The following is a 288,358-nucleotide window of genomic DNA, read 5'->3' on the forward strand; positions in this document are numbered from 1 at the left end:
TGTACCATTCTGGTGGAGGATAATTGGAGAAACTATGCATATGTGGGTGAAGGGGGTGTATGGAAAATCTCTGTACTTCCCATCAATTTTCCTGTGAACCTAAAACTGCTCTAAAAAATTGTCCTTAAAAAAAATTGTTTTTAACTGGGAGGTAGAGAAAATAAGTCACATTCCTACAGCTTTATAACCAGTAGGTTTTTGTTTAGGGTTTTAGATCCCTAAATCTGCCTGGTTCCAATACCTGTGCCCTTAGCCAATCAATAATAACAAAATTAAGCATCTCAGCCTGCAAGGTTGGGTAACTAGTCTCAACCCTGATAACTTTGCCTTGGTGCTTATTACCCTTTGCACCTTCTTGGATAATTCAGGCATTTTCTTATGGTGACCCAACTGTGCAGTTCATCTTTTTTCAAATTTCAAAAGCTGCCCTCCCCCTCAGCCTCTTAAGAAACTACTCTCCCACGAATCTTGGTGTTTGATCCACTCAGGTCTTTCAGTTCCTGGAGAAAGCTTAATTCCCTCTTGCCTAAAGAACTTAATATCATTCCCTGACTCTAGAAAGTTCTACTCCTAGCAGCCTTCCCCCATACTGCCTAAATAACTAAAATTCCATATCACATCAGATTCTTTTTTCCCCTACTGTCTCATTTATCTGCAGTCCTCTCCCAGTTTCCAAATACCACAGAGCTGAAATCCTTTCTGTTTCCCACCCCAGAGTGAAGCTGAGCAGCAAAACTTTCATGTCTTATGAAAAAAGAGCACAAGTCCATGGAAATTCTCTCTTTTTGCTTCCACTCCCTCTCTCTCCTTCTCCAGGAAGAATCCTTTGGATTCACAGCTTTCTTAAGAAACCTTCCCTTAAGACTTCCCTTCCCTTAAGGTAAGAGAAATAAATGTTTGATTTTTTGTTTTTCAAAGAAAGAACTGTAAACCTTCTCTTCTTACTCTTGCTATGCCCTAGGCGGCAATCCAAATTAGAGTAAAAATAACCAATAAACATTGTGTCAATCAATCTCTGAAATAAAGAAGGTGGTAAAGTCACCAGAAAGTTCAGCTAGACTTCATTAGGATAATCACTAATGCAGAAAATCACGTTTGATCTCTTGCTGACATACATATGACCCCCATAATCAGGCTGATCTGAGACAAACATACCTTTTGAAATACTGCTTTAGCTGTGATTCATTGGTTAACTGGAGGATAGAAATTTGATTTCACATTACAAACACATAAAATCACAGTGTCTGCCTTCTAGCTGATTTTGACCCTTGGGTATATACTTCAGTGTAAAGTTAAACAAGACCAGGCATGCAATGTTTTAGACATGTTGAAACTTAGAGATCAAGTAACTTTCTCCGACACTGAAGGTAAAGAATCTAAATAGAATTCATAAGAGAAGGTTGTGGCAGTAATCTCACGAACCCTGAATGTGCTTTATTCTTTCTACAATCAACATTGAAAAGGAGACTTACCATATCCTGAAGATGGAAAATCTCCAAATCCAACCTGAAGGAGGGTGAAAAAAGAAGGAAGAGCAGGCAAAGAATAGAAGAAGTCATTGGCACAAGTACAGCAGATCCCCATGTTACAATGTAGAGCAAGAGGAAGCATATGAAGAGCCACACACATTCATTCATTTCAAATAGTTCCTCTTAATCTGGGTTGAGTGGCTTCATTCTACATTTTTGAGTACTAACGTAAGTAAAATATATTTTTTTCCTTTCATTTTGATACCTGGAAATGAGCCTATTTGGCACTAACTCACATAGAATACAGACAGGACTAAACAGGCTTTCTAAAGAAATTAGCTTATTTTGGCAGAGTACTGGGTTTGCAACACCAGTTGCTTACCAGTCTATGAGTGTAATGATTAACACTGGCCTTCTTGTTCTTTCCTTTATACGGGAACTTTTGAGCCTTTGATCACCCTTCTATTTCACCCATTGCCCTTCAGCTCCACAAATTATTCACACAAACTATATTTGTTTTTTCCTTTCATCTTTCTTATTCATTGTTCTTTCTATCCACTAACTAATGATTATTGAATTAGTAATTTAGGGAGACCCCTCCTAAATTGTAATGTTTTCAGAGGCTCTTCTTTTTTCATGGAAGGCCATATAGATAACATTAAAATTTGCCAAGAAACAGTTGGTCCTAACCATCATTTTTAGATCTACAATGCTCAAAATCAATATTAAAACTTTGTGGAACCCATTATCACCATATGAAGTACTTAGAGATCTAGAAAAATGGATTTTTAAAAAATTCTAAAGATATTAAACACTGCGATTAGTGGCTATGAAGAACAGCAGATGCAAAATCTGGTTAAATAACTTGCAATATCATTGCTGTTTTCCTTAACAGGGATAATGTTAATTGTTTGAGAAATTAATTCCGGGAAGAGACTCAGAAAAGTTGAACCACAGTCTCAAACCAGATTATGATTTTTTTAGGTATTTCATACATTTTAAACATCAAACAATATACCACATGCTATGTTAGATATTTTAGCTATTATCACATTAGTACCCTACAATCATGTGGGGTAGGGTGTTATCATTCTGTGGTTTTACATAACAGGAAACTGAAAATCAGAGGAGTCAGATAACAAACACAAAGGAAGTGCCCACACTGGAATCTAAGCATCAGAGTTACACAATCATAGATTTCCATCGCACCACACTGCCTCCCTTAGTTAGACAGTACTTGAACGAGAAGTTTTATTTCTCCCTTTTAAAATTCTTTTGTGCATCATGGTACTGAATAACGAATATTTTATTACATCTTCTCTCCAGTTTTTCTTTTTTTTTTAATTCAAATGATTATATGTACAATGGTTTAATACTTGAATGATGTTACAAGGCTATAAAAACAACAACAAAAAGCAATATCTTGCTAATCTGCTCCCATCCAAGTCCCACTTTATCTGTTTCCTTTCACATCTGTGTCCATATTTTAAATAATACTTTTACATATTTTTGCCTTTCAAAATTTAGACATTATTTATTTTGCTTTATGAAAAAGACAGTTAAGCTCTCTTATGTTCATCACTCCCTAATCATACAAACTCTCTTTTCCTCCATCCATTTTCTAGGTTTAGATGAAACTTTTAAATGGGTATTTACCTTATTGCAATAATAACAATACTGTTCACAGGTGAGTCATATGGTATACTAGAACAACACTTCCTTTTCTTGTACAATTTTATATAGTTTTCCTGTAATTAAAGGTTACTAGGCATGTGCAGTGAGGTGGTGCGGCACCAGCTCGCCAGAGGCATGAACTCCGGGAAGCCGTGCTGTCAGCCGCAGGCGAAGGGCTGTATGCCTGTTATGCTGGAACTACTCTATGATTCCTGGACTTCTATAAAGGCACTCTCATCCTTGAGTCTAACTCTGTGTTCTCCAGGGGCTCTGAGACCACGCTGAAGGACGAGAGCCAGTTTACAAGGCACTGCAGGGTCCACAGCCAGGACCAAGCCCAGAAAATTTTTAACAACTCCTGTGATTAAATTGGGTGCTCATGAGTAAGTCAGGATGTTCTCCCATCTCAAGGGGCAGGTCGATGGTGCTACAGACAGCCATTGCCAGGAGAATGACCAAAGACAAGCAAGAATTGATGGTTGAGTGCACCATCTTTGCCTTGTGGCTGACAGGGTCTTGGTGCTCCAGGCAGGTGTCAGGCCTGAGCCTCTGAGGTGGGAGAGCCGAGTTCAGGACACTGGACCACCAGAGACCTCCCAGCCCCACATAATATCAATCAGCAAGAGCTCTCCCAGAGATCTCCGCCTCAATGCTAAGATCTACCTCCACTCAACCACCAGCAAGCTCCAGTGCTGCACGCCCCATGCCAAACAACTAGCAAGACAGGAACACAACCCCACCCATTAGCAAAGAGATTTTAATATTTATGATCAAAATCATAATAAGTTCACTCTCACCTATATTATTCGACATAGTTTTGGACATTTCAGCCATAGCAATCAGAGAAGAAAAAGAAATAAAAGGAATACAAATCGGAAAAGAAGAAGTAAAGCTGTCACTGTCTGCAGATGACATGATTCTATACATAGAGAATCCTAAAGATGCCACCAGAAAACTACTAGAGCTAATCAATGAATTCAGGGAAGTTGCAGGATACAGAATTAATGCACAGAAATCTCTTTCACTCCTATACACTAAAAATGAAAGATCAGAAAGAGAAATTAAGGAAACAATCCCATTCACCATTGCAACAAAGAGTAAAATACCTAGGAATAAACCTATCTAAGGAGACAAAAGATCTGTAGGCAGAAAACTATAACACACTGAAGAAAGAAATTTAAGATGATACAAATAGATGGAGAGATATACCATGTTCTTGGATTGGAAGAATCAACATTGTGAAAATGACTATACTGCCCACAGCAATCTACAGATTCAATGCAATTCCTATCAAATTACCAATGGCATTTTTCACAGAACTAGAACAAAAAATTTCACAATTTGTATGGAAACACAAAAGACCCCGAATAGCCAAAGCAATCCTGAGAAAGAAAAACGGAGCTGAAGGAATCAGGCTCCCTGACTTCAGACTATACTCCAAAGCTACAGTAATCAAGAAAGTACGGTACTGACACAAAAACAGAAATACAGATCAGTGAAACAGGATAGAAACCCAGAGATAAACCCACACACATATGGCCACCTTGTTTTTGATAAAGGAGGCAAGAGTATACAATGGACAAAAGACAGCCTCTTCAATAAGTGGTGCTGGGAAAACTGGACAGCTACATATAAAAGAATGAAATTAGAACACTTCCTAACACCATACACAAAAATAAACTCAAAATGGATTAAAGACCTAAATGTAAGGCCAGACACTATCAAACTCTTAGAGGAAAACATAGGCAGAACACTCTATGACGTAAATCACAGAAAGATCCTTTAGACCCACCTCCTAGAGAAATGGAAATAAAAAAAAAAATAAACAAATGGGACCTAATGAAACTTAAAAGCTTTTGCACAGCAAAGGAAAACATGAACAAAACAAAATCACAACTGTCAGAATGGGAGAAAATATTTGCCAAGGAAGCAACTGACAAAGGATTAATCTCCAAAATTTACAAGTAGCTCATACAGCTCAGTATCAAAAAAACAAACAACCCAATCCAAAAATGGGCAGAAGACCTAAACAGACATTTCTCCAAAGAAGATATACAGATTGCCAACAAACACATGAAAGGATGTTCAACATCACTAATCATTAGAGAAATGCAAATCAAAACTACAATGAGGTATCGCCTCACACCAGTCAGAATGGCCATCATCAAAAAATCTACAGACAATAAATGCTGGAGAGGGTGTGGAGAAAAGGGAACCCTCTTGCACTGTAGGTGGGAATGTAAATTGATACAGCCTGTATGGGGAACAGTATGGAGTTTCTAAAAATACAAGTCATACAACCCAGCAATCCCACTACTGGGCATATACCCTGAGAAAACCATAATTCAAAAAGAGTCATGTACCACATGTTCATTGCAGCATTATCTACAATAGCCAGGACATGGAAGCAACCTAAGTGTCCACTGATAGATGAATGGACAAAGAAGATGTGGCACATATATACAATGGAATATTACTCAGCCATAAAAAGAAACGAAATTGAGTTGTTTGCAGTGAGGTGGATGGACCTAGAGTCTGTCATACAAAGTAAGAAAGAGAAAAACAAATACCATACCATATGCTAACACATATATATGGAATCTAAAAAAAAAAAAAAAAAAAGGTTCTGAAGAACCCAGGGGCAGACAGGAATAAAGACGCAGTTGTAGAGAATGGACTTGAGGACACGGGGATGGGGAAGGGTAATTTGGGATGAAGTGAGAGAGTGGCACTGACATATATGCACTACCAAATGTAAAATAGATAGCTAGTGGGAAGCAGCTGCATAGCACAGGGAGATCAGCTTGGTGCTTTGTGACCACCTAGAGGGGTGGGATAAGGAGGGTGGGAGGGAGACGCAAGAGGGAGGAGATATGGAGATGTATGTATACCCATAGCTGATTCACTTTGTCATGCAGCAGAAACTAACACAACATTGTAAAGAAATTATGCTTCAATAAAAATGTTAAAAAGAAAAGAAAAAAAGGTTATTAATTTGAACTGTTCATATCTGAACAGTCAGCTATCATTTGCAAAATCTGCTCTCCATTTTTAGAGTTGCTTGAGATCTATTATTAGCTCTCATTTACCCCCTACCCTCTTTGCCCACATTGTGGTTTTGTATTTATTTTTTATCCCTTTTAATTTTATTTTAAAGGAGTTTTAGGGAGAGGTTAGTATAAATTTGTTTTAAACCAGCTACGTTTGATCACAAGTCCAACACACCCTGAAATGTCTTTAGCACATAATTTAGCACTCACTAGAGCAACACATAATGTTACTTTGTATGATAATACATTTTGCTTTTATAACATGGAGCAGGGAACTTATTTTATGTTTCTTTGGATCTACATGTGTATTGAGTGCACCGCATTTTACAGAGTAGTCACTTTATAGATTCCTATTGTTGGCAGTCAATGCAGCAGTCAGCCAATTCATGCTGCCATTCCTTGAATGTGAAGTATAAAAAGTGGGAAGACTCGTGGTAGAAAGAGTCCTGTTTAATAAATTAAGTATAATCTCAAAGCAAAAGCTTTTCTTTGAAAAACTGTATTTTTTTTGATATTTACATTTTATATATTTTAAAAACAAATTGGGGATTTTTAAATGTTTCACAACAAATTATATGGAAAAGGGGACTTTCCAATGTTCTAACACCAAACAATTAAGTTAATTTGATTTTTAGCCAATTTGCCATTGAGCTGTTTCAGCAGGATACATTATTCTGCTGTTCAGTAATACTGTTGGCAATTATGTTGCAGGAGAACAGGAAGGATTACATAAGAATTTCCTTTATAACTTCTCTTTTGAAGTAGCAGGGCCAGCCTTTATAAGAGTCAAGCATGGAAGAACTTGTTTTTGTATCAATATATGAAGCTAAAGTCCTAACCTGTTAATAAAACTTCATCCACTAGTTGAGAAGAAAATATTTTCTCTTCAAATATAAAGAAAATTTAAATTAAAAGAGAAAGGTATTAAGAGTGAGTTATTTTATAGTTTCTATGTTTATTTTTTTTTGCAGAAACACAGGTTCCCAAAACTTATTTTATTTATTATGTCTCTTGTTGAAGGAATTTTAAAACATGAAAATGGAAGAAAAATTAAAATATCAATAAAAGAGTGTCTTTTATTTTTTTCACCTTTAATATCTCAGGATTATTTTATAATCTAATTTTATTTTCCATGGTTTTAGGTTCAACATCCAAAAATGTATTAGCAGCAAATCTAGTAAACTGCCTTCTTAGAGCCCATGAATAAGTAGTTTTGGAAGACTGGCACACCAAATGAAAGATGATTCCTTCCCTCTGTCTGGATTTTCTTATCTAAGAAACATTACTAATATCAAGCAGACTTGTTTTCACATATTAAGAGAAGGGGGTGGGAGTGGAGAGAGAGAGAGAGAATTGGAGTCACCTATCATCTACATTGTCCACAATCAGACTAAAATTCAAAATGATTTACTTTCAAAAGTTGATGAGAGAAAGAAAGTTAAGCAAGTTCAAGAGAAGAACAATCCTGCTAAATACATGAAGTGTAGATTATCATGGTTATTAAAAGGAAGAGGATATTTTAAGTCTAAGGGCCTATATACAGTAGTTATATAGTAGTATAGAGTGGGAGTTGAGAGCATGAGCCTTGTAGACAGATGGTCTTGCTTCAGATCCTACTTCTGTGACACCCTAGTCCTGTGACCTAGAACAAGCCCCTGACCATCTCTAAATACCTTTCTGCATTTATGAAATATGCAGATAGTACCTAGTTCATAGAATCATTAGGAGGATTAAATAAGAATAACTGTGAAACAACATTCTGTCCAGAACTTATTAAAAAATATTAACTATAACTGTTAACAATTTCACTCATGAATTCAACAAATACTTTTTTGAATGCTTATTATATATTCCACAGGCACTGTGAAATAAAGTTCATAATTTTATGGCAAGACAAGGAAAATTTAAACAAAAAATTCTTCTCTGCCCTTTGGCCTCCTCTCTCCCCTTACTGTGCATTGTGTATCTGCATTATGCACTGTCCAAACCACCCCCAATAGCAGGAATACCTGCTCAACCATAAAGAGCAACATTCTCCTAGCAGCAAGACAAGTCCTTAAAAGATAACATTTCTTCTTGATCTTATAAGGGGTCACATGACCTACCACGATGATGTTTAGATCTGGATTATGTAAACTGTCAATAATATGTCATGTGATGTACAGCCCTCTGTCTCAAAAAACTTATATAACTGTGCCTTGACTTCTAAGGGGTGCAAGAGTTCTCAGAGCTTTCTTAGATGCTCCTCCTGGGTTATAATCCTCAAATGTGGCTCGAATAAAATTTTCCATTTCTGTCTTATACTGACTGATTAATTTTTCATCAACAGCACTATTGTAGGTGTTGTAAACACTGCGTATGAAATTAATTAAACACGGAGATCATTAGATTGAGGTGGCTCTAATGGCCTGTGTAAGCAAACTAAAATCTAAGCCTATAAATATGTTAAGGTTAAGAAATCAAAACCTAAAAACAATCAATCACAAACAGCCAACTAGGCTTTCCCAAAAGGCAACTGTTTAAGGTATAGCAAATCAATTTCCTTACTTTCCTTCTGCATTTTCTCTATAAAAGTCTTACCCTTGACTCCTGTTGATGGAATGCTCCTAACAACTTCCTGTTTGGCTCTGTCTGGTGCAAATCAATTTCTGAATAAACTCTTTACAAATTTTAATATGCCTCAGTTTATTCTTTAAGGGTAGTGAATAAATCAAAATTTTTACCCTCAGGGAGGTTATATCCTAGTGAGACTACACAAACAATAAACAACAAGTAAACATAAAGATAGTGTGAAAAGTGATATAGAGAAAAATAAATCAAGATAAAAACAAGGATTTTTTTAAAATAGATTATCTCTTGAGATTGCCTCTGCTGAGTATAGAGGCAACGCAATTCATCCAAATATATTTACTGAGGATGTATGGTAGACCTGACTTTGTTCTAGGGACTGTGAACAAAACTTAACACAAATCCCTGCCCTCAAGGAGTTCTGCTCTAGTTGAAGGTGTGAAGCAAACATTATCCCCACCCACAGCTTGGAACTTCCTTACCTCCCACAGAGCTTACTGCCTGCATAAACATGAATTACCATTCCATTGTCTTCATTAGCATAACTTTACTATTCCAAGAGACTCTCACCCAGGCAAATAACTTTATTCTCCCTTTATCACAGGAACTTTTCAAAAGACCATCAACCCTTCATTAGTAAAAATCAGCAGTTTACATCCTAAAACTCTTTGATCTCTTTGTCTCAAAAGTGGTGCCCTTTCTTGTCCCACTCCTGTTCCCCTTGGGATTGAAGAGTGTCAAAGAAAAGGGGGAATTGAAACCAAGTAGGAGCCTTGGGGGCCCTCCTGTGTGCAAAAGCCCCTCCATGTCCCCCTTTTCTTGGAGAAAAAAGGCTTTAGTCTCCTAGGCCTCCCCTGAGTTCCAAAAAGCAGGTGCTAGCAGTTATTAATTAAGGAAGTGAGGGAATACAGAAACAAAGGGAAAGCAATTAAGCAAGAAAAGTAATGATAATAGTTCAGAGATAAAGCACAATCCTAGTTCATCCTCAAGGAAGAGACATAGGAGATAGGGTAGGGGATGAGAACCCTCATCTCACCAACAGAAAGAGAACTAGGCATGGCCTCTTGACACTGGACATGAGAATGCACCATGTTTGGGGTGGGTTCCTGGAGGGTAGGCAGTGATGTGGGCTTCTGGCACAGAACCCTGGGACTCGATCAGACTTCTGCCAAGGTCTAAACTGCAGCAACCCCATCAAGCTGTTCCCGTCTAAAAATCAGAACATGAGGTCAGAACAGCAGAAAACCTGAGTGAAAGCGCAACTGATAATACCAGGTGATGTCAGCACTGGCCACTTCTACTGTCCCTCTCTAGCCATCCTCCTCTTTCTCCTCTTCCTGCAAACCTGACTACAGGGTCCTCAACATACCACTTGGACATACCACCTCTACATCCATGCAAACTGTGGACCCCGTCACCCTCGCCTCCCTAGCCACTCAATAGCTAATACCATGTGATCTCACTTACACGTGAGATCTAAAACAAACAAACGAAAAACTAGCTCATAGATGCTGAGAACAGATTGGTGGCTGCCAGAGATGGAGGGGCGGGGTGAGCTGAGGTCAGGGGGATTAGTGGGTTGGAGGACAAAATCAGTGAAGGTGATCAAAAGGAACAAATTTCCAGTGATAAAATAAATGTCATGGGGATGTAATGTGCAAAACAGTGACTACTGTTAATAATACTCTATTACATACATGAAAGTTGCTAAGAGTAGATCTCAAAAGTTCTTATCACAAGAAAACAATTTTTGTGATTATGCTGATAGATGTTAACTAGAATTATTATGGAGATCATTTCCAAATATATCCAATACAAATCTCAAATCATTATGCTATATACCTGTAACTAATATAATGTTATATGACAATTATATCTCAATTTAAAAAATGACCAATATTCTTGACACTGAACATGAGACGGTACCATGTTTTAGCTAAGTTCCTGCAGGAGCAGTAACTCCTGATAGTTCATAAGCAACTGTGCAGGACTAGTTACAATACTGACACCATAGGCTCAAATGATACCGGCATAAGGACCCTTGTTGGGGCTCAACTTGGAAGGGTCAGTAACAAAATTCTGGCACCGCACATGGGATGGACCATGGCCTTCATGCCTGTGCCTATCCGCTAGGCTCCAGGCTTGCCCTGGCTCCAGCGGGAGGACAGCAGAGGCTTCGGGACGTTAGTGTGAGGATGACTGACCCTGGTCTTTGAGTTCACTCTAAAGGGTAGAATGGCGGCAGCCTTCAGCCAATTTCAGAGCAACTCTGCCCAGCAACCGGATACCAGGAGTGGTGCATACACAACGTAGCCTCCAGAGTAATCTGAACTGCTCCCCCTTGAGGGGATCACACTGTAACATCTTTGGAGATGGCAGACTGAAACTCACCCATGTCTGCCTCTGACTAGCCTTCTTGCAGTTCCAGACACCTGGGGACAGTGGGGACCTGTGGACAGGTGGGAGCCACAGCAGTCCTGCCTGCCGTCTCGCCAGTAGCGTTGTCTACTTGACCCCGGTGCAAGGCAATAGCGGCCACGCCAGGGCTTTTTCCCCTCCTCAGCAACCTCCAGGGATCAATAGTAGTGTTCTCCACCATCACTTTCAGTTTGGTAAAGGAAAGTGGCCAGCCCCAAGAGGCAAGACTGGGAAATGCCCGAGGTAATGAGGACCACCTGACAAAATGGAATGAGGGCACTCAACCTGAGTTCAGGAAAAGGCACCGGGGACACCCAAGTGTGAAAGGGTCCCAAGGTAGGTATTCGACTGGTGACCTGACCTCTTCTGGTCAGCGCTAATTTCTCTGAAGTGGGCTGGGGAGCCCTGTGAGCCCCTCTCAAGACCAGGAACCCCATTACTGTTCCCTCCCCTCTGCTTGTGAGGCAAACCTTGGATGATTTTTATCAACCTTGACAGAGGTTCCATAAGCTCTCCTCCCCGTATCAGCACAGAATACCAGCTGCTCTGGCCATTTGGAGAGTACCCCATGGGGATCCCTCATGCTTTTATCCCTCACCCAGCGGAAAGTCCAAAAGCTCCTCCTTTTTGGCTGAAAGGAGGAAAGAGAAGACCCTGCCTCAGACAGCTGTGCCACCCTCTACCAGACCTAGCAGTTTAGGAACTAACACGGCTAAGCTGCTCTGGCCCAGATGCATCCCATCTAACCTCCTGTAAGATGTTCTTACTGAGGAGGGACTATCTCAAGCACAGGCCATCACGATCAAGGGGACCCCCAGTTATATCAGAGTTCACGCTCTTGGGACGCCTCCTGTTTTGAGGAATCCATTAATAGTTTGGTGCTGGTTCCAAATTTCCTGAACTGGAAACCTTATTTGGGTCAAATCTTGTGGCATTTGCGTGCCAACAAATCACTGCCCGTCAGTTGTTGGAAATCAATCCCTACACCCTAAAACCAGAACATCTGAGGTGCGGGAACCAAACATCCACCATACTGAAGAATAACCCGTTAGGGCGCATCCTGCAGAACTGGAAGTTCATCAGATTCCAACCCCGGACCCCCAAACATTTAATCTTCCTATGTAACAGCCTGACCCTGGGAGATGGGGAAAGTTGGCCCCTCAAGGGGTCTCTAAGTTATGTAGTTTCTGATTGTTCTGTTCCACATGAAGTTAGCCCCAAGGGATAAGTTAAAGTTCAGTGCATTTGAACTCATGGATGGTAGACCGATTCCTCAAGCCCGAGAGAAGGGACACTTTAGCCCTTTTGAAATGGAACAACTCAAGTGTGCCCTCCAGGTAGGAGAAACCATGAAAGGTCTCACAGAACACGTAACCAAGTGCCGCCCACAGCCACTGACCTGGCCCTCTAGGCCTTCTGGCAAGGAGCCTGGGTGCACCTAAAAGTCTGGAAAATCAGCAGCCTGCAAGGCCAGCTCACTCCTAAGCGGAAGGGAGCCCACCTGGTGACCCCAACCACCCATTCTGCCCTGAAGCTCAGTGGGGACACTGTACTTGAGGGAAGAGGTCCCGGAGCCCCAACCTCCGGAGGGACACCCTGGGGCAACAGCCCCCTTGACTACTCATGTAAACCTCTCTCTGACTTGAAGCTTCTCTTCTGAAAAACAACCAAAGTGTGACCAGCGGCATTCAGCCCCGGCAGTGAGCTTGGACATCAGGGTACACTTCCCTGCAGACAAAAACTTAGATACCTTCATTTTTAGAAACATTTAACATGCGACCATTACTCTTGCTAATATTTGGGCCATGCATCGTAAAGTATCTGGTGTCCTTTGTCTCCAAACGTTTAGACAAATGGTGGTCACTCGGATACAAACAGTTAATGCTAAGGCCTGGTGACCACCCAACACATCTAAAGGCAGCTGGGGAGAAATGCTGCTCCTCTACCCATGGTTATTATGTTCCCCCAAATCAAGAGGAAGCAGTTTGGAAGATGGACCTTTGACCCTCAAGAATAAGCAGCAGGACAAAAGAAAGAGGAGGGATTTTTTCACAGGCAAAGCCCATTAACAATTCCTGGGGAATCTGGGTAATAAAATAAAGTCTAACCTTTTTTTTTCCTTGGTGCTTGGTGCTTCCTAGTTTCACTTGCTCATAGGGTGCCGCGTGCAGAAGCCACACCTCAGGTCCTTCGGGCCAGAGCTCCTGCTGCTGTGCCGACACCTCAGCTTGGGATCTGTGCGCAGAAACCAAGCACGGTTTCCAATCCAAGATGGCCGCGGCAGGCCATGCGCACTGCGATCTGGAGCCCGGACAGCACAGCCGCACCTGCCTCGCGAGAACTCCGTCTCCCTCCCCGCTGAGCGATCCTTATAAAGCAGCCCCGCCCACCTCCTGTCTGCGAGAGAGCATAGAGCAGAAAGGGAGCTCGCGCCTTTCCGTTCTCTGAACAGAGAATGAAACTTTCCTTTTCTTCTGACCTCGTTCTATTGGCTCATATGATGCTGGGAAGGAGGACTTTTGTTGGGGCCCAACTCAAAAGGATCAGTAACATAACCACAATGACTCTTCATTTTCTCACATACAAACTAATATTTAATATTGCAGTGAAGATTATATTTTAATATGTACTTGAAAATACACTGTAAACTGCAAAATTCCATAAAAATTGTAAAGAAGCAGGGAAATACTCTGCAAGTATTAAATTTTATTTTTTCCCTGTTATGCCATTATCCCTACAAAAAGGAATTAAAAATGAGTATATTCCTATTTCTATTCACTTTCCTTGCTTTGGTGAAGTTACAAATAAGGAATAAACAAAAAGATTAAAGGTAGGAAGAGAAAGAAAGAGCAAAGATGATTGTTCTGAATAATTTAGGTCCCGGTTATTACCAGAAGGGTTGTTGCCTAAATTTCAGAATTTATACAAAACCCCCTATAGCTTCTCTGGCACATGCAAATGTGAAGGAATATCACATTTCTGGTTTATAAAGTAAAACCCAAGAATCAGTGACTCAATGTGACTATTTGGAGCAGAAGATTCTTTACAGCTGGACAATGTATTCCTAGGATCATTTAAGGTGACACTAGGCATATAATACAAGGGTTTTGATTACCATCATCCTATTTCAAAATCAACATCCTCCCCTCAAAACATAGGCTGTTGCTTAAATGCCTGGCAACTGCCTTTATTTTCAGATCTTCTTTCTTTCTGTTTCCAAGTTTATGGATTTTTCTACTCACTAAAGACATTAAGCAGTTCTGGTTATACACTGCTGTGTAACAAACCACTTCAAACTCACTGGCATAAAGTAACATCAATTTATTATGTGGGTCAGAAATTCAAAGCAGAGCTGAGAAGGCTTGTTTGGAAAGTCTTCACAGCTGCTCCATGAAATCCAGGACCCTGGCTGGGATGTTGTGAATGTCAGGGGTGACTCAAGTGGATTGGAATCATTAGACTCCTATGACAGGCACTAAAGCTGGGCTCAGTTGAGACTGATGACCGACACAAGAACTTTCTAGGTGGCTAGGTTTTTTTACAGCATAGCAAATGGATTCCAAGAGCAAGTTTCTGCAGAGCAAATGTTCAAAAACCGAGAGGAAGCTGCATGGACTTTAATGAGCTAAACTCAAAAGTCAGTAACCCTCTTTATTGGTTGAGGTAGTCACAATTTTATCATGAAGGGGATGAGTCATAGACTGCCTCCTGATGAGAAGAGTGTTAAAAAATCTGTAGTCATTTTTTTAAATTACTACATAAACTATATACAAAAGCTAAATATAGAGCACAGACTCATTGCAAAATGTATGAATAAGGATGTGTGTGTTGCTCATTGTTGAATGTGTTCCATTATCCAATCTCTTCAACAGGCAGTCCATATACTTCAGAGTTAACAGCTCAATACACGCCAGTGGAAGACCTGATGAGTCTAAGGGAATCCAGACTTAAGCCAAACGGTACTTGGTATTTCTCTGGACACAGGTTTGGTCCTGGAAAGAGCATATGTAATGATTTAGATCACTGGGATGCATTTTTAGAGAGTATTGAGTTTTCCTGCTTTTGTCTCTTGGCCTCTGAATATTATCATGTGTGCCTTGAGGCTTGGCCTATTAATGGCCATCTTGATAACAGCTGGAGAAAGTAACATGTGGAGCAAAGCAGAGCAAAGACAAAGAGTAAGAGCCTTGATTGAACCGTGTCTGCTAAGAGCACTTTTGTTATCCTTTTTTCAGTTCCATTACACCATAAATTTCTTTCATTGCTCAGCCACACTGAGTTGGATTTTATGTGTTTTATGCATATCTGTGTTCAGAAGCATCATTACTGATACTCTGTCTATATGAAAGAGAGAAATTAAATATAAAAGAAAGCAATTTAATTCCAAATCCTCTTAATATTTTTATCAGTTAATCCTTTTATGTTTTTATTGGCCAATTCTTTAAAATTGTGTGATTCTAAAATTATTTTAGTTGGAGAATGATGGAAACTGTCCAAAAAAAAACCAAGCAAATAAATAATCCAAATCACCTTTCTCACACATAATTAAGAATTGGTCTTTGGGGCTCATTTGAATGTACTTTCACTTTAAAACATATTTAATATGTATTTTTATAAGTAGAAGACAGTACAATTTTGAGACTACCCAAGTTTTATATGTTATAAATGAATCGATGACTTCCTTTTCAGCCTTCATAATCCAGACACACTAGCGCCTCAATTCCTGTTTAGAATTTCAACAAGCTCCGTTTTTGCCATGTGCTATAGTATGAATATCTGTGTCCCCCAAATTCACAGTTGAAACCTACCCCCTAGTGTGATAGTGTTAGGGGGTGGGGCCTTTAGGAGCTGATTAGGTCGTAAGGGTAGAGCCTCAGAGAGCACCCTTTCCTCTTCTGCCATATCAGGACACAGTGAAAGATGATTGTCTATGAACCCGGAACCAGTCACAGAATCTGCAAGTGCCTTGTTCCTGGACTTTCCAACCTCCAGAACTGTGAGAAATAAATTTCTGTTGTTTATAAGCCACTCAGTCCAAGGCATTTTTGTTATAACTGCCCGAATGCACTAAATCGCCGTGTAAATACTTTTATTACATGGTTCCCACTCTGTTGTGTGTGTACCTGCTTCCCGTTACGTTCTTAGCAAGCATTTCTGGAGCTTATCCATCTTTGTTCTTAGCACATAGTGGATGCTCAGTAGACTGCTGAACCAATGAATGAATGCTTAGATTAAAATCAGGGTAGGGAGCTTGGGTAAAAGTTTATAAGTAATTTAATCGAACTCTGTTGATTACATTGTAGAGGGTGACTATTATTTTAGAATAGTCCAGTAGTCATATTTTTGGCACCACAGCATAGAGCAGGATAAGAAATCAAGTTTTGTTCAAAATGATTGTTTAATTATGCACACCTGAAACATGTGGGGCTTAATTAATGGCAGTTGATAGTAAATCATCCAGATAAATATATTAACTTCCAAATGTATGCTAATCTTATGCATAGGTGCATTATTAGTCAAAGTAATTTATTATTTTTCCTGACTTATTTTTCCCCAAAGTACTCAAGCATTCAAAATGGGAAGGTATCTTACTTATAATAAATGTCTTAGCCCATTTAAAAAAGACAGATTAAAAAAAGAAGTTAAAACCTCTCCAAAAGATTTCTCTTTCCCACAGAGAGGCAGGGATTGCTGAGGTGGGCGAAGCAATTAAAAATTCAACTTAAAAAGTAATATTGTATGACCTTGAGCAACTTCCCAAATTGTTTTGATAAAACAAAGGTATGTGTTCTTTGTTTTTGTTTTTGTTTTGACTGCATTGGGTCTTCGTTGCTGCACGTGGGCTTTCTCTAGTTGCCGCGAGCGGCTACTCTTCGTTGCAGTGCACAGGCTTCTCATTCCAGTGTCTTCTCTTATTGCGGAGCACGGGCTCTAGGCACGTGGGCTTCAATAGTTGCAGCACGCAGGCTCAGTAGTTGTGGCACGCCCGCTCAGTAGTTGTGGCGCATGGGCTTGGTTGCCCCGAGGCATGTGGGATCTTCCTGGAGCAGGGCTCAAACTCATGTCCCCTGAATTGACAGGCAGATTCTTAACCACTGCGCCACCAGGGAAGTCCCAAGGTATGTGTTCTTGGAAGGTTCAGTTGGTTTTCAGTCAGATTGTTAAAGTCCTTTAATTTGAGGAATGTTAATATGGGATTCATATCCTGTATATATCTATATATACCTTTATCTATCTATATATCCATATCTACATCTATACACATAGTCGTTATGTTTTAGAAATTATCATTAATAATTTCTTATTTTTAAAAATCGCCTTTGGAGCCTAAGCAGTACTTTGAGATTTACATATTAGTTAAAGATAATGGAGCTTTAAATATTTGGTGCCAACAGCACAGAACATTTAGCATCCACGCATCTTCCTACTTCCAACACAGACACCATTTTTTCTGCATTTCAGTTATAATTAATGAAATAAAGAAAGTTGGGTATTGTTTCTAAATTTTATTCACAAGTTTCTCATTCCTAAGGGGCAGTTTTGTTTCCTAGAAATAGAAGGAGTTTTAAAGCTGGATTCATATCTATACTCTGTTTATGTCTCTCTCCTGAGAATTTCATCACATTTTTTAGTCTTTCAAAATCTTGGTTTCCTTATCTGTCAAGGGGTTAAGGCTAGCCCTTTCAAAACAATTGTGGCAAAATTTTAATCTGATTACATATTTAAATCATAGCAGGTACACAATAAATGAGTCAAATTTTTCCCCATGAACTATTTATCCATAATTTACTTCCTATGGTATTCCCCATAGTAGCTATTCCAAACGCCTGTCACTCTCCAAGCCCTTACCAACATGTTGCATAATTGTGACTTGTAGGTTTGAAAACAGGGTTTATATAAAGAACCATTCATTCAATTTACTATCACTGCCTCCCCTCTAAAATCACAGGAACAACGTGAAGACTCTTACACACAAAATGAAAAGGCATTTTAGGGATGATTTACACATAACCTTTACAGAGAACACATAGGTAAGATACTGCGTATCTAAACTCCACACTGTGAAAAACATAAGGCAGTCTATTAAATAGTCATTCCATGTAAAAACAGGTTTTTATTACGCTGGTTTACAAATATATCTTTTTCCTAACTTCAGGGTTTCCTTAGTGTGGCAGCCAGGGCAAATATTTTGCAGAACCTCTGTTTTATAAACAATTTAAGTCACCTCAAATCAGGCACATCAGTACAATTTTGGCAACACAAGCTCACTCAATCTCATGAAAAAAATGTGACAGCCAATGGTAGCAATCACTAACCAGGCAGCCCTCCTGGAACCAGGGGCCAGCTGCAGGGCCCCAGGAGGAACCCAACAGATACAAATCTGGATTCTGCAGCTCCTTGGGTATGGAACTCACGAGCAGGGGACCTGGGCCCGTGTTGGTCCCAGAACTGAGCCTTAAGGCACTGTCCACCCTGACCAGACTTAGGCACTGGAGGAGGATTTAAGGCACTTCAAAGTACAGGAGATCCCTGAGTTGCAGGGTGGGGACAGCAGCCCTGCCTGTCCAGGTTAGTTTTGTTACTTTCTGAAGCTGAGCAGGTTGTAGAAATCACTTAAGTAGGAGGCATCGAAAGCTCTGCTTTACTTGAAATTAAAGAACTCAGAGCTTTATTCAAATGCAAGAATAATTTCTAAAACCTCAAAGTGCAACTTCAGTCTTAACGTGTGGAGTTACTGATTATGCCAAAGATCGAAATGAAAAAAAAGTACCAAATCCAAGTAAATATTTTGAGCCCAATTTATTTAAGACAATGGGTTTGTATAAATGTTACAATAGTTCATCAAATGTAAGACTCCATTGATTTGAAGATCTTTATATTCCACTGTGAAAATGCTACCAATTGTAGTTATGAAACAGTGCCTCGATGATAATCTCACAGACACAAATTGTTCACACCCTCAACTTTGCTTGATATTTCATGTTTTTCTGAGGTATTTGATAATTTTACCTGCATTTATTTGCATTGTGCGTGTATAGTATGACACAACTTTAATTGATTATTGTGGTACTGTAAAGCTTATTGCATTGTTAGAAAATGCTCATAGTTACTCTAATGATTCAGTTAATGTCTCACTGCTGTTTCCATACTTTTTTGCTTTTGTTTTGTTTCAGTGATGATAGTGTAAACTTTTTCAGAATACGTTAAATGTCAAACTCAACACCCATAGTACTAACAATTGGTAAGAACTCCACCAATGTGAAAGTAGTATAAATACCGAGGACTAATTTCATATATTCACAGTATGAAAGAAAATTTATCTTAAATTTAGAAAAAGTAAATTGATGATTGCTTAATTTTTGCTAGCATGCTAAAACATTTCCCAATAATCCTGCTTTTAGCATATGGCTTTCAGGACTCCTCTGTGACAGTTCCTTTTGAGTTCAGACTCACGTCATCTTGGCACCTTCCCATCTCAAACACCTGCCATATGCGTGTCCACTATCTGCCCCAGGGTCTTCTACTCCCACCTGGTCTGCTCACTAATGCTTGGGAGATAAATCCCACACCCCACTCCACCTCATGCCACTCCATCCCTACCCCACAAGCAGCCTGCAATCAAGGCAGAAGCAGGAACAAACTGATGAACTTCTAGGCTTGCCTCCTTCTGTGAAAGATTCTGGAAGGGATTCTGTATGATTTTTGGAGGAGCTAGTAGGGTCCCCCTGGAGGCAATTTCACATACTTTAAAGAACAGATATTGACTTCTCCTCTTGTTCTCCTCACATTCCCATCTACTGAAATTAATTCCTAAATAAACAGCACCTAAGTCTTTGTTACAAGTTCTGCCTCTGGGGAACCACAGACAAGGCTAAGTCACTGTTTAATTCTCATCTGATTTAAGGGGGGGGGGAATGTAAATTGCCAAAGTATATTTTTTACTAATTCAAATGATAAAGGTGCAGATTTCATGTAGTTATGAAGGTTAGTGATTAACCTAAAGAATAAGAGGTGCTATGATTCCCTGCTTCTGTAAAGATATTAATGTCATACTTGCTAACTTAGCAATCATATTTGTTTCTTCCACAACTGTTTTTCAAATGCTCTTTGTCTTTCCACTGATGCCCTTATTAATGAAGTTAGACACACGCTCACTGTCTGTTTGTATGAGGTATGTTTTTTAATAGCAGGCAATGAAAACTATTGGGGTGACCAAAAAAGTTCATTCGGGTTTTTCCGTAAGATCATATAGGAAAACCCAAACTTTTTGGCCAACCCAATACATCATAACTGTTGCCTGACAGCAAGTGGTTGTAAGACACAGATATATTACAATGAAACTTACATTTGATATGTTAGGGTAAGTGGCTTTCAAACTTTTTTTTTTTTAACATAAAATTATCTGGAATTTTCTCCAAAATGTAAATCATTAGGTCTTGCCTCCTGGGATTCCGACTCAGCAGAATCAGAACAGGAATCAGGAATTTACATTTACAACCAGAAGTCACATCGATGAACATCACTTTGAGAAACATAGTCTCTGGAGAACAAGAATTTTTGAAAATATTTTTTAAATACCCATTTGTTATCTTTCCTCTCACTAATGTTCAAAATAGGCAATAAGGGAAAGAGAAAGAAAGAAAAAGAATATAACTTTTCAACTATTTTAATAGCACTCAAAGTGCTAATTAGTCTAGTTTGTTGTTACGAATAAGACATTTTCATAATAAAGGATTATCTAACTTTGAAGCATAAAGCAACATTTGTTTCCTCATGCAAACTTTGAAGGGAACAACCAAAAAATGTTTAGGATTTGCTTAAAAAGTCAATTTACTATTTCAAAATAATTTTATGCTTGTATTCTGAATATGAGCAGATCTTTTATTTTTAAGCCCAAGATCTCTTAATTTCTTACATTCCATTTCCATATACTCTACATTTTTGTTAATTGTGGGTTAATTTCTTTAAACCACTAAATTCAGAATTTTACAGCTGACAGATAGGTGCTGAGCAAACAGTTCAATTTGGCAGTGTTGGCATCTGTCTTTGTGGTGCTATTTGAATACTCTGTGTTTTGTCATTTTATAAAGACGAGGGAATAATAAAAATGAAAACGCTGATGAAAATGATCTGCTTGGGGTATTTGGTGTGTTACAGACCGAATTGTGGCCTTAATGAGAAGGCACTGGACTTTGCAGGTGGCGTGTGTTCATATATGGAAAAAACAAAACAAAACAAAACTTGAGCATCACTACCAAAACATAAACTACACGTAGGGATCCAGAAATACGAGGTCCTTAAGGCTATTCACTGGGAGTCTTGATACAGACGCCTTTGTGAAAAGAAAAAGGGCAATGGCCATATTTCTCTGGAGAAAACTTCCCTAAAACTTTTTGACACTGAAATGATCTTTATACTCTCATGCTCAATATTCCATTTAACATGTTGCCAAATCCTTATTTTTTCAACACTTAATTTCTCTCTGCTAAATTTTCTTGAAATAAGCTGAGAAAACTAGAATTTGACAAAAGATATTTCTATTTTTAAAGACTAAGCTCCTTGTTTAATGTTTTCTTTCATCTTTCGTAGCAAGATCATATTTTGAAATATTAGCAGAAGCTGCACCTGTTATAAGGTATTTCCTGCTATCCCACCCCACTTGAGGCAGCTGAGAGGGCTTTCTATATATACTGCCCTGAGATGGTTACCAGAGAAATGCAAAGGAATGGTTACCACAGAACAGCAATTCAACACTCTCTTTTGGGTTTCAAAATAGATTTTTGAAATCTGTAGCAGAGCGAAGGCTGACTGGCAAGAGATGAGGTCTTGCAAACTGAAGACCTGGCATACAAGCCATATGCATAATAGTTTTTCTCCCTCTCTGCTTCCTTCCCTCTTTTCTTTCCTCTCTCTCTCCCTCCCTTCTTCTCTCTCAGTTTCTCTGTCTCTCTCCCTCTCTCTTTCTCCCTCCCTTTCCATCTCACTGGGAAGAGAGAATTAAATAGGAGGTGAGGGAACTAAATATGGCGAGTGTGTCACTGAGGTTTCTGATTCCTGTGCTTTCTCACCTTCTAGTCCTCTAGGGCTTGGGGAATCTGAAAGTAAAGCGACCTATGAGGCTTTTTCCAGTTGAACACCAAAGAGGCAGCAGGTATTGCCCAATAAATATTGGGCACTTACTATATGCTTTACGTATATCAACTCATTTAATCCCAACAACCTTGTAAGGTAGGTATTATTAATTATATTAATATCACTAGATTAAGGCATAGATTCATTACCGTAAATGGTGGTTTACACAGCTAATAATTTGAGGGGCCGAAACTCAAGCACATCTTGTCTGGATCTGGAACCAACGCTTTTTTCTTCATAAAGCAGAAGTAGCTGCCATTCCCTCTCCCAAAGCACGCAGCCTACACGTGACAAGCAGTTTAGGAGACAGAGTGATATGGTGTGAGGCCCTGAGGAAGGGCCTCCACACCCCAGTCTCCAGAGCCCCAGACGGCATGGAAGAGCATACAAAAGTCCCATTCTGGGTCCCCTACACCCAACCTACATCAAAAGGCTTAGGAGAGGGTCAGCAAATAATGAGGGTTGTTGAGCTTGGGGAAAGGAGGATGCAGAGTAAAGGTTCTGACAAACGGAGATCAGTGGAAACCTGGACGATAGCAAGAATGCCAAAGCCCCTGCCATCTGACCCCATACACCTTCTGCACATGAAGACAGCCTCTGAAATTCTGATACCACCCTGCAGAGAGGGGAGAGAGGAGAAGATCCAGACTCTATATTCAGAGTGATCGAGAAAGATATAACTGAGTTCCCCTGGCATTAAGACAGTATTTTCTCCCACTAGTTGGAAGAGCAGTCCAAAATAGACACTAAGTCTAGTCATTGAGACCTCAAGTCATATGCTTACACCCCTGAATTGTGAAATACATGCTGAAAATGTCATATCCTTGCCCTCAGGAATTCAAAAGCAAGGAAACAAGCTAAAACACCAAGAATTTATTCCACAATTAGGTATTTCACTGTGAATTTTACTCACCGGAAATGGAACCACCCCCATCCTTGAACCACACTTACTTTTTGACCTTTTTAGAAAAACTCTTTGCAGGTTACGGGGAACAGACTATGTGTGAAAAGTGGAGATAGCATGTGTGCAATGATTTCAGTCCATAAATACAACAATATCTTGTATTGTTTTGGAGGTTTACAGAGTCCACGTCATACACATGAATTCACTAAATCATGACAATAGCTCCATGAGGTAGGTATTATTGAATTTACAGGTGAAGTACCTGAGCCTTAGAGGTTAAGTGATATGTCCAAGGAAACACAGCCCATGACAAAACTGGGAGTCAAACTCAGGCCCTCTGATACACATAATTTGTATGTATATCATATACTACAAAAGAGAGACTAACTTAATTTTAGTCAACTCACCGAAAGGAAAAGAAAAATTAGGCCATAAACATATCTCTCCAAATTTTTTTCTTTGATATAGCTTGGAAACTGACTTCTTGACCTATGGACCTGTTCATCTCTAGGTAGTTGGTGGTTACTTCATTTTTGTAAAATTAAATTTCAAATGATCACCCCCATTTTTTCCATATTTTCAAAGTATGATCAACACAAAATTTAGCAATGTATATGTCACAGGAAAAAAAACTTTCACTAAATTCTATTGCCCTTGGAACTTCCAAGACATGATGCCCACTTCATTCATCCAAAGTTGAATAACTGAATATGCTAACTTTAATCTAATGAACAATAGTATGCAACCTGGTATATGATAGGTATTGTATTGTCAAAATTTCACATATATTTGTAACCAGAAAGCAGATAATTACTGATAAACCTTTTGGATTTACATAATTTTCTTGCTGACAAAACATAAGTAGTCCAAACTTTACAAGTCAGATTTATCGTAGTTGAATTCTGACTATTTCAGAAATAGGTTAACTGAAATTCAGATTCATACACATAAACATTTTAGTACATTTTTAATATTGACAAAGTTACTCTCTGATTAAACGACTAACTTTTAGTTTATGATTCATCTTATATCTTTAATTTCAGAAAAGTAAAATGAGAATTTTTCCTTACAAGTAAAACCTGGTTGTTCATAAAAGAGAATTTTTACACATTTGATAATACAGTGGTGACATGTTAAGACAGCACAACTCTGTGATTAAATGGTATACATTTGATAACACAATGCAAAAAAAAAGAAATCAACACAAGAAAGAATGATGTATTTGAGAACATTTTTAATAAATAATGTGACAAAATTACTTTTCTGATTATTGGATTTTCAGTATGCAAAATTATGGCTAAAAATAAGAGGCTTCTTACATGAACATAATGAAAACATTAATCACATGGATTGTTCCCTTAGTACTGCACACCTTTTCTATGTAAATTTCAAATTATCTAAATGAACACATTTAGTTTTTGGTGAACACCACCTTTTTTTTTTTTTGTGGTTCAGTTTTGTTTGGCTTTGTTTTCCAGTGGGGTCAGGCCTGATACCTATATTTGAATAAATGTACATTTTTTTTCTTCAATAGCACCAATTATAAAGTCAATGAAATTTATATAATGACAAAAAAAGGATCATAAAAATCTACAGTCAGAGGGCATCATTTGGCAATTCAAAGCAAGTAATGCCTCTATTTGAGCTTATAAGGAAATCTTGTAAGTTTCACCATTGGCCACAACAAACTTAAACCTTTTTTTCTTTAAGTCCGGGAAAAGTAAGAACCATTGCGTACATGGCCCACAATAAAGTATGCACGTTACTTCACCATCTGTCATCATTCAAATATTCCAAATACAAACATAGAGCATTAACAAAACAGGTTAAAAACGCTTCTCAACATTTTTTTTCAATAAGACAAAAAAGGTTAATAGTTACAATGGTTTACAAATAAAGTTTAGTGATTGTGCTTTTAAAACCAAAAAAAAAAAAAAAAAAGATTAAAAACAGTGCATTACAAAAACAAAAATCAAACTTCCTTAAGTGGCACTTCTGAAATTTGAACTGACACTACCAGAAGAAATTTAGGCCAGTTAAGATAGGGATGTCCTTATTCAATTGGTCATTAAAAACATCCATTTGTTTGTAATATGCATTTATAATTGCTTTTTGATTGAAAAATAGAACAAGGTTTTTGCTAGGCTGACTTATGACAATGACTTGACAACCAGATATCCAACTGGCTTACCCCTACTTATCCAAAAGTACATTTCCAATAAGAATATACTTCAATGATTGAAATGAAGACAAAGTAAAGTACCACCAGGGGTTGCAAAGAGTATATATTTACAATGTTTCTACCCCATTCAAATTGTTTGTGGTTGTTCTGCATTTGCTACGTATTTTTTTTTTTCTCCCAGCAGAGGGTGGTATGAAAGACTGATTTTAAAATCATGTTAAAATGAAGTTATGTTTTAGTTTGCATTAGCAGTTGGTTATAGAAAGATTATATCTTGAGAGCCCTTGACATGAGGTTGATTAGTCAACTTTGTATCTTTGATCAATATTTTACTGTAAATTGGCTTGGTATATAAGCAGTGCAATGCCACATCTCAGGGGCAAAATGCAAAAGAACTGTTTTGTTCTCTCCTGCTGGCTGATGACTGAAGCAAGAAGTCAAATACTTCCCTTGCTGGAAGCAAGGTGTAATGATTTGTTCCAACAGTGAGGGGAATAGGGAGGTTCTTCGTAAGGATAGGGATCAAACAACAACAATAAAACCCCAATAAACTTTAAAAAAAAATGGTATTCCAATAAGAGGAATAAAAACGACAATTTGTACACTCTGATTGCACTGAACATTTTATCTGGCGTCATATGTCATCAGACACGAGGCATCTTGAGTGATAACTTTCACATTAGATCTCACAAGCCTCTCTGGTTGTCTTCAGCTTTCAGTTTCCTGTAAGAGATCAGTTCTTGTTAAATTTTAAAATAAATCTTAGAGTATTGTCCTATTTCATATTTATTTATATGCTTTTATTCTTATAATTTGTGTTTCTTCATTCATTAACTAGCTACACTAGAAAGTGCTCATGGCAACATATTAATTTGTCAATTTTAGCTGGTTTTGATAGCAAATCTAATAGTTCTCTAACAAGTACTAAACTGTGTTCCACACAGTGTCTGGGTGTTGGCAGGTGTGGCACAGGGTGAGAGGAGAAGGAAGAGGCCAAGTTCTTTACTCCCCCAGCCTCAATTCAACATTATAGCTCAATTTTTATTGGTTTTAAGTAGTAGGTTGTCTATGATGACTTTTTTCCCCAAAAGGGCTCTTCTAAAGAAAAACAATCAAAAACCTAAAAAATAACTTTTCTAACAGCATTTGCAAAAGGAAAGCCTTTTTTTTTTTTTGCGGTACGCGGGCCTCTCACTGTTGTGGCCTCTCCCATTGTGGAGCACAGGCTCCGGACGCACAGGCTCAGCAGCCATGGCTCATGGGCCCAGCCGCTCCGCGGCATGTGGGATCTTTCCCGGACCGGGGCACGAACCCGTGTCCCCTGCATCGGCAGGCGGACTCTCAACGACTGTGCCACCAGGGAAGCCCAGGAAAGACCTCTTATTCCAAACCTCAAAATCAAAATATTGATATATTGGGCATTATAGAAAATTCAATTTGACATAATTAATTATAATTTTTCATCTTCTATTATAAAAAGTATTAGTTTAACACTCAACTTAAACAATCTGCTTGAGATTAAATGTATTTGTAACATAAATTTGTCCCCAGCTTGTTTTTTTATTAAATGATGAAAACACAATCTTAAAAACAGGAGATGATTTTATAATATGATGTGATTTACTGCCAACTCTATCTTAAAACACTACCTATAGATTCCAACAAAGGAGTGTATCTTTGACTCAAGAAGATTGGGAAGGTCAGTGTCAAGTATCAGGTTCCCATTTTCAAAAGACTGAAGATGAACGAGTTGGCCAGGTCATCCTGATTAACTCCAGTGATTACTAGGGTGGCAGGTAACGCAGGCAAAACACCCGCACTCACACCTGATAACTCTGTCACTTTATTGGGTTTTTATAACCTACTGTAATATTATGAATCATAATTATCTAGATCAACAGTTCTTATATCCTAACAACATTTTTGCCATATATATTTCCTATGTGAATAGCTACAGATAAATATGAACGCTAAGACCTAAAAAGAAGCTGTTATTACCATTTAACACTTTGGAACACATTTCAAAAAAATCATTAAATTCTCAGAATTTCAGTTGCTGGCATCAGTGACAGGGTTTGTGATGAAACAGTAACATTTCTGTAGACTGATGATGTTTTTAACTTTGAGACTGATATAAAAACTAGTCTAATGTTGGGAAACTTGAAAAAAATTATAGATACCTCTAATTCTTCATTATTATCTTCTCTTTCATATCCTCCAAGAACTTGCATTTCTGCAATATTTCTTCGACCTACATTTGCTTGTTCTCTTTGTCTGCTTCCTGATCCTCTTGATGACATTGAGCTTGAAGAACTAGGATCTCTGGGATTATTTGATGTCGGAAAAGTAGGTCTACAGTAAGGTAGAATATCCTCTGTGTAATGAAATATAATAAGTGCGTATGAACACCACTGTACATTTCATTGTATAATGTATCACTTGTGTCTGTAATTCTGAATGGGGAAACATCAGTGTTTCTGAGGAATAAATGAGGACGTTTTATAACAGTAATGAACAAGGCAGCAATGTCTTTTGAAAATAACAACCTTGCTGTTTTCCTAGTAGTGGTTGGGATTTTTGTTGACTCTACTCATAAGCTCTTGTCTACCTCAAATTCAGTTGAGATCAACATCCTTAAAAGAGGGAACCCAAACCTGGAGTCAGACATGGCTTCCAGTTCTATCCTTAACCATGTGATCTCCCATTATTTTAGGCTTTAGTTTCAACTTTTCTAAAAAAGTGATAATAGTATCTACACTCAGAGGAGCTGCTAGTGTTGATGTGAAAACAAGTGAGACATTCTAATATGTCCCTATGTAAATTATGAAGGAATTATAAGGCATTGATAGAAAAAAAGCCCAGTCTTCTCGAATCACCAAAACAGAGCCAAGCCCGGATTCACTTCCTAGATGCCAATTACCATTTCAATATCACATTTTAAATTGTGAAACCCTGATTCTCAAAAGCCTGACATCATTGCTAGCTTCAAAAAACAAGCCACTCCAGGGGACCTCCCTGGTAGCGCAGTGGTTAAGAATCCGCCTGCCAATGCAGGGGACACGGGTTCAATCCCTCGTTCGGGAAGATCCCACATGCCGCGGAGCAACTAAGCCTGTGCGCCACAACCACTGAGCCTGTGCTCTAGAGCCCGTGAACCACAACTACTGAGCCCGAGTGCCACAACTACTGAAGCCCACGTGCCTAGAGCCTGTGCTCCGCAACAAGAGAAGCCACTGCAATGAGAAGCTTGTGCACCGCAATGAAGACTAGCCCCTGCTCGCCGCAACTAGAGGGAAAGCCTGCATGCAGCAACAAGACCCAATGCAGCCAATAAATAAATAAATAAACAAACAAGCCACTCCAGTTAAGTACTGTCTCCTGAATTTCTAGCTCCATACTGCTTTAAATTTGGTGCTGCATCTATTGATGCATCTTCCGACTGCTCGCTTCTCTCCAAAGCCTATCCATTCTACCCTTCGGACACCAAACACATAAAAAAAAAGCAAAACAAAACCTCTTCCTCATGCCCTTTTGTTTTCCTCCTCTAAAAGCTTCTTCTACGGCCCACATTACCTGAATGAAATCTGATTTCCCCTAAAGTTTCCACCGCAGTTCCCTGCACTGGAAGGAGGAAGGTTTGCCTTTAGCTCACTAACACCAGCTCTAAATCACTGCTCCTCCACAAAAACATCCTCCTCTTGTGAGGGCCAAGCAGTTGAGTTATGTAGCCTGTGTAGTCCACCCTGATGATAGCTTTTTCCTGTTCTATTCATCACAACTTTAGTTCCTGATGCAGACTTCTGACTCTCTGGGGTTTCACAGTCCATGTGGACCACTACACCTGCACCCTAGCTTCACGGCACTTGGTCCTCTGTGACCTTCGTCTTCAGTCCCTGTTTCATCCACCTTCCTCTACTGATTTAGTTTTTGACAAACTACATTATGACAAAATATCTCATTTGCTAAAAGCTTTCCCCTAAGTCTGTGCTCTCCATAAATCAATACTTTATCTACTGATTGCTTAGCAAAGCTTCTTGAAAAGCAACCTGGACTCAATATTGGTCGTCACAACTCCCATTCACTTTGTATCCCACTGAAATCTACTTATGCCCACATTACTACAAGGAAACTGAGAAAATTCACTGTTGACTTTGATAATGCTAATCATGTTTCAGCCCTTACGTCTCTGGACTTCTCACTGCCCTTCATCTGAAAACCACTATCAATTTAAACATGACTACTCTCTTAGCTCCTATATCCCTCCTTCCTTCCTGGCCAATCTTCTGTGGGTTCTTCTTGTGCAGATGCCCTTATGTTGATGCCCTTCCTGCAGGTTTCTGCTTTTGGTCCAGCGTGCGCACGTGCACACGTGTGTGTGTGTACAGAAAAACCTTTTTCTCCACTCACCCTGGGTGATTTCATCCAATTCTCTCATATTGTAAACTTTTCTAGAATACAGCTGCCATGAGGGCAGATATTTTTCTCTGCTTTGTGTACTGATACACTCTCAGTTTGACATAGAATAGGCCATCAGTAAGTATGCTGATTGAATGAATGAGTGGCTTAACTTTTAACTCATCATGATGAGTTATTAACTTATATTTCCTGAACTCTGCCTGGTTGAACACTTCCCTCTTGAGGGTCCCTCAAACTCCACATGTTGAACATTGACTTCATCATGTCCACTTCTCTGAGATTTCTTCCCTCTCTGTATTCCCTAATGTAGCCAATGACATCACTCATCATTAAGATACCTAAGACAGAAAACTGGAATTATTTCAGGATCTTCCCTCCCTTCCAACAAACCTTCCCATAACCCTTAAAATGTATCTTTTCCACACATTCAACTATATAACATGTAAGGATGATTTTAACTCTAAGAAGTTTCCTGAATTTTCCCACTCACTCATCCCTGCTCCCACAGCTTGGTTTATATTCTCTACATCTCTTCTGGGGGTTGAAAATATCTTCTAACAGGTCTCTGCTTCTTAAGTTATTTCCCTCTAAATTGGCTTACTCAGGCACCTTCCTTTTATAGTAACTACAGGCTCTCTCTGATTCAAGCTTACGTTTACTGCAAGAGCTTCATTTTTACCACTTTACCATGTTTAATGTCTAGTAATACTGAATTTCTTACAGCCTCTTCAATGTACCTCGACCTTTCATGCTGACTTTCTCTTCCAGAACAATCTATCCACTCTTCTTACTTAAGCTAAATTCCACCCATCCTGGACACTCAGCTTATGGGTCATTTCCACCAGGAAAGATCAAGAAGTCTTTCTTTATATTCCATCTCCCACAAGACTGGGCTAATTTTCTCTTCTCTGGACTCTCAAGTATCAGAGCATCATAAACATTAACTGGGCATATAGCCTGAGAAAACCATAATTCAAAAAGAGTCATGTACCACAATGTTCATTGCAGCTCTATTTACAATAGCCAGGACATGGAAGCACCTAAGTGTCCATAGACAGATGACTGAATAAAGAAGACCTGGCAAATATATACAATGGAATATTACTCAGCCATAAAAAGAAATGAAATTGAGTTATTTGTAGTGAGGTGGATGGACCTAGAGACTGTCATACAGAGTGAAGTAAGTCAGAAAGAGAAAAACAAACACTGTATGCTAACACATATATATGGAATCTAAAAAAAAAAAAGTGGTTTTGAAGAACGTAGGGGCAGGACAGGAATAAAGACGCAGATGCAGAGAATGGACTTGAGGACACAGGGAGGGGGAAGGGTAAGCTGGGATGAAGTGAGAGAGTGGCATGCCCATATATGCACTACCAAACGTAAAATAGATAGCTAGTGGGAAGCAGCCGCATAACACAGGGAGATCAGCTCAGTGCTCCGTGTCCACCTAGAAGGGTGGCATAGGGAGGGTGGGAGGGAGACGCAAGAGGGAGGAGATATTGGGATATATGTATACGTATAGCTGATTCACTTTGTTATACAGCAGAAACTAACACAACATTGTAAAGCAATTATACTCCAATAAGGATGTTAAAAAAAATATATGAGCGTACCTGTGAATCTATAGATACCTGTCTCCCTCTCTGACTATAAGCTCCTTGAGGTCAAGGTTCATGTTTCCGCAAAAATCTCAGAACTAGTACAATGCTTAATAACACAGTAGATGTTTGATATATGTAGAAATAAATTGAACTAACTGAGGTAAATGTCAGCAAAAATATCAGACCCTGAAGTCTAGAAGACCACTCTCCTTAATTAAAAATAACCATTTGTTACACATGTAAATCAGGGAGCCTCTTTTATTATAAATAATGTAAATTGAATTATGAAGGTTAAAATTATAGCAATGTACAGAATTGATAATTAAAAGACACATAATTTCATCTCTTTGTTCTAATTATGCATACACCAAGATCTTTCCGAGTTGTAAAATTTTCTCCTGAAGAATTGAGCTTACTTTGGAGGAAGGTTGCCTGTGAGCAGCAAATTGGTCTGCACTTTCAGCCAGACATAAATTTCATAATTTATGAATCACTACTTGGAGTATAATCACACAAAGTTAAAAGTTCAGATCACCTTTGGCTTAACTGACAAAAACAAGCAAAGTTTTTCAAACTTCAGATTGTGGTGATGTCACCAAGTACTCTGCGGTCACATAGGAATGCACAGTGTTACCATCATTTCACGGCTGAGTCCATGCCTGGATGAGGGATTCAGGCTTCTGTCACAGAACAAAGTGAAACTGTCTTCCATATTGAAAGGAAGTTGCTAATGACCAGATGCCCGTAGTAAATAGAACAATAGATGTCTAATCTTACCAAAGTACAGCTTTGAAAATACAGTTGTAGTTAAAGTGCACTTACAGCCTTCTAAGATTCATTTCCCCATCATTCTTTCCTGATTCCTTCATCAATCACCTTCCTTTTCTTGTATCTCTTCTGCCTAAATAGTTTCTTCTCCTTATTCTATAATAATGTTCAAATACACTATCCTAAAACATTTTCACAGATTCTGCCTTCCTGTCAAACCCTACCTCGACCTCTCTTCTCCTTCCCAACCTTCTGCGAAGAGCCCATACTCATCACCCCCTTCCACAACTTCCATTCACTTTCCAGCCCCCTACAGGCAGGATTCTATTCTGACTACTCCACTAAAAACAGTTCTTTTAAATACAACCCACAAAAAACATTTTGTAAAATCTGTGTGTCCTCCACCCATTCTCTCACCCTCACCCCCATTCACACCTACCTTTTACTTCTGTGGCATTTTATATTCCTTCCTATCTTAAAATTTCTATCTCCATTCTTTCTAGGATACTATTATTTCTAGCTTGGATAGCTTGATTATTTTATATCACTGGGTACATCCACCTCAGTTTCTATATAGAATGTCCCTCTGCTGAACATGTAAGTATGTATGTATGTATGTATTTTTATTGAGGTGTAGTTGATTTATAACATTATATTAGTTTCAGGTGCACAACGGAGTGATTCAATATTTTTATAGATTAGGCTCTATTTAAAGTAATGGCTATATTCTCTGTGCTGTACAATATATTCTTGTAGCTTATTTATTTTATACATAGTAGTCTGTACCTCTTTATTCCCCATTCCTATCCTGCCCCTCCCCCTTTCCCTCTCCCCGTGGGTAACCTTTAAATACAATCATCTCTGACTGTGGTGTGTTGGAGAGAGCTCACTTGTTCTCATAAGAGCTCACTGTACTCATCTCCTCCCAACTCCACATACACTGATTTCATATTAGTAGCTTGAAACTAGCCATTTTGGGAGTCATTACACAACAGAGGTAAGCAAATGGCTACAAACTGGAGGTTTGTTTTGTTTTCTTTCCAGAGAACTGATTGTTAAACATTATCTACCGTATCACTCACTGCAAGATAATTTAGCTTTTGTAATTCAAACAATTTTCACCTCTGTGTTGCTGGTTCTAAAATCCACTCTCTACCTACAACCTTACTCCTGATCTTTAAACTTAGTTCTCTAAGTTCTTATTGATTTTCTTCATATCTGTGTTCTTGTCAGTACCTTAATCCATTCATAACTGAAGTTATTTTCCACAAGACTTTTATCCGTTTCCCCATTCTTCTTTACATTGGTTAATACAATTATGTTCCACTAGTCATAGAGAGCCATCTAGTTAACATCTGAGTAACTTTTCTTTTACTCCATTAGTTCATTTTACTTTTTTACATTCAATTAGTCACCAAGTCCTATAAGGTCTACCTCTGAAATGCCTATGTAGTTTGTTTCTCCTTTTAATTTGCATAACTGTTTTAATTCAGTGCTTTCATATTTTATACCTAGATTATTTTGCAATGTTCTGATACTTTCAGCTACCCAATTCCCGACTCTTCCTTCACTGTAGAGTGCTGTCAGTTATTTTTTTAAAACACAAATCTGATTATGTAATTTCTTGATCAGATTTTTGGCTGGCTCATCACTGCCCATATCATAAATCCCAGACTCTTCAGAATAGTATTCCCTGCCTTCCCAATCAGGCTAAACCACCTTTCTAGTTGTATCTTTTACCATTTGTCCCTGGCCCCAAGTATCTAATTCTCCAGCCAAACTGTAAATAAGTATTCACCAAACATTCATTTTCCCACTTTCATATTTTTTCACCACTTATTTCCTTTGCCAGATATCCCCTTCTCTCTGTTTAACTTGTGGAAATCATGCTTTCCTTTAAAATTCAACTCAGTTGCCACCTCTCCAAGGAAGACTTGCATATGTCATGTATTAGAATTAACTGTATTCAAATTATCTGGGAGCATGCCTGTCTCCTCCAACAGAGAGCAAATTTCTAAATCTCACACTTTGCACAGGATCCTAAAGAACCTAGCAGAGTACCACGCAAACATGTTCAATCTATATTTATTGGCTGCTTGACTAAATCAGTACCTTGGATGAGATGAGTCTTTGCTGGTGGAAGGTCTCGTTTTGCTGCCTTGTTTCCTCGTCCTTTCCCATCATTTTGCTGTTCCTGTGCTTCTCTGGGGTCACCTGGATTTGGTCGCATTTCAGCAACTTGTCTTCCATCCAATACTTCTCTCCCCTTGTAACTGCCTCCTTTTCTCTCTGATGATCTGTCTGTTCTCGTTTCTATGGAAGGGAGTTTTGGCACCATTACAGGTCGTACCTCCAGCTGTGCCTTGGATTGGGCAGTGGGTGACTTTATAGCAGGAGGTGGCACAGGAGGAGGTGGAAGATCTAAAAAGAAATATTTAATATACTGTAAAAGTTTGCCACTTATAAAGTTGTCAACATTAGCATTACCATTAGAGTCACATTCAACTGTGAGATAATATATCTTAAATGAACTGGAACAACTGAAGGCAACCAAGGAATAAGATGACCAACAATTTTAATGTACTCTCATTTTCATCTAGCACAGGAATATTGAATCATAGAGCTGGGACTTAGAGGTTATCTGGTCTTGGGATGGCTACTATGGTGGGTATGTATGCCATAACTTTCTCTACTGCAACCACGGCAGATTTTCCCAATTGATTTCAGCGTAATGTTGCTGATTCCAGATGGATACCCTTACGCTTGAGGCAATCACTTCAAATTGACTGAGGCTGGCACTTGAGTTGAGACCTATTTGCCATCCCTAATCCACCCTGAATCCTTTCTCATTTTGTAGATAGGGAAACTCAAACACATAGATCTTAAGTTATTTTCCAATCTTAAAGGTAAATATGATCAGAATCAGGACTAACACCCCCAAATTCTTAATTTTTGGTTCACTGTTGTTTATACTACTATTTCATTCTATCGCATGTTCACAATCTACCATTCACTGATGGGATCTCTCCACTTTGTATATGCACCCACAGATTTTAAACAAGATGATCACTAGTATAAATATAATTTAATCTATATCTATAATTATATATTAATATATTACACATAATTGGATATTATATATAATTCAACTTCTATTATAGACATACTTAAAGATAAAATTAGGCATAAAATTTGATTTCTAGAAAATTCATTTCCTTTAAGTGGTGTTATTTTTTAAAAATGACTCCTATGTACATACTCCAGGGAAAAGAAGTAAATAACCTAGTAATAGCTGGAAAGTTAATAGAAGACTATGAATAGCTTCCAGTTTTAGGCTGTTCTGGTGTAGTCTGGAGGATGGATTAAAAGGAAAGTCTTGAATCCAGGAGGCCAAGAAGTTATTTTAATAGCTCAGTAAGTAATGATAGGAGATAGAATTGTATTGTTGCCTGTTCAGATGGAGAGTAGATATGTTTGAGAAAGTAAAAGGAAGAAAAAATCAGTATTATTTAATGATCAATTGAATATAATAGGGGAAGACTATCCATTAGATAACTTTTAGGATTTTTGCCATAGTTGACTAGAGGAATGAGAGAAACATCTCTGAAGGTGAGGAATATAGGGGTGAGGAAGAGGTTTGTAAGGGAAGAACGTGAGTTCCATTCTAGAAAAGTAAATAGGAGGAGCTTTTGAAGTATCCAGATAGAGATGTCCAGCAGGTCGTTGTACATAAAATCTGAATTTCAAGGGAGGTCAAAACCAGAGACACAGAGATTTGGGAATTATCAGCATAGTTTTTTTCGTCATGACTTTAGAAATGGTAATGTTTCCATATTTGCAGAGAAATGTCTGTGTGATAGAATAAGTCAACTAAAACATGTACAGAACATGTATTAAATGCTTAGTTATTACAAACTTAACATTAAGATTTTCCACAAAAAATATACACTCACATGGTAAAAATTCAAAAGTACATAAAGACTAGGAAATACAATCCTTTATACCTCCCTACCTTCATTTCCAATCCTCAGAATTGGTGCAGAGGTAATCAGTTTGAATAGGTTTTTATAGATCATTCCAGAAATTATTTATGCATCTAAAGCAGGGCTGCCAAGTTGCAAAACTCCAGGGAACACCATTCACATTAGGAACTATGTAAAATGGCCACATCTGGGATTGTGTAGAGTGGCTGTCTGCTTTCTTAGTAACGTAAAAGGGATTGCACTTTTTTCACCTGTGTAGTTGTATACATTTTCATATGTGTACATATAATTACCTCTTTTTATGAAAAGTTTGTATAATGTTCTGTTTTATGAATATATCATTATTCATATCAATCCCTACAGAGGAATATTTAGGTTATTTCCAGATATTTTACTATTATTAGCAATGGTCCACTGACTATCATTTACATATACCAGCATAATAAACTCTTGAATATTAAAATTGTGCCTTGAAAGTTCTTAATATAATAGCAAATTAAGGGTTCTAGGAAGCATCAGTTTTAATCTAGTATTTCTCATTATTTTATTTTTTTAAAAAATAATTAATCCTTTTCTTTTGTTCCTTAAGTAGATACGAATTTTTAAAAACTAATTTTCTTTTGACCTTATGTGCTATATAACTAAGGCATTAGAATTTGTTGTATTGGTTTTTGAAAGCAGAAAGCTTGAGGTACCATCTTACTACCAGCTGTTTTACTTAGGACTCCATTATTAAAAGTGGTCAGACTGTAACTTGCATTTTGTTGTTGTTGTTAGTTCTCACAGCTCACCACGTTCTCCTTTTCATGTAAACGGCCTCAATACTTTTTATCTAAAATGGGGGCCATGGGCTTCCCTGGTGGCACAGTGGTTGAGAGTCTGCCTGCCGATGCAGGGGACACGGGTTCATGCCCCGGTCCGGGAAGATCCCAGGTGCCACGGAGCGGCTGGGCCCGTGAGCCATGGCCGCTGAGCCTGCGCGTCCAGAGCCTGTGCCCCGCAATGGGAGAGGCCGCAGCAGTCAGAGGGCCGCGTACCACAAAAAAATTTTTTAAATAATAATAAAAATAAAATGGGGGCCAAAGTACAGTCCATAGCATTAATTTTCCCAAGAATCTGGGAAAATCAAAAGATTTTTTTGTCTTACAACATAAATTGCCGTTGTCACTAGTGTTGATTTTCCTCCTTTACGACTTTAACAATTTGTTTTAAAACAACACTTAAAAAAAAGTACTATCATGATATTCTCCCTCATCTGCTGCTTGTTTATTAAAAACAACCAAAGAGTTAAAAGACAGATTGTAGTGAGTGGCTTAAAGCCAAGAGGCCCAAGGCTGAGCTGTTCTAAGTTCAGACTTGGCCTGGGACTGACAATGCGAGGAGAAAAGCCTAATTCAGAACATACCTGGAAGCAGAGCGAATGAGTGACTGCAGGCTCATTTCTGCACTATCTGCTTGCTACAAACTCAAACTGATTGCAAACACAGTTTATCAGGAAGCTGATGACTGCCACTATCATCAAATCGTAAAATGTCTGTGCTTATTGGATCGCAAAGCTGATGATTATCACTATCATAAGATCATACAAAGCCTTGGGAATCTATAACTCTTGAGACAAAATCTATTACTGGATGCTCTATATAGGTATATAGATACACCTGTATCTATAATACAGGTAGAAAAAGAGAAGAGAATCCAATGATATTTCTAAGAGTTCTAACTTCCTGCATATAATTGCCACTGTATATAAGTGACAGAGGGGAATGCTGGTGGGCGTAATTTCTTAATATAAACAGATTACCAAATAAATTCTTTTTTAGGTATTGTAAAATCCCTGAGTCAAATCAGGGATTATCATAGTATAAACAATTCTATATTTCATAAAGTGATAAATAGTACTTTCATCCAGTTCATACCCCTAATAGCTAAAATTGGGTTTAACAAATGGGATTATGGAACTCATATATATGTATAGACTCTTTCTTTATACAATCATATAAACACCATTCTTTATACAAGACTGTCTAAATACCAATATAATGCATGTAAAGTAATACGTAAGAACATACACATGGAGACAATTCTGCCGGCGTTAACTCACTACGGAGATCCAGCACTCTATTTACTTAACTACTTAAATTCCCAGACCTTGTAATTAATGATATATCAAGTCAAAACAGCATCATTCCAAAGAGGGTGGTGAATTTATAATTTATGAAAAGTAGAGCTGGAGAAATAATGTAGATTTGGTTTTTAAATCAAGTATGTAAATGCTTCAGAAGGGGTTGAAAAGCGGTGGAAAGAATCAATTAGAAGGTCCTAGAAATGCACTTACGCTTGGCTTTAACTCGATAAAAGTCTGACTGATAAATATTCATATATTTTAATCCTACCCTTCATCTGGGTTAAACTTGGAAGCGGCAAATATGAAATAAATAAAGAGTTGGATTCTGCCTGTCAGTGTGTCAATAGCATGCAGCCTTCTGCTTTGCAATGAGTACTCCCTGAGTGTTTATGAGACCCAGAATTTACCTGCAAACAAGGTATGGCACAGTGCCATGGATTAGGGGCTTGTGGGCTGTTACGGGCTGAATTGTGTCCCCTCCGAAATTCACATGTTGAAGTCCTCATCCCCAGTGCCTCAGAATGTGACTTGTATTTGATGACAGGGTCTTTAAAGAGGTAACTAAATTAAAATGAGGTCCTTAGGGTAGGCCCTAATCTAACCTGACTGGTGTCCTTATAAGAAGAGGGCACATACATTCACTGAGGGAAGACCAAGTGAAGACACAGGGAGAAGGTGGTCATCTACAAGCCAAGAAGAGAGGCTTCAGAAGAAACCAACCCTGCCTACACTGTGATCTTGGACTTTTAGCCACCAGAACTGTGAGGAAATAAATTTCTGTTGTTTAAGTCACCTAGTTTCTGGTACTTTCTTAGGACAGCCCTAGAAAACTAATCAGAGCTGACTGACAAGGATCATCACAAATTACTCTTTATCATTTGAGACCCAGCCACTCTTTATCTCTCCTTATAGAATTTACAAAAATTCTGCAAAGGAAACTGATAATTTGAACAAAATTGACAAAGTAAAGATGCTGCACACTCGACTGACATACCATAGGCTGAAAATAGCTCACGTAAGAAGTCTATTGACAATAATCAAACTCATCCATCACAGTTGATGTATTTTAATCATAAAAAGCAAAAACGAAAGAACCCTCCAGGTCTTACTAATATATTTAATTCTCATTTTCACAATTCGCAGCTCTTTAAATTCTTTCTTTCCCTTCCCTCTCTCTCTTTCTTTAATAACTGTACAAATTGTATCTGCAATTGAGTTTCTTCATGAATGAACTGTAAATAGTTTTTTCAAAAAATGAGAAAGTGATTTCTGATAAAATGATGTTTGTTTCCATGCTATAATCAGTACTATCAAGAGTATGTGCATTTCTTTTATTGGGTGCATTAAGAAGTATCTGCATTTAAATGATTTTGGTTCATCAATATGCATTATGGAAATGTATAAAATAACACATAGCTTTGTTATTTTTTTCGTTACCGAATCAGAAAGCATCCAGAATTATATTCAAGACTTGTTAGTACAGGAAACATAACTAAAAGACAGTTGGTTATCAAAATGCTAAAAGGAAGGTAAAGCTAGTATTTAAAAAACAGCTTTAGTTGTATCTCAATTTTGTCTATTTCTGTGACTTAGAGAAAATAATTACTGGCTTCTACATTGTGGTATATATTATGACTACTCTGCATAATCACTTGTGAAATGAACATTTAGAAATTTAAATAATATTTCTTATTAACTTTTTCGCTTTCAAATATTTTAACATATTTCTTTGGTATTTCTGAAATTAACTTAAAAAATAACTTGGTTGCTTCATCATTCAATTTAATAGCTGTTATTCAGGGATTAGTTAGAATTTATATTTAATTATTAAACACACTGAAATAAGTACTACAGAACGTGGGGCAATAAATATAGATCACAATTTTCAAGCACAGTGTAATTTGTAACTGCAACACTATGCCCTTTAACTGGCATGTTTACATTATTTAAAGCATTTTTTTTATTGGAGTATAATTGCTTCACAATACCGTGTTAGTTTTAAAGCATTTTAAAAAGCATCACTCAATGCCAGAAGCCCCTTGAAACAAGTATAAATAAGAGGTAGAAAGAGCTACACAAACCTTTAGGCTAGGTTTTTTCCCTGATGTATTCAACCTAGATGTATTTACATCAAGGTTTGATGTTTGACCAGTTTTCTCTTAGGAGCACTCTCTTCTAGATAATAAAAACTGATAGAAGAGCTATAAAACTTGTAAGATGCCATTATAGGGATCCCATAAATGTAAAACTGCCAATAGAGTTTGGGGATTTACACCTAGTGTTTGTCCCTTCACAGAGGGAAACATGCACAAAGCCACTATAATAACCCTTCAAAACCGGATAATATTCTGACAGCTCAGTTTCGCTGACAAAAGAGTCCTGGGCAGGATCCAGGAGGCCCAGGTGCGCTGTGTCATGCCAGTATTTAATGTAGTCTAATATCAGATAGATGCTAGTGAGAGAAAATACTCCGAATAAAGTATAGATAATAGCATGGACAGCCACTCATTGCAAAATTACTTGTGCTCATCATGCTGTGAGCTTTGTATTAAATTTTTTCTGTCAAGTGGCAGGAATCAGAGAAGTGCCTCAGAAAACCTTCCTTGTAACCTTGGATAAGGATCTATAACATTGGTCTTTCATATGGTAATGGAAAATGATGCCCTTTGCGAAACATTGCTGACTGGTAATGAAGGTTCTATCAGGTTGGGGAACAGCGCCTGTGACAATCTTCTCCCCCCAGCCCTTTAGCAGATTCAGCAAACTTGACAAGATGGGTGAGTCTGAGAGAATTTATCTTACGTGAATTTCCAACAAAGCCCTTGGGGTTGTTTTATAAAACGAGAAGGTGGCAGTTTAATAAATGCCGGGCCACCTGAGGCACTTTCATTAAAGGCTTTCTCTAGACAACATCACAATGTTTGCGGTATTCTCCTGTGCTCCCTGGAGAATACAAGCCTTACTTCTTCAGTGAGAATGGATACTGTATGTGAAGGCATGAAGGAAGATGATTCGATTTGCCTTTTGGGGCAAAGACTAACTGTTCATATCATCACTATAGTTAGAATGTATGTTCAAATGAGCTTATTGTCTTCTATTTGAATGCAAAATTCACCAGGAAAAAAAGTGAGGACATTTCAGAAGAGTTATCAGTGAACGTGGTGAAGGTTAACCCTATGCCATGACTTCAAGTACAATAATGTCTATTTGTTTAAGACTATATAATAACCTTTGAAGAATATTAAAAGTATTATACATTGTTTTACTTTCTGAAATAACCTACTTACTAGAAAACTTCAGGGACTTGAGATGCCTGACAAGATATGGAAGTCAATGATTCCTATAAGTAATATGAGGCTTACTGTTTAATGAATTTTTAATGTAATTTCTAATGTCAGTGGATGCATTTTCAAGTCCTGGAGAGCCAGGGTAAAGAGGAGAGATTCATAGATGTTTCCATCCGTTTCAATGGACTTACCATCTGTGTAGGCTTCTCTGCGCAGATGTCCTGGCTGGTGTTTTTGTTTCTTGGCTGGTCTAGCCTTCTGTACTACCGCAGCACTCATGTTGCTGTCTGTGGAAACAGGACTTGTGGGTCTAGGACACTGGGATGCATGAAAATGTCGGCGGCCTGAGGAAAAATATCAGAGCCAAACTCACCAATAAAGTTTAATTTAATTTAACACTAATAATCAAAATAAAACACTAAAGCTATAAACATCCCTAATTAAAAAAAAAAGCTTAAATAAACTATTCTAGTAAACAATAGGATTCTTCTTATTCTGCTTGAGCTATCCACTGGAAAAAATACCCTAAAAGCATTTTCAGGCTCTTTTTTTTAATCATGGTACCTTTATTCTGATACCTATTTATTAAAGAAAAGCATTTTGACTGTTGCATCTACCTTCACTAAAGTGTTATGATTAAACAAAAATGTTAATTAAATTTTTACATAATATATCCAATGTCTGTTGCTTTCTCAAAAGGAATAGCCAGGGCCCTTAAGAAATTCATATTCTAAGAATGAACAGTACAAAATACATCCCTTATTTTAATTAAATATGTTTGTGCTATTCTTTGAAGACAGATTCCTAGTATCTTAATACATTCTCAGGTATTTTCTCTTAAGGTGGCCTGGAATTAAGCTAGCTCACGTATTCAGACCTGCCAAAAATTACTCACACCCCTTTTCTCTCACAAGATATTTATTTGCTGGTTATGGATATTTAAAGTGACCCCCTCCAGAGACTTTTATATTTTTTGGTGATGGTATAGGTAGTTGTTTTCTGTTATTTGATTTTAGAGGGACAATATTCACAGGTGATAAATGACTCTGCTAATCAGACATGGTGCACTGCGGTGCTCTCCAATTCTCTGGCTTTTTCTTACAGAGACATATTACAACAGCACAAAATATTTAATCCATAATGGCAGTGGAGATCTATTGGCCCTACACTTGACCTTTGTTATTTTGGTTCCTTGAAATTCCAGAGATTCAAATCCAGAACTTTCTGTTGTACTACAAGAAACCTCAGAGAGACCTAGACAATATGTGTTTTGGCTATAAACAGAAGAAGCCACGTATAGTAAAATCAACACATTTAAATGTGCTAACGGAAGCATATTAAGTAAAAGACATTAATGCAGCCAAGTGAGAAGCAATGTGATTGGATTATTCATTCATATTAACTTCAAGTCATATGATAAGCAGCACCCCTTCCTGAAAAGAACACTTTAATAAGCAGAGTCCAATGCCTGTTTAGTTCATTATAATTATGAACCGAACGAAAACCAGAAGAGCCACTAAATTACAGTACAATAAAATATTAAACCAAACTCTTTTTAGCTATGATGGAGACTATTACAATTAAAGTTACATATCCATGAAAAGAGAATTAGGGCTGAGACTGAACCCATTACTCATTCTATTGTGTAAGGCCATCTACTGCTCATAGACCCTAAGGCATAAGGTCGTTCGCAGATGCATTTTCGACATTATTTCTATGTCTTGTTGATTTAATGAACTGAAACACACGCTTAATGCAATCTGAAAGCAGTAGTTTGAGATGTTTAATTTCACTTATTTATTTATTTTTTTACACAAGATTAAAAAATAAGGAGAAACAAAAGCTGTATATAAAGTTAAATGTTATTTATTTATTAGGAATGATAGATATGTTTGCATACTTATTTTATTATACCCAGAAGCAACTAGGAGAGAAAAAGGAAATTTGGTTGAATATCATAAAGTATAGGGCTGGCTGAAATAAGTATGCATTCTATGATAATAGTTTGAGAGATATTAGACATTCTTTTTTCCTGCAACACATTCTTGATAAATAATATATAGGAAAAGAAAACTTTATGATGTGAGTTAAATTTTCTCTGAATATATTCTACACTGATAAGAAATAATGACCAATCCAATATCTGAAGAGAACATGGAAAACTACCAATGTGATAGTTATTAAACTAAGAAAAATAGAACAAAATAGCAATTATTGATTTGTTGTGATAGTCTTTCTCAGAAATAGCTCTCTTTTTGACCACATTATTTTTATTCTATTCATATTTTCTTGGTTACCAGAAATATATATACACTCAACATGTATATGAATGCATATATGTACATATTCCATTATACAGAAATGAAAATCATGTGATAAATGTATGATTTAAATTAAAATTTTTTTCTTTCTCATATTATTTACTTTCTAAACAGAGTTGGGAGTGGGAGATAAGTAAAAATGGGTTAAAACATAAGAATGGATATACAGTAATTAAAAACAGGCTACTGGCAATGAAAAGGGAAAATAGATGGAAAAAATACATAAGCGTTTGGATTAACTTGCTCTCCAAATTATTAGATTAACAATGTATACTTTAAGTATCGAACATACTTATACTTGAAAATGTGTGTATAGTACAAACATCTTTATATCTTCTCAATTAAATGAGTGTTCTAATTGAGAGGGCATGAAGAGAATAGGGGTTAAGGAGAAACAGCCCAGTTTCCAATGGTTGAGTGTCCCCTCCGGACATTTATCTATTTCTCCTAGACACTTTCTAATTAAATGGGATGAGAGAACTACCTCAATGAATTTTATTTTGGTGACTTTTTACATCTTAAAAAAAACCATATAACACAAACCTCATTTAATTGACCATATACATTCCAAAAGAAATTGTACATATATTTGCTAAGACTATCTTAAAAATAAAGACTTTTCAGGTAGCTTCACTCACATTACATAGGATTTATTAAATAAAAATAAAATAGAAGATTTAAAAAGCCTGTTATGAAAAAGGGAATAAGCAAGCTACATCATCATCTTGGACCTTGGTTTCCTTAGGCAGCCAAAAAAAAAAAAAAAGAGTAATAATAGTTGCATTTCATATAGGACATAAGATTATGGATCTCCATAATCAGCAACATACGACTATGGATCTCCAATCAGCAACTGACAAATGCACATCGAATTTTCTTTCCCAGCTTGGAGAAAAGCGGACGACTTACCAGCAGCATCCTGCATTTGGCGCCGTGCCACTTTCAGACCAGCGTACTCTGCTGCTGCTGCCACTGCCTGGGCAAAATCGGCATCGGTGAAAAAGGAGCCGTCAGAAGAACTAACACTGGAGCGTCCGCTGGAAATGTTGTCCTCCTCTGAGGCTGAGCCCCAGCCATTGATCATGGACCCAGTGACAGAGCTCTCCAGGTCCCCAACACTGGAGGCAGGGGTCTGTTCAAGCCCGCGTAACAAAAGCCTTCTGGTCTGCATCTTGGCTACTTCCATGTCGGCTTCGTCTTCTTCCTCTTCTGGCGCATCCGTATCCATATCTGAGACAAGGGGTCCTGAAATGTAGCCGTAAGTATGGGGTGGGGAAATCGGTCGTGGAGGTGGAGGAGGGCTCACCGGCTGCCGTCTGCAGGAAAATGAATAAACAGGTATGGCTTAGCTCATTACTTAGGACACAAAAGCATAAATTAACCAAGAAATTCACAAGTCTTTGCTTCCGTGGAGATAATTTGTTCAGGAAAAACAACGATAAATCAGAGCATGTGTATGTTTTATTCTGAGTTGTAAGAAATTTACCTCAAAACCAGAGGTACTTTTTTTAAAATTTTTTTGCGGTACGCGGGCCTCTCACTGTTGTGGCCTCTCCCATTGCGGAGCACAGGCTCCGGACGCGCAGGCTCAGTGGCCATGGCTCCCGGGCCCAGCTGCTCCGCGGCATGTGGGATCTTCCCGGACCGGGGCACGAATCCGTGTCCCCTGCATCGGCAGGCGGACTTTCAACCACTGCGCCACCAGGGAAGCCCCAGAGGTACTTTGAAGCATGGTGGGCTACCTTTTGATTCAAGCTTAATAGAAATATACTCATCTATCTATAAGTCTCCTACGTTTTATCTTTTGGATTACGTTCAGTTAAAACAGGGGTAAGTAGTACCTATTTCGAAATTGACATCTATGTATTTGTCCTAAAGTGTATGGAATATTATTGACAGCTTATTATGACCAAAGACAGCAGACATCAGTCCTGAAACAGGCTGCTCCATAAACATATAAACATGTTCCTTTCCCTTTCCTTCATTGCCACTCCCACCATTGTAAGCAAATGGACTCATTCATTTTGACTATAGAGAGTAGAATTTTATAGGATTAAAAAATTATGCACTGAGCATATGACACAATTTCCTTTAGATTTTAGTCTATTAAAAAGGTCTAAGAGCCAAGAGCAGTTTTTCTCCAAATTACTTACTTATAAAGATTATTAGCTATTTGCAAGTATATTGCTTTTACCATTATTCCACCTGTTTAACAAAATGCTTACAGGTATTTTTCTTGATGCTCTGGAAGTTAAGTGCCAAATTTCAGGACAAAATAAAGCAGTACCCTACAATTTAAGTTCACAGTTACCAATAACTGGTTTCAACCATCTCTCCACAGATCTGGGGAACATCAGTGAAAAGCAGTCCTCTTACCCTCCAACACCATCACACACAGTGAATATAAGATGACTGAGAAGGTAGAGAGCTTTTGGACATTAGTGGAAAGCAAGGTTTGTGGAAATAAGCTATTCCCAAGGCTGGAGAATGCCAAGAGATTAACTCCTAATTAGGAAAGTGCCTGAAAAAAGGGATACATATAGTGATTTCCACTTGGAGGACTACTTAGTGATGTGCTCAACAGTCCCAGTGCTCTCTAAGCAAGGTTAAAAAGATGACATAAGGGGAATATCATTTGGAAGAGTCATGACAACACCTCATCAAATTCTGTGCTCCTGAGAAGTAAAGAGGATAGATTCCAAATAAGCCTGCCGACCTGAGCACTAGTGTTGGAGGGTAAGTGACATTAGGATCTAGTGTAATCTGGTGACCCTATGGCTTGGGAGGCTAGGAGAGATATGGCATGAATGCCACTCACTGGTAGTCCATCTGAAGATGTGGCTAAATTGTTCAAGGACTACAAATGCCTATCGATGCTGTCCAGGACTGAGTCCTTCATCAGTGGAGGAAGTTGGTGCCAGCCCCCTTCCCTCACCATTCTTGTGATACTCAGAGAGCAAGATGAGACAGAACAGTCAGTCGGGCTAACCAAAGAGAAGACCAGATCCTCATCTACTTTGCTCTTTTTATGTGCCCTTTTCCTCGCCTTAGCGCTTGGGAGAATGCACTGGGAAGAGTGAGGAAGGAAGTGATTAAAAACAGAACACACCCATTACTCCATGCCACCATGGCCACAGGCATGTGCAATCTGCAAAAAAATCTGGAAATGCATGATTATGGTTTTAAAATTAACAGGACCGGGTCTTAAACTAAAAAAAAGCAAACAAACAAAAAAAATCATATAGGATCTGGTCAAGATCGAACTTAGGGACCTGCTACAGAGAGGGAAATGGAAGTTCAATATAGCACAGTGGTTAGGGTGGCATGGCAGTTGTTCGAAGAAAAAAGTGTTGTGCTTTTTATCCCAATGAATTGAGGCACTTCAATAAACATGTTTTATTAACACAAATGGAAAGCATTAAAAATGAATGATTACTAAAATACTACAGTTAACTAATTTATTGAGCACCTACTTTGCAGCTAAGTATTTTACAACGTTAACTCATTTAATTTTCTCAACAACTTTCCAGGGTACTTATTTTTTTATTATTTTAACAGATAAGGAGATTGAAATTCAGAGGCCATTGAAATTAAGGACCTTGCCAAAGTTCCCACAACTAGTATGTATCAAATTTAGAATTTAATCCCACATTCCATTTCCAAGGCCATGGCCTTTCCTCTAAGAATGGTGGTATTACACACATATATACACACATACACATATATATATACATATGTGATATATATACACATACACAGTTCTTCAGTATAATGTGTTATTTTTCATTTCTGGGTCGTTTCTAATGCATCTGTGTGTGGCACTAGAAGAAACATGAAGAATATGCCAAAGCTGAAGTTATTTAAGAGATTAAAATGGATAATTGTTTCAATATGGAGTGTGTTACACACACAGGATGAAAACCTTTATTTAATTTGGATTGTTATAAAATACCATACTTAAAAGTCAATTTACAGTCTTTGTCAGCAGGCACACCCAAAATACAAGAAACTTCTTTTTTAAATACATGTAAGACTTTTTAGCACAAAAGGGACTATTTTGACCATCAGTGAAGGGATGTAAGACAGCCAACTTCACAATGAAAGGATGCTAGCATTGTTGTATTTGGATAATTCACATTCTGTGAAGCAGAAACATCTTCATGTTAAATAAGGGCTGGCTTTTAACTACTACCACCCTGTACAAATGCTGAGGAAAGACAGAAAAATTTATTCAAGCCATCTGTAAACAAGGCAAGCCCAGGGAACGTGTGATAAACCTGTACGGTTTGAAATATGTAATATACTCTATTTGAAAACACAAAGCTATTTCAAGATGCGGCACTCAAGTGGGACTTGCCACAAATGAACCTCAACCCTCTCAGTTTTTCCCCCTGAGGGGTTTCAATGTCTTCTGAAATAATGTACAGCTACATGGCTGCTAATCACAACACTCTAGGCTCCTGCAAAAATGATGCCTTCATAAGCATGTTCAAGAGAAGAAGGGAAAAAGTCCATTGATTTATGAAAGCAGGTATTTATATAGTTTACCACATAGCATTTACCAGGCAAAAGATGGAAGGGGGAAAATACATACCTTTGAGATTTTTTTTAAAAACTGGTATAGTTTCAATACTTTGTATAATTAATCATTAACTGGTTTGTAAACAGACAAAATATTTAATTTTTCTTGGCCTTCTTTCTTTTCCTTCCAATTATATCATACTCAGTTCATCTACAGTAATAAAATATCTATAAATTTCCTGTTCCATACATAAAATTTACTTTTACTTTTCAAGAGATTTTTTTCACTAAATATCAACTACAGTAAACTCAATAGCACCAGACACTTTTGAAAACAGTATATGTAAATACATTTAATTTTATTATTTTCATAGTTATTGTCTGAAAAGAGAGAAGATTCCTATTATGCTGGTCATCTAGTTTATCTAGTTTTGGACAAAAAATGGAATATCTCAGAAGCTAATGAGAATGCCCAAACTGTAATATCCATAATAATGCAAGTATGAAATACTTATCTAGTTAAGTATTGCAAAGTTATAATGGTTTTAGCTCAGTAATTTCTTATTCATTACACTATTTATAATGCCCCTAATCAGTAAACATAAAAGTAAAAAACGGGGCTTCCCTGGTGGCGCAGTGGTTGAGAGTCCGCCTGCCGATGCAGGGGACACGGGTTCGTGCCCCCGTCTGGGAAGATCCCACATGCTGTGGAGCGGCTGGGCCCGTGAGCCATGGCCGCTGAGCCTGCGCGTCCGGAGCCTGTGCTCCGTAACGAGAGAGACCACAACAGTGAGAGGCCCGAATACCACAAAAAAACCAAAAAAAAACCGCAAAAAAAGTAAAAAATGTATTCATTCTTTACTGTGTACTAACTATGGTGAAGGAACTTTTAGGTTCTGAGACCAAAGGGATCACAAGGACACGGCTTAGGGAATGGTTTACCGATTATACTTTAAGACATGGAAGGATTCGATTTTAAGGCACTCATACTTAGTAAAGCTAACTATGTATCAGTCCGTGGCAGTATTTTGCAAAGATGCCCATAACAATATCTTCCATCCACAATGCTCTTCTGGGATGAGAACCTGCTATCCCTCCATCGAGAGAAGGAGTTTAGTTCTAAGTTCCTGAGTCTGGGTGGACCCTGTGACTGCTCTGACCACAGAACGTGGCAGAAGTGAGACTGTGCCAGTTCTGAGTGTAGCTCTTAACTGGCCTGGCAACTTCCTTTCCCTGCCACGTAAGAAGTGCCACTCCGCTGAGATCGCCATGTCACGAGAAGCCTGGGCTGTGGTGGAGAGCCCCTGGAGGATAAGACTCCATAAGGAGCCAGAGAGAGGTCACGGAGCACTGAAACGTCAGGCATGTAAGTGAAGAAACTCACTTCAAAGTTGATCTCACAGCCCCAAAGACCAGAGGAAGCCATGTGGGTTGGCGATGAATTGCCCAGGTGAATCCTTTCAGAATTCCTGACTCATGGAGTTGTGAGTAAAACAAAACGGTTTTAGGTGATTATGTTTTAGTGTAATTTGTAGGCAGCAATAGAAACAGGAACTTAGGGACTATGCTAGAAATTCAGCTAAATAAAATAGATATGTTCCTTGCCTGAAGGGACTTAGAGTCTAGAGGAGGAGACAATTAATTAAATACGCAATGGTAATGCAGTATTCACAAAGCTCCACGACAGAAGATATCTAGGGCACGCTGGGAACACATAGAATTGGCTTCAATCTCAGAGCTGGGACATCAGGGAAAGATTCTAATGAGAGCATCTGCCATTTAATCTTGGATCTAAAGGATATGTAAGTGTTAGCTCCAAAAAAAGAGAGGGGATAATGGTGTCCCAGGAAGATGAGAAGGCAAGTGGTAAGACCTCAAAGTGGTTGAGAGTGAGGCAGGAGATAGATAGGCCCCAGGCTGAGCGCCTGGAGTTTGTCCCCTGTGGACAGATATACCAAGATGAAGACAATAGCAGGAGGGAGGAGAAGCTGAGCGCTGCCCAGATGAGAGATAAAGAGACCACATATTCCTCATTCTCCAAGTCAAGGAGACCTTCCCGACTACACACACATACAGAAAGGCTCCTTGAAGGACAAAAATGCAGGGGGGCGCCACCCCATAGTAAGCAATGTCAACCTACCCACAGACCTCTTCGCTGGAATCCATCTTGGCTAAGAGATGCACACGCACACATGGGAGGACCCTGAAATAAACCAAATACTGACTCAGAGCCAGGCAAAGCAAGATGATTGGCCAAAGGAAACCCGGAAGAAATGCCCCACGTAAGAGATTCAAACTACCACGATGGTGCAACTCTCTCTCTGAGCCCGCCTGTGTGTGCCTATTCACACGTACTCTTTTTCCCTCTAATAAACACTTTACTTGTTTCACTACTTTCTGTCTCTTTGTGGAAATTTATTTGTCCCTGGCCTTGCCACTGGCCCCTGGTGGTCTAGTGGCTAGGATTCAGCGTTCTCTCTGCTGCGGCCTGACTTCGGTCTCTGGCCGGGGAACCGCAATCCTTCTTCAAGCTGCTGCAGGCTGAGGCCACCCAAGATCAAGAGCACTGGTCATTCCAGGAACTGGAAGAAACTTAGAGTAAAGGCAACAGGAACAGGGAGGAGGGGAGTGGCAATGGGTAGGCAAAGGAAGGCATGCAGCGGTCAGGTCACAAAGGGCCTTGATTGCTACATTAAGGAATCTTGCCTTTATTCTAAGGGAAATGAGAAGTCATTGAGAGATTTTAAGCAATGGAGAGACTTGATCAGTGTCGCATTTTAGGAAAATGCCTCTGCACAGTCTGCAGCAAGAAGATTAGATTGAAGAAAGGGCAAGGCTAAAGGCAACAAAGACCACTTATGGACCATTATAGTAATACAGGCAAGAGAAAATGGCTGCAGGAGGTAGGGAAGTGCCTTTATGGCTGGAGATACATGTATTGCTCTGAGTGATATTCAAGCAGTAAAAATCTGCAGGAACAGGTACTTGGATATAAGGGTCTGATTCTCTAGAATGAAATCTGTAGAGAAATACCTGCCTATCTTTAATGAGCGCATCATGAGGGGAGTGGCAGGATGATGAGAAACAGAAGTCATCTACTGATGGGGTAGGCATCCAAATAGGTTAAAGGTTTGAGAAGAGGCTTGACTCAAAGACTTAGAGATGGGAATTACAGCATTATATATAGTATCAAAAAGGTGGACATGACTTAAATGCCCAATATTAAGGAATTGTTTAAATAAATTGCAGTATACATTTGTTTAACGTGAGTATCTAAACTGTAATTGGCATGGAAAAATTCACTGTTCAGTGAAAAAAATACCTTATAAAATTATATTGGCATATCACAAATTCAAAGCAGTGTGAGTACATGTAGAGACAAAGAACAGAAAAGATCTTTACTGAGTTCTTTTTTTGTTTGTTTGTTTTGCAGTACGCGGGCCTCTCGCTGTTGTGGCCTTTCCCATTGTGGAGCACAGGCTCCGGACGCGCAGGCTCAGCGGCCGTGGCTCACGGGCCTAGCAGCTCGGCGGCATGTGGGATCTTCCCGGACCGGGGCACGAACCCGAGTCCCCTGCATCGGCAGGCAGACTCTCAACCACTGTGTCACCAGGGAAGCCCCTGAGTTCTTAATGGTGACAATTTCTGACAACATAGATCATTGGTACTTTTGTATTTTCATTTTGTTTCTATGTATTTTCAAAAATTTCTATGGTAAACATGTAGAATATACCTTCAGCATAAAAGAGCAGTAATAGTTTTTTGTTTAATGGGCTTTCATCTACTTCATATTAGTGCCCAGTGTTATTAATATTCTACCTTCATAGACTGAAAGTCATACCTTTTAAAAAAAAGGCTGAATGTAGTCAGAGAGGATTTTGAGGGCAGATACCCAATGCATTTCCCAATTACACCTGTTCACTTTGAGTTCACCCCCGCCAAAACAGCAGGGAGTCAGTCAACTCCTCTAGTATCAGATTGCATCCATCAGATACTTACTGAAGAAGGCTTTGTGGAACTCAATGACGTGAGTAGGACTTGAGCTCTGCTCTCAAAGAGCTTTTAATTTAAATAAGGAAACAGATGCAAACAGCCAATGCTAATGCAACGTGAAAACCTGATTAGTGTGGTAGCAGAGCTGTGAACAGACCACTGTCAAGAGTAAAGAGAAAGATTAGTTAATTTTTGCCAGGCAACAAGAAGAAAGTTGCACAGGCGGTGCATTTGAACAGGACTTGGAAAGATGAGAAGTGTTCACCAGGCAATCAAAGAAACAATATGTACCAAGACGCATGTGCTTAGTGAGGGCGCTAAGGATTTTGGGGACAGTCATGAAAGGCAAGAGCGGCCTGCCCCTCCTGCTAGCCCTCTGTGGGCCGGAGAGTGGCATTGCTGACAGGCTGTTGGTGAGTTAAGACAACAGGGAATTTCAAACAGACTAATTAGAAAAGAGGGTGTGTGGAGGGGTTGGGAGGGAAGAGGTAAGTAAAGGAAAAAGGATTGTAAAAGGCTTTGAATACTGGGCTAAACGTAAGAGCTGACTCTGAATGGGGAGTAACATTACCAGACTGGGGGGTAAAGTAAGATAATGTGGAGAGTGGACACAAAAGGGGAGAGAGAAGAAAAGTGGTCAGGTCAAGGATGTAGCAATATTTCAAGAGACAGGGACTGAGGGCCTGCCCTGGGATTCTAGGAATGGAAACATAGGAACAAAATCAAGAGATATTTTGGAGTTAGAAAAGAAGGGGCTTGGTGAATAACTTACTTTGGGGAATGGTAGGAAGATAACAGAAGAAATCAAACTATAAGATAATTACACTGATTTCAAAATCACAATTCTTTGTGATTTTTTTGCCTATTCCCTTGGCTCTTTTATTTTTAATATGTTGGTCAAATAAATAAGGATTAATGATTCTAAACAAGATAGCCAATAAAGGAGGAAAAGGAACAAGTTTGAAAGGTCAAGTGCAAAGAAAAAGAATTTGATTTCAGACATGTGTAGTCTGAGATGTCCAACTGAAAATATCACGGTAGTGCTCAAGAAAAAGGGCTGGGCTGGCGAAATCAATGCGAAAGCCATCAGAATATAAGTAATACTTGAACCAAATGTAAGGATGACAGCATAAGGGTGAGGACAGTAGGGAACTAATATTTGTTGAATACTTATCCTGCTTTAGATACTTTATATACACGATTTCATTTAATTCTCACAAGAAATCAGAAAATTGTTATCACTGCAGAAAGCGTAAGTGTAATAAAGACAGAGAAGCCTCTAGACTGACGATTAAGAGGTTACCTTCCGAAGCCTGATGGAAGCAAAATAGTATAAGCCAGCATACAGGGGGCTGAGGTGTGAAAAAGAATTAGGAAGGTAGAAGTGATTAAAGAATCCTACAGGGCTTCCCTGGTGGCGCAGTGGTTGAGGCAGATGCAGGGGACACAGGTTCGTGGCCCGGTCCGGGAGGATCCTGCATGCTGTGGAGCGGCTGGGCCCATGAGCCATGGCTGCTGAGCCTGCGCGTCTGGAGCCTGTGCTCCGCAACGGGAGAGGCCACAACAGTGAGAGGCCCACGTACCGCAAAAAAAAAAAAAAAATAATAAAAAAGAATCCTACAGAGTAGGAGAGAAAAAGAGCAGGGTGACTGGAAGGGGAGGCTAAGGAAAGTTTAAAAAGTAGTAAGGTATATACACTACCATGTGTAAAATAGATAGTGGGAACGTGCTATACAGCACAGGAAGCTCAGCTCGGTGCTCTGTGATGACCTAGATGGGTGGGATGGGGGGCGCTGGGAGGGAGGTCCAAGAGAGAGGGGATATATGTATACATATAGCTGATTCACTGCATTGTACAGCAGAAACTAACACAACACTGTAAAGCAATTATACTCCCCCCAAAAAAGCAGTAGGGTTAACAGTGAAGAGAAAGGATTGAATGAAGAGAAAGAGGCTGAAAAGTCAAGATAGATAAGCTGCTTTTTGATCGTGATCAAGAAAGGTGAAGAGGATGACATAAGGAACACAAAAGAAGAGCTGGCCAGGAAGACTGGGTGTACCACTTGTAACACAGAGGAGGATGGTGAGGAAATAGGTAATTTGAAAGAATGAGAAAAGAATGTTGAGGTATTTTAGAGCTAACAGCCTCTATTAGCGTCTCATCTTCTCCGAATAAGAGTGGCAGAGATGCTTGTGACCTTAATAGGGAAAAGAGATGCCTTATTTATTCTCAATATTCCTGAAGTTCCATGAGTTAATAATACTAAAGTTAAATGTCTGGCAATCCAACTTCCCCCTTGCCACACAGAAGAAAATTTAACTGCTTCCTTCATTTTAGAGAGTATATGAGTTAAATTTGGCAATAACCTCTTACTCGTAGAATAGTTAATAAACACTGCAAATTCTATTTGAACCTACAGAATTCAAGCAGCATAAACCAGAATTTGTTATTCATTCAAGAATATTGAAGGAGATCTTCTGGGGCAAATAATATACTTAGTTTCAAATGATATTAGGAATACAGAAAGTAATATATATGTAATGTGTCAAGGGCAATAAAATAGTACAAACAAGATCATCAATAGTGAGAGAAGTGCTGACATGATGCAGCAATAGCTTTTATGTGGTAGAAATGCCAAGTGAAGGATTTGTGCAAAACAAAAATGTACTCGTTAGCAATGCTGAACATATAGGTTAAAGAAAGTCTAGGAAACACACATGCACACACACACACAAACACACACTACTAAGTAGCTTGGACAAAAGGACTGCAACCTAACATTCAATCAAAATAAATGTACCTGAGTCAACACAAAATGAATATACCAAATTCATGCTTCTGTAACATTACAGCTATGAAAGAACAAATCATTCTGCAGACTTAATTTTCAAAGACAGGAGAGGGACTTCCCTGGTGGTCCGGTGGTAAAGAATCCGCCTTCCAATGCAGGGAATGAGGGCTCGGATCCCTGGTCGGGGAACTAAGATCCCACATGCCTCGGGGCAACTAAGCCTGTGCGCCACAACTACTGAACTCGTGCGTCTCAACTAGAGAGCCTGCGTGCCACAAACTACAGCGCCCACGTGCCCTGGAGCCCACGCGCCACAACTAGAGAAGAGAAAACCCGCATATCACAACTAGAGGGAAGCCTGCACGCTGCAAGGAAGACCCTACGCAGCCAAAAAAAAAAAAGTTATTAAAAACAAAAAATAAAAGGAGAAAAATCTATTCTTCACAGACTAAAGAAGTGATATGCCCATGCATAAAGAAAACTAAAATACAAAATCATCAATAAAATGTTACAAGATTAGCAACCCATATATTTACTACATGATCTCCACCTGTTTATGAATGCAATTATCATAAGTGGGTGAGAATTAAGGCACATTATTTTATGGTTGCAAGTTCACTGGGATCAATTAATCTAATGTTCTGATCAACAATATTACTTGATATGCTAATTACCAAGGCATACTGTGTGATGATACTGGAAAAAAGCCCCATGTGACCTGAAAATTACTTCATGTAATAGCATTCTGTAAATGCCACTTAGGAGTGGAAATTATCTGATTTGTCAGTAAAGACTGGTAGCAACGTACCTCCTGTCGGGTTGGTGCTGCATGTGGCCGATCTCCTCTGGACAATCCTGTAACATGGGCTGGAGTTCTTCCTGTGGAGAGGGGGTCAGAGTGGCAGTGGACTGATGGCTGTAAGACACGGCAGCTGGAGAAGAAGCAGCTCCCCGCACAGGAGGAGTGGGGCCTCGTTCATCTTCCTCCTCTTCTAGTTCACCTTGTTGCAAATACATCCTGGCTGGTGGCACAGGACATGGCATTTCTTGGTCATAGCTAAAACAAATTATAAGGACACTTAGATTGACTTCAGGTTATTCAAATAAACTATTTGTATAGTTAGTGAAATATCAACTTTGGATTGCTTTTGAAATCTGAATCTTCTGGCCACGTTAAGAAGGTATTGTTTAAAAAAAATAGTTCACTGTCATAAATGTGTGTGAATTGTTATATATAACATTTTTTTCTCTGAGGGATTACAATTTAATTGGCTCATTACAGGCTCTGAGAAGTCATGCAATAAAGAAATCTATTTAACATAGTTTAATTTAGTAAACCCCAAAAGTGTTTGATATAGTCTATCCCTCCAACTCAACATGATCTCTAAAGGATGACTCAAGGACGGTCTTGCAAATAATCCAAAGATGATATGCTAACCTCTGTGAAAAATGACTCTTGAAAATCCCTTCAGAGGGAGGTACACTGGAGATCAAGTTATTAGTCCAATACAACCCACTTTTCCTCTAAAATTATAATAGATCACTATTTCTTCAGTTGAGCACAAAATAAAGTACATAGTACTTTGTAAAGTACATGGCTTGCGTTTAGGATGCTGAATGAAAAACACAATAAATAAAATAATCAATAAACAATAAAATGTCCCTTCTACTCCTCTGCTAGAGCTGTGTGGAAGCTCTAAATGGATCTGGGGAACATTCATGACTTTCTCTTTTACCTCAGGCCATATGGTTATTAATTAGAATGGAAGTAACTTAACGCATTATATAAATTGTGTTCATGTTACCCCTCTCTCTTGTTCATTCTCCACCACCTGACTTGTTTACCAGAACTCAGGAAAGTTGATGCTCATATAACATGATTTCTTTGTATCTTCTTTAACTGAACTAATCCTACCATATTCCTCTCGGACACTTTTTCCTGTGTTTCCTAGGTATCTTGTATTCATCCTGACATTTCTCTCTCTCTCCTACCTCAAACTGTTCCCCAGTTCATTTCTATTCTACTTCTAAAAAAAATCTCTAAAATCGATTCCTTTTTCTCTCCTCACATTGTTTCCAAAATTACTTTATTATAATATGCATCACTCTCTGGTTATTCACCTGCTTTAAAGTAATAAATGGCTCTTTAATTGCCTAGAGGATAAAATACGAGGACCTAAATAAGGCATTCAAGTACCTGTATAATCTGGCTTACACTTGCCTTCCCAGCTTCCTCTCACTCTCTACCATGTGTTTCATATTAGTTCTCATGTTAGTCCACATCCCTCTGTGGTCTCAATGTCCAAAAAACCCCTCGTCTTGATTGAGAAACTTCTCATTCGTTAAGCTCAAAAACAAAAGCAGTGGGCTTCCCTGGTGGCACAGTGGTTGAGAGTCCGCCTGCTGATGCAGGGGACACGGGTTCATGCCCAGGTCCGGGAAGATCCCACATGCCGCAGAGCGGCTGGGCCCGTGAGCCATGGCCACTGAGCCTGCGCGTCCGGAGCCTGTGCTCCGCAACGGGAGAGGCCACAAGAGTAAGAGGCCCGCATACCACAAAACAAAACAAAAACAGGAAAGCTTCATTCTCCTCAGAATCAGCCTTTCTTTTTCGGGCACGGCTGCATCCCTGTTTTTTATTTTTTGTTAAACTATATTGACTTATTTCATTTTATTCCTATTTTTGGTGGACTAAAATAGTAATGAATGTTGTTAGTATAGCCCAGGAAATGAATTTTTTAAAATATAGCCAATCCTGGTTATTTGCACATTCCATATTTGCAGATTCACCTACTTGCTAAGAAATGTTTGTAACCCAAAGTCAATACCCATAGCACTTTTGTGGTCATTCATGGACATGTGCAGAGAGGCAAAAAATTTGAGTCACCTGACGCATACATTCCTAGCTGAGGTCAAACAAGACAACACTCCACCTTCTTGTTTCAGCTCCTTTTCATGGCCTATAGTGCCATGTTGTTCACTCTCTTTTTTTTTTTTTCTTTTTTTTTGCATTATGTTGGTGAGTTCCCTGTTTAAAATGACCCCCAAGTGTAGTGCTTTAGGGATGTCTAGGGTTCCCAGGGCAAGAAGGCTGTGATGTGCCTTTATGGAGAAAATATGTGTATTAGATAAGCCTTGTTCAGGAATGACTTACAGTGACATTGGCTGTGAATTCAATGTTAATGAATCAACAATACATATTAAATAGGGTGTCTTTAAACAAAAACACACATAAAACAAGGTTATGTATGGATGGACTGACAAAAATGTTGTGACCAGAGGCTTGCAGGAACCTAACCCTGCATTTCTCCTAGGAGCATGGCACAGTACTCGCTAATTCAGTGATTGGAAAATTAAAGTACAGAGACTTTGTTTCCTGGCATAGTTGGAACTGTAAAACTGTGTTTTGTTTTGTTTTTGTTTTTTTGTGGAGGATGAAGGAACAATGTCTTCATTTCTATAATAGTCATTAAAAAGACTATTTTCAGGTCGATTTGTATTTTTTGTGTTAATTCTCCACGGATCACACTAGTGAAGCTGCTGTTTTGTTTTGCTGGGCGGGACCATGTCCAGTTCTACAGAATCTGGAGTGAGGAAGAAGCACGCTCACTTCCTAATTGTGGATAATCGTGTGGATTATTTATACTTGTAAAATCCTTGAGAGAGACAATTCAATAAGCTTAAATTTCTACAGTTTTCAGCAGAATGTGATAATATCTAAGAAGAAACAGTTTTCAGGATACTGTGGCTGTGGTATAAATCCATACAATTATTTTATGAAAATTTAGAGATGTGCAACAGAAGTTCTGATATTTGAAAAATACAAAATCATATACAGAGAGTGATATATATGTGATCTCATATAAATTCATATATATTCATGATCATACGTGTAAACTATGTGTATACAATGTAAAATATTTTTAAATATAAATATGTAAACTATGTGTGTGTATAGATGTGTGTGTGTGTGTGTGTGTGTGTGTGTGTGTGTGTGTGTTTGTGTGTGTGTGTATTCAACTCATGATTCTTAGTTTCAAAAGAAGCTTCCAAGATGCAAATTCCTTTTTCTGGCAACACTGAGGAAGGTTTTTAAGCTGTGCTGAGCTATCAGTAGCTCAGAGACAAATGTTTTATTCAGAGACAGATGTTCATGGACCCTAGGAGTCAGTCTCCCTTGGTGATCGAGTTTAACAATTACTTAACATGGGTTTAAGGAATCATATTATTCCACTTACCTCTGTTCTAAATCCCTCTTACCTTTCATCTACAGAAATACTGTACTCTTCACTAGCGCTCTGAGGTGGATGCACCGGGGGAGGAGGAAGCAGGTCTGCCCAGTTCATGCCACCTTGTTTTGGTACCTTGGGTGTCCGTGCCCCTTTCTTGTGCCCTTGACTCCCTTGAAAAGAAATAAAATGCAAGTTTTTTACTTCTGGACTTTAAATCTTTTCTATTATCCACAGGTTAATTATTTTCTGTAAATATGACCTTATGATTCATATATAGAGAGAGATAAACACACTCTTCTTCATTAATTTTAAACAGCACTTTGTACGATAGAAGACGCAGAATATTGCCAAGTTTAACTGCAAAATAAACAGGGAAAAAGCAATAAAATCATAAATGAATTTCACAAGTCATATCATTAATAGTGATCTTCTTACAGCAATTAATTGCATTATGGATTATCATCTAAAACAAATGAGCTGAAGACATATTTTCTGAATTGCCTTTCTATTATTTAATTGCTGGAACCTAAAATACAATATGATACAGATGCGATCTATTACATTTCCACTGTTGCATTAAATCACTGAGTATATATAATTTGTACTTGTCCATTGAAGTGTTTTAGGCATAATGAAATTACTCGTTTTTGTCAGAAAGGCAGGTGCAGGTGAAAGTAATTGCTGGAAGAACTAATATATCTAACAACAAAAGAAGCAGAAAAATGATTTTTAAAAAGGAACAGAAATGGGGCTTCCCTGGTGGTGCAGTGGTTGAGAGTCCGCCTGCCGAGGCAGGGGACGCGGGTTCGTGCCCCGGTCCAGGAAGATCCCACATGCCGTGGAGCGGCTGGGCCCGTGAGCCATGGCTGCTGAGCCTGCGCGTCCGGAGCCTGTGCTCCACAACAGGAGAGGCCACAACAGGGAGAGGCCCATGTACCGCAAAAAAAAAAAAAAGGAACAGAAATGTTTTTAGCCACTGTTTCTATAAAATTATGGCTTAGAGTGAAATAATGTTGCTTGAACATTCAGAGACATTCAGAATAGCTCAATTATCCAAGTTCCCCAATGTTCTGATATTAGATTTGGCATATTCTTTAAACATAGGTAGCTGCACATTTTGGTATATTCGTTCTAAAATAATTTTAGGTCAAAAGATATTTGGGGATAAAATGGTCTTTATCCTCCTCCTCCAATATGATACATTTTAGATTCTTATGTAAATTATAGACAATGAGTCTATAATTATTTTTCTCATATGATCCCTTAAATTCAGTGAATTGTCTTGATCTTTTTTTTTTAAACCTTTCCGAAACAGCTCCAAGTTACATGGTACATGAAACCAAGTCTGAGTATATTCAGTGAGCCTTATTTTTTTTTAAGTCACCTGGAAATTTTCTAATGGCAGTGTTTGTTAAGCCAGATGTTCTTGCACTGGTATGTTACTGCACCAAGTGTGGGCTGAGGGACATGCTGTTATTCATAAATTATGACGGTCAGGCTTCTGCTTATGTGTCTCCATTCTCTCTTCCTCCACTCAGTTGTCCTGTATTGGAATGGCTATGCATGTATTGTGGAGTTGACTATCCCCAGAGCCTTCCTCTTGACTTCCTGGCATACATCTACTGTAACAACTCCGTCTGTCCTGAAAGGCCTAACATCACAAATCTCTCCTACACTTAATTTAATTGCTTCATTCTCTCCCCTAATTACCATCAGATTTCACATCTTTGTATCTTTTTACCACATATGTCTCTAAGCTGAGGGATGAAGAAAGTCAATTGAATATTAACAACCTCAAATCATTTTTTTTCCATTAAGACACGTTTTTCTCTTTAAGTGGCTAAGAATTCAAAGAAGAAACACCATGAGATATCAAATATGAAAATATTTCATATACTTTTCCCAAGAGTACATCCTTGAAATTTTTCCCTTAATTTTAGGGTTTACTTACTTCGAAAAAGAAAAAAAAAAGTTGTTTGATAAGATTTGATTGTTAAAAAAAAAAAAATCAAACCATATATAGTAGAACAAGAGTAGATCTAGAAAGGTATAGGAGCTATTTCTAAGATCCTTAATTCAAATAGAAACAATTTCAATCAGTGACAAAACACAGCCTAGAAAATGTCAAATCAGCATGCCTTAGTCAAGGGAAGACGGTAAAATGCAAATACCATCTCCATTACAGAAGAGAGTTAGAGACATTTGGCTAAAAGCACCTACCAGCAACTTTAATCCAGTTGCTAGGAAGTAATATTTCTATCCTCTCCTGGAGAAACAAACTAGAGTCAAGATCAATTGGTTTTGTTCTCATTGTGGTATGACTTGTTGTGGTGCCACATGTTAGTTCTAATAATGAACCGTCTTTAATTAGAAAAACAGGACTTAAATACCAGCAAGCTCACATCTGCAACCCCTATCAGGAAAACAGCTGGCAAACAGCTGCAACAGCATGAAGACCACAGGGAAGAAGCTTCAATGTGGCTTCTGAGGCACTTAAAGACTGAAGTTGGGAAGTTGCTTTACGAGGTTTTAGAGCAAGAACTGAGTGAGGGATAGTAGAGAGAGTATAAACTGAGGCAGGTTCCAACTGTACCTAAATCTCATGATATTATCGCTTAGGTTTTTGATTCTGCTCAAGTGTACTCAAATTTTATATGCTTTAATAGTCTTCCTTCAAATGGTAACATATTGAGCAGATTAACTATATGTGCAACATTTTTAAGTTATATTTTTGCTGAGATGGAAAAAAGTTTCAACTGCCTTTAAAGATTAAGTCATGCTTCTGGTTTTAATAAAGGTTTTTAACAAGGAGGAAAATAGGAGCCTCAATCTTTGTTACCAAATAGAACATAAAAAATGGTAGCACAGGGAGATCAGCTCCGTGTTTTGTGACCACCTAGAGGGGGGGATAGGGAGGGTGGAAGGAAGACGCAAGAGGGAGGAGATATGGGGATATATGTATATGTATAGCTGATTCACTTTGTTATACAGCAGAAACTAACACACCATTGTGAAGCAATTATACTCCAATAAGGATGTTAAAAAAAAATGGTTTAGCGAGCGAACAGTCCCTCCAATGGCAGAGACAAGACCCATCCCTGGAAGATTCAAATCATATAAAGTGATTAGACATGTCATATACACATATCAGATCACTAGCATTCAAGTTGTAATCTTGAAATGTACCATCCTTTTAAAGGAGAGATTGGCTTTCTCCTTGGTTTCCCTTACTTACCAGATGTACTACTGCCCCGGTCTGAACTATTGTAGGATCCTCCTGTATTCTGGTCATATGATTGATTGTACGGGATAGTTGGAGGAATTGTGTCATTTGCTCGATAATCTAGACATTTCAGATGGGAAAAAAAGTAAACATTTATTTTGGTGCCTCAATCATTTACCAACGATTAAGCTTTCAAACTATCATGTTGATCACCTGCTAAGATGTACATAAGTGTTCAGAATGAAAGGTCAAGAAAAAAAATCAAGATCTTTAAACATGTCTCCTTTAAGATTTATAAAATACAAACTCATTGCATCATCTTCTACACATGAACCGGAATGAATCCTACCAGGGACTATTTCTTCTTTTAAAATATTTATAAGTTAGCTAAGGCAGAAATCAGATTTGTTTGACTTCTTATCTTTAAAAATATAGTAACAAAATAATTTTAATAACAAGAGATCGGGAAAATGTCATGTGTGTGAATCATTAAAAAAAAATAAAATAATAAAATAAAACATAAAACTGAAACTTGCCAGGAAGGTTATATCTAATAAAAAATATATCCATGTTAAGAAGATGAAGTATCTCAGTCTCCCACAAATGCTTCTGCTTACTTAGGCAGAGGTGAAAATCCAAATGATAAACTCGCCACTGGAACGTACTGAGTAATAATCTGTCAGGCTAGCTGCATTCCAGTGACTTTATTATACTTTGACGTACCAAGTCTGTTTATAAGCAGTATAAACAATAAATCAGAGCTCTGAAATACTTGTACAGAGGACTGTCAGACCTTTCCAAAGTCCACAATAAAGCCATATACTATACAGGAATAATATGACAATAGTTTGAATTCTCACTGTAAACTTTACAATTACAGAAACTCTCCTATTCATCTTTGTCAGTCTTTGTCATGAACTCATATATTATGCTAAGTGAAATAAGTCACACAGAGAAAGACAAATATTGTATGATATCACTTACATGTGGAATCTAAAAAATACAACAAGCTAGTGAATATAACAGAAAAGAAGCAGACTCACAGATATAGAGAAAAAACTAGTGGTTACCAGTGGGGAGAGGGAAGGGGAAGGGGCAATATAGGGGTGGGGGACTAACAGTTACAAACTATTATTTATAAAATAAGCTACAAGGACATATTGTACAACACAAGGAAAATAGCCAGTATTTTATAACTATAAATGGAATGTAACCTTTAAAAATTGTGAATGACTATATTGTACACCTGTAATTTATATAATAGTGTACATCAACTATACTTTGGGAAAAAAAATGGTTAAAAAAATAAATATTTATTGAATTGGGCTATTATACCAATCAAATGTTTCCTTAAACTGGGAAAAAAAGCAAGATAACTGTACTATTAAATTAAAACATATAACACTAACTTAAATGAAATGTTTGTCTTAAGTTATCTTTTTGCAGTCTCCAACTGTGATAAGTTGTTCCCAACTCAAACCTAAAAAAAAAAGAAATCTGTGTTTCCAATTATCTGTAATTAAATGTATTCTTTACCTGGACACTCATACACAATTGTCCTGATCTATTCAAATCGGAGCAATTCCTTTATTTCCAGAGGTCTAACTTTACAAATCATGTTATTAAAGCAGTAGTCTGAGGGACTACAAAGAAATCAAATACCTATCTCTTCCAACTCACCCATATTGTAACAGAGAAACATTCCCTTCAGGCCATAAAACATTATTCTGCTGCAACAAGTTAACACTAAGAATTTATTTTAGGTTCTATCGTGACAGACTTCAAATCAGGTTACCCAAAGAAATTTAGGTTCTGAAATCATACATTGCAGCAGTCTTAGTAACCACATGAGGTAGGAGAAATATAACAAACTGAACCGCTTCTCCAGTTCAAGTTTAATGTAATTATTTTTCTTCAGTTTGATAAAAAAGCCATTCGTTTATATGACCATGTAGAAGCAATTACCTTCCATTCTCGAGTGGAAAGAATGGGAGAGTCTATTTATTTAAAATGTGAGGTATTGTGATGGTTGTACCTCTGCCTTATGAATAAAAGATTGTCCTGAGCCATCCCTCACCTACGATTAAATTTAAATTAATCTCAAACCATTTGAAAATACTTACATATTATTCTAAAATCAATATTCCAAGGTTATTGTTGTGCTAATTAACTTCTTGACACTGGAAATTTTGAAACCAAAGAAATAAGAAAACCTTAGCGACCAAAGAAAGATTTCACACGCTACTTGCAGACAAGCTTCGGCATGTAGTGCTGAAGGGTTAAGGATGCCAATACAGAAAAGGATGGGAATAAAGGCAAGGCTCTTCACCTTTGTTCAGTTTGTTTTGCTCCATGATGTTATACTGAATTGGTGCCACTTCTTGTTTCTGCTGTCCGGACGGTTTCCAGTGCTTCTCGCTGGAGTCCCCACTGCCATTGTTCATGTTGTTGCTGAGGTTTGACTGGATGAGCTGGGTGGTGGCATAAGGGGTGGGCTGCCCTGATGGATTGACAAAACGCCCATCCTTCAGATTTGGGCTATTGAAGGTTTTCATCTCATTGATTTTGTTACTAAGGTCCACATCACCATAAACAGTTGACTCAGGGAGCATCAGATTTGTTTGTTTGTTATCCAGTTGGTTGTTATAATTTGCTATACAATCAGCTATGTGCAATGGAGAGGAAAAGGAAAAAGTCATTCTGCATGGTTATTCGTTTTCAATTTCCTTGTAAGTAGTTTTGTGAGTCACAGTAAAACTGTTCTATAAAGTATAAATGGGCTTAAATATAATGAATAAAAAGGACCAAATATTCTTATGTCCTTTCTAAAGAACATAGTCAAATGTTCTTTCTAAAGAAAAATTGAGTGAATAAGAGAGGACACGTAATTTATATGGAGCCTAAATAATTCTGAACTTCTGCTAATGTTACACAGTTTATAAATAATGCACCCAAATTAAATAATTTTCCTTTAACAGCCCCATTAATGGGAATTGCACTAAATAATATATACACGAATATCTTTATGTGCCAACTTAACATTTTCTAGTCTGGAGTTACTGAACTATTTGAAGTTACTAGTTAAGCTTATAGGTTAAGAATCCAGACCAAAAAAAAAAAAAAAAAAAAAAAAAAAAACCCTCTGCCCTCAGATGAAAGAACTTGAGATTTCAATATTTTATAAAATAACTCTACTCAAAAAATATGAGGAACAGAGGTAAAGTGACAGTAAATAGTGCTGAGGAGAATTTTATTAGTTTTCTCCCTTGGTCATGCAGGATAATCATTATCAGGAAAAGATGTTATGTAATCATTTTTCATGGTTTCATAATGACACCTCAAGAAGTATAAAATGACAATAATGATGGCAAAATGAATCATAGTAGCAAGGGCAATTTATCAAATAACACCTGAAATAATACCTAATATGTCTAATATTTCACTCTAATTTTCCCTTTCTTTAAATATTTGAGTGAAATAACTAATATATATATATATGTATATATATATACATATATATATATAGGAAATATTCAAAGCCTGTAGCTGAAAATATTCAAATAGCAGGAAAAACTTAAATCATCATTTAAAATTGAAACATTTTTAAAATAAAAAACTAGTCAAGTTATAATAGTAAAAATACCACTATTTTAATTCATAGTGGCTACAACATTAACAGGTCACCTTGAGGATAAGTTTTCAACTGGATATCCTAAAAAATGATAAATTAACACGGTCACTACTAAAGATGTAAAAATGAATATAGTTTTAAGAAAAATCTGCAACTTCTCTATCCTACTGAATTCAACTACCCTGCATTTCAACAACAAATGATCAGGGATCAAGGATATCTGATCAATCTGGCTTTTAGTAATTCTTATTTCTAATTTCTAGGTATTAAGTTTTATATAATAGTGGTTAAACAATATTTTTAATGGCAATATGGTTTTGGCAATCTCGTTTTTCTTTGCTAATCTTTCCATATGAGTAATATCCAATAGAACTCTCTCGGATGATGGACACGCTCTATTCTGCATTGTCTAACATGATAGCCACTAGCCACATGGGGTTAGCTAGCCACTTGAAATGTGGCTAGTGCAAATGAGGAACTGGATTTTAAATGGTACTTTATTAAATTGAAACTTAAATAGCCACCTGAAGCCAGAGGCTATCATATTAGACAACACAGCTCTACATATTAATTTAAATGGATATTGTCATTTTTCTTTTATTGGGCTCAGCATAATCTTTCTTTTACTTATAATTATGTGAGCACTTCTTCTAGACAACTAGGATATGGACCTCTAGAGAACATGGACTTGGTCACATGGATATATCATTTCCATATCCATATCCAATGGAGGCTATGATTTGTTCTTTATGGTGTATCACACTTTTTACTTAAATGCCATGTCCTATTTCCCTTTTCCTTAACTCCATTTTACTTCTATAGTCACATATTTTGATTCTTTATGATTCTTTTTATATTTCCTATATTGTGAATGAACGTTAAAAGGTTTTTTGTAAGAATTATTTGTAATTTTCTGTTTTTTCCTTTGCATATTGCATATTCTACATCCGAATTTTACTGTCATGTTTTAGCATGAGATTTTAACGAGCAATTTACCACACATATTTCTGAACCAAAAAGACACAATACAAAATTAGTATTAGTATACACACCTGCAAAAGATATACAATTCATGTATCTTAGGATTTACTAGTATACTATAAAAATCTAATTTTGAAATTCAGTTAGCTTTCATTTAAAGTTATTTTACCACCATATAATTATTATTGTTGCTGCTATTAAAAATTTGGTTCACTCAAACTATAGATCTATTGATCTGCTTTATTCTTAAAATCTTTAAAATAAATACTATAAATAACTACAATTAAAATTATAATTACATACATTCTCATGAAGATGAATACTTTTGTATAATTTCATTTTTCCTTATTTGCTATCTATTCTAGGATTTATATTCTCCGTTCTCCCTTTGCATACTGAGAAACATTTTTGGGTGGAGGGTGAGGTGTGGAGATATAGGGATGGAGAAAATATTTGAATCAGGCTAGTTTGCTAAACCATGGTTAATAGTTCATGAAAATGCTGATTAAATTTCATTTTCAGTTTAAGGAGAAGAAAACGAAAGTTATCTCCTCGTGGCTTGTTCCTAACAATGCCAAGCTTGCCTATCAAGCTGTCTCTGTGCCTCTAACCTGGGCGACTATACGTGGTCAGGTTACTGTCGCTGTTTCCATTGCCTGCTGTGCAACAGTTGATGGAGCACTCATTGTGATTGTTCCCAGTATTAGGCCACGTGTCTGCCAGCCATGGCTGCGTGGCAGGTTCACTGATGTTGAGAAGTCCTGGCCTAAAGAAAAAAATATGTATAAAAGCAAGTTTTATATAAGTAGCAAATGATATTTCCTATTCAGAATTCCAGAAAATTCTTCATCTCACTATTCTCACAAATAATTTGGTCAACTATGCTGAAAGATATACTAATTCCTTTTATTTTACAGACAAGGCAACTATAATGTAATGTTCGGAGGCATGCCTCAGTTTATAGAGCCATTATGTTGTAAACAGTGAGACAAATATTGTACCATTTGTAATGCTCTACTCCGCCTTCAGTCACAGTGGCTAAAAATCAAACATGGAATCTAAAAAATGTGGATACTTATATTTTGTAGTGTTTTAGTAGCATAAAGAATATTCTCGTTAAGACAGCTTGCATTTCTTAATTTTTGACCCATTAAAAAATAATGATCCTTCTCACAACTACATTAAAAAATGGAACAAGCTTCTTTACTGAGATAAAGGATGCTTCACAGTAAGCACATTTGCATAGTTTTCTTCAAAACCATGTTTCAGAGATAGTGAGTTTGGGGCTCTGTGACATTTTGCAGAGAGCCTCATCAGTGTTTCAGTGCACAGTTCTGTAAGCTTGTCAACATTTTCTGATGGTGACAATGTAAGATGCCTTAAATCCTATATAAACAAAGGAAAGCTACTGAATTAAATCTGGTAAAACGTTGTCCACTGTAAGAAATATTAGCGCTCATGTTTTTTTTTGCACGACAGATGTTAATCCTCTTTCACTGTGCATTGGGAATGCAAAGTACATCAGCAGTTATTAATGGCAGCCCTGGACTACCAGTGTCAGAGACACAGACTGAAGTCCAGGAATGGAAATCCTGAGGTCCTTTTCCAATACTGACTCCATTGGATAATCCAGCAAAAGAGGTGATACGATGCATCATGTACTATCAGATCCACAATAAACAGACTGGCACTACAGAGTCTGAAAAGATTTTCTTCATGCTTTCATTTTCTTTGCTAAAGTGCAATAACCACACTTTCATTTACCTGGGAAGCAAGAACCTGACATTTCACTCACCATGGTTCCTATGCTGGCATACAGAGAATCAACCGAGGAAACTTTCTATGCAAATGATGGTTATTTGAGGAATAATTCACTTCAAATGAAAAATATGGATTTATAAGTTATATATCTGTATACATATATGTATATATGTGTGTATACATATATCTGTAATAATAATGAACGTTTCCCCTTTGTTTACAATGTGTGAGGCATTGTTCTGACCTTTATATGTATTAACTCATTTAATCTTTCTAATAATCTACAGAGTAGTTACTATTATTATTCAGATTTTAAAGATTAGGAAACTGAGATACCTGAGAAAGGTTAAGAAACTTGTGCATGGGTACACAAAGTGAGCGAGTGGCAGAGCTGGGATTCAAATCCAAGGAGTCTGTCTGTAGAATCCACACTCTAAGCCAGAATACTATAAACACATATACTGGAGAGTGCTGAACTTTCCTAAAATCCTCAAACATTCTTAATAAAAGGAAGAGTGGGGTAAGGTCTGAAGTCTAAACATTCAGAATAATGCCGTTAAAACTGAATAAATTTACTATTAAAATTGTTGATAAAAATACGCTTTGAAGAGCCATGTTGCTGACCTGTTAAAATGTAAAACATTTAAATGCAAGCTGCATCACAGATACCTGGAGCTTTTGAAATCCATGTTGGTTATAGAAATTCTGCACCTAGTAGTCTATAGCTTTCCTTATTTTCTCGTGAGCTTAAAGTGTGTTATCACTTTTTAAGTTATTAAAAATAAATCTCCATATTTGATACTGTAGAAATATTATAGGATGTTTGAAGTACGGGTCAAGCCTGTCTTACATGTTTCAAAAGGAATAGACAAAATTTTCATGCTACGATTCCCTCAGAAAAACACTTTTAAAAGTGAACGTTTTGATATCATCAGAGGCTGAAAAGAACTTTTCATATGTATGGGAGCTTTCCAACAGGAAGTAGGATTAACAATTCACATCCTAGCTTTCAGTTCAGACTTTTGTTTGGAATGCTAATTATCTAGGGAAGAAGGTTGAGTCATGATTACTGGCCCATAATGAATCTTAAAATGCCATGGGTATATTTCAGAGAACTCTGAGGAAGTCAAGGTCATATGTAGCTACTCTGATAAGGGTGTTAGGGTCTTTAGAAACTAACAATCTCTCAAGCTATCTTTATGTATTTAAGATGATCTAGTGTGTATGAGACAGATTTAGCTGCCCAAAAATAAGAAATGAAGCAGAAACAAAACACAGTGCTGGTTATAGTGATTAATATATGTCGGAAATATTATATAATGTTACCATATTTTATATATATATAAATGCAACCATTTTATACATATATATCATATAACATGTTAGTTGTTATACTTTCATGCTAATATATGTGAGGTTTGTCTATTTTTTCCTGTGTTCAAAAAGATATTATCAGGGAAAGAAAGAGACTAGGGCTCCCAAAAACCATATTTAACTTCCAGTTTATATTAAGGGGATAGTTTTGCGTCACAAAGGAAAAGAGGACGGATGCACTTAAATAATTATGTGGCAATTACCTTCAATTCCTCTGCTCCTGTTACTCCAGACATTCCAATCACTCACTCCAAAAACAAACCAACCAACCAACCTATTTGAACTCCTAAACCACAAAATAAAATACTGATACTAAAGGGTCCAGGGGCTGGGGAAAATAGTGAAGGGGCCCAGCAGCAAGGGTTGCCTGTAGGCTGTCTCCTCTTTCTTTCGATAGCTTGAAAGAATTCTGAAGCCCAGGAAGAAGCAAGGGATAGAGCTGAGAGTGGTCAGTCCTTCAAAGAGAAGCGAGGCCTGAACTCTTTCTTTCTCACCTCCCACTGCCAGGAAATGTGCTATTGGCATTCTCGACCTGGTTAGCCTGACTTTCCTATGCCTTTCTTCAGGCTTTCTCTGCTGATTCCTGGTTTCTGCTGTGGTTTGGATTTTAACTAGGTTTCCATTGTTTGGAAGAGGAGATCGAGATGTGTGAGGTAAGGAAACCAATGAACAGAAACAGCCACTTAAGATCCATGATCTGCCACTGGATCTGGATTATACTGCAAATCCTTTGCCCTTTTTAAGTTGAGAAGAGGTCTCTTTGCTTCCCGCCATCCTCGTTTTCCCTTTTATGTGAAGAGGGAAATTCACAGTTTAGAGAACGAGGAGAGCTCTCAGGTTCTCCTTCTCTCTCAACCTTCTCCTTTATCAGAGGAAAATGTCCAGGGCCCCAAACTCTTCTCTCATCAAGGAATGAACTCAAGTCTTCTGACATTTGTACTCGATAACTCATCCCTTCCTTCTTTAGATACTTTTTGGTGATATCTTTCAAAGATCAATAATTCATATATTGAATTTATGGATATAATCCAATAAATTACATTTATTGCATTACAAAAATTCATGCATTTAATTATTGATTAATAAATCACATAGCCTCTAACTCCAGGATCTCACATTCTATGGTGGGAAACGATCATTTAAGCCAGGAGTTAGAAAACTATTTCTATAAAGGATTAGAGGGCAACCATTTCAGGCTTCGTGGGACATATATTTTCTGTTTCAACTACTTAACTCTTCCATTGTGGTGGGAAAGCAGTCATAGACAATACGTAAACAAGTGAGTCTGGCTGTATCTTAATAGATCTTTATTTACAAAAACAGGTGTCAGACCAAATTCAGACCAAGAGCCATAATTTGCTGACCCCTGATATAAACAAAAGATAATTGCATTACCTCTTATTAGGTGCTTAACTGTGGTATTTATACAGCACAAAGAGTTCACGGAGGACACAGCAGGTGAACCTCAGCCAACTAACAAGGGGAAGGGGGACACATTACGGGCTGATGTAATAAGTGCATAGAAGAGAATGCAATATTGGTGATTGGCAGGTGGGTTGACACAGTGGATTGTAGGGGGTGGCATACAGAGATATGAGGAGGGCTACAAGGCCCTAGAGGTTGTGGGTTTCACATGTTCTGTCCAGTTTAGACTTGCTATTTTAAATATGGTGTGTTCTACTGAAACTGGGATCTTCAGAAGCTCAAAGACATGATCCATATTGCATTTCAAAATTTCATTCTGTTTCCAACGGGCAAAGGGAATTAACAGGAAATAGTTGTAATGAAGGTAGATGAAGGCAGGACTGCTGGGGGCAATTTTAACAGATTAGACAAGGGACAAAAAGAGCTTGAAGTGAAACAATACAGCGACAGTGAAGGGAGAAGAAGGCAGGATCAACGAAATGCAGTAATAGATGCAGGAAAGAGGATGACTTGATATTTTGACTTAGGTGTCATTAACCACATGAGTCGGGTGATACAGTGAGGGCTCACAGAGTCTGAGATGCCTGAGGGAATCCAATGTTTAAGAGGTGGCATCAGAGAAGTGAGTACAAGAGTCTGACTCACTGTTCATTCTCTTACCACACTGGATCATGGAACACACACAACGCACATACACAGAACACACACACACGCACCACACACTCACAGATGGCTAGAAAATGAGACCTCTTCCTAACGCATTCCTGTTGCTCTTACCCTGTTCTGGTTTTTCCAAAGCACTCACCAACTGCTTCTACTATAGAGTTGACTTTTGAAAAAATGTTTATTATTAATCTTCTATCTCCCCTACTAAATGTAACATTCAGAAGGACGGGAACTTTTATTGACTTTGCTCACTGATGCATCCCAGGCAACTAGAACACTGCCTGTCACATTGTAGGTATTCAATAAATAGGTGTGATGAATAAATAAATTTAAAATTGTGTATGTAACTGTCATTTTGAGCATGAACTCTAAGATCTTTATTTAACTGTTGCCTCTATAACATTCCAGCATTTTTTGTCATTTTATTTGGTAAAAAGATCATTTCTATTTGGTATTTGAAATAAATCCATTTCACTGTTATACTATTTTTACATTCAGAAGGTTAATTCTGTATGATGATTTAGCGACCTTTCCAAATGGAACTTTGTAATTTTTCAGTCCTGCTGAAGAAACGAGCATTTGGTACTGAGAGATCCCTGTCATCATTTCCTCCTTGATAATCTGGTCTACCTAGGTTGAAAATTCCTTTACAGCAGAAACTAGACATATTTTATATGTGTGCGCATGTGTGTGTGTGAGAGAGAAAGCACATCTGCGCACGTGCTCACGCACAGAGGCTGGTGCAGAACCCACAGAAGATGCTCAATAAGCATTTTCATAAGATCTGATTAATGAGAAAGCTGAAGTCTACCGTCATGAATATACACATGTAGAGAGGTGGTTATAGCGTCAGGTTCCAGATTTATCCACGAGAGAATGTTCTTATGCCAGAGACTGTTTCATGAATGTCTGGGGTATGATTTAGACAGAATTGCCCCGGATGCAAAAACAGGCCCTGGTTTAATTCCTGAATCAAGTGGATTTATTCCTTATGAAGACCTCCCTAGCTTTGGGGTCTTTCAGTGGCTGACTTTGTTTCACAGGTATGAAAACAGGAAGCTAGCAGCAGTACCCAGGAAAGAAAACAGTAGTGCTAATTGTCAAATTTGTACAGCATTTGCTAAAGGTGGTCAACAATTTTTTCACCACTCTTTCTTATTTTTATCTTTTCCAGTTGCAACCACATATCTAACTATACAAAGCAGGACACTCAATACGTTAACTGAATTTGAATTAGAAAATGGTTCTGGTCAAAAGGTTTTTTTTCTTACACCTTAAGCTAGAGGTTACTGTTTTTGAAAAGAAAAAATTATCATAGAAAATCCTGAAGCTTGACTCATGTAACTTATACCTTCTTTCAGCCCCTTTCAGCCGTCTGTCACATCAATTTGTGGTTTCTCTGTGAATATATTAAAGTTCACTGAATAATAATTACCAAAAAATCATAAATGTAGGATTGAGGTTCATTTTAATGAGAGGGAAAAAAAAAATAAAAACCTCCGTGTTAACAAGCTACCTAGATTCTCCTTTTATTTCAACATATTTTCCGGCAAATGGAGACTGAACTATGTTGAATTCATAACAAGAACAAACAAACAGACATAAACTACAACAACTTATGAGCCAATGCTGTGTTCAGCAGGTTTCCAAATGAACACTTTTTCTTTGATAGTATCTGTTAACTAGCTATATTTCTTAATCTTCATAAATGCCATCGCTTAATTACTTTAACTCCTTTAATCATCTGCTAAATCAGCAAGTCTGTCTTTCCCGGTTAAAGTGCTCCCTCTGGCGTTCACTGACTAAGATGCAACAGCTCCAATCAAGTGCATTTGTGTGTAAACAAGCTTGGCTCCACAGCACAACAGAATGGAGTATTTCCGAAATATTTAAACAAATTTCACCTTTAAGTTAAACCTTTTAAGCAAAGAAAGTGATGTCATCGATGAAGACAAGAAGAAATACCTGGAATTCCCCTGAGAATCTACAAAACAAGCAGGATAGTTACCTCCCTCCACTGCTCACAGCTTCGCCTCCTCTCTGATAAGTTACTGGAATGTTACCAAAAAAAAAAGGAACAATTAATAGACATGTTTGTGTTTATATATCAAAAGCTATGACATTCATGAGCATATTTCTAGAATGGCATGTTTTCTTCCTTTCTACTTAGAAGCATTGCGAAAATTCATCACAGGAAATAGATTTCCAATTCAACTAGTATTTTTTTAAGATGGTACAGAATTAGATATGTTATTTTTATTTTCTTTACGTGCCAACAAGGTTGAAAACTAAGCAGAAGCCAACTTCAGTTCACTCTTATTAACTATAACTATTACACGTTTGTACATTCACATTCTCATAGATTCCAATTTTGAATTTATTATTTTCATGTAATTTCATGATTTTATGTAAGTGGAATCTTAAATTTGGGAAGAAAAAAACCTACCAGACCATTTCCCCAGAACTATGAGTACCAGTAAGACAAAGATAAACGTTAAAATAAACCATCTTTCTCTCCACACACAAAGATGTATGCCAAGTTGTGACTAGTAATGAATGCGACCTAGTTTTTACTGTGGCTTGTGAAAACCCTTCTCCATGTATTTTCATCAGACATGTATACATATTGAAAATATATTTTAATGCTCTTGAAAGCATCCTCGGCTTAATAAATTATGGGTATAAAATTTAGCCATAACAGAAAAAGATTTGCACATAGTCAGGCAAGGGGTTAAGGATATTAGCGTTTCTGTAAATACAGACCCATTTTCTAAGGAGAAATATGGTTCTAAAAGCTGCTACATTCTGCTACTTAGAAGAACTCCAAACTGGGAGTCTGTTAAGGAGAGATAAGTGCTCCCAGTGATTATAATAACTGGATTAAAACCGAGGAGGAAAGGCTACAGGTACATCTTTTACTAGAGGTGAATCGAAAGAAGAGGACCCACTTTGAAAGAAACTGAATGGAATGGAATCTTAGTGCTCGGACTTAAGGCAAATGACAAGTTTTATCTTTCACATGTGCTGGATATTTTGGTTACCTTTAAGAATGTTGATTGTACGGATAGAGAATTGCAAGGGAGAGAAATTTTTGTTTGAAAACCTGAAAGCTTAAGTTAAGGGAAAAAAATGCACTGCCAAGTCTGAAATAATCAATGTGATCATTAGCATGTTAAATCATGCTGAGGGTAGAAACAGTGTGTCCATCTAATGAAACACATGCAAACAAGGCTAAGATGCAATGCGGAGTCACGAATAAGTAACGGCATTGAAGGAACGACAGGCAACACCAACCATTTCTACTTCAAGTGCATGCCTGGCCTGAGTAAATGTACTGTCTTCCATTGTAAGTCCTTTCCCCCCAGCTTACTGCAGAAAATGAAATAAAAACAGGAACACAATAGTACAACACATGCCAAACTAACAAAGAAAAGGAGGGGGGTAAGCGCAAATATATACCTGTTGGTGTGAAGGTAAAAGACGGGACTGAAAAATCAAAACAAAATATAAACCAGTTATTAAGCTGAAGAGAGAAAGGGAACATATCACATTAGTATAAATCAAGCAGACAGCTGAACATAAAACAAATGTAAATAACTAGGCCAGTAGTTCTGACACTCTGATATATGAATAAAACCAAATCTGAGGTTAAAAAAGAAGCTTGTCTCTGAGGTACCATTTTGAAGGGTCTAACGTTCTAGGACGGGAGGGGGTGGGGATTGTGCTGGGTTAGCCTGCAAATGACCCCTGCATTTAGTAATAGAGATTTAGCTCATGGCTTTAGTACAAACAGGAGTCCTCTACTATTAATCATTTCCAAACATTGGATAATGGGTTCTTAAACAAGTATTATCAGGGTCTTGCCTAAACCTTATCTAGAAATCTTAAAGTAAAGGCTTATTAAAGTGGGCTAACTAATAGGTGCATTTAAGTATTCATCATCGAAAGAGAGACAGAGGGAAGGAGACAGAGAGAAAGATAGAAAGACAAAAAGAGAAAGAAAGAAAGAGAGAGAGGGAGGGAGGGAGGAGGGGGGAAGAAAAAGAAAGAAAGAAGGAGAGAGAAAGAGAAAGAAAGAAAGAAAGAAAGAAAGAAAGAAAGAAAGAAAGGGGGGGAAGAAAGAAAGAAAGGAAAAAGTAAGAAAGAGATGGAAGGAGGGAGGAAGGAAGGAAGGAAGAGAAGAGGAAAGGGAAGGAGGAAAGGAGGGAAAGAAAGAAGGAAAGGAAGGAAGAAAGGAAGGCAGCAAGCAAAGAAAGAACTGGAACAAAAAAACCCATAAAACTGAATTGTTTCACTGCCAAGAAATGCCTGATACTTATCATATAAACAGTGTAATGCTACATTTTTATCATGATAGAAATTTGTGAAGGGACAGGAAAAATGGGGAGCTTTAAACTTTAACTTCTCTATTATAGTTTACATTTAGAAGCTTCCTAGAAGTAGGCTGAGCATTTTTTTTTAAATACCACACCAAAAGCTAAACAATAGAACAATAATGCCCCTCTGAAAACCTTCACCCTGCAGTTATAAATCTTAATCCAATCAATAATGCCTGAAATTGAACTGCAGACCTCAAAAGTAGCAGCCTTGCCTCTGCCACTTTTCCTATCTTCTCTCATTCCTGGGTGTTGGATAACACCACAGCTATTTCCATGTCATTTCATAGAGGGAGGAGGCTGACATTTTTTCCAAGCTCTTCACGTTAATTTAAAGTAAACACTGCTCTGGTAAAGAAAGCAAGGAAATCTACATTACTTCCTTGTAGACTAAAATTTGCTTTTAAGAAATCCTTAATACACACAAACTAGAATGTTGATTACTTATCACGGATCAAAAAGCTGCCACTTCACATTTGAACTTCTCCAAGAAATTTACTTGAAGATTAGAGCACTGGGGTTGCAAATTCAAATGCCGTAGCATCCTTTACAACTGTCACTTCTTACCAAACCATTTTATTTCTGAGCGTACTAGGAGGAACAAAAACAAAACCCTCAATGCTGGGGATCCAGTTTATACACTGGGCTTCCTTTGCTGCACAGCGGTCTCTGTCTTAGGAATTCTACTGTGTCTTCTTTCAGTCAGGTCTTTTCAGAGAGTCAAAGTAATTTAGCTACAATCAAAAATTCAGAGCCATAGTAACTAGTCCTCATAAAAAATAATAAAGAGGTACATTTGAAAGTAAAGCTACTCGAGCAAGAATGCAGTGCCTGAACATTAATTTGCAATCAAAAGGACACAGGCAAAAAATGAAAGGTCCCCGTCAGTATTCCTAGCCCACTGCTAACCTCAGTTTAAGGAACTGAAGAAGAGATGAAAAGAGTTCTGTCTAAATGAATTTTTTACAGCTTGTACACCAAAGGACAACTTAATTCTCAAAGCTTCCAGTAATAAAATAAACTCCCGCTACGTATGTGGACAAGGGGTACGAGCAGAGGGCACACCTCCGGATAAATGTAGGGGGGAAATGATAAAAATGCTCACTATTACCCGAAAGTCACACTCTGGTTTGATGGTTTATAGGTCAACAGCCTATTGATTTCTTTAAAATATTTCACTTCCTTTTTTCTTAGAATTACCAGCATTATTCTGGGCATAGACAATTTAAGATTTCAGGATGCACTTTTCAAAACTGCATACAACCAGAATTATGAAAAAGTGCTAACACGGCAAAGTGAGGAAAGCAGAATCGAATGCTCACCAATTACATTTGTAATTATGTTCTATGAGTTCTGCTTAAACACAAGCTAGTTAAAAGGACGATGATATTAGTTTAACAGGTTTTGCAGAAAGAGCACATAGGCATTTGCCGGCATGCTTAAAGTACATTAGTAAAAGAAAAGAAACATTTCAGAAGGGGAGAGGGTTTCATGTCACATATTTAGATTTCAAGACAAGAGAGAGCATTCAATTGTTACAACTACACAGCTATCAGACTTCATGGCAATAAAAAATACAGGATTCCTGGGGAATTCAGGAGACTCTACGTCTAGACGTTAATTAGTCACTTTTCTTCATTCAAATGGGATTTCAAACACACAACTCCCAACAGCCTGCCCCTGCCCGGCTTCACAACACACAGACACCCACAAACCCCTTCTCTGCCTTGGTTTTCAGTCAAAGGTTTTATACGGTAACACGTGTGCCTGACATTGATCTACTTTGTATACGTAACGAGCAACCAGTCTCTCTGCGGTAACCTCCCAGCCCTCGTTTTCCATTTCACAGGCAGGGATACTGACATTTTGCTTTATCTCTGCATAGGACACATATCTGAAAAAGACATATTTAAGGATGATAACACTAAGGTGAACGTAGGTACACGAAGAGATTGCTGTGGAGCCACGGACAGGAGGCACATTCATGGATTTCCACAGTGTGGGTGATGAATTTGTGTTGACTCTTGGCAAGACACCTTGGGACCAAGGGCACAAATATTTTAAGACTGTTGTCCCAGACTGTTTTACAAGCGTACAGGGATATTCAATAGAACTTTTCATTGAGAAGAGGTCTAGCTAGCACTAACAAATTCTGACTTTGCCATATCATTGATCAGAGAAATGACTTGGCCAAGCCACGCAGGAAATGTTCACTTAGGAAATATGTAGACAATTTTTTTTAAAGGGTGGTGATGGTGCAGGGAGGTATGTGTTTACTGGTCATCCTCTTTAAATTTGCTTTGCAGCAAAAGTGTTATCTTAGACGTTAAGTGTGGACCCTATAACTAGCGTGAGTGTATAATTTGCCATCCAAAAACGAGGACAATTTTAAGAGCCAAAGGAGCACTGTAAATAATTTAGTTGGACTAAAGACATAAATTGGGACGGTGGCCTGAAAACTGGGACTTACAATCACCCTGCCTTAGAGCCCAGATCTGATGCCCAGAGAGGATGAAGCTATTTGAGGAGGGAAAGGCAAAAGGATTATCTATCTGATAGTGTTAACAACCTCATCACAAAACATAAAATACAAACCACCAACCTACAGACTTCGAGAATATGTGGTAAAAATGTCTGTGAAATCCTTAGCATATTTGGCTCGTCCATAAAGTTGTAAACAATTGCAGCTAAATAAACGTTCTCTTCTAAACTGTAAACACATTTTTAACAAATCATCATCACCCATTAACAGTATACATATTCAGCTCTGCAACTTTAAATTTAACAATAAAAAAGTTCTAAACCTCCTCTCTCTGAAAACTGAAGCACATTTATCAAGAAACTATTTTATAAATAATCAGAAATAATCGGAAATATCATTATTTATAAATAATCTCTTTAGCTTTACAAAGGGCGACAACACGCCCTTTAAAGTTGTGCGACAGTCCAAAGCTTGTATTTATAATTCCTGTGACAAGGAGATTAAAAAGTTTCCTCCAGAATATAAAGTAATTCCCTAAGAGAACAAGGGAATGGTATCGCAACGAAGTGTAGACCTACCCTGGTGAAATATATTTTAAAGGAACTGGGCCTGGAACTGATAAGCCTATTTGTAGTACTGATACTCAAGAGGAGGTTATACCTAGATACTGCAATAAAATAAAAGCACTTTTGAAGATCTTTATATATTAAAATAATTTCATATAGGATATGCGTAATCATGAATAACTTGGAGTCACAGATTAAAATGAAGAGTTATGTAAACACAGTAAAATATGGAAAGCTTAGGAAAGCTAATACCTTTTCTGATACCCGCATAAGTACTAGTCAGCCCATTTCTCTTCTTCCGGTGTCGGTAGAGCCAGATGCTAAAAACCATAAGGATGATCCAGCAGGCTGCCCCGATTCCTGCGATGAACGCTGGCTGCTTCACAACGTCTGAGATCTGCTGAGCAAGGCTGACTTGGTCCTCAGGTGACACGGGGTTTCCATGAGAATCTGAAAAGCCGTCTTTGGGTTAATTTGGGTGTAAAACTCAGTGAGACAATGAAAAAAAATTGTGCGCGCGTGTGTGTGTGTGTGTGTGTGTGTGTGTGTGTGTATCTCCCCTCCTCTCACCCTTGAATAGTCTAAGACGCTTAACTGCCTCAGAAACACATTGTTTGAAACTATGTTTAGAAGGGTCTATAAAAATTCAGAATCGTTGGGCTTCCCTGGTGGTGCAGTGGTTGGGAGTCCGCCTACCGATGCAGGGGACGCGGGTTCGTGCCCCGGTCTGGGAGGATCCCGTGTGCTGCGGAGCGGCTGGGCCCGTGGGCCATGGCCGCTGAGCCTGCGCGTCTGTCCGGAGCCTGTGCTCTGCAGCGAGAAGGGGCCACAGCAGTGAGAGGCCCGCGTACCGCAAAAAAAAAAAAAAAAAAAAAAAAATTCTGAATCATTAATAAAAAAACAATGAAAAATTAAAATCATGTTACCATTGAAAGAACTATGAAAAATCTTTCTTTTAAAATAATGAACATGGCCAGCAATAGCTATAAGAATGTTCATTAAATATGGGCAAGAATTATCAAGTGTTATGAATAGTCAAAAAGTCTCCTGTTTTCTGTCAGCTATTTTGATTCAAGAATTAAAAATTGATAGAATTTATTGCTATTCTCGGAGCAACTAAGCCCCTGCGCCACAACTACTGAGCCCGCGTGCCACAACTACTGAAGCTTGTGCATTTAACTCTGAAAATGTTCTGCTAACACCACCTGCTTTAAAGTAGAAACATTTGTTTCAGTCCAAAACTCTATTTTTTTCCAAGAAAAATAATTGGTATAACTCATTAGTTATGAATAACATTTCTCAAACAGAAAAAAAAAGCTTACTGATTATTTTTTCTTATTAAATGACATTGCATCCTGTTAAGACACTGGCAGGTAAAATAAGTAGCATTCAATGGCTAAGGAAACAGTCTTAGGAAAATAGCACCCCTTTCTACGTAAAAAGGCTAAATTGCTTCTCATGTTGTGCATGCGTGTGTTTTTTTTGTTGTTGTTTGTTTTTTTTTTTTTGGCAGTACGCGGGCCTCTCACTGTTGTGGCCTCTCCCATTGCGGAGCACAGGCTCCGGATGCGCAGGCTCAGAGGCCATGGCTCACGGGCCCAGCCGCTCCGCGGCATGTAGGATCTTCCCACACCGGGGCACGAACCTGTGTCCCCTGCATCGGCAGGCGGACTCTCAACCACTGCACCACCAGGGAAGCCCATGCGTGTGTCTTTTATTTGCTTTTTTCTTGAACAGAATTCCAGATTTCATTCTATGGAGGGTCAAGTCTGAAAAACCTATTTTCACAAGCAGTTGTCGTCACCTGCCTTCAACTGTTTGTTGACTGAAAGTTTTATTTCATGTTCCAGACTCTTTTATCTATGGTTATCCTACAAGCACTTCATCCTCTGAAAGTTCACCAAGCTGACTCTTCTTTTTATTTCTACTACACCCTTTGTATCTGCTAGGTTTATAGATTTCATGGTTATTTGTGCAAGGTTAAGTTGGGTAGCTTCAGATTTTATGCAGACAGCCAAGAGAGGTTCCATGCAGACGACCAGATGGGCTTAACAGAATAAAGTGTGGTGTGACTGATGAATTAAAATGGCCTCTCTGTACCTCAGTCTTTGTCTCACTGCAGCTGAGGCTATATTAAGATATGGAAAATTGGAACACATCTATAATTTCAAGAAAACCAATTTGACCCTTAAATCCCATGATTTAAATCTTAAATAAATAAAATTACACATGGTCCTTTTTCTAATTCATATTTGAAAACCCAGTACTGAAAGTCATATATTATACAAAATAAGTAAATGACATGACAATGTATAAGGTCATCACCATGTAACTTTCAATTTCAGTTTTAATAAGGCAACTATTTGAGTAAAAAGATCTATGTTCAGACTACTTTCCCCCATACCTTAGATAACGTTGTCACAGATGCATCAAACAATTTTTAAACATAGTTTTCGGTATTGCCTAAAAATTTTGGAATAAATGAACCAGAAATAAACCATGAAGCTCTTTTTGCTTAAAAGTTGTGTATATTATAATCTCTGTTGAAAAAAATAGTGCTCGTTGTAAAAGATAATCCAAAAATCAAATTCTGGCCAGTGGCTGTGGCAGAAGCAGCCAGCTCTCCACTAAAGACGTGAATTGTACTCTCATAGCATAGAGTTGTTGGGAGGTAGCTCCCTAGCCAGTTACTTGATTTTGCAGTGTTGCCATTCATCTGTTTGGAATCACAAGACTAAGCTCTGTGCAGCAGTGATGTGCACCATTTCCAGACATGTGCCATTTAAACCCTCCTCCACACTATGTGTTTCTTTTCTTCCTTTCTTCTGGCCCAGGGTCAACCTTGGAAGCCCCGTGTTAAAGAAGGGACGCCTCATCAGCCTGTGACCCTCCATAGCTACAACCACTGGACTTCAGGTAGACTTTATTATATTACACTCCAGAAGTTCTGCAAGTGTTATCTGTTACAGCGGGTAGCAGTCTTAACACTGGAACATCAATAGCTGTTTCCAAATTGAATGCAAAGTTCATTACGTACAGCAACAAAGTTTATTCACAGTGGAATGCTTCTTAATTTTGTTCTGAAATAATTTCTAAGATGTCATCAATATTATCAACATGCAACAGTACTATATACTTATTTGTGATATATAAAGATTCATGTATCTGATTCATCTTCATAATTTAGCAACTGGCATGAAATATTACTAATGCTTAACTTGTGATGTGAAAGGAACAAAGTTGACTATATACTTCTTAGTATCTTAATTTAAATATCACCTCTTAATATCTGACCCTTTTCTCTCCCCTTTCCATTTATAATTTTGGTGCTGTTTTTTTGTTGTTTGTTTTAAATTTTACTGGTAACCAATAAATTTGAATTTTATGTTCATGCCACATTGTCTATCATGAAGTGTGGTAACTAAGGCTTCTGTCAGGTTTTTGTGTTTCTTTTTTATTCATCTAACCACTTTTGAAGCACACATTGCATTTTTAACTTTCTAAGTAATTAGCATATGTCATATTCCAATGCTCTTTTACATCTCAATTTATCTTTTTTGTTATCAAAAGCAATACAATTTTAAAGACACATAAATGGTGAATATAAATTACATATTGCTGTAAACTTCCAATACCTAGTTTAAGTTGTTTCTTTTTAAACCCAAACCGCTGTAAGTTCCATGCAGGTGCAGACTGCATCTTTCCTGTTCCCTGAGGCATCCTTGTTGCTCAATTAATAGTATTTATTGAAAAGATGAAAAAAATTCAATAGGACAGGATTAGGATGACACAATACTGACAGCCTTTTGCTTAAAATATCATTTAAAAATGTGTGCTTGGATAAGTTTAAATTCAGTTGTGATATTATAGATAGGTAAAATAAAGCTAACACTGTCATTTTCATAATTCTATTGCCACATTCCATAGCCTATTCAACTTGCAATGGTTGGCTCCACTATATACCAAAAAGAAAAGCAGGACAGTGGGTACACTGATATGTCTTTCAAACCAGATCTGTACTGGCACTCACCTAACTGGATGAACTGTGGCTCACTCTTCACCCCGGCTCCCGCCCCAGTGCTGGCTGCCACCTCTACGCTATACCGGATCCCAGGAACCAGTGAGGGAATAACCACAGAAAAGGTGGAACCATCTACTGTCTTGTTTATATGGTATCGAGTTTCATTGCCCAGACACCAAACCTATAAGAAGAACACAACAAATTATGTAAGTTAATGCAAAGATCAGCACTGTGGTTTTAGACTTAGACAGAGTTCAGACCTATCATGAACCTAATGTAGGAAGTTTCAAAAGTCATTTTTCCCCTGGATCTAGTTCTGAGAAGACTCTTCTAGTCAAACCTAGTAGTACCTTAGTAGTACCTTAAAGGCCTCCTTGAACTTTCTTATATACTTTTAAAGGATTATACCAGGTGATTCTATAAAAGTTTCTACAAAGGATTATATCAGATGATTCTACAAATGATTCTACCAAGACCCTGGTTCTTAACCTTATCATCAGGACTTTTTTGTTTTTTTTAACACCTAGAAATTATATGCCAGGAAAAAATAAAAGGAACTTGCAAAAAGCTGTATACATCTAGATAAAGAACAATAACTTACCTATTATCATTCAGTATTTGCATTCCTACTATGGACTTGCATAATACTAGCTGACCAGATATCACAAAACAAAAATGAGTAGGAAACTCTGTGTCTAATACTTTACTTCAACAGTTCTCTAGATAAAATTCCCTGGTGCTGTCACAGTCCCATCACCTTTCATGTCAAAATCGAGAAACAGTTGATTTAAAAAGAGAGAGCTTCTGAATAATCTAAAGTATCTTGGCATAAACATGGTTTTTAAAAATAAAACTGAACATAAAGAATAAGGATCATTCTAGGATTTATTCCACCTATGGTAGGTTTAAAATGAAAGAAAAATTTGAAAGAAAAATAGCACTGAAAAGAAAAATGAAAGAAACATAGCACTCTGATCTTGTATTTACAGTAATTTAAATTAGCCTTTAATAACATACATAAGATCATAAAGAATAACAATACATATTTGATTTAAAAGAAAAATATTCTCCTAATAAGAAAATTATTGTATGTCTCATTAACTTTTTTTTTTTTCCGGTACGTGGGCCTCTCACTGTTGTGGCCTCTCCTGTTGCGGAGCACAGGCTCCGGATGCGCAGGCTCAGCGGCCATGGCTCACGGGCCCAGCCGTCGGCATGTGGGATCTTCCCGGACTGGGGCACGAACCCGTGTCCCCTGCATCGGCAGGTGGACCCTCAACCACTGCGCCACCAGGGAAGCCCGTCTCATTAACTTTGATATTTGTGGTAGGAAATTATTTTCAGGAAATTAAGATTTCTGAACTATGCTATAATCCTTAATTTAAATTTCACTAACGGATTATTTAATTATTAGAGTGATCTTTTGCAATGTTATAGAGCTTGAATATGATGCATGACAGTATTTGGACTCAGGTTCTATAAGAAAATGATCCATGGAGTAGTAAAACATGCTCTATATTCTTTACGATGTCCTTAAGCAAGGTGTAGGATTAGGTTCAAGTAGCCTATTGTCTAAACTGTAACAGGAAATGGGATTTCAAATAAATCTAAGAGTGTCGGTGTCCTCTATCACACGGGCAAGAGCCTTTAATTTTTTTCTTTGAAAGTTAATATTATTTTAATATAATTTCAATGCATAATACCAACAAATGGTCAGACTCTATACCAGGGTCTGACCATTTGGAAATAAAGAGTCCTTTGTGATTTTTTCTCCCTCAATTACATTACACAGCTGAACCAAAGCCACAAACTGATTTTGTACCAGTCAATCAGGTTGTGAAAGGCATTTTATTATTTTAAATTGACCATGAAGTTAAGTGAAATCCACCCTTTCACATTTCTTTAGGAGAGAAATGAGTTTTGACTCTTAGGGGAAAATGCCTACATTACACAATTTCGCTTAAGAGCTGAGACATCGCCGCATTTTATATGCTTGAAAATCTCTATGACGGTTTATTTTTCTGGACTGAACCATAGCACCCCATCACTTCCCAGTCTTGAAATAACCTTGAAACTCACGAGAAGGCACTTGAAAGTGTAGAGACTCTTACCTTTTAATGACTCAATTACAGTAGAAGATCTATTTGAAATACCCTAAAATATCCACAGCACATTTATGGCAGTATTTTAAATACTTTAAAAATATGTTGCCCTTTTAAAGTACATGCAACTGTCATACAGAGGTTTTAGTTTATTTTTAAAAATCATTTTAAAATAAACTGTTACACCTAAAATTGAGCTCAGTATATTTGGTCATTGTACAAATTAATTTGGTACTCAAAAGTACACTTATGATCTTTATTTGGGTTTTATCCAAAAGTGCACAACAGAATCACCTGGAAAGATCTACCAAAGTATATATGCAAGGGCCTTATTAGACTTGCTGAATCAGAATCTCTGAAAATGGTGGCCAGGCACCTATATATGGAAAATGATTCCATAAGTGATTCTGATGTTAGCATATAACTACCTGTAGAAGGTAAATGTGTTCACCTTCTTAGCATCAGTTTCATATCAATAAACATATATAAATTTTTACATATATGAGATAATTTACAAAGTATCATAATTTAGCTAGTAACTAGAAAAATACTGAGGTATAATGGACATACATACTGAAATATATATACATATATTTCAGTGTCTATAGAAATACATGTTTTACAGTTAAAAGTCTTCTACTATGTAGTGTGTTTACATAAGTGTTGAAAAAATACACATAAAATTTACTCTCTATTGAGATTTCCCTAATTCAATCTATCGTTTATTCATTTATCATAGCTCATTAAAACTGTGCTTTAATGTATATTCATTAACAGGATAAATCTCATGTTCTTAATTTTTATTGTACCTTGGCATGCTTGAAAATATTTGCTGGAGATGAATCTATATAAGCCTCTCTAAATTCAATGATTAGAGCTGATAACTTCACAGGTAAAAATAATTATTCAGAATCACTGGATTACATTACTTGACAATACATCATATGTTTAAAAAATTCATTTAAATATATACAGAAGTTTAAAATTGAATTTCCTCTGAGACGTAAAATTTTGTTTAGAGATGAAAACAAGGTTTATAAAAGAATTTTCAGGCACAATAAAATAATTTTTCCAACTTAGCTCCAATGTTACAAAATTCCAAACATGTTAAAAGAAAGAAATCAAACCATATCTGATACAATTCCATGGGGCAAACTAGTTCTGCAAAATGTATTTAAGCTGTTTTTTAAGGGGAAAAAAAAAAGAGATTCTTTTATTAGCCTTTACGTTTGTTGTTTTTGTGAAATTATATGTACCTATACGTACTGTGACCAGGTAAATTCTCTCTTTTATATTCTTTTTTTCAAATGGCTTAAGAAAAAATTATTCCACAATTATTGAATAAACAGGAAAGCATTTTAAAAATAATTTTACATGTTGCTGTGTGGACCAGCAGATGGCGCCAAATATCCATGAACAATTTAACCAAGGTTGCTTTTTTTTTTCTGCAGGGGAGATTGGTGTCCATCAGTAAATTGCTATATATGTATTTACCTTATACTCTTGGACCATTCCATTCTGAGTATCTTCAGGAGGTGGCTGCCAACTGACAAGAATTGCAGTTCCATTTCCATCATGCTTTGATACAGTTACACTTTGGGGTGGGGCACTGGGTGCTATGAAATTGTTTTAAAAAGTAGACATATTATGAGCACACTAGAGAACACTGAAAGCAGGCATTTAACATTTAAACAAAAACATATAAAATTTATATCCATATATGTATATGTTTTAAAGATGTATCTCATTCAATTTGAATAGTCTCAAACTATTTGTTTTTCCTCGATATCGCTAACCTATTGTTATTGTGAGTTTTCCATAACCAAAGTTATATAGATTATCTCCACAAAACATCCCAGGAGAATTCCTCTTTCTCCTACCCTGTAACCCTAGTCCCATGTTCTCCCTAAAAATGTTCAAAAGCATAAAGATAAATACTAACCATCCATGTTATTAACTGTATCCTATAATTTATTGTAATCAAAGTAATAAAGACATTTTAGGAAAAATTCTGGTTATTTTTAAAGAGTACACTTGTGACATGTAACCTTTAACCTTTACGTAAATACTAATTTTTAATCTCTAGTTATAGAGTGTCCAAACATACTGGTTTGTCTAGAGCTGAGGGGTTTCCAGGGACATGAGGCATAAAATGCTAAGCCCAGAAGGTCCCGGGCAAACCAAAACATTACTCACCTTATTTACGGATCATCACTCAAAATAACATTTGATAAATGAATGAAAAATAATTAATGGAAAGACAAGCAAATTGAGGATAATTCCATCTTTAAATGTGAATCTTAGTTCTGAATAATTAAATATATCCAATATGTCATTAAGTAACACAATGTACACATTCGCACGTTTTTAGATAGGCCACTACTAAAGCAAGTCGAGTATAATAGAATTTTGGTTTTAGTAGTTCTAATTAAATAAATCCTATTAACAAAATACAATGCTCACTATCAAAACAGTTAATAATTAATGTCACTAATATTATGACTTAATATCATTAATACTTTTCCATTAAGTTAATAAAAGCCTAACAAAAAAGTATGGCAATGCACAGTAACCGCACATTTCGTTATACTTGCCTTCTTCTAGGGTTTTGGCAAATTTAATTTCACTATCTGCTCCTTGAAATTCATTAAAAAAAGGACGAGCCTTAATTTCATAGTTGACTCCTTTTTTGAGATCAGGGATAACCACGCTATTTTTGGTTGGAGTCCTCACTTCAAAAACTAACCACTCCGATTCACCATGGCTGGCTCCAAACGGGCGATAAAGAATTTTGTATCCTTGAATATACTGAGACTGTTGGTCCACCTGTTAAAATGACAAATAAAAATGCAACCATTCATGTCCTTTTATTGACTTTTTAGAAAATTATGAAAATTAAATGTGACACAATGCCAAAAAATTCTATCTGACTTCATTCCACAGTTTTCTAGTTTACACAAAGTAGAATACTAAAAACAAATCACTATCTTTTGTAATACGTCCGCTTTTGCAGCCTTTATGTACAATATTAGATACTAATTTCTATGCTTCATGCAGAAATGTGAGGCATCATGGCACTTCCACAACAGATATCTAGAGGTAAGTCAGAGTGTCAAGGGGATGAGGAAATAAAATGTATTTTCCACTTCCTAATTTTAAAAGACTACTTAATATTATTCAGAAATACTTTTCAGTTTAAAAAATTCATATGCTAATGATCCTATCATTATAGTACTATGAATATATAATTTGTTTCGTCTGAGACTGGTAAAGTTCATTACTGCAGCATAATATAAAATACACACAAGATGAAATTTTTCTCTGTTTAAAGCCATTTCACAGCTACCATAATAAACAATGCTTACATTATAAAGTTATCATTGGTAGAGAGGTAAGCAACAGATATATATAATTTAACTATCTGTTGCATCTCTCTCTATATACATATATTTTTTTAGGTAATGATCTTCCAAAGTCATCTGCTTATTAAAACTGAGATCAAATATTACGGCAGCAACAACGACTCACTGTCCAGTGCACTTCGACCGAAGAGGAAGAAAGGACGGTGGGGTTGTGGAGATGCAGTACGACATCTCCCAGTTCTCGCTGGACCTGCTTGTGATCCACCCCCTGACTTGTTGGGGGAACATCTGCAACAATCCAAGGAGACTGTGTCAGATCCTAGACAATGCAACTGACTTGAATGAAAGCATGGGGGAAACAATCCTTTCATTCAGAGAAAAATCTCAGAAAAGAAGAAGCATTCCAACTGTGAAGGATAATTCCAACCTGTGATACAGAATAAAATAGGAACAACTTAACCTTTTTACTAGAGTCAGGAGGATAGGACATATAGAGAGAGACAACAAGCAGAGGGCATGGAGACAGCAATAAAGAGCAGGAGGCAAAGATAACAATGGCAAACAGCGGCATTTGAGGGCTCCTCCTATCATGTAATGATCACTTTCTTGCCAAAGATGAGGAGCCTATGCAATCTCCTCTGAGTTTGTTCCACAACCTTCTGTACTGATCCTAACTATGCCAGAAAGAAAAGAGCCAGGATGTGCAGCACAGCAGATGAGTAATGGAGAGAATGGACACACATAAGTGAAAAGCAAGCACAAAAAGACATCCTCACCGTATAAGATGAACCTGGATAGCTTCCCAAATAAGATATATGATAAGTTAATGGTTATGATGGAGGATACAGGAACCTCCAACACAATAGGATAGCATAGGATAAGATAGAATAAAACAGAATAGAACAGAACAAAACAAATCTGATGAGAAAAGAGTACTTAACATCTATTTAATTGATGGTTTGGTTTAGTTTAGTTATTGTATCACTGTCAGAAAGGTTCAATAAAGAGTTCTAAGTCTCAAGAACACCAACATTTTTGGAAAGGAGACCAAGAACATAGTAAGAATTAAATTGCTACTAGTGTTCATTTATGTTGCGCTTTTTTCCCAACAAGAGAGTGTTTTGTTAAACTTACTAATAAGTCTGTACTTGATAAAAATTGCCTGTTTCTAAAGAGATTTTCTAAGTACAGATGCTTTGCTTTGTTTACAGTAGTAAAAGGGAACACAGGATGAACAAGAGAAGAAAATTAAGATTTTTCTAATATCCATAATTCTCCTTCTCAAAGTACTGTATCTTGGCACATATATTCTGGATTACTTTCCATCGCACAAGCAACAGAAACAAGAATTTTAGTTTTATGAATGATTAAATACTTTTAAAGAACTGAGGTCGGATAGAAAACAAAAACATGAATATGAAAAATGTGGTTGGGGACTTCCCTGGTGGTCCAATGGTTAAGACTCCGTGCTGCCAGTGTTCAAGGAAGGGAACTTGGCTACAGAAAGACTGAGCACCTGCTCCAAGGCCACAGCATCCATGAGCAGGCAGTAAAAGCCAGGCCTTTGGACACAAATCATGCATGCTCTTTTCACTACCCCAGACCACCTTATTCATGGGATCTAAGTTTCTTGGTTAAGAATGCAAGTCAACTGGAAGTTCATACCTCTTTGCAAACTTCCAGTTGCAAAATAAATGACTCACAGGTATGAAATGCACAGGGTGGGATATGTAGTCAATAACTATGTAATGTCTTTGTATGTTGACATATGGTAACTAGACATGCTGGTGATCACTTTGAAATGTATAGAAATATCGAATGACTATGTTACGTAACAGGAAATAACACAGTGTTGTAGGTCAATTATACTTCAAAAACAAACAAGCAAACAAACAAACTCATAGAAAGAGAGAACAGATCTGAAAAAAAAAAAAAAAAAAAAAAAGACTCTGAGCTTCCACTGCAGGGGGTAAGGGTTCGATCCCTGGATGGGAACTAAGATTCCCACGTGCCTCATGGCGTGGCCAAACAAAAAAAAAAAATGAGGTCAGCTATATGGAAAAAGAATCTAAAAGAGAGTGGACATATGCATATGTGCATATAATATTCATTTTGCTGTACACCTGAAACTAACACAACAGTGTAAGTCAGCTATACTCCAATAAAAATTTTAAAAAATGAGGTTGGTAAGTATGTTTGATGAAGTCCATGGAAGGCAAGCAAATGAAAGACAAGACAGAACAAGAGTGCTGTTCAGGGGCTTCCCTGGTGGTGCAGTGGTTGAAAGTCCCCCTGCCGATGCAGAGGACGTGGGTTCGTGCCCCGGTCCGGGAAGATCCCACATGCGGCAGAGCGGCTGGGCCCATGAGCCATGGTCGCTGAGCCTGCGTGTCTGGAGCCTGTGCTCCGCAACGGGAGAGGCCCGCGTACCGCAAAAAGAAGAGTGCTATTCAAAACCCTTAGATGTAATAACCTTCATTTATAAATGTATAAATAAGCAAAATGAGAAAATCTGAGATAGTTTTGGCTTCTCATAGTTTATCAGGCCTTTGGAATAGCTTTGGCTCATATCGGTCTTCAGGCTACCTATTTTCACAGACTAGAGTCAGAAAGCACTTGATTGTAACTTTTCCATCTCAGGCAGATTTACTTCTCTACTGGTCTCCATTGCTCCTACAACTTTAGCTACCATCTATCTCTAGGGTAAGAGTCGAGCTCTTGGAATAAGACAGAAATAAGACAGAAATAAGTTTCCCCAACTTAGCAACTCGACAGCTATGTAATATTGGGAAGATTTCTTAACCTCACTATTTTCAGTTACCTCATCTGTCAAATGGCAATATCAATGGAAGCTACTTCTGAGGAGGGGATTTTTGTGAGAACTGCATTTTTTAAGGCATATAAAGTCCTCTTCTTGAAGGTAGGGATTGGGTCAATTTTTATGAACCCAGAATACCTAGCACAGTTCCATACATATAGAATGTGTTAATAAACATTAGTTGAGTTAAAGTGAATTACTGTATGGAAAACACACACATATCAAACATATTATATTAGCTTCTAAACATGTTCTCTCACATGTAAACTTCCATCCTCAGGGAATCGTCTACCTTTTAGGAAGTGTCTTAGTAATCATTTTAAAAGGTAACTACTATAATTTGCATGGCAATCTCTAATTTCTCTGGTTGAGGTAACATGCCAGCTAATCCCTTCATGAAATCTAGGAAAAATCCCTAGAGTAACCATTTTGGCAATAGAATATTATTTTAGAAAATTCCTCATCAGAAAGAAAAATGGGAAGTAATGTCTAATAATGTAATATTGAGACATGTATTAATTGGTCCCTTTATTGTTCTTGCTTTCCTTCTCCTCCTGAAAGAAATGTATTATAATGTGAAAGGTCTTCCCAACATTCAGAATTAAACTTGGAGGAAATCTCAGATATGATTCTACTCCCATTATTTCCCCAGTATTGGAGCTCCCTATACATAATCTCTGAGGGGGGGCATTATCCAGGCCCCCCTTCATTATTTACAATAACTGGTCTCTTATTATCTATTGTATACACATATTCTGTACATTCTATGTCTGTGTGCATATTCTTTAAAAGATAGGGCTCAAGAATGCTGTGTGGACAGAACATGGATAAAGAACAGTACTAACAGTGGCAACAACTACCCTCATCTCAGCAATGTCTACCCCCCAGCCCACTCCCACTTGCTAGGTGCTCATGTCATCTTCCTTGCATTATCAAATCTTGTATTTGGGAAAGCACATTTTGATTACACTGGGACAGGGCTCCAACTCCAACTGCGACCTAGGTCTACCTGACTCCTGAACAGGAAACCATGCCCTGGATCTGTGCAACTTAAAGACCCAGCTCATTCATAGAAATGCCCACTTGGGGAAGACTATTTTTGCAGCCATGCTGCAGGAGTAATTAAAGAAATTATGCCTGCTCCCTTGTGAATCAACTTCCAACAAGTCTTTCCTGAATTCCCTCTACCCCTGGCTCTTCTCCTAACTGCTTACACGTCCTGTACCCTTCAACTGGATTTTCCCAGGTTCTTCCCCAGGCTCCTGCTATGGCCTGACTCAGCTCGGCTTCGGTGTGTCTCAAAAGCAGTCTAAGTACTAGACAATGAAATCTGCCTCAATGTTAACTTCCACTCATTGGCTTGTTTTGGTGCCTGGAGTTAGAATAAACATATCTTACTCTTAAAATATTAAGGAAGAAAAAGTCAAGCCCAGTCTAACGTTGTTATTTTGGGGGTTAAATGTGCCAAGTCTTTGGATTTCTTTTCCAATGATGTGGTTTTCAGCCTTTAGTGCAGCCTCACCAACCATCCTCACTGTCTTCCTCTTAAAAGTCTACCTGAAAATGCAGTGCTCAAAATAGGACACATTACTCCCTTCGTGATCTGACCAGTTCAGATTTTGATCTGCGTATAATTCTGCTAAGACTATATTTGTTTCCTCGACAACTACTCACTCCGTTGGCTCAGACAGGTGTGCTAATTGACTTCCAACACTGAAGTCATCCTGACGCACCTGACACACACTCACATGTACTCTCTTTTTAAGCCGAGTATCCTCAGCCTATTCTTCTACAGCTAATTTTTTAAACCTAAGTTCAAGTACCAGACTTATACATTTGCTTCATTAATTTTAATCTTGTTAGTGCTGGTCCATCATTCCAGACTGTCGAGATACATTTAATTCTGGTTTTCTCACTCAGCACACTAGCTGTGTTTCTCAAATTTTATGAACTTCCTCTGTTTTTATTCCAGACAGTGAAAGAAATACAAGTCCAATGACAGTCTTATGGCATATAATATAAAAGAAATATGAGCCCTGTATATTCATAAATTGGCTAATTTAATCCTTGTCCAATCTTGTGGAGTAGGGATTTTTAGCCCCATTATATAGATGAGGGAACCGATGCTCAGGGAACAAACATACTAACTTGCTAGTAGGTTGAAGAGCTGAGATGAAAAATTCTTTGATTTCACAATTGTATGACTGTTTCACTATGTTTCCAGTTTTCCAGTTGACATGGGTTTGTTTCCTTTAAGTTGTTCTACTAGCTATCATGTATAAAGGTAAGTTGATTAAATTTTTTAAAAAACTTAAATTAACTCACTGATAAGATGTTGACTACCTCCTCGCTTAAGAGTTGAGGACATATTTTACAAAATCATTCATATGAGTATATGACAGAACTGCAGTTAATGAAAAACTTTTCCTAAGGTCTACTGGGTAGAGGCCACTGTACTGGGGACAAAAGTTTAAGTTCACTTTACAGCTGTCATAGTTTCTGCATTCTTTACAAATGCGTATCTAATATTGAAAACCTCAAACTGCCTTAAGGCAGGCTCCAAGAATATTAAAGCTACTGGTGAAGTGACTCATAATAGCAAATATATGCATTTGGGTGTGTTGATTTCACACAGCAAGAAACAGACATGGGCATGTTTTACAACTCAGTTTGCTCTCTCAGTGAATTCTGAAACAAAAAGTCCTTCCCAAAAGATTGCTTATATACTCACTGGAGAAGACAAAACATGCAACATGGCTGGCAGACCCTCTCCCAAACCAGGAAAAAGTAATTTAAATCTTTCAGTACTTTTGTGTGCAATTTGTTTCTGTCACTGTAACTAAGTTTCCATTTTTCCTTTGGAAATATATGAATTAAGATAGACATTATGACTCCTCTGTATGTTGAGAAAAGAATTTTATATTTCTAATTCCTACCATCTAGAATTACCTTTCTTTATTAATCTTATATTAATAAAGTATATTTTAATTGTGATGACAATATGTTTAAAAAAAGGTAAAGGTTGATTCAAATTCATCTTTTTTTAATATATAAATTTTACTACTATTAAAACATTAAAATAACAGGAGGAGCAAGAGGGTGGGTAGGAGATAATAATCTGTTGAAAGCTAAAAATAATTCCTGGCCTTCCCTGGTGGCGCAGTGGTTGAGAGTCCACCTGCTGATGCAGGGGACACAGGTTCGTGCCCCAGTCCGGGAAGATCTCACATGCCGTGGAGCGGCTGGGCCCGTGAGCCATGGCCGCTGAGCCTGCGCGTCCGGAGCCTGTGCTCCGCAACGGGAGAGGCCACGACAGTGAGAGGCCCGCATACCACACACACACACACACACACACACACACACACACACAAATAATAATAATAATAATAATTCCTATTCATGAAAGACAATAAAAAGCAATGTATCCAGAATGTGGTCCAAGTGAAAAAATTTCCAATTTCAAATGTTTTTAGAAGCAGCTTCAACATGTTCATTCTTCCTTTTATCTGTTTCTTTAACCCAGCTTTGACGAAAATATACATGATTTCCATTTAAAAGTTTAATGTATCATGGTTCACATAATTGGCAATGAAAGATAGGCGAAACAACATACAGACCTAAATTATTTTTGCAATGGTTGCAATGTTCAAAACTCATCCAGGAGGTCATGAGTATTAATCTCAACATACATAAAATTTACTCAATTTTAAAAACAATTATGTGATTAAAATTTTACACCCACATATAGTCATATTTAAAAATCAAAAAATTGAAAATAATACAAAAATATTCACATAATATTTTTGCTCATTGGATTTGTGATTTATAAAATGAGAAACATTTCTCTGTTATTCATCTTGTCTTGGAGTGCTTAGTCCAGAAAATAAGAAAGTATGCAGACACTGTGTATTAAAAATTAATTGAGCAACTTGGATAATAGATCTATGTTAAATATACAATCCTAGCATGTAGTACAAATGAGTTACTTGTAAAATTATAACATCTAAAGATAAGTAGATGTCTCAAGGCTGAGTAAATCAATATTTACCTTGTGTTTTCACTGGGTCTGATATCTGGCTTGGATCACTAATTCCATATGCATTTGCTGCCCTCACAAGGAAAAGGTAAATTGCATTAGGTTTGAGTCCTTTAATGGCAAATGTTTCTGTTTTCACATTCTCTGCTACGGTCTGCCAGCTGCTGCCAGATGCATGGCTAAGGATAGATACACAAGTTAGAACATGCATATTTAATGGTAAATCAAAAGAGAGAACAACTAGGAAACATCGTCTTCACTCTACCTGAAGGCTTCTATAATATAAGATGTTGGAGTAGCACCTGAATTCAAATTTGGTTGCCATGACAACGTTACTGTATTTCGGCTGACATCTGTAACTTCAGGTTTTGAGGGGGCACTAGGGATTAAATTTGGGTCGGTGGGTCTTGGAGGCTGAACTGGAACTCCAAATTCTAACAAAGAAGAAAAAGATGAAAGATGTTTACGCAGATAAGCACATAAATGTAGATATCATACCCATCCACCTACTCAAGCAACAAGACATGCTCTTCATCTTTTTACCAGTGAGTAAACAAAAGCTTTATTTTAAGGTAAAATACTACTGAATTTACCTTGGACTTCAATGTAAGCACTCCATGTTGCTTCACCGCTGGGGGTTGATGCAATGCAGGTGTACCGACCAGTGTCACCCAGCTGAGAAGACAGATGCAAAATAAATATTTGGAACAATCAAGAGCTCACTGGGCTGAAAAAGCAATTATAGTTTTGTATATGGTCCATGAATATGGATAACTTGCATTAAAAAGCACTAACCAGAAACTGCCTCTTAATTTGTTTTTATTGAATGTGAAGTAAAATATTGCATGAAGACAGAAGACAAAAATGTTATTCTAACTGTATAATAAAAATATAATATTTAAGTGCATTAACATCACCATTTTCTGTGTCGCGCAGTAAACAATGAGCTATATAACTTTAATTTCAAAGGGTTAATCTTTATTACTAATTTATAGCTTTATATTTAATAAGTCACGTAATAGGGCTAATAAAATTTAGCCAGTGACTATTCTTGCTATTTCATATATTATGTGAGTTACACCCATATGGATATCAGAGATAAACAAATATTTATAGAAAATGGATAGACACAAAATGATTTCTTCTTAAAGCATTCACTCTTTTTTCTCATTTTATTTTTTTAACCTGTAACTTAAGGCAGTTTCGTAAGTATAAAGTCAAACTCCAGCTGGAATGATGCTCTCTCTTCCTTTGAAAGACTGACTGCCAGAAAACAAACACAGGTCACATGTTCAACGTTAAAATCATCAGTACCATAATGAACCCATATACCTCTGCCTAAGGTAATAATTCTATCATCAAATAATGTTAGATAAAACAAAAATGCTGTCATCTTGCTCTGGCAATTGTAATAACAAAGTCACAATCATTGTCACATAAAAGTACAACATATTAACTTTCGTGGCACATAAAATGAACTGCTATGTTGATCCAAAACTCCAAAGAAGCCGCCCACAATAAGCAATAAAGCAATCGAAATTTATGTTTATTGCTGTCAAGGCTATTCTTTCATATGCCTCATGAGCTTGTCTGATCTTGATCTAAAATGAAAACAAAAATCAAAGCAAAAGAACACAGTCCTGAAAGAACAGGTATGGGATGTGATGCCCTGGGAAGGTAAATCCCTAAATTGTTCCCACAAACCTGTGGGCTTTCATCATTTAATATTCTGATTTGAAATGTACATTCAATGTGTACATTGCTTTATTGTTTGCATGCAGAGTATTCTGTAATTGCAAAATTCTGAACCAAATATTCACAATAAAAGAACTCTTCAAGTACACGGCACATAATATGATACTGGAAGATATCTTTGAAAAATGCTATACGGAATGAATGCATCACATCACCACTTGGAAGGTATTTTTATCTCCCATAAATCCTCATCCTTTTCTCCTCCATATAAAACCTTAAACTACTTGCCATGGGCTAAATTATGAGTCAAATCATCTTTAATATACACAGTGAAATGTCTGAAAGAATAACGCATCAAATTAAAAATATATTAATACTGTTATTAACATTTCATTGATTCTAAAATTTGAGACTTCAACACTAGTTGCTGGAGGCAAAACCAAAGTGGAACAAAATGGGAAACCCAGGGTGTCATTTCAAGTTACCTTAGCATATCGGATCTGTAGTACTCCGGTCTCCAGCTGTTTGATTCGAGAATCTTGGGTTGAAACAAGGACTCCATCCTTTCTCCACAGAATTGTGGGCGCTGGACTGCCTGTGGCCACACAGCTGAGCACTAAAGTACCATCCACTGCTACAGTCTGATTCACAGGACCCTGTCGAATGACTGGGGGAGGTCGGTCTGCGATCACTGCCAGAACAAACAACAGGAAATAGATTTCTGCAACTGGAAGCAATTTTCTAATCATCCGAACAACAGCAGTTGCTCTAGGCTTTGAAACAAACTAATTAAACAAGTAATTAAAGTAGGAGACATGCATTATTCAGAATGCATTTCTATGATGCACTGATTCAGAATATTAAAATGTACTCCTTTCAAATGACCAACCACTGACTAGGCTTGCTGCATTGTCAAGGAACCTACTTAACTTAAGAGTTCAGAGACTAAATAAGGATTGTGGATGGTGAAGGAAATGTATAGTGGAGAGAAGTGGAATACTGTGCTTTTTAAACTTTAAAATACGTAAAACACAAAACAACAAAAAACCCATTTACCCCAAGGAAATGTATAAGACAGATTTTCATAAATGACCCCAAACCAACTTGATAATCTTTCTGAGTCCAACAGAAGGAATGATGGTATCATACCAGCATGCTTGACAATTTTGGATTCAAAAATGTGCTTTGGACTTTGATAACTGATCAATCAATATGACTGAGCTCTTTTTATCTTGGAATTTTTTTCTATTAAAAGAGTACATAGTGAATTCAGAGAAACTGGAAAACTGTCTAAAAATATTCTTGGTAAGCTAATCCAAAAATATAATTGAAGTGGATATCCTAACCCAGGATATAACACACTTCCATATCAGAATTATAGGAATGGGAAGGCACTTTCGCTAAATCTATCACCTTAACAGTTTTAATGTCCCATGGAAGGAAACAATGGAAGGCATTTTTATAACATATAAATAAAATTACTCTTATTATATGAAAAAATCTAAAACCTAAAAACTCTATCTGAGATAATAAAGTCATAATTCTAGGAAAAAATCCAAAACAACTGTAGTGGAACTAGTATAAATCCTGCATTAGAGAGATGTTCTGATCTCCTGACATAGGCAATTTAGGTGAAATTCCATAGATAGTTTTTTAAATGAATAAACATTAAAAATAAAGTTCATTTTTTATTATTAAACTTTAAAATTCTGAATATTAGTTTAAAATATTTTAAGTGACAAATATTCAAAAGACAACTCTAAGAAATTGCCTGATTAAACAAAACTGGTTGCCAGAGTGACTAAATTTTGGATGCAACCATTTGCAAAGCTGGATGTGTCATGTTCAAAGTTTTATGCGCCAAAGATTTCTCACAAGCTGGAGTCACACTTCAATTTGTTCCTCATTTATCATGCAATAATTATTAGTTTTGGGCATTCAATCTAAGAAAAACAAGAAAGCAAGAAAGTGAAATCAGCAACTGTGCAGTTTCACTCCACCCTTCCAATTCTCTTCCATCTTTGGTTGCTGGTGTGAAATCTGTTAATACCGTGGAGGTATATTAGAAGGCTGGAGTTTGAAACTTGGCAGGAGTGTTTCAGATACTCCATGGATGAAACATATAAGCCAATAATTCCTTTGCTTAGAATCGTTTAATCTTTTCTACATTATCTGTTGATTTTGGCTCAAATCAAATTAGAGGCCCCTCCTGGTAAGTATGAAAAAATAATGATAAGTGTTTTAGTGCACTGGGGTTTTTACAAGACTCTACCACCTGTGTTCCCTTGATTATAAGAATGAACGAATATTTATTTCCAGATATTAATTGAATTAGTAACAGAGTGTTTCTTTATAACTGATTATAATAAAATCCAGTAACAGAGTGGTTTACATTTCGTAGTCTTGTTATATTTAGAAACAATCCAATATCCGGGGATTTATTCAACTTTCTATACCTTTACAGTTCTTTGATATTTGCATCATATTTAGCGTCATCCTCACTTCCTTATCCTATCCTAACCCAGTTTAATGATGTTGTTTTTCTGTTATTGATTTCTTCCTGGTTTACACTGGGTACTTTACAAAAATAAAGCAAGAAAAGAGAAGCAGGGATGATTATCAGGCTACACCATCTGTCATGTGTCTTTAGGCAAGTTCCTTAAATTATCTAAGTCTCGGTTTTTTACCTGTAACATGAGGATAATAATACTTGCTCTAACCAGCTCAGGGGATTGCTATGAAGATAAATGGAATAACAAATACTCCATGTACTTTGCTAATTGCAAAAAGCTAGACAATTATATGAATTGTGATATCACGATCCTTTTCTATAAAATAGTAATATGTAAATCAGAGGTAAAAAAGTTCATTAAAGCAATTTTATGTTTTTAGGTAAAGACAATGAAACATTTTGGTGTTGTCACAGATTAGAATAAAATACTGATGAAATGTTCAAAGTTACACAAATTAAGATGTGTAGTACATTTAGCAGTCAACACTAAGTTTAGGATTTATGAGAAAAACTTCAAATAGAGTCTAATATCTCACATTTGGATTATTAAAATGAATTATCAGGTAATAAAATAGGATGTGTAAGACACAGAAATATGATTTAAAGAAAGTAAGTGCATGGACTTTGTAATCAGAAGGACATAGCACTGTAAAAAGAAAATGTTCCGTATTTGTGCTCTCCAGTACAGAAGCCAAGAGCTTCAAATGCTACTGAGCACCTGAGTGTGGCTGGTGTGATTGAGGAACTGGATGTGTAGCTTTACTTAATTTTAAGTAATTTTGATTCAAATTTAAATAGCCTCATGTGGCAAGTGCCTACCATACTGGACAGTGCAAACTTTTGTTTTTGTTTTTCTGTTTTCTTTTTAACATCTTTCTTGGAGTATAATTGCTTCACAATGGTGTTAGTTTCTGCTGAATAACAAAGTGAATCAGCTATATGCATACATATATCCCTATATCTCCTCCCTCCTGCGTCTCCCTCCCACCCTCCCTATCCCACCCCTCTAGGTGGACACAAAGCACCGAGCTGATGTCCCTGTGCCATGCGGCTGCTTCCCACCAGCTATCCATTTTACATTTGGTAGTGTCAAACTTTTGTTTAAAATCTCAGTTCTGCTAGTTAGTGTCTGAAGGATCTGGGTATATCTTTTCACCATTCTCTGCCTCAGTTTCCTCATCTGTAAAATAAGAAGTCAGATTTGAAATTATTGAACTGTTTAAAGTTCTTAGCATAATGCCTGGCACAAAGGAGGCATTGAATAACTTTACAAAAGCCAGGACATGGAAACAACCTAGGTGTCCAACGACAGATGAATGGATAAAGAAGATGTGGTACATATATACAATAGAATATTACTCAGCCATAAAAAGGAACAAAATTGGGTCATTTGTAGATATGTGGATGGACCTACAGTCTGTCATACAGAGTGAAGTAAGCTAGAAAGAGAAAAACAGATATCATATATCAACGCATATATGTGGGATCTAGAAGAATGGTACAGATGAACCTATTTGCAGGGCAGGAATAGAGACGTAGATGTAGAGAACGGACATGTGGACACAGCGGAGGAAGGGGAGGGTGGGACAAATTGGGAGGTTAGGATTGACATGTATACACTACCATGCTTAAAACAGATAGCTAGTGGGAACATGCTGTAAAGCACAGGACGCTCAGCTTGGTGCTCTGTGACAACCTAGATGGGAGGGATGGGAGGGGTGGGAGGGAGGTCCAAGAGGGAGCGGGTATAGGTATACATATAGCTGATTCACTGCATTGTACAGCAGAAACTAACACAACATTGTAAAGCAATTATACTCCAATAAAAAAATTTCTTATTATAAATATCAGTATAGTGGTGATGGTGGTGGTAGTGGTACAGATATGAGGAGTGTAACAGATGATGTAACCCTATTAGAGCAGGGTTTATAAAAGTTTACCTAGTTTTCCACATGTTCAATTAAAGATTTAAAGACCCTAAGAAATGAGAGTATTTCATCAGAAGTCATATTTTTTGTCACCTCAAGAATAATAATCATAAAATCTATGTTAATACATATAAAAATATTCATAAAATAATTTTAGGTGAAAAAGAATACAGAATAACACACACACTGACTGGTTTAAATATGTAAAATTCACATCTAAAAACCAGCAAACATCAGAGTCATATATCACAATTGCCATCAGTTTGTAAACATATCTCAACACCCATGAGTTAGGCTGTAAACTGTTACATCATTTCAGCAATTAGGGAGCTGAAACATTGAAAGTTCACGTGACTCGTCCAAATCAAAGAGTTAGTCATTGGCAAATAGCTAGTAATTAGAAAGTTAATGCTCTTTCCACTGTATATCAATCACTTTTGAGAGATTAATGCAAGTGATTTTAGATTTTATACGTCATTTAATCATCACTAACTACTTCTTACGTTCTAGTAATTAAGAGAAGAAACATTTTCAATTAAATAGGTTATATGAATTTCTATGTTCCTGTGTCAAACAGGATTTGGGGTAGGCCTCAGCTACAGAAAAACAACATTTCAAAGACAGCTGCTACTCTACCATATTCTGTGTCTCATGTTTTATTCTGCCTTTGCCTTTGTTCTGTTTGCAAATAGTAAAGAAAGAAAGTCAAGAAACTAAAGTCAAATAGTTTCCAGAAAATACTCTGCCTATTACCTCTCTTCGACTTGATTTGGTAATATGTAAATACTGATATTATCAGCACTCACAGTAAGTACAGTTTACCTATGAAGAATGAGTCCATAGTTGTAAGTTGTTTGTACAATATTGATGGACTCCAAAATAAAGAAAACAAAACTAAAAATACAGTACCAAACACAAAATCACCTTAAATCTCCCCAGAGACTGTAAGATGAAACTTTTAGAAGTGAATTGGCTATCAGGGATGAACCCCAAATACACAAATTTAGGAGTTTCGTTTTCATTTTAGTTTAGCAAAAGTTGACCTGCTTGATCTATGCTCACAAATATAGTCATTCACCATAAGGCCATGTCAAAAGGCACCTAGAAAGTTTTGCTTTCAATTATGAGAATAATAAGAGATATTTGAAAATATTTTATTATAGTTTTCTTTGGCCTTTTTTAATGTATATCCTTACATACAAGTTGCTTTATAAAGTTGCAATCATAAACATATGTGCAAATCTATGTTCTACTTTTCCTATATATTGATTATATTAATCATTATATTCATTACATGGTCTTCACAATCATCACTTAATAGCTCTAATGTATGTAAGAAACTGTAAAAACATTTTAGGTCATTCTAACGTATTAGGGCAGTAGATATATAATATATATCATAGATAGTGTTAAGAGTGTAGACTTTTGAGTGAGACAATCTTAATTTTTAATTCTGACTTAACCAACAGCTAGCGCTTCATTCCTTCCTTCTTTGTTTCATTCACTTATTCAAAAAATATCCATTGAGAGTCTACCATGTGTCAGACCTTGGTGGATACTGGGTATATATTTAACTTGATTGGACAGATAAATTCCCTAAATTGGAAGACTCAGATTGTTAAGATGTTAATTCTCCTTAAATTGTTCAACAATTTAAGTGGAATCAAAATTAAAATTCTGATTTTTTTGTTTGTTTAGGATGTTAAAATGTGTGTGTGTGTGTGTGTGTGTGTGTGTGTATGGAAATTGAAAAGTTGATTTTAAAATTTATAAAAAAAATGTAGAGGACCTCTAACAGCCAACCCAAAACAAGAAAAACAAAGTTGGAGACTTACACTAACAGTGTGTAAGACTTACTACAAAGCTATAATAATTAAGACCATACATACTTGCATAAATAGATGAATGGAATATAACAGAGAGAACAGAAGTAGGCCACTACATGTATGCTCATTTGAATTATGATTAAGATGCCACTGCAATTCAGTGGGGAAAGGGCTGTCTTTTCAATAAGTGATGCTGAAACAATTAGTATCCATATAAGGGAAGAAAAGGAATTTTGACCCTTATTTTACACTATACACAAAAATTAGTTCAAGACAGATGAAAAACTTAAATCTCAAAAGTACAGACAATAAAGATTCCAGAAAAAACACAGGAGAATATCCTCAGTCTCAAGGTAGATTAGGGAACTAAAAGCACCACATATAAAAAAAAAAATAATACATTGGTCCTCATTAAAATTAGTTACTTAAGCCTTAAAATCATCATTAAGAGGGCTTCCCTGGTGGTGCAGTGGTTGAGAGTCCGCCTGCTGATGCAGGGGACACGGGTTCATGCCCCGGTCCGGGAAGATCCCACATGCCGCGGAGCGGCTAGGCCCGTGAGCCGTGGCCGCTGAGCCTGCGCGTCCGGAGCCTGTGCTCCGCAACGGGAGAGGCCACAACAGTGAGAGGCCCACGTACCGCAAACAAACAAACAAACAAAAAAAATCATTAATAGAATGACTGGGAAGAAATATTTATAATACATATATCGGACAAAGATTTGTATCTGGAATACATGGGAAAATGAAAAAAAAAAACGAGAGAGAAAAATGAGTATATGCATCCACCAAAAGGCGAACAAGATAACTGAGTGCACACGCCCACCCATAGACTTATACAGAAATATTTAGCTTTATTAATAAAAGCCCTAAACTGAAAACAACCCATCAATAAAGGGTCCAAAAATAAATTGTGAGCTATTTATACAATGGAATACTATACAGCAACAAAAAGAATGTATATATGTTTATTTTATGTATATATACATATGTGTATACAGGTACTGTGCATTTTTTGAAAGTTCATTTTAAGCCACTTTGCTTTTATGAAAGACCTACATTAGTACATGTGCCCACTAATCAAAATAAATCTGAACTGGATTTTCATTTTTATGAAAAGAGGAAATTGCTTCTTCACTTGATGCCATTTCTTTGGCTTACAAAAGGTTTCATAGGAATGCTCTACTTTTGGAGAGCAGGGAAACCCGTTATATACACATATGTATATATATTTAATATATTTACATGCTTACTTATAGTTTCTTTTCTTCTTACTACTCTCCATCTTATGGTTTGGAGATTTTCTCCATTACTGCATTTTTATAATATATTTGGCATTAATTAATCATGCTTAGAAGAGTTGATAAATAGAACAAAACCACATTACTAAGGAAAACTTACTCATCATGAATTGTGAGTTGGATTTGTCAACAATTCATCTTATCTCCTTAGTATGGAGGAAAGAAAAAGGATGATATTTTACACTAAGAGATTTTAAAATAACTTCGCATTTTCCAAAACATGGACACAGTCCTACGTACAACTACTCAGTGTAAACTTTCCTTGTATAATTGCTAGGCTTTTATGAATGTAATTTGATGCTAGAAGTTTATAGTATAGCCAAGTTAAAATAAGAATGATTTTACATTTAATCACTGTATCTTCAGCCTTTTCACATTACACCAAAATTGCTGTAAGAAAGGATACAAAGTTGAAAATAAATGCATTTACTGGCACTCTCTTTAGACCCTAAGCCAAACTTGGACATTTTGAAATAAAATGCTCTACTTTACCATCGGTAACTTCCAAATATGCTTTTGTGATGATACTTCCGGCAACATTTAAAGTCTGGCAGATATAATAACCAACATCAGATCGCTGGACATTAGTAATAGTGAGGTCACCAGTCTGGGAGACTGAAAAACGGCTGGATGACTGTGGTGGCTGATACGAGAAAAGCAGATTCTAGAACCCAGAATTTGGGAGGAAAGAATTACAATAGGTTAGTTGCTAGTTTCCAACATGTTGGCATACATACATACATATATTTACAAATAGATGTATAAACATTTACAAACACACATACTTGTGTATGCAAATAAGCTAAATATCCTCTAACACATACCCAGATATAGATGTGCACACACATAAACATATAAATGCACAAGGTTTAATGATCTAGCCTTAAATAGGGTTATTTGAAAATTTAAATGAATTCTTAATATGGATATATGCCTTTATAATTTCAGTTTCAAACAATACTAGATATAAAAGGATGTTAGATACCATTAGAATTAAAAGTTTTACATATTTAACCAAAACAAAGTCAAAGGCTTTGTTTCACATAGATGTGCCTATTAGGATTCTAAACTCTAAATCTTTTCATGTATAAAAACAACATTAAAATTTAAACACATTCTGACAAATGAAGTTTAAGAATATCATTTAGGCACCATTATAACTATGCCTGTTACCTGTCCATTATAAAAGTTCACTAATCTATCAAATTGTTCACAGTTTCTTGTTTTTCTGGTTAAATGGTGGGCACATCTATTATAAATTTTTAATCAAATACTGAATTTAAGAATTCATAATGGAGTTTTATTTTTGCAGAAAGTTATCTTAAGAACAAACTCAAGACAAAATGTGATGTTATTCTGTGGTACAAATTTCTCTCTATGAATCAAAATATCATGCTCATTGGAGAGAGTGTATATTTCATGTAAAAAACATATCATGTCATTGTTTTTCATGAAATAAAGAATATCAACATTTCTTCTAATCAAATAAATTTGCTACTTTTTAAAAGTTTAGGTGCCTTTTAATATTTGTCATTTACAAAGGCTTAACTACTATTGCATGGAAATGTGTCCAATGACAAAATTTTAGGTAACAGTGAGTTATATCATTAAATCAAACCAAACCAAATCAAAATTATTTCAAAGTTTGATACAGATTTTAGGTGACAATGAATAATTTATTTAAATAACTAAATGAATCATTTAAATATTACTCTACTAAGAAGAACTGCTAGTGGATTTACTATTATCGCTACTTGATATTCTTACATAATACACTTTCAATTTTTCCTGTTCTACTAAAATATTTTGTTTTTTTCTTGTCTTTAATTTGCTGTCAGCAAATTTAGTCCTTTGAGGCCAAATGAAACGTATTAGAATCCACTGAGGTATTAGAACTTAAATGACAGCCTCTGTACAATAGTCAAGTTGATATTTGCCTACCAAAGTGAAAATTATAGTGAACTTGATGGCATTGCATACAAATAATTAGTGAGTGCAGTCAGTACACTATCTGTGTGTTATTTGTATGAACATAGTAGAAGCAAGATCATAAAGCAACACACCCAAGGTTGATTTAAGCAAAAACTAAAAGAGGTTAGGAATAACTGTATCAAAAATGAATGAGAATAATTTTTTACAAGTATCAGAAAACAAGTAAAGGGAAATGTGTCCATTTACTGAAGAACTGAAGTCACTAAGAGATAAGAAAAAATTTGTGTTTTGGCCATCATCAAAAAATCTACAAACAATAAATGCTGGAGAGGGTGTGGAGAAAAGGGAACCCTCTTGCACTGCTGGTGAGAATGTAAATTGATACAGCCACTATGGAGAACAGTATGGAGGTTCCTTAAAAAACTAAAAATAGAACTACCATATGACCCAGCAATCCCACTACTGGGCATATACCCTGAGAAAACCATAATTCAAAAAGAGTCATGTACCACAATGTTCACTGCAGCTCTATTAACAATAGTCAGGACATGGTAGCAACCTAAGTGTCCATCAACAGATGAATGGATAAAGATGTGGCACGTATATACAATGGAATATTACTCAGCCATAAAAAGAAAAGAAATTGAGTTATTTGTAGTGAGGTGGATGGACCTAGAGACTGTCATACAGAGTGAAGTAAGTCAAAAAGAGAAAAATAAATATCGTATGCTAACACATATATATGGAATCTAAAAAAGAAAAAAATGGTTCTGAAGAACCTAGGGGCAGGACAGGAATAAGGATGCAGACATGGAGAATGGACTTGAGGACACAGGGAGGGGGAAGCATAAGCTGGGATGAAGTGAGAGAGTGGCATGGACATATATACACTACCAAATGCAAAATAGATAGCTAGTGGGAAGCAGCTGCATAGCACAGGGAGATCAGCTCGGTGCTTTGTGTCCACCTTAGAGGGGTGGGATAGGGAGGGTGGGAGGGAGACGCAAGAGGGAGGAGATATGGGGATATATGTATACATATAGCTGATTCACTTTGTCATACAGTAGAAACTAACACATCATTGTAAAGCAATTATACTCCAATAAAGACGTTTTAAAAAATCTAAAAAAAAAAAACTATTTTAAAGTTTCCTATTATTTTTAAAGTGAAAGTGTTTCAAAATTCCCTTTTTAATAAGCTGAAGCCTAAGAGTGAACTTAATTTTTAAGACCACAGATCTCTATATTCTAGCTTCAATATATATAGAAAATTCTGGTTTATAAAAATATATAGAGAGTAGGACTTGATAGCAAATGGTGACCACATATTACAGTTTTCAAAGAATTAGCATATACTGAACTATATCCAATATGACATCTATGTTAAAGAGACTTTCATATAGTTTGATGAATTTTTAATTGATAGATATATGATAGATAAAACATAAAGAAGCAAAGAAGACACTTCAGATTCCTGGTGCTTTCAGAAAAATTGCACTGACTAATTATCATCTTTGTTTTAAATGTGTGTAAATCTCTTTTAACATATAATTACAAATCTGAATAATAAAAAGTTATAAGTAATTAAGTTGAGAAAAAAAGTAGTTTTTAAAAATATGTGGTTGAATTGGAAATAAAGGTAAATTTTATACAATAAAACAATTACTCTTCTACATACCACTCTCTGTACCAAAACTAGGCAGGGAAAATTTGAGAATTAAAACAAGGTAGGAAATTTTGTCTTCTCTTTTATTGCTGAAATGTTTAGGTCACTCAGAGATTTCTCAGTTCTCTTAAAGCGACAGATATGTGACTAAATAATTTGTTGCTTTTTGTTATATATCTGGCACTCATCTTTACTGATTGAAATATTAGAACAAGGTCATACCTGACTCCCCTCTCTCCTCCAGAAGATAGCTGGTTGAGGATTTCCAGTTGCTTCACACTGGAAAGTTACAGTTCGTCCCAATGCAACAACCTGGTCACGGGGTTTCACAACAAAATGTGGAGGTTCTGAAGGAGATGAAACAAATTACCCTGAATCAAAAGCATGGAGTCATTGTCCTATTTGAGACAATTTGCTGATATCCCAAGTGCTGCTGTTATTTTATACCAGTTGTTATGTACTCTGTAGATATACATAATGTACCAATTCTCATGCTTAACCTAAATGAAGCTAAATTAAGTGCACATTCATAGAGTGGAATCGTGTAGCTCTGTAAAGAGGTTTCTTTTCTTTCTAATTACTTGACCTTCTAAGATTATCTACCTTATTAAAAAGAATTCTTGAACTACAATTTGACCATTTACATTCAACGTATGCCTGAAATTTGTATGAATAAATATCTTTTCTTACTTAGAGCTGCTTAAAGGTGCATGGATGTTAATCACAGACACAAGGACCTCCTGATGTAGGCAGGCCCTAAAATTAATTTAACTCAAAAGCTCCCGAAATGCTACCATGGAAATTATAACCATTTAAAATCTTCAGTCCAATTACTTGAATAGAAATGAATTTAAAGCAATAGTGGAGTCGAATGCCTCTTTCATTTACATAGGCAAGGGCATGTTCAAACAGAATATATATGGAAATGAGGGCAAATTTGAAACATCTGCTCATCCTGACATTATAAATACTGCCAGCTTTGTCCAAACTGTTTGATTTATACAGACTTAAATGGCCACTTCATCCAGCAGTAAATAGAGTGTCAGAAAATTGTGTCAGTTACATTGAGAACAATGGCAGCTGAAAACATGAGGTGTGCTGATGGGGTCACTCGCTGGGAAAAAAAAAATTTAAAAAGCTTGTTTTGGGGCTGTGCTTTATGATTGGAAAAACTGTGCACTGAACATAAGTCTTTCTACCTACTGTTTACACTTTTCAAATTCATTTGTTATCAGCTGTCTGAAACGCCTAATTATTCTCCTTTCTTGTCTCAGTTCAAACTGAAGTGAACGTTTCAAGCCAGACACTGAACAGTTTATACAGGATAATCCGCTTTTTAAGACTCTTCCATTATTTCTAACCTTTTCCTTAAAAGTACTTTTATTTTTTTTTTTTTATTAACATCTTTATTGGGGTATAACTTAAAAGTACTTTTAGTTACTTATGTCAGTCACTTAGGATAACTGCTTCAAGTGAATATGAATCAAAAAGTATGTTCAGATTATGTCCACAAGGGCTACTTCTCTGCTCATGAGAATATGACTTCTTTGTGAATGAAGATGAGTATTTGAAAGGGTACCCTTTTCTCTTGCTAAATATTTTCTGGTCAGTTGTATCTGAGACATATATACAAATATTTATGATATATAATATATACATTTATCAACTTTACACATTTGTATGTATACACATATATACATGTGTGTAAAGTGGAATGTAAAACCCCTTTAAAAAAGGCGATATGTAAAACAACTTGCATGGTCACAAAACTGAAGAAAGCAATTAGATCTCCTAACTTCTAGATAAGTGTCCTTTCTTCTATACTCCCTTTTTATTTTTAATTGAGGTTTAGTAGAAATTATACCATTTGACAAGAAAATTACAGGAGACCTGAAAAATCAGGTCAAATGCCCTCAAATGTCCTGTAACTTATACGGAAGAAAATACAAAGTTAGGAGAATAAGTTTAGGTTCAATTTTGGTAATGCTGACGTTCTAGCTTATAATTTTTTTTAAACTCTGATTGTAATTGACTGGTTTACTCATGAATTTGGCAAACACTGTCATTATCCAGGTATAATAACAGGTGTGTGCATCATTGCCTGAGGATTTTCCTCCACACACATCCATACAGGAGCGTTTGATTCCTTAGTTAAGGGTTGGAATAACTGACATAGAAATCAGACCAAGGAATTGAAAGGACTGACTGGATAATAAACCAAATCCAGAAGAGAGTTTGGTTTGTTTCAATGAAAGAAAACCAAGTGATTAATTAAATGAATGGGAAAATATGACTTTCCAATATATGCAGGGAATTTGAGTAGGAAAATGTAAATGTTCAAATCACTTAGACAAGTAAAAACTTCGGGTGGTCTCTTTTCTAAATCTCAGAACCATGTCTAATAACATGTGCCAGAATCCATGTTTCTTTTATAAAACGCCAGCTCTCCTCAAACCTCAAAGACTTATGTGGGAACAAGGGATACAAACCCTTATACAAACTACATTTATCCTGCAGCAATCCTTCCACACAGGATATTTGCCTGGAAATGAATTTACTATATCTTATAGGCATATCCTCCAGCCAACATCAACAATGACATCAGCCACGAGGCATGTCTCAGAAAAAACCCTTTCCTACATGTATGTTAAATATTAGATATAGACATATCTCTAAGAAAAATTTTAAATGGATTAAATATGCCTTTTTCAATCTTCTATCATCACTTATCTATTTAGATTGAGAAGGCCAATCACCATATGCATCTGATGTTCATGATAAAATGTTGGACTATTTTTCAAGGGCTACAATATTTAAACTTGCCATAATTAAAAACACATAATCATGTTACTAATATAATGTTCAGTGTTGAAAATACAGAAAATTAGATAAGCAAAGAAAAGCTACCTATAATTCAGCCATGCGAATTGTACCATATTGTTTTAAAATATTCTCCTACAGTATCACTTGAATGACTGTTTAATGGTCTAAATACAAATTAACCTTAATTATTTAACTAATCTATTGTCTTTAAATTTAGATTGTTGCTAATTCCCCCATTAAACACAATGGTGAGATTTACATCCCTCTCAATTTTATTCAAGTTTATTTCAACTGAAATTCTCTCTGATAGGACACTTTCCTCCCAAACCTCACGAATACTGAACATTAACATCCTTGCCAAACTTAGAACAGAATCTCCTCTTAATTGGCACTTTATATTAGTGAGGTTAAACATTTATATTCACATTACCTTGTCATTGATATCCTATTTGTTGTGGACATTGTGTTCTTGTGCTTAACTTTTTTTTTTATTTTATTGAAGTATAGTTGATTTACAATTTTGTGTTAATTTCTACTATACAGTAAAGTTGTTCAGTTATACGTAGATATACATTCTTTTTCATATTCTTTTCCATTATGGTTTATCCTAGGTATTGAATATAGTTCCCTGTGCTATACAGTATTCCCCTTCTAAATAAAAAGGCGGGGTATGGGTTATGGGTTATAAGGGCTGGAATGTTAGAAAAGATTAAAAATCTTCTATCTCAATGGTGTACAAACTTTTTTTGTCTTCTTAAGCCATGAAACTTCTCCAAACAAATTCTTCCTCAAAGATCTAATTCCTAAATAGATAACAGCTTGGGGACAGGGGAGGGGGTTCCATGAAGTGGCTTCTGAAGCCATTTCTGGGGGTCCCTCTACTCTAGGTAGTGGTTCAAATAACATCAGCCTAATCCAAACACTGCCTTTTAAATTGTGCTTAAATTTTTGATTTCTAAGAAGTAAGGATAAGCTAAAATTTTATCCACTTCTCAAAAATGTTGTAGATATATTTTTCCATTTATTAAAAGTCTTTCTAATCTAGTTAGTCATTTTTGTTGTTCTATCAGTAAAATTATATAAAATAGATTACATAATACATATGAAATTATATAAATATTCACTCTATTTTCATCCTGTATTTTGCTTTTATTAAATTTTAACCCATCTATATTTTTGCATATATAGAAAGCTATTTTTTTCTAATAGCTCATTATTGCATCACCATTATTGAACAATCCATCCTCTTATCTGTATTAGTATGAAATGACATCTTTATAATATGTGTATAGCTTTTTAACTTAAAACATAGAGAGATTCTTTTAGGGTTAAAATTATTCCTTGCAACACCATAAAAAATTCTCCAAAAATGGTGCTCCAGCATCCTTAAAGTATGTGAATGGACCTTCCCCAAAGTACTGATCATGAAAGTACTTAGAAACCTTTATTTATATGAGGACAAATTGTTCATCAAAGCAAACTTTGATAAATTTTAGACACATCATGTGGTTATTTCTTACATAAAATGAAATGATTCTGACACATAGAAATGAAAATGAGTGCAAATAGCCCTAAGTGCACGGTTATTCACCAGCAGGACTTTTAATGACTAATATTGAGTAACAGTTACAAAAAGACAGACATGGATTCATAAACATATTTTGGATCCCCCAAACCCAAACTGTCCTCTGGGCACCATTTTTCTTCATTTGTTTATCTTGTGAGATATAAATTGAAATAGTACTTAATCAAGATAAAGTCCTATCACTTATTTTATCACTCATTTAAAAAGAGAAAAAATAAAAGGATGCAGATCACACATCATTTAATAAGACATAAAGTTAGCAACCCCATTACCTTTACTCTTTGTCACAGTTACCCATACTTCCTGCAGACTTTATTCTGTGCAGTCTGTCTTTGTGGCCAATGACAAGTGAAACATGGAGGCTGATTGGTTGAAGGACATGGAAGGGTATGGATGGAAAGGGGAAGAGAAGTTCCAGTCACAGTGACACGATGATTAGAAGATGGCCAATAAAATGTCAACTTACCAGACCCAACTAAAACGAAACAAAAAAAGAAAACATGGAATAAATAAAAATAAACAGAAAATGAAACAGAAAAAGTAATAAGATTTGACTTAACAATGATCGTTCTTTTAAAATAAAATGAAGAACACATTAATATTTGGATACATGGCTCATACTGTCCATGAATGAATATTTGTTAGCATTTCCAGCATCATCATAAATCATTTAAGAAGAATAGAAATGAATCTTAAAATCTCTACTTTGATTAAATGGCAGAGCTACAATGAATGATAGCTATGAAATTATAAAACACTTTTCAATGACTTTACATTTTGCTACCAGGATTAGATAACTATATATGTAATGGGTTTAAAAGCACACTATAAATCTTAACTGCTAATGCTACGTAGAATAGAAATCAAGCACCTTAATCAAAGATAAAGAAGTATTAAATCCTGTAACTCCACCATCAGATTAATTTTAAAAGGTTCATGCTGTCAATGATATTCTATTAAACCCATGCTTCTCATACTTGAATAAGCATAAGAATCACCCTAAGATCTGGTTAAAATACAGGTTATGATTGTATAGGTCAGAAGTGTGACCAGGGATTTTGCAGAACCCACGTGCTGCTGGTACAGGACCATAGGTTGAGTAGCACGGTTAAAAAAAGGTATTATATTTGAATTCTTGCATACTTTTAATTGAGAAAACACACAGGAAAAATATAAACACATTATAGAAACAGAGAAAACTTTATAACACTATCTAATAAAGTTATAATCACATTACCTGTTTTCAATGCTGAAACATTGGGTATTTTAACATAGAAAGCTCATGTATTATATATTTAAAAACTGGAAAGCAATTGTTTTGCTCTTTTAGAAACAAAGGTAATTACTGTCAAATGCAGAGCTTTTTCATAATAGCCCAGTAGACATCCACAATATATTCTACTCAAATAAATAATGTCCATGTCTTTCAGCAAGTCACAACTAATTAGACTTGATATACATTCCGGTACTTTAAATAAATGAACTATGCCAAGCACTGCTGCTGTGAAATGGTAGTTTTAAAATAGAGAGAGGAGTTCTCTTGCCTATTGTTACCACATATGCAAAATATAAAGGTAATTCAGAAGCACATTTTAACTCACACGTTCCCTTTAACGTGAGTGAAATAAATTGTCTACTTTTCACTCTAAGGTAAAAACTCTAAGCATAATTTTTCCATCACGCAGGCAAGAAAAGTTAAAAAAAGCATACTCTCATTTGCTCAGGCATAATTTTTATCATAGCATAACTATGTTATCCAGATTTGAAAACAAACAGAGGATGGGACTTGCTTACATTTCTCATCACCTTAAAGATGATGTCTTTTAAATGACAGGAAGAAATGTTCAGAAACTACAAGAGAGAGAAACTGACAACTGTAGCAACAGAACTTTGCTTTGAGAAAACAAAAAGTCATAAAATTATCTTTTGGGTAATCTGAAAATAAATTTGATCTCACTAGATTGATGCAGTTAAAATCAAGCCTTATTTGAAGTCAGGAGATCAAAGGAATGATTCCTAAATAGTTTCTAGTCATGTATTTTCAGTAATTTAAAATTTCTTAAACAGTTTCAAAAATATTTAACATGTTAGAAACCAAAAAAATCACTGGGAAGCAGCTCATTTAAAATTTTAAAAAGCGCTTTTCCCTTGCCTATAGGTTTTACCAGCAATTGAACCATAGCAGTTGAATCTTTTAATCAAAATCCACTGTGTTTAAGCATGTTAGGCCGGGCTTCCCTGGTGGCACAGTGGTTGAGAGTCCGCCTGCCAATGCAGGGGACACGGGTTCATGCCGCGGTCCGGGAAGATCCCACATGCCGCAGAGCGGCTAGGCCCGTGAGCTATGGCCACTGAGCCTGTGCGTCCGGAGCCTGTGCTCCGCAGCGGGAGAGGCCACAACAGTGAGAGGCCCGCGTACCACACACACAAAAAAGAATGTTAGGCTAATGCAGTTGCATATCACATCAATGACAATTGATAACTGTAAGGTTTTTCATAGTCTATTAAGGACCCTAAAACTTATCTAAAACAACATCTAACACAGAAGCTCCTAAAACATCAGAGGTTTTTGAATGATCAGAGGTATCTTGAATGATCATTTAAGCTTTTAACAACCATGATTATCAGGAAGTGATTCTTCTTATCTAAATGAAAACCTGCCCATCACAATTTCATTTGTTCGAGTTTCAGTAAACAAATAAATGCCATTTATACCCTCCAAATAAAATCCTTTTTCTCATTTGAAGAAAATTATCATCCCCAAATTTCTCTTCTGGAGAATAAATGATAGAAATTTCTTTAAGTTTTTCTCAGATTTCCCCTTTCTCTGTATTTCTCTCAGGGTCAGGTCAAATGATTTTTTTTTTTTTTCCCCATACAGAAAGCAGAGATCTTCTACACAACAGGCAGTGCCTATTATTGTCCGGTTAGGAAAGTCCAGAAAGAATTAGAAAAAACAAGAGTCATTTGGATCCTGTTCATTCATTATCCTCTAAAGCTCCTGGTTTACGGGCTGCTTCTCTCCCACCCTCCACATAACTCGTCTCATCTTTTTTTTCTGCTTTAAAGGCTGGGAGCACCTCTATCCCAGCTCCCCTTTCTCCCTAAGAAAGACGAAAAGCCTGTCTGTCTCTATCTCTAATAAAACAATAAAACAATAAAATGTTAGCTCTGGAAGTGACCTTAGCACTTATCAGTCTAACCCTATCTTTTTGCATGAGAAAACGGAGAACCTAAATTGTTAAATAACTTTCTCAAGGTCACAGATGACTAACCAAAGGCTGTCTTCCAGGTCTCTCGACTAAATCCATGTCTGTACAAATTTCCCTACTAGTTAATCAGTTTGGGGAGAACTATATGCAATAGGACACAGAATCTATTTGATTTTACATTTAAACTGTCATAAACTGTTTAATCTAAAATCATTACTACCTACACATAAAAATAGTTTTAAAGAATTCCTCATGACATTAAAAATCTTTAAAGAATATTTAGCTAGAGTTTTAAAAAGACATGGGAAACTAACAAGTGAGAAGAAAACAGACTTAAAGGCTCTTAAAAAGTTCACCTTTTTGGGAAAAAAATGTAATGCAATCATTTCTTAAGGGTGAACCAATTTTAATCATTTCTTGTCTTGATCTCACTAGAAATTGAATAAAATATTACTCTTTTGAAGCATGAGAATAAGATCTTAACAAAAAACACTTTTTAAGGTAAATGGGTCAAATAGGAAGGTAAAAAAACCTTTAAAAAATAAATATATATTTTTAAGAGGAAAAAACCTTACTAGTTTTTCTTTTTTTTTTTTTTAACATTGCAACATTGTGCAGATTACAATCCATCTCCAGGAACAGCTTTAAATTTCCTTATATCGGAGGGAGTTTGGAAAGGCGTGAGGGATTAGAGAATTGCCACTAAGTTGAGTTTGTATACAAAGCATACTGTTTTCACCTAGATTTTATTTTCTTGGGGTTGGGTGGGGGAGGAAGGGAAGTTAATCAAAGTCTAAATATATATATATATATATATATATATATATATATATATATATAAAATACATATATATAATACACGTTAATTATATAATTTTATAAAACTCTGGTTCTCTTTGGAGTCTAAAAAAGAAAAAGAATAGCTTTCTTCCAAATATTTGGAGATATACAAACATACACTTGACTAACAGTTTTTAGAAAAAGAACTGTTCAAAAAGTTTGGGAGAATTTAGCCTCTTGCTCTCTGCCTCTCTCCGTTTCTCTCCGTCTCTCTCGTCTCTCTCACAAACACACACACACACATACACACACTTAGAATAAGAGATTTTCTTCCTCATTTGAATGTGCCATCGAAGGGTTCCAGATTATCTAATTAGTTTGAAATCTTATTCTAAGAATGTACATTGTTCAGACAATAATTTCTAGGTATAAATGAGAAGAAGCTAAGAGAAAAAAGAAATGAAAATAAGGAAGTAAAGAAGGAAAGAAGGGAGGGAGGGAGGAAAGGAGAAAGAAAAACTCATTTCTTCTATCTCCTTGTCATATTCAGGAGACATAAGTCAGAAAGATGATACATGTTTGAAAAAATTATACAGAAGCTGGAGGAAGAGGCTTTTTTTTTGGTCTGAGAAAATAAGTTAGCTGGACAGATACTTAAGAAGTCTTCAGATTATGTCTAATAAATACAGGGACCAGCCAATCTTAATAACTACTTAGGCCAGAAGAGAAGTAGATAATGGGCCTAAATAATAGCACGAACGACTTAGGAAAAGTATAGAAAAGAAGCAGTTAACAGTAAAGGTCACTGAACCATGAATTGGTTGCCAACTGTGATGTCTCTAGAGGTCTTTAAAAATGGGATTTATTTCCATTTGGCCACAACAGTTTAGCTATATAACGTTGTCTGGTAAAGAAATAGAGTAGCTGACTCTTAAAGTGCTTTCTACGCTATGATTTTAAGACTCTGGAAGTTCAGAGGTAAAGCAAGACAACAGATATATCCCTCTGCTTCCAATATTTTTCCTTCAGATTATGTATATCCAAATGTATACTCTAGTAGAAAATGTCCTGGAAAATATTCTTTTCAGTCAATATTACCTAAAGTTGATGAAGTACTTTATACACATAGCTCATATGATAAATCCAGGAGATAGCAGAAAATTCCAAGAAAGTAAAATATTTGCATGATTAGCACAATATTAAAATTACAATTTTGGTATTTCCACATTGAAATATCAATTTTTGAAGCATAGTGGCAAAAATATTGGAGTTTATCCTTACACATTAAAGTCCTGAGATTCTTCACTATTAGTAATGGGCTATACAATTATTTGTACTGTAATGACAGAAGATTTCACAGTATTTGGGTCTAAAATAATTTAAGTATTCTAAACTCATAGAATGGCCCTATAGAATATTTCATAGTTAAGCAAATTTACAAACAGTAGGACCAATCCTACTAGCAAATATCAGAGAACAGCAGCTTCCTTAAATGGGCTACAGATGAAATCACCCTGACTATGGAATTCTTCTGCTAATTCATAGATATTCATTTTCATTATTAGTAGCTAAATTGCAGTGAATCCCTAAATTGATGTGATGTTTTTCATTCTTATACACAGTGCTTTTTGAACAGCAGGGCTCAGTTAACAAATCTGACAGACTAGAATTGTAAATACCACATTCCAGAAGAATATGAATGGAGTAAAGTAATGAGTTACAAGATTTTTTTGAGAAGAAACACATTTTTATTAAAACAGAGGAACACTCAAATTTTTAAGGAGTGAAGTATCTACATTTGAACTGACAAATCCCAGTCACTGTTACACCAGAGAAATTATATGCATAGATACTCATGAATGATAATATCTCTAACAATTAAAAACCCTCAAGATATTTTAATACTAGGTATGATTTCTTTTTAGGGAAAAGATTGAGTTTAACATAAAAGCCTGTCATTACATCTTTCAACTTTTCAGACATAAAAATAGAGTGATTAAGAGGAACATTTTTAGAATATATTTAATGGATACATAAAATACCATGAACTTTTCCCCTCCACTCAAATATCTCACTTTATTCTTTAGATCAGTGGCTCTGGAGACAATTCTGATTGTCACAACTGAAGGGGGGGTGTTTCCGGCACCAATAGGCAGAGGTCAGGGATGCTGATAAACATCCTACAACGCACAAGACAGCTTCCCACAGCAAAGCATGATCCAACCCAAAATGTCAATAGTGCCAGGACTGAGAAACCTTGCTATCTGCACAAAATACCTTGCACTATGCCTGACACATTACAGGTGCTCAGAAAAAGTTAATATTCTTCTTTTCCTTCTGCTTCTACAAATGTCCCCACAAGCAGTTATTAAATGGTGCAACTTAGTTATTTGCCTGCTAAAGAGTCTGAGATTGAAATGCAGCTACCCAGCAAACTATGATAATGTGTATGCCACCAGACATAGGATCTCAGGATCATAATTTTGGTGGTAATACTCCCGAAGTCAATTTAGAAAGCCAGAAATTTAGATCTTTCCTCTCCTTCTTCCGAGAGATACACAATTCATTACCAAATTCCATAGCTTTTATTTCATAACTATTTCTCCATTCCATCCACCTCTTTCTATCTCTATTGCCACCACCCTGGACAAGTTATCCACCAGCATTCACCCGAACTAATGTCTTGCTTTTTTCCATTCCAATCTCACAATTCAGCCACAATGATTAAAAATAAACTAATCTGATTATAGTACATTTTTGCTTAACACCCTTCAATATGGTCCCATTGCTCTTAAAATAGAGAGCAAAATCTCGAACATGGCCTCGTTATGTAACTCTTTGGTGTCTTCTCATATCCCTTCCCCTCCTCCACCACCCTATCTTAGCCCCGTAGATTTTCTTCTCATCCTCGAGCACATGTTGCTCCATCTTACTTCCGGTTCTGTTTATGCTGTGCCCTGGGATCCTCCCCTTTTAATTCCTACTCACCCTAGCCCTCAGCTAAAAAAAAAATACCTCTTCAAAGAGCTTCCTCTAAATTTGATACTAAATTTTATCAGAATGCTATATGTTCTCACAGCAACCTCAACTTTTCTCCTTGAGCACTTACTGTAGTTTTAAATTATACATTTGTGATTATTCTATAAATGTCTGTCTCTTAAACTAGCCTATAAGCTCCATGTGGGCAAGTATTTAACCATTTTGTTTGCCGGCATTTCTATAGAACTTATCAAGTTGAGGACATTATTCACATTGTAAATATCTGTTGAAAGAGTGAACAAATGACAATAATGTCCCCATTGCCCAGCTGAAAGCACTTTCTTCCTCCCTGGCCTATCTGTACAAATCCACTTTTCATATACTGCTGATGCTGTAGACATTTATGTATATCTCTCTTTATCAATAGGCTGTAATAAGCTCCATGAAGGCAGGCTCCATGTCTCATTATCTGTGCATCCTTCACAGTGCTTAGCATATTGTTTTATATATAGAAGGTGCTAAGAATTTGTTTAGTTGAAAATCTGGAACACTTACCTTCAAATGGCATAATTCATGGAGGGTCAGCGTTAAGGTACATGATAGCATAATGATAAAATTATTCAATAATGATAAAATTAAACAACTTTGGATCAAGATTCTCTGCAAAATTAATCAGATCTATCCTGCATAAATCACATAACCTTTCTACGTCTCAGTTTAGTAAAGAGCCATCAATGTTAGCTAACTATGTGTCAGACCACACACAGAAACCTTCTCAGCAACTCTGTAGAAAAGAGTTCAATATGCCAATTTTGCAAAGGGAGAAATGTGAAAATTAAGTAATTTTCTTAAGGTCACACATCAGGTAAGACATGGAAGATTGGAGCTCAGGTCTGTTCAGCTCTTTAAATCCTTGCTATTTTTACTACCTTGCATGACTTGTTTGTTTGAAAATTCTTAAAAAGTGTTAAATCTTATTCTAATGTAAATTTGGTTCTGAAATCTTTTGGCTCCATGACCTAAGTGAAATAACTTTCAATAAGAAATTATTTACAAAGTAAATCATCAACAAAATGAAAAGGCAACCTACTGAATGGGAGAAAATAATTGCAAATTATATTTCTGATAAGGGGTTAATATCCAAAATATATTAAAAACTCATTCAACTCAATAGCAAAATACCAAATAATCTGACTAGAAAAATGGGTAGAGACTCTGAATAGACATTTTTCCAAAGAAGATATATAGATGGCCAATAGGCACATGAAAAGATGCTCAACATCACTAACCATGAGGGAAATGCAAATCAAAACCACAAAATCACCTCACACCTCTTAGAATGGATAATTATTAAAAAGACAAGAAATGAGAATGTTGGCAAGGATGTTGAGAAAAGCGAACCCTTGTGCACTGTTGGTGAGAATGTAAATGAGTGCAGCCACTGTGGAAAACAATATGGAGGTGCCTCAAAAAATTAAAAATAGAACTACCATATGATCTAGCAATTCCACTCTAGGGTATGCATCCAAAGAAAACAAAAACACTAATTCAAAAATATATACATACCCCATGTTCACTGCAGCATTATTTACAGTAGCCAAGATATAGAAAAAATCGAAATGCCCGTCACTGAATGAATGGATAAAGAAATGTAAACTAACTAACTAAATGAATACACACACACACACACACACACACACACACACACACACACACACACCATGGAATATTATTCAGCCATAAAAAGAAGGAAATCCTGTCATTTGAGACAACATGGATGGACATGGAGGGTATTATGCTAAGTGAAGTAAGTCAGACAGAGAAAGAAAAATACCAAATGATCTCACTTACATGTGGAATTTAAAACAAAAAAATAAAAAAATAAGTCCATAGAGACAGAGAACAGGTTAGTGATTGCCTAAGGTGAGGGTGAGGAGTAGATGGAATGGATGAAGGGGGTCAAAGTTACATATTTCAAGTTATAAAATAAGTAAGTCATGAGGATCTAATGTACAGCATAGGGAATATAGTTAGTAATACTCTACTGCATTCTTGAAAGTGGCTAAGAGAGTAAATCTTAGAAGTTCTCATCACAAGAACAAATTTTCTAACTATGTATATGGTGATGGATATTAACTTGACTTACTGCACTGGTCACTTTGCAGTATATATAAATATAGTACATTATAAATATAGTACATTATACTGTACACCTGAAACGAATATAATGTTATATGTCAATTATACCTTAACAAAAAAGATATTGTTTAAATGCACAATATGTATTAATATATTAAATTAACATGGGTACATAATCTGCTTCACATATGGGCATGTTTCAAACATATAAAAAGGTTTTAGGGGAGGAAATGACTCATGCTATATTTTATTTTCTCATTAAAAAAAAAACAACAATGTCCAAACAGCCAATTTCCATCTCTGAAAGATGATATGATGCAACCTTTTAGGACAACTACCGTAAATGTGAAATTCATGCAGTCAAGTATCAAATGTATATGTTCACAGTTTGCTATACATTATAAAGTCATCTCTGACCTCAGTTTTTTCATCAGTAAAACAGAGCCCCCATCCATGTCTAACATTCATAATCTCAACAATCCAGCACAGGAATTATGTAATTTACCATTATTTCCAAGAAGCCTAAATCAGGCCAAAATTACTGATCATCAATTATATTTAGTCATTTAGTACACTTGGGGGGAATAAAAAAACCTAAGGAAAAACACAAGAGCACACCTCATCTCTTTACTAAAGACCTAAAAAGAACACTGTTTGAAATGACTATTCTACCATACACAATGTTAACTTTTTAAAAGCACCTTTGTAAAATGGTCATTTCTATCAGTTTGAGTTGTGTAATGCTGTAAATTTTCTCCTAATAACACTGACCACACAAAATAAATGTCCTACAGCTAAAGCTAACCTTAACAACCATTTATGGATTTTCCTACTCTCATAATTCTGTTATAAAGCAATTACTCAGCTACATTTTGTCTTATACTTATTTTAGTATTTTCTACAGGTGTGTTTATACTGGCACGTTATTTATCAAGTCCTGAGAATAACAGTTTAAAAGCAAATTAAAGTGCTCGTGGTATTTTAATCAGTTTTGCAAACTTTGGGTATGATATTAAAAGGTAGTAACTTCCAATTTATACAGAATCTTTTAAAAAATGAAATAAAAAGCATATTATATTTTGAAATTATTGAAATAAGGCTCAAAGGACACCAGCTGCTGCTGGTATAACTATTCTAATGATGACCCTAATGTTTGGAATATACTGAAATGATTTGTGAATCTATAAGGATGAATACTGTTCAGTGTAATTTTCAATTCTGTGTATACCTACAAAATATTTAAAATGATAGCAAGCAAATAATAAAATTTGGTACATATGGATGCATAAAAAGACCATTTTTCAATTATCTTGCATAGTTAATTCACCCAGGGTTCATCACAAGAAAAGGGTGCCCTTGATGTCAATTAGTCTAAAATTATTCTCTTTATGATTATTCTCTCTTAAACAATGACTTACCTCAATCACTTTATGTCTTAATAATTCTGGACAAAATAGGATACATCAATGTAAATTAACTTAGAATTAATTCTTTTACATTAAATTATACACAATATCACAAAATAATTCCAATTCTTAAAGTTATGTGAGATTGTCAGTAATGAATCTAATGTTTTAGAATAAGCTACCCATTAATGACTAGAGCAAAAATCTAATTTATTTCATTCAAATTTCATTCTCAGGCTGCGTAATGCAGATTGTGTAGATTCACACAACTCAGTTACATATTTCCAGGATGATGTCATTAGTTCATAATGTAGGTTGCTAAAGACAGTTGCTAAGTTATACATCTATGTAACTGAGCAACGAGAGAACCTTATCCACTGTTATGTAGATGAATAAATCACAGTAAAGCTCAGAACATAACGGAAGACCCATGATGTGCTATTTACTAGTGTGGTATTGTGTCATTATTTGTCACAGAATCATCTTATGTATCAATTATTTCTTGTACCTGACTGCTCTACTTATTTCCTCAAATACTTGCTTGGCAAAAAACATTAAGAGAGTGTTTCAAGTTCTCTGTAGGAAGGCTAGGTGGAGAATTGCTTTTTCTTTTGATTAATTTTTAAGATTTTATCAGTTTGTTTGAAATAACTAAAAGCAACCCAAAACCTTCATGAGTAAGTGAAAGAAATCTAAGAGAATGTCACATCTTCAACAGTCATTAGGGTTAAAATGACTATTTCTGAAAGGCTATAAGAACACAAGAAGTTCTTTACTTTATCCTTTCTACAAAAAAAAAAAAAAAAAGGAAAAGAATCATAGGCCATAATGCTGCTGGGTCTCAATCAAATCAAATAGCATAAAAAAAAAACCCAGCAGGAGTGGAGCCCGGCATCCTATTTATGCCACTGGATCAGAACAGTTAGGAGAGGAAGCCATTCTCACAAATCATTCTCTTGTTAAATTCTGTAGTGGGGCTTCATTAAACCTCTTGAATGATAGCACTTGACTTTCAGCCTGTTCACAAAGAGCTCAGCTGGCAATACTGACTCTTTAAAACTCTTCAATCACACATTGTCTTTTGGGTTTTCTTTCTATAATAACTAATCTTTTTTTTAATTCTCATTAGCTCTTCAAATCTTCAGTTAAATTTTTAAAATCATTATTTTAACTACAAAAGAAGCAACAACAACAACAAAAACACAAAATCCACAACAAATCCTATAAGGGAGGCATTCTGAGTAAGACTCTTGAGTTCAACATTGAGTGTAGCAATACATACATATAAGAGGTGGTAAATTTATATATGACACTGTGTGTGTGTGTGTGTGTGTGTGTGTGTGTGTATCCCAATCCCTGAAGCACTGTTTACTCTAGTACGACTGACTTTACTGGGCCTTTGTGGATTGCTGCCATGTGTGATGAAGAATCATTCTCCAAAGAATCAGTCTGCCATATCTTGTCAGAGTGTGGCAGACATGGTCACACACATATCAAGGTTCTTAAAGTCATCCAGTAAAGCTTTGGGGGCCTTGGAATATGTGTTTCATCAAAACGTTGAACTCACAGTCCTTTTTTTTAAATCTGAAACACTTTATTTACCATTTCATAATAGTGAATTCACAGTTCTTAACTAAAATCTTGGATTATAGTAAACCTGACTTGAACCTGCAAAAGGGCCATCTGACACTATTAGTTTTGGCTTTGACTCAAATAACCACGTTATTGGTCAGAAACAATGTACTATTATACTGCCAGCTTTTCTGAAATCAGCAATTTAAGCACACTGTTCCAACAAATGATTTAAATGAAGTCTACATCAAAGAAAGGAAATTCAGAACTGAAGGGTCCAGTTTTTTCTCTCATTACTTCTTTTCTGTCTAGATATTATACCAGCTCTAAAAAGTCAGATGACTCTTACCCTCTATCAGATCTCATATGCTGATAGAAAGCTTTAGCCTGGTGAAGCCTGTTTATGGGAACTACAAATTTACAAAACAGGCTTTCTTTCCCCCCAGAGTTTGTTTTTGAATGCAAGTTTATTAAAGTTTATCCCTCACTACTGGCAATAAAATCTACAGTAAGCTACATTGTTTAATTTTCACTTAAATTTTAATTTTACATTCTGAAATAATTATATAGTGGTCCATAAAAAAAAAAAGCCATGCACATGACATGTTGCAATGTGTGAAATTAACATGTGGTTTTGTAAACTTCAAAGTTGCTATTTCACATCTTAGAAAATGTTCAAGGCACAAATGCACATTTCTTTTAATGGACTATGCCTTCTGATTCATTTTCAAGACTATTAAAGTTTTAAATTATATGGAAGTTATTACTGGGGACCGTCTATCCACATTATTTTTATCTCTAGTTTCAACTGGTCCAATATATGGATTATATTTATGGAAGGTACAGTGATTCAATATTATTCATTTTATCAGGAAATTTAGCAGCATTGAACATATAAGGGGGGGATAATAATTATGTTTAAAGATCAAAGGGAATCATGTTAATTATGGATCTGTTTAATAAAAAAACTATTTTGGTCTCAAATGCATATCAAATACACACAATTAATAAAGACAAAAAAGTATTTTTACCTAATGTAGATTTTTTTGTGTTATACCTAACTTTTTTTCTGTTTCTTGAAGCAATTAGAATAAAAATTGACATTTTTTTAAACCACAATTACAGAAACCTTGATAGTCATTGTTTATTGAGGGAGATGCATACATGACTTAGACTTTAATCTTTTTTTTTTTTTTCTTTTTTTTTGCGGCACGCGGGCCTCTCACTGCCGTGGCCTCCCCCACCGCGGAGCACAGGTTCCGGACGCGCAGGCTCAGCGGCCACGGCTCACGGGTCCAGCCGCTCCGCAGCATGTGGGATCTTCCCGGACCGGGACACGAACCCGTGTCCCCTGCACCGGCAGGCGGACTCTCAACCACTGCGCCACCAGGGAAGTCCAGACTTTAATCTTTTTATACAGCAGCTAAGAGCACTAAAGCTACATAAAGTCCTGATATATACACATATAAAGACACATGACTGAAATGACTCCTCTTCTTCTGCCTTCTTCATATCACCTTTATTGCTTCTCCTTTTGCTGAGCATTTAAATGCTTCACACAATGTGCTAAGCATTTCATATTTATTAGCTCATTTAATCTCCACAAAATCCTATGAGGGAGACATATTTACTCCCCTTTACGGAGGAGAAAACTGAGAATCAGAGATTTAACATCTTGTACATTCAGTTTTTGAATCCATGTGTGTCTATCAGAAAAGACTGTTAGTTCTACCCTACAGAACATTTCCTAAAGCAGCAGCAAAAAAAAATATATTGAGGAGTGATTTTTTTTTTTTTTTTTTTTTCGGTATGCCGGCCTCTCACTGTTGTGGCCTCTCACTGTTGTGGCCTCTCCTGCTGCGGAGCACAGGCTCCGGACGCGCAGGCTCAGCGGCCATGGCTCACGGGCCCAGCCGCTCCGCGGCATGTGGGATCTTCCCGGACCGGGGCACGAACCCGTGTCCCCTGCATCGGCAGGTGGACTCTCAACCACTGCGCCACCAGGGAAGCCCCTGAGGGCTGATTTTGACAGACCTCAATATCAAGGAATCACAGAAAATTATAATTGCAGAAAAGCAAAACAATTACCAAATTCTACATTAATCAGCAACTAAAAATTTCAAATCTCTATGGTCAAAGTAAATATTACTGAGACTCTAATGGGTTTTTAGTTGTTTTGAAAGAAGAGATGAGAAAAATAATCATAACCATCATTTTGCATAAGCATTTCATAATCCACAAACCACTTTTATGAGAATATACTTTGTTAATTATCTTTTTAAAACTTTTCTATCATCTTTGATGTTTATAGTCCATGTACATTCATTTTTTTCAACAGATGAGTATACTAAAACTCAGAGAAGTTAAGTGACTTGCCCAGGATACCACAGCTGGTATATATCAGGGCAGCCCTTGATTCGCTCAGACAGAAAATGTTACATGAGCACCAAGGATGCTCCTAAGACTGCAATAAGCAACGAGACTAAGAAGGTGAAGTACATAAAGTGTGCCTGTAAGGAACTCACAGTCAAATGGGGCAGATACTGAAATGCAATAAGGGTGGCAACAGCACGCGACGGGTCCATGAATGTGCATACCTAACCTGACACTGGGGTAAGGACTGCCTGCAAAGCTTCCTGCAAGATGCCTGCCTAAGCTGGATCCAAGGATACAAGTAATTAGCAAGTAGAAGATGGGTCAGTGGGGGCAGAGCATTTTAGACCAAAGGACTAACATAAAGAAAAGCCCAGACGGAAGCTCCATGGTGGTATTTACATGAAAAAATATGTAAACAATATAGTGTTACTACCCTGAAGGGAGTAGCAAGAGGGGGCTAAGTAGCCAGGCAGAGCAGCATTTAAGTACTTTGAACCTTATCTGGAGAGATGGGAAGCATGACAATGTTTCATGAATGGAACTAATACAATTTGATTTGTATTTTAGGTCAATGTACCTGTTGTATGAAGGATGGATTCTGTAGGACAAGACGGAGGCAAGGAAACTGGTTAGATGTTAAGTTTCACTGCACAAGAGATAATAAAGCAGTGATAAGAAGATAAGACAGGTGTTGAGAGTTGAGAAATATTTAAAAGGCAAAATAAATAGGATTTTAAGGTGACTGACATTCGAGAAATGGAAGAGCAAAGCATGACACCACCAGCACCCAAGCTGCTTACTACTGTGTATTTGCAGGTTGCATTGCCATCAACTGAAATGAAGAATACGGAAGAGTTCAGCTTCTTATGCTTCGTCTGCTCCTGTTTTCACTGCATCACTACTATTGCCTGTGAATTAATACTCACACACTGGGTTAGGAGAATCTTAAAAGCTTAGCCAAACCTCTGACTGTTGCTTCTTGTTTTACTGGAAATCATAACTATTGATCAATTCCTAGTTCACTGGGATATTAACTAGGGGTCAATTATAAACTATAGTGCCCAAGATATTTCAGCATTTTTTTTTCTTTTCCTTTTTCTTTTTTTTTTTTTCTTCTTATTTTCTTTGGCATGCAGTTCACCAGCAGCAAGGAGAGAAGCTCTAGGAAACATTCCATTAGTAGCAGTTAAGTCAGCCAAAGGACTGCACTGGTCTTTTTTTTCTGCCTTGTGTCTCTCTGGTCTCACATCAATCTCAGACTTCAAGTTTCAGCCTTCCAGAGGCTGTCAGTGGCTAACCAATCCTAACGGGGAAGTGCTCCGTTCCTTCACTGCAGAGTAGGCATAATACTTATGGGAAGCATCAGACAAAATAATAGTTCTTCAGAACAGAATAGAATGCACGTCTTTTTGATGATCCATTTGAACATTCCTATTGTATGCCAAGAATACATTAAGGAGATATCAACATCATTCATGATACCATATTTTAGAACTAAAAAAACCCCCAAAAAACCAGGTGATGAAATTGAGAGAATGGAGTAATTTCACATCAAGGGAAGAAAAACGGATAAGCGCCTATGAGAAAAGAGCTGGGATTTCACAGAAATCCCAATTGTCTGGTAACAGAGCATCACCTGGTTTAGAGATGTTTGGCATCTGCCTTTTCTTTTAACACAGCTGTTGCTGAAAGGGCAGAAAAGCAACTGTTTTTTGAGCTTCAAAGAATAACTGGTCCCTGGGAGAGGCCTGTGGAGGAGTGCAGTGGGGTGTGAACTAAACGTCCAGTTTCCTGTGTCTGACTGGCTCAGCACTTAGGGCTAAAGGGAAATGGGAGGACTAAATGTCTTTTAGTGCCTATTGTAAGAAAGACAGACAAAAATGGGATTAGATTTTCTTAATGGTTCAAGTCAGCACAGATAAAATGAGATTGCTTGGGAAATGGCTGGTACATGGAAGTTTCTTTTCAGTTCGGTTTCCTGTGACAGACATAGCGATGGGAACACGATCACTCTGGTGAGAGAGAGTCGCAAATTTACTTTGTCAATGAAATTGTGACAGTAATAAGAGCTGCTTTATCTGTGAAGTTGCAGAGGGAGTGGAAAGATTAATAATGCCATCGAGTTTGCCTTGTTTAAGCAGTGAGTATCACTGAACCAAAGAATTGTAAGAAATCTTAGAGGTGGAGGACAGACTTGGAAATGGGAGAAATTTGGAGTTTAAACTCTGTGTGGCTTTATCTTCCATCTTTCTTTCAGAAGAGCACACCTCATAAATGGAATTATTTAAAAAGCTACAGACATGATTGTCATCATAAATAATCACTAATTTTAAAGGTTTTGCTATTAATAGAATGATAAAGTTATTTTTCTGCCTTTATTTTTCTTTTAAGTGTTTTGAGGCTGCATCCACCATGCTTTTCTTTAAAGGCTACCTTCAACAAAGGAAAAAAAAAAGTACCCACTGTTTAAATTACTATGAATTGGTTCAAAAATAAAAGCAAGCAGGAAAATTTATGTTGGCTATCATGTGATTACAAGAAGAACCTCAAGGCCCACCTGGCAAGCATCTAATAAAGACCTAATGGGTTTAGATTAAGATAGTAAAATAATGTAAAACAAACCTGCAACCATTCTCGGAGCACCAAGCAGAGGCATAAATTTTAGCAGTTTCTATAGCACACTGTTTAAAAAATCTGGCAGGGTGCCTCACTGCATCTATTTTGTTCAACTTAGACTTTACATTTTATAGGTATGTCACAACCTATAAAATGGTTATAAATACTACAGTATATATCTTTTTCCTTAAACGATGGGGCCATTATGCAACATGAAACACTAGTTCAGAAGATAATTCATTCCTACTGTGACAGCTAGCAATCCTAATACTTGTCGAATTGAGACATTAAAATGCAAATATCACAATGTAATCAATCAAAATTGAGATGATATGTCTTTTAAAAGATGCCTGAATTTGTGTATTTTAGGTTTACAAAGAGAATTCTTGAGGAGGTGCATAGATATTATTACAGTATGGAGGGAAAATGAGGCAGACAAACATCAGGCGTAAATGTAACAACATTTACATTTATAGGTAATAAAGTTTTGATTATTCCAAAAAATGACAGAATATCAAGTTCAGGTTAACTGAATTTTCTGGTTAACTGGGAGTTAAACAGAAACACTTCTCTGTTGTGATCATTCCAAACAGCATTACTTCACCATTTTTTATTGGTCATGTAATGGACATTAATTATTTTTCAACAGGTCAAATTACTGCAGAGTCTCTGAGTCTCTGCTGAACGTTGTTTCATAACGATAACACTCCATTGCACATAAAATGTAATCGGTTTTTGAATCATTTCTATTCCCAAGTGGTCGTAATTTTCATTAAATTATCTAGTTATTTTGCAAAACCTCAACATTAAATCTAGCACTAGTTTTGATGGCACTAACAAGATTTAACACATTTAGTTTAAAAGCCAATAAAGTTTTTTTTAATAAAAATGTAATGCTTTATATTTGAGAAGACTTTTAATAACTTGTTACATAATAAATTATCATGATTATATTACTACTTCAGGTTTCTCATTTACAATAGCAAAGGAAGACCTACCTGTCTAGAATTATCTGAACATTACTTATGAAATAACCAATAATTATTAAAATTAAGTGATAAAGCTATCACTAATAATAACGCTTATATGACTACAACACTCCTTATTTATAAAACATTCTGTAACAGACAATATGTTAAGCTTTATATATATATAATTTAATTTAATCCTTATAAAAATGCTGTGAGGTTGGTATTACTGTACCCATTTTACACATGGGCAACTGAGACTCATGTAATTTAAATAACCTTTTCTAGGCCACACAGTTGGTAAATGACAGAAATAGGATTCAACTACATTTTGTCTGACACCAATGTCTATACTCTTCGCTACACAATTCTCTGTAACACACTTCATCCAGCCCTGGTAATTCCCAAACCCTAGAGCAATTTTTTTTTTTTTTTTTTTCGGTACGCGGGCCTCCCACTGTTGTGGCCTCTCCCATTGCGGAGCACAGGCTCCGGACGCACAGGCTCGGCGGCCATGGCTCACGGGCCCAGCCGCTCCGCGGCATGTGGGATCCTCCCGGACCGGGGCACGAACCCGCGTCCCCTGCATCTGCAGGAGGTCTCTCAACCACTGCGCCACCAGGGAAGCCCTAGAGCAATTTTTTAAAGCCCTTTATTCTTTCTGTCAGCTCAACAGGTAACTCCACATTCCAGAGACTGATGAACTTGCTTGAAAACAAAAATAAAAACAAATTTCTGTTCTCTAACCCAGATCTACTAAATCAGGTTCTCCAGGGGCATGCTTGATAATCTGTATATTTAACAAGCTTCAGATAAGTTTAGATATACACGTTCAGATAAGATCAGATAACAAACTTCATCTAAGTTTAGGAAACTCTGTCCAGCCCCAGGTTTTACTCTGTTCCTTTCAAACACAGACCACCAGGCAGCCATCAGAGATGATAATCTCTTCAGATCTGATCCAATGTAACCTATTGCTAGCACTCAGGATCAAAGTCACCAGAAGATGCTTGAATTTCCCCTGTGATGTACTGTACTGTGATATCTCTACCACACAAGCAGAAGGTTGGAGTTCAAATGCATAGTTCAAATTGTAACAAGTATTTATTACATAAAGTGCCTACTAGATGTCCAGTACCATACTAAGGACTGTGAAAAATACACAAGTATTAAAACCAAAGAAATCATGAGTTGAGAATGGAATACTTGAGGAAATACATACAGACAGAGTCTCTAAAACAGCAGAATCAGGATTTCAAAAAATATATATATATATCAAAAAAAAGGAAGTAATTCTCAAATGAGGGTTAATTTTTAAATGTTAGAACTAATCATATCTGTACTGGGGGTGAAAATCAAACGTTCACCCTTATTTAAGAAAGTTTTTTTCCCCAAACTGCTACTGGAACACAGGGTTCTGTTGTCCAACATCAATTCTCAAAATTAAATATTTATTGCATGAGGAGTGAGGAAAAGGAAGAATATTTTTAAGCCCATACTGACTCCAATAGTGCCTCAAAAATGAACCACAAATGAAATACAGAAATCAAAAACAACTATGCTACTGAATTTCTAATAATTGTTTCCTGCTATCAAATGTATTCATTTCTGATTAGTTTCCTTTGTAGTAACTAATATTTTTCTATATTCAATCTCAAAGGAAAAAAATACATAACTTCTCAAGTTTCCTTTGAAAAGTTTCCTTTGTTTTTTTTCTTAGTTAAGTTTTGCTGTTGGGAATCATGTTACTTTCTTTGACATACTGTGTATATTATTCTAGCATGTTAAAGGTATTTTCACAGTGATGTTAATATGCATATTTTATTTTAATAGTTGAATAAAATAATAACTTCTCAACAATACACAGATCTTTCATAAGTTTATAGAAAACCCAATGCAGTTGAAATAAGAACTTCTAAATTCCTCAAGTAGTTTCTGGATTTGATCATTTGTACCCAGTTTTCACTGAAATCCAGGCTTAGGAGCAAGAATTCCATATGGAAAACTTAAGGCTGAATTAACTTTGGAATTGAGTATAAAACTGCTGGAAGAAACTCTATTTTGATTTCAATGTCTACTGTAGACACAGCAGAATGGCTATTATTTATAAAAGCATCATCTCTCTGACTAATATAATAGACAATCAACCTCCCTGTCACAATTGCCTGGAGATAGACACACCTTTTCATGTCTTGGATTCATCCTGGGCTACTTTCACTCCCTCCGGAGGGCTTCTGAACTTGAACTTGACATCTCTTAAATTTATGCTTTCTCCAAATGTAAAGGGGTTTTCTTTTCTTACAGTTTTAGTCTTATGTGGAGTTCAAGTCCAACTTAGATTAAAGAGAAGTAGTCTAGGCCTTAGAAATTCAATGTTTGTTCTTGATCTTTTCATTTTTTTCTTTTGTTTTTATGAGGTTGAGCTAAAAACCTCAAAGGGGGACATAATGGCTTTAGAGACAGGAAGGAAATATTCTTTATTCCTTTTTTCTACTGTAAAAAGCCCACAAGGCTCTTTTGTAGAAAGCCCACAGTAGAAGCTCTCCTTCAAAAGCCACCTTTTCCTTCGTAATAGCCTTAGAGGAGACAGTGCTCAGAAAAGATGACAGAGCAGGTGTTGCTAATGTCATACTCAGAAACAAGCTAAGTGGTTTATGGCCAAAATCCCTGTTTACTCTATATACGTGTCAAAATAAGGAATTTTTTTCACCAACAAAATGCTCTTTAAAGGTCCCTGTCTCTCAAATTCCACAATAAACAATTTGTCCCTAAAAAGGAAAAAAATGAGAGAAAGTTCTCAGATGATACATAGTAAGAAATAATCAGTATGACATCATGGAAAAAGGGGAAAAGGGATAATGAGAATGAAAAACATATGAAATTATGGAGACAAAGGAGGTGACAGAACCATTTCTGCATATCAGTTTAAGATGTGACTTTGACATTCAAAAAACTTGTAGCCAAAGAATATGGCAGCCATTTTGGCTCACATCACACCAAATAATAAATCATCAAAATTAGCAAAGTACAAATGCAATTAATTCACTCAACAAATATTTATTGAATGTCTGTTAAGTCACAGGCACGGTGTGCACAGAAAAAGACTGCAAAAGTCCCTACTCTTTGGATGCATCTTACATTCTAGTGGGAAACAGAATCTTTTCACTTTTTTGTTCTGAACTGTACAGACCCTTGAAAGTGCATGACCTGAAGGGATGGTCGACTTATTTTCATTGAAAGATCAAGTTTTCGCGGCAGTAGCTGTCATTTAATTAAAGCTCTGTGTTTGAAGACCCAGAGATTAAAGCACACTCCCCTCCTCTATTTGACCGAGAAAATGCTCTCATAATTTTGAAAACTTAGTTCAATTTCCTGTAACAGACACTTATAGAGCTCCCATAGGCAAAACAATAATTTCCTTTAAATATGTTTGGAATAATGTATATATATACAGCACTATTTAAAGTCTATATTTTATATAGACTACTCTAATATGTAATATTTCCAAATATCAACATTGTATCTCATATAATAAATCAACCACAAAAAATGTTCCCCAAACCTTACCTTGGACAGTCAGAGTAGCAGAGGCTTCAGCTTTTCCAACCATATTTTCCGCAACACAAGTATATGACCCCGTGTCACCAGCCATCACCTTCCGAATTTTCAAGGTATGATCATCTCTGATTTCATATCTAGTGACATAACAAAAGAAAGCACAGTTAAGTGACTTTCTACTTGAAAGAATCCTCATTACAAATATGTATTTACGTATCAAATCACAGCCAACATTCTCGAGAATTTAAAGCAGAAGGTAAATAATGCAGCATTCTTCTAAGTAAGCGTGTGCATAGAAAAGAGCACTTCTTTTATATTCGTGTGGGCAAAAATATTAAAACTACTTTTTTTTTTTTTTTTTTGCGGTACACGGGCCTCCCAATGCCGTGGCCTCTCCCGTTGCGGAGCACAGGCTCCGGACGCGCAGGCTCAGTGACCATGGCTCACGGGCCCAGCCGCTCCGCGGCATGTGGGACCTTCCCAGACCGGGGCACGAACCCGTGTCCCCTGCACCGGCAGGCGGACTCTCAACCACTGCGCCACCAGGGAAGCCCTAAAACTACTTTTTAACAGAATATTTTTAGGCAAAGTTGACGCTTATTTGTTTATTTCCTCAAGCTCCTGTACTCATACTAAAATTTAAGTGACCATTAAATACATTTTTATTATATGTCAGACTTCAAGCATTTTGTAGGTTCTATCTTTTAAAATTCTTATAACACCTTATGAAGTATTATGCTCATCTCCATTTGGCAGATGAGAAAATTGAGGCATAGGAAGGTAAGGTAGCTTGGCTTTGGTCTTCAGCTATTTTAATGGCAGAGTTAATATTTAAACCCAGAGAGTCTTATTCTGGAATTCCCTTGCCTTGCCTCATCTTGCCTTTTTTTAAATGTTGGGTATCCCTTGAACTTTCACCTCAGTCCTCTTTTTACTCTATATGATATCCCTGAGTTATACTATCTACACTAGTTTATATATTGATCGACCACACAAACATTTGCTGCCCCTATTTCACTTAAGCTCCAAATTCATAATCCTGACTAATAATTAGACATCATACCTCCAGAGACACTTAATATTTAATACGTTAGATAAAACATTTTTTTCTTACCCTATCACATAAAACAACTCCTTCTCCTAACACAACCTACCTATCTTCCTTCACCAGCTCCCTATATATAACAAATCATTCAATTCATCAATTGGGTCTCAGAACTTTCTCTCCATGATGGACCCCTAGCCTATTTCCATCTCATCTCCCAGTTCAGGCGATTCACATCTCTTATCTGGACAACAACAGTGGTGACCCAGCCAACGGCAACCCCCCAACCCCTTGCCACATTAATGTGATCTCCATAATGCTAAAAAAAATATTTCCTCTAAAAAGCAATTCTGTTCATAGTTATCCCTCTTGGCTTATCAATGTGCATGCCGTATGATTCAGAATTCTTTAGTCGATACAAAGTCCTGTAAATCCGGCCTCACTATCTCCAGCCTGGTTTCCCATAACTTCTTGCCACATGCGCTGTGTGCTGCCATGCTAAATTTCCACCACTCAAAACAGTCTTAGATTTGTGTCTATGTTGTGATGTCTTTTTTCCTGGAATACTCTTCTCCTCTTTCTTGCTTGTCAAATTGATACATATTTTTCAAGACATTGCTTCTATGTCACTTTCCTTTGAGAACTCTCTCCTGATTTTCTGCTCCCATGGGTCTACCTTTATGCAGCAAAAGGGTTTGCTACGTTACTCTGTATCTATCCATACATGACTCCTTTGGTGAGCTCCTTGACAGCAGAAACTATACCTAAACACTTGCTGTGACCCCCAAACCTAGCAGGGGCTCAAGGTATGTCTGCTGAATGAATGGACACACTAGAGAAGACAGCCTAAAGACAGTGCCTGAAAGTTTCATTTCATTGCCTCATTCCCTAAGGCTGCGAGTGTATCTCTGCTTCTAGCCAATTTAAGGATTTGACAGATATCAAGAAACTCTGACCTCTTCTACCATTCCCTGGTGATGTTGTAGCTAAGGAAAAGGAAGTTTGCTTTTTAACTGGTTTGTAGTTACATCTTTAGTGCTGTACCTCCCTTCCCTACCTATTCCCATATAAGACATTGGTATTAACTGTTGTCTGGCTGGACAAAGAGAAAACTGTTTAAGGAATGTCACATCTTCCAAGGGTTCCCTGGGCAGGCTGGGGTCATGAACTTACAGTTATCTGTACACGCTCAAAGAAAGCATGGCAACCTTCTGATTCTAATTATCTCCGTTACTATGTCTGGCCCAAGGAGATCAAGGAGTCTAGAGTAGACCATTCTAATGGCTTATATGTGAAAAGTGGTCTGATGAGAACTGTAGAAATTCCGAGTGGATGAATCCCATCATTAAATTCTGATCCATACCTGGATTTGGGCAGTTCCCCATCATCTTTCCTCCATCGTACTGTGGGCACAGGGTCGCCTCGGGCCTCACATTTAAATTCTGCACTGTCATCCACAGTGACTGCCAAGTTACTAGGTCTCTTCACAAATGAAGGTCTCTCTAAAATTAGAAAAAGTCATCTCAAAAAAAAAAAAAATACAGATGAACAAACTAAAAGCCATTTTAGATGTTCCGTAAGAGCAGATTTATAATTTAAAATATTACTTAGAAAATTATTCCACCGAGTTCCCTACTTCTCCTCCCGAGGTGTAGTGTTTCCTCCGAATTGTCTTCCTATGTCTTGGCTACTTTATCTCCGGCTGCTTTACTGATTTCTTCTGTCTTTTTTCCAGCCCCCAAAATATTGGTTTACCTTCTAGAAAAGGTCATTTCTTTCTCCCTTGTATAAAGATACTAAATGATAATAAGAGATAAGCTTTACAATGAGCAGATCAGATAAAATTGCACTTACCTAAAACAGTTAGCTCTGCTACTTCACTCTCACGTTCCCCAACCATGTTGGTACCAACACAAACGTATTTGCCAGCATCACTCTTGCGGGTGTAAGTAATCATGAGCTTTCCTCCTCGTATCTTAAAAAAAAGTTTCACGTGACTATCATTAAAATCGCTACAGTAATTTTTACATGACAGAGGTCTTCATAAATGAAGTCTACTTTCTAAGCATGCAAAGAAAGACTGATTATATCAAAAAGCTGATGTGTAGTATTTACTCTATAGGTAATAACTTTAAACAGAATTTATTCCAAAGGTACAATATAAAAGAGGCAAAACATTTTTACTTACCTACATTTCTTGTAAAGTAATTATATTCTATATAACTAGAAATTTGTTTTTCCAAACCAGCCAAGTTCCTTCATATTACTTAATTAAATGAAAACCAAAAACATTGTGTGAACAATTTGGTTAGCAAGTAGAAAAAAGAAAAAGGAAATTTTTTTTTAACTGAAGTATAATTGATTTACAATGTTGTATTAATTTCTGCTATACAGCAAAGTGATTCAGTTATTTTATATATATATATATATATATATATATATATATATATATATATATATACACACACATTCTTTATCTTCTTTTCAGTATGGTTTATCACAGGATATTGAATGTAGTTCCCTTTGCTATACAGTAGGACCTTGTTGTTTAGGAAATTCTTAATACCATATGACTATAATTAACATGTAAATACATATTAGCTATACGTAATTTCAAGGAAGCATACTCTAGTATTACAAGATGTGGAAATTAAAATGTCTCTAATTACTTAATTTGCCAGAGATGCTTTAAGCAACTATATCTTAACTTCCAAAATATTACAGAACCTGACCTGTCCTAAAAAACATAAGTGTCTCTGCTGTCCAAACAGTTTCTTGGGGTCTTAGGAGGCAGAGACCGAACAGATACTAATAAATCATCTGGAAAGTCATTCGGGTACACTCTTGAACACTTAATTATTTGAAGAAGGATTAATTACAAATGTAAGCAGACTTCCAGTACAATATGTAGGCCAAAGCTAATCATGAATTAAGATTGGGATGCGGAAATTGAACTATCTTTACTTAATTTAATATGCTTTTGGTGGGGAGTAGAGTTCAATTACCCCTGAATAACTATAATGCTCTGAACCTTAGAAAGGTTTTGTCAGGGATAACTTCCAGAATGTTTATTCATGGAGGTTTTGACCTCACAGTTATTTTGTACAGTATACAGATTAAACAAAGGAGGAAAAAAAAATACAGAAAGTAAGGAAGGAACCATTCAAATAGAATTTTTTTTTCATCCTACACTGGGAGTTTGTTGAAACTACTACTTTATTAAAGTGGGGTCACAGTGTTTTGGAATGCCTAAATTGCTTTATTTCAATCCAGACATCCAAACTAGATATTGCGGCCAAGTCTTTATGTGTTAGGACAAACCAAATATTAACAGAGCAGTTTTAATTTTTGTGCCTTTAGAACTTGACATTTTTCAGTCCTTTTATTTAAAAAATGACCATGATTCTCTAGGTGTCATTATAAAAATCATCCAGGGACTTTTCTCTGCATTGCTCATGATTCTATCCCTCATGCTTAGAAAAATGTCTGCATATAGTAGTCACTCGAAAGATTTTTAATGAATGCAAACTGCTTTTGTAGATAAAATTAGTCTATTATCCACTGAAGCATTTTCATAAAGGTTTATAGCAGCTACAAGATATATTAATGATAGATTTATTGTTTTCATATATACTTACCTGTTTTCAAACAGAATAAATAAAAAGAACAAATAAATGTCACATGAAAAGAAAAAAACCTTCCAAAAGTTTACTGTCAATACTTTATGAGCATTTTTCTTTTGTACCTCCCTCTCTCTCAATATAGATATAGATAAATAGATATAGAAATATAGATATAAAATATACGTTACACATACACACTTTTACTAAAGTAAAATCATGTGATTCATGCTTTTCTTTGTTAAGTTGCATTTTCAACTCAATAATATCCTACAAAGCACAAAGGCATCCACCACAGTAAAGAATTATCACACACCCCATATGTCAATAGTGCTGATGTTGAGAAACTTTGTTCTAAAGACCTGGCTCTGGCCTAAGGATAAATGCCGGATTAATATAACAAAAGGAAGGAGGGATTAAAATCATGTAATACCATTAATGTTTACTCTATTTGGAAAAATCATCACTGAGAGTCCTCAGGTTAGTATAAATACGCCTACACAACTTCCATCCCATTAACAAGACAATTTCACTATAAAACCCTACATTCTACTCTACACTCACTGGCAATAATAGTTCAAAACCCCAAAGTGAACATTACAACTTAAATGGAAAATCAAACAAGCCTCACCAAACCTGGGAGAAACTTATTTCCTAGGAGATGATAGAGACAGAAATTGACAAAAGTGAAGGAAGAAACAACAAAGTACTGAAAACAGAGAAACACACAAAATAACGGATGCAAATGGTAGTCTTCAGTTTCTACAAGTTCAAATTGATTTTGGCATTATGTCAATGGCTGAATTGAAATAGAGCAAACCAAAAGCCATAATTCTATTCTCTATGGTCACAAATGTGGACTGCATGGTGGCCTGTTCTTTTCAACAAACAGAAGAATAGAAAAAAACATAGTGCTATAACCCCGATCAAATATAACGTACCAGCTTTAAAGCAGTACCTACTATTAACAATCACCATTTTATGCTGGCATATAAAAATATTGATTGTAAAGGGTGACTATACACATTCTAAATCTTAGTGCTCCTTTGTAAACCAAAAATTGACATTTCCTCTCTCTACAGAGAAAGGAAGAATATGTCTAACACATACAAAGCACCATAAATGTGAAAATAGCACTATTTAAAACAAGTTAAGAAATATTTCCTGGCAGCTCTCTTCCTGCAGCTGGATCTGACAGCCAAATTGTAAACCTATCAAAAATGAGTTTGTATAATGAACAGACACAATGTTAAACACTGCACTGCAGCAGCTCTACTTCAATTAACCTAACCGGGTAGTGGAGAAGCAGAAAGAGTTAAGCTTTCCGACAATATGGCATCTAGCCTATGTCAAAACTCGAAGCAGAAGTCCCACTTCCTCATTACCATCTACCTTATCAGCCTGCAGTAGTAACCACATTAGAAGCCTACATTTCCATAAGCTCTAGACAGCACTTAAAGGGGGACCTCCGCTAACTACATACTAGGTGAAAACAAAACAAAAAAGGTCCTAGTGGTGTTGCTACTTCTGGGGAAGGAGACAGGAGGAGAAAGGAAAAGGTGGGAAAAAGGTTAAAGTTTCAAATATCTTTATACTTTATATTTTTCTTCAGAACAGTTTCAGATTAAAAAAAGTTTTAGTGACATTAAGGTATGGAATACCTCAATGTACTTGATATATAGGATTCTTATATACTAGCATTTTCCCTTTAAGAAGCTATAAATGATTATATACCTTAGGGGTAAAAGCCTTCTCTCCTAGCACTTAAAGACTTCTCTGAAGTAGTTGAAAATCTCTTCTAGAATGCTTTCATCTCCTTTATTGCATTGTTTACTGAGTAACAAGATGATATAGAAAAATCAGGTATAAGATGTAGCTTTTCGAACAAAAGTGAAGAGAATTATTTCATATTTGTGGTAAGCATGAAAAACCACAATCAGAATTCTTACTTCCAGAATACAAGGAGGAACATTATCTTTGCACATATAGAAGCATGCTTTCTTTTAAAAAGTAAATTAAGTAAGCTTTTTGTCTGGTTATTCTATGGCATATACAGCTCACTCTGCAATCAGTGCTTAAAATCAGAAATAAAGATGAACTTAAAATGAACCCCTTGGTATGTCGTCATTTTCTACCCTAAAGCAAGTCAGGGGATTTGCAGTATCTGTTACACAGGAATTGTTTTTCAGGCATCACCCCGACAATGTTATCCATACACCTCTAGGTTAATATACTAAACCAACTGGGGCTAATTAACTAGTTTGGCTACACAAAATCTTTTCTGCTTTTAATTACATTAACCTAATGTGACTTGAATTCAGCAGACCAAAAACGAAACCACTAATTATATTAAAGGCTTCAAAGATGATTTCAAATGGCTAACCACCAAACTGTCATATAATTTATCTCATTTCCTTTAGTAGATTTTGCATTCAAAATCTGTTTCTTACTATAAATACTATTTTTAAAATAGATCCTAACAATGGATTAAAAGAACACTGATCTAGAATGCTGAGAGATATATGTTTAAACAATATACGCAAGATGCAAATAGGTGTCATGATACCAATGAGAAATTGTGCAGTACTTAATTTTTATAATTTTCTAAAAGATTAAAGACTCAGAAATATTCATTTACAGTAGTAAAGACTTAATAAGCAGGGTTAATAGGAGGAATAAAAATTTTAAAGCACCCAGGTTTAGAAATTATTTTTTCTGAAACACTTGATTCTTTACCACTGTTTTGCAAAGTAAATGAGATGAGAGGTTTTGAATTATAGTCTAGTGTATCATCCTTAAACAATTCACTAAGTCTCTTTGGGCAGAATATCTCTTCATAGCAATGCTGCCAATTCTGCCTGGATCTTTGACCTGTAGAACAGATATCAAACTGTTGTGAACTAGAAGGGAAGTACTTTGCATGGGTTTAAGACTTCTTAATGACCATGAGATGCAGGTACCCCAGATGGCCAGTCACAGGCCCCAGACATTCTCTTTGGTGAACTAAACTGCAAGGCAGTTTTGGGTGGTTCCTAAGAACTCCTTTCAACAGAGACATGTAAAGAAGAGTCACGGTAACAGCTTTTATTTCTTTAACATTTAGCATTAAATCAACAACAAAAATAACCACCCCCCTCAAAAAAAAAAAAAAAAGATATATTGTTTGATCAGGGAGCAGAGAATGGGAGGAAATGGAAAAATACCCATTACTTTCCAATCTGGTTGGAAGAGTGGTATCAACCTTTAATGTAAACAATTCCAACTGAAGCATTCATACTTTCTAACATATACCACAGCACCTTTCAAAATCAATTATGCTTTGTTGCATTCTAAATTAAGGAAAAACACTGGTGGTAGTGTAATTATATTGTACAAATGATAGGCAAAGGGTTGGATAAAATACATGTCTCATAGCAGTTAAAAAAATTATAACCAAGTAAAAGATAATTCATATAATTCAGATCTTATACAATATCAAAGAATACAGTATTTCTTATTTGGCAATATTTCTTACTCACACTCCCAGGTAAGCAGTTCCTTAAGAGCTGTTAGTAAAAAAGCCATGTCTAGAATGAAATAATTTCATGTTTTTCTAATCATGGTTGAATATCATGTGTAGGTACTTTATATTTTTGAATATACACCTTCATAATTTTGCTGTTTCACTCTTTGGAACCTAAATTTTAATGGAGTTAGTAAGCAGATAAAAATGTAAGTTTTTGAAAAATTTCCACTATCAAAAACCATTGATATAGGACTTCCCTGGTGGCAACACAGTGGTTAAGAATTCACCTGCCAATGCCGGGGACACATGATCCCTGGTCCGGAAAGATCCCACATGCCCTGGAGCAAATAAGCCTGTGCGCCACAACTACTGAGCCTGTGCTCTAGAGCCCGTGAGCCGCAACTACTGATCCCATGTACCGCAACTACTGAGGCCCGTGCGCCTGGAGCCTGTGCTCTGCAACAAGAGAAGCCACCACAATGGGAAGCATGCGCACCGCAACGAAGAGTAGCCCCTGCTCGCCGCAACTAGAGAAAGCCCGTGCACAGCAACGAAGACCCAATGCAGCCAAAAAATAAATTAAAAAAAAAAGTTTTTAAAAAACCATTGATATAGGGCTTCCCTGGTGGCACAGTGGTTGAGAGTCCGCCTGCTGATGCAGGGGACACGGGTTCGTGCCCCGGTCCGGGAAGCTCCCACATGACGCGGAGCGGCTAGGCCCGTGAGCCATGGCCGCTGAGCCTGCGCGTCCGGAGCCTGTGCTCCGCAACGGGAGAGGCCACAACAGTGAGAGGCCCGCGTACGGCAAAAAAAACAAAACAAAACAAAAAAACATTGATATAAAACAATTTATATCTACTACTCTTGTCACCATCAACACTTTTCTTAAGTATAAGAAGAAATGTCAAGAACTTAACCTTTATTTATCCTATTTATTTGTACTAATCTTGTCACACAAAATGTTTTTAAAACTGATATCATGAGGGGGGGACCTTGAAGATGGCGGAAGAGTAAGACGCGGAGATCACCTTCCTCCCCACAGATACACCAGAAATACATCTACACGTGGAACAACTCCTACAGAACACCTACTGAACGCTGGCAGAAGACCTCAGACCTCCCAAAAGGCAAGAAACTCCCCACGTACCTGGGTAGGGCAAAAGAAAAAAAGAAAAAACAGAGACAAAAGAATAGGGACGGCACCTGCACCAGTGGGAGGGAGCTGTGAAGGAGGAAAAGTTTCCACACACTAGGAAGCCCCTTCGCGGGCGGAGACTGCAGGGCGCGGAGGGGGGAGCTTCGGAGCCGCGGAGGAGTGCACAGCAACGGGTGCGGAGGGCAAAGCAGGGAGATTCCCGCACAGAGGATCGGTGCCGACCGGCACTCACCAGCCCGAGAGGCTTGTCTGCTCACCCGCCGGGGCGGGCGGGGCTGCGAGCTGAGGCCGGAGCACAGGGAGAGGACTGGGGTTGGCGGCTTGAACGTAGCCTGAAGGGGTTAGTGCACCACGGCTAGCTGGGAGGGAGTCCGGGGAAAAGTCTGCACCTGCCGAAGAGGCAAGAGACTTTTTCTTACCTCTTTGTTTCCTGGTGCGTGAGGAGAGGGGTTTAAGAACGCTGCTTAAAGGAGCTCCAGAGACGGGCGCGAGCCGCGGCTAAAAGCGCGAACCCCAGAGACGGGCGCGAGCCGCGGCTGAAAGCGAGGACTCCAGAGACGGGCGGGAGACGATAAGGCTGCTGCTGCCGCCACCGAGGGGCCTGTGTGCGAGCACAGGTCACTCTCCACACCCCTCTTCCGCGGAGCCTGTGCAGCCCGCCACTGCCAGATTCCCGGGATCCAGGGACAACTTCCCCGGGAGAACGCACGGCGGGCCTCAGGCTGGTGCAAAGTCACGCCGGCCTTTGCCGCCGCAGGCCCGCCTCGCACGCCGTGCCCCTCCCGCCCCGCCGGCCTGAGTGCGCCAGAGCCCCCGAATCAGCGGCTCTTTTAACCCCGCCCTGTCTGAGCAAAAAACAGGCGCCCTCCAGCGACCTACACTCAGTGGCAGGGCCAAATCCAAAGCTGAGCCCCTGGAAGCTGTGAGAACAAAGAAGAGAAAGGGAAATCTCTCCCAGCAGCCTCAGAAGCAGCAGATTAAAGCTCCGCAATCAACTTGATGTACCCTGCATCTGTGGAATACATGAATAGACAACCAATCATCCCAAATTAAGGAAGTGGACTTTAGGAGCAAGATCTATGATTTTTTCCCCTATTCCTCTTTTTGTGAATGTGTATGTGTATGCTTCTGTGTGAGATCTTGTCTGTATAGTCTTGCTTCCACCATTTGTCCTAGGGTTCTATCCGTCCATGGTTTTTTTTAAAAATTTTTTTTCTTAATAATCAATTTTAATTTTAATAACGTTATTATACTTTACCTTCTTTCTTTCTTTCTTTCTTTCTTTCTTTCCTTCTTTCTTTCTTTCTTTCCTTCCTTCCTTCCCTCCTTTATACAACGAATCATCCCAAATTGAGGAGGTGGTCTCTGACAGCAAGATTTATGATTTTTCCCCCTTTACCTCTTTTAGTGAGGGTGTATGTGTACGCTTCTGTGTAAGATTTTGTCTGTATAGCTTTGCTTCCAACATTTGTCCTAAGGTTCTATCCGTCCCCTTTTTTTTTTCTAAATAAGAATTTTTTAATTCAATAATTTTATTATACTTTATTTTATTTTTACTGTATCTTCTTTCTTTCTGTCTTTTTTCCTTCTTTCCCTCCTTCCTTCCTCCCTCCCTCCCTCCCTCCTTTCTTTCCTTCTTTGCTTCTTTCTTTCTTCCTTCCTTCCTTCCCGCCTTTCCTTCTTTCTTTCCTCATACTTCTACTAATTCCCTCTACTTTTTCTCCCTTTTATTCTGAGCCGTGTGGATGAAAAGCTCTTGGTGCTCCAGCCAGGAGTCAGGGCTCTGCCTCTGAGGTAGGAGAGCCAACTTCAGGACACTGGTCAACAAGAGACCTCCCAGCTCCACATAATATCAAACGGCGAAAATCTCCCAGAGACTTCCATCTTAACACCAGCACCCAGCTTCACTCAACGACCAGCAAGCCACAGTGCTGGACAACCTATGCCAAACAACTAGCAAGACAGGAACACAACCCCACCCATTAGCAGAGAGGCTGCCTAAAATAATAATAAGGCCACAGACACCCCAAACACACCACCAGATGTGAACCTGCCCACTAGAGAGACAAGATCCAGCCTCATCCACCACAACACAGGCACTAGTCCCCTCCACCAGGAAACCTACACAACCCACTGAACCAACCTTAGCCACTGGGGACAGACATCAAAAACAGCAGGAACTACGAACCTGCAGCCTGCAAAAAGGAGACCCCAAACACAGTAAGATAAGCAAAATGAGAAGACAGAAAAACACACAGCAGATAAAGGAGCAAGATAAAAATGCACCAGACCTAACAAATGAAGAGGAAATAGGCAGCTTACCTGAAAAAGAATTCAGAATAATGATAGTAAGGATGATCTGAAATCTTGGAGATAGAATGGACAATAGAATGGACAAAATGCAAGAATCAGTTAACAAGGACGGAGAAGAACTAAAGATGAAACAAGCAACGATGAACAACACAATAAATGAAATTAAAAGTACTCTAGATGAGATCAATAGCAGAATAACTGAGGCAGAAGAACGGATAAGTGACCTGGAAGATAAAATAGGGGAAATAACTACTGCAGAGCAGAATAAAGAAAAAAGAATGAAAAGAACTGAGGACAGTCTCAGAGACCTCTGGGACAACATTAAACGCACCAACATTCGAATTATAGGGGTTCCAGAAGAAGAAGAGAAAAAGAAAGGGACTGAGAAGATATTTGAAGAGATTATAGTTGAAAACTTCCCTAATATGGGAAAGGAAATAGTTAATCAAGTCCAGGAAGCACAGAGAGTCCCATACAGGATAAATACAAGGAGAAATACGCCAAGACACATATTAATCAAACTGTCAAAAATTAAATACAAAGAAAGCATATTAAAAGCAGCAAGGGAAAAACAACAAATAACACATAAGGGAATCCCCATAAGGTTAACAGCTGATCTCTCAGCAGAAACCCTACAAGCCAGAAGGGAGTGGCAGGACATACTGAAAGAGATGAAGGAGAAAAACCTGCAGCCAAGACTACTCTACCCAGCAAGGATCTCATTCAGATTTGATGGAGAAATTAAAACCTTTACAGACAAGCAAAAGCTGAGAGAGTTCAGCACCACCAAACCAGCTTTACAACAAATGCTAAAGGATCTTCTCTAGGCAAGAAACACAAGAGAAGGAAAAGACCTATAATAACGAACCCAAAACAATTTAGAAAATGGGAATAGGGACATACATATCGATAATTACCTTAAATGTAAATGGACTAAATGCTCCCACCAAAAGACACAGATTAGCTGAATGGATACAAAAACAAGACCCATATATATACTGTCTACAAGAGACCCACTTCAGACCTAGAGACACATACAGACTGAAAGTAAGGGGATGGAAAAAGATATTCCATGCAAATGGAAACCAAAAGAAAGCTGGAGTAGCAATTCTCATATCAGACAAAATAGATTTTAAAATAAGGACTATTAAAAGAGACAAAGAAGGACACTACATAATGATCAAGGGATCGATCCAAGAAGAAGATATAACAATTGTAAATATTTATGCACCCAACATAGGAGCACCTCAATACATAAGGCAAATACTAACAGCCATAAAAGGGGAAATCGACAGTAACACATTCATAGTAGGGGACTTAAACACTCCACTTTCACCTATGGACAGATCATCCAAAATGAAAATAAATAAGGAAACACAAGCTTTAAATGATACATTAAACAAGATGGACTTAATTGATATTTATAGGACACTCCATCCAAAAACAACAGAATACACATTTTTCTCAAGTGCTCATGGAACGTTCTCCAGGATAGATCATATCTTGGGTCACAAATCAAGCCTTGGTAAATTTAAAAAAATTGAAATTGTATCAAGTATCTTTTCTGACCACAATGCCATAAGACTAGATATCAATTACAGGAAAAGATCTGTAAAAAATACAAACACATGGAGGCTAAACAATACTTTACTTAATAACGAAGTGATCACTGAAGAAATCAAAGAGGAAATAAAAAAATACCTAGAAACAAATGACAATGGAGACACAACGACACAAAACCTGTGGGATGCAGCAAAAGCAGTTCTAAGGGGGAAGTTTATAGCAATACAAGCCCACCTTAAGAAGCAGGAATCATCTAGAATAAACAACCTAACCTTGCACCTCAAGCAATTAGAGAAAGAAGAACAAAAAAACCCCAAAGCTAGCAGAAGGAAAGAAATCATAAAAATCAGATCAGAAATAAATGAAAAAGAAATGAAGGAAACAATAGCAAAGATCAATAAAACTAAAAGCTGGTTCTTTGAGAAGATAAACAAAATAGATAAACCACTAGCCAGACTCATCAAGAAAAAAAGGGAGAAGACTCAAATCAATAGAATTAGAAATGAAAAAGGAGAGGTAACAACTGACACTGCAGAAATAAAAGAGATCATGAGAGATTACTACAAGCAGCTCTATGCCAATAAAATGGACAATCTGGAAGAAATGGACAAATTCTTAGAAATGCACAACCTGCCAAGACTGAATCAGGAAGAAATAGAAAATATGAACAGACCAATCACAAGCACTGAAATTGAAACTGTGATTAAAAATCTTCCAACAAAGAAAAGCCCAGGACCAGATGGCTTCACAGGCGAATTCTATCAAACATTTAGAGAAGAGCTAACACCTATCCTTCTCAAACTCTTCCAAAATATAGCAGAGGGAGGAACACTCCCAAACTCCTTCTACGAGGCCACCATCACCTTGATACCAAAACCAGACAAGGATGTCCCAAAGAAAGAAAACTACAGGCCAATATCACTGATGAACATAGATGCAAATATCCTCAACAAAATACTAGCAAACAGAATCCAACAGCACATTAAAAGGATCATACACCATGATCAAGTGGGGTTTATTCCAGGAATGCAAGGATTCTTCAATATATGCAAACCTATCAATGTGATAAACCATATTAACAAATTGAAGAAGAAAAACCACATGATCATCTCAATAGATGCAGAGAAAGCTTTTGACAAAATTCAACACCCATTTATGATAAAAACCCTGCAGAAAGTAGGCATAGAGGGAACTTTCCTCAACATAATAAAGGCCATATATGACAAGCCCATAGCAAACATCATCCTCAATGGTGAAAAACTGAAAGCATTTCCACTAAGATCAGGAACAAGACAAGGTTGCCCACTCTCACCACTCTTATTCAACATAGTTTTGGAAGTTTTAGCCACAGCAATCAGAGAAGAAAAGGAAATAAAAGGAATCCAAATCGGAAAAGAAGAAGTAAAGCTGTCACTGTTTGCAGATGACATGATCCTATACATAGAGAATCCTAAAGATGCTACCAGAAAACTACTAGAGCTAATCAATGAATTTGGTAAAGTGGCAGGATACAAAATTAATGCACAGAAATCTCTGGCATTCCTATATACTAATGATGACAAATCTGAAAGTGAAATCAAGAAAACACTCCCATTTACCATTGCAACAAAAAGAATAAAATATCTAGGAATAAACCTACCTAAGGAGACAAAAGACCTGTATGCAGAAATTTATAAGACACTGATGAAAGAAATTAAAGATGATACAAATAGATGGAGAGATATACCATGTTCTTGGATTGGAAGAATCAACATTGTGAAAATGACTTTACTACCCAAAGCAATCTATAGATTCAATGCAATCCCTATCAAACTACCACTGGCATTTTTCACAGAACTAGAACAAAAAATTTCGCAATTTGTATGAAAACACAAAAGACCCCGAATAGCCAAAGCAATCTTGAGAACGAAAAAAGGAACTGGAGGAATCAGGCTCCCTGACTTCAGACTATATTACAAAGCTACAGTTATCAAGACGGTATGGTACTGGCACAAAAACAGAAAGATAGATCAATGGAACAGGATAGAAAGCCCAGAGATAAACCCATGCACATATGGACACCTTATCTTTGATAAAGGTGGCAGGAATGTACAGTGGAGAAAGGACAGCCTCTTCAATAAGTGGTGCTGGGAAAACTGGGCAGGTACATGTAAAAGTATGAGATTAGATCACTCCCTAACACCATACACAAAAATAAGCTCAAAATGGATTAAAGACCTAAATATAAGGCCAGAAACTATCAAACTCTTAGAGGAAAACATAGGCAGAACACTCTATGACATAAATCACAGCAAGATCCTTTCTGACCCACCTCCTAGAGTAATGGAAATAAAAACAAAAATAAACAAATGGGACCTAATGAAACTTCAAAGCTTTTGCACAGCAAAGGAAACCATAAACAAGACCAAAAGACAACCCTCAGAATGGGAGAAAATATTTGCAAATGAAGTAACCGACAAAGGATTAATCTCCAAAATTTACAAGCAGCTCATGCAGCTCAATAACAAAAAAACAAACAACCCAATCCAAAAATGGGCAGAAGACCTAAATAGACATTTCTCCAAAGAAGATATACAGACTGCCAACAAACACATGAAAGAATGCTCAACATCATTAATCATTAGAGAAATGCAAATCAAAACTACAATGAGATATCATCTCACACCAGTCAGAATGGCCATCATCAAAAAATCTAGAAACAATAAATGCTGGAGAGGGTGTGGAGAAAAGGGAACACTCCTGCACTGCTGGTGGGAATGTGAATTGGTTCAGCCACTATGGAGAACAGTATGGAGGTTCCTTAAAAAGCTACAAATAGAACTACCATATGACCCAGCAATCCCACTACTGGGCATATACCCTGAGAAAACCGAAATTCAAAAAGAGTCATGTACCAAAATGTTCATTGCAGCTCTATTTACAATAGCCCGGAGATGGAAACAACCTAAGTGCCCATCATCGGATGAATGGATAAAGAAGATGTGGCACATATATACAATGGAATATTACTCAGCCATAAAAAGAAACGAAATTGAGCTATTTGTAATGAGGTGGATAGACCTAGAGTCTGTCATACAGAGTGAAGTAAGTCAGAAAGAAAAAGACAAATACCGTATGCTAACACATATATATGGAATTTAAGAAAAAAAAATGTCATGAAGAACCTAGGGGTAAGGCAGGAATAAAGACGCAGACCTCCTAGAGAATGGACTTGAGGTTATGGGGAGGGGGAAGGGTGAGCTGTGACAGGGCAAGAGAGAGTCATGGGCATATACACACTAACAAACGTAGTAAGGTAGATAGCTAGTGGGAAGCAGCCGCATGGCACAGGGATATTGGCTCGGTGCTTTGTGACAGACTGGAGGGGTGGGATAGGGAGGGTGGGAGGGAGGGAGACGCAACAGGGAAGACATATGGGAACATATGTTTATGTATGACTGATTCACTTTGTTATAAAGCAGAAACTAACACACCATTGTAAAGCAATTATACCCCAATAAAGATGTTAAAAAAAAAAACTGATAGCATGTATCCATAACAACATGATTTCATATTAAAGTCTCAAACATAAGTTTTATTTTAGATCGATAAATAAACAATAAACCATGGTTAGCCAAATCACAGTTCTCCCTCCTGGCTAACAAAGTTTATTTCCTTTCTACTTTTCATAAAGGCTACTGCCTCTCAATATATTTTCCAAAAAAAATTCAACTCTTTCTATTCCAATTTTATTCTGGTTCACAGAGACCTCAAAAAAAAGGAGAGAAAGAAAGAGAGAGAGAAAAAAGGAGAAGGAGGAAGAGGAAGAGGGGGAGAAGGAAAAAGAAATGCATTGGCTTAAATTTCCCACTCAAGTTTCTTGATGAGATGTGATCTGGTTTCAAACTCGTCATCCAAAAGCTGTTAGGCAAAGCTGGCATGTACTCAGGACCAGCTCAATATAGACTCGTGATACAAAATGAGAGTGACTGTGTCTCTTGGATGGGTTAAACTAAGAAAAAATAGATTATGTGCTAATATTTACAATACTTTTTTACTATAGATTATTAAAAAATGTAGTTAGATTTCATTCACACTGTAAAAAATTTTCACCTGAATGATACTAATCCATTTACTTGTCCATTCTTATGCAAATCTCCCTTCCTCTTTATAGCCTACTTATGGTATGAACAATGTTCATGAGATTTTCATGAAAAAATCTTGTACAACAAAAGGATGCCTGGATAAGTACATATACATCGTAAAGAAATTATGAAAATGACAAATTGAAAACACATGACCATTCCACATTTTACTTGGTGACATTAAAAGGAACAGCATTACAAGGAAAAAAAAAAACACAACTTATTGTAGGTCTTTCAACTGTTCTATTCGGAGTGGAATTGAGAGGAAAAACAGGCAATTAGGATCTCTCCATTGGCATCCCATATCCGCTTGGGCTACATGCATACAAGAGAACATGATCCAATTTCATTTGTTTGCTGGTACACTTTACAGTATCATTTAAAAACCAACATGATTTCTGCCAGGAGTTTAAACACACTTGATCATCAGAGAGAAGCAACAAGAGACTCATGCAGAAAAAGCAATTATCCCAGTGGGGACACGTGGCTCTCCACACAGCTTGGTGAGCTGTCAGCTGAGAACACAGGCCTGGGAGAATCGCTGCCTAAGACTATGGCAGCTGCATTTCTCTGTGATTTTCATTTCTCCGACTAAACTTCTCATTTCTTCCTCATAGCGATTTATAAATTGGTAGTTGGCTCTTTGCTGCCACAGAAGCACACCCAGGATAATTCGATATAGACTATATCAGGAAGAGCTGTTTTGCTAATTGCAGGCAAGTGGGAGCCACCCTGCAGAGAGGCATAGTTAGTTAAAGGGAGAGGATGATTTTCTTTGTGAAGGTATAAATTGTTACCTTTCTATCTATCTAGTTTATATCACCGGAGGATCTCGCCATGAATCCTAATTTTAACAAGGAATAATAGAAAAAAGAAGCCCAGTCTCCTTAAAAGACACCGATTTTGCTTGCTTAAGCGTGGCTCAAAGTCAATATGAAGACTTGGGTTTGGCATTTTCTCTTGAGCACCCATTTTCTTGAACCAGTCAACCGGGAAAGCCATCTCCAATTTATCGTATTCTAAACCAGGGGCAGACAACTGCCGAATACTGGTGAAATGGAGAGCAGATGAAACAGTGAGGGCTTTTAGCTAATTCCCCAGGTATCTTGTTCCCAAGTCATTAAGATCAGAACCCAAAAGTGAATCCTATAAAAAGGAGGCAATATAAAGAGTGGCTTGGGAAGAAAATAGCCTTTGCTAGCTATCCCCCCAAAGTAAGTCAGTCAATTGATCTTTACCTCTGAAAATTCTACGTATTTCATGGTAGTATTCTGCATACATATGAGAAATTAATTTAGTTCCTAGCCATTAAAGTTAATGTATTGGTTCCTTCACAGGTCTCATGAAACAATGTCCTGCTGTTTTAAAGGTAAAAACAAAGTCTTATGGGCAATTTTCACTTTCCTACGAAACCAGGATTGCTTTTTATCACCTCTTCCAACCATCTGGCTCTAATTCTGAATTTACATACAGTCACTGTTGGGACAGCCTGAAATAAAAATCTATGAAGGAATTATGACTATACTCTAGAAATAAAGTTGACAAATGCTCATCATATTTGAGGGGAGAAAAGCTCATTTTCAAACACTTGGCTCTTTTGAGTTACAAGCGGACCAGCTGAAAATACTTTTCAAATAGTAAATCTTTTTTCTTCACCATGGGTTCTTATGCTCAGTTCTTTTCTCCAATTTTGGTCCAGTGTGAGAATTTCCCTCACCACCAAACGCATTGCTCAGATAATGCCTTTTCCAGAGACACTATTTTGTTACTCTTGAAATTTAAATTCACTTATATTATGAAGAAGACATAAACCATGGCAGACAAAGTCAAACCAAGGCTGAGTATATAAGGGATTCTTGGATTCAGAAATGCAGGATGACTTTATGTAAATGAAGTACAGAAATTAACTAAGGAGAATTGCTTTATGGAAACATATTTGTAACTTGCAAAAATGAAAAAGCAATAAAAGCATTTAATACTGTTTATTAAGATTCTATACAAGTACGAAGATCCCTAAAGTAGCTACAAATTGAAATAAACACTCATTCCCATTCTGTGGTATTTTAATCTAAGAGAGTCAAAGGAGAACAAGAGACTTGCAAGTGACGGGCTTAATTGATTAATCAGAGTCAAGGCTCATCAGACAGGGTCGGTCAGAGATTCAATATCCATACGGTCAGTTGCTTCACTCTCTTTTATTGATCACAAGACTCTTCTGGAACCTAGCTCTCTTATTTGGCAAATGTGTGCTGCATTTCATAAGGGACAGATGATAAGATAAAAGACGATAACCCCCTCTCCTCCACCACTGCACATGGTAAAACAAATGAAAATATATCTACAAACTACCTAAGAGAAAACAAGTAGGCTAATTTACACATGTAAGGAAGAGAATACAATCTTGGGAAGAAAGGTTTGAGCTAGGGCTTAAATGAACTCTTTTTGGTGGGTTACATTAACCTTCAGAATTATCCACATGTACTTCTATTTCCTGAGAACTAATGGTTAACTTGTGGACAAATAAATCAAAATAAATGCATCCTGGCCCTTATATTCTATAGTTATCTGTGAAAACAAAAGAGAAAATGTCTACCTGAAGAGTATTTCAGACACCATTTGGAATGATACTTGTTTGTGACAATCCTTCTCAGCCATAAATGGTTCGGTTCCTGAGTCAAGACAAAAACATACTGAACAGAAAATGTAGTGCAAAAAGTATTAATGCTGTTAAGGACCTCAGTGTTTTGGATTGCTCCTAACCCTAAGGCTATGAGTTGTAACATTTGAACTTTGATTTGAAATTCAGAATTTTGTGAATCCTAGGTTGCTTCCATACAAACCTAAATAGGAGGTTTCAGGATTGAGTAGAGGGAAAGGTTTTGGTGTTAGTGATATCAGTCAGTGGGAAAATGAAGGCACAAGATAAAGTCAATACGAAACAAAAACAAAAACAAACAAATAAAAAACTCGATCTTATTCTTCTTGCTTCTCTCTATATAAAATATAAGTTCTGCAATGGCAAGGAGTTTGTTGTATCTCTAGAATCTTGCTCAACACCCACATAGAAAGTACACTATCAGATTTTTCAAGATCTGAGATGTAGGATACATGAAATTCTTTGACTTCAGTCATCATCTCTTCATAAAAAGGCTTGATATTTTAGAATTTATGTTAGAAGTACACTCTTTTCTACTGTCTTGTGGAAGACAAATTCAAATTCTGATGACTTCACACAAAAGTAATAAATACATTTAAATTTTCTAATGTTTCAGTAGGAGTTTTAAATGACTTAACAACTGGAAAAACCTGAAAAAAATTATGTCCTAAGTGTAAAATGCTTCTGGCAGTTTTTTCCACAAACACATGAAAAATACATCAGTGAACCTGTGGTAAATTTCGTAAATGTACTACTGTATTTAAACAACAATCTGGAATACCATTACTGTTGTGATTAATGAGAACCATGACGCGGCAACATGTGCTGTGTATATGACATTGCTGCATGCATCATCTTTCATTTTTACAACAGTCTCACAGGTGAGGTATATTTTTCTATTTGGGGATGAGAAAACTAATGCTCAGAGAATATCAGAAACTTGCTCCAGATCATTTAGTAAGTGATTGGAGTTCATTCTACATAAATCCGAAGTAAAGTTTACATAGTGCACTTTCTTTTGGACAGAAAACAAGAGCTCATGTTTTCTGTGCTTCTCATGCCACAAACTGCAAATTGGCAATGTCTTGTATAGATTGCGAGAACCAACGGCTTGGCGAAGAAATAGGTGCTATTGGTGGACCTCCCTGAGTCCGTTAGATTGATGGCCTTCCATCTATTACACTCCATGTTTAAACCTGAGTGATTGGGATAGCCAATCTAATTGCCATGAATCCATCTAGCTGCCAGTGGAAAAGATGTGCATGTTTACATTTCATATATGCATGTGCTCTTTGCAGGCGAAATCTAGTTAGGTAGATATCTTAACGTTAGTTCCTATACAGAGGAATAGCTCTTCTTTCCCCATATAAATATGTACTTATTACTATGGTATATTTAAAATTTGAACAGTATTTGTAAGGTTTCCTAATAAAGATGAGAAAATCTGACATGATCTTTTATAAGCATGATGTACGTAGCAATATGGTGATGTGATGTATCTAGGAGAGAGAAGAGTGACACCATGAATGTTAAAAGGCAAAGAAATAATGGATTCCTTAGTAAATTACACTTTATCCACTCAAGGAGACAGAGTCCATTATTTTCAACCCGTATTATACAGATTGAGTTCACCTGCTTTTGAAATTTTCCCATACAAGATGATGCTCTTAAAGGTGACTTAGACATGAGGCTTTTCCTAGTGTGATCAGCCTTTAAAGCTTCGTGATCACCTAGATTTGTAAGATTTAAGAAGAGAAAACCTGTGCCATCTGTTAGTAATTTTGTTAATGCACACCGGATTATTTTACAAGTGTATGATTTATCATATTATCAAATTCTTTGGGCTTAAGGAGATAAAAATTGAAGTGGTCAGATATTACCAACAGAGTATTAGTACTTTTAAAACAACTCACCTTTAGACAAAAGAAATGCAGAATCAGCATTAGATTAGAGAAGACATCAGCCTCAGCATAAGATTTGGGATTATTTTTGGAGAGAGCTTCTTTAAAAGTGACAATATGAACAAGATGGAGAAATAGATAAAACCAATTTTAGCCAATTGTAAACTATGAAAAGGAAATCCCAACCCCTTTGCTCAGATTAAAAATAATTTTAAATTTAAAGGCTTAAAATAATTTCTTTGATTTCTGCATTTTGAACTATGTTTTAAGGAAAGAATCCTGTACAATCAAATGCACTTTTGAATCTACTACTTTGCTTTTAAAGATTACAATTCATTCTTCCTGTGGTAAACAGAAAAATAAAATTATGTCTGGCCCATCATGAGCAAACACCAAAATCACAAGCATTTAGAAAAGTCAACTTTTTAAAAACAGAATTTATGAAAAAGTACTCTGATATGACATAACTTTTCTCCAGATTATAGGCAAGATTTATAAGCAAGGTTTTAAATAAATTTTAAAACTGTATCTTTAGAGAAACATTTCAGCCGTGATTAATAGAACATTGAAAATAAAATAAACTGGTTGGAACACCATCCTTGAAACCACAGAAGATTGTACCTTTAATTTGGCAAACTACTTTAACCTATAATTAAACAAAGTGCTCCCAGACAGTAGTAAAATTCCACTAGTCCTTGGCTATTTGGAAAAATGTAATGGCCTGATCAAATATATCAAAGTGCTTGGAAAGTGAAGAAACCCAGCTGCTTGAGTGAGCCTGCATTATAAGCAAAAAACAAATGGGACAACAACATTTGTAAGTCAGCTATCTAAGTTAATCAGCAATTCCTATTATGAGCTCTGTCTCTGACCATGTGTGTTCATTCTGTAGAGTTATAATACTTCTGGTAGTATACTGTATTGATAATTACTTTGAATTATGAGCTATAACTCTTTCTTAGCTGTTTACTCTAATTTCTGAGACACTTTCTGCTTTCTGGAAGATCTCCTCTGACCGAAGGATCATGGACGCTGAACAGCAGTGTACATCCACAGCAGGTTTTGGCCCAGTGAATTTCAGGAGTTGGCAGAATTCCATACCGAAGGTGGCTTAGGCAGATCTGCCAGGCACTCCTGAAACTAACATTTGGGTGGGACTAGATTTTGGGAAAATATTCAAAACTGTTTTGGAGGAAACATATTTGGGAAAAAAAATTCAGAAGGCCAGAATCATCTTGAGAGATTTAAAAGAGTACTGACAGTCAACATTAATACAAAGCTGTATAAAAAAAATCTACATTGTACAATACCAAACTGTTCAAGAGTATTCTGATTTTTCACATATGTTAGGACTTTTACTCATATGGAAGTTCATTACACTTCTCAGAGGAAAATTCAAAGTTGAATTATAGTATATTGTTTCCTGAAGTCACCAAAGATTATTTGTTAAACTAGACAATATTTTATCTGGCACTCTTTAGCCTCTGCTACTTTATCTCTGCATCCAACCGTACTTGCACCCTCTCTGCGGTACTTGAGTCATTTTATATGGACTTACAAGGATTTTATTAGGAATTACAACTAGGTGTCTCAAGGGACCCAGACAAAAATGGGCATGCAGACTATAAATTACAGAGGCCCCTAAAAGTATATGGCATCCAGAAGGAGACTCATATATTTGTACACTTAAAAAAAACTGATTGAAACAGGATATACCATTTTTATCAGCGTTTTTTGTTTGCTTGCTTTGTTTTGTCCACTAAATAATACAAAAGCGTTCTTTTCCATTCTGAACTTAAAAATCTCTGGTCTCTTACCTCTCCAAGTTATTAATATCAATGCAGAATGAACATTAACTGAAAATCATGACAGCACTACTTAAAATAACACCTTACAATAAGGCAGTTATTGTGAGTCTTCAAAACACTCTCACTGCTCTGGTTTGATTCTCATTATGAGCCTAATAAATAGGGAAGATATTATTAGCTTAGTATGTTCAACAATTAAAGGATGTGACCAAGGTCTAGTTATTAATGCAGTTTCAAAAAAGGAGCTTCAGACTTTCCCAAGATGGCCATAAGTTAACCTTAACTTAGTATTTAAATTGCTGTAATTTATTTTTATTTATTGGATGAAATCCTGAGGCAATCTCAGATAATCAATCACTTAAGATGAATTTAGATATGTTCTTAAAAACATAATTGATAAAGCAAAAATGCATACAGAATTATTAATCAGCGTGACACAAGGCCATGTTTGTACCCAGTGGATAAATAATTGAAAATAATAAGGGAAAATATAGAAAATAATACTTTCTTTTTTTCTTTATTTATTTTTCCTTATTTATTCATTTATTTATTCTTGGCTGCATTGGGTCTTCGTTGCTGAGTGCAGGCTTTTCTCTACTTGTGGCAAGCAGGGGCTACTCTTCATTGCGGTGCCTGGGCTTCTCATTGCAGTGGCTTCTCTTATTGCAGAGCACGGGCTCTAGGCACGTGCGCTCAGTAGTTGCAGCACACGGGCTCTGGAGCGCAGGCTCAGTAGTTGTGGAGCACAGGATTAGTTGCTCCGTGGCATGTGGGATCTTCCCGGACCAGGGCTCAAACCCATGTCCCCTGCACTGGCAGGCGGATTCTTAACCACTGTGCCACCAGGGAAGCCCAAAATAATACTTTCTATAACTGGTACTAAGATAAGAAATACTGAATTTAGGACCAAAACAAGTAGCAAAATTGTATGAAATGAGTCCAGTAAAACACTTTACCTGTGGATTTTTTGTTAGGAAACATCTTAAATTTAAGTGTTGTTTGAGAAGGGGTGATCAGGTCTAGTTCGTCATGGGAAAATCAGAACAGGCATTGAGAGGTCTGGCTCTTATTCCTGACTCACGATACAGATCCATTAAGTGACTCAGGGCAAATCTACTCCCCTGGCTTCCCTTTCTTTCTTAAAAATGAAGGGACTTGCCTATTTACCATCTCTCCTCAGCTCCATCTCTAAGATTCTGTAGGTATCTGTAAGTCACACTTACAGAAATATATTTACTCACATAATTAACCTGTATAATATCTCTTCCTTCTCTTGCTGATAAGGCAGTGAAAAAACGTGCTTTAGAAAAAACTAAATGGTATGGATGATACATCCTTTCCAATTTATAAGGGAATAAGAAAGTAAATATATAAGTGCATATGGAAATAGAATCAAGTATGTTCACATTAGCAACTTTTCAGTTCTGAGTATACTAGAAGACATTATTATGATTTATATTTCATTCATTTAATATTTGCTCAAGAAATATGTATTGAGCTCCAACCACAAGACAGAGGGAATACGGCTGGCCTTTATGTGTCATGTATATTCAATGAGTAATATATAAGTAATGATTTGCCATAGATTAAAAGAGAAATATTTAGCAAAAGGAAAAGGAACAGATAATAGGAAGTCAAATCTAGTGTGGAAGTGCAGAGTAGGGTTTTGCAGAAGGCTCCTCTGAAGAATTTGCCTTTAAGTTGGAACTTGAAAATGAGTGAGCTAGACAAAGACGGTGTAGGTGTCAAAACATTCCAGGCAGAGGGAATTGGATACGCAAAGACTTTCATAATTCGGTACTGCAAACTCTTAGTATCCAAGCTTTTAAATGAACGTCTAACACACAAATAATTAAAATCTAGAGAGCAATAATCAAATAAATACTCACTGGAATTATATTTATAACTATTGTCATCTAAACTAATTTGTGTGCGAGAACTGAGAAGGCCTTAGTTTATTAAAATCCTTTCAAAAGAGTACTTGGGCTTCACAGGTAGGCCTGAGATGCTTGGCTTTCTCTTTTCTAGTTTCAGCATCCAAACAGGATGAGTGTATGTTTAATTATTTAAATAGAATTACAAGTTTCTGAAAAGGTTCAGGATGTTCCTTAGGAAGATAAACCAGCCTTTCTCAACCAGTGAACCTCATCTGAATCACAGCATTTCTCAATTCCCCTGAGAATTGTACACAACTAGGACTGTTCTAGATGCATGGGAGAAAAGTCAATCTATTACACAGAGTGGATGCCTTAGGGCATTAGGGCTTAATTCTCTTGTGGAACCCCCAGTTGATTATTGCATTTCACAGTAGGGGTGAACATAGGATTTTAAATTAGTTTCTTAATATCAATATTAGTCTGAAAACTTTACTTACGCATAATATTCACCTGCACTAAATACTCATGGTGATTCTGTAGAAACTGATTTTCTCACAGTTGTAAATCAGTATAAATAGAAATTTAGATGAGACAAATGCTGGGTCTGTTTTCATATACATATATGGTCTTCTTGTTAATTCAGAAAAGTTGAAATTGCTGTGGCATAAACAGTTCCTGATTTTCCTTTTCCGTCAAGTTATTGATTGCTAAATTTACCCAGAGTTCAGGCAGGTACAACAATAATCACCAGAATACTGATTACTAATACGTACAGAGTGTGTCACCATTTAAAACGACATATAACATGTATTTCCTCACTGGATTCCCACAAGGACACTGTAAACCAATATAGGTATTATTAGACAATTAATTTCACAGATGGATATGATGAAATTTATAGAGATCAAACGTCCATAAAATCATGCATATAGGTTTTAAAACATTGTCTTACAATATATGAAACTGTTTAATTTTACTAATACTGTATTTCAATGACTAAATTTGAAAATTAAGTATGATAGGATATAAATTTACTTTTTAACTCATTTCTTCAGTCTCATGATTCATATTATAGATTCATATTAACTTATATTTAAATCATGAATAAAATTTTTATTCTTTAAAAAAGAATTTTTATTCTTTAAAACATCATGAATAAAATTTTTATTCTTTAAAAAAGATGATATATAATATGCATGACTCTTTACGTAAGATGGGCAGAAAAAAATTCTGGTTCAATACACCAGTTTCCTTTGACCTTCACACAACAGAACTACATATTTATTTTTCAGGAACACAAATTTAACTTCTCAGGGAAAAGGGGCTCTATGACATCAGCTGCATTAAGCATGTTGATTTCCTGTAGGGGAGCAGAGGGGAAAAGGAAGCAACGGACATTGAACAATGAAAGAAGTTGGAAGACCAGAGGAAAGCACTAATCGAAGGAAGGGAGGAGAAGCAGATGGCTTAGGAAGGAGACATGTGGGAATTGGGGGGAAAGGAAGTAATTGGCAAGGAGAGGGCTGAATGCCAAATTTATGAAGGATCTGGAGGACACTGGGGATTTGGATGGGATGTGAGTCAGCTGCTTTTTACCAAAATATCACACCAACAAGGGAAATCAAAGAAGCCTACAAAGACACACAGGAAGCAGAAAAGGACTTGAAAAAGAACTGATGACATATTGCATTCTAACAGTTGTACCCCTTAGCATGAGGAATGGGAGGTGTTAAATCATTTTTTATGTATAACTGAATTTTTCTCCTAACTTCACTAATGATTTTCAAGTCTTTAACTTGCTTATGAAAGAAATGACATAGATACAACTCTTCTATTTAAACTACATTTTATTTACCTTGTATGAATGAAATTTCTCATTCATATATAAATCAATTCATTTAAACCATCTAGGCTTAGGGTGACCAACTGTCTCAGTTTTCCCAGAACCAAGGGTTATTTTTCTGGGACTAGGGGTTTTCAGTGCTAACACCAGGACAGTTCCCTGCAAACCAGGATGGCTGGTCATCCCATCTAAGTAAAAACCTTAAGAAAAGGCTACTAAATTAACCTTTGCTCATCATGTTAAAACACATAGATGCTGTGAAATCTTTTCCACATTTTCAAAGAAGAATGAATAAAGTCTCAATATGGTTATTTGATAAGTAGATGGAATTGACAATAAAATGGTTTCTGGACTATGGATTTGATAGAAATAAATAGCTTATAATGAAAGTATTTCTTTATAATCTAAATTATTTTTTCTATTAAGTAACAAGAAAATCTATGAGACATATAAAACATTTTGTAGCATGCTGCTTTGAAGACAGGTAGGAAAAAAATTAAAAATTCAAGACACAGCTTATCTCAAAGAATAATACAAGTCATTCAAAAATGTTTATGTCACAAAGCCACATACAAAAAAGATGGGAAAAGCATGCATTGTTCATCCCTAAATTTTAGCTTAGAAGCTAAGAATTTAGGGCTTCCCTGTGGTGCAGTGGTTAAGGATCCACCTGCCAATGCAGGGGACATGGGTTCAAGCCCTGGTCCAGGAAAATCCCACATACTGGGGAGCAACTAAGCCCGTGCGCCACAACTACTGAGCCTACACTCTAGAGCCCGCACGCCACAACTACTGAAGCCTGTGCACCTAGAGCCCGTGCTCCACAACAAGAGAAGCCACCGCAATGAGAAGCCCACGCACCGCAACGAAGAGTAGCCCCCGCTCACCGCAACTAGAGAAAGCCCGCACACAGCAATGAAGACCCAACACAGCCCAAAATAAAAATAAATAAATCTTTTTTAAAAAGCTGAGTTTCGAACATGAAAAGAATGTCTTTTAAGCTCTTCTTTTAAATACTAAAATGAAATAATTCAGGATAAATGACGGTGAAAGGTTACTTTGAAGAAACTTACTCTGGAATTTCAGAATTGAGTCCAGGCAGATCTTACCATTTACATTGTACTGTTACTATATTAGTTTTTACAATATTTTATTGTATTTATATGAAATTGTGAAGCTACTACATCAATATTTTCTTTGACTTAATTATCCATTTATTTATGTAATGTCTCATAATTGCTTAATTTTTCAGCAATAACTTTTGACGTGTGTACAGCTGATGGTATTAGAACCTAGCTAATCCACAATTTGGACAATTAACTGTAAAGTACAGTCAGTTAAGTCATTCTCTGACTCATTCCCTTTTAATATAAGTCCTTCTTTCCCTAAATGCCAAATGGCAAACAGTCATTTATCATCCTCTTTAGATAATCTCCTAAAATCTTTTGAGGTAAGACCTCTAGTGTCCAGAATAAATAATTTTAGTTTATCTGAACTATAACCTTTGGTCGAACTTGACCATTTCTGTGCCATAGTTTGTGAAACTACCAAACTTCAAATTTTATAGATCTTTGTTATGTTACAGTTTTTATTACTGGACATAATATGGACTAATTCTCAAATGTACCAAGCTTAGTTTCAAAACCACTATAACCTCCACTGTGTGAACTAATCTCTCCAGACCCTTACAAACTCAAAGGCAATATTTCACAACGGAAACTAAGAGTTACGGCCATTCTGAGTTGAAATTTGCATTGATAGCAAATCAGAGTCTTTAATATATGCAGCAAAATCTATAGGACCTATAGAAAATGTTGTCAGTAAAACAAAAGGCAGGTGTCCCCGCAGTCAACTGGAGTTAACCACTGCACTAGTGAAATTTTAGTATCTGTGTGACAGGGTCAGGATAAAATGGGTCAATATATATAAAGTGCTTAGAATTGGACCTGGCACATAGTAAGTGCTACATTAAGGGTTTAATATCAATATCCTCTTCCTCCTCTTCTTATCCATAAGACTGAATTGACAGGTATAAGTGTGCCATAATGGAAAGAAAATAGCTTATTCATTGAGTTTTAAAGGGGATTAAATGAGATAATATTACGTTTCTGGTACATGACAGGTGCTCAATACACAATAGCTATTGTTATTACTATGGTAGAGTAGTAAATTGTTGGTGTCCCTACAACAACCATTTCTAAAACTCCACACATTTGTTTGAAAAACTTCAGATTGAAAAAAATAGAGTGGTGTTTTTTCAGTTTGTTTTCATGATAGACTTAAGCACAAGAGCTGTAACATTCCAGAAGAGCTGTAACATAAATATTTATTGCATATTTACTATGTCCCATGTACTGAGGATTTACTATTATTCCTATAAATATTAATTTATCAATCCAAGTCCAAAGATTTAATTCCCAGTCATAAATCATCAGATCTCATATACAAATACATATAACTGTCATTTTGTTTTGTTAAAATAATGGTATCAATTTGCTATACCAATTTATCATATGTCGAAGTAAACCATATAGTTGATCTTGTCTCATTAGTACCACCTAGGTACTATTGGATACCTTAATACATTTAACTTATGAATACATTTGTTTTTATGCTTATAAATGAATTAAGTAAGTTTTATTTAAATCTTCCGTGAGAGATGGGCTATTTCCTTCTGTCTTTATGCCTGCAATTCCTGTAGCTACCACCAGGAGCATTTTCTTTTTGTAGAGAGCCAATACAAAAGATATGGGGTGGGGGCTTCCCTGGTGGAGCGGTGGTTGAGAGTCCGCCTGCCGATGCAGGGGACGTGGGTTCGTGCCCCGGTCCGGGAGGATCCTGCGTGCCGCGGAGCGGCTGGGCCCGTGAGCCGTGGCCGCTGGACCTGCGCGTCCGGAGCCTGTGCTCCGCAGCAGGAGGGGCCGCGGCAGTGAGAGGCCCGCGTACCGCAAAAAAAAAAAAAGATATGGGAAACTGATGCCTCAGACATTCTGCAATTGTGTGACCCCCCCAAAACTAGCCTGATTTTTAACACACTTAACTCTTCGCCAAGGTAACAATATTAAAACTACCCAGGTCTACAAATATAAAATAAATGGCAAATTTTTTAATAAGCTTAATACCATTTCACAATGTTTTGACATTAGTAAATTTCTCTTCTCTCTTTATCAATGATGATTGACTCCATTCAAAAACCCAAAATCATGCTAAAATTTTTCTTGGGCATTTTTGGGTCTAGTTGTCAGCTTTTATTCAACATAATTCTGTAATTGACAATCTTTATACATACTTCAGATCTTCTGTAATCTAGGAAATTATTTGCGATATGTACTTTCAACTGTATTTATCTTTTTCTTTAATTCAAGGGCAATTTTAGTTTTTTAACTGAACACAAATTTTTTTCTCAATATTTGGTATTAGTTGTTTTCTCCAACCTTAACATTCTCAGTTTTTCACTCATACAAAATAATCTTGACTTTAAGTACAATATTTCCAAAATGTAATGAAATAAACTCTATATATCATTTTTTATAAAGTACATTGAAATGTTATTCTACATCAAAAAGAAGTCTTTGGTCCTCTGATTCATCTCTATGAGAAAAATTCATTTATTAATAATAATGGTTATGACTATGTCTCAGACATATGAAGTAAACCTATTTAATCCAGCCTGCCAGTTAAACTACTTATATTCTCATGCTAAATACACTAAGGTTTAGAAAAAAAAGAACGAACACTAGAGACAAACATCATCTAAGGCCTCCTTCAAATTATTCTAAGAAATACACGCCAAAAAAGTTCTAAAAGATTCTCCTCTCAGGCAGGAAAATAAGAAAATGCTTTTTATATTTTCCTGCATTATAATCATCATAGATCTAAAATTTGGCTTAGAATACAGGTCAGTGTAAAAAGAAGTGACTTAAGAACATGAAAAAAATACAGGTGCAGCTACAATTCAATTACATATTTTCCTTTTTTGTAGGGTGTGGCTTTGTTCTCACAGCTGGGAGAGTTGTACTTTACATTTTCAACAAAGAAAGCCACCACATCAAAGAACTCTAGAAATTCCTATAGCCAAAACTGTAGCAATAACCATGCAATCTTCACTTGTCTTTCATAAAGATATTATGTGCTTTAATCTCTTGTTTGTCTGTACTCAACACATTTGGCAAAGTACTTTAACAATAGAAATGAAAACAGTCATTCAAAAACAAAGCTCAGGAAAGAAGAATCACATAAAATATCTAATAACCAACTTCTCTTAAGAATTTACTTTGAATTTTTGAAAAAAAAATTAGAAATAACATCAGGCATTCTGTTTCTGTTTTAAGTTTTTGTTTTAATTACTCAATTTTAGTTTTGCCTAAAGGAAGAAATCCAACAAAAACAATTATGATTTAAATAAGAGCAGTAATTTTGTATCCAAACTGCTGATTTTTAATCTATTCATTTCCCTGTATGTATAGATGTGTTTTATCAGTTTAACAGTCATAATTTACACAAAACACACAGATGGTCTTAGAAACAGTAAAAGTTTCAGACATTACAACTTCCTGGCATACGGAACACTATCATGGATCATCATTTTGACAGCATTTAAATGATTTTAAAATTATTTATACATTAACATCTTGGCATCGTTTCATTGTCTATACAATTCTAACGTGTCTGATTTCAATCTTTCCAATTTCTCTTGTACCAGTTCAGTGAGTTTTAACCCCACTCCCTGAAACTGCTCTTGTCAAGGTCATTAATGACTGACCAAGTTGTCAATTCCAGTGGTCAATTCTCAATTCTTACATTACTTGATCTACTGGTTGCAATTGATTCAGTCATTGCCACGTCCTTAAAGCACTATCTCCAGGTGGCTGCCCTTCTAGTTAGCCTCCTTTCTTTCTGACTGCTCCCTTTCAGTCTCCACTGCTCTTTTGCCTCCCCCCCTGCCCACAGAGCTAAAGACTGGATCTCTCTTCCTTTCTATGTATAATCACTCCCTTGGTGATTTCAGTCTCCTGTTTTTAAATAATATGTACATGCTGATGACTCCCATATTCATTAAGATAGGCTACATTAGTCTGTGCTAGAAAATTCTCTATGATTTAATACAACAAAAATTTCTCATTCATTCTACATGTCCACCATGGGAAGACAGAGGTATGGGGTGGAAAGTTCTACTACACCTAACTCAGGGACCCAGGCTCTTTGGGTGTCCTGGAACATGTGTCCTCCTTGGTTGCCACCTGATAAAGAGAGAGAGCGCTGGAAGCTCACCCACTAGTATTTAACGTCTTTAATTTTCACTCATGGCTCATGAAGCTGAACCAGTGAAATTGCCCCGTGACAAGGAAGCTGGGAAGTGTTTCATCTGCCCAGAAGGAAGGGAGGGCTGTATGGTAATGAGTACTTGTTATGTCTACCACAACTCAAATTTTTCTCCAGCCTCAACCTCAACTCTGAATTTCTGACTCATGTTTCCAACTGCCTATTTGACACATATTTGGATATCTAATAAGAATTTCAAAATTACAGTGTCTAAAACTGAGTTCCTGATACTTCCCATCCCAAATCTTCCCTTTTTACAATTAATGGCATCTCGACCTTTTCAGTTGCTCAGACCAATGGATTAAGGTAATCCTTCTCTTTTTCTCACAAGCCACATCCAATCTCTTAGCAAATTCTGTCTGCAATTGCTTCACAGCAGATCCAGAATATAACCTCTCCTCTTCAAACTACCTCCTAAGAGAGTGGTCCAAACCACCGTTTCCCCTTTGCCTGGATTACTGCAAAAACTCCCACTGTGCTCTCCACGTCAGCTATTATCGCCCTTCACTGTGTACTGCAGAGCATGGAGGATTCTGCTGAGAAAACTCTGATGCTTTACACCTTGCTTCGAGGAAAAGCCAAACTATTTACAATGTCTACTAGGTCCTAGACAGTCTGGCTAGTTTTGGGGGTTTTAAAAAAATTTTTATTGGAGTACAGTTGATTTACAATGTTGTGTTAGTTTCTTCTGTACAGCACAGTGAATCAGTTATACATTTACACATATCCACTCTTTTTTAGACTCTTTTCCCATATAGGTCATTACAGAGTATTGAGTAGTGTTCCCTGTGCTATACAGTAGGTCCTTATAAGTTATCTATTTCATATATAGTAGTGTGCATCTGTCAATCCCAATCTCCCAATTTCTCCCTCCCCACCTTTCCCCCCGGTAACCATAAGATTGTTTTCTACATCTGTGACTATTTCTGTTTTGTAAATAAGTTCACTTGTACCATTCTTTTAGATTCCACATGTAAGCGGTATCATACGATATTTGTCCTTCTCTGTCTGACTCACTTCACTGAGTATGACAGTCTCTAGGTCCATCCATGTTGCTCCAGATGTGATTATTTTGTTCTTTCTTGTGGCTGAATACCGTCTGGCTAGCTGTCACCCCCGATGCTATCTCCAACAAATCTCCCCTTGCTCACTCTGCTACTCTGCTCCATCCACACTGACCATTCTGCCTGTTTATATTTTTTGAATGGTAGAGGTACACCCTGCCTTAGGGTCTTTGAACTTACTATTTTGTGTGAACACTCTTTATCCAGATACCTATCTAGTTCCTTCCCTTAATTTTTTCACATCTTTATGTGGAGCATTTCTGGTCATTTCTATTTAAAATTGGAATTCTACCCCAATCTTTATTAATCTATCACTTCATTACTTTTTATAGGACTTATTATAGTCTAATATACTATATGTTATACTATCTATTTTGGTTTTATCTGTATAAGTAACCACAGAATATAAACTCCAGAAGGGCATTCACTGATTTTTGTTTAATGCTGCATCTCCAATGCTGAGAATTTTATCATTAATTTGTATTAAACACAAATAGGTAATCGGGAAAGACATGAGGGAGGAGATGGATAATAATGGTTTCAATGAGTTTGAATTATTAGGGTAGGAAAATGTAAATTACAGATAATGGTCATCAAACGACTTAAAATAGTTTTTAAAGGGAAAAACATTATCTTAATTGTGCATAAGTCTAAAAGGAATCTGTTATCACTAACAGGAGAAGCATTTGGTCCCAGAATCTCTACTCCTCTGTTCCCTTAACTCTATTTCCCCGAGTCAATATTTCCAAATAGAGTTCACTTTGCTATGTGGCTCGTCAGCATCTCCTAAAAGTACAGCTAGGTCCTTATCACTCCAATTCCTAGACTTAATCATTTGACAGACTCATTCTAATTCGGATCAATGCAGGAAAAATGCTTGATTTTCTTTCAAGGTCTCTAAATCCCTGTCCACCACAACCTTCTCTCTTTCTTTTTTTTCCTCACTATTTAATTTTCATGCTAATCTGCTAGCTGGTTATTCAGAAACAGTGCAAGCATTTATTAGGATTATGTGGTCTGTGTTATAATTTTGTTCTTCTACAACTTTAGCAGTGACCTTTGCCTTACACACACATTCTCCTGGGAAACATTAAATCTTGGCTCATAAATTCACAATAGATAGACAGTATGTGCAGAACAAAGAAAACAGAAAAGGGGAATGTTGTACAATCATAGAATCAATGAGAGCTGGTTTACTTAGGTACTTTAGTTAACACCTTACAAGATAGAAAAAGCAAAGAAGCCTCAGAATCGCTGCTGTCAGAAGAAAACGCATCATTACTTACTACAGACAGCATACTTCTCTACTCACATCACAGCAGAAATTTGAAATCCAGTAATCTAGTCACACTATTTTATTCTGGAATGAGATCAATCCATCATTAACCATCATTCAGAATGAGATTTGATTTTTCAGAAATGATATCAAACTCTACAGAACAGAAAATCAATTTAAAAAGGAGAAAGAGATAAAAATTCTGAAGGGATTTCCTTCTGGAAATATACTGTATTTCTGAATTCTATTTATAATTTTTTTACTATACCATCTAGAAATGTGATACGCCCTGAGTGATGCAAATAATTATGTCATACACAAAAGTGTTAACTCTAAGACATTGACATAGAAATTAAAGTCTTCTTTTACTGAATAGCAAACTAAACAACATGCATTTTCTTCACTTATTTTTATGTCAACACAAGGAGAACTGAAATATATTTATTTTAAAAGAAGAATTGAAAATGGGAGTTAATGCAATCCTGTATTTGCAAGCACCTACTTTTTTCTCTTTTTCTTTCGTGAAGATATACACAGTTGGATTTTAAATGTCCCCCACCGCTGGCTTAAATACTTACAGTTATTCTTTCATCTTTATCATCCAGTGGAGAGCCATCTTTTCTCCACGAAATGGTGGGCTCCGGATGGCCTCGTGGAGGCTGGCATTCCATCACTGCAGGCTCTCCCACAGCCACCATGACATCGGAAGGGTTTTGTCTGAAGTCATCCCGTAGTACTGCAGGCACAAGATTAAATCATTACACTCAACGGTGAAATATACAGTCCTTATCTCTGAACTTCAGCGAAGGAGACATTTATTATAGTAAACGACTACTAACAGCTATCTCAGTACATCTTGGAAAATCTATATCTACTTACAGACATATGCAATTTAATAATGATATCTGGCCTTAAGCACACGACAGGGATAATTTGATATTCTTCACAGGCCAGTGGGCAAGTGTTTTTTGCTGCCTAGTGCCCTCACAGTTAGCATTTGGTTTATCTCTAACTTGCACTTCTCTGTCTACTGCCTACAGTTTCTCATCCATGTGCTAATGAATATAACCAAACCCTCCTTTTACTTACATGACACGTTGGGATGATGCTTTCTGTTATTAAATGGATTACACATGCATACAAGCAAAAATATTAAAAGTAAAAATAGGGCTTCCCTGGTGGCGCAGTGGTTGAGAGTCCACCTGCCGATGCAGGGGACGCGGGTTCGTGCCCCAGTCCAGAAAGATCCCACATGCCGCGGAGCGGCTGGGCCCGTGAGCCATGGCCGCTGGGCCTGCGCGTCCGGAGCCTGTGCTCCGCAACGGGAGAGGTTACAGCAGTGAGAGGCCCGCGTACCACAAAAAAAAAAAAAAAAAAAAAAAAAAAAAATATATATATATATACATATATATATATATATACATATATATATATATATATATATATATATACTTCCAAGCATGCATTTGACTGAGGTATTTTAAAGATATTTCAAACTAGTGTATAACAGTATATAGTCACTATAATTTAAATATGTCCATTACAAAAACTTTAGACATACTTGCAAAGTGACTAAATTCAAAACACTGTCTGTTTTTCCATTATCACTGAGTGAGGGGCAGTGTTAAAAGGCACCAGTGATGATGACAGCATTGCTACCAACCATGTCACTTTGTATGTTCTGTACTTTTTATTTTTTGTGGATTTGGTGAGGAGTACACATTACTTCATTTAAATCTCAAACCTGCTCAGAATAAGAGATATTATTAACCCCATTTATATTATTAAACATAATTTTTTAGAGGAGGAAACAATTCATTACTATAATCCTAACTGGATACTAATATAATACTAACATACTGAGAACCAGTATTATTCACTTTGCGATTATTGGAATAAAATGTAGAAAATAAATCAAACATGTATTTCGAAAATAGTTAATACAGTATAATTGTCTTCAGTATTTTGTTAACACCAAGAAATCATGAATTATTTGGCATCAATTAGCCTTAAATCACAGCTCTGTTGTTTACGAGGTAGGTAATCTCGAACACATTACTTAATACCTCTGTTTCCATATTTACAAAGCAGGAATGGAAATACACACTTCAATACAAAATCTAAAAATGTTAGTTACCTTTCTCCCACCCCATTTTCCCCCAGTGTGTAATAAAAGGTGAACAATTTTAGTAATCTAATTTGATACTTAATATGCTCATTGGTATGTTAAGTGCACAGATTCGAAGTGATAAATATTTATCTTTAAAAATCTATTGAATTAAATATTTGATACTACAATTTTGTACTGGAATGAATGTCTTTCCATTTCAATGGCATTTAAAAATACTGTCATGGATGAAGTACTACAATGAAAAAAAAACTTACGATTTCAAAAGTCACCCTTAAATTTTGGTTTCAAAACCCCAAATAAGCTTAGAGACTTACAAAATACTATACTTTTCTCTTACAATTCTCCACTTTTCCTTCCTCTATGCCAGTTAAGTGTGTGCATACATCTGAGTAAGCCTTAATATCCACTCAACAAAACCACTTTTTAATCTACATATTACAACAACTTGGGCACAATATGACAGTATTAACACTTGGAAAATACCGCTTCAAACAGGAGATGTCTGTCCTCATTTTTGGAAAGAACAGTAAAAGGAAAAAGCAAAGGAGATATGATCACACCACACTGTTGTAAGTCTAACGCCATAGACACACTATTTACTAATAAAATACACAGACACAAAGATAAGCCTTGCTGAACTGAAAACTGCAGCTACTGTTAGCACATTATAAAAGAACAGAGTACGAAGACTTCCACTATTTATGAATTTACACTACTATTAGGTATTAAGAATACACCACAAATAAAATGTAAGGTTTATAGAAAAAGCAAATGAACTGACCTTAACAAACAGTATGTGCTTTTGCTAGATCACATTATTAATCTAAGATAACACCTCTGAAAATTTTTAACACCCTCGAAACATGCAGAAGTGAAATACTTTTCAAATTAAAATAAATAATTTGCACCACTGTTCTGTTTGGTGAGCTTAAAACCAACTTGGTAACACTATATCTTATTTACAAATTGAGATATCTCAAATAAACCAATGAAGAATAAAATGTCTTTCAAAAATATCAAAGGTCTAAGTCAGATAAATCAAGGGTTTTTTTTTTCTTTTCCATTTACTATGTTATTTGGGTTTTTACAGTATATAATGAAAAGCTAACAAAATGTAATCCATTAAAGATTGCTGCTTAGATAATGCTCATGTAATTATTTTTGCAGCTGTGAAACACAGAACTCTAGCATTGCTTATGGCGACAGGCAACCTTGCATAAAGTTATGAATTTAAGATTTTTTTCTCTCTTCTATAAAAGCAACTCTTTTTCTTACTTGCCTTGAACATTTCCTTTTGGGGAAAAAATAGTATGTGTCACATTATAAAATGATATGAACTTCTGGTTAAACTATCCAATTTTTTTAATTCATATGTATATTTAAGAAATTAAAATAAAAATTGAATTCAAATGACTGGCAGCGTCTTGCAGAAAAAACGATGGTATCCATAAATAATCTCAAACACAGATCCTTTAAAAGAAAATCTCTCCTTTTCTTCTGTAACATGTCTACTAATCAAAGTATATTCTCAAATGTTTCTTGATTTGAATAGTATGAAATTCTAAAATATGGAACTAACTTTTGAAAAGATTTAATATTAATTTGATAACATATATAATGTATCCAAGTAGACACCACCTAAAAAGGTTGTTAAACCACAGTTCATCCTAATATCATATTTCTTCCATATTTATGTAATTGTTTCATGTTTACAGGTTGGTGCATGTAATCTGGCTCAACTGCTTTTCACTTTTTTTTCATTCTGTTCAATTAGAAAAAAAAAACATAAGCTTCATTGAATCTGAATCTCCTGAAGTTTTTGGTCTAAAAAAAAATGGCCAACTAAAGTTTATCCTTTAAAACAAAACATATAATCATTTGTCTTTCTGAAAAACCATACATCAATTTTAATACAGTTCTCAGAATAAGTAAATTTGCTTTCAGAAAAGGATTCTAAAATTCAGTGCTGACTTTGCAACCTATTTGGGTAATATTGAAAAGACAAGGGACAAAGTGAAAAAATACGTTAAATGGAAACTTTCAAATGTTATGGAGATTTTAGTATTTGTAACACACTCTTTAAAAGCATTGTGGGAAATTTTAGAACTGAATGAAACATAAAGTTATAGAAAGGGCAGGAGTCTTTGACAACATCTAATCCATCCCACAAACAGAGGCAACTGAGTCCCAGCTTTGTCACTAGCCTGTGTTATTTGTCAGGAACAGACCAGAAGAAAACATCAGTATCCTGATTTCCAAGGCAATGCTCTTTTTAAAATTTTTTACCATATCACCATTTTACCGTAAAATGCAATTTTCCTAATCTTTTGTATTTCCAACAAATCCACTCCCTTACTGCAGAAGGTTTGACTCACCAGTGATTGTACATTGATGCACTGCAGTCTCAGGACTGCCCCATTTTGGTGAGGCTCAAATGCTCCTAAAATTAATTTTGTTCCCTAATCATGTGGTGAGCATATGTGAACTATAATACTCTGGCTTCATGAATCACAGAATCTTGGTGTAGTCAGGGGCCTAGGAGATGTGGGACCCAAACTTTTTCTTTTAGAAATTAATAATCTAAGGCTCCTCAGGAGGAGAGGAGCTCATCACATAAATAAGAATAATGATATTGTTAGCAATATAATAATAATGTTAGCAATGGCTGACGATTATTGAACATTTACTATGTAAGGAACCATGCCAAGTATCCACTCATTTAATCCTCAAAACAAGGCTATGAAAAAGTGACTTTATTAGTTTCATTTTACGAATGCGGAATTTGTAAAGACAGGAGCAGAGTCCACCAAGGACACTTTTCCATCAACTTGCCCACCCATCTGATCTTAACAATGTATGCACAATTCTAAATATATAGCTATTATGATATAATTAATACTTCACCCTCTTTCCAGTAGAACCGAAGTTGAGTGAGAAATTTCCCTCTTGACACTCAAATGGCTACCTTTGAATATATTGTGTATTCTTGTATCTTCTCAGATTTTTCCACGTTTGGAAGAGGCCACTGAAGATTTTCAGTGGCATACTGAGAATTAGAAATCATCATTCAGATTACCTATGTGTGCTTTTATTATGATTCTTCTATTTCAACAACAAAATGACTGAAAAAGCTGCACAATAAAAAGCATCTTAATTAAATATGGACATTTTAATTAGAATTTTAATGGGTATCTTGGGAAAAACAGAGGAAGAGAATATGCCATCCTGGGAATTTATTTTTCTACTTGAAAAGATAACTTTTATCAATGAAACCTCGCAGCAAATAGTAGTAAGCAGTCGACAGAGGAAGGGAAAAAAATGAATGAAACCCTTAAAAATGGGACATATTTGAGGAGAAAATAAATGTGGAAGTGTATTCCCAAAGACAACAGCTTTAAGGATGCTCAGAGACAGCCTGCCTCGGTTACAATGTACCACTTCAACTGCTTTCAAAATCACTAATCACTTCTATTGTCTTTAACTAGCAGAGATTGTATTACTCACTTCTTTGATACTTTTAGTTCGTTATCTAAATGTCTACTTAACATAAGTAAGTTGTATTTCATTTTAAAATAACTATTATTCTTTCATTTAACACATCTGTACTGAGCACATACTTCGGTGCTTGGCACCCATACTATAACATTTGTATTTCCCTTGCAGCACAGTTTACATCAGTAGAGAGGTAGGTCAAGAAACAACATTAATCTTCACCTTGTCAGGAAATGGTAATACAATAGGGTTTATTGCAGGTTATTTTGTATTAAGATATATGCTTTAGGAGCCAGCCAAGGAAGCATATCATAAAGGCGTAACTATTTGCATTCTTACTTTTTAAGCTCACAGCGTTACCCAGGAGAGCAAAGTGTTATCTGGGGTACAAATGTTTTTCAAAACTCCTTAACATTTCTTAAAATAAAATCATAATTCCAAATGTTTAAAAGCATTCCAACCAAAGGGATGAATGTCCAGAAAGATATTTTAACCCATTAAAAAACAAAAACTAAAACGATAACGTATAAAATAATCTTTCATGAAGTATTATCTATTTTATAGCATCATATTCTAAAGCTAAGGCATTTGATATTTAAAATGATGCATGCACACATCAATTCTGTATAAAGTTATGATTTAGTCATGATCATTTCCTAAAGGGTACATATTTACTTTTTAAAATTTGACACTGAAAAGATCTATGAATGCTCTTCAATAATTATGTCATCTTCCACTTGTGTTTTTTGTAGCATGCAACTTTATTTTGAAACCTTAAATTATACTTTGGTTAAGATCCTGGAAGAAAGTATGCTAGTAAAAGCACTTATTTTCTCAACTACTGCAGCTTTTCAAGATTCACAAACCTCCTATGCTCTACCCTAGGAAAGCAGTACTTTTATTAAAAAAAATTATACATTCTGAAAAAGTGATATAGTATGGATGGATGTCAAACATCACTCAATCTTAACTAGCACTGAATACAAAGCCCTGCAAATAGAAAGATAAGTTATTACCAAAATGAAAGTAATTAGTAGCCATTTATTGGGTTTTGTTTTAAACAACATATGATGGAGGAACAGGCTTAAACACAGTTGCATGCCTCTGTGTTCTGCCGGGCGGCAGAAATGGGGGAAAGCCATCCTTGCTCTTTTAGTGATTAGAATTACTTCCAGGCTGGGTCCAAGCTTAAACCACATTCCCATTTTGCAGAAACATGGACAGCATGGTGACACTTCCTAGGAAAAGCCCTCACAGCTCTCTGCTGTCAATGTTTCCTGGTTTCATTATTTCACTTCAGGAATCATGTGTGCTACAAGATGTACCCTAGAGTGTATTACACTGGCACCAAGTCATCAAGACAAAGGGGTGAAGTTTGGCATGCTAGATTTACGTTAAAACCTATGATGCATTCCAGAGAAAGGCATACCTCAATAAGGATCAACATTTAAATAGTTAATATTCAGCAGACTTGCAATCTGGTAGATCATAAAAAATGAACTCCCAAAGTTAGTCAGGTTGCTAAAATCATATGTTCTCACTTAAAGATGTCAGTAGCTTACTAGATGTTTGATTTGTATACACTTTCATCTATAAATTAAATGGATTTATTAATGAAGAATGCAGCTTTTGTAAAACACCATTTGATAGAGTATTATTTGTAGATAATGTTTATTTAGGAGTCAAAAAACACAAGTCAGGGATTTTAGAATCACCCCATGTATCCCACCACTATGCTATGATTTTAATAGGTATATTCACAATGGCTCAGTTATTTCCATACAGAACAGAAAATTTTACACTCCATCTTGCTAGGGTTATTACGAAGACTAATTATTTAGTGTTTGTACAGGACTTGCCATTTATATGTGCATTACATCTGCAAAGAAGTATTACTATTAGTCACTATGTGAGGAATTGCCAAATTTCTCAGCTGCCAGTGCAAATGGAAAGGAGGACAAAGAATGCCATTGATGAGGGTTTCTAAGTGCCAGAGCAAAAGTCATATTCAGGAGTAGCCTGGCAGGGTTAAAAAAACACAGATACAATGAGACTATCTGAGGTATGGGAACCTGATTAGGGCAAGAGAGACGTGTTCTTTCTTTTATAACATCCAACTTTCTATTTAGCGCCCTGCTAAATAGAAATATATATATATATATATATATATATATATATATATATATATATATATATATTCCTTGATCAAAGGAATATACTTATCTATTTATTGTCTGGCTTTTTGTATTCAAATGTGAGCTCCATGAGAACGAGAAGTTTGTTTTTGTCACTCTATGTATCCAGTGCCTAGAATAATGCCCAAGACATAGTGGGCATTCAGAACATAAATATTTACAATACACCTTCTGAATGCTGGGTATTATATCTGAAACAGCGCTAACATCAGCTCAAGTCCTACGTTCATGGTGTGCAAGGTATGGGGAGGAGACAGATAATAGTCAAATAAACACATGCATAGATACACAGCTACAATCGTGATACATGACATGAAGGAAAGGATAGGATTGCTGTGTGAGAAACTAATGAAGGACATAATTTAAATAGCAGTTCAACTAAATCCTGAAAAATGAATAGAACTTATCCTATGGAAGTGTATTGCAGGCATAGGAAATAATCCAGGTTGAAGAAAAAAACTTTAAGAGACTCAGACTCTGGTTAGTGGGACAGGTTGACACTGGTGCACCATGAGATTGTCAGGGGAAGGAGAGGCCAGATCTGCTGCGCACAGCGGTCATGATAAAGGGTCAGCTTTTATTTTAATTCCCATGAGAAGCCACTTCTGTGGTTTTTAAGCAGAGCTGGAATTATCCTATTTAAATATTCATTTTAGTGGCTCTGTGAATGAAATGAAGAGGGAAATAAGAACTGAAGTGGAGAGACCAATTAGAAGGCTATTGTAGTAATTAAGGGGAAAAATGATGATTATTTTTATACTATTATAATGACACTGGATTTGGTACAAAAGGGAAAGGAGAGGTATACACTGAGGGTGAAAATCAAAACAACTTCTTGAGGGGTTGAAGCTGAAAGAGAGAAAGATGTCAACAGTGATACCCCAGGTTTCTGATTTGAAGAACTGAACGTGCCATTTTTAAGGGATAAGAGGACAGAGAGATAATATACAGACAAATCCTCCCATGAGGAGAATAGAAAAATAAGAAACCCATATTATCAAATTATGTGTACATATGTAAAAGTTGATAATTTGGGAGGAGAAGGATAATATGAAAATTGTTTTATTGATTAAAAATGCTATGGTTTCAAATTCTGCCCCTTAGTATTTAACACAGGACTCACATTTACCTGTTTAGACCTTTATGCTACTACACTCCAAATCTCAACTGCTCACTCATATCTCTTGATTAATTATATTATAACTATTAGGATGACAAAGTTTAATTTTGTTTGATGCATATCATTTTTAACTGACTGAAAATCTGACAAAAAACTAACTGATTTTGATTATATAGGTATATATACAAATATGTGATTATACCTGTCTGTATATGTGTGATGTATATGATATATATATGATTACTAATATCTGAAATATTGTTTTGATATCCATACATTACAGCAAATTAATAAAAACTCACCTAGTCATTTTGTTCAGAGAATAAGACAACTCAAAACATTAGGGCATTTTTCCGGACTGCCATCAATTAAGCTTAATTTACTATTTATGTATAAGAGAATCAATAGCATAATAAATGTTATTACATAATTAGAATAGTCAGAAAATTCACATTTGTCAGAAGTTTCCAAAATCTCTAAAGCATAGTAAAATTCCCTGGGAAAATGCTGCATCATGAAACTATTGAGGATTTACTTGTGATTCACTCATTTGTTCATTCATTCAATAAAAGTACTATTGTACTAGGAGGTGGTGGCTAATAAGATAAACAAGACATAGTTGCTTTATGCTTTCAAGGCACTTATTTGGGTTTTTTCTTTCTTTCTTTCTTTTTTCCTCTTTTGTCACAGAATGCCTCGTTCAACTGAAACTTTAGACAAAGGTTTAACATGCAAAATAGATCAAGGGGATAATGTCGACTCCTCCAACTGCGGCTGCCCTGCAGGGGAATTCAGGTCTAGCGGTAAACTGACATATGGGAGAGTACATAAATTTCCCCAGCTCCTATAGCTATATTGTATGTAGCTGGTTAAGTGATAACCCTGGATTCAGGTTTGGACCTGGATTCAGTGGGATACCAGAGCCTACATTTTTAGCACTAAACCCTAGTGGCTTTTTAGGAGATAGATAGATATTCAGACCTGAGTTTGTCTCCTTGGCAGTTTATAAGAGAACTCCACTTCTGTGCCATTTCAAAATGCATCCAGCTTTCACTGTCATTTCGAACTGAAAAGTGGAGTCGTCATTCCTTGCCTCTAAAATAATGCATAAAATAGGCCTGTATTACTACAGCTTCTAAAACCATAAACTTATACAATCTAAGTGCAACCTCCCCCACTTCCACCGCCACCCCCAATTGCAAATGAGGACCTGAAGTCAGGTGCTAAATAAAACGATTCAAGGTTGTACAAATGAGGACCTGAAGTCAGGCGCTAAAAGGATTCAAGGTTGTACAGATGAGGACCTGAAGTCAGGCGCTAAATAAAAGGATTCAAGGTTGTACAAATGACGACCTGCAGTCGGGCGCTAAAAGGATTCAAGGTTGTACAGATGAGGACCTGAAGTCAGGCGCTAAATAAAAGGATTCAAGGTTGTACAAATGACGACCTGAAGTCGGGCGCTAAATAAATAGATTCAAGGTTGTACAGATGAGGACCTGAAGTCAGGCGCTAAATAAAAGGATTCAAGGTTGTACAAATGACGACCTGCAGTCGGGCGCTAAAATGATTCAAGGTTGTACAGATGAGGACCTGAAGTCAGGCGCTAAATAAAAGGATTCAAGGTTGTACAAATGACGACCTGAAGTCAGGCGCTAAATAAATGGATTCAAGGTTGTACAGATGAGGACCTGAAGTCAGGCGCTAAATAAAAGGATTCAAGGTTGTACAAATGACGACCTGAAGTCAGGCGCTAAATAAATGGATTCAAGGTTGTACAGATGAGGACCTGAAGTCAGGCGCTAAATAAATGGATTCAAGGTTGTACAGATGAGGACCTGAAGTCAGGCGCTAAATAAAAGGATTCAAGGTTGTACAAATGACGACCTGAAGTCAGGCGCTAAAAGGATTCAAGGTTGTACAAATGAGGACCTGAAGTCAGGCACTAAATAAATGGATTCAAGGTTGTACAAATGAGTGACTGGACACAGTAGGACTGATCTTGAAACAACTATTTTTCATACTTTGTTTTCATAGGCATTTTTTGAAGTGCCTGAGAAAGACTAGAATGTTTTCTAATTAAAATATTTAGTGGGAAACAAAGGTGGTTGTTAAAAAACAAAAACAAAGCCCCAGGTGTTTCTTTACCTTCTCAAGCTCCATGCCAGCAGCTAAACAGGAGAAGGCCTAAAAGCAGTTTTCAGATTTTATGGGGGTCTAATGGCAACAGTCTCAAGGGAGAAAAATCCTCACAGTTTAAAATGATCTCGTTAAAACCTCTCCAGTAATCGGGAAGAGCCCGAGAAAATAGCTATTGGATTTAAAAACAAAAACAAAACCAAAAAAAAAACCCAACCAAACTATTCTCCCTAATGTATCTTAGTGCAGCATAATTAATATTGCCCATTATAAACATCTCCCCCTAACCCCCAATGAAAGGGATATTTAAGTGACAGGAAAAAACTAAGTCTAAATAGTACACACACACACACACACACACACACACACACACAGACATATCAACTAAACAAAGGAGTCTTTAATTGGTGACAATCTGCCCTAAATCACTGTTACTATTCCCCAACATAATAAGTTTCAGATCTGTTAATACCTCGTATCTTCCCCTATCACTGGGCTGTCCGGGGCTTCAGAATAATAATGCCAAGTACCTAACAGAGTTTTCAATCTCCAAGGAATATAACAAACATGCAATTGTGTAGCTGTGTGAGCTGCCTTTTCCTGACAAACTACACAGCCCTTGGGAGAGTTCACTCAGCCCTCAACTCTTTGGCAGACAAAGTTTAAGACCTCTTTTTGCTGATAGCTGGAGTCACGCTAACAAGCCTTGCCTTAAGGTACTAGGGATTAAACTGGTAGAAAAGCAAATCATTTTGTAATTCTTATTAACCATTGCTATCTTTACCAATAACCCTCAGTGTTTTACATAATATAAAATGTGTGCCTCCTAAGGAAGTATCAGATGAAAAAGAAACAAATACTGAACGTGATAAAACAATGCAATAAAAATAATTATTGCTCTATCAATATAAAAACCTAAGGGGAATCCACAAGCAAAGACATGTTCAGGTACCTCAGTTTTAGAAATGATATATATAGGGAGAGTGAGAATCTGGAAAATGTAAAACAACCATACCCCATACACCTTTGAAATGTACAGGTATTTTGGTTTGAAGACCACTTGCTCTAAAATGGCTAAGCCCTCACACCCACTAATCTAGTCACCAGCATTAAAGAAGTTAGCAACTCATCTCTATTACAATGGGAGCCACGACCTAAAGCATGTACAGAACCTCATGTATACACATGAATTATCTCCCTTGAACAAAATTCGGTTAAATTTCATAAACTTAAGCTGATGCTAACATGGTTTATATGCTTAATTGTAGAATTTGAAGTTAAACAATCCAAACCAAACGTAATTATTATGTTCACTGGGTTGAGTAAATTATCTGTGACCCAATAGATCAAGGTACAATTTTAAATGATCAGTAGTCAAAATGGGAATCAAATAAGCAAAAACCTGGTCTCATGGGTGAAGAGGGCCAAATGCTCCTCTGGAGATTTTAAGACCTCTGCTTATAATGAGGAACAAACGGCTCTTGCGACCAGGTTAGCTGACCAGTTCTTTAAAATACCCTACAACCAACTTAAAGAACTATAAAACCATTAGCTACTTTAAAGGAGCTCAAATAAATACAAAGAAACCTCTCAGTTTCTCTGCAATGCTGGCAAGCTTGGGATTACTTTTCTTCTTTAACAGACCCCAGTTGGAACAGCAACATTTCTTGTAAATTAAACAAATGTATAAGGTTTTTTTTTTTCCCACAAGGAGCAGCTGTAACTTCTGCTTTTCTATTTTAAAATCTTTTTTATTTTCTAAGTGCTAAAAGTTGTTATTATTTTTTTAACCAAGTAGTTTATAGCTAGTCAATAAAATCTCTGATGATCATAAAACTTTTGTCTGTTTTCTAAATATTTGCTAGGCTCCCTGACATATATGTAATACAAGTTCTCTCTCAATCATCAGCACTTCTTTAAGAGTTCCAATAAAAACTAAACAAAGAATGACAACTTTAGCTACCAATTTTAATCATGTATCCTTTATCAACTACTGGAAGGATATACAAGAACTGATTATTAATAGTGTATAACCTTCTAAGTTGAAATTTATAATAATTCAATTGACAAAATAAGGCACAATTGCTGACATAATAATTTTAAATACTCATAAAACTTTGATGCCTAAAATCAATATTATAAATTTTTATGGACAAAAATCAACATTTTTTCACACTGTAAAATCAAGATTTTTAAAGTGAACTTAATGCTAAGTTAATTTGGTGTTCCTATCCTTAGTCATGTATATTCAGTCTCAAAGAGCTCAATTTCATTAAAAATCTACATAGCTGAAATTCACATTTATTTTCAAAACAGGAATATTTTCTTTATCAACAATGATGCAAGAGTACCTTATCCTGATAAATTATAAATTTTTCTAGCTCTAAATATGCTTTCTTGACTCTTTTAACAGATAACTTAGGCTAGTATATAAAAGGTCCACTTTAAATGCATGATTATTTTTAACTGACAATGACCTATAATTTAATAGAGATGAAGTTCAGAACTTGCAGACATCATAGAGGAATCACAAGGTCTTCATGAGCAAAAAGCTAAGTCAAGTAAAGGATTATTTACTAGTTTAAAAAAAGCATGGCAGCTCGGTGCTTTGTGACCACCTAGAGGGGTGGGATAGGGAGGGTGGGAGGGAGGGAGACGCAAGAGGCAAGAGATATGGGGATATATGTATATGTATAACTGATTTACTTTGTTATAAAGCAGAAACTAACACACCATTGTAAAGCAATTATACTCCAATAAAAATGTTAAAAAAAAAAAAAAAAAGCATGGCAAACGTCAAGTAGCCCTTTGACCTAAATACCAAAAGGCAGGAAAATAATGAAATTTAAAACACATTGTTAAATGGGAAGGAAATCTAAAAAAGAGTGGATATATGTATACGTATGACTGATTCACTTTGCTGTACAGCAAGAAACTAACACAACATTGTAATGCAACTATACTCCAATAAAAATTAATAAAAAATAAATAAACTTTAAAAAATCACATTGTTCCTACTCTCAATATTTTTACTTGCTATTTTATTTGGTTAAACATTTTCAAATTCACTGTTTAAAAAGAGAAGTTTATGTGAACATATAATAATCTGTGATATATATCATTAAATGTTCCAATGTCACTAAACAAATGATGTGCTAAATTAAATTAAATTAATTTTTTCTTTTGTGTTCTCAAGGGCAGAACTAGAGAGAAAAGTCTTTGCTTGAGTTATGCATACCAATTTCTTCTTTAACTTCAAAAAAAATAAAGGTCATGACCAACATTTCATATAAGGAAAAATCAGCTAGGTTTAACATTTCTGATGGAAAGTATAACATTTTAAGAATTACTAACTTTATTGTCTTTACTAATCAAACTATTAACATTTAAATAATAAAAATCACACTATTCCTCTTTGCTTAGAAACAAAAGAATCAAAGAAAGGCATTTCAAAGCATCATAACCAGAAAAGAAAAAACACAACCAGTAATTATACAGTGTTCCAGAATTTGAGGGAATCATAGACATATTGAAAAAGGTAATTAAATATAGAAAAAGATGAAATAAGCATGCTGCAATATGATAAGTGACACAAGAGACATGATTTTACTCCCAAATACTGTAAATAACTGACAGCTACTACAACCATAATTAATTGATCTAAGTAACACTTGAAATAAACATATTACCACATTTCTAACAAGGATAAGAGCTGGCTCAAAGTCAAGATTGGCAATTAAAATAGCCTAACTGCATTACATGGTCACATAAATTCAGTGTTGGTAGCAAAATAACAAATAAAAGTAAAAACATCAAAAAAAAAACAAATAAACAAATTTCTTGCAGGTTTTTGATTTTGTACCCTAGTGGCTAGAAAATGAACTACTGGAAACATTTAGAGCAAGCACCTTCCGTATTTTGAAGCTGTTTGTAATATTTTAATCCATGAACAGTCCTCCAATTTAAATGACTTAATATAAGTGATAGTTTATCATCTTTACCATAAAAAAGAAATTTATACCTTAATCTTCCAGGTTATCATCAAGTTAGGGAGTTTGGGATTGACATGTGCAAAACTGAAATATTTTTTGAAGCAACTCTAACTTTTAGCCATGTATTCACCATGAAGTGTGATAATACAAGCCTACAAACAGACTTTACAAAATAATGCTACCTGCTCTTCATCTTCCAACTCCACCTAACTGATTGCCTACCTTTTTGTTTATTCATTTTTTATTTTTTTCAGTCAACAAACATTTGAGTTCCTACTACTGGGAGCCTTTGAAAAACTATCTCCATCTATGATGCTGCCAATGTTGAAACCCTCTGTTGGACTTGACTCCAGGGGAACTCCTCAGCCAACCCTCCTTTCCCACTTCCTTCTTCAGCTCCTACTGCATTTCATACTGCTACCCCATTTCCCACTTCTCAACTTAGGCCTCAAAGACTGGAAGTCTGTACATAAAGGAATTTGAAACCAACATAGACAGTGTGAGTAGTTTAATCAGTTAAGGTTAGTATATGAAGTAAAAGTTTTATAGGGTGGAGGTGTAAGAGATAATTATGCACTAAAAGATTTAATTTTAGTTAGAAGCTACAAATAAATAGAAGTTGAATGTGGATTTTCTTTTTTTTTTCCCTCTGTGGAATTCTTTAATTTTTTTATTGAGTATATTGACATATAACATTGTGTAAATTTAAGGTGTACAACATGCTACTTTGATACATTTAATATATTGTAATATGCCAAGGTAGCCATATTTCACATTACATAATTATAGTACAACATTGTTGTCTCTATTCATTATACTGTGCATTACATCAATATGGCTTATTTACTGCTCATTGCAAGTTTGTACCATTAAACAACATCAATTTTATCCCCTATCCCCCAACCCCTGGTAACCAGAATCTTACTCTGTTTATTATGAATTGGACTTTTTTAGATTTTACATATAAGTGATATCACACAGTACTTGTCTTTTTCTGTCTGACTTGTCTCACTTAGCATGATATGCTCAAGATCCAACGATGTTGCTGGAAATGGATGTGGATTTTCAATAGATAACTCTGCTTCATCTTAAATGCAAAGGAAAAATTCTAATAGATTTTCAATTGAATTCAACAGAGAAGGATTTAGTGAAATGTTTTTTTTTCTTATTTTTTTAAAATTTTTTTAACATCTTTATTGGGGTATAATTGCTTTACAATGGTGTGTTAGTTTCTGCTTTATAACAAAGTGAATCAGTTATACATATACATATGTTCGCATATCTCTTCCCTCTTGCATCTCCCTCCCTCCCACCCTCCCTATCCCACCCCTCCAGGCGGTCACAAAGCACCCAGCTGATCTCCCTGTGCTATGCGGCTGCTTCCCACTAGCTATCTACCTTATGTTTGGTAGTGTATATATGTCCATGCCTCTGTCTCGCTTTGTCACAGCTTTCCCTTCCCCCCGCATATCCTCAAGTCCGTTCTCCAGTAGGTCTGTGTCTTTATTTGTGTCTTACCCCTAGGTTCTTCATGACATTTTTTTTTCTTAAATTCCATATATATGTGTTAGCATACGGTATTTGTCTCTTTCTTTCTGACTTGCTTCACTCTGTATGACAGACTCTAGGTCTATCCACCTCATTACAAATAGCTCAATTTCGTTTCTTTTTATGGCTGAGTAATAGTCCATTGTATATATGTGCCACATCTTCTTTATCCATTCATCTGTTGATGGACACTTAGGTTGTTTCCATCTCTGGGCTATTGTAAATAGAGCTTCAATGAACATTTTGGTACATGACTCTTTTTGAATTATGGTTTTCTCAGGGTATATGCCCAGTAGTGGGATTGCTGGGTCATATGGTAGTTCTATTTGTAGTTTTTTAAGGAACCTCCATACTGTTCTCCATAGTGGCTGTACCAATTCACATTCCCACCAGCAGTGCAGGAGTGTTCCGTTTTCTCCACACCCTCTCCAGCATTTATTGTTTCTAGATTTTTTGATGATGGCCATTCTGACTCGTGTGAGATGTTATCTCATTGTAGTTTTGATTTGCATTTCCCTAATAGTGAAATGTTTTAAAGTTTTATACTTTGGAGGCAGGAGAGAGATAAAGGATAAGCAGCCCACTCTATACTCTGTGATCTTATTTCATATGTTTATTGTTTTGAATTATAGAATGTTTTAATTAAAAGGAACTTAGTGATCTTTTTAGCCCACGTCTGCTGCATTTTACAGATGGGAAAACTGAGTTCAGCAAGGTTTAATGCTATTACAACCCAAAGAGATTAAGAAAGCCCATTGACTTCCAATTAGACTATCATTATCTACTGACAACTAGAACAGAATCCAAAGATAACAACGAGCTTCTAATTGCAAAAAAAAAAAATTTTTTTTTGAATTTGAGATGGAATTTAGAGTATTTCTGAAGCAGCTTTAACTGGGGCTTTAATTGAAAGTCCTTGTCAGTCACAGGATTTGCTCAAGGTGGTTCACTGGGGAGGGGTTGCTTATTTTGTATTTTTCTTGCTAGCTCAGTCCCAGAAACCCATCAATAAAGAGAGAATTATATTAATATACTAAGTAATATCACTGTAATAAGCATTAACCACATGAAGAAATTAACTAGACCCATTCCTATAACAACCATTTAAAAATTTGGTACTATATCTGATAGTTTACTTTCAGTTTTGAAAATCTTCAAGCTTAGGAATTTCATTCTTAGGCTCATGAATTTAGGTTGAAGACAATGTCATCATAATCTCCACCTGTCACAGAGATATAAGGCCTATACTGATAAAATAAATGGTTCATTCTGTCATCATGACAGCTATAAAAAGTGACAGCTCTCCTAAGACTGCATACTTACTTTAGTTTAATAGGAAACTGTATGAAAAACAATTTGAGAGTTTGAGTGGGGTTTTTTTAAGTAAAAGACTTAATATATCAGGAAAGTATGGTTATAATTTGATTCCAATCTTAACACCTCATCATGGAATCAATGTATATTTTGGATTTTTTTCAAATGCGTATTAAGGTACTGCATGATTAAAGAGGAACACCTCCCCATTAATTTTTTTTTTTTTTTTTTTTTTTTTTTTTTTTCGGTACGCGGGCCTCTCACTGCTGTGGCCTCTCCCGTTGCGGAGCACAGGCTCCGGACGCGCAGGCTCAGCGGCCATAGCTCACAGGCCCAGCTGCTCTGCGGCATGTGGGATCTTCCTGGACCGGGGCATGAACCCACGTCCCGTGCATCGGCAGGCGGACTCTCAACCACTGTGCCACCAGGGAAGCCCCCCCATTAATTTTTATAATAATTTCAGCTCTTCCTTCAAGTTCTGTATATGTAGATATGATGGGATATTGTTGTTGCCTACCCGAAATCTTTCAGGAAAGGCAAATAGCTCGTTCATTTGGAACTGGGTCCAATCTAGCATTTTGATTATATGTGGAAGAGAGGACTGATCTTAAAAAGTTTGCTTGTATGTCAAACTTTACAGGGGGAATAAAAGTGATTATTTTAAAAATCATTTAAAATTTAGAAACATTAAATTTATTATGAAGATAAGTTTGATAAAAAGTACTTATAATTCTATATATATACAGCAATCTCAGTGGTTTTACTAAGAAAATTACCTTAAACTACAAAAATACATATTTTTTAACTTAAAAAAGCTACTTCATAATCTTTTTACTAAGGGAAAGAGTAGAAGAAAAACTGTCTTAAAGAGTCTTATAAAGGGAAAGAGAAAATAAAGTATATTTTTAGATTATTCTAGTAATCATTACTATCTAACAGAGTATAACACTAATAAGGTGGTCTTTGGAAATGCCGTATAGTGTAAGATAAATATAAGAGCAAGCCAAAGATTTCCAGTCTCATTTTATCATGTACTTTAATAGAGGGCAAAGCTAGTTAAACAGATGGCACTCAGGATTTCTCAATGAATTCAGCATCTGTGTGTACATGTTGCATAAATGCCAATTAAAATGTGTCCAAGTAAATTTACATCCCTTGCTGATAGAAAGTAAGCCAATCTTGCTGGCTCAAGATCAAGGTTAAACTTAATCATCTGCTGAACTTGCAGCAAGTTGCTCTCAAATTGTACAGAAATTCCGAGTGAAAAAATAAAAACAGAACTCCTGTTGATTTGTATTTATTTACATTCATAACTCATTTCCAAAGCCTTGGGCTAGAGCTCAAAGGGAAAAAAAGTTACTATTTGTATGACTTGGCCAACTACACTTTTAACTGTATTTCTAACAAATACCTCTTTGATTAAAATGCCTGCCTGAATAAATTTTCCTAACCTCCTCCTTGCAACTTCCTAGTTGAGATCATTTTGTTGAAAAATTATCCTTTCAAAATGATCTTGAACAAAGGAAAAAGGCATGTAGCAGTCGGAATATCATTTATATAGGAAAGAACAGAATCTGCTTCAGAGTGACAGGCAGCCATGAAATTATTTGAAACAATTCCTCCTAGAGGAATATAAAAATGGCTTCACCTGACATCTCTTTGGCTCGATATTTTTCTGCAGCACCTGCTCACCTCCAGTTCACATGTACCTCCCTAAAGCTTTTTTAGGCTGCGTTAGCCTTGCTCTTTTTGAATTTCAAACTTTCAATACCCACATTACTCATTCTAAAGAGAAATTTTGGACTTGCTATTAAAAATAGGCACCTCATTATAAGGGACTATTACACAGACATTAAATATAATGTTCTTTTTAAAATAAAGTAATAAAATGCTCAAGATAAAATGTTAATTGAAAAAAGAAAGCATATAAAAATAGGTATGACTCAGTTTCCGAAAGTACGCTCTATAAAACACTAGTTCAAAGTGATCCTAATATGTATTTGCTTTAAAAAGTAAGATATTTATGTTTGGAAAATGTTATATTATAGCCAACGTTTGGAAAATTACAACATTCATTAGCATATTAAAAGTACTGTGAAGTCCTACAATAAAAAGAAACTCATTTAACTTTGTTGCCCTAGTATTTTCCAAACACATTTGACCATGCCAACTTTACTTCGTTTAGTTTTATAAATTACTTGAGGAACATCAATGCCCTCTTTCTAAAATAAAATCCTTAGTAATATACTTTGGGAATGGACAATATAAAATATGTTTCCAGTTTTGCAAACAACATAAATATATATGCATATATGTAGAAAGCAGAGGCATAAAGAGAAGATAAACTATTAAGAGTAGTCACTTCTGAGTCATGAGATTATGATTTTTTAATCTTTGCCTTTGTACATTTGTGTCTGATTTTTCTAATATAGTGAACCTATATTGTTTTTATAAGAGAGAAAAACATACATTGTACTAAGTGCATCTTATTTCATATATTGCATAAGTATACATGATATCGTTTCTCATCCCCCTACTACAAATAGCTAAAAATCTGGCATTTTGTATGTGGAAGCCTTTGAATTAAGAACTGAATCTCATCTGATCCTCACAAAGGCTGATGAAAAGTTTTCACTATTTTACCAATGAAGAAACTGATATTTTGCTTGCTATATGGGGTAATCAGGATGCCATCCTAGGTCAGTCTTGTGTCAAATCCCATACTTTTAAAACACTAAACTCTGTTAAAATCTTGAGGACAAGAATTAGGCTTCATATTAGATATTCCCAAAGTATATCAAAAATAGTACCATATGATAATAACCAAATAAAACTAATACTTAACACATTCAATATTAGGTGGAAGGTGTGTGTGTGTGTGTGTGTGTGTGTGTGTGCATGTCCTAAATACTAACACTTAATGAGTATTTTATGCTGTGCTAGGAACTGGGCTAAAATTTTGTTATACATTAATTTCATTAATTCCCACCAGAACCATATGAGTTTAATACTATTATTATCACAACTTATTGGTGATAAAACTAAGAGGTATAGACGTACAAAAACCAGGATACACACCGTATCAGTTTAATTCTAAAATCAGGGTTCTTACTCACTAAATCAGTGTAACACCACAGGAGGGTTGCTTTGCTATCCCAATATGCACTTTTTAAATTGTGAGGTTTTTTTGGGGGAGGGGAAAGCTTAGAAGGCAAATTTAGTTCAAATTGCTTACATCAGTATATAGATGTTTATTCATTCTACTCATTTTTTTTTCTTAAAATGATGAAATTAATGAAAAATGGGATGAAAAAATCCATATCATAAATATACTTAGATTTTGATAAATATCTAAACATCTCTTTAAAAAAATACGGTTCAAAATAAAATGGTAAGGGCTTCCCTGGTGGCACAGTGATTGAGAATCTGCCTGCCAATGCAGGGGACACGGGTTCGAGCCCTGGTCTGGGAGGATCCCACATGCCACGGAGCAACTAGGCCCGTGAGCCACAACTACTGAGCCTGCGCGTCTGGAGCCTGTGCTCCGCAACAAGAGAGGCCGCGAAAGTGAGAGGCCTGCACACCGCGATGAAGAGTGGCCCCCGCTTGCCACAACTAGAGAAAGCCCTCGCACAGAAACGAAGACCCAACACAGCAAAAATAATTAAATTAATTAATAAACTCCTACCCCCAACATCTTAAAAAAAAGTTCTCATCAGAAGAAAAAAAAATTTTTTTAATAAAATAAAATAAAATGGTAAAAAAGTATTTTATGTAGCTGTATTCTATGATTTTCTGACTTACAGATTTGGACAGGAAAGAAAAAAATTCATGATGGGTGGGTTTACACCACACTCAGCATGGTGTATTAGATAATCCCCAAGCATCCTTTTCATTAGTTATGTCTTCTCCCTCTACTTAACCTTAGGAAACGTGTATCTGACACAATGGGTGCACAAAAATGTTGGTTGCTATCTTTAATACACACAACAGACAGAACACACTATCCCCGAATGGCACATTGAATGTTTTAAGATGAAGGAATTTGAGAAATGGCAGGTAGAATAAGGACCCTCTGACCTCCCTCTGCTCCACTGAAGCATAAGACCCTTATGTGAGGGGTGCATCTTATACCTGGAAGAAACGAGAATCCTTACTGCTGAAGATCGAGGGCCATTGAGAGGGACCTGAACTAACAGACCTTGCTTATTTCCATCCACTTTACTATCCTTAGCTCACACCTATTTGTCCTATCGTGTTTTTCATGACTTTCTACTCTTCATCAGACCTAGTATAAAAATGCTCGGGTTAGGGCTTCCCTGGTGGCGCAGTGGTTGAGAGTCCGCCTGCCGGTGCAGGGGACGCGGATTTGTGCCCCGGTCCGGGAGTATCCCACATGCCGCCGAGAGTCTGGGCTCGTGAGCCGTGGCCGCCGGGCCTGCGCGACCGGAGCCTGTGCTCCGCAACGGGAGAGGCCGCAGAAGTGAGAGGCCCGCGTACCGCAAAAAAACAAAAAAACAAAAAACACCTCAGGTTTAACTGCTTCTTTAGGTTTTCATTTCCTTATGAAGACTCCTGTGACATGTAAAATATATAAAATAAATGTGTATGCTTTTCTCCTATTAATCGGTCTTTTGTCGGTCCAATTTACAGGGCGCCAGCCAGAGAACATAGGAGGGTAGTAGCAAAAACAATTTTTCCTCCCCTACACATCTTATTAGTTTTATGACTGAACTGCTTTAATATTAAGTTTAATTTCCATCTTGGTATCTTCACTAAGCTTCAATGTCTTGTTTATCTCTGCACAGCTGGGGTCTGGCACTGTTTCTTTTTATAACAAGGACCTAAACATATTTTTTCGAATGAACAAAATAATCCCATTTAATCCCTAAAACAATCAAGGGAGGTGTGCTCATTTTTTTTGCTCATTTTCTAAGTTAAGAATTTTGCCCAAGGAATTGTAGCTAGTATGTGACCAGGCCTAACCTTAGGTGTGTCAAATTCCACAGCCAAGTCCTTTCCATTTATCTGTTCACTATCATTTAGTTCAGCTCTGAAACTGAATCATAAAAACGGCAACAATCAAAAGTAATTACACAATTTAAATATTCCAACCATCTTTAGTATTTTCAAGGGTCACAATGATCCTTTAAGCTAAGCTTAAATAAAAAACTCCTTTAAATGTTTTATGCTTTATTGCAACAAAGATACTTGCTAAAATAATCTTTAATAAAAAATGATAATAAACAATAAGGATTTACTGTATAGCACAGAGAACTACATTAATATCTTGTAATAAACTATAATGGAAAAGAATTTTAAAACAGTATAGATATATACATACACATACGTATAACTGAATCACTTTGCTGAACCTAACACAATATTGTAAATCAACTATACTTGAATAAAAAATGATAATCTATCACTTGAAAGTATCAGAGGAAGCACACTTTAACTTCTATAACCTGATAAGCATTAGTTTTTATAAAATGAATAAGAAAAGGAATATGCAGTTCAAATTTTGCTCCCTGCTCAATAGAAGTTTATAAACAACAACCACTAATACCAACAGTCTCCAAAGTGTCTCTATATATGCAAAAACATTTACTCTGTATAGGCAAAAACATTCAGAAATGACCTCCTATTCGCCTTGCAAAGTATTAATGACTTGAAAATGTATTCAGTATTTACCCTTTAATAAATTTCTACCAAACGTATATTTAGTCACTATCCACTGGTAATTTGAAAATACTCTTCAAAGCAAATCATGAAACTTAAACTTTACTTATAATTTTAATTTACTGGAGTGGATGTTTTCCAATTTTCCTACATTTAGTATTTGACATTTCTGATTTTTATGTATCATACACTTTGAAGAAATCCATTATGTGTACATATCCCTTTATGCAGGATGCCAACTTGTAGCCATCATAACACAAAGCTGATTAACTGGTAAACCATCCAATAAAATTCTATCTTTTGGTCAGCTTAACCTAAAAGAAGTTTTTCCACTAAATTGCACAGATAAACACAAAACTTGGACAATTATATCCCACTAGCTCATGTGAGTAATTGCTAGGGTGGAAAATTGCGGCGAGTATGAAGATACAGATGTTCTTTTTTCAGATGACCAAAATAAGGGGAAAAATGTTCTTTTCCACGCTGAATTCTTTTTATATAATACATTTTGCTCTATTTACACTTTCTATGGAGTAGAAAAAGTATTAAAGTAGAAAGACAAAAATGGCACAATGGAAAAACAAATTGAGCCCAGATTATTATTTTACACACTTTTCTATAAAGACACCCGTTCATATTTCTGAAGTATAAGTAAAATAATTAAAATAAAATGAGACAGGTGAGACTACTAAATCATGTACTACAGGACTGCAGTTACGCTTTTTGAATTAGCACTTCACTCAACATCCAATAATGTAGTCAGTACTCTGTACAAGGAGGCAAAGTTACAGGAAAAGTGGCAACAGTATCTTCCTTTAAATATGTGCAAAGATTGTTCTTCAACTTGCTGAGAACAAAATACAAGCTATCCCAGCTTCACAGCGTTCAGAACTTTTCTAACAAGCTCACCTAGTTTTTGCTGGTGTGCTTTCACGCTACTTCACTATAGTTTAGTCCTCTGGACCCAGTTTTGCCCTGTTGCTTACTGCAAAATTATTGTCTGGGAATCATTTTTGGACTTCTATTGAAAAGTGTTTTTTTTCTCTTAGCTGCCTTAGATATTGTTTTAACCCATCTCTGCTGAGGTCTGTGCACAGACTGCTCCAACAGCTTTTTCGATGGTTGAGAGCCAGCATCTCATTTCACAGGATTGACAGAGAACACAGCACGTTCCATTTAAGTACAATCTACTCTTCCGAATTTAGGACACACTTATGGAATCAGAATCTTGTCCTATGGTTATATGTTATTACATTGTACTTACTATATTATAGCGTGTTATATATATTTTTTTAATTGTCTCTTTTCCCCACCTGTCTCATGCCCCAAGAAAGCTTTGGTCCACAGCACATAGAGTAGCATTGAGGACATAGTAGACACTTAATAAGTACTGTACAATGAATGACTGAATGAATGAACCTCATATCCCCCATCAGGCACTCTTCTGTGTGAAGAAATCCATTAATAGTGTTTCCATGAGGAATTAGCCCTTGGCGGCCCTTAATATGATTCTATAAACAACAAGAAATAAACCTTTGGCTATAACTGGCAAAAAATACACTCACCTGCTGACATTGGTATTTTCCTTTCCAAATTTATTTATATTAAACTAGACTGTATAAATCTGGATAGAACAGTGTTTAAGAGCAGAGACTGTGGAGCCAGACTGCCTGGGTAAGAAACTTGGCTCGGCCGCTTACTTAGTATATGACTTTGGACAAGCTGTTTAAGTGTTTCGTGCTTGAATTTCTTCATATATAAAAGAAGAAGAATGAAATAGATTGATATTAAGATTGATAATAAAAACTATCAGAGAATTGTAAGGATTAAATAAGTTACTATATGTGACACATTAAAATAGTGCCCAATGAACTGAATGATAGCTACAAATACCAGCTAGATATTATGGTAAATATTAATGTGGTTAATATTAATATAATAGTGAATTCTATTTCTAGGATAATTAATATTATTATTAATCCCATTGGGAGACTGGTTAGATTGGACTAGACCCTAACGGGTTGACTGTTTTTTGGAGGACAATAACATTTGTTTATTGATTATGGAAAGTTAAGGACCAAACTCCTGCTAACCCGATTAGAATATAGATAAACTATGTAGTTACCTTCAGCTATTAATTAAAACAGCATCAGTAACATCTTTATATAAAAAAGCTCTCCTAACTGATTCTACTAAGAAACATTAACTTCTAATGAAAGGATGGCAAGGTTCAAGAAAAAGCACACAGCAATGTCAAATTGAGAAGGATTTTAAAACGTGGGTCAAAAGACACACTAAAATAGAAGAAATGGAAGGCTCATGAAGACATATTTAGGCTGTATCACAATTTTCCCCAGTGCATATACACTACAGATGTCATCTGGTACCACATTATTCTTACTACTATTTTTATTTAAATGAATAGATATAATTTTAACCAGCATTCTTTATATTTGTTTGTATTTGAAAGTCACGTTATGGTGAAACCAAATAAAAAATGCACCCATGAAATTAATTGCACATATCTAATCCACTTTAGTGATTATTTCTTTTCAACAGTACTTAATTTAAAAGAAAAGTCAAAATAAAAACTTTTGCTTACTTTCTATAAAAATATTTATTTTCACATGTATCACTGATTTATCATTAACTGAGATTAAATGTCACAGCCATATGTTACAGCAGCATATTAAAATAAGACACAATTTCCGAAATGTAAAATAACTTAGATGCTAGAAAAAAAAACAACTATATAAAATAATCTGGGCTCAGTTTGTTTTTCCATTGTGCCATTTTTGTCTTTCTACTTTAATACTTTTTTTACTCCATATGCATGTACGACCACATCTCTCCATTAAATAAAAACATCCCCTCAAACTTTCCTTAAATGCATTTTCATATCTTATTCCTTCCTCCATTGCCAAACATTCTTCAGGTTGAGACACACAGTCTAAGCTTCTTTTGTCCTTATCCTAGTGAAACGCTTCTCAATTTAGAGTTTAAAAATCTTAGTTGTCCTGATTAGAAAGCCTTTTTTCAGGTTTCATCCTACTAGATTGTTTTGCAGAATTTGTTTTTGTTGACCACGGCCTCTTCTTGGTACCCTACTCTCACTCTTGCCTACCACATTCATTTCTGCTGCTTTTCTTTCCTTGTCTCCAGCTGTTTTCCTTCTTGGTCTTTATGAATTTTTCTCCGTATGTTGTCTTTTTTAAGGTTCTATCTTTTTTCTCCTCCTTTTTTGCTAAATACTCTTCCTGACTCAATATTACTCAACCATATAATGTTCTATACTGTCTGTATGTGGGAAGCTTCAGTATCTATAACCCTAGCCCAGATTTTTCTTCCAAGTGCTAAATCAATTATACCACTTTCGTCATACATAACCACTTGGATGCCTCATATGATTGAATCCTAAACACACACGGTCTTCACCAATACCACTTGTCTTAAAAAATAATAACAATTACCACTTTTATTCCTTGAGTATATCCTCTCTCAGTATATGAGTACGCTGAGAAATCCTAGAGTCAACATGGAATCCTTACTCTGTATCAGCTCCATATTCATAGTCAAACTTACCACATTTTTTCCTGCAAACCAGTCATCTTCTCTCCAACTCCAAATTCACATATTAAATCAGATCCTAGCCAGCGTGTTTGTCTAGATTAACCGTCTAAGTTTAATTCAATCTAGATGAACCCAAAGCATCTAATACAACCCCAGCTGGCTACACGAAGTCTCTAGAAAAGTAAAGTAATGGATGTAGTTTGAAATAATTTCCTATGTGATTCTAATATCACTACCATTCCTCTCTCCTGTTTTCTCTGGGCTCAGGGTTGAAATCACTCTTCTAATCCCTTTACATGGTTCTTATCCTTGACTTCACACTAGAATCCTCTGCGATAGAAAAATTCAAATGTATGGGTCCCACATCCAGAGATTCAGAAGTAATTGCTCTAGAATACAACCTGCTATTTCCAATACACAGCCAAAGTTGAGACGCTCTCTTCTAAACCAATAATATCTAAAGTAAGTGAGCAATATTCCAGGTCTACATAAAATAATCCATTGGTATAGGATATTAATAGAAATTCTATTGGTATGTATGTTAAATCTAATCCTTAAATTTTTAATAAAATTTCATATGATGTTTAAAAATGTACATAATACCTTAGCATCGGTATATAGTAGTAAAATAATTAAAAAAAAAAGTAAATACTTTTACCACAACTGTAGTTTACTTGCAAATATTTGTTACTAAACAGGCATGTAAAAACTGAAAAGTCTGAAATCTTTCCCTGTAAATTCTGTAGCTCGCCACCTCTCACTGTGCAAATGGGCCTCCTTTCACCCAGCCTCACATCTTCTTGGGCCAAGGAATTATTCCACTGTAGTTATCCTTTGGAAACACCAAATATGATCCCTGTCACTCCCTTGTTTTAAAATGTCTATTGACTCCAAGCTGCCTTGTTTAACTCCAAGTAGAAAGTTTAACTAAGTGACCTATTAAAAAACAAGTAAAAATTCTTAATAGGGCTTGCAAGTACCTTCACAGTGTCTCTTCAAGCTCTTTAGCCTCATTTCTACTCTTCCATCCCCATATCCTATGCTGCAATATTTGCTCCATTATCCCAATATACTATGTCCCTGTTCACATTTACTTTACTCAGTCTACAGTGGTAAATTTCCTTCTTTTCTACCTGATATACCTCCATTTAATTTGCAAAGACAAAACAGAGTTCTTCTCTCAAATATTCCAAGATTTCTCTAGACAGCATTAATTAAATGTCTACTGGAGTATTTATCACATTATACTGCAATTATTATCATATATATTGGTTTGTTCCTATTAAATATTGAGATCCTTAAGGACAAAAGTTGACTTATTCATCTTTATACTTTCCCAATATTTGGCATTGAGCTAAGTGTACAATAGTGGCTTAATATATGTCTTATAAACCATTCAGTTTTTCAATAAATATTGATTGATTGCCCACTATGTGCCAGACACTCATGTAAGCACTATGAAAATAACAATAAAAAAATTAATCTCTGAATAAATAAATGAATACAATGAATTTTAAAAGTGAATATTTTTTGTTACAAGGAAAATCAGAAGAAAAATAGCCATTACTAAAACGTATAAACAAAAGTAGCTCAACATTTACTACGGACCAGGATTTCATCTACACATACAATTAATTCTGTTTTCTTTCTCTTAATAGGACTTCACTATTAATAGCAGCTCTAAACACCTACTGCACAATGATAAATTATGTTCATAATAGTAATCTAAAGGAAATTCAAGATCCTATAATGCTATGTTAATACAAAATTAAATTATGTCTATTTTACTCTGAGGTTCTACTGCATTTGTGATATTCTAACTGCAGGAAAAATTCAGACTTAATAGAATAACAGTACTAGAAGACATAAATTCATTACTATACAGAGGGAAAAACAGATTTACAGAAGTAAAATGTCTCGCCTTAGGTCACACAACTAGTTAATAACTGAACCACCAGTGTACATCACACCTCCAAAGACTGCACTCCTTAGACCATACCAAACTGATTCTCTTTTGCTGAACCAGGATACCTGGCCCTAGATTAAATCATGCTGAATTACACTTCACTGTCCAAGGAACAGAACGTTACTATGAATAAAACATTGCTCCTCATTGTTTAAATGTAGTGAGACTTGAGAAATATAAAACATTACGGCTCTACGAAATATTAAGTGGCTTTGAAATAACTCAGGTTTTTGAGCATCTAAAACAAGAGTGATTGCTAGGGAATGGTGCCTAACCAGAAAAAAAAAAAACAAAATAAAAAACACATTTTAAAGGATAGGTTCATAACTCCTCAAATATGGTAACACCATGTAAGCACTATCAGTATAGAACAATCATAACCAAAATATTTATAATTTGTCATCTAGAGACAAGAGTTGTAGCTTAGGTTAGCTGAGGTTGAGAGTGAATTCTGGGTCAAACTACCCATTTACTATTCAATGCCTCAATTTCCTCATCTGTAGAATGGGGATAATAATAGTAATTATTAATTGTTATAACTAAATGAGATTACTCATGTAAAGCCTAAATACCATTGCTGGTACATTCTAAAACACTTAATAATGGTAAGCCACTATTAGTTTTATGATCAAATACATAAGGCGCCAGTATAGACAAATGGTTAGGAGCACAAGCATTAAGTTCAGACAGGCATCTCAAAATTCTAATTCAAAATGTTGAGCTGTGTGGAAACTTACATCAAGCATCTAAGGAAACATAATACACTAAGTATAGAAGTCATGATTACGATGCACTTATGAATTAATAAACGATAATAACAATGCATGAAATTCATCTGGGAAAGTTTAACAATCAAAAGTGAACTGGAAAAAGAAAGGTTGGGGCTTCCCTGGTGGCGCAATGGTTGAAAGTCCGCCTGCCGATGCAGGGGACATGGGTTCGTGCCCCGGTCCGGGAAGATCCCACATGCCGCGAAGCGGCTGGGCCCGTGAGCCATGGCCGCTGAGCCTGCGCGTCCGGAGCCTGTGCTCCGCGACGGGAGAGGCCGCAACAGTGAGAGGCCCGCGTACCGCAGGAAAAAAAAAAAAAAAAAAAAAAAAAAAAGAAGGTTTAAGTTCTAATGGTCTAAGGAATGAAATGAATATATATTGGATTTGTCCAAAAAATAGTAGCAAAAATATTCTTATGGAATTTATTTTACATAGGTTACAAACTGTCCTGAATATTAAATCGTCTTCATGCCTTAATTTCTTATAGGATAATTCTAGATGCCATTAGACATTGACAACTATCAGAATTACTTATTCAATAACTTTAAAAAGTTCTTCTTGTCCTTGGGCTTAATTTTCTCGTCTATAATGTGAACATATTCATCTGGGCAGTTACTAAATTTTCTTCCCATTCTATATACTATAAAATTAATAAGCAGGACCACCATGTACAGTTGTGCAGGTTATTCACTGTACAAGTACACCCAGCAAAGAGGGTGAATGGGTCTGAAATGCAGCTTGAACTTCACTTGCCAAGCTGTGCTCAGGGATGTTACTGCAGGTTTTTGCTAAATTTCAAAGAGATAAATTTTAAGATTATAATCCTATATTAAAGTGTTTGAGGTACATTATAACCACATTACAGTAAATCACTTTTATAGTTCTCATTCTTTTAATCAGTTCAAAAATTAACAAACCCTTCTAAGTCCTTTTCTTTAATTTCCATATTTATTCCCTTTCAATGTAAAAACAGTGCAGTGCGGAGACCTCAACCACATTCAAAGTGGATACACTCTCTCGGTGAGGCTCCAAGCTCTCATCGAATCATTACCTTCCCCAATGAACTTTTACTATCTCACTCCCCTCAAAGTACAATTGTGGGTTGCTTATTTGATTTTTTTTTTTTTTTTTTTTCCGGTACTCGGGCCTCTCACTGTTGTGGCCTCTCCCCTTGCAGAGCACAGGCTCCGGACGCGCAGGCTCAGCGGCCATGGCTCACGGGCCTAGCCACTCTGCGACATGTGGGTTCTTCCCGGACCGGGGCACGAACCCGCGTCCCCTGCATCGGCAGGCGGACTCCCAACCACTGAGCCACCAGGGAAGCCCTGATAACCTTTCCTTAACTGTATTTGCCTTCTCCTTACTCCTACTCCTCATACAGTCCTGTCTTCTGTGCTTCTCAATTAGACAAATCTCACAAATTCTGCCTATGATTCAATTCCTCCTTATTTGAAGATAAATAAGGAAATTCTTTATTCTTTATGAGTACCTTCCTTTTTACAATATTGCTTGAAATTAACCCGATTCCAAGTATTCCAACAATTTCTTATACCTAGTAACTTCCATGTCTGTCCACCTTAGGTTTTCACAGTAGAAATGTAACAGTGTATATTTATTCTCTGTGTACTTGCCTTCATTTAGCTTTGTTTTGCAAATCCTAATGAATATATAAACGCCCTCTTCCAATAATGGATATTTTATTTAACTTCTTTCTTAGTTTATCAGAGTTCACACAGAGGGCTATTTGGTTTTCAAAAGTAAATCAGAATCAGTACTTTTTAAAGGTGCCAATGAAAACTGCTAGTTCTCACTATAAAACTCTCAATTCGGGCTTCCCTGGTGGCGCAGTGGTTGAGAGTCCGTCTGCAGATGCAGGGGACACGGGTTCGTGCCCTGGTCCGGAAAAATCCCACATGCCGCGGAGCGGCTGGGCCCGTGAGCCATGGCCGCTGAGCCTGCGCGTCCGGAGCCTGTGCTCCGCAACGGGAGATGCCACAACAGTGAGAGGCCCGCGTACCGCAAAAAAAACCCCAAAAACAAAAAACAAAAGCTCTCAATTCAACAAGGGTATATAAATTAAACAAATGTGAACTACTTTTATTTTGAAAAACACAAAATCAGTAGAAAGAAACAGATAAGAGCACAAGTCCTACGGTCAGACTTCCAGATCTGAAATTGGCTCCGTGACCTACTACTCATTGCTTTTCTCTGCTTTTTTCCTCCTATCCTTAAGATAAGGGAAACTGCTTACCCTTTTCGTTTTTTGAAAAGTAGAGTTAATAGTCGTTTCTATCACATAAGTTTAATATGCATGTAACTTACAAAAGTGACATTATTATGGTCATTATGTAACTAAGCTTAATATGAGCAATAATGATGTTGATTTTTGATAGGAAAAACACATTAATGAGACAGTGTTTTATAAAACAAGTTTCAGTGAATTTCAAGAATTATTTCTTGACACTATTCTTAAAATAATCATAAATTGAGTACTTAGTATGTGGCAAGATGATGCTACATATTTCATATGAGCATTTAGTTTAATTCTCATGGCATCCCCAAGCTACAGGTATTATCATTTTACCATTTTACAAAATGCGAGATCTGAGTTCTCACAGAAGTTAAGCAACTCACCCAAGGTTACACAGTTAATAAGTGCACAAGCCAGAATTTGAGCTTAGAGGTTTGTGTAATTCCAGAGCTGAAACTCCTAAACTAGCAGCCCTCAAACTTTAGCTCACATCAGAATCACCTAAGTGGCCTGATAAAATATAGATTGCTGGCACCCTGGCTCAGGGTTTGTGATTCAGTTAACTCTACTATAGGATCAAGAATCTGATTTCTAATAAGCTCCCAGGTGATATAGAATCTGCTAGCTAAAAAAACAGACTTTGAGAATCACTGGCCTAAATTATTAAACATGCTGATTTGATTGTTTCATTAAGTAACCTATTAAAAAACTAATTAGCAATCCTGTAGGCATAGACCAATATTTCAAGTTAGTTATAATATGACAATTCGTCATATTATTATCTTTATATGATTTAGTACTTAAAAATTAACTATAGTAATTGAAATGAAGACAGCAAGTACTTCAATGATTCCTTGGGATAGAACATGGAAAAAGTAATATTTAATACAGTTAAATCCAAGTACCATTTATTTAGTTGAAATAAATCAGAATTTTTTAAATAATCCCATACTGATTTTTGGAAGCAAGATGTTACTGATTTATTAAAGAAAATAAGTTCATCCAGGGTACGTAATAACCATAACTGCTTTCACTTTGATGGAGTTTATTTTGTCTGTTGCTTCACATTACTGTAAGTAAAAATCTGATTTAATACAAGCTATCACTTCTGTGTGGTTTTCGTGTACTAATATTTATGTATACTGATTTCGGAAAAAGTTAAAAAAGTAGAATTCAAAAGGTTACCCATAGGACCTGGAACATTCAGTGCTGCCAAATAAAATAATGAGATCTCTGACATTCAAATTCAGCTCTCCACTTTGAGTCCAATTATATTGCTTATTTTCTAAAAGGCATTTACCACATTCATGTCTTCCGAAAACAGTTCTATCACAGGTACAATTTGAAATAATTCCAAATTATCTAATTGTTTACCATTTCTTGATGTGTTATTGTTTTGTTTAAAAAAACAAGTAATTGAAGTTTTAGTGCATTTGATTCTATGATTACAAAATGTTAGGGCTTCTCATTCACACTGGCAAAACCAACACAGCTAAAACTAAATCCTAAATTTATAAGATGTTAAAAATTAATTAAGGAATTAGAAAAAGATATGTCTAAGTTACTCTACAATTTCACCATTCTATAAATATATTCCAGTGAGAATTAGACAAGATTTCACATTATGAAATTTTAATAATGCCACAACTAGGTATAATATTCAGGAGAATAGGTGAATGTCTCTACCACTTAGGGGAAAAGAATTATGAATGGACTAATTTCACTAACCCAGTATGGGCTGAGCCAAGTACTAAGATGTGAAAGATCACTATTGTCATCCAAACTAATAAACTCAGTAATAAATTTAGTAAGCCTGAATGAAGTGCTGAAATTTATTTCTAATAAGTGTTGAGTGATCTTGGCAAATCTAGAGAACTAGACCACACATAGCTAAAATTCAACAAGTCATCACTGGTTTTGTGTCCCAGGGGACTAGAATGAATTAAGAGCAAGGTTATCACTTAATGATGAAAATAAAGAGAAAAATTAAACCTAAGATATTGATAATAGCATTCTCATTTCAAAAGCATTAATTTAGACTTCACCTCAACTTTGGGCTCAAATTTGCAAATGAAATTAGGGTTCAAGTATGAACTCATCTTTTAATGAATGAGAATAACTGCTTTTCCACGATCTCTCAGCACCTTGGAATACAAAAGTAGATTCACTCTTGGTAATGATTTGTGACCGACATTTTGAGCAGCACAGATAGTATTTCACATGCAGATAAAAATAAACCACGCCTTTAAGATATAAATGATAGTTGTCATCGTCTGGTATCAAAAATTGCCTACATTTTGTTTTCACTATATCCTTTGGGAAATTATATAAATGATCTGCCTTTTATCTTCCATCTCTTCCACATTCTTCATATCCTTTTGTCTTCAATAAAATCTGGTTAACCTGAGAGAATACTGGGAGGCTGTCACTCACTCAGTTTTTCAGTGCTAGGACGGAGTGCGAGCATTTCGTTTTCAAGCTCACTGAGACTTTTAGTTCATTGATCTCACATTCTCAAGAGCTACCCTCGCCCCCTTCTAGCTCAAACCATTCGTACATACAGCTAGCTATCCCATCACACCATCACTTTCAGCTACCACCTCTGTTGAATCAGGATTTGGATAATTCAATCCCATATATTCTTCCCCACACCTTCCCCAAGTCTACCAACATCTTGTTGTAGCTCACCATCTACAGATGGCTCATGCAAAATCCCAGCTTTTTTTTTTTTACCTTTTATAATGAACTTAATCTCCACTTGTAAGCCTTGTCCTCCACTGTCCACAAACAATGTACCCTGATATAAACTGGAGGCTGTTTGAACTCTAAAAGATAAGTTCTCAAATCTCTGACAGCCTTCTTTTCCAGTTTTCTTGCTCTTTTTACACCTGGTGTCAAGACACTAAAACTTATCAAAACATCCAGGTCTTAGATGCCACTCCAACCCCCATCTTTCTTTTTATAGCATCCCTTTCCTAGATTTACAATTTCTCCTACACAGCTTAAAATTCATGGTCCATTGCTTTAAATATTTGTATCAGCAAGGACACTCGGCTCAAAATTGCCAATGCTCCCTACTCTATTGGATTAATCAACAAGGAAAGGGCATTATCTAACCAAATAAAAAGTCCTGAAGTAGGAAGCTCCAGAACTAGTCCATTCTCCAGTCAACAATGTCCTTACGGATCCAGGTTCCTTCATCTTTCCAGTCTCCAACATTCACCTCTTGTGTTTGCTTCCCCACTATGGTTGACAGATGGCAGCTATAATTCTAGTTCTCATAAGGCGAAATGATATGAAGAGGTAGTAGGAAAAGGGAAATGCCACCTCAGCCTCTTGAAGTAGTCTCATCAGACTTCTATTCCTATCTCATTGTCAAGGAAGGGGTCAACCATCATTTATGAAACCAATTATTGCTAAGGAAGTGTAGGATAGTACAAAAAAGGATTCATCCTGGAGCTCGTAAGAGGACTGTCCTTCCTTAATTAAGTCTTATGGTGGAGAGATGAACACACCAGTTCAAAACTGAAGCTCTGCCACCGAGAATGAAGGGGAGAAAACTGCCTGATACATAAGCAGCAGGGTATGATTCTCTATTTTCTTGCCACTATCCATTTTCCTGTTGTCACTTTTTCTTCCTACAATCTTTCATTATAGGCACACTATTAAGTGAGGCACAAAATCAGAAGAATCATTATAGTATTAATGGTTGTCTATGATCCTACCCTGTAGGTTAATATTAGAATACATGCCAATTTGCTGAATTATCTAATATAAAGAGCAGCACGGCATGCCAGAAAGAGTCCTTCGCTTCCAATAAAACAATACAACCAAATCTCCGCCATCGCGATTCAAGCCCTAACTCTGATATTTCTGCCTTGGGAAAGTCAGCAACTTTAAAAACCAATCTTTACACGTGGATTTATCCTGAATCTAATAAAGTTTAAGCTTTAAGACTTTTCACTGACACAGGCTCCTTCAACACCCCTGATTGCGCATTCTTGTATTGTAAAAAGACTCTGAAATTTTTAAGAGCTTTAGACTCCTAAAAATCTGTATCCGTCTGTGCTGATATGTCAACCTTTTCTACCTGGGTGCTACTGAGCATGTCACCTACCCCTTTATCCATCCATTTCCTTACCCTCAAAATTGGCTTAATATAAGGAGCCCCACCTTGCTTGCAAAACTGTGATGAGAATCAGAGATACATGAATAGAAGTGCTATGTAGTAATGCTTTGTGTAATTATTATAATCATCGATATACAGTGTTCTCTTGTGGCCGCTATTTTCCAGCAAGAGGCTGCTGTTGCATCTGCTCCTGTAGTTCGTCTCCAGGATATTACAAGAGCTCAGCTCTAAATGAGCTGTACCATCCCTGACTGCTGTCCAGAATACCCATTCAGCTGCAGGTGTTTTCCAGCTATCTACTGTGACGTTACATTGCTTCAGGCTGTGCTACAGGGGACCCTCAAGGGTTTCATCTGCCTGCCATGTGCTCACGTCCCCTCTGGCCCTGGGGAGTTGAGTTTTGCGAAGAAGGGTTTCAACTTCTCAGGATTGCATGAGTCCTGGGATCTCATTGTGGGAAACTATGCCCTACCATCTGGTGTGAAGCGTGGTACTAAGAGATGCTGATAGAATTTGTCTTGTAATTGAATGTGGTGATGGTAGGTGTCATTTCCATAAACAAGACTAGACAGCACAATAGCTTCATAGACTTTAATTTTGGTCTGGAATGTGTTTCTTTGTTTTCATCATCCTGTCATTCTTGCAAATGTTATGAGTTTTAAAATATGATTTATTACTTTACCCACTAATGTGCCATTATTAGATAGAGAGCTGCTGAAATAGCAGAATTCGGTAACAAGCAATTTCACAAGCAATTATGCAGTCATGGGTTGAGTGCATCCAAGTGCTGCAAGGGTTGAATGGACAATAGCAAGTAGAAAGCTATCAAGGGGTGCAGGGATGAGCAGCCTGTGTATCAAAGAGAAAGAACTATTCTTGTCCTGGCCATCACTACAGCATTGATGAGAACAATCATGTAAAATGGGGATTATACCCAAGACAAATTCTACAGTGGCCTCATTTCCCCCCCCTCAACATTTTATATCAATTAAAACAAATTAAAATCCATATTAATAGTCTCTACCATTTATTGAGCTTTTACTATATGCCTCACTCTGCTAAGGTCTTATTGTACATTATCACATTTAACCCTTAGGACAATCTTATGAAATAAGTAATAATATCAGTGCTTATATATGAAGAAACAGAAGCTGATAGGTGGAAGTTAACTTACTAATTACAGTTATTAATGCATGAAGGTGAAATATAAACATGAGTTCTTCAGATTCCAAAGACTTCATTTCAACTCATTGCTTTTTAGCCATGAGTGCATAATGGAATCTCCTATACAGTTTTGTTGTTGTTTTTTAAATAAGATACTCATAACTATCGAGTTCACTAGCTCAGGCTTGGAATCTGGTTTCTGCGTTTAAAAAATATTCCATAGGTAACTCCAATGCACACTTTAACTGGAACCCTCAGACTACACTTAGCCTTACAAAGAATAATCAACAATGTCACCTAGAGTTTGATAATGAGTTAAAGAAACATGCTAATCATGGGGTCTAAATGTAGGTATATGGTCCAATTTTTTTTCCTTTTGAAATATCGCAGATCAAGCTTTCTCTCTGCCTGGGTGACAAATAAATCATCAAAAGCAATTGGCTTAATTACTGAATCCTATGTAGGACATCAGATAGAGTATATCAACATGCTAATGCTAAAGATATATTATACCTTACATTAGGAGGTGGAGAAAAAGTAAGAACTGAAAAAATTAGCTTTTTAAAAAATTTCAAGGTACTGCGTTTTATCCATATAAATGTGTCAAATGATATTCAGGTAACATTATTTTTTCATGTACAGGCAATTCTCTATGACGAAAACAAAAGCAAAACCCCGCCACCAGGGAAGGCCTTGAATTATTTTAAAAATTTAAATTTAAAGGAAACTATAGAATTATTTTTAACTAATTCCTCATCTTAAAAAATAAAATCATATTAATTATCATTGCGACTTTTTGAAAGTTAATATTTGGCTAAATTTTCTACATGTAATTAAAGACCTGCACTCTACTCTTAATTCTAAAACTACAAAAATATAGCAAATAGGGGCTTCCCTGGTGGCGCAGTGGTTGAGAGTCCGCCTGCCGATGCAGGGGACACGGGTTCGTGCCCCGGTCTGGGAAGATCCTACACGCCGCGGAGCGGCTAGGCCCGTGAGCCATGGTCGCTGAGTCTGAGTGTCTGGAGCCTGTGCTCTGCAATGGGAGAGGCCACAACAGTGAGAGGCCCGCGTAGGGAAAAAAAAAAAAAAAAAAAATATATATATATATATATATATATATATATATATGGCAAATAAAAATATAGTAGGAGGTACTATAGTGTATTGGTTAAGAATATGGATTATGAAACTCAATTGTCTGGACTGGAATTCTGGCTCTAGCCTGAGCTAGGTGTGTCACCCTGGGCAGGTCATTTACCTCTCTATGCCTCAATTTCCCTATTAATAAAATGGAAATAATAATCATAATGCTTACTTTATTGAATTATATGAAATTACATAAAATTAAAATATATAAAACAGATTAGTGTCCAAAATATAGTAAGCTCTATATAGATGTCTACTATCATCACTGTTATTTTAAATTTAAAAAATTCAGTTTCTAATAAAGTAGTATGAAACTTTAGAGTTGGGAGGAGCCTCTTTATTTTACAAGAAGGAAATGAAAGCCTGAGTCACTTGCAAAAGCGAGTGACAAGGCACAGTCAAAACTAGTATATAGTGTGCTGAACAGAGCAAAAGAGTAGTTCTGTAGCAATGACATTCTTTACCAGTGACTATATTCTGGGAGTTTTAAAAAGAAATAATTTCAAATGACTCATTTTAAATATGTTTCAGAAAAGTAACTTACAAATAGGCCAGTATTGTAATCAGATTGAACAGAAAACAATCCATACTAAAAATTATGTCATGTTTTCAAACTACTGATGCATCATTTATGGTTTCTTTACAGAAAAAAAATTTGTCTGTAAAAAGATAACATCTTCTTCCAATACCTACCCTAGATAACACAGTACAGAGCTAACCTTTGTTCTTCAGCAACAAAGCTGACAAATTAACCAAGAAAAATAATGAAGCATGATAAAAGTCAGAGCATCAGCTCATACTCCAGGCATCCTTTTAATTATCCCCAATAGTAAATAGGAAGCTATTTCTCAATGGAAATAAGAGAGTCCTTCTTAACCTAATCTCAAGCCTAATCTCAAGCACCAAAATCATAGCCTCCCCTTCCCATAACTGAAAATGTATAACATTCTGGTTTAAAGGCCAAATATTTTGACAGAAAACTCTTGAAAACTGCATAGCCTTCATGAACAGCTTTGCATATGTAAATAACATTAAGATAGGGCCCAGGAACCATCTTTATTGAGATCTCAAAGAACAAGATATTATGGGAAGATATAAATGAAAATACTAAAGTCACTTCCTTCAAGTGGCATAACCTTTTTGGTGAGGATACAACTGTAAACATGAAGATGATTTACAATTACTCATAAAACAACTAAAAGGGAGTTAGCACACAGTATTATAATTCTGAACCCAAAAGGAGGAAAAGCCAGTCTACAGCTCAAGGTTGAGTTTAAAAAGTGTAATTTACACAGAAAATTTTTTAAAGTCCATGTTTTTGCAAATAGGAGAGGACTTTCAATTCAGGCTCATATGGAAGTTACACTTCATCACCAAAGGGAACAGGGGCACAAGCATGGAGGCAAAACCCAAGAAAATGGAAACGATATATCTGAGCACAGAGCAGACCTTGGCCCTTCACAAATGCAAGGAAAAAACTTTCTTGAGGAGTCACTTCTTTCAATGTATTGATGGAGTAGTCAATTAAATATGAACTTCAAATCCTTGAGATAGACTTTGACACAATAAACAGTCTAGTTTGAATCTCACCTCCACCACGTATTAGCAATGTGATTTTGCACAAGTTACACTATCTCCTTCTACCTTTTAATCATTGCAAAATGTGGCTGACAATAATGGTAGCTGCCTCATGTGACAGTGATATGGATTAAATGAAATAATTTAGGTAAGATGTTTGAGATAAAGCATTCCACCGTGCAGATACTCAATATATGTTGGCTATTATAGCTATTTTTCTACTTATTAGAACAGAGTAAACCAAAATGATGAGGAACATCTTCCTACAGATGAAGTAAGGATACATGTTCGTTAGTCACATCTCACTAAAAGATATGACTAATGAGAGATTGAAACTCAACACCAGAATCCCATATAGTATTAGTAGAGACGTACAGTCTTATCCGTGAGGGGTTGATTCCAGGACACCCCGAGGATGCCAAAATCCTCAGATGCTCAAGTCCCTTATATAAGTAAAAGGGCATATATTTGCATTTAACCTACACACATCCTCCTTTATCCTCCTGTATACCTGTATAATCATCTCTAGATTAACTATGATACCTAACATAATGTAAATGCTATGTAAAGAGTTGCCGGAGCATGGCAAATTCAAGTTTTGCTTTTTGGAACTTTCTGGAATTTTTTTCCCACCCATATGAAGCGCCAACTATACTGTGTGTGCTTGCACATGCACCCACGCCCCCTGCTGAGGTTTTCTGTGTAACAAACTACTACCAAACAAAGAACATAGCTGTCCCAAGCCAATTTATCTAACAGACACTTAGATATCCTCACTTCAATGTTCCTCTCGCACCCCAAACTCACTGTATCCAAAACTGAGCTTCTAATCTTTTCTACCCTCCTCTACTACTACTCCTACTACCCCACTAATTCTGTGGTACCAAATCTAGCTCCTCTTCCAAGTCCTTTCAGTCTACCATCAAGTTCTGTCAATATTAATTATCATCCAGATCTCAATTCTGTCTACTTTGCTAAAACTCCACTGCCACTCTTTTTTTTTTTTTTTTTTTTTTTGCGGTACGCGGGCCTCTCACTGTTGTGGCCTCTCCCGTTGCGGAGCACAGGCTCCGGACGCGCAGGCTCAGCAGCCATGGCTCACGGGCCCAGCCGCTCCGCGGCATGTGGGATCCTCCCAGACCAGGGCACGAACTCGTGTCCCCTGCATCGGCAGGCGGACTCTCAGCCACTGCGCCACCAGGGAAGCTCCACTGCCACTCTTATTTACTTCCATACTTTCTCTTGACTAACTCACAGCAGCTAACTCCCTGTGTCTCCAACCTTTCCCCTTTGTAATTTCTCTGCTACAGGAGTGTACTGTCTAAATGCATATTTTAAAAATGTCACTACCTGGGTAAAAATCCCAATGGCCTTTCATTTCCTTTAGAAGAAAGTCCAAAGTCTTTAGGGTAGTTTATCATTTATATGTTGACCCTTTTTATTCCACCCTAATGTCTTATCTTTCCACCCCCAGGACTCTAATCTCTCCAATCGACTGAACTACTTTTCATCTCATGTGTTTCTTTCTGATTAGCTAATTCCTACTTACCTCTGGCCACAACTTTAATAATTCTTCCTCCTGGAGCTCTTCCTCACTCTCTAAAAGTCTGGCACAGGTGCCCCTTCTATTCTGCCATCATCCTGTATTCCCCTTCCTAAGTTTATACCTCATCATTGTACCCACATGTTTAAATGAGTCTCCCACAAGACCAAAAGTTCTCAGAAGTTGGGGGCAGTGTCATTGTTCATTGATCTATTCTTAACTCCTAGCCCAGTGTCAGTTACACACTAATGCAAAAGAAATCATGACGGTATTGAACTTTATAGTGTTCTCATCCCACAGTATTGGTTCAGTTATTTCCAAACAATCCTTCTATGGCCTTCATTTTAAAACTCCATATTGCTATCAATCAATCAATCAATTTATCTATCTAGGTATAGAATGGGAAGGCTCAATTGCCTACTATAATCAGGGTTCTGGTACCCATCATGGCTGTACTGGAGCAGCATCACCCCTTATGGCCCTACACTAGCTAAGCCAGATGTCAGTCTGCTTCTGAGCGGTGGCTACTGAAATACAAAATTGAGTATATTTCAAGAGGTTATGTAATTAATCAGGAATAACCAGATATCACTCTTCAGGCACCTTTCATAAAGCAGAGAGATTTTGGGGGGAGTAGTAATAACAGTTAATTATGTAACCCTTGGTATAATGAAATGTTTGATTCTACACCAAAATGGAAGAAGTTTCTTAAGCAGTTTTTCCTAAAAACCACCACTATGAAAAATTATAACCATTTATCTTGAAAATACATATGAAATGAATGAATATGTACATAATTTTAAAACCCCTGAAAATCAGATATTTAGGTGTGATAAAATGCCTCTTGAAATTACATCATACTTGGCATGAGATAACAGAAAACAAAATGTGATCTCTCTTTGTATATATAATGGCTGTTCTCTATGATATGAGGAAACAGAACAGCAACGTAGTATGCTATCAGTTATTATAAATTTTTGGTTTCTCTTTCTCTAAAAAAACATTAAATAATCCAAATCAACCACAACTGTTGATATATGTGTTATTTTCCTCACATTTCACATGTGTAATTTAGTATAAAGACGACAAATGCTATTTAGAAAACATTCTATAAAATCCAGATGAGTATAGAAAAATGCAGGATTGTTCAAGTACAGAATATAGTATATCATCATTCCAGGATCTGTTACATCTAAATAAAATACTTTTTCTTTGGAAAAACATAAGAAGTTAATTTTTTGAACGGCTAATTAATAGGTACTGCACGTGATATTTTCAGTAAAGTGTCAAGTAAATATGTTAGAACCGATACACCAAATAAATAAGATTACTAGGTAGTACGTATAGATGCTATCAACCTTTTTGATTGACTCTTATTTACTCTGCATTTAGCTGCCAAAGCCACAAGCTTAACAGTTCTGTTTATAAAAACAAAGTGAGCAAGCTGAATGCTAAGAACAAATATATGTGAACTCATTTTTTAACTTGTGGATGCATGCATGCACACACATCTTTTTATTACCAGCGTGCTCCCAAATTAAAATCGTTACCACATGCTAAGTAAACTTTTTCAGATGTTCAACAAAGGAGATCAAATGAGACTTCATCATATATTTTTAGATCCCTGACCAGTCAAACGTATAGGAACACAGATATGACAAAACATCAAGTAATCCAAAGGTACAACAACTTGGAAAGTTTCAGTTCAATGAAACTCATGAGTAGCTTGGTGTACTTTCATACTTTCCTTACTGAAGTCTTATAGGTGAAGCTCTTCATGGAAACTTATTTAGTAGTTATTTGAAGGTAAGACTTGAGTAGGGACTAACAGGAAGATGAGAGCAAAGATAAGCTGGGAAAAGAGGTTTATCTTTCCAGGTAGATAGAAAATCAAAAAGCAAAACATGCAGGTAGAAAGGAACATGTTATATTTGGGGCCTTGAGAAAATCAGCTTGGATAATTTTTTATTGGAGGTATGAGACTGATAAAGCGATAGATTAGTATCATGTAGCGGGGTCTAATGACCATTCCTGGAATTCTTCTCTTCGCCTGCCCCAAATTCTCACAGCTTTTGTTAAACCCCTTTTGTAGATAAGGGAAGTTTAATGGATGTGTGGGATCCATTCTCTAGCGGATAAAAAAACCTATTTTATGATTTGTCATCCAGTGCAGTAACTGAGTTTTGGCCTGATTCTATATCCAAACCTATTTCCTACTCTAGTTTCAGAAACTGAGCCATTTTATCCTACCATTTTTGAATCCTTATCTTGTTTCTCTGCCTAGTTCGTGGGTTCTGGTGCTCCTTTCTCTAATCTTCTGGATTTCCTCCACCCTCAGTACCAATGATTGTACCACCATTTCTGGAACTCATGCTTCTCTTGCGCCAACCCTTTACATGCTGGGACCCTCACCTACCACACTAAGACAGGCTCTCCTGATACCACACACTGCCTGCTATTTGATGCTATTTTCAAACAGTCATTCAAAATCAATTGTATTTTCTGCTCAAGGATTCACCCTTATCATATTCTTTCCCCTTGATAAGCATATCTTGGTTCTGAGTCATAGTCATCCTAACATGTCAAGTAGGGTGCCAGTTCACTCTAGTACTTTCCTAGAGTGCCTCATCAAACACGGTCTCCTGTTTTGTAATTGGTTCTAAAGTTGGAAGTCTGGACAGATGTTTTGCTAACAGTACAAGTGTGCTGTTGATGTTCCAAAAGGATTTTATAATGGCACTCATAATAGCTGACATTAACAGTCCTCATTATCCTCAGAGTTGAGTATATTTTGTTTATTTTGCTATTAAAATACATTTTTAAATCCTGCAATATTTCTGGGACAAAATGGATTTAGGAAGCAACTCAGAAACAAATATCAACAGCAAAGAGATAGCTAAGTCCTGTAGCAATATCTGACCAGTAGTAAGCAATGGAATTACGATCATTTCTGGATACCCTGTTAACTTCTTAAAATATATTTGCCTAAATATGAAAGGGAAAAAAGGTGACGAACACTTTAATGGGTATGCTCAGGAAACTTAGCTTGCAATGAAGCTGCAAACAAAAGGGATCCCCTAAAGCCATCAGCCCTCAACCTCAGAATACGATGACTTACCCTCATCTGTAATAAAAAAAAATCACATTAGCCTCACGTGAAGATGATATAATAAAGGTTTTTAAAAAGTGAATTCAATTGAGAAATTAAAAGTTGAGAAAATTCTAATCAAGGAAATATTAAATAGTTCACGAGTAGAATGAATACTGATTACCTTAATTCTCTATGATTCATCACAGACTGAATGCCACACCACTTCAGGTTGGCGAACATAGAGTACATTATTTTATTCAGATGAACACAAACTTAGAGTACTTACTACTGTGAGATATGGTATGGCTAAAAAAACCAATTCACGTGAGGTTTAGGGATCATAAAAGATAGATCTAGAAGGTATTATTAAAGGAAGTTAGGGACTTTTCCAACATACTTGTCCCAAAAGTTCATGCTGCAGTTGGCATGGAAAAACTTCTGGATAGCATGAAGTAATGCTTAACATTTCTTTTGTCTTTGCTGAAAATTTATTCAGGATATAGTCAATTATGAAATAGTTTTCTAATCCTCTAAATAGAGGATTAAAATAGAGGATATTCTGTTCATATTTTTAACCTTGAACCTATTATAACGTAAGATACATTCAATGTTTCAGTACACAGAAGTTTATATCAAAAGCATTCACGTATCAAAAACCTAAAATTGCAGTGCTCTTTCTCTATTATAACTTTCTTTACAATTTTATCCTAATTCTGCCATTAACAAAATACATACAGGCAAAATGAAAATGCTGTATTTTAGTTACAAATATTTAAATTGAAGAAAAATACCTGTAACTGTGCTATATAAAATATAAATGCAAAGCACGTGGCTAGTTGTAGATAATCAGGAAACAAATCCAGAAGTATTTTATCTGTTGCAAACATAATATGGGGTACTTTCTACAAGTTATCTGCTTAACAAACAAGTATTTTACCTAATTAGTATTTCTCCGGACAAATAGCTTATAACAAATAAGAATAAAGCAAGTTTGAAAATGAAATTCCAGTAAGCAATTTAATAACAGAAATATTCTGGAAACATTTAGTGGTACATTTACACATAAGATATATATGACATGACAAAAACAGGAAAAGGAAATGCTTCCTGTAGGTTTGTGATGACTTTTTTTAGTGTTTGATGCCCTGTAGTAATCAATGTATTCACTTTATAGTGTGATTATATTAAATCACATTTTTATTTTCTCATGCTGATCTTTTTCCCTAAAGAGGTCTCATAAATGTTAAGTCTTTCCAAACAGAAGGCACTTTTTCTGGCCATTATTTCTGTTTCTTTGCTGCTCCAATCCGGTGATTCAACAGGCCAAAAATTTCCTAGGAAGAGATTTTCATGAGAGGCAGAGCAGTTTTACAGGCAGTGAGAGGTGTATCTGCTAGATTCAAAGAATTTATTATATAATTTCTCTAATTTTCTACAAAAGTACATTTTCCATATCTAACCAGTTCTACTATTTCTTTCTGAAGAATGCATGGTTTATGGGAAAATATTCTTGCAGTGATACATTGCTACTAGTGGAAAAAACATAAAAATAAAGAGTTTTTCAAGATATAACCATTCAAGTTAGAAAATAAGAACAAACTACACATCAAGACCTTTAGTACCTGAAGAAGCATGTTGTAGAGTCCTTCCCTAATCACTGGAAGGCAACACAGAACTGAAATATTTCTTTACTAAGTTACAAAAAGAATACTCCAAATATATAACTAAGATATGTCAAAAGACTTGGGCAGGCTCATCAAACGATTTGGTACAAAAACGAAACAAAACAAAAAACACTAGATCACAATCCAGAGATATATCTGCTTTTTCTTTATTAAACCTACTTAGTTAATTTTAATTTATCAAATAAGTGTTTTCAATATTACATAAGACTTTATGGAAACCATGTTGTAGAAGGAACCCATGGACCATCATCATCATCATGGGCCTTGGCTGCAGCATTAACAATAGGACTCTACCCTTAAAAGCATTCTACGAAGTGCTTTCAATTTTCTTTCCTTTTTAAGTTACAATGTCTTTATAAGTAGGGAGTTCATATATGTTTTTATTTTATAGATATGAAAACTGAAGTATAGAAAAGGTATATAAATGTTTTATGATGACTTGACCAAGGAAACATAGCTAGTAAATATTCTGAATAAACACTGCCTGAAATAAAGGCTGTTTTCCCTTCATATTAGAAGTATTTACATTGTACCTATATTGAAAAGAAGGAGTAATCTCTGATCAATGCAGTCATCCAATTCTAACAGGAGAAATTATGCCATTGTAAAAAGAGTAGGGGCATGAACATCAGACCCATGTGAGTTCAAATTCCCACCTCTCCACTTAAGTAGCTAAATATCATTGGTAAACTGATCAGTGTGCTTGACCTTAAGCTTCTTCACCTGCGTACTGGAAATATTCCTCTCTTTCCCTCCCGCATAGGGCTACTGTGAAAATAAATGAGATGCATATGACAAAGGCTCAGGGCAATGTCTAGAACATACGATGCACACACAAACACAAAAATGTTTGTTCCTTTCCCTCCAAATGTTATACTATTCTATACCATGTACCTAATGTTATGCCTAGGAGAAAAATTTATACGGTCGCTGTTCTTGAGGAAATGTTCATCATTGAGAAGAACAAAAAGTCAAACAGAAAACAATACACTGAAAATATGATAGATTATAAAAATGAGGCAGCAATCACTTTTTTTATAGAATGTCAGACTAGAGAGAATATAAAGTGGTCTAGATTATTCACTTTCTGCTAGCTATTTTCTGCTAATACTTCTAGTTTCAAATAGTAAGTGGTCTTTTAATTTTTCTCTACACATTATTTAAAGGCCTTTGTATCTAGCCTTCTTTTTTTTTCTTTTTTTAAAATATTTATTTATTTATTTTTGGCTGTGTTGGGTCTTCGTTTCTGTGCGAGGGCTTTCTCTAGTTGTGGCAAGCAGGGGCCACTCTTCATCATGGTGTGCAGGCCTCTCACTGTCGCAGCCTCTCTTGTTGCGGGGCACAAGCTCCAGACGCACAGGCTCAGTAGTTGTAGCTCACAGGCCTAGTTGCTCCGCGGCATGTGGGATCTTCCCAGACCAGGGCTCGAACCCGTGTCCCCTGCATTGGCAGGCAGATTCTCAACCACCGCGCCACCAGGGAAGCCCTCTAGCCTTCTTTTTGAGATATTTCCACGAAACACATTAAATTCACTAAGACTTCTTCCTATTTTTTCCCCTGTAAGCTAAGCTATGGTTGCTACTGGCAGCATGAAGAGTGACAATATAGGAACAGATTGGCCATGGACTCAACTATGGCTTAGGAAACTAGCCACACATACAGCTTACTTTGCAGAAAACCAAAAGGGAGTAAGATGAAAGAAGGCTACTAAGTCTGCCCAATTAAAGAAAGTCTCAGTACTATATCTTGAGAGTGATTACCTCTTAAATGTGCATTATACTTCAAAAGATGTAAAGTTGCACAGTGACACTACGTGCTGCAAACTGTACTTAAAAAGATTTTCCTTCTACATAAGAACCATATGCACCTAAACCCTTACGCTATAAAGTATGGTGTCTCTAAGAGCATACCAAATCATTCTCCTTCAAAGCCCATGTTCTTCAGATTTCGTTAAAGTCAACCAACAAACCCCTACCCACAGCATTTTGAGATACTCTTTCAAAACTAATACATCTTTCCCTATAGATTATAACATTTAGATTTGGTAAATATGCTGGACTATTATTTGGAGACTTTTGTTTATTTTTCAGGCTTTCTACTATTAATTCTGTTCTAAATCAGAATTAATAGAAATGGAATAGTGAGCACAGCTCTGGTTTTTCCCCTCAAACGTGTAATAGATTTATTAATAGATTTGTTCTTATATTAAAAATGAAGCTAAGCTAGTCTTATTTCTCAAGCATTTTAGCTTAGGTTTCTTCTTTCTTCCACTAAAACATCTTCTGTGTATACAACATAAGTAAGGAAAACCACAACAGTTGTTTTCTGCCAGTGGGAATGTTTCAAAAACTATTACTTCTGAGTGGCTTCCTTTCTCCTCCCACCCCACCCTTTCTTTGGCAAAGGAGTCTTTTATTAAACCCACTGTACCTCTCAATCATTCCTCCCTCCCTTCTTTTTTTTTTTAACTCTGAAAAAATAGTACTGAGGGAAAAAAAATGTTCTGGGGAAGACATTTTTCTTCATTGACGAATAGTCTGGAATCTGGCAATCGGATGAGAAATTGAGTATCTGTTCCTTGACTCAACTCACTGGAGCAAAAGCAAAAAGAGAAAACACTCAGGGTTTGGCAACAAACTTTCCTCTGGACATATTCCATTGGCTTGTGGCACAACTGCTGTCCATATATTAAGAGTTCCAATGTCTATTGGTTGGGTTCATCTGCTTCAGGCATTTCCCTTTTCAGCTCAGCACTTGTTGGGCTTATAAGAGCTCCTTGAAGGTTCAGTTTCAAAAAAACCTCTTTTGGTTACAAGAGCTCCTTCTGCTTGTTCCTTTATATAGCTTCCTGTTTGTGCCTGTTTATTAAATGCTCTTTTCCAAGTAACCACTGACTGTTGGAACTTTTACAGGATTCATAACGATTCATTTGATCTTCAAATGCTTGGAAGGAATCACTATTGGTCCTATCCTCATTCTACCACTTGAAAGTCTGTCAGCCCAATTAACACATTCCCAATTGTGCACTACTAGGGCTTTCTTGGGAAAGTTCATACCAAATTAAGAGAAAGTTAGTATTTATGTACGTATTTTTCTTTCCTGGTATTTACCACGTTGAGAAATATATTTGCCAGAAGATTTCTTGTGACTAATTGAGTCTCTCTCCCCACTTCTGTGTCTTAATGACACAAACCACGTGAGAAAGTCACTAAGAAATGTGGAATTGGAATTCTCTCCTTAAAGTGTATATTTAAATTACTTACACAGAAATAATTGTCAGTTAACCATATTTAAAGCTATCTATATAATTTTCTGATCTGTTTTTTGATAAATAAATGTATCTCTTTCTTCTAACTCTAAATTTGGTCTTAAGATCCCCATTACTTGGTTCTTTTCAAAATCACAATAGTATCCAAATATGAACATATTTTAGGGTTTGAGAAAAAATTAATTTTGATGACATTCATTACAGCACCTTTCTTTAGGGTAACTAGGTCTATTGGAGTAAAATATACCAATTAGATGATAATAAGTAAACTTTCATTGATACTATTCAATATTATTATAATGGATTTCACTCATACTATTTTAAACCTGAAGTTTGTACTTTCTGTATTTTGAAATGTACCCTACAGATCTAACATATTTTGACCTATCAATCAGTATATTATAAAGATAAAGTACATTACATATACACATGTAGTATAGTATAATCATACTTTATTTTAGCCAGTGGTATACTTGAGCTAAACTTGTAATCATTATATAGCTTAATATTTTACTTACAAAGGGTTTACAAAAGAAATTTTAAAATATTTAATTTGTTATCTCTAGCTTTGGAGTTATTTATAGCTGACCCTAATCCCAACCAACACAGCACCTGATTCAGACTTGAGGTATCAGTGAAAGTTGCTAGAAGGAAGTGGTGTCTAAATTGAGAACTGACAGGTGAAAGGAGAGTTGTTGGAATGAAAGGTGGTTAAAGTGTTTCAAGATGAGGAAGAAGGATGTGCAAACTGGGAGGTCAGATTATGACATGCTTTAGTACTAAAGCAGTATTTGGAAAAGTGATTAGTGTTTGCGGAAGTGGGAAGAAGGTTTCAAGAGATAAGACTGTAGATATAAATAAGGGACACATCAAGTGGGACTTATAAGCCATATTAAGGTGTCTGAACTTTATATTTGAGGAATTGGGAAGCCCCTGACGTCTTTGTTCTCTTTTGTCTTAGGCAGGGGAGCTACGTAACCAGATTTGCATTACAGAAAGACAATTTTGGCAGAAGCTATGTAGAAATTCATTCCAATGACACTGATATTCTTAAAAACTCATGAAAGCCCACAACATAAAGAATGTGTTAAAACACTTTCATACTAAAAGATATGGATTTCACATTATAAATCTTTATAATATTATCTTTTAATTAGAGATTTATATGTACATAAGTACCAAGATGGCATTCTTGTATATGGTAGTTTTATGGAATTAAAAAAATTAATTGCTGGGCTTCCCTGGTGGCGCAGTGGTTGAGAGTCTGCCTGCCGATGCAGGGGACACGGGCTCGTGCCCCAGTCCTGGAGGATCCCACATGCCGCGGAGCGGCTGGGCCCGTGAGCCATGGCCGCTGAGCCTGCGCGTCTGGAGCCTGTGCTCCGCAACGGGAGAGGCCACAGCAGTGAGAGGCCCGCGTACAGCAAAAAAAAAAAAAAAAAAAAAAAAAAAAAATTAATTGCTAATTAATATAGTGCTTTATAGTTACTAAAAGTTTTTCACATACTTAATGATTTAGATCTTCTAGAATAGGACAATGAAGGATTAAAAAAAAGCAAAGGAAGGTTTTTCTACACAGACTAAGACACAGAAAATTAATAGGATATTTCATTTCTTTTCCAAGACTTTCCCACAGAGCAATCTATAAGGAGGAAAGTACAAACAGCAGTAGGATCAAGAATTCTGGAATGTAAAAGAGAAAAAAGAAATTACAAAAATTTATAAACATTGGTTATTTTTCTCTTAACAAAATAATATTTTCAGGTTTAAACAACTTTATAGAGAAACCAAGTGACATTTTCTCTGTGTCCTTGAACTTTTTTTGGTCCTTTTACTAACCTAAAGCATTTTCCAAAGAAACTAAAAAGCTGTATGTAGTAAGAGATAACATAGGAAACTGACTTCCAGTCAGGGAAAAGGAATTTCCCCCTCATAGGCAAATGAGCCTTTGTTATTCTTTTCCCTTTTAGTGAAAAATGTTGCCATATTTCTTTGAAACTAAAATGCCATCAACTGCAAAACTTACTCAGATTTCAGAGCTGTTAAATGTGAATAAAAAGATGGCGTTACAAGTGATGAAAAACACTGAAGTGACAGAAAAGATGAAGTTGCTGTGGAACTTCCTTAAATTCCTGTCAGAATCAAAGCAACAATGAAGAGTTTGTTGTACACAAATAAAAGCTTATGATAACATATGGTGGCATCCTTTTAAGCTCTAATTTAAACATCTGTATCCATACATACAGTATATACATGTGTATTTGCACGTGTATGTAAAGGCTGAAGTTCCAAAGGGAGAATAAATGAGGGGGGAAAAAAGGGGTGGAAATAGGGCACAGAAGAGCTGGCATGCCATACTACAAAATGAAAATAAGCCATAGCATTATTAGTATTAAAATCCAACAAACATTTGCTAAATCCTTGTAAACCCATTAACAAGATTTGTCATTACAGTTCTCTGTTCAGTAACCGTGAGAGAACAGCAATGAATAATGATGCTTTCATGACATAGGAACTAAAACTTGCCCATTTTCCTCATGAGGGTTTTATGAGAGTTTAAGAAATATTAGATAAACAGATTATAACAGGAATGAGGACATTTTTTCTACAAAATGATTTATTTCATAGGCTATTTCATGGTTTTCATCTCCCCCAAAATCAGAATTCTGCTTCCTGACCAATGATGGGGTTAAAACCATCCAAAATTAATGCTGTAATGTATATTTTAAATGTTAAGCCTAGCTAAAGCCAACATCACGTAAATAATGATGGGTAAAAATAAAGTACAAAGATTTTTAAATTAAATTGTAATAATAAGCGAAGCAATGTAAATGCCATAGCCTCAATGACTTTAAATATATTGTTGAAAAAAATCTCGATTTTAAAAACGGGTTTCATAATTCAGCACTCATGTTTCAAGCAACTGTCCCAGGTTGGAGAGAGATGTAGGAAATTTTGGACCTAAAAATGCAAGACATATGGTCTTGATTGCCTTTCGCAGCTACGTTAAGAGTTCAGTGTAAAGAAAAGCTTTCCAAACGCCAGCTTGCAAACTAGGTTTTTATGTGAAACTCTAATAAAACAGCAGCAGATGTTTCTATGCTATTAATTTGTTTGGGACATTTTTGGCTGGTTCATTCCAAATCAACTGTTATCCCTTGTCCAACAACTGCAGCATTCATTTCTTTTTTATACATGGAGAAAGAGAGAGAAAGGAAGCTTTTCCTCTGGAATAGATATTGCATCAATTTGCTGTATTCATGGGAAAGTGAATGCCAACGCTAGTTTTTTGGGGTTTTTTGCTATTGGGGGATGCAGTGGGGGGGAATCACCCAGCCAAGGAATTGCAGACTAATCTTGACTTATTTACTTCCGAAACAAATCTTGACTTACTTCTGAAACCTGCTTATATTGCTGTAGATGAATGATAAACTTATTCTGGTCCTGATTTACATGACAAAAAGATCATCACCTTATAAATGTTCACACCATCAGAGTCAATTCACTTCTATTCCCCCTCTCTTAACCTTGTAATCCAGTCTTGCTGCCCCAAAGATCTTAACAGATTGCCCCTCATTGGATGTCATATACCTGTTGTTGAGTTCTATTAAAACAGTCAACATGCTTTACCTTCAGAAGGAAAACAGACGTGATGTTCAAAATTCAAACCTTTCTTTAACTGAGTCATTTTCCCAATTATGTATTAATCAAATTTTGACAGCAAAAGTGGGAGGAAACAACAGATCCATCAACAGATCCAGATGATTCCTCCCAATGGGGCCAAATGTGTTCACTCTAACCAGTTTTCCTCTGTAACTGGGCTCCTGAGAATTCATTTTTAAGGATCATTCTCAGTCCATACAGATTATTAATATCTTTCAAGATTATACAGAAATCCTTAATGGGATTTAGATAGAATCCCTAAAGCCTATTACTCTATGAAATTACTCAGGCTGCTGGCTAAAGTGCCAAAATGATTTGGATTTCAGTTTTGTTTCTAAAACAAATGTAATAAAGTATCATTAACAAATTCAACTACAGTTGGTTCAAGTTCAAAAAAATCTGCACATTCTAATGTAACAAGAAAGTTTTAAAGCCCTAATGGAATTTTCTATAATTCTCTCCTTAATTGGAAAACATTTGCTACTTGGAAGTATTTCCATGATGTAAGAGCCAACTAACAAAGCGAAGTACCTTATAAGACTCTTTGTCTATATGTATATACTCTGAGTTTTGACATCGTAGCTGCTCTTCCAGGCCTGTGGGAACAGAGAAATCCTACAATATCTCTCAGCTGCCCTGAGGATAGAACCCATGTTCTTGTACGATGAGCATCTTTCGGATCTCGCTCCTCTCCTGCTCAGCTCTCCACTTCCTCTGTTGCCACTCTTGACCTCCCTTGCTACTCTATCCTCCAGGCCGACTGAACTAATTTCAGTTCCTAAACTAGTCACCATCTCTCAAGCCACTGCCTGGAGACTAGTATGTTATTTCTTACATCCCAAAGTCTTAACTAGTCACCTACTGTATGTGGTCTCAGTCTCAAATTAGCTCCTTTTTTTTCTCCTACAAATTTCTCCTAATTCCTTTCATCCCACAGCATCTACCTGCCCATCACTGCCCCCCACCAACATAACACAGGGGAAATCTCATTTGTATGTGCTCACATAAAACACAGTCCTTACCTTTGTAAGAGCAGAATACATTGCACTTGTCAATCTCACTCAAGCTCCTTTACAGTAGGAACTGTTTAATGTTACCATAAAATCTTTTCCTAGCACAGTACCTGAATTTTAGAAGCCATCTGATACTACACTTGGAATTGAACACTCTTTAGTACCTCTACAACACCAGCATGGATTTTGTGATGTAGAGACCATGTAGCTGCATTTCTTGATTCTGCTTATTCTGCTAACTCAAGAATGGGTTTTCCAAACTTAACTTGTCCCAAACCGAGTCTCTGCTCTGAACCCTCTTCTAACGCTCCTACCAAATCATGTTTCTCCTACACTCATTTCTGACTCAAAAACTCTCTGATTTTCCCATCTCAGAGTAAAAGCCAAAATTGTTATAATGACCTGCAAGACTCCGTCTATACCATTTGCTCACCCTATTAACTCTCTCACTTCTTTAACATACTTCTACCTTATGCACTCTGTCCAACCACGCTGGGGTCCTAGCCATTCCTTAAATGCCTCAGGCACACCTCCTCCCTCAGGACTTCTGCAGTTACTCTTCCTTCTGTGTGGATAATGGACACCCACAAGCTCCTTCCTTCACCTCCTTCAGATTCTTAGTCAAATCACACTTACTCAGGGAGGTCTAGCCTGGTCCCCTTATTTAAAACTGAATGAATATCCTCACATTTGGCATTTCCTAATCCCTTTCTACTTTATTGTCTTTCATCATCTAACAAACCATACACTTTCCTTAGTTATATTACTTACTGTTTAACCTCCTTTCTGTACTGCAAACGCCATGAAAGCAGAGATTTGAAACAGAGTTTATTTTTTGTTTTTTGTCTCCCCAGCACCTATAATAGTGCTTGCCATTAAGGAGATACTAAATTAATATTTAACTGAACAGTGTTTGATAAATATAATAAAACTAAACTACATATCTGTATTTCTAAGCATATCTAACTATGCTAAACTAAACTAAAATCCTGACCTTGATCATTGTTTTTAATTGCAGCTTTGTAATTATTCACATGATAGAATTGAAAAACTAGTAAGTATAAAATGTTAACAGCTTACACCTAATGTCTAAAAATATTTTTACATATTTTTGTAGTTTTATAGAAATTGATAGAAGAATTTCAGTAAAAAACTTCCTTTAAATCTTAGAAAAATATAAACTATGAACTGTTCCAGATTCTTTAAGAAAATTAAAATACACAGCTATTTTGTCAATCATTATATGATCTAATCTTTGGGAAAATAAAAACCACAATTTAACCAAATTTAAAATAATCAGGAATAAAATAGTTTATATACCAAATATTTTTCATCTAGAAGCTTTAAACATATATTCACACACACACTAACACAGACACACATCACACTTTGATAACAAAATAAAAAGAACGTCTTCAAAGTCATAAAGTTTGAAATTCACATCACGTCTGAGCTGAAAGCTCGTGTTTGTAAATTACCTGTCAAATTTAAAACCATTTCTTGATTTTTCTGGTTTTTACAAGGGATAAATACGTGTATAAATATATAAATATAGATGTGTCTCTATTCACCTGGACCAAAAATGTATATATATGGCCCTAACTTAGTTTATTTTTACACTGAAACATTAGTATACTGCACTCCCAGATAATCCAAAATCAGTTAAATAGAATCCTCGGAAAAATTCCATTTAACCAAAACATTTTTTTTTGTCAACCACATTAAAAAAAGAAAGCTATATATTATGCCATGCACACCTGTGCCTTCATTCCCATGGTTATACACTAGATAGATCAGAGATCTCAACACAGGCAGTCTGACTTTAGAGTTCATTCATTGTTTTTTTTTTAATTTTTATTGGAGTATAGTTGCTTTACAGTGTTGTGTGAGTTTCTTCTGTACAGCAAAGTAAATCAGCTATACGTATACATATATCCCCTCTTTTTTGGATTTCCTTCCCATTTAGGTCACCACAGAGCACTGAGCAGAGTTCCCTGTGCTATACAGTAGGTTCTCATTAGTTACCTATTTTATACATAGTCTCAGTAGTGTATATATGTCAATCCCAATCTCTCAATTCATCCCACCCCCTTCCCCCTTGGTATCCATACGTTTGTTTTCTACGTCTGTGACCACTACTCATTCTTAATTAGCCTCCCTGTAGCACTGGCCTAAGGCTATTAACATTCATTTCTGTTCTCACTTTTGTCATTTATTGAAAGTCCACTACAGGCAAAGCTTACTTGAGTTCTACCTGTAAGCTCTAACTTACTAACTACATGGATGTTGTCCTGTTAGGCTGGATCCGAGTACAGATATTCCTTCCTTTTTTCCTTCCTTCCTTCCATGATTCATTCATTCATATTTAAGTAAATGTTCCATTCCTCCCAAATCCTAAACCCGTTAGCATACTAGGCTGTTCAGTTAAGTGTATGGCAATTTTCTTATTGGTAAATTGCAAGTGTGTCTTTCTGAGACAAATATTTAAAACAGGATGCAAGGTCCTTTAGGCATAGTTATTACACTACTGACGGACCTTTTTACTCTTTATCAGCTTGTGGAAAATGTGGCTTTATGATATAGTTTGCCTTTAATTTTTGAGAACAGAAAATAATTTCTAATACATAAAAATATAAGGGATCGTGTCAGATTGTTAATAATCTAGAAATTCAACATTGGTTTATCATTAAAATATACATAGGAATTTACTACATCAACAGATAAGGTGGGTAAAAACACAGGTGACATACTCAACATATCCAGGAAAATCATTACATACAATTCAGAACTCATTCATGGAAAAAAAAGAAAAACTCAGAAAATTAAAAAGATATTATATATTTAAAATTTAGAGCAACTATTACTCTTAATAGAGAAATATTAGAAGCAGTTCTTCTTGAATCAGGAATAAGACAGGGAAGCTTGGTATCACCATTCCCATTCAACATTGTTCAAGAGGTCCTAAAAAAGTTAGAGAATTCCAACCTCAACAGTCCCTATAGTCACAGATAATTTCGATGATCATAGTTCCAACCACCATGGTTCCTAACTAGGGCTGTGAAACTGGAATCTGGAAAATGAGGTAAAAATACAGAAGTCCACGGTGCACATCGCAGACGTACAGAGGTGAGGCTGTCTGCTGTTGGAACTTTTTCAGATCACATCCCAAAGTCTTGAGTAATTCATCATTGGAAGGAATAGTCCCTCATGGTTCAATCAAAACACAGCTAAGCAAAAGCTGTGCACAGAACTTCTAACTAAAACCGCTTCAAGGGCTACATTTTGCAGCCAGAAGAGCTAAGAATGAATGAGTCCATCTGCATCACGTTTAATATTCAGTCTAATATAGGGAAGGTTTAAGTAAATTGCAGAGGCCCTAGGCTATCCAGACTCCCAGCTGACATTTAGGTTACGGACTCCACCTTGGAGTTTAGGAAGCCAGGGCTCTGTGGGGCTTGGGGCAGAGATGACAGAGGTGCCTAAAGTTCCACAGCCAGATCCTCCGGGGGTGGCATCATTCATTCACCGCGCCACTGTGAGGTCCGTGCAAGCTCTGACCTCCCTCAGTCTGCTAGAGCCTGAATCTGCCAATGATGGTTGGTGGAAGCCGAAATCCTGCAACCACCATGGCAGCCCTGGATGCCTAGGCTTAGATCCTGGGCAGGGGCCTGCTGTCTCAGCAGTGGAAGCCGTGACCGTGTCCCCACGTCTGAACGTAGAGGCAGTCAGTGCCTTGGAGACCAGAGCGAAAGTGACAGGGCCTAGATGCCAGCGGCCACCTAAGAGCTTTACTGCCTCGAGCCCGCAAGTGCTGCTGGGAATATGGCGGCTGGCGTGAGGGCAAATGAGCTTAATTAAGCATTTGTGTGCCTGTTTCTTGACCATTTGGGTTTCAGCTTCCGTGAAGGGCCTGTTCAACTTTCTTGCTCACATCTTATTGGACTGTTTGCTACCCCTACTCTGCAATATTTAATTTATATATTTAATATTCAATATATTTGATAAATTTTTAATATATTTGATATATTTTTAATATTTATTTTTTATTGTGAAAGCTAATCCTTTTTCGTATGTGTTGTGAAGATCTCTTGATTCCTGTCATGTTTTTTTCACTCTCTTCATGGTGTCTTTTTGATAAACTGAAAATTCTAATTTTAATGTCAAATTTGGAGTTTTTTGTCTTTATAATCGTAAAGAAAGTGCTGTTTATCTTTATCTTTTGTTTACCTTTACCCCAAAGTCATAAAGCTTTATTCATATATTGTTTTATAGTTTTTCTTTTTACATTTATGACTTTTATCTATCTGACACATGTCTTTGTAGAATGTAGAGTGTCTACCTCTTTTTTTTTCTTTTCTCCATATGAATAGCCTCTTGTCTTGGCACTTTTTACTGAAAAGATCATCTTTTCTTCCCAACCTGTAATATCTGCTCTGTCATAATTCAATTTCCATTTGCCTTTGTCTCTGTTTCTGGGCTCTTAATTATGCCTGTTGATCTGTTTGCCTATGTCTGTACCAGTCTTCATTACTACAGTCTTATACTAAGCTTTTACCTCTGATAAGGCAAGGCCTCCCACCTAATTCTTTTTTTTTTTTTTTTTTTTTTTTTTTTTTTTGCGGTATGCAGGCCTCTCAGCGGCCATGGCTCACGGGCCCAGCCGCTCCGCGGCATGTGGGATCCTCCCGGACTGGGGCACAAACCCATGTCCCCTGCATCGGCAGGCGGACTCTCAACCACTGCGCCACCAGGGAAGCCCCCACCTAATTCTTATACTTAGACCTGTCTTGGTTATTTCTGGTTTCTTGCTCTTACATAAAAATTTTATATCAGCTTCTCAGCCCCCTCACATACACACACACACACACACAGTCCTGTTGAGATTTTTATTGAAATTGAAAGAAAATAAATAAAACAGAATCATTATTCTCATTGAGGGAAAATGATTTTCAGCTAAGATCTACCATAGCTATTTATTGCCTAATAGGATAGGATTTTTACAACTTTTTGATTCAGTCCACCCTCTCATCTCTATAAACAGGTCTTTGTAATGCACCTAGGTTGCTGGAACGAATTGAGAGTGTGATGTAACAAAAACATAAAGTGATCTAATTTGAAAGCTAAAGGATTTCATACTTAGCCTACACTCAGCAGTTTCCTTTTTTTCTATCAGGTTGGGGCTATTTATACATATTATTTTAGTGTATGCAGTATCTGTATGGTTAGAGGCAAATTCTTTTAAGATAGAGAACTGTTTGCTCACTCCAATAAAACCCTCATATATTTTGCACTGCTGTGTTTGATGCTTTCCAGTATTTAGCATGTCTGCGAAGGTCATGCCTAGCAAAGAATTAAGTATTTCATGCTAAATCATTCATGTTTATAATAATTCTGTAAGATAGATACCACTATCTCCAGTTTATACCTGCAGAAATTGAATCTTAGAGAGGTTAGGTAACTTGCCCAAGGACAAATAGCCAGTAAGTGGCAGGACCTGGATTGAAACCCAAGTTTTTCTTAGTTTAGGTTGAATAAATGTTTATTACATGTATAAAAAATGGTAATAGAACTCAATTTGGAAGAGGCCAATGTGGATACATTGTAAGCGATTAAAGATGTATGATATTAATTGAGATTTCATTGACTTAAATCATTCATTGTTGATAGGTTGAGTCTGTACCAGACCTATGATTCCCACTCTGGAATCATTTCCTTCAGCTGCAGCTTGATCTATGCATTGTTTCTCTTGCCAAGAACTGCAGAAGTCCAGGCAGCCTCTCATACTGGTCTGTAACTATATTAAAACTGCTACAAATAACTGCTGAACAGACTGTCTCTTATATATCATTCAAACCAGAAGTTCAGTGGCAACATACCACCACAACCTCTTTCTGATTTGGTAGCTATAAAAGTTGCTCTAGGATTCTTTATTTTGAGAAAAAAATCCACACACACACACACACACACACACACACACACACACACAATCTAAAATGCTATGCGATCTTTCTTGACTTAAAATATGATTCTAATTACAGTGAAATTTCATCTGTCTGGCCCACTAAAAAAATAATTCAGACTAGCTAGCTAGTTTTCCTTTTGAGGGGGGTACAAATTATGAAGCAAAATTTAATCTTTTAATCTGAAAATGTCAATTAATATATAGTGGACACTTCAAAATATAGGGAAGTATAGATAACTGATTATATCTTCATTTTATAATGCTTCTGTTTTATCCTATGACATCCCATCTGTAAAGTCATTTTACCTGTTCAGGTGTGCCTATTCTTAACTTCTTTTTTTCCTCTTAATTGATATCTTTTCACATGCAACAGGTTTTAGATACCGGACTACAAACTAGTTCATATTGTGTATAAATTAATTGTCATCAGATTCATAATAATAGCATGCCTTCCTCCCCAGCTCCCATAACAGCACATAATGAGTATTTGGATTTGGCCCAGAGAAATGAGGTTACAGGATAATTTCATTTAATTCAATTAAATTCTACATAATTTAATTCCTTTCAACAAACTTTTACAGACATCTGTGGCTACTCCAATATTCCAGGAACCTGGGTCCCTGTCCCTTGCTCCAGAAAAAGATCCTGAGACAAGGCTTTGAGTGCCATCACCTTTAGGAGAGTGGGAAATTCAGACAAAGAAGGAAAGGAAACCAACACAGGACGTATTCATGAGCAGATGGAGTCCTACTGGAGCCCTCTAGGACATTATACGGAATACCCTTCAGAGTTATTCCACTAGAGGGGATAGGACAATAAGGTATAATTACGCATCAGATCCTCTCTGGGGAAAAAGACAAATGTCTGGAATTGATTGAGGGATAGTTCTGGACATGTTAATTCCCCACAATATCAGGGTACCTACACGTACAGCCAAACACAGGGTCAGAGAACGAGTCACACGTATTTGCAGAAGAAAGCCCTGCGCATGTATGAAAGCAGTGAGTACAAAGCAGATTTGAGTGCTAAACCAGTAGCATCCACTACAATATCCTTAAAGTGCACAAAGGGAGAAATCTAGAGATTCTTTCTCTCTATTCATAATTCTGTTTGTGCCAGTTGCCCTGGATCACCCAAATATTCTCCAAGCACCTTCTGTACACAAAAACTAAATTGGGCACTGTGGGAAAGACAAAGATATGAAAGACACAGTCCCTGCCACCCAATGGACTAGTAGTGAGCTTTTATGATCCTATAATCTGGTGGAAGGGTTCTATATGGATTCTCTAAGCTCAAAGAGGCTAGATTTATATATTGCAGAAGGCCACAGGCAGACTACATATTACATATTTCACAATACGTAGCACAATACGTCTTCCCCTGAAGAACAAACGTTGCCATGGGTTAAAAAAATTATATCTGCCTTCCTCACTCTGTTCCAATTTAATGTCTATCCAAAATTAAAAGGAAGCCAATGGAAAAGGGGAAAAAAAAGGAGGAGAGATCAAGTGGTTGTTTATACTTTTAAAAAATGTAAATATTTTCCAAAGATTGAAAATTAACATTTACAAATTTGGTTGAACACGCTTTGTTCATGCACAATAGTGCATTTGTTAACAGTGACATATTTATCTGGCCTTTCCTAGTCCTAGGAAAAATTATGTCAATTTTCCCTCAGACTGCCTTCCTATTCTGTCACACAAATTATTTCATGAAACATGAATCCAAATGTTCTGTTCTTTTTCAATTTCCTTTCACCACAAATTCCAGAGTTCTGCACTTCATGGCTTTTCAGTAACAATTCAGTCTTTTTATTCTAATGGCAAAAATGCAATACTGCTGTCTTTAATCAAGCTACTTTTGACATGTCTTCAATAGTGAAGATTCAGCCTTTTGTGTCAAAGGGAAACTTTTAAAAATAATTACAATGATTTTAAATTATGTTTTGCTGATGCATTTTCAGCTCTTGGGATCCTCATTACTGCATTTTCCCATCAGTTTCTGCAATGCTTTGGCTCCTTATTTTTAATGCTAGATAATCACTATAAATACAGAAATGTCACATTTTAAAGATTTCTCACTGGACAAACAAATATATAGATAATATACATAAAGTATCAAGGAATTTAAGATAATTTCCTACCCTATCTCTTTGTTAACAAGTCCAAGATCTAAGAGGAAAATAAGTAATAGGGGAAAAAATACTGGACACATATCCTTATTGCATAACTCAAAGAAAGCAGGCTAACTCCAGTCATTTGTTAATAAACCGTAAAGATCATCTACATATAATTAAGTGGCAGGAAGACGATGGCTCCTTTAAGTCATCATCCAGGCTATACAAATCTGCAGAAGAACATGGTCTATAATCTTCTCTAAGACCTGGCCCTACCTATATTTCCAGCCTCAGCTCACACCTTTTCCCATCTCCCTCCCCCCATTCCTTGTGGTCTCTGAACATGAATAACTTTCTCTTACCTTCAGAATTTTAAACTACCAACATTCTCTTTAAGAGTATTCCTTATTTTCCTCATAAATTTTGTCACAGTTTGCGTGTGTGTGTGTACCTACTCACAGTATGTATGGCTTCCAAGTCTAGAAAGCATTTCTATTTCTTACACTATCAGGTACTCAACATCTATCACAGCTAGTGACCACCCAATTAACATTAGTCAATTAAATGAATAACTGAATAACAATTTTCATCCAACACTTTGGGATAAAGAGAGATCTGCACATTTATGATTCATTGATCTTAATGAGAGATATGACTTGCTGAATTCCTTAAGTCTGTATTACACTAGCTTTCCAAGAGCACAAACCAGAAATTATTCATTTTGTTTCCTTATTTCTAGAACAGTGTTTAGCATATCGTAGGAACATTAAAAAAAGTTTGTTAAATTAAGTAAATCAATGGGCATGTATGATAGTTCCCAAATTTTCACATTAGTCAATGGCAAGAAGTATAATGGTCTGTGACAAGAGATATATATTATATATTATCAATGCCCTTTATCTTCCATTCTCTAAAAGCAATTATATTTGATTCGGAGATTTCTTTTACCCTGTTTGGTTAAATAAAGTCAACATAAAAATCTAGGAAGGATTATTTGTGATTATTTGCATTATTCAAAACAGACTGTAAAATTTCCGGTGTTTAAACAAAATATATTTGTAATGATAAATGACAAATGTTGGCTTAAGATACCACTTGGAACTGTAGTTTATAATGATGGAAGTCAGGATGTAACAGAAGTCAGGATATAATAGAAGTGATGAGAAAACAAGTTTGGAATCAAATAAACCTAGATTCAAGTCCTGATTTAGCTACCTAAAAGATATATGACTTTGGGTAAATTATTTAGACTCCCTAAAAGAAGAGTCCTTTTCAACGTCCATTTAATAGGCATAATAGTACCACTCATATTTTATGTAAGTATTGGAACAGCGTAAATTAAGCAAGTAATATAATGGTTACATGTACATAGTAACACTCTTAATAAAGGACAGCTATAATAATACTAATTATTATTATTCATTATTTTTTATGAGGCAACATGTTTAAATTCCCTAATCTGTTATTTTCTCCCCTTTATCTCTGCTTATCCACCTATTGCCTAATACTCCATCTCAGGAATGAGTTTCTATTCCTTCACAAAGCTATTCCTTTCACCTAAATTCTGCAGCTCACTCTTTTCACTCTCAAATTTTTTTTTCTCTGAATAACCCTTTTTTTTGTATAAAACCCAAAATAATCTCCTTTAAAGGCTATCATTCTAACAAGACAAGAGTTTCTTCAAATACATACAGAATGTGTTAGTTACAAATAACTATCTTTGAATAGAGGTAAACATTTTACAGTTTAAAAAAAGCAGACTCATATAGTTTCCATTCACACTTACGAAGGCATTTTTAAAACTTAAAAACTGCTAGCCTAATAGTAAGAACAAGAGTATACAAAGAAAGCCAAACAAGTTTGATGTCAGCAGAAAATATACCCTGTAGCAAAATGATCTCTGGCCAGACGATATTACTCATCAAATAAGCCCTGATTTAGAATAGCTGAGCTCAAAAAAAAGAGAGTCCTGAAGCAACACATATAAAACAGTGTGGCTGATAACAAGTTAACCAAAATCTTCCTCAGGAGATGAGTTAGAAATGTCCCAGTCCCAATAGAAGGCTATTCTAAGACAGCCACATATGTCTTTCTTGAAAGAGACAGCATTCATAAAGGCTTGGGCCATCAATTCTCTAGAAAGCCAGGAGAGAAGCAAAATACATTTTCTATTGTTGATTTTTTTTTCCTGTCCTTTAAATCACATCATCATGAAGAAAGAGACTGGGTACACATACCCTTAGAAGATGTCATTCTTCACACAAGATGTTTAACAGAGGCCCTACCTGACAAAATGCATTATCTACATGTCAGTCCTGTTTCAAATTCAAGAGACTGTACCTTCATGTAAATCTGATTTGGATATCAACTGTAAAAGTGATATTCTCTCTGGGACAATCATCTCATATAAAATGTGCTGATACTGTTCAATCTCAGTGCTTAATTAAATCTGTCATATCCTAAGGATTTTTATTAAATAAAAGGAATGATGACTTCTGCTAAGATTTTGAAAGATGTGAAGTACCCACAAAGACCACTTTGCTGTAGTTCCTATTGGAAGAAAACATTCTCCATTCAAAAAATGCCTACAACCTAGGATATCCAAAAAAATCTCTGAATCAGCATACCCATATCACTGTAGTACAGTCAAAGAGTTGTAACGTTTTCTATTTTCCCTGATGAGTCCTAGGTCAGCTGTAATTCATTAAGGAAGTTGTTGGAAGCCAAATTAAAAGTTCCAGAAACTGCATCATCTGACATAAAGGAACGCTGCTTTAGTAATAGATTCAGAAAAGACTAGCTAGTTTTTCAGCATTACTCCTTTAATCTCATGTAATCCTGTAATGAATGGATAATACACATTATATTCTGTACAATAATCAGCGTGTACTACACATTATTGCTTCAGTGAACTTTTTGGTTATTGAACCATTACAGAAACATCTTTCTCAAAAATGGTTTTAACTCTATAATTTGCCTCATTTCAAAGCCATAATATGCCATGATTTTTGGATGCAAATTAACAGTTCTTGAGAAAAGGTGATCCTTTTTATGATGTTTTAACATCTGTTTTAACACAAGTTTGCCAGAAGTCAATCAGAGAGGCAGAAGCATGTGCTAGTGTAAAAAGTAAGAGATGATTGTGTAAGGAGTACTTCCTTTACCAACAACCCTATTAAAATCAAGCACTGAAGTTGACGATGGAGGCCATTTAGAATCTGTACTTCTTGGACACAAAATGCTCCATTGAATTACTTCAAGTGCTATTATGGAGGAAGAGGTAAAGGGATAAAGATATATAGAGTGGGCTCTAGTTCTCCAACTCCTGCTTCAATCAGAGCAGTTTTGTTTTAGCCCTCCGCTGTGATATATTCATCTCTCATACAACCTACACATTCAGACATGATACATTGACACCCTCAAATGGTTTTTTGTACTTCAGCTGAAGTAACTATGGTGACATGACCTGGCAGTTGACATTTCGAATTTGGTAGTTGCCATCTTTTTCTGGACAGGATTGTATCTGTGTTTTAATGTGTGATTGTGCTTATACATATGTATATATTTTTAAGTTTTGCTTTTATGAAAAGAAAGAGAAAACAGAAAACTGAAATGATGACACTAGTAGTAAGCATTGACCTCAAGTATAATATAATTATAAATCTAAATTTATAGCAATGTAGGAGGAGTTCATTTTAATTTCAACTGAATAGTTCGATAGCTATGTTTCAGTTGGATAGGAAAAGAATAAAAGAACATGCACGAAATTATGGGAAAAATTGTCAAATATTGTGTTTAAACAGTAAGATATAATTAGAAATCACATGTTTTAGCTTTCGTGAACTGGAACTTCTTATCTTACTACATGAAAATCTATTATTCAATTATCCCTTTGAGAATATAGGACTTGTCTGTTGTGCTGCACTATGACATTTTATCCCTAAGACTTGAAAAAAGTTACAAATAACAAATCTATTCCAATCTCCTGAAGTAATTATTAAGAAATTCGATGTCCCCAAAGTTAGAGACTAATCTAAGTTCACATAACAGGTAAGTATCAGTGGTCTTTCTAATAGTTCACAATCTATATTTGTAGAATCATATCTTTCTAATGAATATTAGGCAGGGTTCTCCAGAGAACAACAGAACTAATAGTGTGTGTGTGTGTGTGTGTGTGTGTGTGTGTGTGTGTGTGTATGTGTGTGTGTGTGTGTCTGGAGACAGAGAGACAGAGAGATTTTAAGGAATTGGCTCACGAAATTATAGCAACTCTGAAATCTGCAGGGCAGGCCAGCCGGCTGGAGACCCAGGGAAGAGCTGATGTTGCAGCTTGAATCCAAAGGTAGTCTGGAGGCAGAATTCCCATTCCTTAGGGGACCTAAGTCTTTTTCTCTTAAGGCCATTAACTAATTAAATGAGACCCACCCACATTATGGCAGGTAATCTGATTAACTCTAAATCTCCTGATTTAAAAGTTAATCTCATCTAGAAAGTATTTTCACAGCAATGTCTAGATGGATGTTTGACAAAGTATTTGGGTACCATGGCCTAGTCAAGTTGACACACAAAATTAACCATCAAATGGTGCTGAAAGACTCGATTTAGGAAAAAATAAGACCTGAGGCTATTAACATTTTGATGTACAACCATTCAAAGGTTTAAATTAAGCCCAAACTCTGTAGCTATGTTATTTTGCTCTGTAGTCATAAAAGGTTAAGTACGGAAAGTTTGAAGGCCGGTTAGCTTATCCAATAGCTAAAAATTCTGATTGCAATATTAAGTTTACTTATTCTTCTTCTCAGCACAAAATTCATTTTCTGCAAGTTGCTTTTCACTGATGTTGCATTTTTCAGTTCCATGTTATGCATATTTAGTCTTCCAGAATGTAGTTTTATCTTGTCTAAAAGGCCAATTTTTTTTTAACAAGCTCCAGAGAATTTCCAATAGGGCAAAAGGTGGTCAGTGAAACAGACTGCACTGCTAGAATACATTAATTTACTACTGCAATTTTCATTTGAAAATGCATGATTAATGATGCATGAATCCAAGAATAGAACAATAATTTTCTGGCAGACAAGTTTCATGCTACCATACTAACCCTAAAACAAATGGTTCTATCATGTACATGGAAGAAGAAGATAGGTGTATGAACTTAATTACAAAGAAATTAAAATTTTATTTTGAATCCTAAAATATACTTCCTCATGATTTTGATCACTTGGATATGTAAGAATCATGGCATATAGTAACTTTAAAGGGATCTTAGAATATTTTCAAACTATACTCCTCATTTTTTAGAAGAGCAGACTGTTGCCCTTGACAAAGGTCAAACAGCTTGTCAGGCATGAACCATGTCAGAAAACTCTGTGCCTTGTGTTCTTTCCACTATAATAGATGGCTTCCTAGTGGGGAAAGTTCTTGATCCAAGATTACATTAAATCAAGTTTGCAGAAATATTACCTAGTAAAAAATCATGCAATCTGGCAGTTAACCAACTAGCTAACTGTAGAAAAAGAACTTTCATACATCCTCACAATAAACTTTTTATGATGGAAACAGTGTGGAATGTTTCTCAGGGAACCACTTAGTAGATCATGGAACAGCAGTAGGAAAAGTTCAACAGCATAAGAGCATAGTGGTTTGCAACCAGGTGAACTATAAAAAAAATCACTCACTGGGAAAGACACTAATATTCTAGTGTTTTCAGTAGTGTAATGAACACATAATATTTAGCTTCCATCTATAATATGCTAAATAACAGATCTGTAATTATGTAATTCCTTTTTAAAAAACCTAGAACAGTATCTGAAATAGAGGTGAGTCCTCAATAAATACTTAACAGAGTGGAAACGGCTTTGAAGGATTACAGAGTTATGATAACACTGGCACTTTCTAGAAGCAAATGTAATTCTTCATATATCTGGAAAACTAAACAGATTAAAGATATACTTATTAAATTTCATTGATATTCCCTTTGTACTAGTAGCATCATTCACAATCTACGTGGACAGGTCAGGATTAACTCTGTAAGCTTGGTTTTACACCTTTTTGCTCTAGTCCATTTGTCTGTCCTAAAAATATCTGCTTAGTAGGTGATAAGAGCTATACAATGTTTACAAGCCCCTCCCCCCAACATGAGGAGAGATCTGTGATAACAAATACGGCTATGTCATCAAGAGCTAATGATTTCATCCCTACCATTTTCCTAGGATGGCCTTTAGACTTGTGCCCTGTTTTGACTCTTAAAAAAGACCATAGGGACCATAAAGGTACCTCTTGAGATAAGAAGAGGGCTGTATAGATAAGAAGAGTTCTAACGCCCCCTTAGAGGGAGAGATTCCATTTAGAAGTTGGTTGTCTGACTTGTTTCTATGTGTAACTAATGGTGAGATAGTTAGTGAATATATTTTATGATGGAAATACAGGAATATTATTTATCATTATTGGAATGTTTGAAGACTGTATTTTTCTTTGGGTTTTAAAAACATTTTAGGTTTTTTTTGACATATATACACTAGTATATGTAAAATAGACAACAAATAAGAACCTACTGTATAGCACAGGGAACTCTATTCATACTCTGTAATGACCTACATGGGAACAGAATCTTAAAAAAAGTGGAGATATATGTGTGTATATATATATATGTGTGTGTGTGTGTGTGTGTGTGTGTGTGTGTGTGTGTATAACTGACTGACTTTGCTGTGCAGCAGAAACTAACACAACATTGTAAATCAACTGTACTCCAATAAAAAATAAAAACATTTTTAAAAGGAGTTGAACAGGATGAATAGATACAAAGTTATGGATAAATTTTAGAGTTTTCTCCCCAATTTACATAGGCATAGTATAGCTGTATAAAATGAAGGTGACACATATCCAAGTGTGGACTTGTTTAATCATCAGCCAATCTTCATTAAAAGTCTGAAAAGCAAATCCATCCATGGTGGTTAGAGACAAAGACCCAGTCATGCATCCAGTCCTATTTTTCTTTCTATGTATCTCTTTTGTCTGTTGGTCCTTGTTAAATGATTAAAAGGCCTGGTCCTATATTTCTCAGCATCACATTACATCAGAACAATGGCCCACTACCATTACCAGAAGACTTCACTCCTAATATCACAATCTCTATTAATGTTGCTGACTATATTACTTCATGACCTGAATACAGACGCATGTTGTGTGCTCCTCTGCTGGAAGAAACCTTGGAGATCGTAATTCATAATTTCACATTTAAAAAAGGAGGCTCAGATGGAATGACTCATTTGATCATTCATTAGTAGGGGGAGAAGAAAGAGAACTCAGTTCTTATGATTTTCTGGCAGAAAACTTCCAGAATATAAATCTAGAAATAGATTTAGAATGTGGCTGGGTTATTTATTGATGGAAACCACCCCACAAGTCCTGCTTTGGCAACTCTGGATTGTAATTTTAAAGCCACATTCATTGACAAAGTGCTTCCCAGACACAAGGGCAAATCTGATTATAAACAATAGTAATTACTTCTATAGCTTTGGTAACACAAATACCAAAACTGGCTCCTCTTAAAAATGATTTTAAAAGTTCTATAAATATTTAGATAAGTGGATAAAAACATTCCACAAATAGTAGTTTGGGGGTTTCTTTATATTTATTTTGAATGTAAACTGCATGTAAAAGAGACAATTATATAAAATTATCTCTATTCGCTATTTCTCAGTGTTTCATACTATATTTGTTAAATAGCTAATAAAATACACAGCACAATTCTTTAAATTGTATACAATATATAGAAGAGATATCAGATTATCCTACCCATAAGAAAGCTACTAACAGGCAGTATCTTTATTTATTTATTTATTTTTTTAAGATTGTTCTTTTTTGATATGGACCATTTTCAAAGTCTTTATTGAATTTGTTACAATATTGCTTTATGTTTTGTTTTTTTGGCCACGACACATGTGGGGTCTTAGCTCCCCAACCAGGGATCAAACCTGCACGCCCTGCATTGGAAAGTAAAGTCTTAACCACTGGAAGTCCCTATTTTTATTTTTTAATGAGCTTTATTGAGGTATAATTGATATACCAAGAGCTAGATATATTTAATATATACAATGGATGAGTTTGGACATAGGCAAACACACATAAAATTATCACCACAATCAAGGTAGTAAACACATCCATCACCTTCAAAAGTCTCCTTCTGTCCCTTTGTTGTTGGTGGTGTTTTCTTGTGGTAAGAACACTTAACATGAGATCTACCCTCTTAACAAGTTTTTAAGTGTATAATGCTGAATTGTTAACTACAGGCACTGTGCTGTACAACAGAGCTCTAGAGCTTACTCATCCTGCCTAACTGAAACTTTATACCTGTTGAACAACTCTCCATTTTCCCCTCTTTCCAGACCCTGGCAACCACCATTCTACTCGTTTCCAATGAGTTTGACTGTTTTAGGTACTTCATGTAAGTGGAAACATGCACTATTTGTCCTCCTGGGACAGGCTTGTTTCACTTAGGGTAATTAATGTCCTCCAAGAACTCACCACTAAAAATCACTCATTAAATGTGCGTGGTATGTGTCCCGGGGTAGGGGAGGCAGGTGATGATACATGAAACTACTTTGGTAAAATATTAATAATTGTTAAGGCTTAGTTGTGGATAAGTGGGAGTCAATTTTACTATTTTTCTATCTTTGAGGTCATTCTAAATTTTCTTTCTTTCTTTCTTTCTTTTTTTTTTTTGGCTGCACCGCTCGACATGTGGGATGATCTTAGCTCCCCAACCTGGGATCAAACCCATGCCCCTGCAGTGGAAGCACAGAATCTTAACCACCAGACCACCAGGGAAGTCTCCGATTCTAAATTTTCAAAAAAAAGAAAAAAAAGCTCACTGACCCTCATCCATCCTTCTATTCAGTTGAGATAGATTCATTGTTTTTTCCCCAATTGGCTAGCTCATAGATAATTCAGTGTTAGACACTTTTTAAATTTCTGCTCTCACTCACTAACCTTTCTGCACCATCTTTTTCCTCTCTACACTCAAAATATTTTCTTTGATTCATCCTTTGTTCTTTTGTGTAAACACAGATATTTATGCAGGTGCATATACTCATCACCTTTAAAGTAGATCTCAGCCAGAATTACTGAGCAACAGAGACCTTGGTTTCTCTTGCTCCTTCTCTTTTTGTTTTGTTTTGTTTTGTTTTTGGCGGTACACGGGCCTCTCACTGCTGTGGCCTCTCCCGCTGCGGAGCACAGGCTCCGGACGCGCAGGCTCAGCGGCCATGGCTCACGGGCCCAGCCGCTCAGCGGCACGTGGGATCCTCCCGGACCGGGGAACGAACCCGCGTCCCCTGCATCGGCAGGCGGACTCCCAACCACTGCGCCACCAGGGAAACCCCCCTGTTGCTCCTTCTCTTTTATTCAGAGGAGGGCTAACCTCATTAACTATCAGACATCTGCCTCTGCGAACTAGTGATGCTTGAGGGTAACTATTCACTCATGGTTTCACTCACTCATTCGACTAAGTTTGTTGAGTAGGAACTAAACGTTAATATTGTGCTAAGAACCAGGTATACAAAGAAAACTGGACACAATCTACATCTTTACTACATAAAACTGGGTGGCAAATCAATAACAGACATGGGTTTTAGTAGTTTGTAATATTCTCAGATGAAAGAAGATGGATCCCAAAGCTATTCAGATGAACTGGAAGGGAAAACGTCTTGGAGGAAGTACTTACTTCCTGAAGACAGCAGTAAAAAAATGAATACAAAGGTGGGAGGAGGCACTCTAGTTATAGAGGACAACCCAAGAAGAGGCATAGAACAGAAAAACAAGGTAGTGTATGCAGAGAACCAAAAGCAGTTAACTTTTAATACAGCATGAGGTAGGATGTATGGTACGACGAGGCCATAGATCTAGCAGGGGCAAGATAACAGAGAGCTTCATATCACATGTTAAGGATCTTGGATTTTATCCTGTTGGTAATTAGAAACCACATGTTTAAACAAGTAAATGATGTGATCAGATTCCCATTCTAGATAGATCACAGTGGTCACTCTATGCAGGGTTGATTTCAAAGAATTAACAGTAAAAATGCTGTTATAATAGACCAGATGAGAGATCATAAGGGTTTAAAGTAGGGCAGTGAAAAATAAGGATGAGGAGAGGGTAAACATTGTTTTAAAAGTTTGTTCATAAATCAAGCAGCATTTAATATTTGATCACATGTGAAAAACAGGATAGGAGTGCAGTGAGGGAAAAAGCAAAGGATTTTTAAATTAGCTGACCAGGTAAATGGTTGTGCTAACAACAGCTGAAGAGAATACTGAAGGAAAAAGATGTTTAATTATATTTATGATTTCAGTTTGGGACATTTTCTTAGGATTGTTTTGTGGGATAAGTGAAGTAAAAATACTTAATGTTGGGTCTGGTATACAGTAAATGTTTCATATATGCTACCTATGATTTAGATACTTATGGTAAATAAAGGAGGAGATGATCAATAGGCAGTTGGCACAATTTTGCAAATTGTGATATCACTTGGGAAAGTCTGAAGGAAGATACACATTGGGAACTCTGTGTCGTATTTGATATTATGATTCTAAATAAGTTGAACAGGAAGAGCATGTAGAATAAAAACATAAACACAGAAAACTAAATAAGATAACAACAAATAACAGGCTACAGTCCGACCTTTGGCAAACGCCAGTTCTGGGTGAGCGGAGAGAAGGAACAGCAAGCTTATATGAGAGAGTGTAATTTCACAGACTCTAAGGAAATAATATTATGAAAGTGCAAAATAGAGTAGAGAGGTCCAGTAAGATGACCAAAACAGGACTGCTTACTTACTACAAATAGAAGGACATTAGTGAGCTAATTTAGAAGAGTTACAGTGGAGTGATGAGGATTGAGAACAGATTAGAGCAGTTCTCACTGAGAATGGAAGGTTAATAACTAGACATAATGAGGGTACACCAAACTTTCAAAAAGTCCTAATAAAAGAGGAAAGAGAAGGTGAGGGGAGAGTGGGGAAGGAAAGGGAGAACAGATTATTGTCGAGGTAGTGATTTTGGATGGGGAAGGCTTGGGTGTATTTACAGAAGGAATTTAACAGGAAATGAGAGTTTGAAGGGGCAGAGGAAGGAATAACTTGATGGAGGAGGGCCAGAGGAAGCAGAAGATGAAGCTGTTAGAAAAGGCAAATGAAAGTAGCAAAGAACACAAAATAAAGTGAGTTTTTCATATTTAGTTATTTGAAATACATCTCTAGCAGCTCTGCAGTCATACCAAGCTGCTTAAACTTCTTAATGATCAAAACCATTATTAACATGGAGACAAGCTAATTTCTTTAAAAAATATAAACCAACTATTAAAAGGCAAAATATACTAAATGTATTCATATACTTCCTTATCTGGCCTTGAATGATTATGCATGAACTGTCAAACTGAGCTGAGTTAAGGAATTGCCCTGGTTTCAACTGAAGTAGCTAAATTCTTTCAATTCATTGTTGGACTTGATTTTTAAAAACCTGCTCTGAAAATATTTTAAAGAGTTATATTTCCAGAATATTATAGCTCTTTATAATGAACTATTAGTACAGAATAAGTTTTCCTTCTCCCATATTAATTACAGAAATAAGTATTTTTTTCTAAAATGTAAATGTTTGTGTATATAACGACAGTTAAAAGTATAAAGTTTCTGTCCCCAAGTAAAGCTTTAAAAAAAATACATTCAACTTGTTTTACTAGTGGGATTTATCACTTTCAGACTGACTATTGTAACAGTGAAGCCAAAAGATGAATCAATGCCTATTCTATATTAAACAGATGTTTTTGTCATCCAGAATTTTCATTACTCACAGAACAGAAGCCTCCATTAAAATCAAGTCCCACATTTCAAGGAACTGAAGTATTTTTTTCTCTGTGAGTAATGTCATCACAAATTATGTATTTAATAATATTTTCCAAATGTTATCTTATTTGGCTTTTCTAGATGAAACAAAGGAAAAGAAATTACCAATAGAAAAGTAAATTACCCCTCCCAGAAAAAAAAAACAAAAAACAATAAGATGAGCATTTGGTAGTAAAGACAGAAAAGCGCTTAGAGATTTACAACTTGGCAGACAAGACACCTGAACATGACATTTTTAAAAGACAGTGATTCAGTGCCATGGGATTGTAAGCAACATTATTAATGCCTCCAAATCAAAAAGAAACTAAGAAACTGCTATGACACAGTGGCCCATATTCTTCATGTTACAGTACTGTCGTCTAAATTTCCTACAGGGAGCGCTTAAGATTGAATCACAAAACAGTAATTTCTAGGTAAAAATTCTATTGGGAAATGATACACCCATAGTTTCATGCAGACGACATGTCTAAGAAATTATATCAAATTATGAATTATAAATTCCCACGTTTAATCGACTGGGAAATGTACATTTCATTGTATTTCTAACTGCTGTATTAATCTTCTACATCTCAATGTAGCAAGACAGCCAAATTTAACATTTTTAAAGCCACAGTCATATATTCAGGTTTTAAACTAAAAATATTCCCATCTTAGAGAAGCAATAGTCTAATTAATTATAACCTAAGGGATGACATTTTCCTTACTGTCTTAATACCTTTCTTAAGCACTTAAAAGAAAATTTTAAATTACTTCACCTATTTCTGAGGTGGAATTGAATCATTCCAGTTGGGTTAGACCAAATTTATTTTAGAGAAATTAGTGATGTGGAAATCTAGTAGCCTCCAAAGATAAAATACATATTGAACAAACAATGTTGCCCAAACCAACTGATCCTTTTTACTGTCAAATATAGATGGAATATATTGTATGATAACTTATTCTAAACCAGTACTTAGAAATGCCTGCATTTCCATGTTTCACTAGTAAAGGAGAAGTTTGGTTCTCTTTCAGAGCTTTCCCCAAATCTCTTTATAAAATTTACCATTCAGGAATTCATTTAGAAAGCATGAAAAACACTCACTCATATGTCACAGTTTCAATTCAAAACTATAATACAGTTATTGACAATGATAAATAATAACACTATAATATAACAGTATTGCTGAGGCTAAACCAAGAAAACACAGTAAAATAATCACTTGCTGATTAAGATTGGAAATTAAGTTATATTAGGGGGCAAACTGGCCTGCATGATAATAAAGGAAAGCATCATACTCTGCCCAAATTTTCTTTCCTTCTTCCATAAAACTGAGTTATAAACAAAATCTCTCTTTGATGTAAGAATGAGACAGAAGCATTTTAAAATAACAATTTTAAATTGCAGCATTCAAATTTAATAATTTCTAAGACTATTTTTTATACCAAAAGAAAGAGCATATAAGCATCTGTTGTGATCAACAGAGCAACAGCACAAAAAGTCTAAACCTAAACATATTACTATTATATATATCGGAAAAAAAGAGAAATGAAAACAACATAAAATAGGAATTATAATTCACAAATTAGTTGATATAGATGTTAATAAATGACATAGAACGATTAAAATAATAAATGTGGGTTTATCAATGTTCTTCACAGTTAAGAACATTTATCTCAATGATTTGCCATATATTGTTTATAATGTTGGCTATATTCAACCCCTAATTTGAATACAGAATCTTAATGAAGAAAAAGTATTGGTAGTTTTATTGAAATAACAGTCAATTTTTATGAGTAAAAATTCCTAAATAATGGAGAAGCTGCTTAAAATGTGTCTTCTATGACACTGCCAAACAATGGGCTTTTTAAAATATATATTCTGGTTAATAGAACATTGCCGAGAGAAGTAAAAAAAAAAAAAAGTTGCTTAATATGATCTAAAATGGATATTTTTAATCTATTCCATCAATAGGTAAAATCATATTTAGTGACACACTATTATAAAGTTCATAAGGAGAAATGCTTTTCTTTCTTAAAAATTTTATGTTTTTCTGAATGTGTTATCCAGTGCAATTTGATAGGAAAGAATACATCAAGTACAGATTTGGGGAAAAAAATGGCAAAACTATCATTTTTTTGATGATATGACCATTCATGAGGCAACCAAAAAAAAAACTGGCTATTTATGAGAATGTGTAAGAAAGTGTTCAAACTGAATAATGAAAAATTTTCCTTTCCTATATATCACTTGCCAAGAATACAAAGAAAATAATTCATAGCCACAAAAAGATAAAATATAGAAAAATAAAATTACTGAAAATTGTACAGGACCAATATGAAGCAACACACATACACACATATACACACGTGTGTGCACATGCACACAAACACAGGCACACCATTAAAGAACAACATCAAACAACAGATAACTAGATGGAAAAACACATGCCACGCTGCATAGTGAGATAATTCCTGATTATAAAGATGGTAAATCTGCTCACACTATTAACCAAATGTTATTCAGTTAAATTCCCAATTTTGCAAATATACCTTAACATTCTCAGCATTTGACTTTTTTTTAAGACTATATTAAAATTCCAAGTGAATTCAAGATTATTAATAGTACTGAACACATGTATATATGTAAAGAAGCCTACTGTGATCATAAATTCAGCTAATAAACTAACATCTTTCATTTAGTCTAAATTTTTAAAATTTTAATTCAGATTTATAAGAACTTATAAATAAGTTAACCTTTCTATGCCCCCTTTTCATTGATTTCATAAATGGCCATTGTGAAAGAAAGTACCAAAAAAAAAAAGCTGTCTATTATAAAGGTCAGGTTGACACTGATCACAATCTATGTGTACTTAAGAATCAATACATGAGGAGGGAAGGGAGGGTGCGATGAACTGGGAGATTGGGATTGACATATATACACTACTATGTATAAAATAGATAACTAATGAGAACCTACTGTACAGCACAGGGAACTCTACTCAGTGCTCTGTGGTGACCTAAATGGGAAGGAAATCCAAAAAAGAGTGGACATATGTATACGTGTAACTGATTCACTTTGCTGTACAGCAGAAACTAACACAACATTGTAAAGCAACTACACTCCAATAAAAAAAAAAAGTAGCATGAGGGAGTTCCTTGATGGTGATGAAACAGTTGTGTATCTTGTGTATTGTGGTAGTGATGACATGAATCTACACAGGTGATAAAATTACACAGAACTACTCACACACACATACACAGGAGTGCAATTTCCCGGTTTTGATAACACTGTAGTTACCAATGTTTCAAACTCTTTGCCTGGTAAACTGTTTATTTCTGTTTCGTTAACTAAGCTATGTAAGATGATGACTGGGGGAAACCAGCTGAAGAGTACTATTTTTGCAACTTTCTGTGAGTTCATAATTACTTTCAAAATAAAAAGTTAAATGAAGAAAACAAACAAAAAAGAATCAATACATGACCAACATTTTATCTAGCTCTCCTTCTTTTAGATTGCTATTTGATTCAACTACTTGCAAAAAAGCTGATCACTATGTTCAATTCTTCCATTAGACATAAGTCAAAAGAAATGACCAAAAAGAGAAGGGGATGGTCAGCCTTATTGCCCAACCCACATTCCCCAAACATAGACATTTCTGGCACTCCCTCGACTAAATCTAGATTTTAAAAGATGATTATTACAGGCTAGTGCCATGCTTTTCAATTATTTCAAACCATGGCTTTGCTTGATAAACAAACAAACCAAAAAAACGTTTCTCTAGAGATCATGAGAGATTTTCTTTATGGGCATATCTTTTTCTGAAATCTACCCTTAGCTAAGAATCACAGCCCAAGGTCTGTAGATCTGAGTCGCTAAATTCTTCAGAGAGTACTAAAGAGTTAAAAGCTAAGATTCATTGCATTTCATTCTTACAGTTGTCCAATATTTAAAACAAAAGTTTGGTTGTTAGCCTTTCTGATCATCTGATCTTATCTGTGTGTGTGTGTGTGTGTGTGTGTGTGTGTGTGTGTGGAATTGGTGGCCTTCCTTAGTCCAGGGACTCGTGTTGGTTTGCACTGAATATTCTTTTTTCAGTAAGCCTTGTCAGTAACGTTAATGGAATATCACAATAAATATTTATTAAGATAGAAGAAGATAAACAATAATATTTGTTGAATAATTAATTCTTTTAAAAATTTATTAAAGCTCTTTCATTAGGAACAAATTCATCTTCATTCCAGCAACAGCACGATTTTATCACCTTTAATCATATCCACTTCAAACTAAATCTTCACAGACTGAAAATTCTAGTTTTGTCACTCGGCAAGCACATGATAACTGTTTCCTCCCTTGAACCACTCAAGTCTGCTCTCCTTTGAACTATCCCCATCGCTTGGATCACACCCATCAACAACAAAAGCACAAAATGCCACCTCTTCTGTTGCCTCTCAGGCCATCTGCAGCTAAATTGGCTCCGCATGAATCACCCCCATGAATCATGTTTACATTGATTAAGATAACAGAGAACAAATGATAACAAAAAGTGTATTAGCTAAATGATAAATATGTTACCAGAAGCCACACAAGATATCAATGAAACGTCAGGAAGGCAATATGGGACTATGTCTTACCTGTCAAAAGTTATTTCTAAAATAAATGGACCTTAGGCAGCATGGCCAATGCTTTCATTTTGGCTGTCTTAATGATCAAAGCAAATCATTGCATGATTGATTCAGCTGTTTCAATCACAGTGAGGGCCAAAATGAATGGATTAGATGTTCAGCTGTCCTGATCATCCAAAGGAAATAGATATGGTCTCAGAGTTTAAAAAAAAAAAAGTAGCTGCAATCTAGTGATAGCTTAAAGTGACTAAAATTGTGCCTTCATATGGAACAAACAGTCCGTAGATTATAACCAGTCTACGAGTCATATTCACCCACTATCAAATTATCTGACTTTAGATTTCAAAATTGAATGTAATGATAAAAAAATGATCACTAACGTTAACTGAAGCCTTAATGTATGTCATGAATTAGTTTAAGTGCTTCATAGGTCTTGATGAATTCAACCTCACAACAATCCCCTGAGACGGGTATAGTTATTACCCACATTAAAGATGAGGAAACCAACATATGAGGTCACACTTGTGTGAGGTCATATAGCTAACTGTGCAAAATTGCATAGCTAGTAATTGAGTCACTCTACTTTCAAGCCTTAATCCCTCATAATGTGACTAAAACACTTAGTTGAAATAAATATTAAGAAACAAATCAATGTAATAGAAAGTCAATTTCTATTTATATCGATGTAAATTAAGATACGTCTTTTAATTCTAATAATTAAATTATGAAAAGTGAATAATGTATATATTATATTTTAGTTATAATGCCAGTAAGGCAAGGTTATGTGTTAATACTATAATATATACTAATAGTATGTACTCAACTTCAGATTATCCAAGATAATCTGGAGTAAGGGTCATGGATAAACCTAAATCACAGGTAATACTAAACTATATTTAGCGCTGGATTATCTGAGAATACATAAACCATAGCTAAGGTGTAGGAGAAACCTGGCATTCACTCATCTCCCCAGCAGGGCTTGAAATTGGACAGCTTCTTACCGCTGAACACTTCAGAGCTTAAAGGAGGTTCAGTAAAGTGTTAGGGGCTGTGTCCCATGGGAGACATGAAGGAACTCTTTCCTTCCTCAGTCAGAACAAGAAAAAGGTCTCTACAGTATATGGGCCATAATTAATCAGCTAAGAAGTATCATGCCCAGAACTACTGACACTTGCCTCAACCCAATTATCTGATCTGACCATAAATGGAGTGGAAATAATGATGGGAGAGCTAATATATACTTTGGAATAGGGAAGGCCTTTCTAACAATGTCACAAAAGCCAAAGACATAAAAGAAAAAAAAACAATAAAGGCAATGACTTAAACCCCAATTTTCTATACTTCAAAACCGCCATAAACAAAATCAAAAGATAAATGACAAACTGTGAAAATACTTGCAATTCCTATGACATATTACAGACAAGAGCCAATTAACCTAATATATAAAGAACTCATACAAATCAACTAAAAAAAGAGAAACAAGAGAAACATGAAAAGTATATGACCCAATTGTTCACACATAGACCCACACATATGTTATAAATGACTCCTAAATAGGTGAAATAATACTCCCCGTCATCCATAAGGGAAAAACAAATTAAAACTATACTGATGTACAAAATAACCAAAAATTCAACAACAAAAAATTAAAAATTGATTTTACACTATTAGTGAGGTTTTCAGAGAAACGGGAACTATTTTGCCTTACTGCTGGGACAAAATTTCTTGAATTGGTGGGAAGAAAAAATTTTGCAATATCTAACAAAGTTACAGATGCATATGCTTTTTGACACAGTGATTTAATTCTAGGAATTTATCTTGCTGAAAAGTTTTCACATTTGCAAAATGATATTTGTATAGGATTATTCACTGTAGCACTGTTTGCCACAGTAAAAAGATTGGAAACCATATAAATATATAGTAGGAAGGAACAAAATAAAGTATACACTATTCAGACAACTAAATACTATCCGCATATAATAAAAAATGAGGAACTTCCTTATGTATTGATATTTATATGTATAACATGCTACCATTTGTATGAGAAGCATGCCTTTACTTTCATATGCTTAAAATTATCTCTGGATAAATGACCTCTGGAAGGATTCCCCCAAAACTAGTAATTTGGAGCTTTCCTTGGAGAAGAACTAGGAAACCAGGATACTTTTACCATAGATTATTTTTGAAGTTTTTGAATATTGAACTATGTAAATGTCTTAACTATTTAACAATTTATGTAAAAATAATAATCTGATTTTCAGACCTGAAAATCTGTGCTTCATTTATTCCCTGATTAGGAGACTGAGACAACTTTCATGAGGCCAAATGTAAATTCATGATTTCTTTTCCAGTAGTGTTGTACATCTTAGCAAAAGACTGTTAAGGAGGAGCGAATCTTTTTTTTGATATACTTTACTTAACATTCTTGTTTTATATATTGAACTCCCCAAAAGTTCTTTGATGTCCCATTATTTAGTTATACTTTACAGAAAACAACATTTTGGCATCATCTAGGGCAAACAGGTACTAGGTAAACATGTCGCAGAGAAAGTATCTCTCAATAATAGTATATTTCTCCAAAAATATTTTAATAAGAGCTACATCGTGATCTAGAAATAAAATAAAGCTAACTTTCCTTTTTCTTTATAGACAGATCTATAGCAAAAGTTATTCCAGAAACTAAAGTTTAAAAAGAATCCCTTTGCAGGGAAGAAATATATATGTAGCAGAGAAATCGTCAGGTGATAGGCCAGTATAATAAATTACACTCTCAACAAATGGAGTAAAAGGACTTGAAATAAGTTGAACGAAAGTTGAAATCCTAATTCCACATTTATTTCATTAAGATTCAGTCTACAGAAACTATCTTTAGCTTATCTGTACATCAGAGTATGTTGGGCTTACATATGTGTGTGACCAAAAAAAAGAAGAAAAAAACAAAGGCATGAAGAAGACTGTAGGAGCTCCACTGAAATCACTTTATGCTAATATCAGTATTTTGAGAAATGAATTGTGATCATTCAATTTAGATGCATTATACTTGTTTAAACTGCTGTGTTTGTGTTCCCTTTCCATTTTAAAATTCAGTCATATTTTAAAATTCACTCTGTCCCCCACTCAGGCACTAATGAAGGAAATGCCAATTTGACACACTTTACGAAGAAACTCAAAGTTAATTTAGCTAGGATCAAATGAAACTCAGACCTCCTCCTCAATCCTTTCCTCCTCAGAGAATGTGTTTGTGATTTTGGACTCAGTAAGGATTTTTCTGACCTTTAGCTGTCTGCAATTATTTTTTGGTACCCCCTTTTTCTGGATTATCCAACTGTTTAATATATTCTCACAGAGTCTCCTGGCCTTTTAAAGTTTAAAAAACCTAGGAGAAAAGAAGTTTGTGATTCACCATAATTTTACAGGAACAAATAAAAGGTCAAAGGACCCAAGCCCAGAGATGACAAGATAGCTCACTGGCAAATCAATACTAGTCTTTGTGTTGACCATGACGAAAGATTTATGAGCAAAGGGCAAATCAGTTAGAGGGTTCAGGGAAACCTTGTGCTTGGGCAAGATCGCCCTCTCTGCTCTTTTGTCTCACCTGAAAATCCACCTGTCTTGCAACACAGTTCTCAATACAAACATCACAAAATACAAGTCTAAAGTTAAGTTCTAACACTTAACATACTTTAAATGCAAGTTTTCCCATATATTTTCAATTAAATCAATAAAGCATGCATTCAGTAGATAATACAGAAGTTAGGATGGCCTCATGGTTTAATAATTAAAGAATCCAGCTCCCACTGGGGTATAACACCTTGAAATTACTCCAAACCAGTCTCTGGAAAAGGGAGGGTGTAGGGTTAAGTGCACCTCCAAAAGGTGTGTGTATTATCTTAATGGGTCAATGCTATTTTAAAAGATATGTCTACATTTTAAGTAATTTTGTTAAACTAAAATAACACTTTATTAAATGTTATACTTGTAGAGGTTGAAGAAAAAAAATTGGTCAGAATTTGACTTGTTTACAATTCTGAGACTCTCCCTAAGGACTTATTTCAAAATAGTCTTTAGGTATATATGTGTTCTTGCACTTTCTAATAAGGTAATCACTGGTGTGAATTATTATGAATTATAATCTGCTGTAAGTATAAAATGCACACAGATTTTGAAGACTTAGTATGAAAAAAAGATGTCTCATTAATAATTTTTATATTGATTATACCTTAGAATGCTATTACTATTTTAGCTATTGAGGTGAAATATATTTGAAATGAAATACACATTGAAATAAAATTATTAAATAAATAAAATTATTAAGATTAATTTTATTTTTTAATTTTTTCTTGGTAATGTGGCTACTATAAAATTTAAAATTACACATGTGCCTCACATTTGTACACTACAGTATATTTCTACTTTCCTTTATGTATATATGTTTCAGTGTGTGCAATATGTGCACATGCGTGTATATACATATATATATATATATATATCCCAAAGAAAAGAAAAATGTTTATTGGAAGGGAATTGACTAAATGATAAAAAATACTTTCATAAAGGGGGTAGAATTTTGGTTTTAAAGCCACTATGAATACTACAGAAACGAAGGCAGTCTTGGAATGGCAGAGGTTCAAGAATAGGTCACTGGAAGCTCAGCATAATACCCAGCATGTCTGGGGAGGCTCCAGAGGGGAAAGTGATACCATGTCTACATGTTTTAATCCCCCAGTAGCACAGGCAGTCGCCCTGGAAGACTGCAATAAGCTGCCTTTCCAGATAAGGTAATACAAGTGCTTATGAAGAAAAGCTTTAAAATCCATGCAGTAAATCACTAAAAAAACAATGTGTTCCGAATTCTGAAGGCAAGTACATTATTTTTCCTGGATTATGGTAGTGTGCTCTACTTTGCTGGGTTTTAAAGGTGGCCCTTAGAGACTCCGAAATATTGGAATTCCGCTTATTTTTATGTAACATCAACTGGACACTTAAATTAGCCCCAAATATTTCTCTTCCTCTGCCAGTGCCCTAGGATGAGGTTTCTTCCTGCCACTAAACACTAGGGAGATGGTAAGAAAGATATAAATGTAAAATCTAATTAGTAATCTCTTTTGTAATTACAAACAAACTGCATGTAGGAGTCCTTCCTTAGTTAAGTCACTAGGAAGTCAGACAAGTGAGGTTTGGAGTGACAATTTCCTCTGTGAAGGCAAGACAAATAAAAAAAACCAAATGTTTTCTTCTTGTCCAGACTTGGAGATAAATGTCAAATTTCACTGAAATGCCTTTAGTCTTATAAATCATCAGTCACATTTTATTGCATTGATGATTTGATTTAATAAATTGTTATTAAAATGCATGCAGATTGGATCCTCTGCACTCCCCAAGTAAACCAAAGTTCAATCTGAAATGTTTCCCTGTGAATACCAAGCACCTCCCCTGTTAAAACAATCAATACAATTCTCATTTGCGATGGTGGTGTCTTTTCATACAATTGTTCAGCTAGGGATAAAAAATCTTCAGGCCTGTAGAAAATGTTACTTTACAAATAGAATTTTGGAAACCATAATCTTCGATTCATAGATTCCACAACTATGAGATCATCTTAAGGATTCCAAACTTTGCTGTTTCTTTTTCTTTTTCTTTTTTTTAATTGGTCTATTTAGACAAGCCTACGCTATGTTCATAGTGTAGTTAAATACCATGCGTTGACTCCTGACATTATGCTGTTATTACCTTAAAATGGAAACATTCATTTAAAGTATATAAGTGGTGTACTTTTTAAGAACCTTTCTGTGGTTTTCCAAAAGCATTCCAAAGAGGTTACTTACGTTGCTTTGAAACTGGTTTGAGTTATGGAAAGGCCATAGCCTCAGACCAGCAGCTGAGACAGCAAAGGAGATGAAAGTTTTTAGCTCAAGATCCAAGGGGAAACACAGCTGCTACAGCTGGCCTGCTCAGATCTCAACACTTAGTACAATGATCGAGAAGGCGATAATGCTGTATCTCGGCTTGCAAAGTGCATTAATAAAAACAACCCTAAAACAGCACAGGGAAATCGATTAATCAAATCTAGACTCCAGGCTGAAAAAAATGAAATGATTAGAAACCAAAAAAAAAAGGCAAGTGAAAGGCAAATCCTCTTAGATTCTTGGAGATAACTGCTCCAGAGATGTGATCTTGACTAAAAGACATCATACAAAGGATAGAATATAACTTCTTAAGAAACCAAGTTTACCTTGGACAGTTACTTCTAAAAGAGTTTCAAATTACTCTAATGGAAAATGGGAATTTGGCAAATGTGTATCTTCCATAATAGGTGCCAGAAGTGTCTCAGGCCACAGTTTGTTTCTTTTTAATCTCCGTACTGCAGAACACATGTGTAAAGCTGGTAGATCTCAGAGATTAGCTGTGCCAACACGTGGACTACCTGAAGCTATACCTCAAAACACTTGTCTAAGGAGGGCAAACGTGCTTCCATGAATCTTTCAGGGAAACTGGCAAAATATCTGGATAGGGCATTTTTCCAAAAGAATTATAAATATAAGAAAAATGTAAGATTCCTTTACTCATGTTAACACCTTCCTCCTGAGGACTTCAAAGTTCCAAACAGCCATTATCTTATTAACCTTAACAATCCAGTCAGGCAGGTAAGTGAGTGGTATTATTATACCTATTATTACACCTATTTTAAAGATAAGAGCCCTGGCTTGGTAAGGGCATGTAACTTCTCCAAGGCCACACACTAAGTTAAAGTGGAAATAAAACTAGACCAGCTCATTTCAGTCTAGAAATTCTTCACTGTTCATTCAGTGATTTCTGCTTTCAGGTAAAAAAAAAAAGTTAAGATAATTAAAAGCATTACATTTATATATACATATATGATTATTTTGTTTGTTTGTGTAACAACCGCGTGTTTGGAAAAGGGCAACCTGCCCAAAGATTATAAGAATTATCAGACAACTAAGCAGCCTGCTGAAAAAAAGTTTTCCATTATTCTGTCATTTTTTTCCCCCATAAAACCCACCTGCACATTTTGAATGCTGAAGAACGTTATTATATTTCTGCAAATGATCTATAGCACCATGGAGGATCCAAGAAATATTCTATGATTTTAAGTTTTCTCAACAACCAAAGAAATGTCCGTTCAAACTGGCCTAATAGCTGTTCTAAAGGAAAAGGAGAGGGTTGTTGATTTTGCTTCTTCATCCCATCTACAAAAGTAGAAATATTTACAGAGTTATATCACAACTTCGGTAGGAAACATTTTCATTTAATCCATCATTCATGCAGTTACATTTGTTCTAGGTCCCGAAGACAAAGCAGTAAGCAAAGAAGATGGAGTTCTTGCCCTCATGGCGATAAGTGCTGAATGGAAAACTAAAGCAGTGTGAAGGAGTGAGAGTATGCACAGTGAGGGTGCAGGTTGCCTCACCCTGGAGGGAAATCAGGAAATCAGGGAAATCCTATTTTCGTGACTTTTGTGCGGCACAGATTTAAAACAAGTAAGGAAGCAAACCAGGTGGACATCTGGGGATAGAACTGTTCAGGCAGAAGGTGTCCTGCTAGCCTGGAGACAAGTGAGCCTAGTGGGGAAAACAAGGTCAAAGGGGGACTGGGGGAGTGAGAACAGATATCATGTCAGGTTCAGAGTCACTTGCAGACTTAACTTTGACACAAAATGAGACAAATTCTGCAGGATTTCAGAGCAGAACATGAAGTGACTTACATTTTAAAAGGATCTCTCTAGCTGCCTTGAGAAGAGAAAGGGGTGTAGGGATTGGGCAGGGGTGGAAGTGGGAGCCCACTTAGGTGGTCACTGCAGTAAACCAGGTAAAGAAAACGGTGGCTCGGTTGGCCATGCTAGTGGGGATGGAAAAACAGCATGAGAGCCTGGATACATGTTGAAGGTGGAGATAATAAGATTTGCTGATGGACTGAATGAGGCATATGAAAGGAAGAAAAGAGTCAACAATGGCTTTATGGCATTTAACTTGAGCAACTAGAAGACGGAATTTCTATTTACTGAGCTGGGAAGCCTGGCAGTGGAGCAGTCTTCAATATTTGTTTTGCACACAGTGAGCTCGAGGTGTCTTCTAGATCTTGTAGTAGAGATGTTGAGTTGACAGTTTGATGGAGTTCAGTGGAGCAATGCTTTACAAAAACAGAGGTTTAAGGGATCTTCCAACTCCCTTCAGTTACTGGTAGGGAAGCATAACAAGTGTTCTCATAAACACGTTTATTAGAAGCTTTGGCAGGAATCAGGGTCTCCCGAATCCCAGTTTATCTCTTCATTATATCATGTTATAACTGTATTTCTCACTTTCCTCATTACAATCCAGTTGTAGAGATTAAAAATTATACTCCACGCAAATACACAGCACAGTTCCCGGTATACAGAGAGCATTCAATAATTGCTGGCTGTTTTTTACTGGATGTTTATCTATAAAATATGGCTAATAATTCTCACAGATACGGTATGAATTTATTTGGGAAGGGCACCTGAAAGCACTTGAAAGTATGAAAATCAGTTCTATAAAATGTACATTAGTGTTATAAACCATTATCGATTGAGCCTCAACAATGGAAGACATGAAAAATACAAAAAATGAGTTAATAGAATTATTAAAAAATAAAACAACAGAAAGCATAGACAACTTTTTTAAAAAGGTAAGGTAGCCTTTGCAGTTGAGATTTTGAATTTTTTTTCAGATTAATTTACTTCATTTAACCCCAAATAATTTATAGACTATCAACCAGCATACTGATTTTTCTATTTAAAAAAATACTGAAAATTTAGTGATTTTTCTGAATATAATATACTATACACATTATAGGGAAACACTTATGGGGTGCTCATGCTACTTATCAATAAGGTTATAATAATCTCTCCATATATTATAAATTTAAGCAATGCATTAAACCAATGTGTGTAGCTTCCAAGAAATTTAAACCATGTTTTAATTTAGCATCAGTTCCTAGGAAATGAAACATAACTTCTAGTATGCATTCATTTTTAACGGTTTCTATCAATCCCTAAAGCCATTTAAAGATCTCATTTAGTATTATAGGATATATATAATTAAGCAAAGCAATTTAATACATGTTAAGCAGAAGTGCAAAGATGATTTGTAGGAAGGAGTACTTTAAACCTCTGAAATAAATTTGACTCCAATTAAGTGAAAATCTTTATCATTATAACAGATTTCTCTTTTCTGTATGGTAATGTCAAGTCTACTTCCTGTAGTATGTTATAACAACTTGTATTAAATAATACTCCAAGTGACAAAATTCTTTAACAGGAGACTACCAATTCAAACAATATTAAGAAGTCACCAAACAAAAATCTGGAAGAAAATGTGGTCAGCATTATGATTTAATTCTTCCTTATCATAATTTTTCATTAAAAACACTTAATGCTTGCCTACTGCTCAAGTCTTTGTGATAACTATTTGATGCCCCGTTATTTTAGCAATGAGAAGGAAGGTGTCTATAAGTGAGACAAAGGAGTTAGGTAGGGATCAAATCATTAAAAATGTTGGCTAACAGGCTAAGGGATTTGGATTTTACCATGAGGACAATAAAACTGTATAATATAAGATTAATGTGATGGTTAATTTTATGTGTCAACTTGGCTAAGCAATGGTACCCAGTTGTTTGATCAAAGAGCAGTCTGGATGTTGCTGTAAAGGTATTTTTTAGATGTGAGTAACATTTAAGTCGGTAGACTTTAAATAAAGCAGAATACCCTTCATAATGTGGGTGGCCCTCATCCAGTCAGTTGAAGGCCTTAAGAGAAAAGATTGAGATCCCCTTCTTCCTACTTCCCCCCCCACCCAACACATAAAGGAATTGCCTCCAGACTCAAGACTGTAACATCAACTCTTCCCTGGGTCTCCAGCCCTACAGATTTTTCAGACTTTCCAGCACCCCCAATCATGTTAGTCAATTCCTTAAAATAAATCTTTCTTTCTAACAACCTCCTATTGTGTACATATCTCTCCTATATAAAGGTTTCCTATTATTTCTCTTTCTCTGGAGAAGCCTCACTATTGTAATCACTTCATAGTCAAGTTTAATTTTGTTAAAAAATATATATGCCAAAATATGAAGAGTGGCTTTCTCTGTGTGGCAGAATTATGGATGAATTTCCCTTTCTTCGTTATCCATTTATGTAGTCCATGATTCTTCTTGGAAGAGCATATATTAGTTTTACTTTTATAATCAGAAACAAGCAATGAACTCTAAAACTAAGCATCAGGAATTTACAACTTCCAAATGAATCTTTTATGGCAACTGTTAAAATTTTTCTGAAATTGTTTAAATGCTGGAAATTGTATACAATTTTAATATAAAGGTTTGTCTAGTCTAATAAAAAAATGCAATGAAGATTATAGGTTCTTCTCATGTATTTCAACTAACTTCTATGGATTTCCAAAATATTAAACATTTTAAAAGGCCTTGACCAAATGAATGAGAAATTTCCCAGGGCACCAAAATTTGCTTATACTTTGATAGAACGGTATAACATAAAAGAAAGGTTATAGCTTGAAAGGATGGGAATTGATCAACAAAATAACAGACAAAAAGAGGGTCGTAAAACAGAAGTTTGTTTGGGATTAATCATCCAACCACTGTCTACTGAGAAGGGTGCCAATATACAAAAATGTGATTTATCTGGTCCTGGGAGTACACAAAGCACCTGTTTTAAAGATGCTATCATTAGGTTCAGTAAGCCTAATGCCACTAAACATTTGAATCAGACCCTGACCACCTATTCTGATTCCATGCTCACCCAGCAGCATCCCAAAGAGAGTATGTCTTTGTATTATGGCCATAGAGAAAAATTGGGGTGTCTGGAGAACCTAAGTGTTCGAGCTGGCATTCTGGTTTATGTACTAGTAAGTCTCTCCAAGCTTGATTACTGTGAGTCGACTCTGAGAAACACATCTACTTTTTTTTTTTAATTGAAGTATACTTGATTTACAGTGTTGTGTCAGTTTTAGGTGTACAGAAAAGTGATTCGGATATGTATATATTCTTTTTTCAGATTATTTTTCCTTCTAGGTTATTACAAAATACTGAGTATAGTTCTCTGTGCTATACAGTAGGTCCTTGTTGGTTACCTATTTCATATATAGTAGTGTGTATGTGTTAATCCCAAATTCCTAGTTTTTCCCTCTCCCACCCCCACTTTCCCCTTTGGTAACCATAAATTTGTTTCTATGTCTGTGAAAGAGATCTACTCTTAGAGTGCTAAAAAACAGGTTTCCAACTAGCAAAATCTGGCAAAACCTGCGCAACCATACATGCAGCAAGGTGAATCCGCCTATGCCACCCTGTGAGGACTACCTGGGTTGATAATTTGCCTTAAACAGTTGGCACACTCTGCACTGCCAGGCAACTCAGGTTTTCTCATTAATATTTTACACCGTAATTATTCAAATTATATGGTTCTTGAAAGTAAAAGTGGCTCATATAACCTCATTAAACATATTACATATTATTATGTGTCTTTAAACTACTCTGCTCAGGTTTCATGCAGTATTATTACTGCTACAATGAGCATTACTTTAAGCTTAACTTTTTTTTTTAATTTAAAAAAAACCTTTTTTTAAGCTTAACTTTTAAAACTAGGTCACAGACAACAGTACAATAAGGAACAAAGTCTCCTTAAAAATCATTAAGCAACAACAAAAATTTTGATTTAAACTAACATCCTAAGAGGAACAAAGAATTATTGCAAAAGGAACTTGAATTATCACAAACTGCTCACTCACTCAACATAAAATGATGAAAACGTACCAGAATCTTTTTTTTTCTCCCTTTAAACACGAAGGGAAATGAAACTAGGAAACTTCATCCAGATCAAAAATTACTTTTACATGTTGTTTTTATTATTCTAAGAGGAAAAAACATTTTATAAGTTAAGGTATAGTTAGCTCCAAGGGAAAATTCAGAAATGGTACACTTTCAAAACTTCCTATTTTTTTAACCTTCATGAGTAGCAAATTACATTCTAAAAGAAAGATCTATTTTCTACATAATCTACATAATGGTTATAATTCCTTTATGGTTTTGAACATCAGCAATGGGTTCTGAATAGGAAATCTGGATCGATGTTTCCAGGACTTATTATAAAAATTTTAGAGGAAGAACAAAAATTTCAGCTAACTTGAGAATTATATTTACCTATAGTAAATATCATACCCTAGCAAAAAAAGTACTAAAGAATTCAGGGGAAAAGGCCAAGAACAAGCACATAAACAAAGTGAATAAACATGTCACCAGAAGAATATAGAAGCTATCTAACAATGAATAACTTTCCTATGCTTATTACAAGGATGTCATCTTGGGAGATAAAATATAGTATCATAAATTTAAAGGTCACTGGATTTTTCAAGGTAACCCAAACACTGTAAGGACACACAATTAATTCTCCCAACAGTTAGAGTATATCCAATAATAGCAAGAGCCCCAGCTATGTCTCATAAAGTCTCTCTCTTCTTATGTGCCCTGACCTATAGGTATAGTCCCACTTAAGAAAAAATACACTAAATTATCCAAGCTCCTTTGATATATTTTATGTTTAGAGCATACTGAAAGAAAAAAAGTATTTCTATTTAAAAATTATATTTCATACAATTAAATGAATTATCTATATTTGATCAAAATATATTTTACATTCTGGATAGTAGGCACAATCAATATAAAAGATAACAGACACTTGAAAATTATTGCCATTGTTTTCTCTAACCCTAAAGGGCCAGTCCTAAATTCAATGTCTAAACCTTTAAAATTCCCATTCCAAATTATGCTTTTGACTTTTTTGAACAATGTTTACGGCATTAACTAAAAGCTATTTATATTTGAAATGTTTTAAAACAATTTTATTCATGGTTACATCCATTGGAAAAATATCTCCATTCACAGCTCAGGTGATAAATATTATTTATGACACTTATTCACATAATATTCATCCTCCTAAAAGCTGTTTTTCAAAGCTCCGAATTGGTAGTATAATCATTAGGAAATAAATTTGTAGAAACAAATGAATGTGACAAGTACTGTGAATATGTATATAAAAAAGATTGTAGCCTCGTAGGCAAGCTTCATTTTTCTCAACTAGTGGACATGGGTGCATATGATATAAGGAAATGTGTTTTTGCAATTGTAGTAGGTTAACCAACAGACTTAAAAAACTTGGAATTTTGAAAATTTAATTTGTGTATGCTTCTGGCAATTAGCCATAAAGGGTTACCTTAAGAGTTAGGCATCAACCGAGGCCTGATTATGAGCCTGATGTTTGGAAGTGTGCCCTATTCTTACAACAGACCCACAGAAATCAGCTCTAGATATTCCTGCTTTTACATATGAGAAAACAGACTGGAAGAGGTTAAGGCAGTGGTTCTCCAACTGTTGTTTCTGGACCAGCATCAGCATCGTATAGGAACATTTTAGAAATTCAAACACTCAGACCCAACTCCAGACTTGCTGAATCAGAAACTCCAGGGGTCTGGTCAGCAATCTGGTTTTATCAAGCCCTTCAGGTAATGCTGACACACTAAAATTTAGAACAACCAAGGGGCTGAGATATTTTGCCTAACATTACACATCTAATCCTTGGTGAAGCTGGAGGGGCCTCTCTCTTTTAAATCTCATGCTTTAAGCCAGTACCTTCTATATGGCCTTCAGTTGAAGGCAACCCTTTTTGTTTCAAATTCTTATTTCTTTCTAAACTGGATTACTCTTGATAAAGAGAGTATACTGAACATAATGGAATCTTTGATGCTGCAGAACCTTACAATGCCTCAAGGTCAGCATTCTGACAAATGTTCAACTGTCATGTAAAACACAGGAAACATTCCTGATATACTGTCAAGATTCAAGACGGAAATATCTGACACCTCCAGCTCCCAGCTGCTGATCTGGCCAGACTAGCTCTCCATCCCATCCTTCTCAGCCTTGAAACAGGCCTTCTTCATTAAATGGGGGGTGGAGGTAAGCAGCATTTTAGGACTGGTGCTCTAAGATGAGGAGAGAGTTCTTTAAAGTTAGGAAGCGAGCAGAACTGGGGCCATTCATTCTCTTAGAGGACACACTGGAGGGAATCAGTAACAAACAAAAGGACTCCACACCTCACAATAGCTCTATCATTCACCTCTTCAGTCATCCCCCAGATCCCTCCTTCACCAGGACCAAAAGCAGACTTTTGATGTACTATGCCATTAACTAAGCTGTTGTCACAGACTAGCCCTGATGGTGCAACCAGTTGGTGCTACCAGGGTCTCAGCACCTGCAAATCTTTAGAAAGTAGGAACTTGCAATCGGTGAGAGAAAGTGTCCAAAGCACTTTGCTTAAAGGAATACATATGTATGGCCAAGTCTAGAAGTCAGGTTTCTACAACTTATTTAAGTAGAAGAGAGTGCCAAAGACTGACCATCATCACCTCAGGACATATCTGGGAACTGCTAATAAATACCCCAAACTTTTCCTTCTTCCTCAACATACACAAACCGACCACTCATTCATTCAACAGCAACTTGAGCCATGCCGGGTTCTAGGTAAATTGTATGGAGGCAGGGAGACCAGTGACAGACCCCTGAAGCAGTGCAGGAGAAAGTAACTCATGCCAAGGTGGTCCTAGTAGAGACGGAGAGAAGTGTTATAGATGGAGTTTGGGTGTGTTTGGAAGTAGAGTCTTGCTGATGGATTTAAATGTAAGGACAGAGAGTTTGAAGTATAGGTTTCAGAGGAAGTACAATTTCAGAAGTGGTAAGATCTAGGACAGGACCAAGGAAATGTAAAGGAAGAGATCACTGTAGATAAGGTGGTCAGGGAATTGAAAGGCCAACGTGTTGAATGGATCATCTGATGTTTAAATCTACAAGATAGTGACAGATGTCAAAATTAAAAGAAAATCAATAAATAAGGTGTTAAAGTTATTACTGCATGAGTAAGTATTACCCCTCCCTATCTGTAGGTTTGCAGTTCATGGATCCAGCCTATCATGGATCCAAAATATTCAGAAAAAAAATTCCAGAAAATTCCAAAAAGAAAAATTTGCATTCACTACATACTGGCAACTATCTACATAGCATTTGCATTGTATTTACAATGACTTACAAAGCAATGACATTGTATTAGTTACTCTAAGTAATCTAGAGATGATCTAAAGTATATGGGAGGATGGATGGATGTTATATGCAAATACTACACCATTTTATATAAGGGATTTGAGCATCTGCAAATTTTGGTTATGGGGGGATTGTCCTGGAATCAATCCCCCTCTGATTGAGAGACAACTGTATATGATAGTAATGAGGAAGGATATCAGGAGGTAGAGTCTGATTAAATGAACATCAAAGAAACAGAGTTTTGGAAAAGGAAGGAAGAGAAATAATACTTTTGGTTACCTCATGAGGTGTTTTGAGTGGAAAATAATGTAGAGAACCACTGCTTTAAGAACACAATGATGTCTCTTTATTTGGTTAGACATCCTGGTCTAACTGTGGTTAAAGGCTTTCTCCTTGGTTCACAGGACACCATGATGGATTTTTCCCCCCATGGATCTTTACCAGGAAACTAAGGGAGATAAACAAAACAAAATAATAACAGTAATAAAAGCACAGAAATGAATAAGCTTAAAGAAGAAAGACTCCTGAACAAAACTAACTAGTCTAACCACAGACTGAATTGGCTGGAACCAAGACTAAGCATTCATTTTCCTCGCCCAGAGCCCATGAGGCTTACATGCCAAACGGAGTGGGTTCAACTCAACTCAACCAGAGGTCAATTTTTAGCCCCTGCCAGGACCTTCCAGGTACAGGTCCTCTACTACTTGAAGTTCCCCTCACTCTGGCAAATGGTACCTCTTCCTGGAAGAGGCACTTTCCCATCTTTTCCTAAATTCTTCCTGTAGCTATTAACTTTTTAAAATTTCAGCTTTAATGAGGTATAACACATAAAACTGTAAGATATTTAAATTGTACATTGTGGTGATTTGATATACATATACATCGTGAAAGGATTTCCCCATTAGTTAATTAACACATCATCACATTTATCCCTTTTTTTTTTTTTTTTTTTTTTGGTGAGAACATTTAAGTTCTACTCTCTCAGCAAATTTCAATTTAACAATACAGTGTTATCACCTATAGTCACCTTATTTTACATTAGACCCTCAAACTTTTCATCAGGGGAAATGGAGAGGTTGGTAAAAGGGTACAAACTTTCCTCTCCAGGTTTGAAGTCCCCCTTGCTGGAAGTTTTTCCCAAGCAGCCCAGGTGGCTGCATCTGAACTGCCTCTACCAGTTAAATTCCTGCTACCTCCGCCTTATATGAGACTGATTATCCTCAGTCTCACTAAGAAGACTATGGGTTTCTTCTTCATTTTTTCACCATATGACCTTACGCATTCTTCTGCCTCAACTATCATACTGATATTGATGGATTTCCTATAGATACCTCTGGCCTGAAACCCTCCCAATTTCCTTCTCAAATTGCATGAAGATAGTAAATGCACAAATCTAAACTCCTTATCTTTTCACTCAGAAACCCTATGCTTCACATCTCCTTTATTTTGGACCAATAGCATCACCTTCCTCAGTCTTCAAGGCTAGAAAGTGTTATATCTGGACTCTACATTTACCATCAACCTCTCATTCAATCAGTCACCCTGAAAGAGTTTCTGGATATAGCTGCATAATTTCGACCATTTCTACTAGCACTTTCCTCCCTTCTCCATCCCCTTCTACACAAAAGCCTTCCAACAGGTACTCTGCCTCTAATACATCCTCCATATTGACACCAGGCTTTCATTTTCTAAAACATGACTTTTAGTCTATTACTTCCTGCAGGCTAAAAGTTTCGATGACTCCTATTACAGAATAACGTTCTAACTTATTGGCAAGGTTATACAAAATCCCATTTTCATTTCTTATTGCTATGAATGCCAGGCTGCTGACACATCCTGAATATAGCATATGTCTTTGCTTTTAAGTCGTGTAGTCCTTAAGACAAAAAAATACCTTTCCCTTATTCATCCTTCAGGATATACTTCAAAAGCTACCTCTTCAAAGAAGCTTTCCTTGATCTTTTTTCTCCCCATTAGAAATAACTTTTCTCCCCATTAGAAAGAATTGCAATTTCCTTTGTGTCCTGAACACTTTTTTTTATAGCTCTCTGGAGCCCCTCATATCTAAATAGGAGTATATAGACTTTATTTCCCAACTAGACTCTACGTTTCTTAGACCTTCAGATATTTGAGATAAACTACTGAACAAGTGAAAGGGAAAACAGAGAACAGTTTCTCTGAAGCTTTCACATTTTATAATATTTGGATTAAGAATAACCCAAGTGTGGTAGACAGAATAGCTTTCCAAAGATATCCATGCCCTAGTCCTTCACACATTTGAGTATGTTACCTTGCATGGCAAAGGGACTTTGCGAATGTAATGAAGGCTTTATGTACATTTTAACACAGGGAGAGTATACTGGGTTATCCAGGTGGGCCCAATCTGATTACAGGAGCTTTAAAAGCAGAGAACTTTCTCTGATCAGTATCAAAGAGATACAGCAGAGGTCAGAGAGGCTGTCAGCATAAGGGACTCCACCAGCCCTTGTTGAATGGAGCCAACAGGAAAGCCAGAGAAGGAATAAAAGCAACCTCTAGGGCTCTAGGGGCAAAGACCAGCCTCTGATTGACAGGCAGCAAAAAAAAAAAAAAACACCAAAAAACAAGGACCTCAATCTAAACAACCACAGCTGCAAGGAACTGAACTTGGCCAACAACATGAATGAGCCTAGAAGTGGGTGTTTCTCTAAAACCTTCAGTACAGACCCTATACGATTAGTCTTTGTATACATGGAAAACTTGACTCAATTTAAACAAGTAGAAGTATTTTTAAATGGCTTATAAATATGGTCCCCAGCTTCTTCCCTACTCTGAACATACTTGAAAGATACAATATAAACCTCTCAGCGATCACCAGAGGATAGTGTTGGGTAAGAGGTTACGTATACCAGAATTTGCAGGGCGTACTATCCTCTTGACAAGTCTAATACACCCTTTTCCCAAATTCCCTTCCAAACCCCTAGTCCAGCTAGTTAAGAAACACTGGTTTGGAAATGTCAAGGACCAACCCTGCACTCTAAAGACACTGGCTTAATGAAATTTAAGCTAATCTTAATCTTCTGAAAACTGGATCCTAAAAATGGACCCCTAAAAGATCCAGGGGTCAGAATAACTAACCTTGCCTATACCAGGTTAATATCAATATAAGCACTGAATGTGTAGAAAGTATTGAATGTTTACTCTGAGCCAAGAAAGGTTCTATATGGCATATCTCAATTCTTTCAAAGAATCTTCCAAAGAATCGATGAGGAAACTGAAAGAAAACAAGTGAACTAACTTGTCCCGTATCTCACACCTAGTAAATGGTACAGGTCCTAATTAATTTAGAGACCTAATATTTTCAACATCTGATCCGTTTGGAACTGTAACAGCATCTAATATTCACTGAAACTCTCTCATGTTTTATAAAGACCATACTTGCATTTTTACTACAAACCTTTAGATTTTTAAGACTAAGTGAAAGAAGGAGCAGTCGGTCAGGAAACATGCGAACTGTATGTGAGGAAAGGGTGTGAGTGCAGAACTACAGCCAATGGCAAGCCAGCAGGGGAGGCCACTGCAGAGGGACTGACAACTGCAGCCTTGTGTCATTCACCAGTGGGCAACTTTAGAAGTGGGGGACATATAAGGATCTGGGGGAGACAGTCTCCCTACCACTGAGCCAATAGCTCCTCCCAGGACTAAGACCAAAAATTACACTTGTTTTACAGCTTCTTTATTTCAGGGGATTCTTTGAATCTGAAATTTCATATGCTTGGTTTCAATCCACCATGTTCTTTCAGTTAAATTTCAGCTGCTTTCAGTTAGTAGGCTAAGGAAATATGCCAAAATGTACCCAAATGCAGTCACCATTGCACTGAATGCTATTTCTAGTCCAACTATTGGGAGTTGAAAGAATGAGGGATGGAAGGGTCTTTCTACCGTCAAGATCATTTTGGCAAATGCTAGATAGACGAATGTCTCATCTGGGATAGTATGGAAGAATCCATGGCACACTGATTCTGCTAACATAACTTTGTATGCTCTGTAATTAAAATTTATTGTATGACAACCTGTTGTCTCTACAGTGCTAAGAGATCACTGACAACATAACAGTATAAGGTACTTCAGAAAGTTTGCTCCCTGCATTCTGGGCTACTTATATAGTTTACAAATTCCCATCTTATTCAAAACATAATTAGATTTACTCCTTCCTCATCAGGAGGAATATGTTGATTTATTATCTTTCAAACTACACTGATTCATCTTATTTATCCCTCTTCTCCAAAAAAACAAAGCAAACAAACAATGGGCTTCATGGCTTATAAAGGAATGCCATTTACCTTTTCCTAAACCTTTTTCTTTGCCTTGGATGATCAGTTTGCTAGCTCTTAGCTAAAAGAAAGAATCCTGACATCCACAATATTTATTAAAGTGAAAACAAATTAACTGCCTAGGGTAAACAATGTAATTTGAGGTAATGCAGGTATAAATCAATATAGCATATCCCTTGGGAGGCCAGCACATGAAGAACCCATACTTGAGTAATTTTAATAAATTTTTAAATGAGATTATATACATGCAAATAAATGTTTCAGGGACAAAAATGGTAATATAGAAGATATTTTTTACACAGCAATGCATAATGTTTGAAAGTTATCAACTGCCTAACTACTAAATTAATTACATTGAACAAAATTAACATCATTTCAAAATTAGTTTAAGTAAACAGATGTATTTTGAATTAAATATAACCATTTTAGGATATAATGATATTAGCAAAAGGGTCTTATGTCTCATTTTAACCTTTTTTAAAAACATATATATAGAAAATCTCTCATGTTTTGTAGATTTTTAAAAAACATTACCTCTCCTATTTAACCCTTTCTGTAAATAAGAAAAATAAACAAAAAGAAATTTCAGGGAAGAACAAAAAAAGATGAGGCATTTTTTTTTTATGAGGCATTTTTTAAAAGTTCCCTACCACATGATGTTTAACTATAAGACCTTTACGATTATAAATGTTAAAAAAAAAAGACTGGATTTTGTTTTTCATTTCATCTGATAAATTTCTATATTTGGGCACTATTTTTTTGTAATGGATGACATTATTTTTACTAAAACAGACTTCCAATTTCTGTTGCAGTACAATTCATTTATTTTAGAACATAATATATTATCTGAGTGATACTACACTTCTGTTTTGCCTGCCTGTGGGAAACTCTTTAGATCTGGATATGTGTCTGCACATTTTACTTATTAATTTGAACAAGATTATTCAAGTACAGTTCCCTTTGCGCAGTACTTAAGAGAAAAATAAGTAATTGGAAAAAATGTGCCAACGATATAAAATAATAACAAATACAATCAAAATTGTCATAAATGTCATAGCAACACTTCTGGGGGAAAATGCAACATTGATTTTTATCACAACTGGCAAGTATACTATAATACCAAAATGACAAAAATTTTCTTACCGCCGTATTCTTTACTCATTTGGGTTTAAATAAATCTGATGTTCAACTTTTAAACTAAGAATGTCATATAAGAACTTAATTGCTTAATGAGCCATCTTTTTTTTTTTACTGTACGTATGATACATTTTCTTAGATAATACAGAGTTATGGTTTCATCTACATTTCTGAGACAAGTATTTGCACACCTTTAATGTCAGGAAGAGTATCTTACACTTATAACGCTTCACTAGGACCTAGAACGATGCTTGGCACACAGCTGACATTCTAAAAATATAGACTGAATTTATCAGTGTGTTCCAAAGTTATGCAACTGTTGTGTTTGAAACAATGGAAGGCACAATAGTAAATTCTGGTTGAGTTTTATGACAGTTTTAGAGACAAGCGGTCAGCTACTGTGAGATAGAGCTATTATAATCCGAACGGCTACAAGCAAGTAATACCAATTACCAAGAATAATCCTGTTTTCTCAGGAAGACCTTAATTTTCCCCAATGCTCTCACACAGAATTGTATTTTCTAGCTTGTCAAATCTCTGAAAAAACTCTCACACTCCAGAATAGGGGCATCTGTGAAAAAATTCTACTTCTATCTGATATTCCTCCTCTTTAAGGGTCTCTGTGTACCTGGCAACTCCCATATCACATGCCAGCTTCACTGGTTATATCCAGGCCCATGTTTTCTGTGCTGATCAGTCATCCTGGTTAGTATTTTAAAATTAACAGAAAAGCTCAAATGTTTCCCCATTCTCTCCATTAGAGTGATTTCCTAAATTCCACAACTCATACCAGACAAGGTATATAAAAAAAGATGCCACCAAAAGATGATCATTCAATATGCTTCATAAATAAAATTACTTTGGGGTTAATTTTACCACAAATTCATAGCCATCCCACCAAATGACAAGGTAAATGAGTTAAATGTGTTTGTGCAAACATATCTTAGGTTTGTATTTCCTAGGTTCAGTAAAAACTATCAAATACAAATTTATTCTGAAGGTCACAGAATTAAAATTCTGCAGTAGAAGATTATCTAAAGAGTAAGGTTCTTAGGAAATGGTCCTAAAGGTGAAGGAAAGAAACTTGATATTAATTCTGATTTTTAAAAGAAAATTAGCAAGACACACCAAATTCCATTTACCTGTGGTTTGATGGGAAAAATGTGCTAACTCAACAGGACAAGACTCCTTGGTTGACAAGCCAACATTCCAATATAAAATATATTTAGTTTTACATTCAAATGTTGAACATGATTCTCAAACAGAAGATACAGATATAGATCTTTTAATATCTATGTCTGTATATATCACAGATGGCTAAATTCAACTGTAACAAAAAAACTTCTTGGAAATTCTATCTTATATTGACCAAACAGGTACAGAATATTACACATTTTGAAAAATAAACACAGTTTAACTGTATCTTCCTTGCGTTATTTTTACATGAACATTATTTGTATGCTCATTAAAATTGTCCTTCTTATAATTAAATATAGAAGCAGGAAAGGAAAGGGAATAAAGGACAGAAAAGTATTGGAAAACATATCGTTAATGAATGCAAACATTTGCCAACCAAAAGCAACAGAAAAAATTAGAAAAGTATCTTCTGTTTGTTTATTAATAACAATGTTTGCGTGTGTGGAAAAAAATAAAAATGCATAGACAGCAGCATTTCACATGAGCGTTCCTTGAATCGCCTGTGTGCCCAAAGAGAGAGGTTTTACCTGAAATAAGACAAGAAAGATGGGGACTGCTAAATCCTATCATTAAAAAAGCTGTTTTTGCCTCTGTTTACTAAATTTATATGTTTAGATCTCTGCTTTACAATCCCATCACCATGCCATTTCCTTGGATATACACATATTTTCTTAAAGAAATTACTGATAGTATTATATAGACCTAGAACCAGAAATATATTTTGTAATGAGGCACTGCTAAGGCATAAACTCACATAGTGATCCAGGAGACCAAAAACACATTTTGGAATCTGAGAATCTTAATATTGTTTCTAAATATTCATGCACACAATTTCTGTTTTGCCCAGGTGAATACAGACACATCTTAAACTTACACGGTTTTAAAACTGCACTTCATAATGACAGTTCATATAGGGCTTTGTCTATGTTGCACTTATCTCTTGGGACTAGTGGGATGATGGAAGAGAAAAAAGAAATATAGTCCATAATGCCAGACCATGAAAGATCTCTACTGGTATCTAACTGTGATACTACACATAGCATCAATTTACACCAGAGGATTTCAGACTGTAATAGATCCTTTTGTGCTTCAGTTACCACCAACCAAGAATGTGATTAGTATAAGAAGACAAAATTGCCCACCAGGTTTGCAGTTCCTTTTGCAAATTTGATCTATCCTTAATTTTGACAAATTGGGACATTATTTCCATTGAAGTTTCTGTTTATCCTGGAGAACAATTCAGTACCCCATTAAGAAAATTCCTTTTGCTCTTAACTTGAATATTTCAAGGGATTGTTCCTTTACCACAAAACCAAGCAATCAGTTCCATTCCTGCGCATTCTTTTCTTTTCTTAAGATTATTGTTCCATGAAGCTACCTTGTCAGGAAACTGGAAAATTGCCATCTTCATTTATATTACCTTAGATGTATTTGTAGTCTTACGATTATATCTCTTTTCATTCCCATAGGATAGGAGCAAAACGCTAGCTGTCTGAGGATACAGGAAATTGAAATTTTGTCACCTGCAGAGGACTAAAAGTGTTTGATATTTTTCCCCTTCAATGTTCAGAAAGAATCTCTTGTGCGTGAAAGAAAATTACCTTCCCTTCAGTAAGACACATCTGGAAATATTCTTAACTGTAGTCTTGCAGAATGACTAAGAAAGCTGATACCAATGTTTTTGTGATTTATTACAAGAATGCAGTGGAGTCTTTAAGGGATGTTTTCTTTTACTCAGCTATTTGCTTGGGAATCACGATGCAACTGATAGCCAGAAACAGAAATTTTTCTTCACTGAAGGGCATTTTTTCCGGATATCTATACACTGCATCAAAATGGAGTTGAAACCAAATAACCCAGTGGGCTTTTTGGACTTCCAGAAAATGCCTTCTAGCTTGTTTTAAAAGCCAGATCGGCCACAAATTTTCTTCAAGTGGCCCACAGTAGAACTCTTATCATGTTATGCATCATATCTTCAACAGAAGATTTTCTGCCATCCCCTAAGATCTCATGCTGGGCAGGCAGAAAATGCAACTACAGCAGAGTAGCCCAATTTGCCTTAGAATGGAGACTAATAGCAGAACCTCTCTGTCTATTCTTGTCTTAAAGGCTTGTTAGACTCCCAATGGGGAGGAAAGTTTCCCTGCTGATAGAGTTGTAGCATATCAAAAATGAATCATGAGTACAAAGAAAGATTATTTTGTTCAATGAGACATTTCTTACTCCCTGGCTCAGGCGACAGCATTTCTGGCTAATTACCCCATTACCACTGATATAAGGTATGAGGAGAGAATTAAGGACGTGAGGAAAGGGAACATGTAGAGCCACCAAGACTTAATAAGACTTGATAAGTATTTTTATTTCAGCAATGTACCATTAGAACAGAGCACAGAAGAAAACACTTATAATACACATCGCGACATACTCGGTAATAAGATTATTACCAAATTTTATAGAGGATGTGACTGCAAACTTGGGAGATTTTAGAGACCAAAAATAATGTCAAAGTCTGAGTTAGAATTGAAAACACAGGTACTCCAAAAGTTGACAGTATCATCCAATGAAAGACCTGAATAGAAATTGGAGTGAATTTAATGAGCAGTTTAAAATTTTATTCTTTTTTATATAATCGTATCATTTCTTAGATACACAGAGCAATTACCACCCTCCCCAACAAAATGGTTTACTATTAGAAATCTTCACTTTAATTCATAATATAAGGCATTATCCAAAGGTAGCAACAAAACTATCATTGATTTTGATTGTTAAAATCCTCACAAAAAAATTTCAGGATAAAGTAAAAATAGGAAAATTGAGCCTTATATAACACTGAAGTAGGAAGGGAATTATGCACTCGAGCACAAGATAAAAAGGGAAAAAAGCACACTTGGTACATCACAGCTGTCTTCTATTACATATAATTATCCATTCTCAGACTGAGCTAGGGAACAAAAGCTTAGAAAGAACAATGGGTATGTAGATGTCAAAAAGGTAATACTTCTCTTCAACTATGTACCCTTTTATTTATTTATTTTTTAAAGAAGTGTAGGTAGAACAAGAATAACCTGTTTCTGTATTATAAACTTTGTTTTATTTTGCATGTTTGTGGGAAAGAATGTTTAAAATATTGATCAAGAATGAGTTTTGGCTATTGAACAGTAAGTTTTAAATTATTTCTTTTAGAGTAAAAAATGAAAAATTTATTTTAAATAAACGAACACATTATTTATTCAAAATTTTAAAGTTGAAAATCAACTACAAATAAACATCATAGCTTTTTTTTAAAAAAAAGAAACCTTTCTGTTTCAACAAATGATTAAATGAAACTGAAATTTAACTATCCAATTCAAATAATAGAATCTTTTTTTATCAAAGTTAAAAATCTCAATATTTTTAGAGTTAAGAATTTTTAATTCATTTGCCTTTGTCATTGTTCAACTTAACCCAGTAATTAACCCAACTTAACCCAATAATTAAACTTGTGTGTAATATTTCTGGGGTTGAATCTCTCCATTTAACCCAACATTTTTTGAGTGTGAGAAAAGTTTCAAAAATTTGTATTTAGCTTTCTACCCACAATTCATAAGCTTTAAGCAAGAAATTTGGTGTTTCATGTCTGCAACACAAGATAATGAGAAGTAACTTTAATATATAGGTCACCAGCACTTGGTCACCCTTTCAAAGACTGAGATGCTTTCAGTAGCTGCTTAAAATAAGATGATACCATAGCAACTGAAAATAAAAAGAACTTTGTGTAAAATATGGATCATTAATTTAAAGCAAAAATCAACTTTATTTTTAATGGGTATTTTGTCATTCACTGTATTCACAGCTTACTTCTTATTTTCCATCTACATCAACTTTGTGTACCACCTTTGCTTTGGTTGGGGTTTGTTCACTTGATTTGCCTTTCTGGGCCTGGTCAACTCCATCTATCTGCCTGCAAGTGACAGAGTACTGTAAGGAAAATTAGTTGACAGTAAGTCCAGAGGCTGTTGATATTATTAAAGTCTGTTCTCATGTTCAATTATGCCCTCAAGGTCCCAGACTCTCATTTTCAGTTCTACTTATGTTTGCCATGTTTCTCCCTTGTGAGAAAATGATGACTCCTGCAGTTGCAAGCATCTCATTCTCATGCAGCAACAGCCTCAGAAGGACAGAAGCATTTAGGAGTAAAAGGCTTTCAAACCTTGCACTGCCTAACAGGGAAGAGATGATTCACATACAATGTCTTCCAAAGGACAGGAATGGGTAGGAATAAAAAGGCTTTCTTTTGTACTGTCCTACAGGGAGAAAATGTTTCCCAGGGGCACCAGGGCAAATTTCCTTTTGTAAACCTCTGGAGTCATGGCTGAGTCCTTCATCAATGACAGGGGGTAAAAAGATTGCCAAAACCGGCCAAACCAATTAGGACACATCCTCTCAGTCCAGGCACATGGCTTCCCAGATAACACCGAGATACTCTTAACAAGAAAAACCACTGGGTCTGGGAGAGGGAGAAGAGTCGCAAGCAAGAGTGTCTACCAGTCTTGGGACCTAGGCCTCAATTACTAGCTACATGACATTGAGGAAGTTTCCTTTCCTTTCTAAACCTGTTTCCACACCTGTAAATAAGAATAAAAATAATAGCACATGCCTCATACGATTATCTTAAAGGTTACATGACATACTACGTACAAAGCATGAGATATAATTCCTGGAATACAAAAATCACTCAATAAGTACCATTTGTTGTTAGCTGTTTTGGTGCTATCACAGATATAAGACAGTGCATCGCCTATGTTAAGAAAAGCTGCATTTCCTCGTTTTCTTCTAAGAGTAGCCTTGTGAAAGGGAAAAAAAAAGTCATATAAAGGTATTGGTGCCCATGTGAGTGTTATGTGTTTGGAGAAGGAGAGAAGGACTCCCATAGGAGTCCAGTGGCATCTATGCCACAGGAAAGTTGTGACATTAGATATGATTTTAAACACCTGAAAGTTAATGATTAAGAAGGTTTGTGTTTTTAATGTGAGTCAGTTTTATTTTTATTATGTAACGTAAAATACACTGAACTTTAGATTTTCATCTTTTCTTATAACTCACTAAATCCCTTTTAAGAAAAAAAAGTTTTCCATCTCCTTGGCTTTAATTTCATATGGCATCACTTGATTTCACTAAAATATGCTTTTTTTCATCCACAGTACCATTATTTCAACAAAGTTATATAATTTTCACTATACATCTGATTTTTTAAAAGTTGCTACTTTTGCACTATTTTCCTCCTCTCTATTAGTGAGTCTTGGTTTTTCTAATTTTATTTTTACAATGTGTGAAAAGAAAGCAAGTTAATTTGGGGAACCTATGCTTCTTCCATAGAGTTAGAAAAAGATATTGTGTTATATGCTTTTACAGCAAAAAGGAATTTGTAAATCTAAGGTTTGGGTTTTTTAAAAAGTCACTACTTAAATATTTGAGTCTGAAACAGATCTACTTAAGAAATTCTACATCCAACTATCAGAAAGTGGAATGAATCCATCTGTTGCCATAATATGCTCCTGATGCTCAGTTGTATAAAAAGCAGGATAAAAATAAAAGAAAACCATCTCCTTTTGCTTTAAACTCATGACCTATCAATTATGGACCCAAGAGCTTTTCTTTGTCACTTGCTATGTGATCAACAATATGAGACTTAAGACTGAGTCTGGGTCTCCCCAGATCATATTTTATTGCAACTATTTTATAAGATGTGAGCATAAGCTGCCTTACATTTCATTGTTTTCTGAGACTTGTGACTACATATACTCTAGCCTAGGGAATTTTTGGACTTTTAACAAATACTCTTTTCTATGACGCCTTGTCCGGATCAATCCCCTCTCCTCCTCACTGCTTTCCCCACCAAACCTGACTGATGTTACAGTAAGCTGACCCACTCCGGGGGGAACACAGACAACCTTCCCAGAACAGCCTGTGCGCTTTGATAAGGAATTGACTCCAAACTATGCTGAGTTTGGGGGAAGGCACAATGTCTGGTTTGATAAATCTTGTCTGGACTTTCCAACTCTGCTCTTGTTTCAACTTCCCCTGCTGCAATCTGAATCTATTCTGGAATCCTAGAAGACTGCAAAAGGACAAAAGAAATTTCTTTTATTGTTATAAGGTTTATGACCTTGCATTTGATGTTCGACAGTTGAGAAGGATTATTTTCTTTCTCTAACAATCAGTGACTGCGTTTGAGACCCCAACATTATATTAAACAAACACACTGAAGGACAAATTCTGCTTAGTTAGAAACCCAAATGAAATACAACATTTGGGGCTGGTAGTGGGGGAGTGTCTGGGCATCTTAAAGCAGGCTAGTTTCCAGGTTGTAACACTCACATTACCAGAGAGCTCCCCAGACAGATCAGGGCATTTGTCCCTCCAGAAGTCTTGTTTAATTCAATAGCCCAAGTATGAGAGTTTTGGAAATATCCATGATACTGATAATTCCACAAATACTGTTTTTCACTTCAGAAACTCTTAAGTGAAGAAGGATTTAAAATCCGAAGTATTGAGGACGATTTCGAGAGAATGTGTCATTATAAAATTTACAAATTTTATTTTAGGATTTATTTTAAAATTAGGAAACATAACATTGAAAATGTTCCCTTCCCAACTCAGGAGAAAGAGATCCTGCTTAATGGAAGAGCAGGAAAAAGTCTGCTTTTTGGATTGGATAAGACTTACCCAATGTTCTTTTCTTCTATGGGGTAATATTAAGAATACTAATACCCTATTATATTTACTTAAAATTCTTTCCCCTCCCCAAAACAATCTAAGGGGAAATACTGAAAACTCATCTTTCTACATTAAAGGGCTATGTTTAAGTTCCTAAATCAGTCAGTCTCTGTCTCTTTCCTCCCCTTCCTCCCTCTTTAGCTCTCCAAAGGAACTCAGGTAGCTCTGTCAGTCGAAACGGGATTTATTGTGCCACTGTACTTAGATCTCCCTCTGGAGATATCCGATTTTGCCCTATCTCTTCCTTCCAAAGGAAAATAGATGAGCTGGCTAAACTGTTAGATCTTACTTCTGGATTCTCCACAGATTTCTGGCCATGAATTGAAACCCTAGCTTAGACGACATCAAAGACCTGAATTCCAATTTTTTCCCAGAGTGACAGTCTAATACGCAAGTGTTTTATTACTTGTCATATGCTTGGGACTAAGGAAATTTCTTTTTACACATGAGTAAATTAAAAATGGGATACAATTTGGAAAATATTTCTTAATAAAAGATATTTCTAATATTTGAGTCATGTAAGGGGCCCAGTATAAAATTAAACTAAAGGAATATTTCTTCAAAAATTTAAACTTATTATCATGTATATTCCTGAGAAAAGATTAAGGTATTTTTAATAAATGCTTTCCAGGGAGAAAAGCTGAAGGGTTAAAAAATAGCCTTTTTTGTGTGTTCATTTGTTTCCAGGTGATTTCTGTGGGCCATACCTTATGCTAGATTCTTTATATTTCAATGATCTCATTTAATATATACATCAACACTGTGACTAATATAAGTATTTTTATTTCAGTTTTGCTGATAAGGCAACTAAGCCTTTGGCAATCAAGTGACTTAGCTAAGATACTATAGCTTGCATTCAAACACAATTGGTTTGTCTCTGTAACCCATACTCCATATGCCCCTTTGGAAATGTAGAGAGGGAATATTCTTGAAGATATATGACTTCCATTACTAACTTTACAGTACTAGCAGTAGGGGTAAGCTCAGCTTTCAAAGGAATGTTCTAAAGGAAACATGAGTTACAATATTAAATCAGATTAGGTATTAATATATTCAATCACAGTATCAACTTGCAGCACTTTATATCTCCTATAAATATAAAGTTAGTGATTATCTAGCACACAGTAGGCACTAAATAAATGTTTACTGGGTCATTGTTTATTAAAGTACATTTGTTTCTCAGTAATTCACTATATACTATCCATAAAACTCTGTGATGTGAAAGATAGATAGTAAAAGAATTATCTCCCAAATTTATAAGCCTTTAATACTTTTTGAAAGACAGCTTAAAACTAACTTTAAAATATTATGTCATAGGGCTTCCCTGGTGGCGCAGTGGTTGAGAGTCCACCTGCCGATGCAGGGTACGTGGGTTTATGCCCCGGTCCGGGAAGATCCCATATGCCGCAGAGCGGCTGGGCCCGTGAGCCATGGCCGCTGAGCCTGCGCGTCCGGAGGCTGTACTCCACAACACGAGAGGCCACAACAGTGAGAGGCCCGCGTACCGCAAAAATATATATATATATATATTATGTCATACATTTCTCCAAAGAGGACATACAGATGGCCGAGAAGGACATGAAAAGCTGCTCAACATCATTAGAGAAATGAGAATCAAAACTACAGTGAGGTATCACCTCACACCGGTTAGAATGAGCATCATCAGAAAATCTACAAACAACAAATGCTGGAGAGGGTGTGGAGAAAAGGGAACCCTCTTGCACTGTTGGTGGGAATGTAAACTTATACAGTCACTATGGAGAACAGTATGGAGGTTCCTTAAAAAACTAAAAATAAAATTACCATATGACCCAGCAATCCCACTACTGGGCATATACCCTGAGAAAACCATAATTCAAAATGACACATGCACCCCAATGTTCACTGCAGCACTATTTAAAATAGCCAGGTCATGGAAGCAACCTAAATGCCCATCAACGGACAAATGGATAAAGAAGATGTGGTACATATATACAATGGAATATTACTCAGCCATAAAAAGGAATGAAATTGGGTCATCTGTAGAGACGTGGATGAATCTAGAGACTGTCATACAGAGTGAAGTAAGTCAGAAAGAGAAAAAACAAATATCGTATATTAACACATATATGTGGAACCTAGAAAAATGGTACAGATGAGGCTTCCCTGGTGGCGCAGTGGTTGAGAGTCCGCCTGCTGATGCAGGGGACACGGGTTTGTGCCCCGGTCCGGCTGGGCCCGTGAGCCATGGCCACTGAGCCTGCGCGTCCGGAGCCTGTTCTCCGCAACGGAGAGGCCACAACAGTGAGAGGCCCACGTACCGGAAAAAAAAAAAAAAAAAAAAAAATGGTACAGATGAACCGGTTTGCAGGGCAGAAATTGAGACACAGATGTAGAGAACGAACATATGGACACCAAGCAGGGAAAGTGGTGGGGGGGGGGGAGGGGTGGTGAATTGGGAGATTGGGATTGACATGTATTGACATGTATACTTATGTGTATAAAATGGATGACTAACAAGAACTTGCTGTATAAAAAAATAAATAAAATAAAATTCAAAAAAATAAATAAATTAAATTAAATTTTAAAAAAACTACAATGAAATATCAGTGCACACTAACCGGTATGGCTAACACAGACAATACAAGTAATGATGTGGAGCAACCAGAACTCGCACATTGCTATTAGAAAGGTAAATAGAAAAAAAAAAAATTTGTCATAAAACTATTTCATGATTTGTATTATAATACATATGTAATATATACTTAGTAAGAAAATTAGCATTCGGCTTTCAAATACTCATGCTATCCACATATGTATTATAATAATATATAATATGCAGTTATAATACGAGGTATTAACAACTAATACTTTAAGGCTAAGAGTAAGGGACAAAGAAGTCTTTGAAAAACCTTTGCCATATATTTTCAGGTATTCAATATTTCCTTGAAATATTTGTTTGTTTTTGCTTTATTACTAATCATAATATATGATAAAGCTCAAAAAACATTTAATTAGTAAAAACTGAAGTGTAGAGTTTCATAATATAAGAAATTTAATTATTTTTACTATTAGACAGCATCAACCATATTAAGTGATTCTATCATATGATAGATAAAAATTTCAGCCAAAATTCAAAAACTACACTGTCTCAATTATTTTTACTTTAACAGTATGAACTAGTGTTACTTCAACAGTAGTTACCTCAAACTAAATACCTCTATTCTACTGAAATTTACCTAAGATCCAAAGAAATAAATCTACACCCACCTGCTGTACTTCCAAATGAACAAATCATTGGCTCTAATAACAGATTAGAGCTTCACCATATATTAAACAATAGGAATTTAAAATGCATGAGGTGTACAGAACTGCACTGAAGTGCTAAAACAAGGCATCATATACCTCCAGAAAAGTCATGGGAAAATGAGAAAATGAAAACAAGTTACACTTCAGAGTTTTAAAATGATGCCAAACGATCTTGGCAGCAATTTTAGTTATTATGAAGCAATTCATTTAAATAATAAATGGGTTAGGAATGATTAAGAAGGGAAAAGGAAAGTCGCAAGAAATCTGTGTCGGTTCACTGAAAGTAAGTCATGCTACCTTCCAGGCTTTCTGGCCTGGTTGATCAGGAAAACGTGACAGAGGTCAAACGACATGAGATTTTTTGTGAAAAATACTGGGACAGAAAATTAGTAAGCTTAAAAGCAAAGGTAGGGGCTTCCCTGGTGGCGTAGTGGTTGAGAGTCCACCTGCCAATGCAGAAGACTGGGTTCGAGCCCTGGTCCAGGAAGATCCCACATGCCGTGGAGCAACTGGGCCCGTGAGCCACAACTACTGAACCTGTGCTCTTAACTAGAGAAATCCCACGCGCAGCAACGAAGACCCAGTGCAGCCAAAAATAAATAAATAAATAAATTTTTTAAAAGAAAAAGCTTTTTTTTAAAAAAAAAAAAGCAAAGGTAAACTAAACACAATTAAAATAAAGAAATAAATCATAAGAGCCCTGGGATTATGAAGTCTTATAAATGACATACATAACGGTAAATTGAAAAAAATTAAATCTAGTAGCTAAAGTGACTTGATTTCACTGATTACTAACTTATAATAAAGCTAGGATAGAAAAAAAATCAAAATGCATGCATTCAGAGGAGCTTATGGATATATTTGCAAAATGTCCACCAGTCCAAAGACACTAAAGAAAGGGATATGTTACCAATTGAAAAATTATCATAATCCAGGCCAAGTATTCAGGCAGTCTCCAAACATCAGAACATTTAGACAATTTGGTTTTAGGAAGACAAAATGTTACAGAGAGAATCATGAAAATTTGTCCCACATGGAGATTAAAAGAGGAGTCAAAGTGAAAAAATATCAAGCTTTTACCTGTCAAATGTTAGGAATTAACAACTCAGAGGAGAAACAGAAGCTATTAATAAATGCTTCACATATATAAACTTTGCAATTTAAACTTCACTTTTCTTTAGTGACAGATTTTGTTACATGAAATCAATCACTATTTATCAAAAGAACAATATATGAACATACTAAATATAGACCAGAGCATAGTTAATGAAGATTACCAAGAAAGAATTCAGTATTGACATCTAAGACTTAGTCACTTTCTAAGTACAGTAAAATGACTAGAGAGCACTAAGTGCCAGGAATGAAAAGGAAAGGTTAATCAAAACTGAGTAATCAAGACAATAAAAGATAGTAACAAATTCCAAAAATGAAAGATGTTATATTGTGAGAGTACAAAACTCACTTGTTTCCATTTTTGAAATGCATCATCTAATAAGTTAGAAAGTGAAACATGCAAAGTTTTCAATAATAAAGATATATTTTATCTCATTTAAAGTAGGTCCATAGAGTAATCACATATAAAATTGTCCAAGGAGTCAAACACAAATCTACTTGTAGAAATAAAAGCTAAAGTTTATCCATAATTATATCTCATTCTTATGAGGACTAAATTACTTGATTACACTATAGGGTTTGCTGTGCTTATTCAGATTGTTATACAGTCTATTGATAAGTAAAAGGAAGTATGTGTCAGTAGGCATAAGAGTGGTAGTAAGGAAACTAGCATTGACTTACAAGCACTTGTGTTACACACATAATGTATTCCAATTTACATAATCAATGGCTGGTTGGAATAATAAGTTCATTTGATCCAATGTGGGAAAAATCAAAACCATATATTAAAAAGTATGTGAAAATTACATATTTAAAAAGAATAGAAACTCAAGATACTCTGAAGTAAGCCAATCACTAATACAAATGTCTCATTACCTCCTTTCAAGATCAATATAGGAAACGTGGTAAAGAACGTACTAGAGTGTAATTTTAAAGCTTTTAAAGCTTTAAAAGCTCTGCTAGGTTACACTTAAAATATTTTGGTCAAACCAGAGTAACAGATACCTGAAGACTCTGAACCAAAGAAGTATCTTTAAAATCCCATCACTTTTTTGTTTTCTATTTGAACTAAAGAGATACTTTATTTATAGCATATATAATATCATTTGGGTCCACTTGGTGTGAGTACATCACTTCATAAATTCCACTTAATTCAGTTACATAGTGTCAATTCCAATCCCTGTGCCTTCAATAGGATGAAAGCTCCAGGAGGGCAAGAAATTTCATCAAATTGGTTCGCTGCTGGACCCAAGGGCCTACAACAAAGTCTAGCACATAGTAGCCACTAAATATAATTTACTGAATAAATGAATGCAAATGATAAACACGGAAGCAATTGATGGTACTGACATTTTATAACACCTTGATATTTTGTGATATGCCTGTATTCTATACATTTTAAAGTAGAATAAGTATAAAAGAACAGAGGAAATAATTTCCTATGGAGAACTTTAAGAACTCTAAGAATACATCTATTGAGAACGAGAAATATTAATGTAAAACTAAAATTTCCATGTGAAAAAAATGATAAAGTCAATAGAATAACAATATAAATTCAGTAAAAACTGTGCTATGCATTAGAAGAATGCACTGATTTGAAATACTAAAAAGCCTGAAAACATCACAATAATAAATCTAAATAAAAGAAACAGTACACAGCATATTTTTAGGCTAAATTTGAAAAAGAAAAAAATGCATATTCAAATATTTCATTAAGGGCTCAGGAAAAATAATTCTGATATATTATAAAAATTAGTTTAAGATCTACTTTTTCAAATAATTTAAAGTAAAATGAGCATTCTTGCACACTTCTAACTAGATTCTTAATTTCAATATCCCTCAGACTAATCCTAAATGATATCTGTTAACAGAATTAAAAATTATCTTTGAATACAAAGTAAAGCTACCTGCTTTTCATTCATAGAATAGAATATTATGCAACCTTAAAAGTGATGTATTCACTGAGAAACATCTAATTTGTACCATGTTTAAAAAGAAAAAGGTAGAAACATGGTGTATTAAAAAGGTAAAATTTGCATAAATTTATCTGAATACTTTTTGAATCTTGTAAAAGATTGAAAAATTTACATCTATTCAAAACTAAGAAGTGCATTTCGATGAGGATCTCCTATATCGTACAGGCTTCTGGCTTCAGACAGACTCCTGAATCACATACCTGCTGAATCACACGTTTCCTGTGTCTATGCTGACACCACCTTACTAACTTTCACTAAAGATTTTTTTTGATTCAGGGCCATTAGTCTCAATGAAAACTGTTTTATTACTTTAGGAATGTTCTTGTTTGAAACACCAAGAAGCGAACAGTACTTTAATGTTGAGCAATCCAGGCCTAGTCACAATCCAAACAATTTACTCCCAAATCCATCTTCCAGCTCAGGATTCAAACCAAAGCCTCAGCAAAACTCCAATGTCTAAATGCCGTGAACCTTGGAAAATATCACTAAGCTGTGAAATGTGTAATTTCAGATTACTGCATAGTGGACACCTGTATTTTAAACTGCTTGGGAAATAAGCAGCCAAAATAAAACGGACAAATTGCTTTCTCAATGATAAAAGAGTAACAGTATTACACTTAAGCTAAATAGACTATATGAAGCTAAATTTTACTGATCACTCATTCACCTATCTTTCTATCAACTCATATATTTATTTTCAAAAGCCTCAAAGAATGCAACAGAAAATTCATGTGGTGCTCTGTAGAGCAAAGGTTGATTATAACCTTTTACTATCCAGGCAAAAAATACTTGCTTTCCTACATAATATGCAAATGACAAAAAGATAAAGAGCTTACAATTACAAAACAAAAATTTTCAAGCTGGAAGTTGGCCATTTTTTAGTGGAAGTTATCTTTTAAATATGGGGAAAATTGAGTCAGTGTATTAGCATCGTAAGATCGCTGCTCTAATTTAAACCTGTTCATTGTCTTGCCCTACGGTTGTTCACTCTTCCCTTAATTCACTGTGCTCTACTATCCTTCTGCCAAAAACATTTTAAACGAAACTAAATAGCATGTGCAACAAATTTCCTCTGTTATGTTAGGTCGGCCTCAATAAAAGTTATTAAAGACTGCAACAAAAGAATTACAGGGCAGGACAGAAAACTTATGAGAAAACATTCTCATTTTCCCCAACAAAATATCCCAACATTTTAAATGGCATTTACTTGATCTGTACTTGCACAGGTGTGGCAGGTAGGGTGTATGAGTCTACACGTACATCATGCCTACAAGCTGGCTGGCTAAAATGGCATCATCTATTTATATAAATTTCACATACCTTTCCACCCATGGTCTGACCTAGATAAGAGGTTAGGCAAATATAAGCAAAACTCATGTAGCCATTTTTTTAATCTTATAAAAATTCATGAACATCATTACCACACGCTTTCATTCATTAAAAAAAAAAAACTAAATACCATCTGTGCATGATAGTCTAATTAGGGGATTAGAATCACAGACACTTTGCTGGCTCACATGTTCAAGCACATGCCCCCTTGACCATCTCAGGAAAGAAAATAAAAAAGAACAATAAAAACGTAGTCAGAGGGATCCCTTGGATTCAGCTTTGGCTACTAGAGTTAACTAACCCCACAGAATTTAGCTGTCTAGCACTCCCTTTGGAAATTGACTCTTTTTTTTTTTTTCCCCTTGATGTGCACGCCTGCCCCAGCGCAAGCCTTAGGATAAACTTGGCATCATATGAACCAGGTTTTAATAAGATCAAACAACATTTTACAGAAGACTGGTATTTACAGTCTGCAACATACTACAGGGACACATTTTTCTGGACTTGGTACCCACAATAGAAAATTCAAATGATAATACTAAATTGTTCTGAAAGAAAATTAACGAACTATAGTCATTACTCAGGAGTGATGTATAATATATACATGACCCTGTACAATATGTATAATAGAACTTGTAATACTTATACAAACTTCATGATAATTTTAGGGTCCATGAATTATAGAAGCTGAATTGATAAAATGAGTTCATATAGAAAAGTCAAGACACATCATATTTATTTTCAGTTAGGACTACTCTTCTTCCTTATCCTAAATTCTAGTAAAATTATTGCACTAGAAGCATTTTAAACCATAAAGATCATGCAATCTAATTTGATATACATCCTGCCAGTCCTACAAGCTAGGATCAGAAGACTGAATCCTACACAGCTATTTAAGATGTCAACAGTTAAATACATTCTGCAAAAAAAAAAAAAGAGCAGTGAAATTGTGCTGTTTTTCATAACCAGAAAAAAATGTGCACTCTGTAGAATAAAAGGGTTTTCACCTTAGAAAATGCAGGTGGTAGGGGCTTCCCTGGTGGCGCAGTGGTTGGAGGTCCGCTTGCCGATGCAGGGGACACGGGTTCGTGCCCCGGTCCGGGAAGATCCCACATGCCGCGGAGCGGCTGGGCCCGTGAGCCATGGCCGCTGAGCCTGCGCGTCCGGAGCCTGTGCTCCGCAACGGGAGAGGTTACAGCAGTGAGAGGCCCGTGTACCGCAAAAAAAAAAAAAAAAAAAAAAGAAGATGCAGGTGGTGGATCAGCAGAAACCCATTATCACGTGTAGCAAAGGGTACCTTTGTGTTCTCTCCATACAGCACAAGGTAAAAAGAAAATAAAAACATGGAAAAAAATAATAATTGAAAGAAAGGAGTAAATCTGTTAAGCCACATAAATTGTTACAAACATAAATTTTTTAACATTGAAAATAAAGTGCAACATCAACAAAAGTGCAAATTAAATGGCACCATCACAAGGCCACTGCTCTTTCGACCATCATGGTACCTTGAGACTCAAATTTTTATCAATTTTCTGTTTCTAGTCCAGTCACAGTGCTCCATAACGGGAGTGACCAGTCTGCTAAAGAGTAGCTATTTATGCCTTGGTTTCATAAGACAGATCCATGTCCAGCTGGAAATAAGTTCAGGCATTTTCAGCCCAAACCAGCTATATAACTAGGTCTCTTCAAGTAAAATTAGGTCTACACAGATTCTTCACATTCAGATCCAAAGAGAAAAAAAGCCCCCGTTTAAATATAGCTTATAAAATCTGGAATTATATGCTATTCTTTCAGTGGTCAGACTCTGCTAGTTATTGACTAGTGTATTCTCTTTGGATTCTGGAGGCCATTTCTTATGAATATTGGCTGCTGCAACAATTTCATATTGTCAACAGATGCTGGGATGCTGCTTATTCAGCTCAGGAGTGGTTGCCAGTGGAAGCTCATTGCTTCAGGCTGAAGCAAATTAATCCCAGCAGAGATGAGTTTTATTTGTTTCTCTAATAGTGGGAAGAAATATTGATGAGAGAATTCTGAGCTGTGCTAAGGACAAGAGGCTGCTGGAGATTTCACCAACTCACTTAAGCATCTCCAAGTTGGAGGGCATGCATGGTAGGGAGCCCCTCTCAGGCTGTGTTACCCGTAGGGCATCTAGCTCATAGACTCCTCTTTCCACAACAAACACACAGCTCTTTGTTCTCCCTCTATTTACAGTGAAAAGCATTAGCCTCGTGTATGAATGTATTTACGTCTGGCAATAAAATATTTTGAAGAAAATAATTTAAATGTAAACAGCAAGAACTAAAAGCATTTTTCTTTCACTGAATTTTATAAAGTATATTATTTTCAGACACTCAGCATAAGTACTCTGTTTTCTTGAATTTAACTGAAGATACTATTTTCCATATTTTTCTCTTCCTGTTGAGAATTCTTCCTCCCCAGGAATAAAAACTGGCAGATTTTACTAATAACTGCATCAGAGTCAGGCCCCTAAATACTTTCCAGTCGTTTAAATAGAAATTCCTTTTAAATTAGCCTATGGGCCTCCAATAAGAGTACATTTATTCAATTTTTTAGTGAGTTACCAATTTAATATACTTTTAATGGGCATGGTATTAATAGATCAAATGGAAATAAACACACAAACAGGTTATGGATTTTAACTCTTTATTGTTAGATGAATAGTAAATAAGTAACACGTTAATACAGGGGTAAATTTTTTGGTGTTAGATTTGACGTTTATGTGCATTTCAGCCTTGTTTTTCCATCTCTTTAAAAACTAATGGTAAGTGAAAAAGGGAACTTTAGGCATTTTTTTATCCTTGATCTTAGAGTTACCGTCCTCTAAATATTATAGTTTACATTTAGGGCAAGTTTTTTAA

At 36.1% G+C, this 288,358-nt stretch overlaps 1 protein-coding gene across 1 annotated transcript; it reads right to left on the reverse strand.

Moving 5' to 3' along the window:
- Positions 1-24,030: 24,030 nt before the first annotated feature.
- On the reverse strand, positions 24,031-170,943 carry ROBO1 (roundabout guidance receptor 1). The gene is made up of 27 exons (XM_060010477.1): positions 170,788-170,943; positions 138,036-138,156; positions 137,545-137,683; positions 135,146-135,273; positions 109,345-109,469; positions 106,018-106,189; positions 98,445-98,650; positions 96,858-96,939; positions 96,530-96,698; positions 96,277-96,443; positions 89,577-89,698; positions 88,643-88,874; positions 87,543-87,664; positions 83,956-84,127; positions 80,178-80,375; positions 75,961-75,987; positions 74,510-74,552; positions 67,887-68,041; positions 64,993-65,328; positions 62,676-62,783; positions 59,469-59,610; positions 56,017-56,265; positions 44,812-45,218; positions 41,773-41,925; positions 34,299-34,607; positions 27,579-27,772; positions 24,031-26,121 (listed from the first exon to the last, which is right to left on the reverse strand). The coding sequence occupies exons 1-27, from the start codon at positions 170,905-170,907 to the stop codon at positions 26,107-26,109; spliced, it is 4,413 nt and encodes a 1,470-aa protein (XP_059866460.1). The 5' UTR covers positions 170,908-170,943; the 3' UTR covers positions 24,031-26,106.
- Positions 170,944-288,358: the final 117,415 nt, after the last annotated feature.

This window comes from Delphinus delphis, chromosome 4, assembly GCF_949987515.2.
Source record: "Delphinus delphis chromosome 4, mDelDel1.2, whole genome shotgun sequence".
NCBI classification, from domain to species: domain Eukaryota; kingdom Metazoa; phylum Chordata; class Mammalia; order Artiodactyla; family Delphinidae; genus Delphinus; species Delphinus delphis.

Excerpts from the sequence above, each read along its gene's own strand:
- ROBO1 (XM_060010477.1), bottom strand. The coding sequence starts at position 170,907 with ATGGTGGCTGTGGGAGAGCCTGCAGTGATGGAATGCCAGCCTCCACGA. Across the intron at positions 89,699-96,276 it reads AGACCCAGTGAAAACACAAG|ATGTTCCCCCAACAAGTCAG; the intron begins GTAAATATTGAT and ends GGATTGTTGCAG. Across the intron at positions 45,219-56,016 it reads CAGCACCAACCCGACAGGAG|ACGGCAGCCGGTGAGCCCTC; the intron begins GTACGTTGCTAC and ends ATTTTCCTGCAG.